Genomic DNA, 261,210 nt, shown 5'->3' on the forward strand with positions numbered 1-261,210 from the left:
CTACAGGATGTGTCCCACACAGGTAAGAAGAGAAGCTCTCAGCTTGCTCTGGTCTGTATGACAGCTGGCACAAGCTCAATTCGAGATCTGCAACTCCTGGGCTGCCTTTGGCCAGATGCTTCTCAAAAGCAAGATTGTGAGGCTTGGTTGGATGAATGACCTCCGTGAAGGCCTCTTAGCTTTCAGAACAGTCACCCCGGCTGAAGAGTTTTATCATGCTTTCATGTTGACTTACTTTGCATATGAGGGGGGCTGCTTAAAAGAAGATTTGAAAACCTGGCACTCTAGACAAGGTGTTTTTGATGTTGATTGCTTTCACCTTATTAGAAAGCTCCTTTCCCCCAAATCATGGAGGACCACCCATCACTTCTTATATCCTCTTTGCTGGGCTTTTGGGGGTTACTTCAGGCCTTGGAAGTCAGTAAGGTGGCTCTTGTTATTTTGAATGATTGCTAGCTCAGGCTTTTTGCTGTTCAATTCTCACTACATCCTAGTCTACCGAAAGAGAACCACTGATGGAGGGAGAACCTGGTCCAAGAGGGAAGAAGAGCTGGAACCCAGGTATTACTAATTGCCACAGGCTCCAAGAGAACTTGGCTGTGAATTGTCAAGGCTTTTGCACAAGTTGTGACCATGAAAGAATAACATTGGCCTTATCTGTTAAATAATAAACTTACTCACTTATTATAGAGACACACAGGACCTAAGAGGACCCTTAATACTCCACAGCATTGGCTGCAGGTAAAGGATTAGGTGCATGACTGAGGCGTAGATAGGAGTCTGCAAGGGATGCTTAGGATTCTCCCTTTCTTATGCTGGATTGCACCAGAAGAGTGAGCTGGCTCTCTAGTAGAGGATGTAAGAGCCCTGGGATATTTAGGAAAATAGCACAGGAAAGAGGACTAGAGAAGGAAAGGCTGGAATTAAATGGTCTCCAAAGAGGATACAAAATATGGAAGGGGAAGACCTGCTCTAAGGCACAGAGATATCAGTAAGCACTGTGAATGCTGATAGTAATAAACAATCTGTATGTGTTTTGGGTGAGGGGCAACGCCTCACTAATCTCATCTGAGACCATGGAAAAAAAAAAAAAAAACAGCAACGGAGTTGAGTAGAGAATGGGGCACTGGGAGAGAAGAAAATAGGAAAGCAATTGAATTACTATAGGGCAGTACAGGAGAGTCAAAGGGCATACAGTAGTGGTGTGTCATCACAGCGAAACAGCTCTCATCAGGCAGATCATCTGTCTTTCAGCCTGCTTTTGTTTTTCACCTCACTTATTTCCTCCCCCCCCAGCTCTTCTCCTTGAGTCATGAAGTGGACGTTCTGTTTACAGAAGTGGACGTTTCCTCAATAGGAAATGCTAAAGCTGCACATCACTTCTGGGTGCTCCCCTTTCCTTGTGCACTTGCTCAAGAGCAGCAAATGCTTTCCATTTAGAGATGCTGCTGTAGTTCAGCGTTTCTCTGGTTGTGTCCTTGACAGATGGATTTGCTTGGGATTTGTGTGTGAAATGGGGTGCCAGAGGAATAGCTACTGCACAACTGTAGTCATCTCTGTGCAGGGCATGCTCTGTATAGCCTTTCTCTGGGTACACAGCATTTGAGAAACCTGGCCCGGGCAGCTTGCCTGCCATGCTGCAGCCCTAGCACCCCAACAGCTTCGGTATGCAGGCTCCTAGCCTGAGGACTGGAGCTTTGTCTGCGTGACCAACGCTGCCACTCGCAAAGATCCTTGACCCAAATACTTTGTCAGAGTCCCTCTCCTTCTGACCCCCAAGCAGCAGCAGCTTGTCTTAGGATGGGTTTCATCATACTGCAACGGAGACATCCTATCCAAACAGCCTTTCTGTGCTCTACACGCTTGGAATGGATTGAGCTGCCATCTGCCAGTGCCACAGATTGGCAGAGAAGATGAATGGGTTGGACACTGGAGGAATCTCCCCTTTGAACACTGAGATGACTAGCTTTTTGTAGATTCCCAACATCAAGAAGCCTTGCGTTAAGCAAATTTTTCTTCCTTCATCTCATATTTATGTGTTGAATTAGTATTTTCTACTCAGCCAGTCAATTAGCTGTGCCTGCCACTGTGCAAGAAACATTGGAGTTGCTTTAATTCCTCTTTCAGAAAGTTCTGCTTATCCCACCTGTGTACAAGATATCTACCTACAGCTTACTTAGGAGACCTCTATTTGCATGCGGTGACTATAAAGTATTTTGGAATAGCTGGTTCATTTGTCCCTGGTAGGGTGTTCCTAACATAAACCTCATGAATGGGGTGGATGGTGGGTATAAAAACTCTTTCAGAACTTGCAGGTGTTTGGTTTGGTTGATGGCATCTTGCCTTAAGTGACATAAGTGAACTTGGAGACGAGAAAAGAGACATTATTGACTGGTGTGTTTCCAGAGGTTTACGCTGCTGAGCTGGCAACTAGCCCTGCTTTTATTTCCCCCCAGATTGACGCATCTGCACTTGATGTCAATTTTAGTGCCAGCTACAGTGGTTTACAATCTTCCCTTCCAGAAGTGAAGTTTCTTAACCAGTTATAAATAAGCAAAAGATGTTTCTTGCCGATCATTTTATCTGTTCGGAAGTGATAAGAATTAATCCCACGGGCGGATGTATTTCACACTTAGAACAGTTTGGGAATCTTGCAAGGAAGTGTTTTCTGAGGTAAATATATGTCTTTAGGATATGATATGAAAAAGGGCTCCATAGTGTATCTCCTTCTTTCCCAGAATAGCCTGGAACACTGGGATACAAGCCCTGGCTATTCTTGGTGGTACTGTGGTGAGTGCAGGGCTGGTGGTTAGTGTGGTAGGGACAACCTTCTTTTACCAAGCATTGCTTTGTAGAGGTGGGGAGTTTAAAAGACATGGAAAAGCACTCGTCAGAAAATTTTACTCATACTGTCTCCAAGTTGCCTCGGTGTTGGAAAGGTGGAAGAAGGTGAAGACAGCATAGGGAAGATTATTACAAAAGCAGAAATGGTCATCTTTAAAACTATGCTAGCTTCACCTGCCTCCAACAGGCTGTGGGAAGGTGTTGAACTGATGGGCTGCAGACGTCTGGCCTCGCTGCTGTGGAGGAGGCCATCCTCTAAAAGCAGCCTGCCTTCCAAGGCCATACCCAGAGCCACAGCACGTTTGGAAAGGCAGTGGTAGGTGGGTGATTTGTGGAATTTCCATTTCCCACGATGATTTTACCTCACAAAGGGGAGCCGGGGTTAGGACTGGAGCTGGAGAGATTATGATTTCTGTAGGGCTTGGAGGGGAGAAAAGGGAGGCCACTGTTACTGTCTCAGAGAGGCAACGGGCAGGGGGACTATTTCTATGAGAAGTGCAGATATTTCCTCAAGCGGGATCTCTGAAGCACCTGCTGACCAAAACATTCCAGGCATTCCTGTGCTGTGCTGCTGAGCTTGTGCAGCAGCCACAGCTAATACTGCTCAGGCTGCAGCCGGGCCCCGGCGAGTGCCTCTTATTCAGTCACGGACTCTCAGATCCACTGCTCTAATTACCAACTCCTCTATGTAGAGTAGCACTGCAAGCTGTGAATTTGCCACTGCAGCTGCAAGAGAAGATGGATGTGATTTTAGTGTGTGGCTGTCGTGAACAGACCTGCCAGAAGCAGGCGGGAGGACTTGCAGTGGGCTGTCCACCACAGTGCTCTCTCCTAAGGTTCCCCCGGGGGCTCTCCGCACAGCCCAGAAACTGTAGTTCTCCATAGCCCTTACCCCTCCCTTAGCTGCTGTGTCGAGTTGTGTTTACATCTACTGTAAGGGGCAGAGATTCACACTATCTCAGTGTCAACAAGCTTGTAAATCATATACTTAATAGTCACAGGCAAGATAACATATTAAATAGTAAAGGCACTATAAGAAATCCTTCCCGCCTCGCTCACCCTCCCCACCAAGTACTGAATCTTGTCCAAAGCTGCACAAACAGGATTCTAAGATAAAGACCTTGGGTAAGAATTAGTAAAACAAACAGAGCATGGAGTGGTTTGTTAAGGGATTGGCCTTCTCAAGGCCAAAGGGTGGGTGTGGAGGAACACACCTTACTGAAAGGGAAGCTAAGAACATTAAAAGAAATACATCTTGGAACAAAGCAAGCCCTGGACAGAAGTCTGTAATATTTTAGTTAAATGATGTAGCATGGGAAGCGAATCATACAAGTACTCTGCACAAAAACTTTCTAGAAGCAGAGGGATCCTATTCTACTCAGCATGATGCAGTGCAGCAGAGTTACTCAGCGTTAATGCAGCTCTAGCAAGGAAACTACATGCTCCAAATTATATTTCTGTCCTTCCTTTAAACATGCTGTAAGAGAATTTACCAATCTGCAAAGTGCCTAACTGTGAACACAGAGAAAAGAGCAGAAATTTCCCAGTTTACCTCTTCCCTTCTCTGACATATGCAACAAACCCTTCTGTAGCAGTATAGTTTCTGGGGGCACGTTAGTTCAGTCACCGTTTGGTGCCTGTCTATTGATGAATGGCTCGATGTCAGGGTTTTCTTTCCTGTTTTTATTGTCACATGGATGAAATCCACTGTTAGAGAGCAAATAACTGCAAATCTGTGATTTTGCTAGCCTGTGATCAGGACCTGGGGGAGATATTTGCAGATGGAACATGATGGACCACAGGACTGTAGTTTTAGGTCAGTAACATCTCAAAACCAGTTCCTTTTGCAGCTTTTTCCCTAGAAGAGTATGTGGTCTATAGCTTTAGTCCATGCGCAGGGGTAATGGCTACCTCCCCTTGACTTAAGGCTTGTTTAACTTTCCTATGCTGCTGCAGAGCTATTGTTAGTTTGCAAACAAGGCAAGTGTTAACATTTTAGCTCAGCCTAAAAGAAAAGGATAGGAGGGAGCTATTAGTTTCTGCACTGTGCTGCTCTCTGCTTGGTGGAAGGCTTGTCCTTCACACTGATCTCTCAAATGTGGTAATATTAACAGTAAAGCTTTATTTTTACTGGTTATCAGCCAAAAGCAACAGCTAGGCTAAACCAGAAAATACCATTCCTTCTGCCTTTGCAGTACATGTGCCAAATCTTTGTGTTGACACTCTGATACTTCTCTAGATCTTTCCTGAGGAGACAAGGGGACGCAGAGACCTTCATCCCATCCCAAACAACCTGGTCTACCTAACCTTGGACACTGGCTAAGAACAGGCCTCCTGCCCTCTTCCCTCACCAGCCCTCCCAGTGCAAATCAGTGACACATCCCTTCTCTCTCATCTTGCTTTTGGTAGGTTTTTTACAGCTACCTGTATCTGCCTCTAGCAGTTGCTACCTCTTCTTCCTCTGTGTGTGCATGACAGTCTGCAGTTTTTCAAGGAGGCCCTATCACAAACGAGTTGCCACCTTGAAAACAAGGAAGAGAAAAGATATGTATCTGGTCCCATAAGGGCCAGAATCGGGAAAATGCACGCACTGATTCCTGTGGGAGCACTTTGCATCTTTCTGGAGTACAGATGCTCTTTAAGGAAATAACAGAGACTGTCTCACCCAAGGTGTTGAGGACTAAACTGAATTTGGATGGATCTCATCTCATTCGTTTATGGTGTGCTTATGGTGTGGTTTATGGTTTATGGAAAGAAACCCTGCCGCAAAGGTTACAAGGCAGAAAGAAGTCTGGCCCTCCTGCTGGAAAAAAGAGCATGCTCCTGGCATGCTGAGGGTGGATGGCCTAGCATTCCCTTCCTCTATGTAAACAGTGAGAAAATAATCAGGAGGTAGATCCTGTTCAGACAGAATTGAGAGTCACTCTGGATGTTGCTCATCTTCATTCTAGACATTTGCGAAGTAGATGTGCACACCTGAGCTGCCCAGTCTGTGCTTCTTTAATAGACAAAGGAAAGGAATTGGCACTTGTTTGGAGAATTTTCAGGGGTAAGTGAACCTTGCCCTTGGTGCTGTTGACTGTACACAAGAGTCTGGGCTGAGCTGAGATGTAGATGTCTGTGGTCAAGTCCCACCCTGGGTGTAATAATATCTTGGAGGAGATCCTGGGACCTCAGCTGTTCTGTACTGTGAAAGGAAGATGAGGAGCACAGGAAGACTGTACAGGAACAATCTATTTAAGAAAAATAACATCCTGTTTAGGTTGTGAGTCTACCAAGTTTACAAGGAGACAGATGGCTTTTGAATAGGGAAAAAATAAGTGTAACAGACCCCTGTAGACTTCAGTATGGGGGACAAAACACTGCAGACAGCAAGTCATCCATTTCAGGGCTCGCTTGCTGGACTGTGTGGCCTTAGGACACTGGCAGAAAGCACCTGCAGGGCTTGCCAGTAGGTGCAAAGGATAGAAATAGGATTTTCTAGGATGGCACGTGGTGATCGACTCGCATTTCTATTTTTGTTTTCTGAGGTCACTCTATTTGTTTTGAAGTCATTCTAATTCAGGCCTGGAAGGGATCAGAATTTGTTTGTTTGGCTACAAATTTGGTTTGAACTTTAACTGAGCAGCTTCTTCCTGTGGCAGTTAGCCATGCAGCCATGTGGAATGATTGTGAAGGGCAGTAGAAGGCAGCTTTGGCAGCGTCCCTCAGGCTGCACTGACGTGTGCAGTGCCAGAATGGCCTGACCCAGGCTGGGGCCAGCACTGCTGAGCCTCTGCCTCCCACCTCCTCGGGGTAACAGGACCACTGGAGCTGTGCCAGTGAACACGAACTGCTGGGCAGGTACAGGGACACTGTTGTCCTCTAGGGACAAATGCACAAAGTCCCACGCCAAACAGGGAAGAGATGGCCTGGCTCTGCTCTTCTGCTGACATGCTGCGTGGCTGTGTTTTTATCTGTCAGGTCCTCGACAATGGACCTCCACGAGGAGGGGAATGGTAAGTCACAAGGCAAGAGGATAGCTGCACGCTTCAAAACATCTGTTGGGAGCATCTAACCGAGATGCTGCACACTCTGTCAGTGTGCAAAGCAAGTTATCCATCCTTGAATCAAAACCTATTTAGCAATAGACTTGGCAGCCATAGGCTTGGCAGGCATGAGAGAAAGAAGGAAACCTCTTACGAAGGCTTAAGTAGGCCTTTTCATCCATTCCCCAGGGAAAAGATATCTTGTCCACTAGCTGCTTGCTTGGCAGAAATGGGGGTTTCAAAGAGCCTTGCAAAACAACATCTGGCAAAATCTACAATACAGGAGTAAGAAAACAAATTGACTACCGGTGCTTGGAAGAGATTATTCTTATTTGCATGCTCTATAAGACAGTCTCCTGAAGACCTCAGAGTGACCGAACCCTTGCAGATGTTGTGCTTGGAGTCAGAATTAAGTTGGATTTTTTTCTGTTAATGTGCACAGCTGTAATCACAATAATTTTTGGTTTACATGGTTGATGAGCTGGAATTACTTCTCGTAGCAGAGCCAATTGCTGATAGAGATGTATTTTGATACTTTTCCATCTCAAGCATGCACAGAAAAAAACATCCAAACTCTTATATGCCATTGTTTAGAAGCTGACAGAAAATCCTCTAAATATAGCAATGGCTGCAACACTTTCCCTGAACCCAGCATGCGAGAAGGACTGAGAGGGAATTTACACAATAATTGACCACACCTTGCTTACAACACTTTCTCTGCTCCAGTGGTGCACTGAGAAGGGCAAGTGGCTGAGGAGATATTTTTTTCTGAGCAGGAAAGGTGAACTTCGGGTCCAGAGCAGCATTTCTTGAAGCTGGTTCCTGCATTAGTCGGTTCAGCGTACGTCTGATGGAGCCGTCATTCCGCCGGGTACTGCACAGCTCTGGTTCCCCAAAATGATGTTTCCTGCTCCTGAATTTCCTCCTGGCATTTCTCCAAATGGCAGCACAAGCTTTCCCAGACAGCTGGGGTGCAGATCCCACAGTAATATGCAGAGGAACAAGTACTGTGGCCCCTCTCATCCTCCTGCCCAGATGCAGCAATGAATCACTGTGTGCATTATCTGATGACTGGCCGTGAGGCATGCCACGCTCCATGAGGTGCATAGCTGAGATCCCTGACCTCCCCCTGGGAGTCACATCAGAGAGGTCCCATATGCTGCTCGAGGTCCTATGCTCTTCCAGGGTGCGTAGATTTGCCAGGCCCATGTCAGAGCCTACAGAGAAGCTGAGGCAGATCTCCATCTGGCCAAATCCTGTCCCAAAAAAGAGGATCGCATTGAAGAGGACTGGCAAGGTGAATGCCTGCAGCAGATAAGGTGGCTTCTGTAGGGCAAAAAAATATGGCTAGAGAGCAGTTGGGAACCAATAGAAGTTTGTTTCAGCCGCAGCAGCTAGACTGCAATAGCAAAAAGGTCCTTAACACTAACTAGTTTGTCAACCAGTGGACAAAAGAATTTCTTGCACAATTCAGAGCAATATGCTAGCTAACTACATATGTAAGGAAAGGGTTTAAAATTGCACAACATGTTGAGGAATGATACAAGTGGGGATTTTGTCTCACAGCTATTGGCAATTAGAAGGACCGGAGAGATAACTGAATATACTCTGTCCTTCATTCCACGGAGCACAGGGAGGCTCAACCACAGCAGGCCAAGAGTATTCAGTTGTGTATGCATGGGATGTGTCCATGGCAAGGAGAGACTGTGATGAGAGCAATTCAAAGGACAGTGATTTTCTGCATGTGCTATGGCATTGTGGAAACCACATCGTAGTAAAAGTGTCACTTGGAAAATATTCTGTTGGGCTAATTGGATATTAGGAAAAAGTTCTTCACTGAGGGGGTGGTCAAGCACTGCAACAAGCTCCTGGGGCAAATGGTCATGGCACCAAGCCTGTTGGTGCTCAAGAAGCATTTGGACAATGCCCTTAGATATCTGGTTTCACTTTTAGGTTGCCCTGTGTGCAGTCAGAAGTTGGACTCAGTGATCCCCATGGGTCCCTTCCAGCTCAGGATATTCTGAGATTCTAATTACTCCAAATTCAGTGATTTACTTCCTAACTTTTATGATTTATGTCATGTCTCATGTGGTGTTATGCTCTAAGCTCTGATTCCAACCACTCCTCTTACATATATTATTAAGAAAACAGTGTTGCTCTGAAAGCTAAGATAATGCATAGAGTTGTTTTCTGTGCCTTTAAAAAGGAAAAGCAATGAGCTAACCTAAGAGATAAAGGTATGCCAGGCTTCCTACATCTGAAAGATTGAGCTCTTTTGATGTAAATGTACTTATCTTAAATTGCTCAAAAGAGGAATTTCATTTCTGTACTGTAAACTTCTTTCTTAAAAATTTGCTTAGTGAATACAGCAATTACAGAGCCACTTGTACAAGTGAATATCCACAAGACCTGGAGTTTTATGGCGGCTGGCTTGTGTTATTCACAGTTCACTTATTCAGTCTGGTTGGAATGGAGCATATGTGCTCTTTTCTCTGGTTGCTGGCTTAAGACTTGCTAAGACAGAAGTGCCCAGCAGACTGGGGAGAGGCATTCTTGTTTAGATCTGTAACTGTGTAATGTGTCCAGAAAGATCTGTGTTCATCCTACTCAGAACAACTGGGATTCAGGTTGAAGTGAATGAGATATCTATATTGCAATGGAAGAACAGATTGCTAGTGTAGATGTGGCTCACAATAGCTTTTGTTAGCGTAAAAACAAATGGGATGAGGCCCTCCTTTTCCCTTGAGCTTCCTCCAACTCATGAGAGATTCCTATTTTCCAAAGTGTGGAAGAGAGCTTTTCATTTTGTTGTTGGATGTTTCCTTCACCTCTAATTTCTTCTTGTGGATTTTTGGGTAGCAGTTGTTATAGCATCTATATGTCAGGAAAAAAACTGTGTTGTCCCCCTCTCCTCCTGCTTTCAGTGCCCCATGAAAAATAACTTACTGTGTCTCATTCCCCTCTTCCCAGATGTTACAGCTATCTGAAGTGTAAATAACTGAGCAACTTAGTACTTATACACAATGTGATACCTTCAATTTTAGAGCATCAAAATAGGTTCTGATACAGAGTGTCAATATCAAAAGTGAAGGGAAGTGCTGTTCCCATGAATTCAAAGTGAAGTGAGCACTTTGATGTGAATCTCGAATGAACACGGAGGGAGTGGTCCTCTCCAAAGTAGTTCAGCCAGCAGCTGTAACCTCTTAAACTGCAGTCATATCTCTCATGTGAATCAGTATTTGAGCCAATATTTACTTAGGACTCGGGCAATGATTTATATGGAAGTCTTGGTATTGCAACAACTGCTGTGTTACTCAACCAGATTCCCAGATGACTGGTTAATACATAACAAGTCAGATTTGTAAAATCAGTTGGCACAGGTTATCATCAGAATGGAAAAGAGAAAATAATGATACCATACTGTATTTAGTTCATAAGTCTATGAAATACCTGTAATGGAGTCCAGCAGGTTCTGGTTAAAGAGGCAATGGGTTTCCTTCTATTTTCAGGGGTTTTCTAATCTGGATTAACTGCGTGGTGACCGTTTTCTAGTTGTCATGAATAATTGCGTTATTCCTCTGTGTCAAAATGGAAACAAAGTAGGATTACATTAGTTAATTACAAAATGCCCCAGTAAAAAACTCTGTAGTGTGCAACACTATTCCAGTAACAATTAACAGAGATCTTAAATTTGGGGTCAAGAACCAGTCCCCAGCTTTGAAGTTTAGGTGTATCACAAGATCACTTTGGCTATATATAAAGTTGCCATCACCTCCTGGGCATTATCAATGATTGTTTCTGAATTAAGGCCATTTGTCTGAGTCATGTCAAGTGTTTCATAGAAAAATCCACTCCACTCATTTTATGCCAATATGACAATAGAAAGATTATTGAAAGTCTAAAGACCTGTACGATAACCAGATATAGTTAGTCAAAGACACTAGGGCAAAAGAATGACTTCGCAAATGCTACTTGATCTTTTGGAAGAGGTTTTTTTTTTAAAATAAAATAAATCAGCATAGAACATTTAGAGTGATGTGTTTCCACCTATAAATTGAAATGATGAGTTAAAACTCTTTGGACAGGCTAAGAAATCCTCAGTGTCTGTGTAAAACAGACAAGACCTATACTTTTCTAGGTTTCAGGCTAGAACACTTGAAAATCAACGTGTGTGTGTGTGTACATGTGTACGCTGGGAAGAAGAACACAGCCAGCTCCCTGAAATGCTTTAACTTTTTTGCTCTGATGATCCTCCTGCATTTAACCTGGCTGCTCTTCAGCACATGTACTCCCTATGTCCAGTGACCATTTCTTTTGCAGGCAGTTCCCCATAAATAATCATACTGCTGCATATTTGGAAACATTTTCTAACTTAATGACATTTCTGACGGCTCAGGCTGCTAGTTGTTATCAGTGGGAAGGAACAAATGTGTCTGACTGAGGTGAACAGCTGAAGCTATTGCCAAGAACATGCATCTTGCCTCAGACTCTGCCAGCAGAGTCCCATCACTGCCATTGCCACAGGCTTGGCCCCCCAAAGATTTGGAAACTTCTCTCTGCCACTTCCTTACTCTGATTGTGCCCATGATAGAGGTTTAATGGCCCACAAGAAAATAACCACCAAGAAACCATTATTTGGCTTAAGTGATGAACACTGCCTGGATGCCATAAAAACTATGCCAATTACTTAAGTACAATCCGTGTCTATGTCAAAACTACAGTGTCTAGAACCCATATCTGGAATCCACCCTTTTACATCTTAACATAGGAAAAAACTGCAGCATTCCTGAAAACCAGGAGTACTGGAGTTGCAAGTTCCATGACAAATAAGTTATTTTCAGTTTGGTATTAGTCCATTGCTATGCATGCTTAGCATAGCAAATCGTTGCATAATGAGTAAAAAGGGAGGGGAAAAAAAAAAAAAAGACATTTTAGAAGTCGAAGTAATTTTAAGATTAGTTTGTGATCTACCTCATTATTTGGGTCAATAATAGTTTTTGAAATGTTTTAGAAATGTACACGTTTTTGTTTCACTACTGGCTGTTACTCAAGCAACATATTGATGTGGGTGTGCTCTTGGATCTTTTTATTGTGTTATATTTAAATACAGAGCATTTACTATCATGTTAATGGCAACTACATGAACATAAGAAGGAAGCCTTCAGATTGGCTTTGCTCCTGCTCTGTCCATGCAAGTGCCTGGGGAATGCTTTCGGGTTCTTCACAGCACATAGGCTCTGAGCATTAACACAAGCAGTGATGGTGCCTGATGCCTCGTTATAGTACATTACCAGCTTTGTCCTACACAATTCTCTACAGCCTTTTCTTAGTGACCATTATTACATCCATGGCAATTGATTCCGTGGCTTTTTTTCCACCCCCGCTAGTCACCGCGTCATACCCACCTCACGCTAGTCCACCTGCTGTCAGGGAAATGCGCCCCAGTTTATGCAGGTGATTTGCCTGTGTTGCACTCTTAAAACAGCTGGCAGTGGCTCTGGCAGGTTCTTCCTTAGGGCAAGTTTCTTTGGCTCACAGCTCTATACTTCCACAGTGGAATTCATAATGCAGAAAACTATCAGTCCAAGGCCTGGCCACAGCAGACATATTGGAAAAGATGCAATTTAGCAGAGTTTAGAACTTTCTGAGTGTTTTCAGTGATTATTGTGGTCGCTTTTAAGCCTAGGAAGAGTTGCAAAAATGTGCCATCACAGAAAAGAGACTGTATTCAGTTTCTTTTTCCGCTAGCAGGCTGAAATCTATCCCGGTGAGGCTGCGAAAGATACACAAGTGAGCCTACGGGCCAGTGGCAGGTCTGCTCTCGGACGAGCCAGCGGCAGGGCTCCGCCGCAAGCTGGGGGCGAGGGGAAGCCAAGAGCCGGTTCCTCTGGGGCTACGGGCGGCTCTGTCGCGACGGCAGCGGTGGCAGCCCTCACGACGGCAGCGGTGGCAGCCCTCACGACGGCAGCGGTGGCAGCCCTCACGACAGCAGCGGTGGCAGCCCTCACGACTGCAGCGGTTGCAGCCCTCACGACGGCAGCAGTGGCAGCCCTCACGACGGCAGCGGTGGCAGCCCTCACGACGGCAGCAGTGGCAGCCCTCACGACGGCAGCGGTGGCAGCCCTCACGCGGGACGCCCGTCCTTCTGCGAGCGAGGCCTACCCGCTGGGCCTGCACCCCGCGGCCTGCCAGGCACCGCTCTGGCCCCGACCCAGCGCGGCCCTCACCAGAGGGCTGCTGCTCGCCCCCAGCTCGTAAAACCAGGGCAGATTACGAGGGAAGAGAGAGGTGATTCAGTGCAGGTAGAGAACTGGTTCCTATAGCAACTGTTTCCTTCTTTGAGCGTAGCTTGGGAGGGCTCCCTTGCGAGGGGATTTCGGCGCAGTCCCCAGGCTGCTTCACGAATCTCGTTTGACAAAGGCTTCGTGGATGCACTCTTGAACTCTGCCGGAGATCGGGGGGAGACGGGATAGGGATGTAGAAGAGTTTGATGCTCGTCCAGAAGTAAAACAGATGTTGAGGTGCCTGAACTCACGGGAGGGATGACGAAACTGGGACTGTATTAAAAGTGATACCTCACAGTGTATTTATTGTTCTGTGGGTTGCAGCTACGTCTGAAGCTGTTACTGTACCACAGTACCCCACACAGGCAGGAGTTTCAAAGCTGGAATCCTTAAGAGAAATAAGAGAATATTTAGCTAATTCCTGCTGGATTTTTAAAATTCTCTGAGGTCCTAAGAAAGTTCCCCAGCCAGGTTTCTTCAATTAGATGAAATTGGTACAGAGTAAGAAATTAAGTAACTTGTAATATAAAAAAGGCTTGGTCAGCCTGACTCCAAGAAAAGTAATTCTCTGGGACTTGAGCCAGGGCATGTTATCTTAGCGTACTGCTTGGACTACCTGGCACTGTACAAGCTCCAGGTCTTTGTGGTTATCTTAGACCAACATAGCAAATGAATGAGCGTATTATCCTTTCCGTAGGGCTGCTTTCTGGTGTAATGGTTCCCTTGCATTCACAGGAGACAGATAAATACCAAGTCAGTGCTGAGGGTAAATCCCTCATCTCTAGCCCTCATTAACCCTGTGCGCTCTGGCAGCTATACTTCAGGGGCCAAAGTTGCACCTTGAATTTTTGCTGTTATTTTGCGCTGGAAACTAAACAAGCACAGAGGGAAAATAAAACAACCTCTGATCATCTCAAATTTAGTCCTGAAATTTTCTCTCTCTCTTAGGATCACAGCACAGATGATGTCTTGCAAATTCTTTTGATAAGGGATGACCAAGGCGGGGCTTTGGGTGAAATACTCTGCTCCCCTATTCTCCCTATTGTTTATTGTCTATTTTTCCATGCAGTATTGTTGCTGGAGACACAGATCTAGGGGAACGTTGTCTGCCACAATCCTAATACCCTTCCTATCACTGAGGAGGAGAGGAGAGCTGTGCAGCCTCTCTCTTGCAGCTGCATCTTACCTAAGTGGCTAACACAATGTCAAACCTTCATAAGCACTGGCTTTCAGAGTAGCATTTTTTTGGTTGTGGCTGCAGGGAATAAGAAACAGCAGCCTTAATATTTGTTTCAAATTCATGAAGGGTCTTACCAGATGTAGAACCAAGGAGTCAAAAAATGAAAGCAGGCTCCCTGCTCCAATTGCAACTTGAACACAGAACTAGGCTGAGAGTATTTTGCTATCGCAAAATGTTCCCCTGTAACCAGGGCAGAGGAGATGAGCCAAGAGGCTGGGGGACTCAAGGACAGCCCTGAACTCTCACCCATGCTGGCAATGACTGCACAGTTCCCGTGTCAAAGTCTCTGGCCTCAGCCTAATTTCAGAAATGGGATTCACAAACTCAAGAGCAACCTGCTACTGGTTCATAAAGAATGCTTATCAATAACTGCTATTAGGACGTCTGCAAGCTTTCCAGCTGAAATAAGTATCTGCATCTTTCTACAAAATTGTCATTCCCTCTGTGTCATGTGGCAGATCTGGCCTTTGCTGGCATTTGATCTTGCCAGTAAAATCTGCTGCTGCTCGGTATAATAGTGAGAAAGACGTGTGAAAAAAAATTAAGTGCTTTATGAGTCAGAATTCTAGACTTAGCTCTCCTGTGAGCAATAAGCAATTTCTACTGCACCAGTGCAATTGGCGTGAATAAAATCATGCATCAATCCAACTGCAATTCCCTTTGCTGCAGATATACAAGTATCACAGAAAACTGGGAAAAAATATTCTAATAAGCTTTAGTGAATCTCACAAATTAACAAATGGCTTGTGTTATACTGTTACAGCAAAGAGACATATACCCTGTCCTAATTGAATATGTGATTAAGCATGCATTCAGAACCAGTGGAAAGTGGAAATGACCATGAAGACTTGGTGAAGAAGCATCTGCATTACGTCAAAGGAAGTAGTGGACTCACTGACCGTTATATTCTGTTCAGCCATTGAAGTAATAGATGACATGGTCATGTTATAGGATTGAGAGAAAAGTAAACTACAGAGAAAAAAAGTTGTTTTTACTGTCTGAGGGAGAAGGAGATTTCTGTGACGAGTAGTTTTGTCTCCTGCCATGCTGACAGCAGAGGTCATACAAACCCTCAAGCTTCTGCTCACCCCAGAAGAGGGGATCTTAGTCCAGACTGTACCTTGCTCTCAGCATAGTTAGTCACTGTGTGTTTTGTCTGTGCCCTAACCCTACTTATCTCACTGTTACTTCCTTCACAGGCTCTAAAGCTAGATTAGCCAAGGGATACAGGCAGCTGAAGAATTATTCTCTTAAATGGTCTCATTTATTAGATGCTACAGTATATTAACCTACTAGATGGAATCAGAAATTGAACATAGGCACAGAACCCATGTCTGCTATCTACAAAAAAAGTGGGCTAATGCAGTTTGGTTGCTATGGTGTAAAATCTGACATTAGGAACATGAAGACACATTTGCCTTTTTCTGGTACTTAAGATGATGGCTGGTTGATTGACTAATCCATTGGGTAGGGTATTGCACTGTTACCGAACAAGGCCCTTCCAGTGCACAAGAAATGGAAAGAGGCATCAGTTGCTGCTGAGAACATAATCAGGTTGCTCAGGTCTGAGTCCAGTAATTTAACTGTTCAGTCTTGGAGCATTTGAGCCAGTAATTCAGTACTTAATTCCCTTCTTTGAGTTTTTTTCTGACACCTTTTAGGTTTCAATATATTCTGATTTAGCAGATGCCTCAGTTTTGTTGAATTTGACTATATGCATTATCTAAGTGTAATAGATTCCTCCTTTGGAATAGAAAAAAAAAAACAAAACACACATGCAAGTAGAAGAAATAGGTTTATTTCCTTTTTTTCAGGTCGTTTTGTTTGGATGTGGACTTAAAGCTCACAAAAGGTACCATCTTAGTAGCTCTAGAATAAGAACCTCTCTCTCTGTTTACCCATTTAAAATATACTGCACGAAGAAAAACAGTATAAATTTCTCATATGTTGCTCCTCCTGCATGCTCTGAGCAAAACCAGGGAAGTTCCTGGTTAAAAGCAGAAAACTATTTATTTTCATTTCAAGCCTAGTAGCTGTCTTTTTGTTTACTCTACTGGATTTTGCATCATGCCTTCAGACCTCTCATATTTGGCATTGCTGCCTAGGCTTTCAATAAGACCAAGTTCATGCCACTGCTGCCACACAGCTTCCTGCCCATTCACATCAACCACATGTGAAGTGCACAGCGGCAGGATGACATGGCTGAAAGAACTATTACCCACAAGATTAAGATAAAAGTCATCTTAACCAGTAATGAATTCCCTAACCAACATTTACTTTATGGGAATAATGAAAGAAAAATAATTTCAGCAAATAATACATCGATTTGCCTTCATATCAAACACTCCTGCAAGCCCTTATGATTACTCACCTTTATTTCTCTCACGAGTTCCTCTACTGCTTTGTTCTCGCCTTTATTGCACTGTACATGCTCGTGGCTGCCCAGAAGATAGACCGTGTTTGTTGTAAAACACTCTGAACAGTTTTCAAGAGAGTTACACCCTTTTTGTAAACTCAGCAATAATTTACAATGAGATACTAATGACTAATAAAGTGTTAAAACAATAAATGATGTAATGAGCAGAACAAATGTCTGAAGAAAAGATGTGTATAGGCTTCATATGGATCCAGGACACTTATCAAAACGGAAGTCATTACAGGTCCGAAACCCGAGAAAGGAGGGTGTGCTGTGATCAAAAGGACATAAAGCAAGCAATAATTTCCCTTTCTCCTTCTAAATACTCTGAGGCTTTGCAAGAGATTATTTGAGGTTTTGAAGCAAAGCTTATGACTTGGTATAAACAAATGTCAGTGAAATGGCCAGTATCAACAAGTTGGTTTTCTTGTCTAGTAAAAGATTTGGAAAACCAAATCTTTTATTTCACTGACTTTGCTGTCTTCTCTCTCCACACTAATAGCAATCTAGAAAAAAAATCAAATAACTCTAATTAGGAAAAAAAAAAAAGGTCCTGTTGCTCATTCTACATCACAGTAGCATGAAGCTTGAGCACTTGGAAACACAAGGGCCAATTTGAAAGGTAAATTTTAATGGTATTTTCACCACTTCTTCCCACACATAGAGACATTATCCGTGTTTATTGCAGAATGCACTTTCCATGTGTAGAACTATTTTGGTGTTTAGCTATTCAACATCAGTGATGTTGTCAGGTACTTCAGCAGGGACCTGCAACAGAAAGGGCTTCTCCGCAGCCCTGTGTTGCCACCTAAGCAGCCACTGCGTGTCCCCTCTCCAGCATCCTAGTCTGCACTCGGATTAAGGGATTTTATTTCATAAATGAAGAGCTGAAGCACAAAGGGAAGAAAAGAGAACCTGTCTCTCTTCTGTTCCAGTTTGGCATCCCTACCCCATACATCACTCCTCCTCTCAGCTAGGGTCTGGTATGCCTCAGCCGTGACAGCTCTGGTTGTGCAGAAGCTGCTTTGCCAGCACGAAGCAGTCCCAAAGCCACTTCTGCAGCTTTTCTGCCACTTCTCAGAAAATCCCTGGGCTATTTGGGGGTTTTCCAGCACTAAGTGCTGAAGCAAAGCTTGCAGACAAAATGAGGGAGCAGCCCAGGCGGTGAAATAGATTGGGGAGACATGAGGGAAAGAGCACATCAGGCAGTCCCTCGTAACCCAGCAATCCCCAGCTTTAACAGTGGTTGCCACCATAATGGCAACTATTATTAAAAGAGCCCACAAGCTTCTCTTACATACAGTAAAAGACCATCAATGGAGAACAGCCAAAGGAGAAAAAAAAAAAAAATCAAGGAAGTGCAAAGGTAGTTCAAAGTTTACAGGTGATTTACTCCTTTACTGCTCATTTATGATGAGGCGATATGACATATTAGGCAACATTCTCATCCCCTCCAGCTGCAGGAGGGCCAGGAGAGCTGCCATCGCCTTCCCACCGGCTGCGGCACCACTCCAACACTCCTCGTGTGCTGCACAGGACTGGAAGGCAGGTGCTGACATTTCCCGTAAGAGGAAAAACGTCTTTCCACTGCCAAAACTAACAAAGAAACTCAGCTTCGAAGCAGTGCACATGGAAATTATTCTTCTTGTAGTTTACCTTTCTGTTCAGGTATGACTTTCTCCTGAGCCAAGAGATACCAGTTTACCCTCTCGGCATGAATCAGCCCTCACACATAACTAACTCAGTAACTTTCAGCAAGAAGCAGTGTTTAAATAAACATAACTGTTGATTGGTGTAATCCACTTTGTACAGCACAGAGATTTCCCACGTTTCCGCGGCAAGTCACGGGAGCGAGCCACCCCGACACGCCGGGGAGCCTCGGCGCCGCCAGCCCTGAGGGAGCATCGTCTGCCCACGGACACGGCCAAGGCAGCTCCACGCGAGGTGCGTCCGGCCAGCTCCGTCCCTCCGCCCTCAGCCCTCACCCCCGCCGGCGGGAGCGGCTCCCGCGACCGCGACGCCATCGCTGTGGGGCGGTGTCACGTCGCGCTGCCCCTCCCCACCCCCCCACCGCCGTGAGCTGCGCGAGCCGGTCACCAGGACAACCGGGCAACGGCCAATCGGCGTGCTCCTCCCGCGCGGGGAGGCGGGGGGGGGGGGGCCGTGCCCCCTCGCGCACCAATCAGCAACGCGCTGCGGGAGCGGTGGAGGGGAGGGGGGGAGGTGCGCGCGCGCCGTGCCTCTTTCCCCCCCCCCCCCCCCCTTCCCTTTCACCCCCCACCCCCCGAAAGCCGGCAGCCAATCAGCGCTCCGGAACCGAGCGTGAGGCGAGCGGGCCCGCGTGCCGGGCCGCCTATAAAAGGGGGGCCGGGGGGTGGGAAGCGCGCGGCTCGCTCGCTGCCGGCGCTAACGGCGGGAGGGCGCGCGCGCGGGCGGGCGGGCGAGGTGGGGGGGGGGCAGCGCGCGAGCTGCCGCGGCCGCCCCGCGCCATGAAGACCAAGTTCTGCAATGGCGAGAGCGACCCTTCTCCGCTCGGGCTCCTCCTCGGCTGCAGCTCCGGCGGCGGCGGCGGCGTCCTCCCCGCCCTCCCCGCCGCCGGGCAGCCCCCCTCGCCGCTGGCTCACGCCGACCCCGAGGGGAAGGACCCCGTCGCGGCGGGCAGAGGCGGGGGCGCCGCCACCCCGCCTTCTGCCGTGCTGCTGCCGCCGCCGCCGCCTGAGGAGGAGCCGCCGCTCGACCCCCGGACGCGGCGCAAGGCGTATCTGTGGTGTAAGGAGTTCCTGCCCGGGGCCTGGCGGGGGCTGCGGGAGGAGCAGCTGCGCATCAGCCCCATCAGGTCAGCGCTGGGAGGGGGGGCGGGGTCGCTGGGAGCCGGAGCCGCTTCCTGACGCAACGTGAAGGCTTTCCTCTTTGACTCTCTCTTTTAAAAAGAAAAAAAAAAAAAAATCTTCCTCTATTTGTTTTTCTGGGGTGCAGGCTCGCTGCCGCGTGGGGAGCGGCTGCGCATCCGCCTCCGGCTGTGGGGCATCCCCCGCTCGGCGCCCTGGGGCGGGGGGGGTGCGGCTGGCGGGGCCGGGGGGAGCCGCGGGACCCCCCCCCCCCCCCCCCCCCGGCCGGCAGAGCCTGGGGGGGCCGGGCGGCTGGTGCTGGAGCGCAACGGCAGCGCCTCGGCCCTGGGCCGGGGGAGGGGCCCGGACCTTGACGGGAAAAGTGGTGGAGCTGGTAGAAACCGCTGCACCGGGTACGCAGCTCCCTCCCGAGATAAAAAAAAAAGAGCCTTTTTTTCCGCGTGGTCTTGACCGTTTGAAATGCAGAAGTTAGCAGGTAAATGCGGTGTGTCGATAATGTGAATCATCTTTTATCATATATAGTAACAAGCACTTGTGACTCAGCACGCTGGCAGCAGAACTATGCAAGTTGGGGATGTTCTAGAAGCTTTGTGTAATGTGTTTGACAGCCTTACCGTCTTTGCGGAATTAAACAGTCTCGTTTTTTGAATAAGTCCTGTGTCCTAGTTACACCGGTGTCAGTTCAGAGTTTCATTTTCACAGGCTGTTTGTCTAGTGTCTTAGTGCTTGATCGTTCTACCAGATCAAGTGTAGAGTCACATACAGTTTCAAGTGATACGGTTGTCAGCTTTTCCCCTTGAGTTCAGAGTTTCCGTTACTGGCGTTTCTACTTTTGCCAATACATGAAATATATTAATATCTACCCCCAGTTAGCTAAGAGAGCATTAACTGTTGACAAAGCTCTCATAGATAAAAGTATAATCAAAACCCACTGTGCTCATTTCTAAATGTATTTTTAAAGCCTATTCAAAACTAGCAACTCATTGAAAGCCAGCGCAGGTAGTATTTGTATTTTTTAGATCATTTCTCCTCACCTGACATGACCATAATAAGTTTATGAAGGCAGAGATTTTTTAGAAGGCTGATACTGTTCCTAGACAGTAGACTGGGCTGATAATATATCTGTAATCTGATTTGCTTAATTCTGTTTTCATCCTTATTAGTGTGTACAGCTGACTTTGGTACTTATTTTCTAAAGCCTTAGGTTTTAGCACAGTTACTCTTGCATTCCTTGGAAGTGTCCCTTCTGGGACACCACATCAAAATGGTTTGATGGTTTCTGGATTGGGAGGAAGAGAGAAGGGCTGAAACTTAAGAATGTGTGAGATCATGCTACCTGGCAGTTGGAATTATTTTGTCAAAAGTCTTCTCACCACATTTATCTACAGAGAATGCAGCATCAATTCTATTTGCTGATTCTAGTTTCACAGAAGTCAAACACTCTGTGCATTCTCTAGTGTCTGTCAGCATTGCCATTTTGACTGCATTAGTGCAAATCCTGTCCATGAACAGCTGCTAGGTACATAATCTTAGGTATCGTAGGATGAAGGGGTGCATTTGGTCCTTACTGTTTGAGAGCAAAGGAATAGATTCGCATCTAATCAGAATGCAAGTATATAAGCATGTCTAATAGCTGTGGCTGTGATTTGGGGAAAGCTATGGGAAGCTTTGAAAATAAGTGACCTTTTGGGAAGGGCTTACCTTTAAGTAATTTGTAGTGGTAGACTGATAGCTTTATCTGTATAAGAGTGAGATAGGCCCTTTTGATCCTTAAACAAGCTGCTGAGACAACTGACCTTTCAGGAGAACAATACCTTTTATTAGACTCACATATGGATTTCCTTGATTAGAGGTAACTTTTGAAGTCTCAAGTGCATAAAACTGTAGTGAAACTTCTGTTTTATGGAGTTTAGCCTCAGTAAGATACTCCTGTTTGGCTGGAGAGGTACAAAAAAAATATAAGAGTTTCTGGGCTTTCGTGCACTGTATGCAGGCTGAGCATATATTTAAACAACATAATTGTACAGAGCTTTGAGCTCTAGTTGGGCATTGGTTTTTTTTAGTGTATTCCAATGTATTTAGTTCTTTAAGTATTGATATTTTCACCGAAGTCTACATGAGAGACTAGGAAAAGGTTGCAAATGTTTTTTTGAAAAAAAAAAAAAAAAACCTGTCTAGCACAGTTAAAATGAAGTCAGACATGTAGTTGGTATAACTAACCAATGTTCTGATTGCACCTGGAATACTCCGGCTTTGCTCTTCATTTGATATCCTTTCCATCTGTCTGGTTTTTTCTACCTTCATGGTTCAGAGTTACTTCATATCTCATGTCTCTAAACCTCCTTTTCTGGATGCCTGCCAAGCCACCTGGTTCTCTTCTGTCTTCTTTCCTGAGCATATTGTGCAGCTGCTGCTTTACCCTATTTTCTTGAGATTTCTCTCTTCTCAATTGTTGACTTTGACTATGTAGTCTGGCCCTTCTCTGTATCATCTCCCAGTAAATACATACACATTGTCTACTTCTTGGCAGCCTTTTTCTCCAGAAAGGCTTTACTAGTACTCTGCTGTGGTACAAGAGAATCTAGAAAAATATTTGAAAGAGCATTGAGAGGAGCGTCAGGTTAGGACTAAGTGCACTTTAGCCACTGCATGGATTTACCATTAATTCCTCGAATCAAAGCTCACTGCAAGGTAATAATAAATACTTGTGTGTTGGATGTTGTGAAAAACAGCATTACTTTGAAGGAAATCACAACATGACAGAGGTACTACTATTTAAATTCTAGAGTTACTGCAGTAAGTTATGTAGCATGCTACAAGTAAAATAAATTACTTTTTAAATCTGTGCTACCTCATCCCTTTATTACTACCTATGATATTTGGATGGTATCTGTTGAAAGCTCTCTTTAATGGTGAGCCAGATGAGTTTTTTCAGTAGAGCTGATTTACATTTGTTATACAAGTGCAACAAAAGTTTCGGTACTCTTTTCCTCTTATAGTAAAAAGTAGTAACACAAAAAATCTATTGCAGAAGGGAAATTTGAAAAGTTATTAATGAATGTATTAACAAAGACAATGCAGAAAGACAGTGTAGCAAAGAAAATGTGGGTAGGGTAGACTGGTGTTCTTAGTGAGCTACTACAAGAAACTTGGCTTCTCTGATCTAGCATCTATCTAGCTTGATAAACCTGTAAAAAACAAATGCTGTCACTTTTTCCTATAAGAACACTCTGTGAAGCAGTAATTGTATAAAAATCCAGCATGCTTGTAGAACTCTCTAAGAATGATAACATGAGACTTTAATCAGTGGATGCTATATCACAGGTATTGGGTTAAATCTTTGCAGCTAATCTTTATAGCTGCCAGCCCAGTGATACCAGCTCTTCATTAAAATTCAGGGGTTTATATTCACTTCATGGTTTTAAGCTTATTCTGCTGTTGTCTTGCTTGTTTGTGCAACAAAGTATGTCTGACAGGACTCCAGCACTGTTTCCAAGTCCTGAAGTCTACGTCTTAGTTGCCTGTTACATTTTACATCAGTTTGTTCATAGCTTGAGTTGTAATTTGGATCAGTAGATCTTGATGGTGAGCTATACATTAAGAAGCATGAAGCTGCCAGTTCTTTTTATCAAAGCCTTAAGCTATGAGTTAGATACTGTTGGAAAATTGTTTCTTATATTAGAGTAGATCAGTTAATCATACTAAAAGGATGATTAGTACACCTCTAACTTGTAGAAAATGAAACGTATGCTTGTCTAAGCTGATAAACTTGCATTTCTCTTGATAGAGGTGGCCTCAGCAACATGCTGTTTCAGTGCTCGCTACCTGATACCCTTGAGACAGTTGCAGATGAACCACGGAAAGTTCTCCTACGCTTATATGGTGCAATCCTGCAGATGGTGAGTACGTAGAGCACTTTGGGAGTGGGAGGGTTTCTGTAGCTTAATTGTAGTATGTTTGGAGATATTAATTTGTGGCACACTACAAGTGTGTGCTGCTTTATCGTTTTGGGAATGTGTTTTAGTGGTACTGGGGTAGATTGCTAGCTTAAAGCAGTTTTCTTTATAGTTGGTTATTGTCTAGAACTTAACACTCCTTTCTATACAGATCCTGACTGGTGTGTATCAACTGAAGGCTTATTTGCTGTCTGATTAGCAATGTTTTGTTTATGGTGTTAATTTTGGACTGTGGTGTTTCAGGAAAGTTATTAAAGTTTGCTTCTGTACAGTATGTAGGACTTTGGCATAACTAAACTGCTTAATTTTAATCTCGGTAGCATTTATGAATCTTGGAGACTAAAGTCGAGGGTTTTGTCGAACTTGTACAGTGCTCAAGTATTTTATTAGACCTCATGGTAATTGCGTTGCTGGAAAATTTGATCTATAGTGTTAGAATAAAAGTGAAGCACAAATATCAATACCGTACAGCCATCTCATTCCAAAACATTCTTTTCTAAATGTGTGATATGCCTTGTAGCTGGCATAGAAGCTTAAGCAGATGTTTGTAGAACTCTTCTAATGTTACTTTTGTTTGATTAGTAAAGAGTAAATAGCCTTGAAATTTGTCAAACCTTAAGAGAAGCAGTTGGCAAATCTGTTTCAAATTTTAAGGTTTAAAATCAAGAGTATTTTCTAAAGGTGATCTCTTCTAAAGCTTACAGGCTGTTACCATAGGACTGTACAGCAGACCTTCTCTTACCTGTTTCTGCTAGACACCTGATTATATTGTAAATAAATAATCGTAATATAAGTGTTTAACCTTATGAAAAATTGCAGCTTCATAAAATTACATTTGGATGTTGGCAATTGTTTCTATTTGACTTAGAAGGTCTTGTTTTGTTATCCATTAATTTGATATTTTTCAGTACTCTGTCACTTGCTTTGAATAACTGATCCAATATCTGCAGGAGATTGACTGTTACTGAAATTTCAGCCCATTCTTCCTGCTTCTGCTGCCTTGACCAAACTTACTGTTAAAAATCTCATTGGAAATTGTCACTTAACTGGCTTTAAAGTGTTCTTTTATTATACTATGAGGGATTAACTTTCCCGTGGTAGCAAACTTTACCAGAAACATATCAAAGATTCCAGTGGTTTGAAATATCATTAAATACTTGGCTACGCCACCATATGCGTGTTGGGAAAGTTAAACCATTAAACAAGAAAAATGTGTAGAAGTTCATTAATTCAAGATTAAATAGTCTTTCCTTTAGTTTAAGACAAACAAAAAGCCAAGTGAAAAAAATGGTGGTGAGAAACTTTGTTTTTAAAATGGCTCCTAGGGTTGATGAGAAGAATTTTTCAGAATTATTAATGTCTTCAATGTAATGCTGACTTAATATGTAGAAGGCTTGAGTAGGAACATGGGCTGTAAAACTGCTGTAGTGGTAGAACTTCTGTTACCCGAGAGCTGTGAAGAAATGTGGCCTTTCCCTTATATTTCAAAGGAAAAGTAGACTAGAATTTGGTTGCCCTCTTCCTCCCTTAGGGTTTTTTTAACTTGCCTTTTCTGTGCCCCTATCCACTGAAGAAATCAAAATAAAATTTTGGGCTCTAAAATCAGAACTAATTTGGTTTGAAAATTGAAAGTGTGTTCATAACTTTCTAACCTTTCTACTCTTGGTGTTGAAGGATCTTTTGAGATGTCTAACTTCCTTTATTTCCATAGTGGCAGTGAAATGACTGCTCTTGTTGGTGCAGTTCACTAAAGGTTAAGTAAGCAGAGAAAGTCCCAAGGTAAAACTTTCAGATTGCATTGAGGTTCACAATTTTTGTCGACAAACATTTGTCTCTTCCAGCCCCTCTACCTTATATGCAGATTAAAATATAAGCAAACTGTTTTATTGGGGTATTTTGAAAGCCTCACTTAGGATTCTTATGAATTTCTGGGTGGCATAAGCAGACTCTTATGACAAGCCTGTTAAGAGGGAGTAATTCGATATTTTTTTAGTAATGTTAGTAATTTTAGCTTAAGTTTAAAGCCCTATAGAAATTTAGGGGACGCTGTTTAAGTTAAGTTTTGAGACCTTATGCTAAAATCGTGACTGAATTCTCAATGACTTAATTGTAACTGCCACTGGGTATTAGTAGTTACCACTTGTTTGTTTGAGCCTTTGTAGCATGTTTTAACTCTTGTCCATTTTACTTTTTGTTGAAATTGGAGCACAAAACAGTGATATCAGCTCTTCTTATTCCTTTACTGTAAATACTATAGGTCTATAGCAATCTGCACCAAATTATTGTACGTACAGAAGACAAGTTTATGTTAAAATTTTGAATAGGAGTGAAAAAAGATACCTGATACTAACTTAATGAATGATACTGGCCCCATAATTCTTTGAGCCACCTTTTAAAGGAACCTTTTTTTGCTGTTTGAAAATAGCCCCAGTTTGCTTATTATGAATCTTGGAAGACACAAATGTCAGTACATGAAACTCATCCAATATAAACCATGCCAGTTGGCTAAAGCAGCCACACAGGGAAGGCTTTTTGCCTTCCTCTGTTATAGCTGATGTGTTTAAGCCAATTTTTTGTGTGCATGACTGTTTTGGGGGGAGTTGGGGGGAGATGAACTGAGCTGGCTCGGCCATTATTATGAATGGCTGCACTGGCATGGGTGTTTAAAAATCAAGGACTTCTCTTGAGTATATCCTTGAGCAGAACTTTTTTTTAAGACAAGTATTTGTGCTTGTGACAGGTTAAAGTACTAACCACATTAAAACGCAAATGTTTGAGGCACAATGCAGATATGTTCTACAATGAAAAATGGGAAATGTCTTACTCTGCTTCACTTATTCTTGCTCCAGCTTTCTTGATAAAATTAAAGGGGAGCATTGAAAGTAAAACTTTCTCATGGCAAAATGTCTTTAACTGTTGGCTGTATCAGTGTTATAACTGAAACAAAAGATTCTCCAACAGTATGCCGTTTAATGTCTGGACTTTAAGATTGGATTTCATATGCAGATCACTGTAGTGTTCCTACTTAAATTCAGAACAAGCAAAACTTCCCACATCTTAGAAATGCTGATAGGATTTCAACATAAGATAGCATCAATGGAAAAAAAAAAGCTTAAATTGAGGTGAATTTCTTTGAAGTTCACCTAACGAGGTAATTTGGGGATTGATTCCCATTCTTTTACACATGTCAAAAGACCCTTGAACTCTGATTCACTGGGGCTCTGTTACTTTGCAACAGCCAAAACAAAATCTTATATATAAATGAGGAAAACCAAACCAATATACCTAATGTTCCTCTCTGGTTTCTCAATTTCTACGTGAGCAGATGCAAAATAAGTATAAATGGTTGCCACAGTTCTGTGGTAAATCTTTTTCCATACCTGCCTTGCTGCCTTTTATTTTTTGTAACTAAATAAAATGCAGACTGCTGTGTAACTGTAATTATCAACGTCTTCTGTGGTTGTTGGTGTCCATGTCTGTTTGTAGCATGGAGTAACTACAAATCCCTGGCACTGGCAGACGGCTTGAAAGAAACCAAGCACCTCTTATGGGGATATATTTGTGTTGGGTGGAGTTAAGGGTATTCTGGGGGTAATGTACCACTTTAGTTGTATATGCATGTGTTCTCTGCTGCAGGCTTGCCCATGCGATCGTGCCTAGAGCACTCTGGTTTCCAGGTGACAGACACGATTCACGGTATAGTATGAGATCTCTGAAGTTGGAGCATTCTCTACAGCTTTCATTTTCTTTAGTACTGGATTTCATTGTTTAAAAATAAGGCTTAAGTTGCACCAGCTACTGTCTGTGCATCTGAATGTTTACATCAATAACAAATTATCAAACTACTGCCCCTTCCTTTCCTCTGCTCCCTCATAAGAGAATGGTAACTTGAAATGAAGAGGATTAGAGATGTCTTTGTGGCTTTTGTAGAGCTTGAACTAGGAATTATTCTTTACATGCTAGATTCTAGGTTTTCTAGCAAATTAGTATCAGTCCATTCAGGTCTGGCAGGGATCAGTGGTCGATGGCAAATTCTTAGAAGCAGAAATAGTTACTGCTGAATCTAAAGCTGTTTGTGTTCCCATACTCTGACACTCAAATTGATGTCTGCCAGCAGCTTCTGGAATTAAGAAAAGTTCCCTCTGCACAGATTGTCTATAGCCTCTCAGGTAGTCCCTTGTAATGTTGCAATTCCTTGGGATTTGAATTCCTGGGGATTTCTCTAAATCAAAGTACTGCAGTATTTTGAAGTCTTGAAAACTATTAAAGCTGAGTAAACTCAGGAAAAATAAGTTATAATGTAAGATTTAAATTTGTGGACAGAGCTAGGGGTTGTTTGGGGAAAAAAGTTGCAAGTTCTTCCTCTATACAGAATTTTCCAGCCAAGCATCATTTGGGACTTTTGATACATGGCTCATCTTCCAGCTACCAGAGAAATAAATTTGGGGTATTAGGGAGGAAATAACTCAATTTTCTGTGTCAAACTGCCAGATGTATAAACACTGGGCATCTGATCACAGATCAGATAATGTGCAGTGTCTCACATTCTAGGACTTTCATCATGTCCCTGGGGCTTCCTGCCTTAAAATCAATTTACATGATCGCAGAGTAGATTCTGTAACAACTTCTGTTGTCTCTGCACATAGCTGTCTTCTCTTACAAAAACTGTAGTGAGCTTTCATAATCTGCTTTGAGAATAAACCTTCCCACCATAAAAGCGTCACTGAACAAATATTTAAAGCAATCTTAAAGATATAGAAGACACATCCATTTCTAGTTAGTATTTCCATAGCGAGAGAGTGATTAAAAACCTCCAGCAGTTAAGTAGTCATTCTCTTATTTGGGTAATGAAATTCTCCTCATTGCTGTTGAAGTCAGTAAATTCCAGAATTGGATATGAGTTGGAGTGAGCTATTAGAGTTTATGGAAAACCTGAAGTTTAGGTTGATTTAGGCAAGAACACATAAGCAAATATGTAGATCAAATACCTCATTGTATGAGATGCTTCACTTTGAACCACTGTTCTCATAGGTGATTGTGCAGTCAAAAACTAGTCAAATCCTACCGCTTTAACATCTGTTGAACTCTTAGTTAAACTCTTAAACTTGTTACATAAAATTGCATCTTGTTTGCTTCATTCTCCATGACCAAATGTACTGGAGACATTCCTAATTCTGGGCTGAGTACGTGGCCACTTGTGAAGACCGATCCTCTCCAAGCTCCCATTCATAAATACAAGTTATTTACAAATTACTTTGTATTCATTCTCCTCTGGACACTAATGTTCCATGCTGAGGGAACAGAAAAGAGGAAGGGATGATGCAGAAGTCTCCTTTTCTGATGACTCTGCAGTACACATCCCTAACTGTCTCTTTCCAGTGGCACAGTAGATGCCATTAGGCTATCTCCAACACTAATTTGAGGTGGACTCTTAGAACTGGCTAGCTCTTTATGCAGTGTGACTTCTGGAAAGTGGATGCCAGTTCAGGTTCTAGGGAAAAGCCTAATCTGCTTACCTTCTGATGAACTGAACCATTCTGAGAGCACCATTAATCAGGAAAGACTCCTGGATGGTGAGTAACTTTCTGACTGTTCAAGAAAAATCTGTAAGATGAAAGAGTGGTATTGACGTAGGACATGCTTGTTCAGAGAAGCCCTTTGTAAATGACTTTAATACTATTGACTAGTTACGCACTTAGCTTTAGTGAGTATGTTTTGACTTTATTAATTTCCTTGAAAGGAATATAAGCTAATAGTAATTTTCATACTGTCTTGTTTTAAACTTATTATCCTAGTGGAATGGGAAGTACTTGCTGAAAGACCATCGATTCATGTTAACTATACTTCTTCTGTAGCTTCTGAAATACTGTAACTGCATAGCTTGTGTAAGTCATTAGCTTGTTGTATTGTACTTGAGGCAGCTGGTGTTGCTTAACTGTGTTCCATTAAGTTCATATTTCCACCCTTGTTTTGGACATGTTAGAGTTTGGAACAGAAAGGTATGCACACGGTTCTATGAATCAAATGGTTTTGTTCAGAAGGTGTAGATGCAGGCTACCTTTATGGGCCTCTAAAGCTAGTCTGGTTTAAACAGTCAACGGTGGAATTGCAACATAAATAGCAGCCACAAACTGTCACTAATTCTAAGCAAATATTTGCTTTCTCTTCTCCTTACCTTCAAGCCCTTTAAAGGACAAGGTTTTTATTACATCTTGAATTTTAAATGTGCAGCTCTATTAAAAGCATGTGCCATTGAAGGTTCAGTTGCTGAGGGTATGGTTTGATAGTCAGAAACTGCTTTATAATGACTGTTAACAATCCTAGCACAATACATTATGCATGGAATTTGTTAAAGTTTTGCTAGTATACTGCAGTTCTTACTGAGACATGTTTAGCTTACATGGGCCGCTCATTTGAAGAAAAATCTTTTATTTGCACAGCCACTGGTACATTGTACATATACCCTAGAGAGCATACTGTAAATAAGAAAAATCTAGTCACAAGAAATTTGGGAAATCAGGTAATAGAAAAAAGCAAGTGCTTTGCAAGCTTCATAACATGCCTCTTCTAATAGTCCTTCTAAGGATTTTGTGGAATTTCTCTATTGTGTCTTAAGTGCTTTAACTGCAAGAAGCATATCATCCCAGATGTCATGCAGAGGGACTTAATTTTCTCTTAATTAAAAATGTTCCTCTAAGCTTATGATACCTTGAAATCTTGTTTTGAAATACTAGGAAACAATAGAAACATACCTGAAAATCAGCTCAGGCAATTTACAGGAGTGGCTTGGTCTCAGTGGCACATCCTTTTGATTTCCAATTCTGGAATTGACATAGTGTGGTGGTCAGAGGTCAGATGGATACTAGTACTGTAGCTGTCACAGATCAAGACAGTGTTGAGGCATCTAGTTAATTGTAGCTGGCACTTCTACTCCCTTTGTTCTGGTGGTTGCATATTAATCATGTTAAATTTCATCTTCTCATTGTGTTTGCTTTTTCTCATTCATAGAGGTCCTGTAATAAAGGAGAGTCTGTACAGTCTCAGAAGGAAAATGACTTGCAAGTGAGTAATTACATTTGCTTGTTTCACAGAATTTTATAGAGGATAGATGAATGTGGTGATCCTCCTTGCTCTAAACCAGTAATTATTCCACCTGGTGTCCGGGCTGTATTTCTAGAAACCTTAAACAGTAACAAAAATCTATTTGCTTGTGGAAGTAGCACTATAATGTGAGTGTCTGTACATACTTTGGAAAGATTTAAGCATTCCACATTAAGGAGAAACACCCCCCCAGTTCTACTAGAAATGGTTTCTTACCATTTCTAACATTGGTGTCAGTACCACTATTTCTAATATTAGGCTCTTTAGTCGAGGAGGATCAGTACTCTGCTTTACCTAACCCCTGTTTTCTGAGGAAAGTATATGAAGAGGAAGAGAACTTTCTCTTGAACACAAAGTGTTTCTAATTAGCATTGTGCTTGGATCATCTGTCTTCTGCAAACTTTAAAGTTCTTGCATTTGGAAGCGTTTCTGCTCATGCAGCATAATGTTTAGTTGAATGTAATTTTTCATAGTCATCTGAACAGAACTGGGTAATTTAGGTTTCTACCCTGGCAGTATTTTTTTCAGTAAGGGATAACATTGCAGCATGTTAGCCAGATGCTTTGCTTGTTACATGCTATCACTTTTCAGCTCTGTAATGGTTTTGGCAGTGATTAGGGAGAAGTACATTTTAGTTGCTTGATAAGGGCTGATTTTTTTCCCCTTGTGTTTTCTGCCTATGGGAATGCCATCTGAACCAATTCAAGCATTTGTGCTTTTTCTAGTGAGTTGAAACTGGTTTTAAAATTTTTGTTGCTGAATGACTGCTTTTGAAGTTTTGTTGAACTTTCAGTTAAGTTTACTGGAACACCTTCAGTTGAACCAAGACTGAACTGAAAAATGTACTGGTTTGATTCCTTAGTTTTCTTGAAAAATGGAGGTGGCTTGATTTCTCCCTTGCCCCAATCCAGTAAAAGTTCCTGAAGTTACAAAAGAAAATAAAAATCCAAACAAGCCCCACCCTGGTGCTAGCAGCTCATACAAGATTTGCAGTACAGGAAGCAAGGTTTTGAACTTCAGAGCTGTTTTTTGCCTCGACATATTGATTCTGTGCTGATAGGTTCTTGTTTTCCGCTATTAATCACACGGTGATGGAACCTCGCTGTTGGATCGGTGTACTCAAAATTCCTGTCAGGATGGATTTGTTAATTTTCTTGAGTGTAGGTAAAAATTGTAGGTAGGCTTCATCAGATGAGTTAATGTCATCCTTTGGAGAGAAGGATAACGTGGGTAATCCCAAAATGTTCAGGATCACTAGCAAAAGCATTGTAGCTGTTCTGAGCTGACAACTGGGACTAGAGGTGATGTGATAGTCTTCTGTCAGTTTGTAAGGTCTTTTAACAGGGATTATCTGGTTTACCTTGATTTTTTTTTTTTTTTTTTGTTAGGGGTAATTTACCTCAAAATAGTACTATTTCCTATATCTTACAGTAAGCTTTTTGCTGAAGCAAGAATAAAGCAGAAGCTTCAGTTCAGCTGAAGTATAGAAAGGCTTTTGATCTCTCTTTGCCTGAATGGGAATTGTATACTGGGAAAGTCTTGTAGAGAGTGTTTATAATTCTTAAGTTTGAAATGCAGCATTCAGCTCTAAGTATTCATTTAAAAGTGAGTGGTCAAATCTCAAGAAGCTTGTTTTAAATACAAGTGCTCATGGTTACGTCTGTTTGATTAAAATTGAGAACTTCAGAGCTTAAAACAGGCTGTTTTGGCAGTGTAAGTATATTGCAAAGTATTTGAAGGCATTGAGATATACATAATTTACTTAGTGTTTGATCCTTTATAAAAAGCAAATGTTTAACTGAAGAGTTAGATACCTAGATTTGTTCAGTGTCCGTCTGAAGCATGCTGTAGAATTTTCTAATGTCCTTACTAGTCTATTTACACACCTATACTTGACAGTAGCATATGGAGTGGAGACTTTAAAAAGGTCCATCAGGTATTATGAAAGAGGAGCCTTTGTGCCCAAGATACATAGATGGTATTACTCCAGGGCTCTCGTTAGACTGATTCTTAGGTGACCGTTCTTCTACAGCAGAGGAACTTCTTTTGGTGCTCTAAATTCTTGTCTTAAGAGTTAGGCACCAGAGCATTCAAACTTGAATATTCTTATACTACTGCTTTTAGATAATATTTATGTGTGCTTTTTAATCTTGAAGCAGTTCTTTCAGAGAGATGCAGCCATCCTTGTTAACACTAACACAGAAGTTCACAAACTTCCAGTCATGTAGTTGTGGATTATCTGAAGATTCTAGGTTTCTAAGCATGCCTTAAAGGACTAGGGCTAGGCAGACATGTGGCAGAAGTAACCCAGAAGCTCACTGTTGAGTAATTGGAAATTTCACTATTTCTGGTTGTCACTTCTGATGCATTAAGTGACCTCCTAATGAAGAACACTTCTTTGGCACTTGCTGTTAATCCCAAGTATCATGAGTTTGTTTCGCAGTAAAATGTGAAAACAAAGAACTGACACCTTAATGGGAGCAGCCAACAGGATTGCTGTAATCATACTTTTAAAACACCCTGGTGTACCAGGCACGGACAAATTGGATATCAGCTAATGGAGTAGACATTCGGTAACTAGTATCTAATTTGCTTTTGGTGCTTGGCTTTAGGCTTCGGAACTGAACTGGAAAGTTCGGATCTGTGGTAGTGAGGGCATGTGAAATGATTAAAAGTACATATTTTTGGTGCATTAGTTCTGCTTGAAGGAGTTCAGATAGTAAAAGTGGAGGGCATGGATACAATACATTCATATGCAAATCATCTTGAACTCTCAATTGATATTCTTGATGACTCTCTTACATTTTATTGAAGTTAATGCTTCAGAACATACTTGAGTCTTTCCTACACTTCAATAGGAAATGCTAGAATTTCTTGAAGATGCCAGATGAATAAGGTATGGGCCAGTAATAGAATTAAATTATCAGTGGAACTGCCTAGAATGTACTCAAGAGTGGAGCTTGTATAGAAAGAATTATTCACTGTCTGAGACTGAAGGGACTGCAGTAACACAAAAGGCTCTGTAGTCTGAAATATGAGAGCTTTCTTAATTTTGTGCTCTTAATTCTTATGCTTTTCAGTGTCATGGGTTAGACTTCAAGATGAGTTGGTCAAAAGTAGGCAGCGGCTTAGCAGATCTCTAGGATTTTAGTTCAGCTGGATTCTGGTTAACATAATTGCTAGAAGTAATGATTTATTCTGTGGCTTCTCTGTTTACTTACAACTAATCTTACCCATCAAGCAAGCTGTACTTCAGTGATTTTTAACTGTATTTGAGGCATATTTCATATTTCTATTTTTGAACTTTCGTATTAATAACCTGTCTGCTTGTGATTATGGACTGAGTTTGTTGATATAAGGAAAAGCCTGAAAAAAGTTTGTGAAACTTGAGGCATGTTTGGAGGTAGAAAAGTAAGAATGTTTATACACACACATGTGCTCCTTAGCAGGAGTTTAAATAGAGGGAAGACCTAAAATGTGCTTAATGAAAACACATTCTAAGTCATTATTCTAAATGAAAAATTGGGTAGTTGTCGTTCACTTCATTCACTTGCATAGTTAAAATGTCCTTTTGTGAGGCAGGGTTCCAAAGTGTGTTAAAATAGCCAAGGATAATATTTATAGTTCCTGTGCTGTGCTTTGGTAGGATAAACTTCTTCAGGAAATGAATTTGCAGAGTTCCCACATATTAGGGAGGAGAGGGTGTTTTGGTTTTTGCATAGTTTTCCTGTGACCTGGCCCACCAACAGTACCTGTTAAGTAATACAGATTTTGTACCACAGTTTTAAACTTGAAAGCAAAATATTTGTATTGCTCCCATGCTAACTATGAGTTGTTATTAGTCAAGAAACTTTGGTTAGTAAAATATTGAGTCTTGTTTTTAAAGCAACTCTAAAATTTCTCACTCTGTACCGGTTTAGATGTTGTGCACGCTTAAGTTCATTTCTGTGAAAGCACCAGCTAATGCTTTAATTTTTTTGTAGGGGGCAGAAGCCATGGTTCTGGAAAGTGTTATGTTTGCCATTCTTGCAGAGAGAGCTCTTGGTCCAAAGCTGTATGGAATCTTTCCGCAAGGGCGACTGGAGGAATTCATTCCTGTAAGTCCTGTTCATGATTTAGTGGGCTGCTGGTAGCTATTTTAATTGATCGTGACAAGAAGGTCTCTGGACTGCTCAGAAAAGCAGGGATGTGGGAATGGAATACTTGGCAGCCTGTAGTAATTGCTAGCTGTAATTTGATACAGTTACAGTGGGTGTTGGAGAACCCAATTATAGCTCTTGCCAGGGAGATACCAAAAAACTCTTCAGCTGCGGTAAAGACTAATAAATGAAGATAAAAAGCCTGTTAGATACCAAACATACCATTGGAAGCTATGGAGTAACGCTTTCTTTCAAGAGCAGAGTTTTTTATGTTTTTAAATCTTTATACCCAATCTACTTTGAGGATATTCTTAGTGTGAGATGTGATATTCCCCAAGTCTTGATCTAGAAGAGAATTGACTGTCATAAGTAAGTTGGGCAGGCTTTTCCAAAGACAGCAATTTTATAAGTTCATTTGGGATGAAAAAATTATATTGTTGAGTGCTATGCTAGTATTTTATACTATACTATATAGAGACTAATGCTAGTGTTCGTATTTAACCGCACTTTTGTAATTAATCAGTTAATTGTATTCTATTACAGAGCAGGAAACTAAGTACTGAAGAACTAAGCTTACCTGACATATCTGCTGAAATAGCTGAGAAGATGGCAAGATTTCATGGCATGAAAATGCCATTTAATAAAGAACCTAAGTGGCTTTTTGGAACAATGGAAAAGTAAGTTATGTAATGCTTTAAAGCCTGGAAAAAAGGTGACCTGTTGTAATTTCGATAAGCAGATTGTTCTTCCTGAATGCCTAAGAGCACAAGCTCTCACTATACCCAGAAACTGTTTCATAGTTACTTTAGGAACTTAAATTACCTTGAGGAATAGTAACATTTTCTTTAACTCTTTTAACTTTCTTCATTTTTAGTTTAAATGGTATCTTCGTATGAGAACTAATATACTTAGTCACAAATGCTGTACTATTGTCTCTATTTTTAACAGATATCTAAACCAAGTGCTGAGGATTAAATTTACCAGGGAATCCAGAACTAGAAAACTGAATAAACTCCTCAGTTACAATCTCCCCCAGGAAATGCAAAATCTAAGGTAGGCTTATTTTGTCTACCACTATGTTCCAATTTGCCCAGTTTCAGTATGAATTTGTATACTTGTTCAAGCACATTAGACAGTATAACACCCTATATTCGTTTTACTTTACAAGTTGGATTGGTTTTGGTTCTGTAACCAACCTGAGTCTCATGTAACTACAAATTGATACGATCGATTGCTGATCTTGCTTGCTGATCACTGAAGTCCAACTTCATTGTCTGGGTCTTGGGCTCCAAACTGAGAAAATAAGGTCTTCCTAGAAATAAGTAGCACTTCAAATTCTTACAATAAAATCCACTTGGAAGTGGAACTGAACTTAATGATGTGTTACTTACAAAGTATTGCTGTTTTCTAGAGCTATGCTTGAAGCTACTTTCTCACCAGTCGTATTTTGCCACAATGACTGTCAAGAAGGTAAGCTGCTAATATTTCATGACCTTGGTCAGTGATGCAGTATTAAGTCTTTTCTGGTCACTTGTTTGCTTTCTGAGAGGTAGTCACGTTACTAATGTACTGCCTTGGCAGCTGACCTGAAACAGCAGCCTGTGCACTCCCAGTGTGCAGCAGCTGCAACAACACGTGCATTGGTTTCAGCAACCTGTCAGGCTAATAATGTCTGGTATCATAAGTGGATTAAGCCAAACATGTACACATGTTCTGTTAGTACAGGTCAGTTGATGGAACCCTTGGGTGTTTTCTGTTAGGACCGTACCTTTCTTAGCTGTCTGCAATATACGTGATCCAGTTAAGTTATATTTCAGTCCCTTTAAAAGAAAGCTACTGAAAAATTACAGTGAATGGTGAAAATGGAGACTAGGGTGGTTTGACTCAACAGTTCTCAGCTTGTACTGGTAAGGAAAACATCCACTTTTTTTGGTGGTCTTTTTCTGGGAGTCATGGAGGGAATAATACTTTTTCTGAGCCAGTTCTCTAAAGAGATGAAAAGGAGGTGGGGCTGAAGATGCTGGGCATGCTGTGTTCGTGCTCCCTACCACCTGCACAGTGGGTAAGCTGGGCTGAGGTGGAAGGATGCTATACCAGGACCGTGTGCAGGGCTGTTCTGTTCTCAGGAGCCCCAGTCAGCGAAGGATGAGGAATTGGCCTGGAAGAGTATTTCCCTGGGGGATATAAAGATAGGGAGCATGCGGCGAGAAAGCCACTGATCTGAGAACTGAAGGGCTAGCTCAACAGTGGTGGAGTTCAAGGTCTCATTGCTGGTGTGGCAAGGTGCAGTACTGGAGGAGTCAGAGCATCTTAGGGCAGGGGCTAAGTTGCCAAGACAGGCGTAGCGAAATACTGTGCTTGTTCTATGGGTGCAAGGGTATGGCATAGAGAACAAATGTACCTGTGGAGAGGCAACAAACTGTTGCAGAAACTAAAATGACTAGATTTATTTACTAGTTGGCACTTAACAGAGGCAAACTTGATGACTTTCAGGTGAATTGTAGTGGCAAAGTGAATTAAAAGACAGAAAGCAACCCCCCTGCTACAAAGGAAAAGGTTGAGCTGTTCTGTAGGTACTGGTTATGCCCCATATTAGAATTGCAGTGATCAGTTTGTGGCTTTCAGGCTGCTGAAAAACAATTCCTGTCCCAAGTGGTGTGTGATCAGTGATAGTGCTGTGCAGGTATGAGATGCTGCATAATTTTGAGCTGTGGAAAGAAACAATTCAGCAAAGGCTGCTAAGGCTGATTGTGTCACCTGAATTAGCTGCAAACTAAACATTTGAGAAGCAGGACCCTTAGGAGAACAAATCTACCTCTGCTTGTACAGAAGAAAACTTTCAGCTTCACAGGGCTTATAGTGTGTATCTCAACTTTCAATGAGCTGATATACAGGCAGTGTAACTTGGCTTTTCCTGTCATTCTTCTGCACGGATGTAAGGGATAACTGGGATTCTGAGCAATGTTTCTTAAGGTACAGTACTGCTTTTCCATAGTTATCCTGGGACTTTATTGAATATGGTGTATTATCTTAATTTTCAGGTAATGTCTTGCTTCTGGAAGGCAGAGAGAATTCAGAAAACCAAAAGCTGATGCTCATTGACTTTGAATACAGCAGCTATAATTACCGGCAAGTCACTTTATTTCCTATTCAGCAGGAAGTTGTATTACTTTCTGCATGCTGCAGTGAGAGCAAGTGCTGCACTGCTGATTGTCTATCAATTCTAGTGAAATGTGTTCTGCTCTTAGTGGTGGACAGCAAGTATAACTAGTCAAAGCAGTTCTGGTCCTGATGGCCTTGATTATAGACATATGGCAGAGTCAAAGTTGTCGAGCTTCTTGGTTTTCCAGACCAGAGGGTTTGTTTATGCCCAAATAGCTTCTTGCTTGCATGTCAAAATTTCTTGCTAGTGGGTAGATGAGGTGAATGATAGATAGTGTGTTTACATATGTATGTAGGGCAGGTTTGCTTTTGCATTTCTTCAGCTCTCTCAAATGGCTTTCTCATCTGTGTAGATGAGTAATCCTAGGTTTTTTCACTACATGGTTACACAAAAAGCTTTCTGTTCTTACCTCAGTCATCTAGTACCTGTGAGGATGATCAAAGTGTGTGGAGTCATTGGGATCATTAAATGCTAACATAGCTGGAACATAATGGAACCCTGAATTCCAATAATGTAAAAGTGGGAGTTAAATACTTTGACCCCTTTGCAATAATACTAATGTTAAGAGATGCATGTGACTTTGTGCTGAGATGTAGTTCATACTCAAGTAGTGTAACTGTCTCCATTGGTATAAAACTTGGTAGCAAAGTCTAGTATTTTAACGTAGCTGGTAGCTTTCTTCTTAACTGCTCATCTTTACTAATTGATTTTAACTTGCAAAAAAGTGTTATTCTAGTCATCAGTTCTCTACCTCCTATAGCAAAACTGCAGTAAGTTCTAAGTAGCCTTGTGCTTTTAAACTCAGTTTTAGGTTTGCTTAAACAAAAACAGCTTGCTAGTATGCAGATTCTGAGGTACTCCATCTTTGTCTCTTCTCAGAGGATTTGACATTGGAAACCACTTCTGCGAATGGATGTATGATTACACATATGAGAAATACCCATTCTTCAAAGCTAGTGCTCTTAAATATCCTTCAAAGAAGCAACAGGTAGGCACATAAGACATGATTGATTAAATGCCAGTGTCCACAGACTTCAAATCTTAACTCTTCCTCAATTCTGTTTTGGACTTACTCTATCCCAAGACCTTTCCTCTGTGACTTCATTAAATGTAACACTTTCTGTAATCCTGACTAACTTTGCTTTGACAATCATAGAAACTTCATAATAGGTATTCAAGATAGAATATTTACCACGTGCCCCGGGTAGCTATCCACCAAAGTCCAGTAGCTGTGGACTGCAGCTGTGAAATTAGTTGGTAGTAGCAAAACGTTGTCTGTTGTCCTAATATTACAGCTTGTCTTAAACCAGACTTCCAAGCAGTTAGCAGAACCACCATTAATCTTAAAGCTAACTCCAGGACTGTCGATGTTCAGAACAAATAGCATATTAAAGGGCTTGCCTACTTCTGAAGGAAGCAAATGTCCTGAGACAGAGTTTCAACTCTGCTTACTTGCCTTCCAGCTTCATTTTATCTCCAGTTACCTGTCTGCATTCCATGATGGCTTTGAAAATCTGAGCAATGAAGAGAAGTCCAAACTAGAAGAAGAGGTGTTGATGGAAGTTAACAGGTAACCTGTCTTTCACAACTGTATCTTGAAACTTCTGCTGTGATACCTATACATGTATACCTCACTGGGTGGAGAAACTTCAGTCAAGAGAGATAAGCTATTTTTGTGGCAAAGAAAAATGTCCATTGTAACCTTTAGCTATGTGGTATACACTATTAGTGGAGTAAACAAAATACTACTCCATGGGGAAGTTAATGGGAATTATTTTTTATAATGTCATACTGGAAGAATAAGTGTGGACATCCCCTAACTAGGGAATACTATTCTAACAGGATATTGAAATCAGGTGTTATGACTTAGCTGGGTGTTTCAATAACCATAGCCTTGTAATTTCAGGTTTGCCCTTGCATCACACTTCTTCTGGGGTCTGTGGTCTATTATACAAGCAAAGATCTCATCCATTGAGTTTGGTTACCTGGTAAGTTATTTAATCATAGTTTCATGTAAATAAAACGTATACTTTAAGTAACCTGAGGTACATTATCAGAAAGTAAATGAAATGGCCTCTCACATCAAGTAATATCTTTTAAGTGGAGTAAAACTTCTCAATCAATTTGTTACTAGTTTGTGCTCTTTCCTTAAGAATGTAAAGAACATCTATGATCATAAAAACTTCAGAAATTCTTCCCATTGTTAGGTAGAGAGACTATAGCCTTATGTCAGGCCTCACAGTGGGATGAGGCCTCGCACTGAAATATTCTGCAATAAGAGATCCTGTGCAAGAGGGAGGGTAGCCTGTAGTAAGTCTGAATTTGGAAGCTGAGTAGTCAAAATGCACATGTAACAACACGTTGGTGTTCAGTGTGCAACAATGTCAATGCCAGGTAGCTGCTTGTACTTGAGAAACAAATCAGTCTCACTCTTGATACGTGTTTAGTATACTGTGAAGTGACACAACTGTCAGGTACACTGAAGATCCTGCAGGAAGTGATGCAGAAGCCACCTGTTTTCAGTGAAATCCTGACCTTTTTAGCTCCTGTTTTTTCTGACGTGCTGGCAGCAGCTAACAGCATTAGAGTTGAAGTAAGATGGGAGGGAATTTTAAGAGGCCACAGCACCTCTGGAGAGATGATTCTCGCAAGTAGAGCTCATGAATGCATTGAGATGGTGGATTAGGAAGGTAACACAGTTAATACCTTCATTGTGCTTCCCCATCCAAAATAAGGAAACTCGGCTGTATTTACTGTGAGCACTGACTGTCCCTTACTTTTCCAGGAATATGCATTATCCAGATTCGATGCATACTTTGATCAGAAGAGGAAGCTGAAGGTGTGAATGTGGGAGGAGTGGCCTGTTGGTTACTGTACGAAGAGGGCAGCTGGACAGAACTTACACTGTGCTTAGGCTACTGTATCTCTAACGAAGGTGTCACTGAACTCCAGTTCCTTGGAACACAGGTGTACAGTACTGAAGACTATATAAAAAAAAGACTTGTTTACAGTTTCATAAATACTTGGAATGAGATTGGGAGGCAAAAGTAAAATACAACAGTGCAATATCTTTAAATCTTTTTGATCTAGAAGGTATTTTATATTATGGGAGAAGCTTACAATTAAGTGTCAATACCACATGCATCAGAGCAAACAGTATTACTGTGAGTACATTTTCGGGGGGGGGGGGTGTTGGCATTATGGTTTATGTTGTAAGCAGAGCAGTTGTAAAAGTTGATTCATTGTAGATGCTGCCTCTTGGTCAGAAGGAAAAGCGAAGGAGACAACTGTTAAACTGTGAAGTAGGCTTAAAATCTTACTGTGAGATTAGGTTCAACATGCCCCACGAACACTGTCTTCAGAGGTGCTGATACATTACACCACTCTAACCATAAAGCAACTAAACACACTTGAAAGCATACTGCTTTCAAGTGTTACCTACATATACATGAATGTTTCTCTTAAGCTGGTGTGCCTGTGAAGTGAAGTATGAACGAACTCTGAACTGGACATTCTGAAGGAGTTTGTTTTGAACTGTTCATTCCATGTCCTTCAAGAACATGCTTTAGCCCAGCCTGGTTGTCTCTTAACACGCTGTGTCCTGCACAAGGGATTCCTGTGGGCTGGCAGCACTGGGAAGAGTGCCTTGAATTGCTCTAGCAACTCCCCAGGTAACTGGATTGGCATTGACAATACTTGTAACTGGAGCCCATTTCTCTTCTTGTGTTGCCACAGTATATGGCTGTAAGAAATAGTAGAGCCAAAGACTGCGGAGAACACTTCAGGAAATTACTTTTTTTCTGCCCATCCAATGCTTATGTGGCTTGGGAGGTGCTTTTCTAGCACCTTCAATTTTCATTGTGTTCCAGCAATCGAGTAAAGTGGAGCGTCTTGTGGGGAACAATGATGTGTATATTGAAACTTGAGTGTAATCTGTGTACATGTCATCTACAGATTTCTTTAGATTTTTGGGAGCTCATTTATTTTGAATGTTATTTGTGCTTTCTACCACACTGTGTTATAAATAATAAACTTCTAAGTCTACCCTTTTCACTTGTATAGCAAATACTGTTTCAAGCAGCTGAAAAAATGTGCAGCATTTCATGTATGGTATAGCATAACTTGTAAGAGCTGTCATTTTATTCTCTAGTGTAGAGAGTAATTTTCCATACACTCCATTATTAATACCTTATAATAAATATAGAGCACTTAAACATCATAGTTGATATTCTTAAGTCTTCATTACACCTGCAGGATGAAATGGATGCTGTTTCTGTCCTTAATCAATCCTGAAAGTACTTTCTTGCTTCCCTTCAAAGGCAGACTAATTTAAGCTTTAGGCTCAATGCTGTGGGATATACCTTCTACTTAAATGTCTCTTAGCATTTATTATATAACTGAACACTAACGGAAAGTGTGGGAAGGAAAGGTGGTTATAGCAAGTGATGAAAAACAGACTGAAGATCAGTTTATCAAGTCTGTAGTTTTAGAGGTGGGAAAAGTTTTAAACACTTTGTCCTCTTAACTACCCTAAAAACAAAGGTAACAGTTACCAGTGTGTACTGAGTTTTACTGGCACATGAGCCGAGTATCTGTAGTGTGACTAGCCAGATAATCTCTAGGCTACTGAGGGCTTCATTTAACAGGTACTGCTGCACACAGGGAACCCAGTTGGAATGGCAGTTCCAGGAGTGGAAACAAATGGTTTGGAATGATGCTTTGCAGCTAGCTGCAAAGGACTGAGATGGAATAGGGGTCTTGATTCTGTAGGAAACCTTGTTTTGTATTCCAAGAGTAAGTTCAAGTTCTCAAGAAGCCCGTGGAGACTGTCTTCTAGCTCATCCCTTGCCTTTCATGCTTCTCAGAACCAACCAGGGAAGGAGTCTGTCACAGTAGTGCTGACCATAATGAACGGTTGCATCAGAGGTGAAGCCCTTTCTCAGAGTTGGGATGGCTCCTCTTAAATTCTGAGAGGAAACTAAGCAATAAAGTTCCCTGGCAAGACCGCTTTAGCGAAGTCCCAGACCTGCCGTTGTACTCAAGCATTAGTACTGTGACTTCTGAGCTCCAGGGGGAGGAAAGGCCCTGGAGGAGAGCAAAGCATGTTCCATCTTGTGTTATGTAAACTCCTTTTAAAGAAGGTGGGATTCCCCCAGGTGGTGTGTGGTAGGCTTAGTGGGGACAGAGGTAAGTCAAAGCTAATGAGGAAAGAGAAATGCTTAGTCTCTTCCTGCTATGATTTTTTTTTTTTTTGTAGATTTGCCTATTAAGGACAAGTTCTTTAAGTTTTCTTTGAGAACTAGCAGTAGACAAACAAGAACTGGAGCAGTCTTGCCCATAGTCACTGAACATTAAAGCTGTCTTATGTGCTGACCAAGCAGCTGTTTAAATATATTGGCACTTCCATGGTGAGATAGTGTCTTGTGAAGCCATAGTCAGAAAACTTAGTATACATGTAGTTAAATGTTTCTTAGTTATTTGCCCATAACTATTTTTAAGTTAATCTGCTTTGTTTATTATAAAGGCAGTTTAAAAATACTGATTAATCCTCCTTTCAGCTGACTGTAAATGCAACTTATGCTTGAGCTCTTTCTTGAAACTGCTGGGTTTTATTTCCGCTGTGTGAATTCATGTCTTGCTGCCCACATTGCCTCACAAGTCGCTGGTGAAAAGACCTGCTCTTACCTGCTGAAAATGTGACTTTTGGTAGAAGAGTTTAAAAAAAAACCCTGCAGTAAAACACCCTTTTACTTTTAAAGGAAAATAGCACCTGTCTGGCCCTGCAGCCAGTCTCAGCTGCTGCTTGGAGGTGACACAGGGGGTAATGGGCAGAGTCTGGGCCCTATGCCCACAGCTGTTTGTAGAAGGCAAAACTCTGAAAGCCCAGACTTAGGGAAAAATGTCCCACTCTAGCTCATTAAGGATCTAACCCTGCAAGCTTCAGCCTGCGTGCGGTCTTAGGGCCGTATCAGCTATACTGCCTTTTATTTAACTGGAGGAAAAAAGGTATTTCTGGTCTGAATTGAATACAATCTAGCAATAAATTCAACATCTTTCATAGTGGTGATGCCACTAAAATAAATGAGACTTATTTTTGGAGTTGCTGTTGTCTTTTTAATTTACTGGGGAGAAAGTTCATTTCTAGCCCTACCCCCAGACAGCACCACCCTCTGCAAGGTGCGAAAAGCAAGAGCAGCCTTTGCTCTCGGTGTAATGGGACTCCTGGTCTTGCTACCCCATCCACGGTTACTTGCCATAGTGGGAAGAAGCTGAGATTACCACTTACTTTTTGAGAACTGTGATTTTTCCGCTGCTAGGCTTCTTCACTAAGGGTCAGAAGCTACCTTGGAAAATCCCTGTTCCCCTGCGTGGAAGGTACTGACAGGAAACGCTCCCCAGGGCTGTTTGGCATTTCTCCTTGAAGCAGCTTTGAGGTGGGATAGTGCTCTGAAAAACGATTACCCGAAAATGTTACTTTGCGGATTGACTCCCTCCATTTGACTGTGTGTCTCCAAATCTGCTGCTCTTGATAAGAATTTCTGCTTTTCCCTCTCAATTAACTTGGCTGAGGTTGCCCTGCTTCTTAAGCAGAAGGAGCCGGGTTTCATTTTTTCCCATGGATGTCCTTGTTTATCTTTGCTGATTACAGCCCGGGGCTTGTGGCCACGTTGTCCAGGGGCCTCGTGTCCTGCAGTTCCCTTACTAGGTGTGATGGTGGGAAGGAAAGGGCCTAGCTTAATTCTGAAAGAGTCTGTAGAACTGGGAACTAAAGAATGAGTCCTCTGACTTACAAATAGAGAAGGCAAATAAATGATTCCCCAGAATGAAGAAAATTGACTGCCCACAGCCCAAGTGCCAGGACCTCTGAGCTTCTCTGCCTTGTAACTGCAGTGCTGTGGGTTCCTGAGGGCCAGCTGGTGAGCGACGCTGTGCTAAATCACAGTGCCTGAATCTGCTGATGCTGCAAGATACCAGTTTGTGTTCTCTGCATACCACGTCTTCAGCAGGTCGTCACAGCTTTTCCGGGTTAGTAAAGCCACAAGTCCAGCAGCCAGAAGCCAACAGACCCCGCTGCTGTTTCTCCACCACGGTTCAGCTATCGCAGGGAGATAGGGCTGGGGCAGGGAGCTGCCAGGCACCACAGCCCAGCCCTGCATTGTTTCAGCAGCTCACAGAAAAACAGGGCGGTGGGAGAGGCACAGTTTGCTCTGCCTTACAAAGACAATGGGGCTTTTAAGAATTCAAATCCTCCCTTGGAAGATCCTAGCAGCAAACTTAGGTGAGCTTCCCCAACATGCAGGCAAGATTCTCTCTGATGCCAGCCTGGGTCCACGTGAAGCAGCAAATGGAGCGTTTCACTGGAGATAAATAGCCATAACGGTCCTGGACTGAAATAAAACACAGTGTGTACTTACAGGGCCCTGGCAGGGAGCAAAAAGGAGCTACTGTACTTGGTACCCAGACAACAAAGCTGCTCGCTAGCAAACAGGCTACTTGTGTGTGTCTGATTTGTATTTACCAGCCTCATTAAATAGGGATCAGCCAATGAAGTCTGAACGCAGTCCAATCTGCCTTTCATGAATACATTGAACCCTGCCTTAGGAGAAAGCATGCTGACCAGGAGTCATTTTGACTTTGGGGCGGTGTAGCGCTGGCGTGCTTGTCGGAGGAAAGGCGGGGGGGTGATGGGATTTGTTACAGGCCACGGGTGGTCTGGGGCAGAGCCCGGAACAGCACACAGCAGTTGAGTTCCAGCCCAGTGTACTGGACCAAATACCTCCTCAGAAAGCCTCACACGCACTGCCTCTGCTGCCAGTCCTGGGGAATTACTTTTATTCATCGTCCCCTTCTTATGGAAACAAAAACAACTCGGGCATCAGCCATCCTTCCTGATTTTCAAAGCCCACAGCCTTTGGGGTGCTGCAAAGTCAGGGCTGGCAACTGCCGTCTAAAGTGATCCAGCGGCAGAATTTAAACGACACACGGCAGAGCTCAGGAGCTCCGGCATCCTGAGAGAGCATCCCTGAGAAGTTTGCGGTTCCCATCAAGTCGGGAAAACGGCCGAGCCAGAAGGTACAGCCCTGGACAACGTTGAAATATTACCAGTTGCCTGTGTCGTGCCTTGAAGGCAGGGATCCTCCCGCCTAGCAGGACACCTAACCGCGGGTTGAGTAGAGAAAAGGCACTGCCTGCAGTCATCTCAAACATTTGCTCCGCTGTTTGGAAACTGAGTTTCCTCTGCACATGGGTTTTTCTCCCTGCCGTTGCACTTCCTCCTGCAGCCTGTGAGGAAGCCACCATGCTGTATTTGTCTTGGCTACGTATACTGAAGGAAGGGGCATTGCAGCCTGTGTGTTAAAAACCCAAATCTTCCATGCTGAATAATCCCACGTTCTTCTCTCTGACTCTTGATACTCTGGAAGTCAGCAGAGACTGTGGCCCTCTGAGCCTGTTGCAGATGTAAATAAAGAGGACAAGGAATGGAAAGGAGGAAGGAAGCCTGCTGTAATTATCCAACACAAAGACTATTAAATAATGCAATAATTTCCTCAGGAAGAGATTATAGAGGATTGTGTGTAATGTCTCAGGTCTGAAGGGCTTAAAAATGCATCTTAGAATGAAAGTCTAATTAGAAGGCTACAGCTGTAAAGAAAAATGGTTATTTCATAAATCCTTTAGTAGAGTTGTTTGGAAAAATACTGGTTTCTGTTTAGGAATAAAACAGGTCAAACCATTCATTTACATCGACTTGTGTTTAGGATGAAGATTTAGGACTCTAGCTTCAGGTTTTTGAAACTCTCTTTGAGGTCTTTTCATACCAGTTTGAAAGTGTGAACAACCTAAAGCAAAATGAAAGTTTTCCATAACATCTTCATTTGTTTTTCTTTCTGACCTCTCCCAACTAATTTTGATTTTTATATATATTTTTTTTCTAGGTTTATTTATAAATATGTGGGCTTTTATAAAATATTTATATAAATATTTGTACACCTGTAAAAGTACTGAGTAACTGACAGGTAACAATGTTTCCCAAGAAGTAGGTGGATCTCATGGTTATGGTCCTTTCTACTGTTCAATTTAATCAAAAGAAGACAAAATAAGAAATGTTAAGTCATACCTAAGCAGCAGTTTCCATAGCTGCATGCTCCGGCTGCGTTCTATACAAAACCACCCTTTGTGTCGCGATTTGTGTTCTCACCTCCCAAGAGAGTAAAGAAGACCCCAAAAGAGGAAGGGGGGGAGGGAAAGAACGACACAAACGGAGACACGGTGGATAGCAGTTGCACAAATGCCCCCCCCGCTGCCACGCGAGTCGCTGGTTCTCAGTGTGGGCATCCCCGCGGCCCCTCCGGGCCACCACGGGCTGGTGCTCAGCGCCGGAGCGAGGTGCCACACGGCAGCGTGGACCTTCCAGGGAAGGGGCTCCCACATCTCCAGCTCATGTTACTTCTGCCTTTGCCTGCCTGCTTCGCGGCTCGCAGCCCCCGAGCTTTGCACTGTGCAAGAGCCGGCAACAAAAGGGCATAGCTTCAAGTCAACCTGTGGTGCTGGAGTGGGGATCTTGAGCGAAAATCTCTGCAGGAGTGCCCTGAGGAAGGGGACACCAGCATCCTCGCTGTCTTCAGGCACACAAACTGGGCTTCTTGCTGTCACTTGCTGCTAGATGTGGTAATACAGTATCCAGAAGAACTAACAAAAATAGTCTCCCACCGAAATGTTTAACAGTTGCAAAGAGTTTCTATCTCAGAGCTCAGACTTCCTAGTAATGTTCGTTTTTTTATCTTCACGTGGAAAGACTTGAGCTTTCAGAGTTCAGTTATGAGTTGAAGTCTCTGGATGTAGCTTTTTCAGTTGGACTTATCTCCACTTTCAGTATGGGTCTGTATTGGGCAGCACACACGTTTCAGCACCCCTGCCTTCAAGCACAAGCCAGTTTACCCTGCCTTGAGGACCTTACACTCTTCTCCTGTCGAGTCTAAGTCATGTCTGAACTGTGCAGTGTGCCAGAAATCTTGTCATGGATTTGACCAAATCGGTAATTACTTTCTGTTCTGGCTGAATATTTTGCTCCAGGCGTAACCTTAGCTCCAGTGTACTTGTGCGTCACGGATTCCTTCAGTGGTAGGACAGCATAAACCTGGCAACATGCACACATCGAACTAGCTTTATTTTGGAACACTGCTAATATTACATCACTGTACAGTCTCTGGCAAAACCGAATGCTCTGCGAGTACAAACTTGCTGAGGAGTGTAACCTGTTGTTGTTGGGCTCAAGATACATGTGTAAAGTTGGAAAGGCCCTGGGCAGGACATGTAGGAAGCATGGGCTTTAAAAACCTGTTGCCAGTGAGTCAACAGAGCCTAGGGACGCTCCTGTGGAGCTTGGTGTGCTTCCAGCTGAAGCATGATGCTTAAAGAAGCTGTTTTTATAGCTGTAACTGGTGCTCACCAGAACCTGACCTGAGAGAGCAGGACTTGGGATCTAGTGGAGCTCAGTGTTCCTGCTTGGTTTATCCCCTTGTTGTAGCTGGAGTTCAGGGAGTCAATAGCTTATTTACACTTTTGTGTCCCAGACATTGCAACATAGCTTTGCCTACCCTGACTCTGCTCCTTCCCCAGGGGAACCATTGGACTTAAGCCCTGCCCACGGTTCCTGGCTGCTTTCAGGTCACTGGGAGGGAATTCAGTGGTTTTGACCCGTGTCCTCCCTGAAGAATGAAGGGCCAAGCCACAGAAGGCAGTTCACATAAAGACCAGCTACCCGTTGTGTAGGATTGCTAACTCTACCACAGAAGATGAGGAAGGGGAAAGGTTATTTTTCTAGTGCTTTCACCTCAGGCTCTAGCTAAATTTATGGGCTTAACCTTTGCCTCCCTCCAATACAGAGCAGAAGACTATGCGCTTCTGATTAATGCATCCATATTTTTATTACATCAGGGTTTCTGTGAAGACTGCGGGCACTGACTAGCTACTGAGATGCCATTCAGCCCCGCCTTCTGTTTCTAGGAAAAAGTTATTTGGATTCTGCATTAAGGTGTAGGAAAAGGACTGCATGAGCTCTTGCAAACAGATGAGAAAAGACAGAGAACATTTTTGGCCCAGTAACCCCAGTCTGGTCTTCATTCAGCTTGCATGTGCCTGGTGATGGCTACAGACTTTGCTTTTGTTCGGTGCCAGTTTTCCCCTCCTGCTGCTGAAAGCCCTGGGAACTTTCAGTCGATGGCACCGGTTTGTTTGCAGAGCCGGCTCGATGTGTCCTGTGTACACACGCACACATACATTAAAAACCCCCTCTCTTTCCAGGCCACTCGGGTCCTGGATGTCCTTTTCAGCAGCTGCTTTTGGCCTCAATGTTTGACAGCAAATATTCTGCGTCTGCAGCGAGAGTGACCGGCGGGAGGGCAGGCTGCTTGTAGGGCAGCTGGTAAAGATACTGGGCTGATACTGGGAGATAGTCAGCCCACGGGGCAATGTCCCAGCAAGGCAAACCACTGGGATGACTGCTCTGCTTCCAGCTCCCACTCACTCCTTGTCCTCAGCCTTGAGGAAATCAAAGCAAGCTCTGCCTTCCAGGGTCTCATCTTTGTTTCATTTGTTTAACAAAACGTAGCTAGCTGGCACTTGCACAAGCCCATCTGAACATTTGAATACATAAAAACCAGAAACAAATCGTCTTGGGGGTGCCTTGATTATAAACTTCTTGAGTTTTGTTGTGAGCCGAGTTGCTCATTTTGGGGTTGACCTGAACCCTCCCTCCCGCATGTAAAACTGTGGTGAGCACAGATCCGAAAACCACCAGCTCAGCAATCTCTGGATGCTTTTGGTTAAAATGGGGTGGTAAGAGGAATCTGGGCGAGAAACCTTTTTTTGGGTAAAGCAGCCAAACCAAAGTCCTCTTGGGGTGGATATAATCAGAGCCCAGTCCTGTCCTCACTGCAAACCAGTAGCTGGGGGGAGAAAAACCCGTTCAGGTGATGGAAGCAATACACGGGTGGGCTGTGAGCGGTCGCTACTCACCGCTCTCCCCGGCACTCCGGAACTGCACACCAGTCCCCATGGCCTTAACGTCATCTCCAGCTAAAGCCCAGCTTTCTAAACTGCAGGAAAATCGCGTATTTTATGGTTAATGATTACGACGTTCTTCTGGGAGCCGTGACTTTGCTTGGAGGCAGTGGCTTGTTCATTAACACACGCTTAAAACCAGACGTCAAAGACATTCTCCAGAAATGCACCCATCTAGTGCGGTTTTGACCCAAAACTAAAAGTCTCTTTTCCACTCAGGGAAGGAACCGGTTCACTTCCCGAGAGTGAGAATAGCAAGTTTGCATATTGTGCGCTGAGGCTGTTTTCTCAAAATCTCACATCTTTTGCATCGCTTAGGAAAATGGCCGGATTAGGGACAGGTCAGCACAACACAGGGCTCTGGAAGAGGCTGGGATGCTGAGTGGGACCATCTCTGAAATGTCAACTCTGGGCACCCCTGACTCCCCATGCAAAAAGCCTTTAAAAAAAAGGCAAAAAGTTACCATTTCCTCTTTAAACAACCTAGTGACTGGGATGAAAGAACCTTATCTTAAGTAAACAAAGCTAAACTATTACCTGAATTAGGCAACAAACAGTCTGGGGCACCAGCCGCCTAGTTGTTTCTAAAAATGTAAGTAAAGATCTTTATATAGCTGGGAGCGTGAGGCTGACTGGGATGCCGCTGGGGCTTGCATTCCCATTACAAACTAGTTTAACCAGTATCCCTGTCTCCGGGCCTCTTGAGCAATGGGGGAGTGTGAAGCATGTGGCAGATCAGCTCTAGGCTGAGCTGAATCTCCGAGCCAGGTCCAGAGCAGGTTGTAAACACTCAGTTTTGGAGCAGACACCTTCAGCTGTGTGATGGTGAGCACCAGGTGTTTCTACAGAGTAAAATGTATTTTACAAAAGGGCATTTTACAGTCAGTGGTGATCTGAGCAGACTACTAGGTTAGTCTGAATTTGGCATCTTGTCAGCTGGGTTTTATTTTGTTTTGTGTTTTAGGAACTCCTTAGGCATGGAAGGGCTTTTGAAACAGTTCTCCAACATCCAAATGCTTCAGGAAAACAATTTTTCTCTGTTTTGATGATGTCTTCTGGGGAGCATATTTTCCCATTTCATTCCTAGTTAGGGGGAATGGGTGAAGCCTTTCTCCTTGTTTGTAAAAAGTGGGAGTTGTGGTGATAGGAAAGATGACCTGATTTTATAAAATATTGTAAAGGGAGCTAAATTTCTCTGGGACTTCCACAAAGAAGTCTGGCCCTGACCAAAGAGAGCCAAAGTCATCACCTAATGGGTTTCCTTGATGGTCCATGTGAAATTAGAGGGTGAATTTAGGACTAATCTTGGAGCAACATTGTCAGAATGAATGCTGGGAAGGTCAGAATGGAGTTAGAGACAGAGATTTCCCTTTCCCAGGGGGAGTTTCCTAGGGAGGATTTGTTGGAGGGGGAAATCCAGAAGAAATTACATTTCTCTGTCTCCTTGAAGGATTTCTGCTGCCCAGGCTCTGGACAGTTGCCAGAGGTACAAACACAGAACAACTGTGGAGTTTTTTAATTTACAAGAGAAGATTTACTGTAGTTAAAAAGCTCATGATACTATTAAGCAAATCCTCTGAAATATGTCCTACCATCTAGTTGGTCTTTGTGCTGCAGGGACTAGGTTTTTGAACTAGCTGCTCTCTCAGAGTATTTCACACAGAAGCTGGAGGGGTTTGTTTCCCAGCCACAGCTTTTCATACAGCCCGAACCCTGTGTACACACAGGGCATGCTGCAGTCTGCATCAGCTGAACCCTTTCCAGGACTTTTCTTGTCAATACCTCTTAATACTTACTTAAATGTATTTTTCTAGCTGTCAGTACTGCTTCATTAAAAAAAAAAAAAAAGTGTCAGATTGCTGTCCTTGGAGATAAGGCTCCAAGAAACATTTGCAGGCTTCTTTTGAGTGAGAATGAGACGTGTTAGGGCTCCTGAGCTGCTGGAGTGGGGGAGAGTAACTGCAGTGGTAACCCTGTGCCCCGCGGCGTACACTGTGTGCAGAAAAGGTGCAAGCTACCCCGCAGAGCTCTGCCCACGTAACCCAAACCTGTTCCATGGGTGACAAACTCCGTTGTCATGCAGTTCACCAAACTGGCTAAATTTGGCGCTTTCACCCTCCGTACCTGCTCTGCCCGGGGGGTTGCTGTGGCGAGGGCAGAGCTGCTATTTTTGGCTCCTGGTGCTGTAATTGTCTGGGTGCCACAAGGGGCTTGACCCCAAGCCAACGCTCTGAAGCCAGACGCTGGGTTTCCCTCCCACTGTGTCGGGGCCGGGGCCCCAGCCAGCTCCGTGGTGTTTCTCTAGGCCTCCCTCTATGGACAAGAAAGTCTCTATACTATTGAAAAGACATTACAAAAAGAGTCTACCTGGACCATAAATGACTTTTGTGTCTGTGCTGGATGCTTAAAAATGAGACCTGTGGGGTTCGGATGCCCAAGCTTGCTGCCCTGGTAAGGCCTGAGTTTTCTAGGGTGTAGTCAGACTTTGGGGAAAATTATGTGCCTTTAAGATGTCAGATTGAGTCTTCAACTGCTGGGGCACCGAAGAGCACACAGAAGCTTTAATTTTTTCTCTCGCGCTTGCCCAGCTGTGTTTGGATGCCAGAACTATCCCTGTAGGACCAGGGCTGGCTCCAGGAAAGGGCAACAGAAGTGTTCATTCCCAAGGATTTTTGGTTCATGGGCTGAGCAAACCAGTGCCTTTATTTCTTTTCAAAGAACACATTGATGTCTGTGCTTGGCTGGGTCACTGGTACCCGAAGGAAACCTCTCCCTGGAGTCTCATTTGGCTCGCTGTAACATTTCCTCCTTTAGCTTACACCACTTCTTCCTCTCCCTGCCTCATCCCCCACCTCGTTTCCAGCGTAGCTCTTCCTGCCACATCGTAGCTCTTCCTGCCACATCGTCATCCCATTGTGACCGCAGTGAGACATTGCTCGGGCCAGAATTCGGATGGTGCATGTATTTGGGTCAGGAATTCCTCTCCCCCGGCTGGAGGGTACGTTGTATTTGTTGTCTGAACTCCCCCGTGCTCCCCGCAGCTGGCCAGCTCAGCTCCAGGGGGATGCTCGTGAGGCACCAGCGGATTCTCAGCAGGGCAAAGCCAAGCCTCAGCTCTCAGCAGCTCTCACGCGGGCAGGCATGCAGGGAGATGGGGCTACCGACAAAGCAAGGTGGATCAAATACGTTGTCTTTGGCCCCTGCACCAAATCTCAGAGGCATAAGAAACTCAGACTCACTTTTTCCAAAGGATGCAGTTGCCTTTTATCCCCCCTCCCTTCTTCCAACCTCCAGTTGTTTTAAAAAACCTCATTTTAACCAAGGATTGCAAACATTACACTACTGCCAGGGACCAACCTTCATCTTCTCATTTCTGCCACAGGGTGCTTAGACAAGACCATCTCCTAACAGGGTCCCAGGTGAGAAAAGGCTTGTGTGGGATTCAGCTGTGGAGTAAAGCCTCTGTCTTCAAGTAATGAGCACTAACAAGCAAAACCAGGGCTCCACAGGTTTAAATTCTCTTACTTCTTTTAAAACAGGATTTCTGTGTGATTTCAGCCAATGTGCCCTTATCTCTTGCATGAGATAACATTCACCTCACAGCTAGATTGTTGGAAAATGTTAAATCAGCCTTGAAGCCACTTAGATTCAGTGGCGATAGCCTTGGAAAATGAGGTAAGTAAGTGGTGTGCGGGAGGTGGATGCTTATCTAGAGCCAAGGAGACCTTGGAGGCTCACAGGTCTGGCTGGTGCTGCTGTTCTGCTCTCGTGGGGGACTGGCTGCCGCTCCGCCGGCGGGCTGTCGTCTTGGGGATGCTGCCCGGGCCCCGCGAGAGCTGGCACAGTGACACCGAGACGCTGCCTGGTCCCCTGCCTGCTCCCTGCAGCTGATTTTTTCAAACGCGTACTTGCATTTTGTTTACGTGGGGTAAATACAGGGGGAAGGAAGCACAATTTCTCACTGCTGGCTGCTGGTACACCCCCCTGCTTTGCTTGCCTGGACAGGGGCCACGGACCACCGCTGCCTGATGGAGATGGATGAGGACCATATGGCCGTGGTGTGACATCAGATGAGAAAGCAGCCATGGGGCTGGCCCAAGCACACACTACTTCTGTCCTTACAAGCACAGAAAAATCCTAAAATACATGGGGGATCCTCCAGAGGGCTCATATCTCAGCGCGGAGTGTGTGAGTGATGTATGGGGGCACGCGGCTGGGGGTGGGCAGGCACAGCTGGCAACATTTTCTGGCTCCTTGCTTTTGACCTGCTAATGGGTGTGATGGTTTAATCTTTCTCTGGGACTCCAGTTTGGGTGGGAGGTGTTGCCCAGTATCAGGCCCTGCATGCTGGAGGCAAGGTTTGGGCAAGACCTGTGGGATTTCTGAAGGAGTGGGGCTCCGCTGGCACAGCAGGTTCTGTCCAAGGTCATTCCAAACACTCCCAACAAGGGATTGTTTTTACCAGGACTGCTTTGGCTGCGCTGGATTAGGAACAATCACATGTTTGTTTTTTTTCCAGAGAAGCTGTGATTACTGGTTTTACTAGCAGCCGTCAGCAGCATGCAGGGGGGGAAGGGAGGAGGGGGAAAGGCAAGGGGACTGTCTCGCCTCACCAGCATCATCACGATGATGCTCGATCACTAGGATTAACATCATCCTAGATTTGATTTTTCAAGTCAACAGTGAAGGAGAGGGACCATCCAGATCTGGCTCAGCCCTCGGGAGGCTTCAACTGCTCCTGATACACCTGCCCCTACCAGGGGGGTAGCTGGGGGTCTGGAGGCGGGCAAGCGGGGTGAGGCTCGGCATTCTTGGCTCCTTTCTGTGACAGCCTGTCATGAATTGGCACTTTGCAAGATCCTCAGTACCCTCCCCAGCAGCTGCCACTGCGCCCAAGGACGCAGCAGCACAGGTCAGGAGGAGGGGACGGGCCCCAGGAGGGTCAGCTGGGGGGAGCACAGGCAGGGACCTGCTGCAGGCAGAGGAGGAACGACTCACTTTCGGGTGGCTCACCCAAAGGGCCCACGTGAGGTGTGAGAAACAAGGTTGGAAATGACTTTGGGGTCTTGGTGGGACAGCACAGGAGGGCTGGCAAAGGTCCAGGAGTGTGGGAATGACAGGGGAGATGCCTGGGCTCGATGCACGGTGCATGCTCAGGGCAGGTCCTTTTGGTCTTTTGCTTTCAGCTGGGGAGACATGTCTGGGAGGTGGGACTGGCACTGCATGAAGATTGGGCTGGCAGGGAAGGGGAGAGGCAGGCGTTCACTCCCTCCCTGGCTACAGAAAGCAAGTGCTTAGAGCAGAAGAGGGAGGGAAGGGTGAACACGGAAGGTTTGCCAGGTGCCAAAGCAGCTGGGAGTTCCTGGAGAGGAGGCATGTGGCACGTGTGGGCAAATTAACAAGCTGAGCTGATCAGAGGCCACTAAGCCCTGCACACATGTGCCCAGGACTGGCTGCCAGCAAGTCTGAAATGATTTTTGCCTGGCCAGCAACTGAAGGAAGGTCCTGTTCAGTGGAGATAATATTCATGTTCATCTGAATTTTTGCTCCCACCAGCCAAGCCTTGGTTGCAGATTCTCCTGGCCAGGATCAAGACTTGGATGCTGGAGCTCTCAGATCATTCAGTGGCATAGCCTGACTGCTTTCAGAGTACTTCCCACCTGCGGAGCAGCAGCACAGCACTGGAAACTATGGCTTACGGGACTTGAAATGAAATGCTGAACTGGTTGGGCCCCAAAATTTGTCTCCAGAGCTGAATCTGAGATCTGCCATAGTCTGGGGATGTTTAACACGTCTGGATCTGAGGGTAGACCAAATAGGACCCAAGTGCTTTGGTGTCTGGGTGTGCTTGGACTGGACATGTTGCTTCAAGTCCATTCACATGGTGTTTTGCTAGGGCTTCCGAATCATTATTTAAAGAAGGTGCCTCCGGGCCCATTTATAACAAAAGCAAAGCACGTGGCATTGTTGTCCCACTGGCACTATAGGAGCTGAGCACCGTGGGGAGGATCACATCCTGATTCCCCATCTACCTCCTCCCACTCCCCCTGCCACGTGAGCGAGCTGCAGTTCTGTGCCCACAGCCACATGTCTGATGTGGCTGTCCCCACAGGCAAAATCCTCCGGGCTTAAGGAGAGAAATCCCCCTTCTTCAGCCCCTCCAGCCCAGCCATGTGTAGGGGAGAGCTTGACTTCGTTGCAGTGCACGGTGCCCATGAGGAGAGACTCCGGTGATGCTGGGGGCAGGTGCTGGTCCCAGGCTGAACTTGCACTGGGTCCTCTGGGCCGGATCCTGTGCTGCATTAAACCTGCCTGTCTCCAGCCAAGCAGCTGCGCGTTGGTTTGATGCAAATCTGCTGGTACCTGCATGAGCCTCCAGCAGAGGAGCTTGGAAGAGGAAGCACAAAGCCTGGAAAAAACAAGGAATATTCCCAGGTAATGAAGACCTCTTGCTGAAGCCACCCAGAAAGGGTGCAAGAGCCTTGGCTTTTCTGTCCTGTGCTGGTGCCGTCTCCAGGCTGTTCCCAGTCACTGTGTGTTTCCTGGGACTCTCCAGTGGGTGACAGCAAACTTTTCTGCTACTTCAGCAGGGCATTCTGCTTCACAATCCCAAGAACACCGTTGCCTGTAGTTACTACAGGTAGGCAGGAGAAGCTGTGTAAGGACCCGAGCCTGCCCTTAACTTCCAGAGCCATCCCGGGCACACCCAAACCAGTCGAACTTGGCCAACAACCAGGACCAGCAATTGCACGGAAATGAATCTCCAATTCATGTTAACAGCTCCAAACCCAAAGTTGCTAGAGGCTAGTTAGAGAAGCTTTAGGAGTCTGAGCAGTAAAATTATCTTAACTGTATAAACACACTGACTCATTATATTGAGGGTGGAATAACTGTCTCCTGAGCAACATGTTCACCTGTAAGCCAGAGGCTGGTTTCTTCTCCACACGTTTGCCTTGAGATGGGGGAATCTACGTGAGAAGGAAATGAAGGTTATGGCTCCGTGGTTTGATAGCCCTTTGCTCTAGTGATGTTTTTCTGATAGGATCTGTGGAGCTATTTGCCCACCTGTCTGTACACCTGTACATATTTATTTATTTAAATAGTTTGTACTTATTTATTAATATGCATTATAACGTTTATGTTTATAGATAAATACTGTGTATTTATTCATAAGCCACCTTTTTCTGTCTCAGCATGGTTTGACTTGATCTGGAGTCAGACCTGTTGCCCATGTGCTCTCATGAGAAGGCAGCACAGCGAAGGGCCTGATCAACCTCAAGTGAAATTCAATATACAGTGTTTGGAAGAGGAAAATTGTCCACTCTAGAAGACATGAGTGAGTGGCACACGCCCAAAGAGGCCGGAGGAGGCCTGTGCCCCTGGTATGGAAGCAGTCAGGGTGACAGGAGTCCTGCGTCAGGACAGGGACGTTGCTGCTGCTGCTGCTGTGTCTAGAGAGCTTTGGGGATCAAAGACTGGAAGGGCTGAAGACCGTCATGGATGAAAGGAAGGAGACCCCTAAAGCCAACAAACCACGCTTGGCCTCCGCAGGGAGGGGGGAACTGAAGATGACAAAAGCAGTCTCTGCTTTCTGTTATCTCCTTGCAGCTCTGCGATGTTTACCTGGAGAGCTTCCAGCACCCAGGACCCCGTCCTGCCCACCTCCCGCGAGTGCCCCGGAGCCGTCACCCACTCCCACCACCCTGCCCGGGCTTTGCCCCTCGGGTGGGTGAGTACTGGTGTTTCTGGAACACCTCAGCCCAACTCGAACATTGCCGCCGGCCTGCAGTACATCGCGGCCCTCCTCCAGCCTTCCTCCTCCAAGCTTCATCCTTCCAGCCTTCACAGGAGCAGGGAGTCAGCTCTGTGCTGCAGCCCGAGACATTTTTTAGGGCGAGCAAACATAAGGAGCTGTGCAAGGGTGGGGATGGCTGCAGGAGCACCCATTTCAACACCAGCCCCTCCTCTTCCCTCCCCTTTTATTCTGGCCTACTTTCACTTGCTTCCCACACCAAGATAAACCTTTGTGACCTAAATCACTTTTTTTTTTTTTTTTTTAATCATACTCTATGCAAAACCCATCCATGCATTTAACAACTTTCTCGGAAGGTGAGACTTTACATGTCTTGTGACTGGGGCAGGATTTTTAAGCAGTGCCACTAAAAGAAAATGTAAGATGAAGGAAAACTGGAGTTCCAACCCACACCTGTCTGCAGACAAGGCAGAAGGTGGCTCTTATGTGAGGGAATTTGCCACTTTGGAAGCCTGAGAAATCAGTCAGAAGACATGCTGGGAATATAGGAAATGGCTAATGGGTCTCTCATATCAGACCAGGACATAGGTGAAAGGAAATTTTAAGATGTGAAAAAATCTTTTTTTCTTTTTTTTTTTTTTTTTTTTTCCCTTATGACATGCAATGAATATGCCCCAGGAATTCCCAAAGACCAAAATGCATCGAGATTCAGGGAAAGACTAAAGGGATACGTACAGCAAGAATATCCAGGTTCATTAGAATTAATGGCAGTAAAAACCTCGGTGGGTATATTACGCTCCCTGCTTCAGAGAGTAGGAAACACTTGAGTCATTAGACGCAGCTGGAGTGGGGAGGAGGAGGGTGAGGAGGCAGCTCCAGCACTTCCCCAGCCTCCGTCAGAGGTCCCTGCAGCAGGAGGATGATGTGCTTGGCTTCGGTGTTCCCTGTGTTCGGACGTGGAGCCGGGCAGAGCCCCGCAGCCCGTGCCCTTCCAGCGCAGCAGCCGTGCTCGCGGGCGCAGGGCGCAACACCCTTCCCTGGAGGGAGATGCCTCTTCCCAAGCGGCAGCAGAAGCTGCCCCTGCCCAGAGGCCAGGGATGACACATCACCCTCGTGCCTGCAGCGCGGGGAGAAGGGTCTGGGTGCAGTTTTGGGATGGCTGCACTGCTAACGAAACTCTCTGGCTGGCATCTCGCAGTAGAAGTGAGTGGTACTTTCCCATTTGCAACCCATCCTGCGCGAGCACAACGGTGCTCACACCAAGACAGTTGCACTCCAACAGCCCCAGGGCCTCCTTCTGTAACAAACTTGGAAGTCCTAATGAGCCAAACCTGGGAGGCTACTAGGAAAAGAAAGGTGACAGCTTTCTGAGGTGCTGGAGAGGATCTCAATACAAATTCAGGCTCCAGCTGCATTTTTCATGTGAGCTTAGACAAATCTGTTAACCTTTTAGTGCTCTTCTATCTTAGAGATAGGATCACTGATGACTCCTCCTTCCCATCCCTTTTTCCTCTAGTTTATTCATAGTGAGCACCTCAGGTCAGGCTCTGTTTCCTTCCGTAGGTACAAACCTTCTCCAGCTCAAGGTACTGCTGAAACCCTGCTGCTATCGTAAACATGACATGGGATCAGCAAAGATGAAAAACCCCTTTCCCTACCAGGAGCAGCAACAAGGAGCGGGAGAAGGCCAAAATATCTCTGTTCATGTCTTTGGGAGCAAGAATTTCAGGCTCTGACCCATCTTTGTTTAGATATCCTGTGAGTGCTGCCTTGGCTCATCTTCATTAAAGAAAACCTGGCCAGGTTCACCACGTCCAACTGCTGTAGAAGCCGTCCCCTCTAAATGAGCAGAGGATGCCACTTAGTGACGGGCTGCTGGATGGACTTTAGCATGAGGTCCCGGTGGTCAACAGCTTCACTCACTCCTCTCCTCCCCAGGGTGGCCTCTCCAGAGACATGCCTGGGGGCTGAGACCACTCCACCAGTGGAGAGCAGGACCGCGCAGTCCCACGCTGGCGGCTCGGGCAGGCAGAAGAAGAAAGTCTTGTTGAAGATGATGAGCAGCGTGGGGGCCCATGGCCTGGGCTTCTGGTGCTTTTTCCTGGGGTGTCGACAGGAAACATCTATCCTCACATGTTCATCCAGGAGATGGGAGAGGGGAAGGAGAAATAAAACATTGGGGTATCTACCTCTGTCCCAGAGCCAGGCATTTCAAATATAGACATATTATTGCATGGGTAGTCATGCTGGAAAAAGGCTATGTGTTGATTAGGGCTGAATATTGCAGCTGTTCAGGCTTGAGCCCGTGTTTCTCAAAGCTAGTAACAAATCTTGTGCTAGCTGCAGTACTGCTGGAAATCAGGCCACTTGGCCAAGGCAATCACATCTTGGTAGGTACATAGCTAGTCGGGCCTAGGACGACTGTAACAGAAGAGCGTGATTTAACAAGGACTACCTTAGTATACTCACTGTAGTTGGGGAACAAGCTCTGAAGTCAGTAGAAACAGGGTGATGGAGGAAAGGATTTACTCCTGTTAGCCCTGTAAGTTCTTATGCTAAATCCAACAACTGCAGCAAAGCTAAGAAACCACAAAAATGCCTTTGCAGTTGCTTTGCTTCTGTTTAATTTGTGTAATGGAAAACAGTGGCTATAGAGGTACAGACAAAAAGACCTTTTGAGCATTTAAGGCTGTGGAAATGTTCAGCCCAGGAGAGACAAGTTTAGGAGTTCAAAGTCTTCTGTGCTTCTCCCAGTCCCAAGGGGGAAACCTTGGACATACAACTAAGAGGGGGAGGAGGACATAAAGTAATGCAAGTGAAAGGGCTGCCTACCTTCTCACCGTTTACATGCTAAGCACTACAGAAGGAAAATGGCCAGATCTTTCCCTCCCTCCACTGCTCCAACTAGCTGGATGGTGCAGGGGAGAAACCCGCATAAGACAAAGTTCCAAAATTTAAAGCATTGTGTTGTGCATCAAACGTGGGATTACATGAGGAGGAGGTGGCTCTACCTCAGCTTTCTCAGGGTAAGGAGCTGCCTACAGCTTATCTGCAATGCAGAGCATCTCTAAGGCTGCTCTCAAGCGCCCGTGGGCTCGGAGAGCCATCTCACCAGTGGAGACTGAAGGATGATCGCAATGTTCTGGTTACATCCCCAAGGAACACTGTAGCATCTCTGCACTGCCCCCACCCCAGGGTGTCCTCAAGAGGAAAACCAAATTGGCTCTATACTGGGGGCAACAAGACTGGGATGAAGTTTGGTCTTCAGGTCTCTGCACAGCAGAGGAATGGGATACAAGTCCTGTGACAGAGGGAAGAGGAGTGGAAGGCATTGCCTGAGAGAAGCAGCTGAGTGTTTCATTAGTGTGATGAGCCAACAAAAGCAGCTCCCATGTCAAAACTCCCAGGATCTAGCATCAGATGGCTCCTTGCCGAGATGAGCTGGGGGCTGTGCACCAGCTCCTGGCCGTGCAGTGGCTTTCTTGTGAGCAGCAAAGGGAGGCAGCAAGGTCAGCGCTACCAAGGGAAAGTGGTTCTTCACAGAAGTGTAGTTTGGTGTGCAAGTTCCTGCCACAGGGTGCTGTGGATGCTAAATGTCAGCATAGGCTCAAGGAGTGCAGGGACGAGCAATCCATCGGGGATTTCTAACTACATAGAAGCCAACCCCAGCTCAAGAAACCTCTAAGTCATGAATCGGAAGAGGCAAGGTGAATACAGAGGGGGAGTATCACTTACACAAGTCTTCTTTCCATACAACCTTGTCCTCTGCCAGAGAGAAGTCTCTAGGCTGGACAGACTTGTGGTCTGATTCAGCACTGCTTGCTGGGCTGTGATGGGCATGCAAAGGACCCTTCTCTCTAACACGTCCCCATCCCTCTGGGTGGGTAAGATAAAGATTGCAGGTAGCAGAATAAGGGCTGGAGCAGCAACAATAGCAGATATAAACCCCTTGTTCTTTACAAAAGTGCTCTGAGGGGATGTAGCGTTTGCTTTGAGCAACCCGATCTCCATCCTCTGAGGGATGGGGAGGTGCGTGAGCTTTAGCGATGTCCTGTGAAAGGCATAAGGGCATCTGGTGAAACGACATCCAGTGCAACAACCTCTGCTGCCACCAAGGCCATGCGTCAGCCTTCCTGCAGCACATGAGTGTGCTCTTGGGGCAATAGAGACCACGGGGCCACCACAGCATCCTGGCCCTATCCTGCTCTTCAGTGTTTTTCCTGAGACTGAATTTTAGCTTTTTAACTTTTAACAATTGTCAGCATCTGCTCTTTATTTGTTCAGTGTGGCCATTGCCCTTTCTCCTAGGGAGGAACAGAAGAGCCCCTGTCCTTCTGTGTCTGGATAATGTACATGTAAGGGTGTCTTCTGAGTTTTGAGTCCCATCAAACATGGCTGCATGAGGTAGTATGGTACAGACTACGTCCACATGCATCTGTGCTAATTTTATGGTACTAAAGGACTAATTCTTATGGAACCTTAGTATTTTTTTCTGGAGGGCCATGAGAAGCCCCACAAGCTGTAGACTTTGCCATGGTAGGGTACTATGAGAGCTAGGTCTGGAATTAAATTAATGTCGCTCGCATTTTACATCAATTTCCCATGTATGAGGAATGAATAGATGCTTCTTACAAACGGTTAATTGTTCAGGCTTCTGGACTTGAAACACCACTTGTCCTCTGTTATAAAATACACTACTTTTGTTAGCAACCACTTAAAATACACTGCTAACATTTTTTAAATTGCCATTAATTCCGTATTGAAACACATCAAATGTCTTCGTTTGGGGCCATCAGTCTCCTTAAACAAACCAAATGGCCACCAGTGTAATGCACAGTGAGCTCTTATTTCCGTGGACGGAGAAGGGAGAAGATGCTGCAACATAAACTTGGTCACCAATATGCCTCCATCCTTCCTGCAGATCTCACCTTTAAGATGCAATTTTGAACTCCATTCCTGTATAGCCCTGTCTTCCTGCAAATCCTACCTGAGAAGTGTGTTGGGAGCAAAAGGGATCTGCTACCACGAATATCACACAGATGGTCCTGAAAGATGCAGGGTGGAGATTTTTCATTAATAAAATGAAAGGATGGCTGTATTGACATGCAGCTCCCTGGCTGCTGTGTGGGCACACAGGGCAAGGCTGTGTGATACAGTCATCACCTTTATAGCTTTCTGCAGCTCTTCACATAAAACCAAGCTTTGGGAGGCCTTTGGCTCACTCAGGGTGACCCTGACTTCCCCCAGTGCAGTGTTTCTGGAGTATCTGTCTCTGTGGGAGAGAGGGACAAGGGATGTCCGTGGGGGTGAGGTGTAGGATGGAGCTGTGCCGCAAGCGCATCCACATGGACCGTAGCTGGACCTCATCCAAGGGGAGCCATCTGCCTTTTGGGCCTGTTTTCATGTGTTTCCATTCTCGCTCATGGGCTTTTGGGGGAGTTAGGATTGGGCTGTCATGGTAGCAAAGTCCAATGCCCAGGAGTAAAATTCAGATGCTTTCTTTCAGTGGTATCACCTGAAAAAACTTCTTCTGCTATGCTTCCACCTCTGCTAACGCCCTGCTGCTCTTGGATATCTGTCTACTGGGACATCAAGCAGGACAGTAGCTTGTCCTGTCCCCCAGACCAGCCTGAACGTGGCCCCTCCGATCCGCCCGAGTCCTGCCCTTCCCCTGTGCAAGGTTTGTTCCCTGTCAGGGCTGGCTGGAGGAGCGGGCAGGTGCTGGAATCCCCTTGCACAGGGGCATGCCCTCTGCCAGCTGCCCACACTTGCTTCATGGCAGCTTGGGGTCGTCCCTGCGTGTGCTCACACATGGCTTCAGTCCCCTCTTTGTGTCCCCCGCCTCCACAGCTGTTTCTCTAGCACGTGGCTCTCCCGCATGTGGCCATTGCCCGTGTCTGGTCTAAGCTCCCCAGCTGTGCTGCTTTCTACCACAGGAAGACTGAATGGACAAATCAAAAGGGCTTTAAAGTAATGTGCAACTGGACATTTGTCAAGGAACATGAGCTCTGTAGCAACACATGGGAATCACCATTCAGGTTCAGACCTACAAGCCATTTAGTCCACTGGTGTCTTTTGAAATAGCGATTGCTGGCTGATCCTGGGAGGATCAAAACCTGCCAGAGTCCCTTAAAGGGTTACGTGCCTGCAGGAAAACCATCCATCCCTGGCTGGTTACACCTCTAGCTAACACCTCAAGATCTGTGAGTTTGTACCAGCTCTTCAGTACTGGTTTGTCTTTATCCTGCTGTTAGTGCAACTCCAGATTTCTGGGTGATCCACTTCTCCCTGCCTCCAGCCGAGTTCCTGGGTACGATGGTATAATATGGCAGGGGGGTTAAAGGACCAAGACTTCAGCTTCATGCCCATTCTTACTTCTGGCTCGTGTCGTCTGCAGATCATTCACAGGGAATAGCTGGCTGGATAATGACCTCTCTGCTGTGGATTTCACCAGTAACGTCTTCACTGCTGTCCCCTCAGCAAAGATTTCAAATCCATCCTAGTCTAGAGGATGTCTCACAGCTCTCTGTTGCCAAGGCATGGTACGCATTTAAAATCCCTGTGCATTCACAGGTACAGCTGCAGCTAGACACAAACTAGCTCTAAATGAGGGAAGTCAGAGGCAGCCAAGTGAGAGTAACATAGTTAGGTAAAAGAGGCTAACAGTAGTTGTAGGCTGCTTCTGCTCACCATGTTATCTCCATTAGAGCTAGCTCTGCTGCCCCTGCACTGTAGGAGATCCCTCAGCTCACTCCCTGCTGTGCCATGCATTTATCCCAGGCCTCAGTTTCTCTGCTGCATCCTGCTGCAGGACAGTGCACACGTCCATAGGAAATGCCTGTGGCAAAGGATGGGAGAACACAGAGCCCCGGGAAGCAGACTTCAGGGAAATCAAATCCCTCCCCCCCCCCCCCCCCCCCCCATCAATACTGCAGAGCCCAAAAATAAAATGTCCAAGAATTTAGTAGGGCACCCCTTTGAAATTACCAGCTGCTGCTGGTAACTGGCAATCTCGGTCTTATTTGTGTTGCCAAAGAGCCAACCTCCTGGCTGGCTGTGCTCTGAGAGGACCCTGCAACTAACCCCCTCTGTGTTCCTCAGAGGGGTAAGAGAAGGAGACACCTCCAGAAACCATTACACCTTTCTTCTCTGGTCAAGGCACACTTCTTCATGTCTACTGAGCTAGCATCCTGTCTCACTTCCAACTTCAGGGTGCTCTTCTCCACCTCAGCGTCCTGCAGGGAGCAAAGTGGTCCCCAAAGCAGCTGGCCTGCTGCAGTTCTCCACCACTCAGCTTTGCCACCCCTGGAGCACACCCTGGAAATGTGCGATGGGACCTGCCTCAGCAGTCAGACACGGATGGTGGACTCAGCACATCACCACCACCAGCAGCCAGAAGGGTCAGAAAGCCTAGAACTTCTAGACCCCTTTAGCTTTCAAAGGGGTGCCCTACTAAATTCTTGGGCGTTTTGTTTTTGGGCTCTGCAGTATTGATTTGATTATCCTGAAATCTGTGTTTCCCAATGCTCTGTGCTCTTCCATCCTTTACCTCCAGGCCAGCCAAAAGCAGCTCACATCGCTCTCTGCAGTACAAGAGGGTGAACTTCAGCGTGTCTCGGAGCCCCGACATGCTGCTCATGCTGCTGAGGTCCTTGGTCCTGTTGGAGGAGGAGGTGAGGCAGGGGCAGGGTTCATCCAGCTCGATTCATAACACCTCCACTTAAAGAAAATGAGGGCAAGAGGAAAAGAGAGATATGGGGCTTTTATAGTCTGGTAGTGTGGAATTTCCCTCCTGTTCCTACAACAGTAGGAAGAGAAGAAGGTGTGTTTAGACCTGGTGCCTTTGCAATAGAGCCAGGGCACTGCTGCGGGCTTGTGTGGTACCACCAGCACCCTGTGCATTGCCCTCTCCTGGCACACTGGCCCGCTGGCATGGTGCAAGCATTTAGTCCTGGTTCAGACCGTGGGGAAGAAAGAACTGGGAAGAGCCCGGCCTCACCCCGGAGCTGCCTGTAAGCTCAGGCTGGCCAGTGAGAGAAATGCACAGCAGAGCCCAGCAGCTGGGCTGCAAAAGGGAGAGCAAGGACACCAAGGCAGCTGCTTTCCTCACCCCTGCCACGCAGGACGGGCTCTCTTTCAGTGGTTTCCCCCCCCCCCCCCCCCCGTCTCACTGTGCTCTTCTTTCTGGTGTTGGCTCTTCTCTGACTTAGAGAGGAGCAGCTGCAACGCTCTAATAGCCAGCTTGCGCTCCGCAGGTGCTGGTGGTATTTCGGTGCTGGCTCCTCTCTCCCGTTGCTGAGCCGGCTCTGCCCCTGCCGCGGTGCTGCACGGCGGAGTTGCGTGCCTGGGCTTCCTCCTCTCCCTGGCCAGCTGCCGCAAGGTCACCAGGAACCTAAGGAATTCACTTTACTGAAAACCACGTCCAGTGACAGAGACACAGCCTGGAGGTGGAGAAGGAAGCGGGTCTCTTCCGTCATGGATGAGGGAGAGGGGATGGGAAAGATTTGTATTTTCTTCTTTTTTCAGGAAAAATTTAAGAGATGGATAAAGGAGAAGCAAACAGAAGGCAAAGTTTGGATCGAGCAAGAGGGGAGGTATTTTTGCAACAGTTTCCCCAGGAATTGCTCTGCCAGTGCTTCCACTTCCCTCAGCAATGGGCTTCATAAGCTCTGCAACTCTCTTTAATACACCTGGTAACAGGACCAAAGGTCCCTGTCACACATTGTGATACATACCTGCTGTGTTTTGCTTGCAGCCTGAAGAGCTGAAGCATCCCAGCAGCCCTGGTTATGTGAGGCCAAAGTCCGAATTTGCCATCCAGAACTTACCCAGGCTCCTTCTAGTACTCCGGGGGGGGGCGGCTGAGGGGCAATGGAGGGTGGGAACTGAGTGCTGTGGTTGGGCTGCAATGCCTGAAAAATCATGGGAGTGGGGCTGGCTGCTGACCTGATGCATTTGCTCCCCTCTTCCCTGTTGTGTGTTTCTATGACTGTCTGGTCTTGCCAAGTAAGCAGGGACAAGTGGACATGTGGCCCTGGTGCACACATGGCCCTGTCACCACATGCGAAGAGTTTCTGTGTAAGTGGAAGAGAAATATTTTATATTACCTAGATGTAAGTGGAAGAGAAATATTTTATTTTATATAGAATCTATTCTATTCTATTCTATTCTATTCTATTCTATTCTATTCTATTCTATTCTATTCTATTCTATTCTATTCCATTCCATTCAATTCCATTCTATTCTACTTTGCTTCTCCCTCCTTTTCAGCCTGAGAATCTCTCTTTGTATGTTTTCTCATCAGAAGCTTTGGGTCTTGTTTTCTACCGCACTGTCAGTGTCAGTCCATTGCTTGACCGTGTGGGGTTTCTGGAGATGACTATGGCTCTTGACTTTGCCCTAGCATCAGTGTGCTTGCCTTGATATCTGCATTGCTCTGCTTAGCAGTGTCATGCAGAAGAGATGGCATTTTGTCCCCTGTAAATGCTGTTCTCTGCCTTTATCCTAACGCAGCCTTCGCTGTGGCATCTCTTCTCTGTGGGAACAAAGAAAAGCTGAGTAAGTGCCATCCAGCGTGGAGGTGATGATATTTGGAGATGATGATGAGAGTCCTGCAGTGGGATTTTTATTTGCTAGTTTGTGAAAGTCTTTAGAGAGTCCAGAGTTTAAAAACTTCTGAGGATCCTGTCTCTGGAAAGCAGAATGTTTAGCGTACTCCCCAAATCAGTGCAGTGACTGAAGACATCATTGTCTCACGGTCTTACACCTACCTTTGCTTTAGTTCATGCAGAGCCCTGTCCTGGAGGGAAGGGTTAGTCCAGCTGGGAAATATCCCAGTTCAGTGGGAAGGGTTTCTCCCCCAACACCTGGGGCATGGGTAGGAGGACAGCAGATCCCATGGCCTCACCCAACCTCTCCTCCTGCAGGGAGAGTGGTGTCACCAGCAAGACCTTGTTAGTGGGACCTGCTGAAGGGCCCAGTGTTAATGTTGCCGTCATGCAGGTGCTGGCACTGACCACCTTGTATGAATACCATGGGGTTTAGACTTTCTGGAGTAGCCTTGTGACCTGCTTACAAGAAGAAGAGCAGTCTAGCAAGCTGTGTTCAGGTGGCACTCGGGCCTGATTTTTCTGGACAAGAGAAGTGGGGCAAGCCATGGTCACGGTTTGTGCCCTTGCACAGCGGAGGAGGAGGAGAGGAAGAAGCAAGGTGGGAGAGGTAATTTATTTTATTTTAATTTGTTTTGGTTTGTTTTTTCTTTTGTAAAAGCCATGCAAGCAGAGTGGGGTTGCTGAGGCTGGGTAACAGGAGGCTGGGAAGAACTGCAGATAGTGAGGAAGAGTTGGTGAGCCTGGCATCACTGGGGACCTAAGATAACAGCTGGGCTGGAGAGGACAGAAGAAGCTGTGCTTATGTGTCTGGCCTGGTGAAGAAGCAACTGGCTTGTAGCGAGGCTGCAGCGACTGTATGGGCAGGACGCGCTTGTGGGGTCCCATAATGTGTGCCTTGTTTCTTCCCCTTGCAGGTAACAACCAGGAGAGGTGACCTGCCTGTTTCCCACCTTTTGTCTTCTTGCACACAGAGCCAGCTTCATTTTAGCAAGAGGAACCTGCTCTCTTACCTGGCTGCTGATCTCGGATCAGATAATGGAGATCTTGAACACGCAGCTTGCCACAGGGTGACTGTGACAGAAACGGTGGCAGCTGGAAACATAAAAGCTGAGGACATTGCCCAGCTCCTGTGTTTGGTCCAAGGTGGAAGATGCTTGTTGAGAGGAAAGGGTAGCAGAAATGCAGACTCCTGGTTGCTGCTGAGCACTGGTGCCCAATACTTACTTTTTCCAGTCCTATTTCTGGAGTTGACACATCTGGCAAGTTAAGATAGTCAGGGCCACCAGGAGCAAGACGGTGACTAGTGCCAAGATCCTTTACTTCCAGGTATTGGAAAAGGGTGTCTGTAAGCTGTCTAAGCTAAGCATGACAGAGCTCTTCTGTATCATGTCTTTTTCCTCTGAGAGAGAGAAAAAGAAGGGCTCAACATTGCCAGCATCGCCTCTCCACATTGTACAAGCCAAGCAGAAAAAGATCTGTATACATGGATGAACTGCAGCTCAGACCCATAAGTGCAGAATGAATCTTGTTGCCCTCACAGGGACTTGTCAGTAATGTTATTCACCTCTGCTTGTGCTCACAGGAACAGTACCACATCACCACAGATCTGTTCCTGTCTTTGCCACATAGACAGGCATCTGCTGGATTGCCCTGCTTTTGTCCAGAGCAATTCACAAAGCAGCTTATGGTTTTCCCAGATGAAAGGCCACTAGAAATGTGATGCATCTGTGATTTTCCTGCATTTTTTTTTTCCAGCCTGCTTCCTTGCCTTCCATATATCAGCTTCACAACTGTTGGCTGCCTCTTGGTTACTTGCCCTTCTGTTCATTGCCTTCCAACAAGGCCTGATAGCAGATGCCTGGGGACAGTACAAGACTGGGGTAAGCACCCAGTGGTACTTTCCCCAGAAACGTTCCTCCAGCCTCCTGTAGTATGTAGCAAAGGGCCTTACCTGCTTCTGATAAGCCTCAGTGAATTTTTAAATTTCTATTTATTCATTCAATTGACTTTTTAATCTGTGTCAGATGCTAGCTTCCACAGTATCCTCTACCAAGAAGTTCTCCCACCCAACACTAGAACTATCTCATTTAGTTAGCTGACTTCTCACACAATGGTTTAATTTGTCGTTGCCTAGATCCTGAAGTGAAAATAGAGTAGCAGGGAATCATTCTCTGTTCACCCTTTCCAGACACTTCTGATGTCAGACCTCTCCCCTGTCCCTCAGTCACCCTTTCCCAGGCTGGGTAGTCCTAGCTCAGCCAGTCATTCCTCCTACAGAAATTGCTCCAGATCTCTTCCCAGCTTGGTTCCCTTTCCCTGAACCTTATCCTGCTCTTCCCTGCAACCATGAGATTGTCCAACCAAGGGCCAAGTCTTTCTGGTTCACTGGATCTGGCTTGCTGGGTTTGACCCAATGAAACCCTTTGCAGGGTTATGGGATCAGAACCTGACTGTCTGGGTTGCTGTGGTGGCACTGACGTCTGGGAAGTCACCAGCTTGACTTGCTTACTGTGCTGATGAGAAATATGCTGGCCAGTAGTCATGAAACTGTTGGCTTAGAAGGCGGCTTCATCAGATAAGCAGATTTTGGTGCCTTCCTTTCAGTTGTGCTGCTCATTTGCAGACCTGTTCAGGCAGCAAGACACTTTACAAACTTGTAGTTTGTAGAGAAACTCTGGAAGGCCCAAGGCAGGCCAAGGAGACATTGGGAAAAGGAGGAGAGATGGAGAGAACCAGGATTGGGGTACCCACTTGTTAGTTTGGTTGGGCAGGTGTGAGAGCCTGAAGGGTCTCTGTAATGGGAGGCAAGGGAAGGTCTCTGGAAACTTGGAAAAAGGAATCTGGAGCGTTTGTCATCTGCCCCTGGAGGGAACCTGACAGTCCTAGGAAGCTTAGTTTGGGCTTCAGTCTGCGTTGCTTTGCTCCAAGATGGATGGTGGTCTGTTGGACTACGGCTCGGCATAGCCTTTCATCCTTGCTTAGCCTAAGTAATCAAAATGAGAACTGGAGGAGGGGGATTTGCCCATTACTCTCAGGATAAGGATCCCCTAAGAGCTTGATCACCCTGTTCCAAAGAGCACTGAATCCAGCTGGAAAGGAAGAGGGACGGGGAACTCGTGTATGAGCAGCTCTTCCCATTCACTCCTTTACACCCGTTCACAAGAAAGATCGGGTAGGGAATAGCACTTACTAGCTTTGGTTTTTGTTTGCCTAAAGTGAGATTAAAACACTAATCTTGCAAAAGGAACAAACATTCTACCCACCTCTAGCAAACAAGAGCAGCCAAGAAACAGTGCCCAGCTTCAGATAAGAGCTCTTCCAAGAAATTGCTGCTGGTTTATGCATCCCAAAACAAACTTTAAGGCAGAAATCAATTTAGTCAAACTTCCTGCACAGAAGCCCTATGTATTCATGAGTTCTTCACCTCAGAACAAGTTGATGTTTATACCAAGTATTGCCTTGTATGATTTCTGATCACTGACTGTATTATCTGTACCTTTGGTGCAGAACCCCAGGCAACTGCTGGGGCCCTGCAAAACACACCGCCAGCAATCACTGCTGCAGATGAAGCAATAGCAATGAACAGGAGGTGACTGGCAGATATATCCTTCTGTGGGTGAGACCTAAATCTCAGTCTAAATAAACACCTCCAAATAATTTTCTCCCTGAAAAAAAAATGGGACTAAGAGGAGCCTTTAAAACTGCCCAAGAAATTTAACTCACTACTAACCTGCAACGAGATACTGTCTTTAGACTAACAAAGCTTCTCCATAGGAGAGGGCCTTACAACACTTCCTCCTCCTGTGCTGAGCAGTCCTTACACTTGTGCTTATGAACCTGAGCCCTCTTCCACTAGCAGGCTTAGAAGACCCCAAAAACCTCTAGGTGAAGAACATTGCCAGATTTTGCCCGTAGATACAAGTGCCCATAATGATTGTGCTCACCCTGCAGGTACAAAGCTACCGGTACAGACGGCTGCCCCAAACCTCACACATCTGTGATCCTTGGCTGTGCTCTCAGCTCATGCAACAGCAGGGAGGTTGAGGTATTGGATGTCTGTCTTGGGGAAGGGAAATAATAATTGAGCCAAGGGTACCATTGCATCAGGGAGGGGAGCAGCAAGCTCTCATCAGGATGGGATGATTTTGGAGAAGCCGTGAGCCAAAGACACCTTGGCATTACCCTGACATCCTCCTGCGATAACACCCTGAAGGCAGAGGATCCGTGCTCCTTTGTAAGGGCATGAGTGCAAGAAAGGGACAGGAGACCCATGCACTGGCTGGCTTGTCTTAGAAAAGCTTCCCAACGTTGTTAACCATCTCTGCGTTCTCTGTGTGGGCAGTGAATGCTTTCATTTTCAAACAAACTCGTTAACTGGCTATCATTCACCTGAGAGAAGTTACATAAGAGATATTGAAATAGTAAATATTTAAATAAAAGCATACCTTCAGAAACAGGGTAAAAGCAGGTCCTTGGGAGCCCTCTGAGAGCACAGGTGCTCCGTGTTACCACCAACATTACTCAGCTAGACAGGAGCCAACATTGATGAAGCCAGCTCAGAACAGAGTGTACGTGGGGAACAATGTGGTGGAGAGGCTGCTGCTTAATTAACTCCAGCAAAACAGTGGAGGGCTGGTGTTTTGTGTGCCCACTTGGAACATCCAGCCATTGGGGTCACAGTGAGAGCTGCTCCAGGAGATGCCCAACAGGCACTGGGCAGGACACAAAGGAGAAAGGCTGAGCTTCTAGACACTTGTAGGAGAGCATTTATAGCCCCTTGATGCTCTTGGTGAAATCAATCCATATGGATATGTGAAGTCCTCCCAGTTCTGCAAGGCCCATGAAAAGCACAGGATAAATGGGTGGGCCAAGAGTATGTGCTTTTCATCTGCTTTTGTGTGCAGTTGTTTTAACTCTTCTTTCTCTATCCAAAGAAATAGTACCTCTCTTTTTTTTTTTTTTTTTTTTTTTTTTTTTTTTTGACAGATATGTCCTGCAGATGTTGGAGCTGGGACCGTTGCAGGTAGATGCCAGCAGTGAACGGGAAGTCTTTGCACACACCACTGGAGCTAGATCCATAGTGTCAGCTGTGCCAATGCCACCCCATACGTTCCCAGGACTGCCAGGTATAAAAACCCAGGAGCCTGAAGATGCTTTAAACACTTAGAGGCAATGAGCCATCTGAAAAGCAGGAGTGATTCTCTCTTTCACAATATAGTGCTAAATTACATAGAAATTACAGGGCCAAGAACTGTGGAGGGAGGTGAGAAAGGAGGTAGAACATCATCCTCCAGTGCTCTCCTTCCTCCCTCATCTGGTTTTCATTCCTTACCCCACCTGGGCTTCAATGATTTTCCCTGAGAAACCTTGGATCAGCGCCATTCTGTCTCTCCACCCTTAGGAGCTCTGCTTGCTCTCTAGCAAGACATCCAAATCCAGCTGGATTTCTTCCCTGGAGCATTCATTAGCTGACTCCAACACACCTCGTTGGGATTACAGCTATCTTTGATCCTGCTGTAGTCGGGAGACATGGCTGCATGCCATGTAGCATGCCTAATTTAGATTTGCTTTGCATGCTGTGGCACAGAAGGGGGAATGGATCCCCTGGGAGCCTGCTGTGAAGAAAGCAGCAGCTCCCCACTGCAGTCAGGACTCAACAAAACAGGTTTTTTCCCCTCTTTGTGGGAGATGCCGTGGAGAAAAGTCTTTGCTGCTTTATATTCTAATTATCTCCAAGTGCAGCCTCAATACTTGATTTGCGGTTACTGCACATTAGAGATGAGCTGATGCATCTGACACAGCTACAAGGAGCTCAATTAGCTAAGGCCTCCTAGAAGTCATGGCAGGCAGGCAACCTTTCCTAAACAATTACCATATGGCCTGGGGAGTATTTCTGTGCCCAGCAGCAGAGGTGCTTTAATCATCTGCAAAGTGTATAATTAGGGTCTGAACTAAGCATCTAAGTGTGAAACAAGGCAGAAACAGTATGTGGGGTGTAAAGAAGTAAGTTAGGGTGGGAAGGCCTGGCTTTGCAGGTTAGTTTGGGTCTGTGCACTGTCCTGATGACACGTTGTGGTTCTTGGGATGCGATAATTACCAGTGAGGTAGGAAACGGCGAGCAGCGCCGGAGGATTTGCATGAGTTGCTTACAGGGTGCGTATGCAAACAACAGCTGTGCTGATGCTTTCTTTCCCTCTGTGGCTATGACGATGCCAGCCTGAAGGCAGGGCAGCCCATTTTTGGGGCTTTTTTTTTGTGTCTGCTCTTGAAAATCTTCAAAGGCTTGATGAATTGCCAAGAATTCACCACTCCCACTGCATACCTGCCTTTAACTGCGAACAAGATAGGCTGTGACACAATATTGGCCAGTTAAAGTTTCCACCCCGCCAGCTACACAGTCCTGAATCCCATGTGCCACCGATTTGCCCTCTAGCTTAGAGAAGCTTATCACCCCCGCAGGCGGCTGACCCAGCGCGTTTCTTCTGCCTGGCAGGGGCTGTGTTTCCTCCCTGGGTGGATGCAGCTGGCTTGAGCTGAGAGGCTAGACTAACCTCACATATTCATAAAGCTGTCAATTCATAAGCCCTTGCCAACCTGGGAATGCATCTGATTTGCTAGCATTTACGGTTTAAGTGCCAGACGAGCAGGGGAAGCAAGGAGGGAGGGGGGCTGTGATGCTCTGCCCCAGGAGAAATGGAAGATGTCTGTGGTTTGTTTGCAGCTGTGAGCAGGGGAATGGGTAGAGAAGGTCAAAATTCTTCTCGCCTTATATGGGGAGAGGGACTTTCCCCCTTAGTTTTTTCTTTTTTTTTTTTTCTTTTTTTTTTTTTTTTTTGTCAGGGTGTGTTTTCCCCATTGGCAAAAGAGATGAAATGAAAAGGAGGTTCTGGAGAGAAAGGGCTGACTGAGGAACTAAGCACACAGAAAGGAGTAGATGTGTTGGCAACGATAATGAAAAATCATAGTTTTATGTGCAAAAGGGGAATTCAGGCAAGAGGTAACTCCCTCTCAGACTATTTTAGTAGAGGATTGGGAGTGATTCAGATGGCAAGCACTGTTTTCAAAGAAAGGGGGGAGCTGTGGTTAACTCCTCAAACAGTTGGCTTCATTTCTCCTTTCAGATTCAACTGGAGCACTAAAATTCCTGTTAGCACCTGTATTATTTGAGGCTGCTGTCTGGGGCCTTGCTGTGCTGGAACACCTTCCTGAAAAGCCCAGGCAGCAAGAAAGCAGTCCAGGATGCCAGGGCAGCCGTGACGTGACACTCTTCAAAAGCAAGTAGCGGGTTTAGTTGGGGTCTAACCTCTTTGTGAGGCCTGGCAGCGTTAACTGGACCACTGTGACCTCCCTGCTCAAGATCGTATGCTGTGATGAGTGAAAAATTAAGTTTAGTGCAGAATCCTAAACTACTAGCAGAAACCTGAAGTTTTAACACGCTCTAAACCACTGCTGCTGTTACTGAGATCTGAAATACAGACTTGCTTTCTCTGGAATTAAGTTCTCTGCTATTTGACCTCAATAGGCATGTTTTTTAAGGTTCTAGTATTTGCTTAAAACTGAAAGTCATACCTGCCTTTCTTAACCTTCCATTTTTGGTTTAAGCTTCGTGAAACTTAACCCTTGCTAGTAGAAAGACAGCATTTGCAAATCACTGATACAGTGGGTCCAACCATTCGCCCTGATTGGGAACCAGAATGCGACTGACATCCCAGGAGCTGCTGTGAACTTGGTACGAGCAAGGCTTTGACTGCCAACCTAATATCTAGTCCACGTGAAAGGTTTGTAACTCAATTATTGCCTACTTCTTTTAGTTTAAAGTGGTGAAGACCCACATGTCTAAAATGCAGGACCCGATTTCTCTGTCTTGCAACTCTCCCAAGTTCACAGTTGTGACAAGGTTTGGCAGGAGCACATCTGCTTCCCCCTCAGACATCCCCTTCTACCCACCACACCAGGTACTCTCAGAAATCCACTTCTAACATTTGCTTTATTTTTTGAGGGTTGTCTTTACGCCCAGCTAGATGCCCAATTTTTGTGGCTCCCCCGACATGTGCTCTCACCCCTCTTTAGGCCCATCTTCTCACCCAGCTTGAAATGAAGCGATGCGCACCAAGTCCAGCAGAGACCACGACTGTGAAAAGCCTATTTAAGAGCCCCAAGGGATGGGCAGGTTCCTAAACACAAGAACTGCTTCTGTCTTTGACAGAGACCAAATAGTTCTTGAAGCAAAAAGGTGTGGTTTTTTAGCATTTTGGGCTGTCTCAGAGATACGTGTTGAAAAAACAAATCCTATCCTTCACACCTGCCTGAAGACACAAGTAAGCTACTTCTCAGGCACCACTGGAGATTTGTAAAGGCTACTGTAGAAACTACGCTTAGGTCAAAGCTTTCCTTACGTCAAAGAAAAGCCAGCTACAGCCTCTATGGGACGAACGTGTGAGCATCACAAGCCAAAGCCTGGGGGACACCTCTAATTTGGGTGCCCAGGAAGGATTTGCGAGTGAACAAAACACCGACTGCTCTAGGAAGAAAGATTTTTTTTTCGGCATTCCTCCTGCATGGCCACCCCAGGGCAATGCCAGGTTTCTCTCCTACATTTTTAAAGCTACGTTCTTTTGTGTTTTAGGTGTGCAACAGCTGCATTTTCCCTTGGAACAAAATTTATTGAAACTCTGGGCAAGAAAACCCAGTCAGGGTCCCCTGAAACCAGGGGAATGTCTTCTAGGCTTGATGTCCATCTAAGGCCTTGACTAAGATCTTCTCCTGACATGCTTCAGCAAGGAACTTACTAAAAGCAAAGATGTAAAACAAGGTATTAGCAGTATTGTAGTTCAGAATGATGGATTAGCCTTAAAAGAGAAATATACAGATATATCTTATTTCTTTTTCTAAGTAGAAAAATGAAGCATTTAATTATTTGCAAACAGACTTTAATAAAGTTTCTGTAGAACCACTCTTGCCAGAGCAAACATATCAAACCATTTAATCATTTCCCCTAACAGCAGAAATGCACACAGCATCTTTTGTTTGCAGGAAAATCACTTTTCAAGGGACATCAATTTCAAAGTTCCAGAGCTTGAACAGCTGCTCATTTCTTTCTTCTCTAGTATCTTGGCCACCACCACTTTTAAAAGTACCCTGCTCGGGAAAGGCAGGGGAGAGCCCCATTTTAAATGAAAAAAACATTTGTTTTTTTCGAGAGCCTTCCCCAGAGGCCTGGCAAACGCCCCACCTACTAATAATACAGTAGGAAGTTCTCCTGCTTTTGGAAAGATCTCTTTAAAGCCCGACTAATGTGCTAGAAGGGATTACAGGATTAAAGAGCTCCTAAAGGGTAGAGACCCACTTCTAGAAAAGATGCCCAGTAATTGTTTATTTCAAGGATAGTAATGCTGCAGTGAAAATCTAAAACGCTTTCAAAGCCTCAGAGTTAGTACATCCAAAGATGCACAGAAGGTTGATCAGCTCCCCGGACACCCACTCAGGGAATCCACAAACTTTTTTGGTACAAGCAAATTCTCTATTAAGTTAACTAGCATTATGTATGAAAAAGTTCAGATTAAGAAGAGGACGTTGCTTTGACGTTGCTCTGCAGGCAGTCACCACTCAAGAAATGATCTTCACTTCAGGCTTGGACTCTTCCAGGGCTCTCATTTCATCATGCATTTCAGAACTCCAGTAAATGTCGTACAAGCTACATCCAAACAAAAAGGCAAGCTGGTTTAGCAAGCATCCTCCCATTACAGAAAGAGAAAGATGCACAAGTGGCTGGTATGGAAAGATCATATAACAGGAAGGGCCCCGTCTAGGTTCGAGAGTCTGGTGCAACAGCCAGAAACATGCCTTACAACACAGGACTCTTACTCCCTCCCCAGCACATCCTCCTCCTTGTTCTTGGGCCCTATGGACCACAGTAGACACTGTGGTCACACCACTTGGAAGGGACAAGGAGTGTTTTGCAACATGCAGACAGCACTTGACACCTGCCCTGGGCCACCGGTTGTCCTCGGGTGCAATTCCCAGAGAGCCGGTGCTGGCAGCCCCCCTCCCCACAGCCCCCCCCAGCCTGCCAGGGGGGGCAATGAAAGCAGGATTACAAACATCTCTCACACTAATTGCTGCAGGTAGCAGTTGGGATTCCTCACAGCGTCACAGAGCTTCCTGACGCCTTCATCATCCAGGGGGTTGTCGCTCAGGTCCAGCTCGGTAAGGGACTGCTTGGTGGTCATGACGGTGGCGAAGGTTGCACAGGAGGCTGACGTGAGATCGCAGTTACACAGCCTGCAGGGAGAGGAGGGAGAGGCCAGTTCAGTGAGCGATGGCTCCAGAGACCAGCAGGCACGGACCAGAGACCCCCCTTAGGCCGGCATCTCCGAGACATCAGCAAGGGCTGGTCTGTGGTCTTCCCGCAGAGACGGCAGTCCTCATGGTGACTGCTGAACACCTAAAAGTCCTCCCTAAAGCTGAGCAGCGTGTGGCTACAGGGGGAAAAGGAACCCTGAGAAGATACTCCCAACTTCAACATCATGCATGGCCTTCTCTTTGGTTTCAACTGATCAGAAATGATCCCTAAAGTTTATTACTTGAGACTTGCAACCATCTCTCTAAAAAGGGCAACTGAGGCCTCTCAGCTGAGAACCAAGTAGCTTTAACCGGTCAGCAAAAGTATCTTTCCGGACAGATTCACCGCTGTCTCCCACAGCCCATCTGCTCAACCCACTCGCTGTGAGCCTCGGGCACTGGAGCACAGCTCTGGCTTCTGCCAAATGGTGCAGGGGAGACAAGCACGGTGCCCCAGGCATCGTGCAGGTCACAGCCACACGAGCCCAGCAGCTGGGTGCCCACCTGGGAAGCGAACGGGCAGGTGGGGAAGGCGAGTCCCACCACAGGGCTGGAGGCGATGCTCCAGCTGGCCTCCTGCTCCTGGGGCTGGCCAGGCACTCGTGCTGGCACCCACAGGGACTGTGGAGAACAGGAGGCAACTGGTGAATTCAGGCAGGCTTTGCACCGCAACTGGCAGGCGTAAGAACTAACACACCAGACCTGGACCGGTAGTTCCTCCACCCGAGTGTCCCACCCGAGAGAGGGTGAATCCAGGGAAGGGCACGGGCAGCTCTACAGTGAGTAGCTTGCAGAACAAAGCAAGATCCCTCCAGCCTCCCCAGACTCTTCTTTAGATCCTGAAGGTACACCGCACCGTGAATTTTCAGTTCTGCACCTGGGAGAGTGCCTGTGACAGCTGTGAATGCACCATCACGTGCGTGACAGCCTGGACTTGCAAGAGACCATGAGTGACAGGATACATGGAAGCACGTGTGGCTTCCATTTACTTGCAAGTGGACTATTTAAACATCAGTCTGTGGTGTGAATTGTTTCATGTGAGCAAAAAAATACTATGCTACCACCTACTGCTATCTTCCTTTCTCTGCATGCTGTTCTTGGAAGAGAGGAGATGACTTCTGAGAGTGCAAGCTTACCACAGGGACTGAATGTTGCAGTTGGGGTGTAGCAGCCCTTCACATATGATTTCAACACCTGCATCTCCCAACTTGTTCTCTGCTATGTTCAGTATTTTCAACTGTTTGTTCATGCTGAGAGCAGAGCTGATGGCCTTGCAGCAAGCAGTCGTGAGCCCGCACTCCTTAATCCTGCAAGGCAAAAGTGACATGAGATCTAGGTGGGGATCCAGAGTATCAGGCACTGTTCACTTCGTCACATTTGCTTCACAGGAGCCCAGACAGTGGGAACAGAGGAACCATAGCCTTCCCACGATCACTGTACTCCTCTCAACGCTCCATCTGCTCGATTCCTTCTAAGCAGCACCTCTCCCACTCTTTGTATTTGGGATGTCTGTCATGGAGTGTGCTCCTAGGAAAGGCACCTGTCCATAAAGCACAGGAATGATCAGAGACGAAGCATACTGCTCTCAGTCACTCTCACCTCCACCGTGCATTCCTGAGGCACCTCATCAGCTCCCAGGCCACCAGGGCAGGGGAAGAACCCAGCTGGGGGCAGGACCTGCACTTGTGATGTAGGAAAGTTCAAGTTCTACATGAAAGAACAATTTTCCTCTCCCAGCCATGTGATACCAGACCATCCCAGCATAAAAGGTAACACTGTCAGCAAAGAGGATGCTGAGAATGGTTTATGTTATTAAAGCCTTCTTTTAGGTTATCGACGAGGGAGCTTAGATCCAGCGGAGAACCCAAAATATTTGACCACAGCACTCACTTTGCTATTAGGTGAGGCCTTTCAAACTTCGGAAGTCTCTTAGTTGCCATTTGCTGCACGATAAAATATATTAGGCAGAATCTCGGCAAGTGATGATTGGTCTCCTATTCCTTATAACAGGGTAACTATGGGGCAGATCTTCACAGTGTCTTTGGGTTTAGAAAGATAAATCCCTTTAGCTCTGTAAGTCTAAACCCTTTAGGTAACAACTGGCATGAGTTGTTTGTGGAATCAGCACAACTGAGGATCTGTCTGATGGGCATTACTTTACCTACATCTTTCTTCAGTGAGGTCTCCAAAGAAGGCAGTGGGTATGTGAAACTTGACAGCAGCTCACCATAGCTCCTGGAGCTTAGATCTGGGATCCTTGAGTGCCTCACACAGCATTTCCATCCCTGAGTCTCTCAGGTTATTGTCTGTCAGACTCATCTCTGTGAGGGTCTCTTTTGTACTGATGAGTCTGGAGAGACCTTCACAGCTAGCACTTGTGATATCACAGTCCCATAACCTGCAGGGAACAACAAAATATTATTTTCCCCCCAAGAATAACTTAGATTAGAAAACAGAGTCCTATTTTAGTATTCCGAATTTCTTGTTACATCATCTCCTTTTCTTCTATCCTTTACAAAACCCATTCATGCATCATAACACACAGCTTTCTCCTTACTTTCCACCCACTGGATCAAAAGCTCTGTTGGTAACACAAAAAAAGAAATAGGAACATGCAACCCTAGTAGGCAGACAACTCATCAGGAAGCCAAGACAATGCCATCACAAATTTCCATTCGCCATCTCCCCAGAATTTGATCCACGTGATTTCAGCACGGTCCCGCTCATTCATGGTGTCCTCCACCCAGTTTTGGGAAGTAACTAATTGGCAGTAGAGACCTTCTTGTTTCACTAGGGGGTGTAACTGAGAAACTTTCTGCTTAGGAGCAAACCAGCAGCACAAGGTAGATAGCTCGGAGGCTGCAAGAGGGATTTCAGTAACCTCTGCCTACCCTTACCATAGCTTCCGGATTTTGCAGTTAGGATGCATCAGTCCTTCACACAGCAAAGCCATACCGGAATCCCCGATCTTGTTATCCCCCATGATGAGATCTATCAGTGATGACTTGTTACTGAGAACTCTGCTCATCTCCCGACAGCTATCGCTGGTTATGCCACAGTTCTCCAGGCTGCAGAAAAAAAAAAAAAAAACAGAGTCGGAGTTGCTGTGTTAGATACACCCCAACACCCCCCACTTCACACTGAGAAGGGTCTATGGGCTGGTTCCTTGCTGCAAACCAGTGCAGCTCAGTCGGGCATTGCTGGACCCTGCGAGACTCAGAGACGATACAGGTATCTTAGATGGGTTCTGGGTGAAGCAACACACTGCTCCTGCACTCCATGAGGCTGCAGAGCTCTTCTACTCTGACCCACCCATTCACATCCATTAATGCAAGGATTCTTCCTGTCAAACTCCCCCTTTACATCAACTGTTCTCTTCAAGAGGAGCTTTTGGCTGTATCAGACAGTGAGTCCCTGGCAGCCAATCCCTGCTGAAGCACAGCGGTAAGAAAAGATGAATCATGATTCTACCCTAAATCCCTTCAGGGACTTTATCCCAGATATGAGGCCAAATACAGCATCTCTGTTTTGAAGCAAGAAAGGGATCTGAATAAATATACCCAGCTGGCTGGTAATTCAGGGGTAAGAACTGGAGCCACTGAGGGCAATTGCTCCTCTGCTCTGAGATACTGATGAGAAGTCACAGCTTGTAATTGCAGGTTTAACCTGGGGTATATGCTCACACTGTGCCAACAGGTGTAAGAGTGAGCTCAGAATCACATGCTAAAGAAAAGGTCAAAAAAAACCCCCAAACTGAAAGCCCCAGACATTTGCTTGCAGTTTCTAGGTACGGAAATCCGAGCCAGAAAAAATTTTGGCCTAAATTTCAAGCATTCCTGACAATAATTTTTCCTGACTTATGGATGGTATGAGATGACCAGCTCTTCCTTACTGTAGTAACTCAATGTTGCAGCTTGTCTCCACCAGTGCCTGGCACAGCTGCTTTATAGCCGTATCTCCCAGCGTGTTGTTACTCAGGCTGAGCTCCTTCAGGGTGGGATTGCTTTGCAGAGCAGAACTGAGAGCTTCCATAATATCAGCTGTGAGTTCGCAATATTCCAGCCTGCGAGATGAAAAGAAGTCCAGGGGAAAAACAACTGTCTTCATCACATTCCACTACCCGCAGAACATCAGATGGACAAAGCGTGTGTTAGCCAGGGCAGAAAATGTGCCAACATGAGTTAAGACCAGGCAACATATGAAAATAGAGATAACCTTAAAAGTTTTTAACAGCATCTCCCTGCTCGTTTCAGGAAGCATTAATTCTTAAACTAGAACCCAGGGGACCCTAGCAAGGCTAATTACCCACCCCATTTTTACACCAGTCCTCCCTTAAACCAATGCACAGGCTGCCTTGGAACACACGACTTGAGTTTTGCGTTGCAACATATCCCGCAGTCTCGCCACTGAGCCTTCCCGGGAGGAGCTGGGAGCTGCAGATACACCTGGGCCCTGCTCAGCCACAAAACAAGGACCAAGTGCAACAGAATCAGATTTTCCCTGGGCGTTTGAGAGGTCCTGTATCAACAGTCACTACTGCCAGGAGGGCTAAACAAAGCCTAGGCAAACAGACAGCTCCCAGCTCTTACAAACCCACATCACCTACCAGCACCAATAAGCACAACACATTTTCAGATAAAACAGGAAGAAATCAATATCTGGCAACAAAGCTCCTGCTTGACTCACAGGAAAGACAAGCATGACCTGCATGATAACCAAAAAAGCCCAGTTACTACTTACTGCAGCTTCTGCAGCTTACAGTTGGGGTTCATCATCCCTTGACACAGCACCTTCACTCCAGCAGTTCCCAGTTTGTTGTCAGCTACGTTCAGCTCTCTCAGGGACGGCTGTGCGCTGAGGACAGAGCGGAGCATCTCACAGCTGGCACTCGTCAGATTGCAGTTTTGCAGCCTGAAGGAGAGAAGCGACTGGGGTGAGGGAAATGCACCCCCGGAATTACAGAGACTCTTCTCAGAGAGGCGCATCTGCTGAGGTTTGAGCTTGGAAAGGACGCCGTGGCACTGACAGTGCGTAACCCTCTAGAAAGCAGTATGTCCAGGTTAGTACTGCTACTTTACAGGTGTGCCAAAATAATTTATCAGCCAGTACTATACCTGTAGCACAAACAATAGCTCCCACGCTTCCTTCAGTGTAACTGCTCATATAGCCCCTCCAGCAGAAGAAAGGTCTGCCCTACATTAAGTAGCACTGAAACTGCTTTATGGAAATGTTTTAATCATCACGAGGCTTATTCCAGAGATAAAGCAATGGCATCTTACAATGTCTTTCCCCCTCTGGAAATGTGATCCAGAGTATCCAAAAGTAAAAATCTGACTGCTGGGAGAAGTAGCGTAGGAACCGTGCTGGTATTGCTGTGGGGTGTTTAGAATTACTGGACAAGACTTTCTGGCAAGAGAGGTACTGTGCCTGGTGCAAGTTTGACTTGGGTTTCATTGCTCTTTTATTCCCTAAGTCACCTTACCAGAACACCAAATACATTCCTACAGAACTGAAACAGCCAAAACCGGACTGGAGAAGTTTAAGGCTTAGGACAAACTCTCTGAAAAATTACTTGTATTAGTCTTCCAGTACAGAGTACCACAACTTGAAGGCCCAGCAGAGAGTTGAAGTTTGATTAGCTTCACAGTCAACTTTTCCTCTATTTCTGACTCCTCACTGCAGAGGACACAGGGACTCTGGAGCAGGCATATCTGATCTGAGAGGCAAATGATTTTTACAAGGTAGTGTCACAAAGATCTTAGACCCACCTCAGGAGCTGGAGGGCTCCAGTACCCTGCAGAAGAGATGCTGGACAGAAAAGGTAGCATGTCTCTGAGGGTCGCTGAAAGAGCAGGGGCAGCAGCCACTGGCTTTGAAGCTCCTGCCCCACGGTTGCTTAGGGAAGCCTACAAATGCTGTAAGGTGGTGCTGGTGCCTCTGCAAAATGTGCTGTCTTGAACCACGCTGGCCCTGCCCAACTGAGAAGACAAGGCTTGAGGTGGAGCCAGGCTGGCAGAGCGCAGAGAGACTGACAGCTCCTGAAATGCCAAGGCTCATCAGAACACCCTTCTGAGTGGGCAGACTGGACCAGACACTGAACGCTGTGCTTACAACTGGCAGAACAGCCCTCTGAAAAATGCACTTGTGAAAACGTCAGGTATGTGCTAACGGCAGAGTGGGGCCTGCTGTGGCCATCCTTTTGTTTACACAGATAATCCAGCTGCCTAGGCCAGGGGAAGATCTGATACCTCTTCTAAGGGAAGTCTCCAGACAGCCTTCGCTTGGCTGGGAAGACTCTACCTGTCCTTCCCTCGGTGCTGGAAGACAATGGAAGACAGACTGATCTGGAGCCTTCCAATAAATATACTGCTTAGATAAAAACTTCTGGGGTTTTGCAACCATCTGACCTAGGTAACTGCTGAGATGCATCGGCATGACTTTAATGCCATCACATAGCAGTTTGCCTCATGACTTCACCTGCAGCAGGCTGCAAGCATGTTAGAGCAAGACAATCAACGGGGCTTTACCATAACTGCTGTAGGCTACAGCTTGGAGTCAGCAGCCCTTTACACAAGATTTCAAAGCCTGCATCTCCCAGCTCGTTGTTGTTCAGCTTCAGCTCTGTGAGGGACGGATTCACACTGAGGATGATGGAGAGATCCTCACAGCTACTGCTGGAGAGATTGCAGTCATCCAGCCTGAAAGAGGAGAAGAGAAGAAGCACTTTAGTCCTCGGGGTTGCTCTGTTCTCCCGGGCTGGAGCAGTCCCCGTGAAAGCAAAGAAAGATTTATTCCTCTGCAGTTCCTGGGATGGCTCCATAAGTAGGTGCGTGGCCTGTTGGGCAACGTGTGGCCCAACCCAAGACGTGCTTTCTCTGCAGGGCTGCAGTACAGGAGGGGCTGCACGGCAGCTCCCCAAGCCACGGACCTCCTCTGCGCTGCGCAGAAGAGGACACGTGTCTCAGGTCACCCCCCCGGGCAGGGCTTCAGCTGGAGGCTGCGCCTTCATCTAAACGCTGACAGCGACAACCTACCTGGTGTCTGAAGCCACGTCTAACCAGAGGCCAGCTCACAGGCTGTCACACCAGCCACGCTGGGTCTTCAGCCAGCCCCAGAGATGCCCATCGGCGGTTTTGGTCGCGTGTAGGTGGCAGAGTCGGCAGAATGGCAGGTAGTATCACCAGTTACTTACAGAACTATGGTACTAATCCAAACCTCAGCTTTTCAGGAGAACGAGTCCGTGATAATTGTAATGAATGGGAAGCGGCAGAGGAGCAGTGGAATGACACAAGGTGTTTGACCAAGGATAGAACAGATAAAGGTATAATTTGTAACGTGCTAGGAACGCGTTTAAAAGCGGCATACCAGCAAAGAAATAATAAGATGAAAGATATCCAAGGTGAAATAGAGGAATGTAAAGCTACTGAAATCTTACTATATTTAAGAATAGAACAGCTGCAAAAACAACTTCAGGAAGCTCACTTAAAAGCACAGGAATTAGGAGAATGTGTCGAAATTATGTTAATGCAAGCTCCAAAACCCCCCCCAACATAGTTCAAATCAGGAAACTAATAATAACCCCTGAAGATTGGGATGATTCAAATAAAAATAGCTCAAAGATAACCCCCCTCCACCTGCCTGCGCCTCCCCAATACACCACTAGACCAATTACAAAGAACAGAAGAAACTACTGGACCACAGGGTGGAGCAGGAGATCACAGTAGAGAAACAATCCCATCTGATCCAATTCAAATAGCCAATTTACAGGAACGTTACGGTTTTAAGCCTGGATAAACTGAATCAGAGCATTTGTGGCATGTGTGCTTATCTGGAGGGGACAGAATTTTATTAAATGAGGATGAATCAAACAGATATTAGGGGCCAGGTGTCTTTTTAAATGCTGCCCCAACTGCCCAGAAGATTCCCATTCAGCAATGGTTAGAGTGGCATATTGGGCTGGAGGAACAGATGCGCTCGAGAGAGGAGAACCATCTATGGTACCCATAAAATCTCTAGACGGACTTTTAGTTGCAGTGACAAATGCTGCTTGTATACAGGCTACGCATGAACGTGCTCCCTGTGATGTTCCAATCTCAACAACCGTAGATTTGGCCATACTGAAACCATTAATTAGGGGAGCCCCAGCTGTGCTTACACCTTACCTCACTGCGAAGCGAGAGGAAATTAAAAGGGATACTGAATATAATGCCCTCTTAGCCACAGAAGCTGACGGCACTGCCACACAAAGAGCCATAAGGCATTTTCCCACCTGGGCAGAATTGATGCACGTCATAAATCCTGGGTGAGAAATGGGATGGGGTGGTGTGTCCAGTGGAAGCAGAAATACAGTTAGACAGGTTAAGCAAGCACCTGAGAGTGGCTCTCAGGAATTGAGACCCAACGATCGACAATCGAGGGTCTGGGATGAAAGGAATGAATTGTGGAAACAAGCCCTGGCGATGGGTATTCCCGGAGCTGCCATTCATAGACAACTGACTGGAGTTATTTTAAGCCTGATGGAAGCTTTTCAAAAGTGAGATGTAGCACTGTCACCTGCCACTGCTCTCCCTCCATCAGCCCCCCCAAGGACCTCTCAACCCTTCTTTTCCTCCATTAAAGAAATTAAAGGAGTTGCAGGAACAGAAATGAAAAAAAAATGTTTAAACTCCGGACAGCTATTGGGCCTGCCTGTCTGAAAAGATGGTATTTATCAATGGATAAGCAGTGTTGGCCCTTCTATTATTCTTCTCATATGTCCTCACCGACAACCAATTAAATTCCTAATAGATATGGGAGCACAGATTTCAATACTAACAAACCAAGATGCCAAGAAGCTGGGTGTGCGACCTGGATGGCTGAGAGTTAAAGTCACCGGAGTGAAGGGAGCAAGTGTGAAAGTTAATTTCTGGCTCCTGGGCGAGAATCTACTCCCTTTGCAGTGAAAGATCACAATGAAAATATTTTGGGTTTCAATGTTTTGAGCGGCTGGATCTGGCACCTGCCAGATGGCAGCGTGTGGTCCTTTGGTTCAAATGTTGATCCTTAGAGAAATCGGGAGGCTACAGTGTGTGTACTCTGTGCAGCCCCTGCTTCCCCCAATTCCAATATTGTGGCTAATATACCATAATACCCAATTTCTGCTGTGGCTCAAAATGGAACTTCTGAGGTAATCACAGATTTGGAAAAACCACAAATTATCTCCAGAACCTACTCCCCATATGACTCACCTGTCTGTCCAGTTCGGAAATCAGTTGGGAGGTGGCAAGCAGCTGCACCCCCATGGATGGTACCACTAGATGTGAAAGATATATTCTTTATGATCCCTTTACAAGGAAGGGATAAAGAGAAATTTGCTTTTCCTTGGGCAGGTGTACAATACACCTGGCTCCCACAGGGATATAAACATTCTCCCACAATCGCTCATGCTGCACTTGCTGACCTTTCACAGTCTCACTCCCTCAAGATGTGAGAATTAAGGGCAGTTGCTTTAGCAGCACAAAGCGGAGCAAAAGTTATCACGAGAAGGTGAAGGGGCACTTTACCCGCTAAAATTCAAAAGGTAATCTGGGATAATGCAACTACATTGGAAAGGAAATTCCATCCTGGTGGCATCCAGTTAATTTCCCGTACGGCCCCATGGACAGTAAAGCCACAGCTTTTGTTTTGACAATACACAATGCTTTGGTATACAAAATATACCCCAGCATTGTGCTGGGACTGAATCACTGTGGAACTGTACTCTATCCATTACACCATGGAATATGGGCCCAGCAAAATGGGAACAAGCAGCAAATTATTGATGTTGACTCATGTGGTGTATGGGAACAACAAGATTTGTGAAAGTAATATCATTAAGACCCAAGACATTTGTCTTGACACTGAACAAAATGTTTGTCATCTTGAAATACACCCTGATGAAACCCCTGAAACTGTATTAGCATATATTGGAAATGGATGTGTCTGTATAAGAACCCTTTGTAATTCTATATTTATAGATAACACCACTGTAGAAAAAAAAGAATCACTCAAATATCTGTATTTGTAATTTTACCAAAATTGTAGGATGTGATTTTAATTACTCAGCTCCTGTCACAACCCACCAATTGCTACAACCTAACTGTACGTTATAATAAAGATCTATTACCTACCCCTATTGGAATGAGCCTCACATTGATAAGAAAACTGTTACAACACGATGACCTGAATCAATTGCTAAAATGAATTCAGAACAACAGACAAAAACCCCTGATTACCATCCATCATGATGCAGAGGAGATACACCATATCCTAGAAAGAGGGAAGAAAGGTGGAGAACATCCCTGGTGGGAAGCCCTTTTTGGATGGCTTGCAACGGCAACTGGGTCACTAACTCTGATGCTACACCCCAGCACGGTTCTATTGACTCTTGTTATACTATATTTGTTATTGAACATTGTTCAAACATTGAACATCGTATCAAAGTTTGGAAGATGACAAAACAAGTTCTGCTATTACAAGAACCTCTCTGCACCTATAATGTTGTCTTATGCCATTTGATGAAATAACATAGATGCTTTTTCGATAGTTATAGAGGCTAACCTAACATAAATTTTCACTCGAATTATAACTAAAATGCAGTATGGTCTACTTATAGGCGCAGAGGGAATAGGTGAGCACACCACCACTCTGTGGAAAAGATCGACTTTTTCGCAGGGTGGAATGTGGCGATGTCGGGACCAGCCAACACTGTGCTCTTGTCTGGGTTACAAGTGCAGCGGGCTGGGGCGATCCGGCACGTCCTCGTCCTTGGAAGGTCCCAGAATCACCTGAGAAGAACGGTGGCCAAAATGGAAAAATACTGACCAAAGTCAATCATCTCGCAATTCTATTAATAGCGATCCTAAGTGAGACCCTTTGAGCTCTCCAGGATGGCAGCGCGTTGTTGACCCAGTATCTCCCCCTGGGCTGGGATACCTCTCAGGGTAGATTTCACAAGGATTTCGACGAGCAGACTTTTGCAAGGATTTCCAAGACTGTCTGCTGATAGATACCAAGGAAGAGGAAGGGTTCAAAGAGCATCTGCTACAAACACTGACAAAGGAGAATAGCGAGTAATTTGCCACGACTAGACTTTACAAGGTTTCAAAGATCATTTGGTACCAATAATTTACCACAATTTGCGGAGAGAGAAAAATCTTGATCATAGGTTAACCTCTGTATCAGTGTGTGTGGGGAGGTGTGTGTGTGATTTGATTTAGGAAACTTTGCCATTTTTGAATCTTTAACTGAGTCTCTGTGTTGATTATAGCAAATTTTATTACATCGCTCTTATAATTGGCTGATGATTAAGTATTGTTAAAAATCATACAACCTAATCCTGTGATTTACTGTAACAGCGCTAACAAATCTTAAATTGCTGCTACCTTCAGGTTGCAAAGGATCCATAATCACTAATCTCATGACAATGAGTCACACCGGTCTGCACTGTATCTCTCTGGCGTGACTCAGTACACAAACTGCAAGTCTGCAGCGTGGCCGTGGCTTCTCCCACTGGACTTCAGCATCCTTCTAGCTGTTGCTAAATTGATGGGGGGGGGAGTTGAATTGGAAGGAGACCCAAGGAAAGGATTGGAAGCCCAGGACAGGCAGGGAGGCGTAGAGGGAGTCAGGAAAGACTCGGGGCAAAAGGAAGGTGTCATGAAGAACCCGACAGCCCCAGGCAAAGCCACAGCCAGGACTGTCAAAAGTTGCCTGGTCACTTTTTGGACAACACTATGAAAACTGAGGTTCTAGCAGGCTTCTCCTTCCCTCCCTCTGGCAAGAAGACTTGGCTCCCAGCGAGATCGCGCCCAACACCGACTAACAATCCCCGCTGCAGCTGCTCTCAGCCGCTGCCTTGAGCATCCCAGCGCTGCCCAGGACACAACCATCCCACTGCCCTGTGCCACACAAGGCAAAACTTGGGAAGTTAAGGTCAGGCCCACAAAGCTTGCCAGCAAAAAGCCCCTCTGCAAAACAAAAGCAAGTCACCTACAACCTGCCTGAAGTCCTCTAAGCCATCACTGGCTTGACGTGGCCCATCCTCTCCAGCCCGAGCAAGACAATGCCAGCCCGTGGGGTGTGAATTCCCAAACCATAGAGAGAAAAGTGCGAGGGAGCAGCTCTCCTGAACCCTGTCCTACAGCTTACGCTGCAGGAGATGGCTCCGTCACACTGGTGTGCCCGATGCACACGGCAGGTACTTCTGGAGGCCAAGTGAATAATTAAAAGCTGAAGGCATGTGGCCTGTGCATGACTAGTAAGTTATTCGACAGCATCTGATCTGCAGCCCAGACAGTGTGCAACCTAATGAGCACAGAGATGTTGTCCCTCTCTTGAGGGAGAAAGGGAAAGGCAGACTTACCAAAACGGTGGTCAAATGTTTAGATAACCATGTTACCTAGCTGAGTTCTGTGGCACATCACAGAACAAGGGCAGCATTACTTCATACCAAAGGATGCTTATCCGTAGTTGAAATAATTTTGCATAAGGGTGGGGGCCTTTTCCCTCCCTTTAAATTAACTTTCTGGATAAAAATAGGTAGAGTCATTCTTGTTACTTTGTCGTTTTTAAGTCACAGATCAACAGTTCTGCAGCTGAAAATCACAGGAGAGAAACACAACAGTTCTTATAAGAGATGATACGCAGCTAGTTACTACCTGATGGTTTTGCAGGATTTCATTGTGGACAGAAGTTCAGTCCATCTAGATGGGCTCAACTCCTCACACTGGATGTCAAGATCCATTCTGACAGTTGAGATAAGATCTGAAAATAAAAAAAAAAAAAAAAATTAAACTCATTTTTTTCACTGACTGAGAAGGAACAATCCTCTTCAACCCCACCAGCTCTCAGCCACGAGTTATACTGCAGGGAGGACAGATTGTGTTTTTCCAACACCAGCCTGCTGCAAGCCCCAGTATAAGCCAGCAGCGTTGGAGTGGTTTTGTCTGGGACTCAGCAAGGCACTCCTCCGAGAGGCAAAAAGCACACGGATCCTGGGGAGATATGACAACAGCTTGTTATCTGGAGGCTGCTTGTGTGAGCACAAGATGCTCCTCTTCCCTCTCCAAGGGAGCTTAACCAGAATGAGTTTTTTAAAGGCCCTGGTGCTACTCTCTCTCTATCACACTACTGAGTTGCAGCCACTGAGTATTACCAAGGTGGCACACACGACTGACTGTGGGACCTCGAGCTATACTTACAACGAAGGTATTTTTGAGAGAACGAGGGTGAATGAGGAAGATGAGCGTGAGAACTGCCTGGGGCCCGATTAAAAATCATGCTGGTCACGCATCTGTATGCGAAAGGTGGTGGCACCCAGGCGGATGGAAGAAGTGTTCCTCCGCAATTTGATATCTAAGCATTCAAAGGTCACTTGGGTTGGGCAAGTCCGAGCACAGAGAAGCTGGTAAGCAAGATTTTTATTTGCTCTGCAGTCAAACTGCATTTCTGAACGGAGCAGCTCCAGATAAACATGCACCAAAATATGCCGAGCTGAGTATTAAAGGCAACGCTCCAGTGGGTGACAAAATGCAGTCTTGGTGTCTTGGCTTTGCTAACATGACTCAGAGCACAGTGAACTTTTTAAAAAAAAAAAAAAAAAAATCTCCTGAGCTATCATATTGGAATGTGGACAGGAAAAAAAAAAAATAACCAACAAAAAAAACACCAGCTAGCGACTGCAGTTTCTCTCGTTTTCCCCCCATCTCGGTCACTGCCAGCTATGTAAACCCGAGGGCATCCCGAGCCAGGCACCGGCTTTTGCCCACAGCGAGTCCTTCACCCACGGGGGAACGGGAAGTGCCACGCAGAGACACGCCACGACAAGAGGGAGGTGCCGCGTATGTACTCGTAAAACACGGGAGGGGATCCGGGACACGGCGCGGGGTCACCGGAGCTCAGGTACGCTCCCACCCAAGGCAAGGCCCCGTCCCGCGTGGGTCCCACCGCGCCGAGCGGCTTGAATCGCGCGGCGGCAAAAATCAGCCCAAACCGGCGCAAATAGGCGAGAGAACCGCGCCGCGGAAACCACGCGCGTCATTTAGCGGGCGCCTCCCGAGTTTGCCCGCTCGCCTTTCCTCCCCGTTTTACCTCCCCCGGATCACCACGGCCCCCGCCCCCCGCCCAAGCCCCGCGCTCTCCTGCGAGCGGAGGACGAAGCCCGTTTCGGGGTCCCCCTGTCCCCGAGCACCGGCTCGGTCCAAGCAACCCCCCGGGCGTCCCCGCCGCCGCCCCCCCCGCCCGCTCGCCCCGCTGCAGGCAGCTGCCCTCTGCTCACAAGCCCTTTCCCTTTCCCTTTCCCTCCCCTTTTCCCCGTTCCCGTTGTTCCCGTTCCCGTCCCCGTTCCCCACTCACCCCCGGGCCGCTCCCGCTCCCCGCGGTCCCCGCTCCGGCCCCTCTGCTCCGCCCCCTCGTTCCGCGCAGCCGCCGCCGCCCGGCCCCGCCCCTTCCCGGCCTGGCCCCGCCCACTCCTCAGCCGGCCCCTCCCCTGGCCCCGCCCCCCCCGCGGGAGCCGTCCCGCTGTTCCTTCTTCCTCCCCCTTCTTTACCTTTCTTCCCCCTTTCCCTCTTTCTCTTCCCTTTTCTTCCTCTTTTCCCTCCCTTTCCACACTCGCTCATTTTTTCCTGCCCTCTCTGCCACTCCTCCCCTTTTTCCCTCTCTTTCCCCCTTACTTTTCCCTTTTTTTCCAAGGGAAGCCATTCTCTTCCCCCTCCCTCTTTCCTCTCTTCTTTCCCCCTCTTTTCCCTCTATTTTTCCTCCCTCCCTTCCTCTCCCCTCTTCTTCATCTGTTTCCTCAATATCCCCATCCATCCCTCTTTTTCTCTGTTTCCCTCACTTCCATCATTTTCCTTGCTTTTCCCCTCCTCATCTTCCCCTTGCTTCTCTTTCTCCTGTGCTTTCCCCACTTCCCTCTTTCTCTTCCCTTCTTTTTCCCTCTTTTCCCTGTTTTCTCCCTCTTCACCTTCCCTCTTTTTCTTCCCTTCCTCCCCTCTCTCTCTCTTCCTTCCCTCTTTTTTCCTGCACTCTCTCCACTTCCCTCATTTTCTCTCCCTTTCCTCCTTCTCACTTCTTTCCCCCTTCCCACTTTTGTTCCTTTTCCACCATTCTGCCTTCCTTTTTTCCCTCTTCCCCACCTCTTTCCCTGTTTCTTTCCCATTTTTCATCTTATCCCCCACTTCCCTCTTTTCCTCCTCTTTTTCCTCCCTTTCCCTTTTCCTCCTTGCCCTGCTGCCTCTTTTTTCCCATCCACCCCTGTATCCCCCCAGAGCAGGAGCACTGGGATATGCAGGATACAAGACAGGAGAGGGGAAAATCCCCGTCGTGAGGGGATGCACAGGGGGTGGGAGGATCAAACATGAAATGGGAAGGTGTCCCACCCTGACAGGGAGGGCAACCTCAGCCCTGTGCTGGGACCTGGAGTGCAATGACAGTGCGTGCAGACCACCCTGGGGAGAGGTGACATGGGGGGGGGTCTTGCCCAGGGGAGACAGGACCCGCCTTGTCCTCCCCTGGGAAGGTCAGAACTGGGAATGACAACAAAAATATCCATTCCTCAGTGGCCTCTCTGACTTCTAGATAGCCAGAAAGCCGCGCCGGGGGGGCCAGCGTGGCGGGCCCGCAACATCCCCCCTCTCCACCCCTTCCACCAGTCCTATCTGTGACGCATCTGCTCTCCTATTCTGTCTCCCTCATTAGTGCAACGCACTGACAAGCTGCACCTCGCTGGCACAAAGGCCTCTCTAAGCTGTTTGAAACGAAGCCATGAGAGCAATGGAGGACGGGCACGTCGGAGTGCTGCTGCTGCTGCGACGATGGTGGCCGTCCCCAGGCCGTCCCAGTGCCACGGCTGCTGGCCGGTGGCCCTGACCGGCAGCTGGCCCACGCACCCATCCTGCGCCAGGACCACGGGTGCCAGCACCTGGCTGGGGCTGGAAGGCATTCGTCATCACTCGCTTGCTTCCTCCTCCGGCTGCCAGCTACTCCCTGTCTCCCTATTGTTTCCCTGTACTTTTAGCCCCAGTAAAAGCTCATCCAGACTATTACAAGGCAGACCAAAAAAAGGTTTTGAAGTGCTGAGAGCTTTCCAGGCAACATACTGAGTTGCCTCCCTTCTTCCCCTGCAATATCTTATCATCTTTCCCAGTTTCTTCTTCCTACAAACACCCCACCCCCTGGCTCACACAACAGTTCAGTTAAGCACAACCAGCCATTCTCTGCAAAGAAGCCTCTGTGATGCATGGCTTTAAAATCGCTACATGCTCCTCCCCAGTAAGCAGAAGGGAAAGTTTAGGGAGTTTAAGAGCCCGGTTTTGCTGCTGATACGTACCTCGCTCTTCTCAGCGCTCTGCGGCGAGCAAGGAGGGCAGAGCTGACGCCTTCCTGCTGTCGTTACTATGCAACCTCTGCTGCTGTACACATGGTGCCTGCTAGAGGGAGAAAAACAGTTTTGGGTTGTGATGGCTTTTTCCTCCCGGGGCAGCTCTTCAGGGGCTCGTGGAGCCGCACTCTGTACACGATCATACCTGGCTTAGTGACGAGGCAAACATCCCGCAAAACCTGATGATGATCGAGGCAGCTTTAACTTCTTACCCCTGATCATGTAGCCACTTGCCAGGGCTTAGCCCAGAGCAAGGGAGTAGTTGCCACTGAAGGATTCATCCGAAAATGAGGCCACCACAGTGTGGATAGAGATGCTGGAGTTTGCAAATAGTTTCTCCGTTCCTCAGGCAAGCCCTGTCCCGCCTGGATGGGGAGTGATGCTGAGCACGTTGTTGCCCCCCTGGCACTTCCCCTGCGGGTTAAACCCCCTCAGCAGGGGCTGGGGCATGGGCAGCTCCCTGCTCCTGCCAAGCTGGATGCTCACACAGCCTGGGAGGGTCCCCTGAGAACAGCCCTGGACATGTCTCCCTGAAACCGCCTCTCGGCAGCAAGCAGGGCCCTCGGTCCTGCACCTCTGCCTCCCAAACTCCCGCCGGCTCTTCCCCTCCCCGAGGATTACCCTGCCATCACCCAGACTGCATCACACACTATTTGCAGGTTGAAGTAACCCACTTTCTCCCCCTCTCCCCACCCCACCTTCCTCAGTGCCCAGAGGAGAGTCGAATGCCAGAGAGTGCACCTCTTCCCCCTTCCCTCCCAGGAAAGACAGGGTCATCCACAAAAAGGGGTTGCTAGAACAGTCCTTGTGCCCCTGGGTCTCACCTGAAACCTGCAGAACCCCAGCCACAAGCTTGGGGATTGCATGAGCTTCTGGCTTGCTGGGACGCTCCCTGGCAGACAGATGGGTGGGCTGCTGTGGCCGATGAAGGATGTCTCTGCCCTCCTTGCTTAGCCTGATGCTCTCAGGAAGACCACTGGTGTTGGGAAGTAAGTGAACACTGGCAAGAGGTTGCATCATGCCCTGGTCCACCTGGTAATTCGAAATCAGATGCCTGTCATTCAGCCCAACAGCAAAGGGGCCATTTCCTAGCCAGCCACTGCTGTCACCGTGCTGCTGCTCTCAGTTCCTGCTCTGCTGCCAATATCGGGAGTCTGTAAAGGACAAGGTCTAGTGTTTGTGAGAGGCTTCAGAGCAGCCTATATCACGTGGAGCTTCTGCAGACCTCCTGCCCTGGACAAAGCACCCTCTAGGCACTGGTCTGTGTGGTAAAAAACTAGATTTACAAGCCAGGTAGCCATGCCAAGATGTTATCATCTTCTCTCTCCCTGTCATCCCCTTGGCTGCCCTCTCTGTGGGGACAACAAAAGGCATCTTTGAGAAAAATCTATTGTCCTTTCCCCAACAAGCAGGACCAGGCTGTCCTACTCACCGAGATACACACAGATCTGGAGGACATGATGTGAAATGGGCCTGGGAAAGCCAACAGCAAACACTGGTGAGAAGTGCACGTGCGCGTCTTTCCATGGAAACAGTGGAAGAGTCCTGGCTTGGAGGGTACGTCCATTTGGGCGTTTCCACAGACTCAGGTCTGACTCCCTGAGGAGTCTGACGGTGACAATTGTCCTGTGTTCTCTCCTTCTCTGTCACAGTTTCCCCATGTCCTTATTGAGGTCACTCCAATTTTCTGCCCTTTCTTTCGGGTCTCGCCCCCCTTTGGCTTTTGTACCAGGGAGGGAGAGCAGAGAGCCGCCCGCCCTGGCCCTGCCACTCGTGGGCAAGGCCAGCATGGGCCCAGCAAGGGCAGCTCTTGCGTCCTGGGATGTGGGAAAGATGAGATGTGTCTCTGTATTTAAGATGATTTAATTTTAAAATTAAATTTACACACCTAACACTATAGTGAATTTACAAAAGCATATGTAAATTAAGCTTATTAGTATAAGCTGAAAGCTTTGCCTTTTCTGCCTCTAGCAGTTTCCTGTTCCGTCCTCTCTGCTCTCATGATGCCTCTGTGCATATACTTAATTGCTATTAAAGACAATAAAATTTTCATAGTAGTGACAGATCTTTTTCCTAACTTGACCGTGCAATGCCTACCAGAAAATTCATTACATAAATTCTGCTGTGGTGATCAAAGCAGCAAGTGGTAAGCATGTGTCCAGCTCCATTTGTTGCACTGAGAGCCTTGTTTTAACTCCTACTTGATCCACTGCTGGAAGCCATTTGTTCCTTGAGCTTATGTGTGACTTGAAGTAAGGCTTTGTAGGGGGAGTAAATGCAAAACCTGCCTCATTCCTGGAGTGTCAGCAGCCTGGTGGAGTACTGGGGAACACAACCATCTGTGGAGCCAGAGTAGAGAACCCGACACTGTGGCTTAGCCGATGCCTCCAGAGCAAAAAAAGGACAACAATAAACAGATGCTGGTAGCATGCTGAGCTCCTCAGCAAATACAAGCAAATGCTCACCCCAACTTGCATGTGTGCATGCACACATATGGATGTTCCATACTGTTGCAGCTCATTATAGATTCCCAGAAGAAAGCCATTAGGGAGGAATTTTCAGCTCTTCTGATGTGGTCATCTTGTTCTTGTAAAAGAAAAGCTGGCCTGTTTGTTTCATGCTGGTTTTAGTTCTTCAGGGGGTGGGAATCATTAGAATGAAATAGCGGTGTGAGTATATGCATAATATTTTATCCCTGTGTACACAGTCTTTCACCGTGGGTCCAGTGAAAATGGGGCCTCAAGAAAACGGGGCTTTCCAGAAGTGTTCATCAACCACTGCACTGCACTGACCTGCAGAAAAAGTACGGGCAAGGGAAAATTTTGCCCAGTCCTGCTTTTCTTCCGCATCTTCTGCCTCAACCCGCGGCAGCCGTTGCCTGCCGGTCTGCAGAGGGCGATGCAGCATCAATTTGACCAGATTTATGGGCCTCCTTTAGTTTTTCCATGATCCCACGGTTGCCCGTGGTCACCGAGATATTGCAGGAGTTGAGGGCTGAGATGAGGCCAAAGCTAGAGGGGAAAATGAGGGGACCGGAGCACAGGCACAAATGCATTTCACAATACAGTCTCCTCACGCCGGCTGCGCAGCAGCTGATGAAATAGGAGACTGCAATGGATTTCGCTTTCCTGTTAAATCCTGCTACATAGGAAGACTCAAATCATTTGTTGAAGGTTTGAAGACCATTGTAGTGACAGCTGATTGTTTCGTGAGTTTGTCTGGGACTCAGAAGCCTGAGCGTAAATCAGCTTTAAAAGGCAAGAATGAAATCTTGAAGCTAAGGAAAAAACCCAACAACCATACACTCATCTGTTTTTCAGACTTCAGTTTACATGTTACCATTGCCATTTTCTGGAAGGGATTGGTGGAGACATCTCTCTCTCTAGTTTCCATGAGACTACCCATGAGAATTCATGGGTATTTGTGCAAAATAACCACTTTGAAAAGACACTGCATTCTTTTTTCAATCCAGTTCTTCTTTGGTCTGTTGGAAATTAATTGGGAATTGTCTTATTTAAACATCCATGCTGTCTGAAAAGAAGGGCAGTAGGGTTAGAAGGACTTTCAAAGACCTAAAGGAGTGAAAAAGTAAAATAGACGGGACTTGAGCCTGAGGTATGGCATGGCTATACATGTACAAAAAGACCATAGCTAGGTGGTGCTTCTCTGCAAAAATCTCTGCACATAAAATTTATTCAGACAAAAAGAGTTTCCCCAGGTTTATTCTTTTTAAAGGGAGACCCAGTAGTATTAAGGCTTCTTACTCATTCTGAAAATGTGGTTTAATGGCAGGATGTTGCAGAAGAATTTGGTTAGTCTGGAAGGCACATGCTGATGTTTTCCACCGTGCCCCAGGTCTTGCTTCGCCATCTGATGAACGTGCTGGGAAGTCTCCCAGGATTTAAGAGCAGGGGGGCTCTGAGGCAGCTCCGTTCCCCCATCAACCACCCCAGTGTTCGGGCGAATGCTCTGCAGGGGGGTGAGCCTACTCAAAGGGGAGCTTTGGGGATGGGACATCTTTCCATTTGCTCAGCCAGGGGCTGAGGGCAGCTTGAAAGCTGAATTCCGCTCTGCCACTGAGATTTGTCAGAAAGATCATTTCCTCACACATGTAACTGGAGAAAGTGCGCAGAAATGTTTTCCACCTTCTATTTCCAGTTCAGCTTGTGACTGGCATGGAAGTGCCAACTGAGTGTATTCCTATGGGGTTGGGTTTTCTTCATGATACCCCTTCAGTTTTTAAAATCCGCTCTTTTTCTTTAAAGCATTAAATTATTCCTTGTGGCTAGTTGCAGGAAAATAATAGCAAAATGTGAAGAGTTGGAATATTTGCCCGAACTTGGCACCTGAATAAATTCGCCAGGCAAAATCCTGCCAGTTTTTTTTCCTAAACAGAACGTACATCAATGTATTGAGGTATTTGGATTTGATCTCAAATTTACTAAAGGCAAACGAGCGGAGTGTTTGGGAGAGATCCCCGGCGGTGGGATGTCTGGAGCTCTGCTGCTCCTGGAGGGGATGAGCAGGGAGGGCTTCTCCCTGCCGCTGGCCTTGTCCGGTATTAGTGCCGGGCATTCACCAGACAGCGCTCTGCTTGCCTCAACCACAGGCTGAGCGAATGTATCGTTAGGAATCTTAGGGAAGCAAATAAGAATTTGAGGAATTTTTGAGGGGGGGGAAAAAAAAAAAAAAAAAAAAGCAAAACGCACTGAGCGATTGCAGAAGAAAATATGTGGAGAATGCGGGCATCGATCCCGCTACCTCTCGCATGCTAAGCGAGCGCTCTACCATTTGAGCTAATTCCCCGCTCCTCTCCCCGCTTCCCCGGCGGCGCCTCTATTCCGTTCTCGCGAGAAGCCGCGCGGTTAACCCGTCCTGCTCGGGGCTCCTACTGCGCCTGCGCGGGAGCGCGGCGCCGGCCGGGGCTTGGCGGCGGCGGCGGGGAGGATGCGCGGCGGGGCCGGCGGCTCGCGCCCGCCCGCGCGGCGCCCCGCGGTAAGGGCCGGGACACAGACACGGGGGGGGGGGGGGGGGGGGGGGGAGTTTGCAGAGAGCGGTGTGCCCCCAAAAGCCTGAGCTGAGGGGCGGGCGGGGGGGGGGGGTGTCCAGAGGGAACCTCCCACCTGAATGGGGGCCTCGTGGGGGCTGCCAGGGGCTTGGTGTGCGCGGGGAAGCGGGGTGAAGGGCTGCGGGGGGCTGCGTGCTGTGGGGAGGGGGTTGTGTGCCAAGGTGGGGGGCTGCGTGGGGGGACTGTGCACCCAGCAGAGCCTGCGCTGGAGTCCTGCTGGGGCCGCACTGAGGTCAGAACAGCAACAATCGCCCCAAAATACCGTGTCCTCCTCCCCCCTTGGCCGTGCTCACCGCGGCTGCTGTTAGGGGAGGCTTCGCCTTCCCGGCAGCCAGGCGCGTTCCTTGGGGGGGGGGGGGGGACGGGGTGCTGAGCCTTCGCCTGCCCTCCCAGCCCTGCCGCTCCCCGGGAGGACCCCCGAAATGTCTGCAGCCTGGGGGTGTCACTGGCCGCGCCTGGTCCCCGCGGGTGGCCGGGCCGCTTGGAGATGCGGCAGCTCGAGCGCCCGAATTGGCGACCCCGCTGCTCACGCTTGGCTCGCCTTGCCTGGTGATAACCTCTTTGAAAAGCAGCACCCCCAAAAAAGAGAAATCTGTGGGGAACCGTGAGGTCCGTTTCCCTGGAGGAACGGTTCCGCTCGCTGTCGTGCTCCTGCCGAAGCAGCGTTCGTTGAGCGCGACATCTGGGTGCCGAGCCTGGAGCAGGGCTCTGCAGATGGGGGGCAGGTGGTGGGGCCCCCTGGGGAGCTGCCCCGACCGGCTGGGGTGCGGTGACCCCGGTTTTGGTGGGAAAAGGGGATGCGCTCACTCAGGGCTTGTGTAGCAAAGCGGGTGAGAGTGTCGGGACCTTTCTCTGCCAGCACTGTGCGGAGGAAGAGGAGGCTCTTCGTGGGCTTGATGCTCTAATTGAAAGCTGTGTTTAGCAGTGGCAATACCCAGGGCTTAGCTAAAACCCCGTCATTTTAGTAAATGGCTTGCCTTGGGCTCCGTCACTTTTCTTCCCCTCTGATGTTCTTGAATAAGAAGAGGCAAAACCGAACCGTGGTGAAGGCCAATGCAAAATGCTTCCTAAACCAAAGGGATTACAAAATTGCTTCTGTTGTATAATCTCGGTGGTGGCTGCTTACCGCTGTGCTGTTTGGAGAGCAGCAGAGTCCTGGGCTGAGCTGGCAGGGCCGCAGGCAGCGATGACTGTCCCCAAGTTAACGCAATTCTGAGGGTGACGGGACATGCTGCTGCTTTTGCCCCGTCGAGCTCCCGGGTGCTTTACGCCGTTTGCTTTCCTGCAGTACTTTTGTACTTCTATCTCGGCTGTGTTCAAGCCATTGTACTGTCAGATTCAAAACACTCTCTGTTCAGTTTTACATCCTTCCTAAGGGGTTTGCCTTAATTCTTCCTCTGATGTACAAGTTACTTTTTTTTTCCTGGATACATTTGCTGAGCTAGTCTCTTCCACACCATGAGTTTCTGCTTAAATACTCCTATATATCAACTGTTTTACAGTTGAAAAATAGATTTTTAAAAAATTATTTATTTAGTTTCCTTGACAGGTTCTGCTCTCTGAATGGGTTCTACCTCTTTTGCAGAGTTTCCTTAATGGCTTCTCTGAATGATATTTTATCAAATTACTTGGAATTTTAAATTCACTTCTCTTTTTGTAATTTTCAACATCCTAATATGTTACCTCTTACTTTAAAGGGCATGTGAAGCTTATCTCAGCTCTTCAGAGGCTGTCCTGCCTTTCATTTATTGTTTTTACGGTTGTGAGCTTCCTTCTTGTTTTTGTTTGTTGGGGTTTTTTTCAGCAGAGGGAAGATTGGCTAACAAACATGTTCTGGAAGACACATTTATCTTCTAAAAAAACTCCAACAGCAACCGAACGAGCAGGCAGCCGCACCCTTCCAGCAGTATGATTTCTTATCTTGGGGCTTGACTCATAATCCTGATGGCTCCTTACCTCTATCGTTATTCTAAACAGAAAATAGTTTTCTTAGCTAAACTATTCCCCTGAGTGCCAGGCTGAAAGAGCGTTACACTCAAATGTGTTATTTCTTTTTTTGATGTCCTTCCGTCTCTTTTACATCACCCTGAGCTGCAGGACCCTGTAATCTTGCCCATAGGCTTTTTTTTTTTTTTTTTTTTTTTCTGATATGCAGAAAATAGGAGATGCTTGAGAGTATTTCCTGCTGGCAAATTTCACCTTCAATGCAAGCGATAGTGTTTCAGCAGCTCAGTTTTGCAAAACACCAAGTCGACTCTGTGGAGCTGGAAAAAATGTTTCAGGCTACGTTTTTCAGAGATGCTCTCAGATGTGAGGTTTTACCGCCTGGGTGTTATATGTGTTTTTCCTGTCACGGGGCAGTCTGCCTCCCTGCATCGTTATGTTGCTGAGAGCAACTGGCAGAGCAAACGCAGGGACAGAGAAGAGAGGATTGCATTCAGCATTGCTTCATCGGCCCCAGCCCCAGTCTCCGTCATTTGCTCCTTGTGTGGTTTAATAGCAGGGTTGTGTAGGATCTTTTCTCACAGCAAAACCTCTTTTTTTTTTTCTTTTTTTTTTTTTTGAATTGCACCAAAGAGTGTGTTAAGATCGACTTGGAAACTCAAAGCTTCTTAGTCCTTCACAGTCGTGCTGGAGTAATTCCCATGCTTTCCTCTTGTGCATTTTAATTACAGGAGAGAGTAGTTCAGCTCCCACAGCTCAAGCTGTTGTAAGGGCACATCTATACTCTGCAAATAAGCTTTCCCCTTGCTATCTTTTACTTGCTTTGGCAGTGCTGTGCACCTGGGTCTCTGTACCTGGAGCAAACATTGTTCAAGTGCTGGTGAATCCCTGTTTTCTCTTTGCACTCATTCCCTGCCAGGGACAGGGAAGTCTCTTTGCAGGTCACTGGAAAAAAAGCTCACCTAAACAAACCTACAGCTGCTTTGTGCAAAGAACAGCCCCCAGAGATGCTGAAGTTGCAGTGCTATCAGTGGAGCTTTGTCATAGGGTTGCTTGGTGAATCCCCTTTTTGGTTTCATCAGCCTGTGGCACTCCCAGGTGTCCATTTTATAGGGCAGTGCAGGGGTGGTTTAAGGCAATTCGCTCAGCATGGCAGTGCGATAGCTGCTGTGTGATAGAAGGCACTTTTCTAGCACGTGCAAGATAACCTCCTATGTTGAGGTTAGCAGTCTTGGCTGGTTTGCTACAATACACCTCCCCATTTTACTTCAGTGGGTATTTCTGAAACAGCTATTCAGACTCGAGTACTTTTTCGAGGTGGGTGGGTGCTCTCCTTAGCTGTGGGTTTGTTCTGACACCCTCGGCGTCAGGTATTTGCAGAGGCACGGGTGCAGGTTCGCCCCCCTGTCTGCTTGAGCCCCAGCCATGCTCCCTGGCTCGGCATCCCGCTGCCTTGCTCTTGCACGTGCCATCCCCCTCTGCGCTGCGGGAGAGCTATAGCAGGGTTGGAAGAGAGCTGGCAAGAGGCCGGGGTGTTCCTAGAAAGATATTGATTGCCCTGGACAGTTCTGGCTTGTTTCTTTTGTTTCTGAGGCTCTCGTCATGGGGTCGGGTTTGTCAGGGTGGCAGCTCGTTGGAGGATGGAGAAACAGTGCAGGCTTTGCGGGTTGAGGCTGGAGGGGTGCCATCCCGGCCCCACTCTCTCAAGTGTTAAGTCTGAAGCAGCCTGCCTGGTAATTCCATTAATGCGATCCTAGTGCCAGAGAGATAAATGTAATTCCAGGGTAAAGCCGACGCTTGGGCTCAAATGGGGAGGATTTGCTGGTTCTCCTGGGTGTGCTGCTGTGAGTAATGTGCTCCTGTGTTACCCACAGACGATGTTTAAAGTCTAGATGTCAGTGCAAAGACCAGGCAGTGATAAAAAAATTTGCTGCTAAATCTGCATGTGGAGAAGCCCTTAGCTCTGGAGCCTAGCTTTCTCTTCGCAGTGGGCTTTACCAGGAATAAAAGTTTCCTGCTTAATTCCTGACATGCAGGTTGACACAGAGCTAAGCAGCCAGCCGATTCAGGAGACAGCTTGTATGGGTTATAGTCAGAACGAGCTCTCTGTGTATAATCAATGCAGAGCAAAAATGATACCCTGTGTATATCACACCAAAAAGCTTGCAAGCACATCAGAGCTAGCCACCACAATTGCAAGTAACACAAGCTCCTCCACATTTTTGGGCGGTGTGGTCCCTGCTTGAAATCAGAGATTACTGTCCTGGCCAGCTGTTTTCCCAGTTCAATTTCTTTTTTTTTTTTTCAGACCACATTTTCCTGTTTGCAGTTGTATAATACCCTTGTGGCACCATCAGCAAGTCTTGCATTGAAAAAGAATGGTTAATTGGGATATTTTTAGCTCTCCTTGTGGCTCGGATCCTGGAAATCAAACACAGGAGCCAGCACCATTTAGCTTTATGCAGAGGAGCAATTGTGTCTGGCAGGGTGGGAGTTTGCAGTGCCAATGAACCCTGGCGCTGTGGTGCCCCAAAAATCAAGCAGAGGAGGTGTTTGCCCTCACCTTTTGTAGCTCAGGGTGGGATTTTCCTTGTGGGAAACTACTTGTCATCAGTTCAAGGGGGTGAAAAAAATGTCCATAAAGAGGAAGCCAGTGCTGGGGATGCTCAGGCCCCACATGCCCCCATCACATCAGCTTTGCCCAAGTGTCCATGGGTACACATCTGATCCCTTAGGACTTGGGACCCTGCTGGCATCCTGACAGCAGAATTAAAGCCAGCTTGCTCAGAAATACTTCTTTGGTGTATTCAGCAGCTTGTCGATGCCTCCTCTGCTGTGAGAGGTGGGGAGATTTGCTTGCTCAGCAAAGCGGGGTGCACGCTTTGCCAGTGACCTAGCAGCAGCTGGGACAGTCACCCAAAGTCCACAACCTGCTCGTGCATCTCTTACTTTTCTTTGCAGTAGCTGTGCAGACGTGCCTGGCTTCTTTATGCACAAACTTTGGGCCAGCTTGATTGCCAGAAATCAGTAGGATCTCACCGAGAGTCACCACTTGGCTCAAGTTTTTAAATCTCCTCTCTCCCCTTCCCTTCAGTTCTGTTCCCCAGTCAGGCAGGGTCATGCTTTGCACGCCTTTCCCCGGCTGCTGAACTGCAGCCTGCCAGATGCAGGGAGGGTGTGCTGTGGAAACCCGTCCCGCAGTTGCCTCGACCAAGTGTGCGAGAGCCACGTCTGCTGCTCACCGCCGTGGCACAGGGTGCTGGGGGGATGCGGGCACCAGTCTGAGCTAGTGCAGGTGCCTTTTTTTTTTTTTTCAAGTTTCCCCCACTTGCATCATAGCTGGCTGCTCAAGTTTTAGCTTAGTAACGTGGTTTTCTCTTGATGAGATAAATTTTTTGAGTGTCTCCTTTCCTGCTTTCATAGCTCTGACATCTGATTTGGGCTTGAGCAGAAAAAATAGTTGCGCTGATAGTGAATTGTGTATCTTGTCAAACATTTCAATACAGAGTAGACAAGGAGGGAGCAGGTAAGAAACTAACCCGCATGCTTAGAAGTTCAGTTTCTGAAAAATTTTGTGTCTGTGGTGTCTTGCTCTTGCTGTTTCTCTCCTCCCACCCCCCGCAGTTCCGTGACTCAGAAGCAGTTGTGAGAGCATCGTTGCCTGAATGGGTGGGACTTAGCATGGAGGATGCAATATGTTCATTTCCTCTGGGTGGTAATAAAGTGGGTCAGAAGTGTTGCCTGCGCTATTGCTGCTGATTACAATGCTAAGCAGCTAGTTACTGAAATTGTTTCAAAGAATCACTGTTTTCTTTGCTCCCTGACTTGCTGCATGAGTTTCACGGGAAAATCTGTATCCGATCTGCAAAGCATTGATTTGCTTGATGGCTCTTTTGGCCTAGATGCATGGTTGAGCTACCTTCTTGCCACTTTGGTAGAACAGTTTGGGTGGCCTGGCGCTGAATTTTTACTTTATCAAAGAATTTTTGAGCCACATCTCCACCCCATCTGGTTTGCTGCATAGCTGACCAGGCAGCTGTACCAGTGTTGCAGTAGAGTAGCGGTCTGAGCTGCTGTGCCCATCACACTGCTCCCTAGGAGAAAGGGCTGGTAGGACCACAGCTTGGCCTCCTGGAGACTCCAAGCCTGCTTGCTCTAGATGTCTAGCAGCTGAGCAAATACAACCTGATAACGTTGTCCTCCTGACTGTCTTGATCTTATGGTATAAATCCCATGGCAGGCTCTGCAGGTCATGAACTGACGATGCTGAGCTGTGCTAGAGATACCTGCAACAGCATGACATTTGGTGAGCAATGTTGCCTTAGTGCTGGGCTCTAACAGGATGCCTGTTGAGAAGCCACAAGCTTGGTGTTAGTTCACATTGTGGTATCGGGGAGTCAGCTCTTACAGGTCCTCTTCAGAGCCAGGACACCTTCTGATGCTGTGTCTGCTCCACTTTGGGGTGTTGAAAGGGGTGACCTGATGGCTGCGCTTTGGTACATCTGTGTGGTGAAGAGATCTGGCTGGAGGCTGCTCAGGGTCTCCCATACTGCGAGGGAAAGATGCCGTGAGATACAGTGGGAGTTCAACTGGGAGTGGGAGGGTGGGATATACAGCACACAGCTGAGGAAAGCCAACAAGCTTCAGAAGACCTTAACCATGGAAGGGGTTGAACTTGTTTCCAGCTGACATGTTTGAAATGTGATTGGTTGCCTCTTAAAGTGGGGTGTTGTAAGTGGTTTCCGTGGAAAAAATTGCACAGTGTATGTGCAAGAGGTGAGCTCAGCTCTACAGTGTGTGTTGCTTTCGAGCTCAGTCTGTAAATCCCCTCATTTATTCTGGCCTTTTGCAGACTGCTGAGAGTGCAGGTGAGAGGGCTTTCTTTCCTGCAGCATTGCCCTCATCATGCTTTTAACGTCCAACGATCTGGATGGAAATTGTTATTGTCCTGCCCTCTCATGTGCACAGACTGGAGGGAACAGCAGGGAGACGGGGGGATCTCTGCCCCTCTTTGGCACTGGCGGACTCTTGTTAGCCCCCTGTGTGTCTAAGGAAGTGGTTTTCCAAGTCATCTGTTGGGATTTTACAGGGATCTCTTCCCTGCTTTCCTGACTTGGGCATGGATGCCAGCTGGATCTCCACTGACCTATTCCTATGGCATGTCAAAGCAGCTCAGTGCTGGGGGGGGGGGGGGGGGGGGATTAAGGATTTATCTCCTGCAGGGCACTGGATCTGGCACGGGGGCAGCTAGATGGACAGAGAGGTCTAGTCCCAGAGAGGCTGGGCGGGGGGGGGTGTGATTGCCTCTGCAGCCCTTGGCTGGGAAACACACCCCTGGTCTTTAGTTTGTGGCTCAAACAGTGCTGCTAGTTCGTATTCTCTGGCTGCTGGAAGCGGCAGGCTTTGAAATGAAGAGGTTGGGTTAGCCCGCTTGAGCTGACAGAGCATGAATTTAGCTTTTCCTTTTTTATCTCAAGAAATTATATTAAGAAATGAGCAAAAGCGACTGTGCACCAGAGGCTGCTGCTGCTGCAGACGTCCGCTTGCAGAGCTGTGTTGCAGAGTGATTCCTTCTGGTGCTGCAAAGCTGGCGGGGAAAGCAGAGCTGCGGCACGGGCCAGGAGACCTCTGGGGAGGCGCAGCCGAAGGGCTGGCGTGATGGCTTTGGCAGCTTGTCTGCTGAGCCGGGCGTGAGCTGCTTTTTCCTGCAAGCTGAGGAGCCGTGCTCTGCCCCAAGTCCCCACTGACAGGAGGTGGCGTGCAGGTAACTGAAAGGTCCCCAGCATAAACATGCGTGATGGCTCTTGTGTCCTGCCTATGTGGTTACAGCTAGTTGCAGCTGACTTAGAAAACTCTGCTCTGTAAAAATTGGCCTGAATTAATCCATTGTGGTTTCTTTGTTCTTCTTCTTTAAGATAAGATGAATTTCTGGAGAGGTGAAAGCTTGAGCTTTGTAATAAAGTCCATGATTTTCTTAAGGATCCTTTGGGCTATTTCTGAGGTGTCCGTGTCCTCTGTGTGGGAACAGTTACCAGGAAAACTGTGGACGAGATGCATAGCTGCTTAACTGATTTTAATAGAAACTCAATTTGAGTAGCTTTGTGCTTTTTCTAGTGGAGAAAAAAAAAAAAAAGGCTGCATTAAGTGGAGGAGCAGCTCTGCGTGTTTCTGTGAAGGGTGTTCAAAGGAGGCTTGAATGTGAGGGGTTTGACTGTGCTCTCTGTTCGTGTGTCGAGAGCTGGCGGAGCTGGTGGTTTCAGCATGAGCAGGGCAGTGATTGCAGGCAGGGCCTGGCTGGGGGCCCCGGGGCTGCTTCCTCAGGAGCCTGTGTGATTAGTGCTGCATACTCTTTGAAACTAAAAAGAGAGGATTAGCTCTGCCTCCTTCACCTCTGTAAGGAGCTAGGGGTGGGAGAGCTCCATCAGACTGCTGTTGGTATGTTTGGATGGTACCTCTGGTGATGCTGGCGCAGGCTTTGTGGCGTGTACTTTTTTAGGTGGGGATTGTGCTCTTGCTGGTTTTGGAGGTGAAGTGTCTGGCAGGGCTGTGAAGGCTTGTGGGAGCAGCCCTGGTCCCCAGTACCCCGAGCTGCACCTGGGTCTGTTGGGACCCCTCTGTCCACCCCCGTGTCGGAGGAGAAGCGGGATGGAGGTGGATGGGGCTGGGGTCAAGCCAGCCTGTGAGGACCACGCAGGGCTGTTCTGCGTTCTCCTTCTGCGCTTCTGGTGGTGTTGAAGGAGGTCACGTTACAGGATGAAGGGGCTGGCTAAGTGTCTGAGCCTGTGCTTCCGTTTTTCCATCCTTATTTTCCAGGGTTTCTCTGCAAGGAATTGGAAAATCCCTTCTATGGGCTGCTGTGACAGCCTCGGAAATGTCCAGATGGATTTGAACTTTGGTGCTGTAAAGGGCTTTGGGTATTTATTTTCAGCATCCTGCTGTCTGCTTTGCTTAAGAGCTATTTCTAGATCCTTCGCATATGCTTGTCCTTGCTCCTCTTCTCCTGAAAACCATTTAGGAACACCCTTCAGCTATGGCAAAACACACCAAAAAAAAAAAAAATCCCCAAACATCTTGGAGAAATTTTGTTTTACCACTGTTCCTTGGTAAACTGTGAGGCATGCATAGCTGTGGTGTTGCTGTTTGGGTGCATCAGCCTGGTTTGAAGACCTCAGGTACCACTTCACTGGGCAGTTTTGGATGGGCCTTTAGGAAAGTGAGTGACTGGGCACATTCAACAGTGAATGGAGCCATTAAAGTGGTAAGTGACTTACCCCTTTGCAAAGACAAAGGTATGATGGATTGAAGTATCGTAGCTTGAAAGCCTCATCAGGGTTTCCAGATGTACCACTGTGCCATCTTTCTGAGGTCATGCTTCCCATCAGCTTTAGCTGATCTCAGGCTGACCCCCTGCCAGAAAACCTTCCCCTTTGTTTTCCTCTTTCTGGGGTGGTTTCCAGTTGGATCAAGCAAATGATGGTTGCTATCACGAGCGTAGAGATGACTGGGATGTCTAGAAGGGGGAGGAGGGGAAAAGCAGGACTGTCTATTTTGTCAGCAAAGACTAGTTTTGTATCAATTAAGCTGATGAGCATGTGGGAGTGGGCACGGCTTGCGGAAAGGGCAGCCATGTAGTCCCCTGGTAGAGCGTGTCCTGCTTCTACCCCAGTTTCCCTCCCTGTAAAGGAGGGGTAAGGATTGCAAAATGTGTTAATGTTTCTGTGAGGCTGCAATGTTGGTAGAGTCCTTTGAGGTGCACTGCTGACTGATGGCTTCATGTAGGTGCTGAAAAGTTGAGCTTCCCGGTCAACCCAGGGGAGGTGTCCCTCCAGAAGGACTTTGAGCAATTTTTAAATAAAATCTGCTAAACATATTAAGGAGAATATTAGATTGAATATGAGGGAGAAGATTTTCTATGATGAGGGCAGCGATACACTGGAACAGGTTGCCCAGAGAAGTTGTGGATTGCCCCATCATTGGAAACATTCAAGGTCTGGTTGGATGGGGCTTTGAGCAGCCTGATCTAGGGCAAGATGTCCAAGCAACAGCAGGAGGTTGGACTAGATGATCATTAAAAGGTCCCTTCCAACTCAAACCACTCTGATTTGATGATTTCTCTGCTTAAATACACTGCAGACCAGGGCCTGATGTGTCACTGGCTCTCAGGGAGGGAGCAGGATAAATCCTGCTGTCCTGTTCTCCTCTAGCCATAAGGCATGGGGTAGGTTTATCTTCTTGCTCAACTATAAACATTTATCTGATCCATTTTGGGCCGAAAAGCTGTTGCAAGCACATTAGTGCCTCAACTATGACTTCTCAAGGTCTGTTGACTGGGGAGCTGGTGTGTTTTCGGTAGCATTCTCGATGTGCTACGGGTATCCGAGGAGTTCATTGTACATCTCTTGTTGAAGGAGGGTTGTGCATCTTCCTGTTAAAAGCAGCGCAGCTGTTCCGCCTTGCTGTTAGTTATGGGGGGTCCAGAGCTGTTTGTTTGAGCTTGAAATTGCTGGTGTTGCAAGATTATCACAAGAAGGGGGAAGAAAATTAGCATGAGCCTCTTAAAGAAAACTTTATTACTTCTCCAGGCTGGCAGGAAACACCCCATCGCCCTATTTAGGCTTCAAAGGAAGGCTTCTGTTATGGTAGGTGGATCTGCTTGTGACAGGGGCATTAGCAAGGCTGCACGGTCAGGCTTGGGGTCTGGCAGGTCCTCCAAGGTTATGTGCCTGCTCTCTTGGCCAGTGTCACCCTTCTCTTTTTACTGCTTGTCGTGTGGGGGACTTCTCTGGTCATTCCTGTGATGCAGAGCCCTCCTATTTCTCTGCCCCGCCGCTTTGCGTGCACCCTTCACTCCTGATCTGATGATGCTTCCTTCTCCCTTCGTGGGTCACCCAGTATCTCTCAGTCCTCAGCCCCTGTGTTTCATAACTTCTTTTTAAAACTCTTGTGAATCTTTATTTGTTGCATTAGATGACATAAAATGTTATCATGTCTCTGCAGCACTAGTTCAGTCTGCCAGCAGGTAACGGGTTGTCACGTCGAGGTCAAGGATGGAAAGAGGTCACAGGGCTGGTGACGCCAAGAAATGCATATTTTGGTGGACAAGTTGGAGCTGGAGGAAGGCAGCAGAGGAGCTTGGCTGGCGTGAGTGTGTCATCCATGCTCTGCATTGCCCGGAGCATGGTCGTGTCTCCAGGGAGGAGCAGCCTTGGGGCGAGTGATGCCACTGGGCACTGCAAGAAGGGAATTTGGGAACAGAGGGGATGGGGACGGACACACACAGTGATTCCCTGGCACTCAGCTGTGTTTCCAGTATATCTGGCTGCTGTGGGACAAAATGCTTTGTCAGAGAGCTGCGGTTGCTTTGGGAAGGCAGGCTGGGCCACTTTCATATGGGTTTGATTAAATCCAGCAGCACTTAGAGAAGCTACAAGCAAGTTTGCCTTGCTCAGCAGTACCGGGAGGCGAGGAGTTTGAACTTAGCTGGTGATGTTTCTGTAATGTTGTCTAATAGTAGCAATCACATTGAGAAAGTTGTTAGAGGGGAAAAGGAGCTAGAGGGTCTGCACGGCAGCCATCCTGTTCTCCCCCGTGTGCTGAGCCCTGGTGCAGGAGAGGGTCAATGCCAATGCGGATTAAGTCCTACGAAGCTAATGTAGACCCTTTAGCTGTAAGCCACGTGAAGCTAAGGTATGAATTTCCTTGCTTGGGGGAGGAAAGTAGTTTTTCTGGAGTTTTATAAATAAGCTGCCACTGAAGATTATTGTCCAGGTTGGATTTGTCATGTCATTTCTCTCTTTGTAGAGACTTTATGTTCCACTGCAGAACAGTGTTCAGTTACTGACTTCAAAAGAAAAACAGAAGACCCTCATGGAGGTACATAACATGAGTAAATAACTCTTGTGTTTTGGATAGAGTGGTAATGTAAAGCAAGAGGGAGAGCAGTTATAAATGGTGATGGAAAATTTGTGCTTGAGACTGGAGTCCAAGATCTGTGCTGTGGTCTTGTGGTCTTCAGCATTGTTTTTGTCCTTAGAAATGCCTTCAGCCCTTCCGTAATGGCAAAAGAAAAAGGTGAAAATGGGGGGCTGAATCGATTACAGTTTTTCTCAATTTTTTAAATACTGTCTGGCAATGAGTGACATCCGTGAGTCACCCGCAGAGACTAGGGAAAACAAGCAAGTCTCTTTTTCTCAGTCCAAGGTAAACCAATGCGCTGCATGAGTAAGTTTTCTCGCAGTTCATAACAAGGTCCAGTTGGCAGGAAATACGTGAGATGTTGTCGGGCTGATCCTGTACCTTCCCCTTGCTGGTTTAGGGCTCTGACTGGAGAAGTTGTCCCACCCTCTTTCTCTACCTCCCTACTTCCAAATCCTCTCTGTTACAGCACGCTTGAGGGTGGTTGTTCATCCACTGTGTTTGTTGCTGTCCCCAATCCGTTGCATGAAGAGAACGGGAAAAGTAAAACCATGTTATGTGCGGTGACCTTTGCTTCAGTTGTAGCATAAGAAAAACGTCTTCTTACAGCTGCTTAGAATCGCTTCCAGTAAAACTTCTTTTTTTCTGATACCTCTTGTTTGGCATGCAGCGGGCACTTTGTGTGCCTGCAGCGTGATGTTCCTGCAGCCTGTGGAGGTGACTTCTGACACAGCTTTTGCTCAGCACTGCTAGATGTCTTCTGTGTGACTGATGTACAAAAGCTTTATAAAGCAATCAGTGGGAAATATAAAATCATCTATATTATCAAATCATAATGATGAATCAATAATAATAATGAAAAAATGGAAGCAGCCTGGCTCTGACATCAGATGGGATTCATCTGCTCTGCAAACTGGAAGAAATTGTACAAGTGCTGTGGAGCAGATCTTCAGCAGCATCTTGGGGAGAGGAGTATGGGAGTTGCACAGGTGACAGCTTCTTTCCCATTTATCAGCCTCTTCTCTGCCCCTCTACTTAGATGTTGACTTCAGTGCACTGACTGTCGAGGAGGCTTTACTGGACAAACAGCCTTGATGATTCGGACTCACCGTCTTGCCTTTTAGCTAGGCTTCCTTCTGTGATTTTGGAGAGTCCCCTGACAGCCTTGTGCCAGCTACCTCTGCTGTGGTGCCAGGGCTAGGCAGGAGTGTGCTCAGGGCAGGGATCTAACACCCTCCCATCTCTCGCAAGGTTGGCTTGGCATCCTTCCCTTTCACCAGCCAGTTTGTATTAATGTCACTGATCACTATTCTCTCTAATGCTCACAGGATTTGCCAGTTCCTGTATGCCGATGGGGATCGTGTTTGGCTCCTTGTCAGTGCCTTAAGAGAAGCTGATGCTCTGAACAGGTACGTTTGCTGAGCTTCTGGCTGGGACGGGGGTCTGTATATGTCCGAGAGTGAAACGTGTGTGAGGCTTGCCTCATGGGTGTGGATTGGCAGCTACTGTGGAGAGACCACTCCACAGTGAATAGTTTTTATCCGTCCAGATGTGTTGCGAAAACACCCAGGCAGAAGCTAAGGTTTGCACTCTGCCTTGCTGACAGCCCTCTGAGGAAACGCAGCGTCGCTGCAGAGCAGCTCCTGGGAGGCCACGCTCCTTGCTAGCACAGGCATAGCCTTTTCCTTCCCGCAGCACCAGCTGGGGAATCCTGGTCGAGCGTGCGGCTGCGCACCACTACTGCTCCCTCCTGTTCTGCTGGCCTTTGGTAACTCCCCTGCAGCGTGCGTCTGCCTGCCGTCCCGAGTGGGGGTGGGACAAAGCTGTTTTCATGTTGGTATCCAACCAGGAACAAATCTGCTGTTGTTTTCCTAATGTACAGCAAGAACAGCCTGTAGTATCTTATTCCTCCCCAGATAATTACTGCTCTGCTCTACCACCGATTGCTATCAGAAGCAGTGAGGTAGTGCCTCCATTGCACTGCCCGGTGCATCCCTTTGAGTTATTTGATGTATTTATTGCTTTAAGGCATCAGTGCTCAACTGAAAAACCTCATTTGCCCTCTCTGCAAATGTTTGGCACTATAAGTGGATTGCTCGAGTCGGCTGTAGTCACCGAGATGCCAAGCATGCTTTGAGTGATGCCCCTTGCTGTGCTACCAGCAGGTCTGCTTGCACCTCGATTTCAATTCCTGCATTACTTTGAGGAGGAGAAAATACAGGGCCGGGTTGCAGGCTTCCTTTTTATTAACAGGAATTATGTTCCCAGCTGACCAGAGGTGTGTGTGCAACCACTGGAATCGGAGTGGAATATTTTGCTATTCGTGGTCACTCACGGGAGGTCCGAGAGGTGGGTAGGTGGATGGTGTCACGGGAGCATCAATGGACAAGGAGGGATTGGCCTGGCGTGCCAAGCTCGAGCCTCCAGCCTGCCACAAGAGCTTATGGAGCAGAAACAGCTCCTTCTGCAAATGTCCATCCCCGATGGATCTCATCCCAAAATGGCAGTGCCTCGCATTTGCCCTGCCTGAATGGCCCATTTGATTGTAGGAGGACGTAACTGTAACTAGCTGCGTGAAGCTTCCTTGATTCCTAAAGTGAAATGAATTCATTATGGAAAGCCATCTTTCTTGAAAACCTGGTTCATCCAGGACTGGGTGGCGCGGTGAACGTGCTGGAGGAGTGGGAGTCAGGGCGGAGCTGTTTCCACCCAATTCCCCTGTATTTCCTGGGGTTTATCGCACCCGGCAAGAAGTACTCTCCACTTCGGAGCTTAAAGCAGAGCTGGTTGGTAGAGCACTGCCTGTGCTTCCCACACTAGCCTGCTCGTTTTAACTTTCCTTAAATTAATTTTCTAGCACAAAAGGCCTCTTTTTAAAGGAAGAACTGTCATGAGACGGGGAGCAGCAAAGGTAGGAGTGCCTCCATTTGCTAGCCAGCTGTCGCAGGTGTGTCTGAGTCGGAGGGAGCCAGCACTGAGTCAGTGCCCCAGACTGCTGGTGACTCAGGTGGCAAAAGCCCAAGTTGTTCTCTAACATGTCTGAATCGCAACGAATTTCCTGTAACAGGGTTTCGCCTCCTGTAGTGGCTGTGTAGTGAGCGATGTGTCACGCTCTTCCTCCCGTACGGGTTATGAGCAGCTTGGTTCACAGGGCATGCAGGCAAGTGGTGGTGGTGGCACTTCTCTTCTTGCCAAAACAGGTGGAAACTTGATTTCCCCCAGCACGCTCAACCCTACCCCACTCCTTTCTTTCCCCCTCTTTTTATTATTTTTTTTTTTTAAGATGGGACAAGTCACAGTAGTTGCAGCTGTCTGTCTGGGAGCTTGATGAGATTCTCATGCAAATCCGGAGGTTGTGTTCTCCTGGCGGGTCTGCTTGCCTGCATTATGTGCTGCTTCATCGTACTGGGAAGGGATCTATTTTCTGAAGCATGGTTTATTTTTAGCCAAGGCTTTCCCTGTCTAACTGGCAAAAGTTCAGCATTTGCAGTGCAATTTGCAGAAGAAGCAATTTCACCAAATACTCGGGCTGGGGGAAGGGAGAGGAAGTGTCGTATTAGCTAGCGAGAAAGCTAAATGCTGACTTGAAAAAATAGCTTGAGATGCTGTTGTGAGAGCATAAGGATGGGTAATGCAAGTTGAAAATAGCATTGCGTTTGCTGCACTGGATATTTCTGTCTGGGTTGCTTTTGTTTTTCCTTGCAACAGCTGCCATGGAGGTTAACCAACAGCGGATGGACGGGAACTGCTGTTGAGGATCTGGTGGCTGATGCCGCCAACCCCTTGGCCTGACCCTGAGCAGTGAGCTAGCAAACTCACCTGAACTGCAGCACCCATGGGAGGAGAACGTCCGTGCACTGCACTGCACGGTCCTGTTGCACCCACGCTTGGGGCCACTGGAGGCTCGCCGAGGGTTGAGCTTGGTGATGGTACAGGCCCTCTCACTGCTGTGTTTGAGCACCCTTGCCAGATAGCCTGAAACAAAGGGGGTGGCACGTGGGATGTCCCGGGGCAGTGCTGCAGCTGCCTCCTCTCCTCCCCAGCTGCTGCTCCAGGGACAAACCACCTTCATATGCCTCATGGTTTTTACCAACTGCTCCTGACCATTCTCGGTCTTGAAGTGGCTTCCCTTCAGAGGCGCGGAGATCTTTTCATCTTGTTCTTGCATCTCTCCCGACATTTCTACCACTCTTTTGCAGAGGTACCTGTTACTGTTAGCTGTTAATGCTGCAAACACCAGACATATGAGGATGACGCCACGGAGTGGATGAGGGTGTGCAAAGCATTTAATACTTACTCCTCTGTCAAATGAGGCTTGGCTCCACGTGTGGGCACATAAATGATTTGTTTGCTGCTGTAGGTTAACTCTTGCAGTTTGCTTTATCCTTCTTCCCTCACCCATAGCAGAGAATTGCACAGCAGCTTTGTCACAGTTCCATTGAGAAAACAAGGCAAAACTGTTGAGTTTAAATTTTTGTCTGAATGTTTGGAAAACAGAAGAAAGAGGGGAAGTAGCACTAGGATTTTAGGTGTAGTCTGCGTTCTGTCCGAGTGGGTATATGTTGCCTGCAGATAATGGAGCCATATCTTTGTGAAAGAATCGGGAACGAAACTTTTAAATGTAGTTTCAGTCACTGGGGTAAAAGCACCATGAGAATCAAGCTAAGAGCACCCTGTCTAGAGCAGTAATCTTCCCAGGGGGAATTAATCTAATTTAACCTGATAAAAGAATTTATGTAGTGGAGGAAGTCTCTGCCATTTCCTGCTGAGCTTCCTGAGAAGACTGGGAAAAATTAAGTGCTGAAACAACCCTGTCTTCTCCCCTGGGGGGCCTTATGTTTTTCTAAGACCTGTTATTATCTTACTGATGAAAAACCATTTGTAGCATTCGCAAATTAGGATCATTTCAGCTACTAAGTTTTCCCTGGGTCCCTGGGGACTTGTGTGTTGTGAACCTATTTGCAAATCTCCTGATTGCCTGGGATGCAGAACATCTTGTTGCAGCTGTCAGCCCCCCTGCTTGCCAGAACCCCAATGACCTGTGGATACAGAGGTTTCATAAGTTTGAAGGTTCTCCTTAGGGAAAGTTTGTGGGTGGGTGTGTTTGTTTTGTTTTGTTCTTATTGCTAATTATTTCAGGGGAACACCTATCTTATTAGTGCTTTCTCCCCAAAAGGTATTTTTCTTCATCTCTGTCTCTTGCCCTCAGAGGCCAGAAGAATCCTGATAAGTTAGGGAAGCCAGTCTCTACTTTAAATGGCCTTAAGCATATGAATATTCAGCTGAATTTTCTTTTACAGCGGCTTGTTACAAAGCGGTCAGGAATCTCAGGGCACCCCTGGGTCAACTTTTCTTCTGACCCTCAGGTGAAAGCAGGGAGGGTTTCGCTCCATCGGGTGAGTGCTTGGAGGAGGAGGTGTCTGCCTGGAGCTTTGAGTAGTCTGGTAGGAAAATATTTCTCCTATCAGTGAATTTATGCTGATACTATTGAGCTATGCTGAAAGTATGTGGGCATATCTTGTAATCTGCTGGTGAAGATGCCGTGAAAATAGCCGTCTTGGGTTGTACCAAAGGTACATCTAAACTGCTAATGTCCAAAGCAATAATACCCTGTCTCCAGTGGCGGTAGAGGAACTGCTCTGGAAGGAGCTAGATGGAAGCTGAGCAGAATAATTCAAGAATCCATCTGCTGTAGCAGCAAAAGTGCTGGGTTTTGAGCAGGCCGAGAGCTTCACTTGGCAGGCAGCGGTAGTCTGGCAGGTGAGGAGCAGCCAGGTCTGCAGCTGAGTTCCAAAACCAAGTCTGCACGCGTAGTTACAGCGGTGGGAAGGCTGTCTCTGGGTTACCTGCAGTGAAGGACGGAGCTGACTTTTGCAAGGTTCAGATCACCGTTGTAGCACAGATGAGCAGTTGTGGCGTGCAGGTCTTGTGCCTACCCAGCCCTCTAAGCGTGACAGCACCGATTTTAAGTGTCTTTCAGTTTGCTTTCACATGCAGAGATCTCATGTAGCTTTTGTGGAGGGTTGGCGTTTGGTGCCTGTCTAAATTGCTACTTACCCTTGAGGTTGTTCTGCTCTGCTTTGCTCTGTAATTATTTGCCGCGCATTGCATGCTTACCAGCAGCTTTTGCTGCAGTTTTTAAAAGGGAAGATAAGGAGCAGCAGACAGACAGACAGACCTCTGGGAGGGCTGCTGGTGGTGGGCAGAGGGAATGGTTTTAGCCCTGGTACTTGCTTGAAGCATACTCTCCAGGCAGATCCCACTGCGACTCTTGATGAAGTTTCCCTTTCCTCGGCTGACTCATTGGAAAACCCTTTTCAGTCCGAGTTTGGTTTGGAAAGAGAAACACCCACACATATGGCTGCTCTTCAGCTGTCATTCACATTGGGAGGTTTTTATGTTCCTTTTTTTGCATTCCCCTCAGGTGAAACCCAGACTTGCTGCCAAAAAGCATATCCCACAGTTAAGAAAGAAACTAAACACTAAAGATATTCTGGTTTTATTCTCTAAGCTGGAAATGCAGTGGGCTATCTAATATTTTATCAGCTCGCAAGGGATTGTGTTGCTTTTTCTTTTTGGCCAAGTTTCCATGTAGTTCACTTGTTTGTTTTCCTCAGATAAAAGATACGGCTTTCATTAAGGCTTGTTTTGGCTATGTTTTGCTCCTTGCTTGAGACTGTCTGAATGGTGCCACTTTTTCTAGACAAATGCCAGTGTTCTGCTTTGGAGACCTGCTGGTCTCATCTGATAAGGGTTGTTTTAATTTTTTTTTTCTTTCATCCTATGTAGCTCAGAAGAATTGCTGGATTGTTAAATAATAAGTATTTTTAGGTCTTTTGAGATGCTGTAACTGAAAGCAAAGGAAGGAGAGCAATAGCATTGCTGGAAGACGTGGGTTTGGTGTGCTGGTGATTTATGAAACTGAAGTTACGGCCTCTTACTTGGATCCCATGTTGGGATCCAGGATGCTATGGATGACACAGTCCATGTGAACTCCAGATTTCTGGCCATACAGTTATCTTTGGCTTTGCATTGCTCCTGACTTTTTAGCCAGTAGGAGAGAAGCAGAGTTAAGTCACAGCTGGCTGGCATGCAGCTGTGGTTGGACTTTACTCTCTAAGTACCCTTGAGAGGGTGCTAGAAGGTCCCGCACGGGGATACCAGGGTGCAGGAAGACGAGGCTGAGGAAGAAGGTGGAAATGGCAGCCTGAAGGCCAAGGTATTTGGTGGGTTTCTAGAATTACAGCTTGCTGTCCACTTCTTTCTGGTTTGTAACTCTGCAAAAGTGTCACGGCAGGGCCTGTGGTAGCATTTGATAGGCTGGAAAGATGCAGGTGCAAGGAGGTGGCTGGTACTTCCAGGTGTATTAACACATTCCTGAAATACCCAATTTTTTTTTTTTTTTTTTAAAAAAGGTTTTTTTTCTATTTTTTGGGGCCTTGCTGGCCATGCTTTGAGTGGAAATAGGACTGTCTGAAGGCTGCTTTAAAAGGACAGGGACTGGTACCTTCATGGTGTGCAATGATGCTGATAGTGCTGCCCTCATGTTTCCGTACCTCTTTGTCGCATGGGGAGGACCACACCAAGGAGAAGCACAGTCTCCCAGTGATTTAGCAGGCTGCATTTAAATATGCCGAAATTTATCACTGCAAAAAGCAGTGGTGGCTTAAGAGATGTGCCTGCTGTCTCTCTTCTGCGGTGAGGGTTTTTTAAAGGAGGGAACTGTGGAAGGAGGAGATGAAGCAGCAGACACGAATCTGCAAGTAATGAGAGGGCAAGTGAGATGTTTGGTGCTGTTCCTGTCCACAGCCCTGTATTTATTACACTTGTGTGTCATCCCAACCTGGGAGGGCCCTCACCCTTTAGGTTAGGAGGTATGGCTTGCTTCTGAGACAGGAGAGGATGGAGCGGGGCTCCACGGGGCTGGCGAGGTGCCTCCTTCCCTCCACAGTCCATCCTCCACGCCGTGTCGGCTGAGCAGAGGCAGGCCGGTGCCCACGCCGGGTGGGAGCCGTGGGAGGACCGGGGGCCGCACCCTGCGTGGCACCAGCGCTGGGGCTGCTGGAACCCCCGCTCTGCGGGTTTCTGCTGGGTGCACTACTAGATTATACCAGATTTGTGTGAGCTGGGGTAAACATTTTGAGCGTGGCAATTCTCTTTTTGGTCTTTATTTCCTAGCGTGCCACTGCTGTAACTCCTCTGTGCTACTTTTATCATCTTCGATTTCCTAAAGTATATTTTTCTTTTTCTTTCTTTCCTGAGGGTTTTGGGCAGTGTTTTCCAAAGCGATTGTGGTAGGCATTTCCCCTTCTCTCCCAGCAGCAAGCTTTCATTTTTGAATGAATAGCTCAGCATTGTTCACATTGTCTTCCAGTTTTATGGGCTTCCCCCCACCCCCCCCACCTTTTGACTTTGACTGAAGCAGTCTCCTAAATGCTTCTGCAGTCCTTCGGGCCACTTTGCAGAAAATATTTTTTTCCTGTTACAGAAAGTCTCGGATTCAAAGCTCCAGGCAGGAAAACCACTTTCGTAGCGCTCACATTTGAGTTTCTGAAAGCGTGATTCTTGGGGTCTTCTTGCTTGATTTTTGGCCAGGTTTCAGTTAAGTCTTGCCAAGTTCAGCTTTAAGCAGGACTTCATAAGCTTGATGGAGTTGAAACGTTTCTAACGATATAACAGAACCTGCTACTTCTGGTTTCTACATAGCATCCCACATGTTAAATCTCTTCTACTCTTCCAGCCCAATGCCTATTCCCACCCCCTCCCCAATTCCCTCCAGAAATAACTGGATCTGTATGCATATGTGTTTACCAGGCTTGACATAGCTTTGCACCAAAGAGGTTTATCTCTGCCTATGTTGAACTCTAAAGCTGGAACCGATGGTCAGCATGGCATCTGCAAACCTCCCTTGGCTTGTTCAGAGCGTGATCTTCTGGCTGTGCAAAGACTTAGGTTTGCTTCTCTAATGTAAAATGAGCTGCGATAGTGAATTTCTCCATTCAGATTTTTTTGGAACTAAATATCTTTTAAGTGAGAAGTGGGCTTTATTTGTGTTTTTGGCTTTTCCCTCTCCCCTCTGAGCACTGAATACGGGTAAAAGGCTTTGAGTTGTATCAGCCTGGGTATTTGTGGCAAAGCAGTGGTGGCTCCCAGGATGTGTCTGACTTCTTCCCCTCTCTGCTAACAAACATTGATCTTGTTGAGGGGGACAAGATCTCCCGAGTCTGCTGATTTGGCAGTGAGAGAACTTCAGTGAGGAAACTTCTCGGGGACTGGGTGCGAGCCACCCACAGCAAGTCACTGAGATCTTCTCAACCGCCAGCTAATTACCATGGCCTTGCAGTGTTTGCAGCTTGAGATCTGATGGTCAGGAGATAAATTTCCTGAGTGTTAACTGTTTGAAGGTGCAATCCCAGTACTTGCCACAGCTGACCAACTGAGCTGGATGCGCTCTAATGAACAGTGTGCTCCTCAGCTATTGTGCCTCTTAAGGTAGAAGCAGGGGGGAACCAAACCAAACCAAACCTGTGAGAATGGGACACATATAGAGATTAATAACCTTTTCTCAAGTCACTATTCTCATTTATCCTTTGAATTAGCTTTTTTTCCAGTGTAACACCAGAATTTTGCAATAAAATCCACATGTGAGAAACCAGTGGCGTGTCTTCTAGTCAAAACAGCCTCCATGTCATCTGACTACTTAAATGGTCAGAGAGAAATGTTTGGATTAAGCAACTAGAGGCCGAATGCATGTTGTATTAATTAGTTTCTCCCTTTTATACTGTCATGACAATGCTGTTAGGGAAACCACATGAGAGGAACATTTCTCAGAGCATCTCTTCCGAGTTCATGCATTTAAAATTTCAAACGCAAGTACTTTTAATCAGAGTCAAAATCTTTGAGTTTTTTGAGGAGATGCCCTTCCTTGGTTAGGTTTTGTGGCAGGACAGCTATAGTATGTGTGCATGCTGATGGTGATGGGTTGGTCTCACAGCAGAGGCAGTCGTGTCCTCCTGTTTCAGCCCTTGACCTCTTTTCAAGTCATGCCTTGCTGTGTCAGCCCCTCTGAAAAGAGTGATGATAGGTGTGGAAGGATATTATCTATTTTATTCCAAAATTATGCAGTGCTTGCTTATACTGACCTGGAGTAGTACTCCAATCATGGTAATGACTTTTATTTCCGTAGGAAAAGATGCACCTTCTTTCCTCCTTTAACCTCGTTTCACTTAAGGTGGCTCTAAAGCAGCTGTTTCTTTGTCTGTTTTCAAATACCAGCCAAAAATACTGGTGTTCAGCCTTTAGAAGGCTTTATGTATGGGTTAAATGAAGGGATAATTTAATGAAGGACCTAACTATGTCACTGCAGCATCCCTTAGGTAATTATAGTCATGTTTACCTAAAAATGACAGAGGTATAAGGTAAGAAGTTGGTTACACTCCTTGTTGGAAAAACCTGGTTGGAATTAGAGATCAATTAAAAAAATGTAATTTTCAAAGACTTATAATTGACAGTTGCCTGAATCCTGAATTCAGACAGTTCTCTGAATATTATTTCTGAGTGAAAACACCATTTCCTTCTCTTTTTGCCACCAAACTTGGAGATGCCCTTCAGGCTTCCAAGATGAGACAAGTAGTAGTCATCTCTGTGCTGCACTGTTTTTTCTCTTTGACTCTTTATCTGGTGTATTAAAAACCTTCCAGGTAGGCTGGGTTGTGTTTAAATTAGCTGTTTTTTTACCTCAGTTAAGAATCTCTCTTGGATAAATGTTTAGTGTCATCATGGAGAGAGAACATTTCTGCAAGTAGGCTGATGCCAAGGCTACTGGTATGTTAATTGGGAAGAAAAATTTAAAAAGAAAAAGGAAAAAAAAAAACATCCATGGACTGTATAGCTTGCTTGAGCTTTCTAGCCTTAGAGGTTTGGCAGGCATGTTGTGAGAGAGACTCCTGCTTTCCTGATGGAAACCCTCTGGATTAAACTTTCTTCGAGTTGAAGGACTTTGTACGTCTGGTATGGAAAAGCCTGCAAGCATACCCAGCTCACAGCGTCTGTGGAAAAACCAGCTGCTGTGTCTGCTTGTGAGTGGTTGTCCTGGGGATCTGTCTGTTTTTACCATTGCTCGAGCACAGTATCAGGCTTGGCACACTCTGTCACGCAGAATAATACAGAAAAGGTTTGCAGCTGCCACACCTTTTAAAGAGCCTAATATTACAACTTTGGCATAAAGCATTAGTTATGCTGTTGAGGCAATGATAGTGGTATACTGGTATAGCTAAAGGGGCTCTTACACCTATACTACCAAGGATTGCTTTGGTACTGTCTTTTCAAGTTGGCATGCTGCAGAGGTACAAAGCAGTTCTGTTCTGCTGTACTTGCTCCCTCCTCATGTTCGTATTGGTACCCATGATAAAACAGTCCCCTGCTATCCTTAATAAGATTGCAAAAGCTGCAATGATGGGGTATGAGAAAACAAACTTGGCATTAATAATTTAGAAGCTAGATGCCTATTGCTTCTTAATAGTTACAGTTGCACACATGAAAATATGGTTTATGTATTGATACAATACAAACACCCTGCAAAATGCATATAATGAGACTTTTTACCTGCATAAAACTGTACTTGTAGACGTAACTATTCATATTATACTTAACTATTAATATATCTAATGAAGGATTGCCCTGGGTGTTGGACAGAGCTTAAAAAGTCACAGCAGTTGTGCTTACTGATGACTTTATAAGCTGTATTGATCTGCAAATTGGCCAATCACCTCCTTTTTGGTTGGAAATGTGACCCTACCAAAGACAATTCTTTGGATTAATTTCAGTTGCACGTTACTTTCCTTCCAAATCTAGAATTACCATTTATGAAAGTAGCAAGGAGATGGATGCTTATTGGATGCTCTTGAGTTCTTGAGAGGATTTTTGGGACACCCTCCATGGTGAAGAGGTGAGGAGCTGCCAGCCTTCTCAGTTTGGTGAGCTTGTCCCCTGCGGTGCTCTGTCTACAGAGCAGAGGCCAGAGGGCACCACCTTGGTGTGCGCTTTGCAAGCTCTGCACTGAAGCACTCTGCTTGGTTTGAGATCTGTGAAATTGCTGTATCTTTTCCCTGGAGGCCGAGCTATTCACCTACCCTGGAATTGAAGATTAAAAACCCCAGTCTTTATTAGCAGATCAGATAGAGCAGACTGCCAGCCCACCTAACGCACTGGTTACGCCACAGCCTGGAGATGGGCTTTTGGTTAAGAGCAACTCAAATAAGAAAAGCAAACGAACCTCTGAACAAACCAGAAACCAAAAGTAACAGAGGAAGCATCTGCTATTCAGATGAACTGATACAGGTGAGGAAGCAAAAAACAAGTCGTCAGGGACCTCCAAAGGTTTGCTATTTTGGCCAGAAACCTGCAGTTTTGAGATGGCAGGCATTTCATAGTCCAGTGATGGTGATGCTGATGTTCCTATGGTGCAATCCTAGGCAAAAACAGGCTGTGGGTGATGAAGAGTGGAGGAAGATGCTGAGCTAGGATGCAGGAAGGACATGTCTCAGGTCTTGCTCTGTTTAGATGAGTGGAGATGCACCTCTCCAGGACAGCTCCGGTTCTGTTCTTCACCGTGATTTTGATGGGATGAGAAGTACAGTGGGGAGGAGGGGAACCTGGGCCCAGCCTTCGCCTCCATTTTCAGCTTGTGGGGTGAAGCAGAGCAGAGCACCAGTGTGTGGCAGCACTGAGGGACTTGCTTGGCTGCTCTGCCTCAGCATCTCCCCATGGCCGTACAGCAGGAGCCCGGTCTGCAGGACACTTAGTTTTGTGCTGAGCTGGGTTGGTTTATATGAAAGTCTGGCACAAGGCAGAGGTACTTAGGTCAGTAGTTTTATTACTATAGAATTTGCAATGCTGGGTTAAGGATGCATCCCTGCAAACACAGGAGCAGGAAGGCTGTTTTGGTTACTCTCCTAGTTGCCAGAAGCCTGACTGGTATGAGGTGGGAGATGAAACACAGGGAAGGGTTGTTTTAGCTGGATGCCAAATGTAAAGAGCAGGTACGATATGCCCACAAACTGCTCTGTCAGCACATAAATCTAGTGAACAGGAGAGGGGACAGACTGCTTGTATTGGCACTGCTGTCAGCTCTCATTTTCTCACAGCTGGGGGACCATGAATGCACAGACTCCACTGACAGGATGTCCTGGTTTTAACCTTCTCAGTGAAGGGATTTGTCTTCCTTGAAGCATAACACAGTTCCATGTGTACCTTTCTAATAAGCAAAGGTTTTCACACCTCTTTGCTGGACAGTCCCTACCAGCCCCAGAGGTTGCTAGTGCCACATTGCTTGTCATCACCCCTCTGTGGAGTCAGAGATGCCTGGCGCAGAGTTTTTAATTGTGATCATCACTCTCATTATTACTGTCTGTGATGTCTGTAGAGCTCAGAGTCTTCTATTTAACCAACAACTGGTGAGAGCATCCTCATAAAATTGTAGTAGTCTATCATTTTAATACCTTAAAATTCTTGGCTCCTTGTATTCAGAAATGAGTAACCTGGTGTGAGCGTGTCTGTCTGCTCATAATGTGCACGAATGCTGGAAGAAGCTGCCTAGAGTGGGAAGTCCAGGAGGAGTGCAGAGAAGAGGGGAGATTTGGTCAGCCTCATGGGAAAGTAGCTACAGCAGTGAGCAAATGCTTCCTCTTACATGCACACGCGATTTCTGACATTGAGGGAGAGGGCTGACGAGGTGCCTTGGCTTGGAGGACAGGTGGAATGATGTGCGTAAAGTCCTTATGATTTACTCTCTTGTGGCAGAAGTGGTTAAAAACCTTCAGAAGAAGAGACCTCCGCCTGATTTTCGTTGCTGCTAATTTGTTCTGGAGGGTTGGTTTCTGCAGGGAGAAGGATCATTGATCTCTCTGCTCCGTATTACTGGTGATTCACCTGCTCCTGGTTCAGGGGAGATGGAGATGTCCTCTGCGTGAGCTGTTAACCTGTTTCCTGCACCTTGCTGCATTCATGCATCTTCTGACAGAGCAACCCGAAAGTGGAGCTGATCGGCTTCCTCCCTACCATGAGCTTTTCCACTGTCAGTGACAGACGTTTTCGTTTTGGAGATAAAACACAACCGAAGCCACCCTGGCAGGTTTGCTTGTGACAGGGTTTGACTTGGGCACTTGGTCAAACAGAGGAACAGCTTGGAAGTGGTGCCCTGGTCCTTCAGCTGCCAGAGGACAAGTACAGGTATAAAGTGGCTTAAAACCCCCTCTATTCAGCAGTATGACACAGCACCATCTTACTATTCCTTGTGTGTATACGGGTTTTTACAGCCTTCCTGCATCATCCACCAGTTAATGGTTTTGGTAAGCGTTTGCTGTGGAAAAGCTATGGTGTAGAGAGGTGATCCTGGCCATGTCTTCCTGGCAGCTCATCCTGCCTGGTGGTGCAAGACTTTTGGAAGCATCATCTGCAGTGGTCTACGTGGCAGGGATGTCTAGGCAGACGGAGATGCCTCTTGCCTTCACATTTCCTCTGTAAAGCCCATTAGTCGTGAGAGTGGATGCCTTTTATAGTGGGCTGATGGTTGTGGATGCTGGATAAATTTTGTGCAACTTATTGGGGATCTCAGTCCAGGAGTCTGATCTGCCTTTGGGTGGATGAAGGGTTACTGTGCTTGTCCTTGTCCGCTTGAACACTTGCAGTTTCAGTTTCAGAGTGACACACTGTGGAAAAGACACAGCATGCTGTGTCTCACTGCTTGGGGCTCTGCACCAGAGAAAACATTTCCCCTCCAAATCATCTGCCCAAGAGCGAGCAGGTGGTGGTTGTTCTCTGCAAGGACAGTTGGAAGCATCTGTGACCCCTCCTTGGTTTGCTCATATTGCAGAGCCCTGGTAGAGATGGTCTCTTAAGATGCCAGGACAGAGGGCTTAGATGCTGGAGCCCAAACTTCTCCTAGCTTTGTTGTAATGCCAGTGTATGGTAGCTCAAGAGTGGAAGACCTGCCACTCTGGCTCCAGACAAGGTCCAACTCTGCCAGTATCCCCCTGCCCAGTGACACCCCGTGTGAATCCTTAGGGCGGGAGAATGAGTTGCTGGGTTTAACAGCTATAGATGGTCTTGTTCTCCTGCAGTTTGCGTGTTACTTCGCAAACACTTTCTATAACTTGCTCTTTGTAGCAGAACATGCCACAGCCCATTTGTGGGTCACTTGGAAGAAGTATTTCCTCCTTCCGTTTGACTTTTTTTAATCTACTGGTCTTTCACTGTGAACAGTTGTTCTTTGTTCCTAACATGGTTTGCATGACACCAGTGGCTCCTGCAGGTTGTTTTACTCTGTGCCTTGGTACATAGATGCCTTTTTTGTGATGCCCACAGCTTAATATTTCATGACAATATACTGTCTGCCTTGACTGTGCTGCTCTGGAGTCTGCGTTTAGGCAACCGCTTTGAAGAGGATTAGAACTGACCTTCTAATTGGAGAGAAAATAGGGTAATTGCAGACTTAGTTGAAAAAGCATTCTGTGCTTCATTGCATTGACTTCCTTGCTGGAGGAGTTGTTGAACTTACTGAGATGGAATTTGGAAACATGTCCATGTGACCCCACATCTATTACTCAGCAGGCATTTTTGTTTCACATCTTGCATTTATTCTCTTGCTGAAACATTAGACAATTTATCAGTCTTTCCATTCTGTAGTTGGACACCCCTTTGTGCTGTCTATCTTTCCAGCTAAAAATAAAGTGAGAGCAATGCTTGCTAACAGCATGATCTCAGCGATTCATCTAGAGGAAGAGAGAAGTTGGCTGCTCTCTCTAATCACTCAGTTAAACTACTGAGAGCTGCAAGAGAACTCATTTCAGTTTTCCAAATGCTGTGATAAGAAAATAACCAGCCCTATTTCCTCAAAATTGACAGAGTTCATGTCCATGAACATTAAAATTCAACACATCCAAAGCCCAGATTCCAATGCAAGAGCACTACTGCTTGAGATAGCTTGATGGAAATAATGCATCCAGTGAATTGATCGTCATGCTCCATGATAGACAGTACACTTTCCAGCTGCTTAATTTACTGTGGTGCATGGGGAGGGCAGGTCTGTGTTGGCTGTGGGTTTTTCTGGTCTTCCCTCAGCGAAGGTTTTTCTTTGCATGTCTATGGATTTCTGCTTTGTGCATATAGAGGTATTATTTGGTATGGGCTTTGGAGGCAAAGGGGAAGCTGTGCCAGTTACCATGAACAGTGAGGACTCTTGCTTGAGGTGGCTGATGACAGGAGCAGGCTAAAAGTTAAGCCTGCAAACCTCTACTTCTGTGCCAAATGTTGTGTTTTAGCCGTGCTCATCCATATTCAAAGGATTGGAGATCCATCAACAGCAATAGTGTAGAAAATGGGTGGTGACTGGTTTTGGTGAGACTTTTCCTGTGTGTCTTGGTTTCTCTTTCCAGTGGAATTTCCTTAAAACTCTCCCTTTTCCCTTCCACCTGTTGGCTGGTGCTAGATCAGATTGAGAAGGGCCTTTGTCCATGGCAAGGGCTCCCAAACACTAAGATGATTAATTTAATTGATGGTGGGTCTGAGCAGAGGAAATAGCCGCCTGCCTGCCTGAGTGCTCGGACTTCCCCTCTCCTCTTCCTTTTTGGGTCACCCCCACGGTACCTGTCATGGTTTCCCACGAGGTTTGTATTCGCTGTGCATGCAGGATTTGCTCTTCACCTGGGACCAGAATGTGACTGATGTTCCTTTAGGAATAGCAGCAGCAGCAAAACCAGGCTGCTGCCACCTGCTCTCCAAAAAGCATTTGGTTGCTGTTTTTCCTCTATGCCACAACAGAGCACTGCAGACTTCTCCATCTCTTGCCTCACATGCAAGTAGCTTTCTTTGTTCTTTTGTGTTCTTGGATCAGCCTGTGGCAACACACCACCAAAATTTTGCTGTTCAGGTTGAGGTATGCCATGGACACGTCCTTCCCCTGAAGGGAGAAGGAGAGCATGGACCAGAGATGATGGATGTTATACATTAAACAAAGCGACTTGCCACAATGTTGTTGGCATTAGTGGTCCCAGGAGCTAAACTTCTGCGGGGCTCGGTGTGCCCGTGTGTCCTTTCTGCCGTGAGATGAAACTTGGCACAGTCTGGCTTTGCAAAGCGGAGTCAGACGTTGCTGGAGAGCCTTCTCCTGACCTCCTGCCTTGCTGCTGGAGCAGAGCCTGCGGGGTGTCAGCCCTTGCCGATCTGAAGTCAAGGGGCTGGTGTCCCACGAGTGCGTGGTGCCGGGGACGGAGAAGCCTTGCAGCGTGTTGGAGGCAGTGAGCATCTGCGGTCGTGCCGAGCGTGTCACGGACCCACATGCCAGAGGGTGTCTGTCCAGGCTGGGGTTTACAAACAGAGAAGCTCCTTAGTTAGGGCAGCTGGATGATGTGGCAGGGGGCCCAGGTTTGGGTAAGCTTTTGGGCAGCTGCTTGAGGGAGGAGGCAATTGCTGAAACATTCATAAATTTGACTGTGAGCAGACTCTTCCCAGTTGCCCCATCCACAGTGGGGATGGGGGATTGCAGCCAAGAGCTGCCGTACTCACCCCAGGGAGCCTGCTGCTCTCTGACACACTCCTCTGCATTATCTTCATTCATTCCCATAATAAATTTCTATCTTCAAAAGCCTAAATGAGCAGAGGTCTGCCAGAGCAATGCCAGGAGTGGTATCTTTTTTTTTTTTTTTTTTTTTCCTCCTGTAAGGTTCATATGAAGGAGAATGCTCTTACAGTCTCAAGAAAAATAGCAACAAAACAATGCTAAATACTGCTATAAAAAAAGACTTACTTGCTGCATGCATGTTGCAGTGGCATCAGGGGGGTGTCTCATGCAAGCCCTTTGTTATTTTAGCTTTTTTCTTCACTGCTTACATAAGCTTAAGACCCTTTTTAATATTATTCCCCTGTATTTAGAAATAAGGGCACAATATTTCAGTCCCTGCGTGCCTCACAAGATGTGCTGGTACTTGGTTTTACGGCCTCGTGTCCAACGCAAGATAGGCTGACCCATCTGGTTGTGAGCACTTCCCCAACTTGTTGTTGTCTTGTTTTTCTTTAAAAGCTTTCTCCTGTTCTCCTGAAGAATAACACAGTGGATGGTGGCAGGAGCGGAGTCAGGGAATTCAAAGTTGACTGCTGAGCTCGTCCTCAGTTCACCCCTCTCGCATCTCGTCACAGCAGCCTGTGTTAGCAAAGATTACGTTGTGTTAGCCAGAAGAAATAAATTTTCTGCTGCATGAGGAATCGGCTAATCATTACATGCCTCAGTTGTGCCCATTTAAGAATACGCTCTTTAAACCTTTAAAACTGCCTGTCTTCTCCCAAGCTTGCACCTCTGTTGAACAAGCATGAGTTATGTTGTGAAGTCCTCTGCAGCAGTGCTACTGTGAATCTGATGCTGCTTACTACAGACAGGCACAAAGTGTCTTTCTGTGCATCATTTGGGGAATAGCCTCTGTAACAGAATAGGACATGAAGTATTCCATTTTTTTTTAATTTTTCTTTTGAGGGGTATTTTTGCAGATACTGTGGTTCAAGGCTTCTATTTTTAAAACCTTACATCTCGGAATGTGGCTCCATAATAGTATATAGTGGGATTTGGAAAAAAGTCTGCTAAAATTGTATGAAAGGGGTGGTGGAACAGTTGGGTCATGTTAAAGTTGTTAGACTTTGTGCTGCTGGTGCATGTGATATTTTTTTTTTTTTTTAATGAATGCAGAGCTATGAATGTTTTTTTTAAAAAAAAAAAAAAAAAGAAAACAAAAAACAAAAAATGAGCCTTTCATCTTAGACAAATGTCCCTTTTTTTATGATGGTGTTTTTTTTCCCAGTTAATGGGATTTTTTAGTGAGAGCTGCCCTGTTCTTTTCATCTGATCTCTGTACCCACACCTCCGAATGTTTCCATTTCAGAAGGGAGGAGGACACTGGTGCCAGCGGGTGAACTTCAGGAGCTGCCATGCAGGGAAGTGTCACTGTTCTGAGGCATCAGGAACGAGCAAGGAAAAAAAAACAGACCACCAAAACCCCTTAAACTTTTACTGCCATTCAAAGATAACAGAAAAACTTTCTTCTCTGTTCCTCTGGTCCTTGTCACACTAAAATACTGGCACTGAATAATCCTGTTATCTGCTAAAAAGAATTGGAGAGATTTAGGAGGACTTAGAAGTTTTTAAAGAAAATGTTTTACCTATTGAATGCCGCAGTTGTGCGGTTACACTCGGTGACTTAAAATGGGACTTTTGGGTGCTGCTTAGCTGCAGGACACAGGTAAGGGCTCTCTTTCTCCCTGTGCCATCATACAGCCGGTGTTTTTCACACCACAGACCCAAGAAGTACCCAGTAATCGTGCTCACCCCCATCCCTAGTGCCATCCTCTCCAGCCATCCTGATGGAGCCAAGTTTGAATTAGGCAGTGTTTTTCTCCCAAGCCTCCTAAGAGCCTATTGAGAAGGAAGGGGAATGGCTTTTTTTTTCCAAGAGCAGCTGAACGCAATGCCCTAGTTACCATGGTTTTTTAAATGGAGCACTTCAGAGAACGTACAAAAGCATCTTTAGCCCTTGCAGTACAAGGAGAACGAAAGGACCTAGATTATGTCAGTACTGCAGCGGAGGCTTAAATGAGTGTCATTCATTTATTGTTAGGGGATGACCGGATTTGGACTGTATTTATGGAGTGGGAGGGGAGAATGGACCTATTTCAGATGACTTTTGAGCCTTAAATGTACTTACAGGCTTTGTGTAGGGGTTGCATTGGCTCCCACTGAGTAAGCAGAGCCCTTTGGAGGGTGTTCCCCGCGTACTGGCGTGGTGATGCGTCCTGCCCTTCCTGGCTAGACGTGTGCTGCCACAACGGGTTGATTCATGCCATGTCTCTCTGCGTGACGTTGTATTGGATGGGGGAAAAATGAGTTGTCAGAACCTGCCCAGCTGATTTTTATTTATATGATTGCATTTTCTTGCAAAGCTTTTAAAGCCTCCAGTTACTATATAATTTGCAGACTGGTTCCAGCCAGGCAGATCCTTAGCTGAAGGCTGTGACCCTGCAAAGGACTGGTGAAGGTAATAGGTCATTAAGTTTGCACACAGTGGGATGCTTCTCTTTTTGCCTTTTTTTCCTGCTTCCTGGAAAATGACAGGCGGTCTGTTTTAAGCACCACCTGTGGTCGTGGACTGCTGTCCCCTTCTTTTCTCCTGGCTGGGATGGCAATGAAAAACTTCCTTTTCACCTTAAAGGGCTTTGAAAGTTGGGTGTTAGGATCTGCTGCCACTGTCTGCATCTCCTCTGGAAGGCTCTTACCTGTCTTTTAAACAATTTTGGTCCTGCCGGGAGGAATACACCATCTGCAGATCCTGTGAAAGATATACTTTCCCAGGTTATCATTTTTTTTTTCTTTCTTTTTCTTTCCTTTCAAGCGTTCCTGTAGTCATTACAACAAGCTCAACCTTGATGATGCAAACTACTTTGAGAAGTGTTCAGAGCAGAAGCTGCTGTGGGCTTAAACCCATCTGCAGATTTGGGAGTGGGAAGAAAGAAGATAGGCAGGGAAAACTTGTGAGGAACTGGAGCTTGGAGAAGCCTTTCCAGCAAGCACTTCTTTCTCATTCACATGGGCCTCATGTGAAGACTAGTGGAAATTTGAGTTTTATTGTAAATTCATTAGCAGCCTTCCCATTCTTTTCAGTGGAGCCAGGGTTGCGTCCTCCAGCTAATTAATGCTGTAAGCCCATGCTGTAAGCTCTGGAGTGGCCTCGAATCCTCCGCAGCCCGCTTTTAACGGGAGCCGTTCTCCCAATGAAGAGGGAGAGAAAGGCATCCAGCCCTTCCCAGCCCTCCCAGGCTGGTCTGCTCCAGGGGAGCTGCACCCCAGCTCCAGTGGGGTTCAGCAGGGTGGTCACTGGGGCACTTGCTGGAGCAGGAGCAGGCTGCAAGCACCTGGAGGGACTGTCTCTGCATTTGCTCCTTTGGAAACACCACCAGCTGCAAAGCCTGGATGTGTCCAAGCCTGGATGTGTCCAAGCCTGGATGTGTCCAAGCCCAGGCTGCGCAGGCACCAGCTGGCTTCTGTGTTAAGGGAGGTGGTTGCCCTGTAGGAATCAGCATCCTGTGCTTTTAGGTTTGCTGGCTGGAAAGCTTTATTTTTTTTGAGGGAGAAAGGACCGAAATGATGTTAAATGCAGGTGTACTGCACAGCTGGAGGTGGGGGCAGGTGGACGGTCTCGTGGGGCAGGGTCCCTGGGGTCTGCCAGCACACCAAGGTCAGAGCGGCACCAGGTCACCTGCAGCAGGGGCAGAGTTGAGCATATTGGGGCAAACGGGCATTTCCTCCTTTCCCTGGCTTCCCCCGGGGTATGAATAGCAGTTTTTGATAATTAAAGGCTTCATACAGAGAGGTCTCTGGTCTCTCTGGTGTGGGAGATGTCAACCCAAATTCAGGCTTGTTTGTTTTTTGTTTTTTTTTTTTTTTTTTTTTACTGTCTGTAGGAGCCTTAGGCTGGTTACTGTGTTCATTTTTCTTCCTGATTTTTTTTTTTTTTTAAATCAAATTCAATAATGCTGGTCCAAGTAAAGGATAATTAAAATTAAGTCACTTCCCCTACCTCTTACACAGCCACTGCTGTGTGTAGTTAGTAGTTCATTGGGAAATGAGTCAAGGCAGACCTCATTTTGCTTTGCTGTGACCAAGCCGGCTCTGCAGGACTTAGGAGTAAGATGGGGTAGTAATTGAGTATGATGTGGTCTTTCGGGCAAGACTACAGGAAATTTATTATATTCCTTTGTACAGGAGGGAGCCTTTCACGTGATTTTATTTTTTTAAAACGTTAGTTCTATAATCTCAACCTGTTATCTATTAGCAGGACTCCCTAAACTTGCAAATGTATTTAATCTGCTTGGGGAGCAAAGGACTCCCTCTTGGTCTGTCTGCGGAGCTCTGGCTGTGCCCTGGTGTGGGGCATCTTGTTCGGCAGGTGCTGGGGGTTGCTGTGCTGAGGGCAATGCATTGCATCGCCTCTTCACTTGCATTAGGGCTGGAGGGATTTTCGCTGCAGCAGCCTGCTGCTGTTGGCTCACCTCCAAGCTGTGTTGTGGGCTGCGGAGTGCTTGCTGTCACGGACCTCCCCCAAACTTCCCCTCCGCTGTGTCTCTTGTACCTGAGAAGTTCCTCCAGACCAGCTTTCCGCTGCATCTTCCCACTCAGTGAAATCTGTCTGTAGGGGTGGTCTGTCGTTCATCTGTCCTGACTGGTAAGCTGACTCCTTCCAGACCTCAGTGGGATTCCAGAAGGAATAAAAAAATATCTTTAAGTCAGTGTCTTTGCATCAGGATTGATTACTACCATGTCCTTCATCCTGAAAGCTTTTCTCCTAGACGTTTTAGGCATGTGCAGGTTACAATTTAATTTCCTCTCAAATTTTAACAACTTTGAAAGGACTGAAATCAGTGGCCGGTTGTGTTGTCTCTCAAACAGGGTTCGTCACCCAGCGTGCAGAGAGCCAGTCTTACACCCAGAGCCGAGATACCTGTTTATTCTGTATTTGCACAACGAGGGGTATTGGGGGGTAATTCCACAGAGCTAGCACACCACGCACAGGAATTTCAAAGTATTTATACGCTCCAAACAACACAATTACATATTTACTATAATGAGTATTGCTCAGCTGCTTATTGCTTCTATCTCTCATTGGTTAGTAACACGCCTTGTCTCAATTGAAAGTTCCCATGAGTTTTAATTTTTCTGTGTAAGCTGAAAGGGTCAGGGTCTTTTTTTTTGGTCAGGGGTCTTAGAAGTGATGGGTGTGGTTTTTACTATTACAATGAGAAGAGTTCCTCCAAAGGACACTCTGGTCTTTAATTAAACTAATTCACAGTAAACAATTTTTAAGAAGCCTCCATGTTCCGGGATGTTTCTCTTCTTCAAGGGTAGTAGCTCCTGATTAGAAGTTCCCTACTAACTGTTGTTAATGGTTTAAAGAACAAAAAAATGTTCTATCTGTCCTTGTATTTGATGAGAAACATTTGCGTAGACTACAATTCCCCCCCTCTCAGACTAGAGGACTTAAATTCGTCTAGATAAGTCTCATCTTTGTTCACCCATCCATGAGCAGCATCTCCACATAAATTGGATGAGTACATAAAGGCATACAAACACAATTATTATTGTAACTAAAATTCCCAAGAGTTTCTTTACCCATAGACTCAGATCATGGAACCAGGAAGTTAACCATTTGAATTTTTCTTCAAATCCGTAAGAAGTGTATCTCATGAAGAATCTTTTTGTATCTCATGAGAATCAGACTGAGATGTAAATTCTGATCCCACAGATTTCCTGGTTCCAGGAAATTCCCTTTCTACCATTCCTTTAAGGGCTCATCCTTCCAAGTCTGGACATAGACTTTATTGCCTGTCTGGAAGTCATGTACTGGAGTATCTAAAGTTATAGGCGATCTCTGGTTTAGGTACCTGTGAAGGGAAAAAAGAACACACCCCAAAGCTGAAATACATCCAGCTAGTGAATGATCTCCTGTTACACGCATTTAGCTATCTTTGCCGTTAAATAACTTAACTGGCGATGTTTAACCATACAGTATTTCAAAAGGACTTACATCTCCTCTGACCCTAGAGCTAATCTGAATTCTCATTAATGCTATTGGCAATACTTCTATCCATTTCATCTGAGTTTCCTGACACAGTGTTGAAATTTGTCTTTTTAATGTCTTATTCACTCTGTCTACCTTTCCACTTGACTGAGTATGCAAATCCCACTTAATTTGTAGGAATTTAGCGACTCCTTATGCTATTTCAGCTATAAAATGAGGCCCATTATCTGATGATATCCCTTTCAAGACACCAGATCTAGGAATCACTTCTTTTAATAGTACTCTAATTACCTTGCTGGCTTTGTTGGCATGACACAGAAAAGCTTCTGGCCATCCTGAGAAAGTATCTACAAGCACTGATTGCACTTTGGTAAATCAGAAAAATGTATTTACTAGTATTCCCTAGGGGTTTGACCTCATTTAACTTCTCCTGGTGGAGGTCTCTTTGGGATCTTTGGACTATTTTTACGACATTGCTGACACTGTTGCACAATTATATTGGCTAGTTTTTGTCATTTCGGGCCTACAGCATATCACTTGATGCTCACAACTAATGCACCTGCTCCCATGTGAGATTCGCTGTGAGTTTTCTTTAATACTTCTCTAACCATAAGGGTGGTGATTAATACTTGCCCATCTTTGGCTACCCACCACCTTCTGATTTGGTGTACTTGAGGTGTTTTGCAAGCTGGTTCTCCTTTTCAGAATAAGTCAGGGGTTCCCAATGGGCTTTTCCTGCCAGTACCAATGCTTCAATTAGTGATGATTTGCAACTCTCTTAGCTGTTTCATCTGCCTTTCTATTTCCTTTGATTATTTCAGTGTGTGCTTTCTGATGCTCTTTGCAGTGTACAGTTGCAAATTCATTTGGCTCTAAAACAGCTTGTAACAACTCTAGAATCTCTGATCCATATTTAATAGGAGCTACTTGGGAAGACAATAGTCCATGCTCCTTCCAGATGGCTGCGTGTGTGTGGACCACTCCAAATGCATATTTGGAGTCTGTATAGATGTTTACTTTTCTACCTTTAGACAGGTTCAAGGCTCTGGTTAGAGCTATAGTTTCTGCCTTTTGAGTGGAAGTACTGGGTGGCAAAGCTCGTGCTTCAGTCTCTTTTTGTGGGGTTACTACAGCATACCCAGCCTTCCGTTCCTCATTCATCATGAAGCTACTTCCATCTGTAAAAAGTTCAACCTCAGGATCAGTTAATGGTACATCTTTTAAATCAGGTCGGCTAGAGTACGCTTGTTCCATAACACGCAGACAGTCATGTCCCAGCTCTCCCCTCTCATCTACTGGCATTGAAGCAGCGGGATTCAAGGTTGAAGACATCCTTAAAGTGACATCTTGTTTAATCAGCACCACCTGATCTTGGACTAGCCAGCTAGGAGAAATCCAACGATGCCCCTTTTGTTCAAGTACGGCTATCACTGCACCTGGTACAAGAACTCCTAACTTATCGAAAGGTTAGTTTCTGGGCTTCTTGAATTAACTCCATCACTGCATCTACTGCTCTCAAACATGCACGCCATCCTTTGCTTCATCCAGTTGCTTAGAGAAGTAAGCTACCGGCCTTTTCCAGTCTCCTAGACCCCCAATGCCACATGAGTCTCAGGACCCCCACTGCTATACGTTGTCTCTCCTGGCCATATGACACGGAGGGTTTACTCAAGTCCAGCAGGCCCAGATCAGGAGCTGTCTTTAATTCAGTCTTAATGGAATCAAATCCTTTCCTGCACTCTGGTGTACACGGTATCCAGCTAGCCCCAGGAAACTGAGCAAGTGAATTGTGGCAATTTTACATTCCTGTTCAGTTCTGGTTCCCAAAAATATATCATCCACGTGTTGCAACAGTGTGATAGAGGCATTCTTACCTTGCCACTCTTACCTTGCCACTCTTACCTTGCCACTCTTACCTTGCCACTCTTACCTTGCCACTCTTACCTTGCCACTCTTACCTTGCCATTCTTCCAATTCTTTGGCCAGTACATTACTGAACAGGGTCGGGCTATTCTTGAATCCTTGGGGTGGCACAATCCAGCAGAGTTGTACTTTCCTACTGGTAGTGGGACTTTCCCATTCAAAGGCAAAGATCTTCTGGCTTTCCTCAGAATAGTGTTCTTGGCTCGTCCAGGTATCTTGGAGGCCCATATCAGGGGTATTACAACATCCAGAATTTTTTCCAGGATTCCGGTCTCTTCCTGCTTTTTTTCAGTCAATAGACACAATTGAGCTTTCCACACTGTCTCCTCAGGCACGTGTAGCTGAATAGACTCATCAGAAAATGTCAGTTGTGCTTTCAATTTACATAAGTCACATCCCAGCAATGGGAGTGGGCACTCTGGTGTGTATAGAAATTCATGAGTTAGTGGTACCTCCAGTTGTACATTCCATAGGTTTTTAAAATGGCCTTAAAGCTCACTTTCCCGTGACCCCAACAATTGGCATATGAGTTTTATTGAAAGGTCCCATGCAACTAGTTACTACCAAAAGGGTCGCCTCGCTATCTACTAGAAAATCAATAGTTTCGTTCCTCAGTTTGACTGGACTCAGGGGAATCGGCTAGGGAGATTTTTATATTCTCCCTCCTGTCGCCTTCATTCCAGATCAGATGTCCCTAGCCTAATCAGGTTAACAACTGATTCTGGTCCCCCTTTTCCTGAGGATTCAGCAAATAATTTTTTTCTCTGTGGGCACACACATTTCCCATGCCTTTCAAAAAGCACACTGATTATGACCCACAGGGATAGTTTGAGGAGTTAACCCCCCATCCTCATCCTCCGTTCCATTCACTTCTACTTCAGCCCTTTCCTCTACCTCGGTTGGGGCTCCCAGGGATCGTTGCTGCCAGCAGCGAGGCTTGTCATTTTATTCCTTTATGCTTCTCCTTGAGTCTTTCCACCTTTTCTTTCTCATCTGTTATTGTACACCTTGTATGCTATTTCTACCAATTGTGATACGGACATTCCTCCTGCTTTTGCCATGTGCGCAGCACACTGACGGCAGTTAATCAGCTTACAAGCTATTAGTTATTATACACATTAAAGTTCTCACTTCTCCCACTCCTGAGCTGGAAGTGGGCTCGTCTTCATATTCACTATCACTACGATCCTGTGATTTCCTTTTTTTCATCCCTTTGTTCTACATTTACCAAATTCCCTTTTGGGACCACTGTCTGCACCTCCTCAGACTCCAGACTGTCCACCACACTTTTCTTTTTATTTTCTTTTCCAATTTCACAACTTTTACAACAGCTCTTTTACTTTCCCTTTCCGTTAACACTTTCTGCTAATGCATATATTCCATCAACATCATGCACCAACAATCTGTACTTTTCATGAGTTTCATGATCACGTCTTAAAACAAAAAATGAATCAACATATGCAACTTTATCCATCCTTCTGCAGAGCAACATCAATTGTAAAATAGGATTATAATGCAAGGTTCCATATTCTGGACACCTTTTGTCATTGGCAAGCTTCTACATCAGCCACTACTGTCCACAATATCTTAGTAATTTTTCTTTTGTTAGGGGATACCCTCCAGATTGCTTCCAGTGCTGAAGGATGCATCCCAAAAGGGTACAAGAGGGTATCTCAGTGGGGGAAACTGAACCAATACTGGAATTATTTCCTAGGAAAAACTTCTTTACCCGCAGCTTCATACACTCAGCCTTTTAGGAAGAGAGGCCCCTGCTTCTCCTCCCCCACGTCTACATGCAGAAGAAAATTAAACTCCTGCTGCGGTCCCTTAATGGAACAATTTATGCACAGCAACCTGAATCTGAAACAGAAATTCCTACCCCTTGGTCCTTCCTTTATCGACGTCTCGTAGAGGCGTTGCCCCGTTGTGTCTCCTGCTGCCCGACTGCAGGCGAGGACCCGCCGCTCCCCGGAGGGGTGGCAAGGCGTCAGCGCCGTCCCACCTGCGCTGCCAGAACTGTTGCCCTGCAAACAGGGTTCGTCACCCAGCGTGCAGAGAGCCAGTCTTACACCCAGAGCCGAGATACCTGTTTATTCTGTATTTGCACAACGAGGGGTATTAGGGGGTAATTCCACAGAGCTAGCACACTGCGCACAAGAATTTCAAAGTATTTATACGCTCCAAACAACACAATTACATATTTACTATAATGAGTATTGCTCAGCTGCTTATTGCTTCTATCTCTCATTGGTTAGTAACACGCCTTGTCTCAATTGAAAGTTCCCATGAATTTTAATTTTTCTGTGTAAGCTGAAAGGGTCAGGGCCTTTTTTTGGGTCAGGGGTCTTAGAAGTGATGGGTGTGGTTTTTACTATTACAATGAGAAGAGTTCCTCCAAAGGACACTCTGGTCTTTAATTAAACTAATTCACAGTAAACAATTTTTAAGAAGCCTCCATGTTCCGGGATGTTTCTCTTCTTCAAGGGCAGTAGCTCCTGATTAGAAGTTCCCTACTAACTGTTGTTAATGGTTTAAAGAACAAAAAAATGTTCTATCTGTCCTTGTATTTGATGAGAAACATTTGCGTGGACTACAGTTGGAGTTGCAATGGGGGATGCAGAAATTTTCATGCCCGTCTCTTCTAGAGCAGATAATCCTTCAGGTACAAAGGCAAGCAGAGAGCTGTCTGGTAAAGCAATCCGCTGCATATTTGCAACCAGAGTCCTGTTTTTAACCCAATGGGGTCATGTTCTGGGATACTCTTTTGGTCTTATTTCAGCTGTGAAAAAGCACATCTGAGTCTGCTTTATTTACCGTGCCAAGTTTGGGTCGCACGTGCTGCGGTCCCCAAGCCCGGAGAGTTGCTTTTCTGCCACCGTACTTCTCCCTCGTGCTTTTAACCTGGTTTCAGTGCAACACCTCTGCCTGCTTTTCTCCAATAACCTCTTACCCTCTTTCAGCTAAATTTTTATGGGTAGAAGCCCTACTGAGTTAGTTTTCTACTTGGTGGAGAGAGGTAGTGCTAAGTTAACTGCGGTGAAGACAGATGGGACTCTGGTAGCCCTGCCAGCTTCTCATATGGTGGCAGCCCATCACGGGTAGAAAGAGTATGTCTGGTGGCTCGTCACCGGAGATGATGAAGAAGGTGGTTAGCGTATTGCCACAGGGTGGTAAGACTGTGGGGCCGCAGGGAACGGCTCCTCACAAAGTTGGGCTAGCAGCAGTTCAGGTGTCCACAGGATAGCTCCCACCCGCGCCCCGCTCCTGCGTGTGGTTCGGCGGTCGTGCGGCGGGTGAGCAGAGCGGGTGACATCCCCCGAGCACCCCTGGCGTGGCTGGGCGAGGGTGTCCGCGGAGCCTGGCCTTGGCTTGCTCATCCCCTGCACAGGCTCCTCGCTGTTGCGTCCCTGAAGCCCCAGGGGAGCGTGAGCGCTTTGCTCCGAGGCTCCCGGGAGCCAAAAGGCAAAGTGCTACGAACCACAACAGCTTCCACTCTAAAAATACCATAAAAGGCTGTGTCCTTAGAAGCTGGGCAGGGGAGCAGTTCCCACCCACATTACTGTAGCGTGAGTCACTGGGCTATTGCAACTGCTCTCCATGTGGATGCCTGGCTGAGGATGCAGTGAGGAGGAGGGGGAGGAAGGGCAACTGCTCCTCTGTAGCACTGTGGAAGTGATGGAAGAGTTGCAGAGAGGAAGATGACACGCAGACACACGTGAACTTGACCGGACTGCCAGATGGTTTTGCTTTCATTAGGTTTTTTTTTTTTTTTTTTTTTTTTTTTTTCTTGAGAACTTCCAGCAAATGCTGCTTGCTGATGATTTGAGCTTAAGGTGTTGGCAGCCAAGAGTCTCCTGAATATGCAGAAACCCCCAGTTTGCTTTTAAGAAGCACAGTAATTGCCACATGAATAATATGAAGCTGGAAACCCTCTCTGACATGGAAGTACGTTTTATTTACTCTCTTTAAGCAAAGTTTTTCTCTCCCTATCCTCCCTCCTCGTCTTCATCCTTCTCTCCCCTACCCTGATGCAGAAACAAGCTGCGCTTTCTGTGACAGATGGTGTAAAAACACATCTCCCTTACATTACATGCTGCTCTTACCCCTGCTTTTTATCTGACATGCAGGTATTGGGGAGTAAATTTGGGTTTGTTTTGGTTTCCTTCCTGAGACAGCACCCACCTGCTCTGGGCCCGGCGATGGTACAGTTGTTGTTTTCCCTTTTCCTTCCCTTCTGCTTGATGGAGTCTTGGCTATCGGGGTTTACTGGATTAAGTTTGTCAGTGGGAAATTCTATAAAAAGCTCCCTTTATTTAGACGCCAACCCAATAATGACATCATGTGGGCATGTCTTCCAAGTTCCTCCGGGCTGAGCGGATGGAGGGAGGTGGTGGCCGTGAAGCTGAGCCCTGCCTACTTTCCCAGTGCATCTCCGTGGTCCTGCTTACTGCTTGTCCTTCAAAATAACCCCAATCCTCCTCCTCCAGGGAGAGCTCAGGGAGGTCCCCCAGCAGGCTGATGCAGCTCCTTTAGCAAACTTTTTAACCGTATAACACAGCTGTGGTTGTCTTCCTGCTCATCACTTTCAGGTTAGTCCTTTGAAGTGCCTTTTGGTTGGTATTCACCCTGACTTCTCAGGGAAGCAGGAGGCTTCCACTCTCAGTATCTTCGACGCTACTAAATTCTGCATTGGGCCAGTTTCAGAAAACTTTGATGGAGGAACAGGTGGACTAAAATTACGAATGGACAAGCAGAGAGCAGGGGGAATGGGCACAGATGAGATGTGCTGCTGGTTTTATGGTGGAGGGAAGGGGGCAGCTGAGGGGCCAGCAGGGCAAGAGTTGGCCACTGAAGTAATGGACTGAAAAAAATTTTTTGTGTGTGTTTGTTTTTTTTTTAAAAAAAAAGTATTGGTTTGAGTGTCTCTAATGGGTGAAAGATGTATATTTGTTATGCATTAGAAAGTAAAGGGTGTGACCTGGACAAGGTTTCTGGACCTTCTGGAGAAGTTATTCCTGAATTTCATTTACATCATTTACATCTTTGGAGGAAAAAGCATGCTGTGGTGTGCTAACCTTCCCCTTGTATGTGCTCAGTTTGTTAAAAAGTTAGCACAGCCGTTCCCTTACCTGCCTGCAGTAATTCCTGGGTGATCTGTGAGATCAATAAACCCGAGCTTATTTAAGCAATTAAATGGTAAAAAAAACTTTTTGCTGGGGGGCATTTAATTGACTCCCTTTATTCTGCTCATCCTACTGTCGAGGGAAGCCATCAGGTTGCTGTACATCATGGCTATTTTGCTGCCTACGAAATGTTGATTTGCACGTTTGATTACACACACGTTGATTACACACCTTTAGAGCTGGAAGGATTTTGGGCAGCAGACTGAGTAACCAATTCAGTCTGTCCATAATGCAGATATTTCCAATCCTACCAGGATTTGTGTCAGATGAGAGGCGGTTTCCAGCTCAGTGCCGACGCTTGCTCTGCACTGCTGCTCCACTTGTTGACATTATCTCCTTCCCACGTTCTCCACCTCGATACTCTGAAGTATTAAAAAATAAAAATAAATCCATATTGCATAAACACTTTACAACTCTGTATGGGTGGCCAAAATACTTTGTTCTCTTCAGAAAGTTATTTTGCAAAGTTAGGTGGTGCTAGAAGAAATTACAGATTTGCAGGTGCCAGTTTTCAGGCAGTATCTCACCATCAGCTGGCACAGAAAAGTGCCATCTTCGAGGCAGCAAACAAGGTCTTTTCCCAAGGCCTATCACTGTGTTCCCTGGCAAGAAGAGTGAGTGTTCAAAATACCACCTTAATTAAAAAACAAGCAAACATGTTTTCACCATTGGGAAGTGATATCTGATAATGTTTTGCCAAAAGAAGGGGTGTGGGGATTGGGTATTTTTAGCTGCAGCTATTCTCAAGTTGTTCTTTTATGACCTTCTCTTAATAATACATTTCTCTAACACTTTCTTTAAAGTTTTTGTAGTTCAGAAGCTCTTTCAGCCAAAGGCGTGTTGCTGGGGGGAGAAGAGGGAGGAGCAGCCCACGGGCAGAAGTATTGAAATGTTTTCTGATGGTTTTTGGTGCCTAAGAGGGTACAATGTTAGAGTTGAGTGAATCTCATGAGGAATTTTTCCCAGGTCAGAGAGATGGCTTGTGCTTCAGCTTTTCCCCCAGATACAGCAACTGTAAGATTGTCACCACCTACTTCTTAAAAGCAGTTGAGAACAGGATCAAAAAACTGAATTTGGACAAGTCCAAAAGGTTGGAAGAAGAAAGCATCGACAGAGGAATGATATGCTGATGGAGATGCTGTAGTGCAGAAATCCCGTGAGAGGGCAGGCATAAGGAATGGCAGCTTAAATTTCAGGTCTTTCTGTAGCGGTTTGGTCTGTGGCTGACTGGAGGTACTTGGGACTTACCTGCAAAAATGTTGTTGTCTCTGAGATAAGAGAACCAACGTCCTGTGTAAAACCTGAAGGTCATCTTCATCAGTCTGTAGGCTGCTGGGCTTCTCCTCGCCTGATGTCTATGGACTGAAAAGACAGCAGAGATCCTGAGGTTCAAATGAGCTGGTCCTGGGCTTTTGCAGACATCAAAGTGGCCGTGAAGAAGCTGCTCAGAGAGCAGAGGTATGAAAAGCAGGAGAGGAGAAACAGTTTTCAGGTTGGGTTGCTGATGCTCTCTATCTCTCGGTCGTTAACAGCTGGCTTTCCAAAGTGAACTGCACAGTTCGGTGTTTCTCCATGCTTACCTCCGATGACATCAGGTGAAGAAAGCAATAGAGCTGAGTGTAAATAATAAGCACAGCATGTGAACGCAGGGAGGAGGGACAAGCAGGAGGGGTCCCTGCTGCATCGTGGTGGGCATCGGGGAAGTTGAACTCGGTGGCGGGGCTGGAGGGGTGTCTGGCTTAGGCTGAGCCTGGAGAAGGGACAAGGAAGGTGTTTAAGTGGTTGTTTACTTGATTATTTGTTTGTTTTTCTCAACACCCAAATTAGTGATGAGGAGTTTCTGCTAATTGGCAACAAATGAAGTGAAGGAAACACTCCCTGAGCTGAGACTGTTTTGCTTGCCAACAAGTCCTTCTGTGCTGTAATGCCTTTTTAACGACCACCAGCATGTGAAAAACAACAGCCCAACCTACTGAAGGTGTCAACACTGCACATGGTCACTGGTCCAGCCCTGAGTTAGGGGAAAAAAAACAAAAAAACAAAAAAACAAAAAACAAACAAGGGTTGCTGCTTCTGGAAACAACAAGCCCCCATCCTGCAGCTGCCGGCGGGGGGGAGCAGGGCTGAGGGGGTACGGGGGTGCTTGCGCTGCTCTGGGGCTGGGCAGGACTTGCCACAGTAAAGAGGATCTTGCTTGGAAGAGGTTATGGATCATTTAACGCCAGAAACTTGCCAAAAGTGGTCTTTTTTTTTTTTTTTTTTTTTTTTTTTTTCCCCGGTGTTCTTGGACTGAGAATTTACTTCTTTATTTTGAAGTTCATACTTTCAAAATCTGTTCAGTGTTCGGTAGAGCCTCATGCCAAAGTGTTTGCCAGAGTGAAGACCTGACCTTTCTCCTTCTGGATGAGACCTCCTGGGAGCTTTCACGGGCAGATAGTGCAGGGCTAGCACTGAGCTGCTGTAGGAGCCTGTTTTCCCTTGCATTGGTTTTGGGGTACGGAGTAGCTGTCCGGGTAATGCTTTCACTGCAGGGAACCACCACATGTGTATGAAAGCTGTTTGGGCTTGACAACAGCCATCACGGGCAGATTGCAGTTAGGAATTTGCAAGGTGTCAGCTTAGGTTGCAGTAGTTGAGTATTTTGTATCCTGAATAATACTTGGCCTTTTGGTACCCTTCTTGGTTTTATGACCTTACTCTGGTTGCTTAAGACACACACACCCCCCCACACACCCTCCCCCAAATAGATAGATAGATGGATGGATGGATGGATGGATGGATGGATAGATAGATGGATGGATGGATGGATGGATAGATAGATAGATAGATAGATAGATAGATAGATAGATAGATAGATAGATAGATAGATAGATAGATAGATAGATAGATAGATAGATAGATAGATAGATAGATAGATAGATAGAAAGTGATCAAGTGTGTGCATGCTTTTGGTGCTTTTTTGGGAGCTGCAAGCTTGCACCATGTTTTCATGTGCCACCTGTGTTTAATTCTGCATTGCTTATTGGCAGGAGCGCCATGGGCTTAGCGCCTGGTGCAGGAGTGTTTCCTTTGGTCGCTGAATAAAAGAGCAGCCTCAGCAAGAGTGGAAGTTTCATCCGGGTGGTTTTGGGGTGAAACGTGGTGATAAGAGATCTGGCAGGAAGGAAGCGCAGTGCGTGGTGAGAAGAGATACTCAGGGCATGATACGCAGAGTATGGTACAGAAGGTACTCTGAGTGGGCAGAGTGTCTTCTGGAGGTGACCTGCAGCTACAAAACAGGGGCAGGCACCTGAAGCCAGGGCAGTGGTGCAGAGCTGGCCCTGTCTCTTGAGGCCACGCAACTGGAGCTCCGTGAGGTGATGGAGTTGGTGCTGGGACGGGAGGAGCCGCCTGCGCCTGGCTCCACGCTGGATTTGCCAGGTGGGCTCTGAAGGCTGAAGGGCCCCTGTCCCAAATCACCCTCTCCCTGCTGCTTTTCGCTGGGAGCGAGCCTGTTGTTCTAATTGAAAACCCTTCTGAAACAAGGAGAGAAACAATCTGGAAAAGCAAATATTTTCTGATAGCGGTGAGCAACGGTACAAGCTTTTGTTTTCTCTCAATGGAAGGAAGTGGGAGAAACACGTAATAGCTTTAGCGCAGCACAGGCTTTCTTGCTGCAGAAGAGATTTAGTGCTCACCCTCCTGGAGTGGGTCCTAGGAGAGGATCCGGTGGGGAGATATCTGTAAGGAGAGGGTAGACTACTTAGAGCAGGTGGGAGAGGAGCTGCTTTTGTTTTGCTGCAGCTATGCATCTGCCCGAAGCAGGTACCAAAGGGAGGTTCGTGACCAGTGAGCCCAGATGGGAATCCAGGTCCGGGCTTGCATGGGAAATGGGAACCGGGAAGATGAACTCCTTGGTTTGTACTCGGCCGGGACAAGACTGAAGTAACTGTGCTTGAATTTAAAGGGTAGGCTCACAGAGACTCCTCTCTAGTCAGCTAACGGTGATGATGAAGAGCAAACCAGCTCTGATCCCCGGCTCTCTGGAAAAATCCTTTCTGCTGAAAGACTTGATGTTTTATAAAAAATAAAATGCAAAAAGATCCTGTGCAGTTGCTATTCTATTTTAAAGTCTTATCTGAAGGCCTGCAGGCATGTTCTAACTCAAGCATGGATCTTATTCTTTGTGTTGGCCCCACTTTAATTTAGGAAAAAAAAAAAAGTTATTTTTTTGTGCCTTTCATATCAAAACACCCTCCAGTGCCCTCAGATGCTTATTTATTGACAACTTCCCTTTTCCAGGCCTTCTTGCACAGTGCTGGGTCCAGCTGCACTTTAGTAGGATGCGTTCAGCTCTCCCAGGTTTTGATCTTTTAACAGGAAGATTCACATTTCCCAAGGAAATCATCATCCTGCTTGCAAATGTCTTTTGTAGCAATTAACTGAAATTTTGTGTTTATAAGTGAACATGTTTTAAGTGTACTGTCCAGTTATTGCTTTGTTGGGTGAATGTTAAAACATTTTTAAGATAAATGCATCTTTCAAGTTCAGATTTTTTTTTTTTTTACCTTTAGCTGAGCATGCCTTCAGCTAAACAAGACTGCATCTTAAGACACTGTTGTGTATGTTTACTGGGGAGAACAGCATCTGTCGCTGCATTTATGGGCAGCCTTTCAAGGGTCTCAATCCTACCAAATGCTTGCCTTTATATCACTGCCACAGGCTCTTGTCTACTTAAACTTCTCCCTCTGCTTTTTATCTCATCTGAGAAGAGGTTTTGTAATTTTTTTACTTCTTCCAAGAGTACTGTCGCCTTCCCCGTGCAAGATCCAGCTTTCACTGGAAAAACCCTTCTCAAACATTTTAATTACTAGACTTGAGCCTGCTGTGGTCGGTCCCCTTCAACTTGCTTTTCTCCCACTTCTGTTGCTGTCTGTTCTTCACCTCAGAAATGCTGAGGACATGGAAAACAGTAATTGTAGGCAATAGATCCACTGCGGTTTTGAGCACTGTTTTTTCTGAAGTTCCTTGCGTTACTTGCCGCTCAAGCATATTTGATCGAAGGTGCTGCCTGAATGCCTCTGAAAAACTAGAAATGGACAGGTGACGCCTGGATTGGTTTCTGCCCATGTCCCCTGGCTCGCTGGGCTGTACATCCCCACGGGCACTGAGCTCCGTGGTGGCACCTGTGGGTTCGGGTCCAAACCAGACCTGCTTGGGGCTCTCCGTGCACCGCGTGGGGCTGGACCCCCAACAAGCGTGGGGCTGGCTCAGGCCGTTCGTTGTGCCACCCTTCCACCTTTGAGTCCCTCACGGGGTGAAATGAGGGATGAGCCAGATGACGCCCTCGAGCACAGCGTTCCCAGCTGAATTCGTGCCTCCTTCCCCGTGCCGTGATCATTGTCACAGATTTCCAAGCCAGGGGTGGGGCAGGCGCTGAGCTGGCAAACCTGAACTTCTGGTTCACCCCGGTTTGGGGTGGTGTGGGGCTGCTGGGGGTGCGCGGCAGGCGCCGGGGCCGGGGAAAGCGCTGCCCTTGTGCTAAAAGCCCGTGAGACGGCAGCGCGGTGATGTGAGCAGTCCTGGCCCAGCCTCCCGAGGCCAGTAGTTAGGGAGTTAGGAAATACCCCCAAGTGCTGCGGGTGCGCTTACGGGGGGGGGGAAGAAAAGTGTCTTTGGGGGCTTTGGGGTGAGCGTGGGGCCTGGTGAAGGAGGGGGGAGGGCCCGTTTTATCCCCCAAGCGCGCGTGCGAAGGCGCCGGCTCTTTACAGCCCCTGCACCGGGGACGGCGTGGCTTTGCTCTGCCGTCCCGGGTGCTCCACGCGTGCACGGGGCCGCGGTTTCGGGAGCTCTGGTTTGGGTGCTGTTGGTGGCCAGGAGCCGACGCTGGTTGCCGCTGCCTGGCCTGGCCCCCCCCCCCCCCCCCCCAGCCACCCGCTGCCAGCACCGGGGCTTTGCCGGTGGCCGGGGGAGTCGCGTCCTCTTCCTCACTTGGCTCTAACCAACCCGCCTGGCTGCCTTTCCACCGCTCCCCCGAGCATCGTTTCATTGCGCTTACCTCCAGAGTACAGAAACTGTCGTTGCACTAATGTGGCTTACTCCAAAGTATCAGTACCATTTCATTTTCCCTGGCTGGAAAGTAGCGTGTCTGTCTTTCAACTCCAGCAGTCTCAATGGAGCCATTTTTTAGTGTCCGTTTTAGTTTTACGGTGGCCATGGTAAAGTAACAGCCAAGTGCATTGTGAATTGTAAGATGTGTTTCGGAGCCCTGACCAAATGACACGGATGTTGATTTCAAGATGATTAAAAAAACAAGGAAAAAAACCAAACCAAACTGAAAACAAACCAAAACAAAACAACAATAACAAAAAAACACAAAAACAAACAAACAAACAAAAAACAAAAACAAACACAAACAAACAAAAAAACCCCAACCAAACAACAACAACAAAAATAAAACAAAGAACAAAAAACAAAACACACACACAAAAAACCCCACCAAAACCCAAACAAAACAAAACCAAGAACCCTTGGGTTATTTTTATATTGACTCCTAAACTGGCGATCTGCTTTTAACAAGGTATCCTACACAACCATTGCCATTTTGTAAGCTGAAGCATTATGTCTGCCTTAAGGCCTCTGGTTGGATTTGCAAAACATGTTTTCCACAAAGGGAAGAGGGGAGGACCTCTTGTGTGAACAATTTCCTCAAAGGGAACACAACCATTAAATTTTCTTGTTTCTATAAAATGTTGCTTTTGCACAAAAGAAATAGCAAAAATTCCTGCAACTGTTCAGTTGGGGTAATTTTAGGAGTTATCAGCGAGCAAAAAGGAGGGGAAAGGTCGTGTTGTAATTAAAAAAAGATTGCTTCCATACTCCTTAAAAATTTTGTGCATCCTAACGATGTCCTGCATATAGTTTAAGGCTGTAAAAGAGCTTTGGGAGACACTTTCTCGGTACTTTCCAGTGCTGGATCAAATACTTCTTGTTTCCCTGAAGTTTTCTATTACTGGACGTGCTTGTGTGGGGCTTTGATAGAAGAAAAGAAGTTAACAACAGCTCGCCCATTAGCATCCAGAGATACTGTTGGAAGGCAGTGCAAGTCCAAGGTACTGCCAGCAAAACGGTCAGGGAGTGTCCTGTGCAGCGGCTGCCAAACACAAATAATTTGCTGCATGGGGTTCCGTGTTTGGAGATGTTGTGAGCTGATTAAACTCATTAAAGTGGTTGAAGCAGTGTGGGTGATACTCGGAGAACCTCATTTAAAATTCATATTTTCCTAGGGGACGGGCATTAGTCTGGGCCAGGGTCAGGCCAATGGCTCAAGCTGCCTCCCCTCCTAAAAATGTGGTGCAGCCAGGGCTCTGGCAAATGGTGCCAAACCTACACGGTCAGCATAGGTCTCACTTAACTAACTTATATAACTTCTAAGTCCTTCTCAATGATTATTTTGGGTGTTTTCCACAGACACACTGCATCTGGTTGTTAGTGGATTTTTAACTTCCTACACATTTATTTCATCAGCTGTCTCAGTGACTTTATATAACGGTACATTTGTTATTTCCTTATTTATGTTTTAAAAAAGATGCCGCCTCTTTGTGCCAAGGAGAGCGCAGGCTGCTGGCAGCACGGTAGTTTATTTTTGCATCCTTGTTCCTTTGGTTTTGGCTGGTGACCATCGCTAGCTCCACAGTGCCCAGGGTGACATCTTAGGTGTCAGCCAGGACGGTGTCTTCGCCCCGGTGCTTCGGGTATGTGTCAGGTGTGGGTGGCCTCTAGCTGGCGGTGGCTGCCGAGCTGAAAAGCATGAAGTTTTAAATAGCTAAAGGAGATGCAATAGGAGCTTTTTAGCTTACCCAAAATTGCCATGTATGGCTGGAGGCAGGAATGACCGTGGAGATGGTAAAAGGGAAGAATAGTGTGTCCCATGATGTTGCTACATGGACCAAAAAGAATAAAATACAGTACTTTGAGAGAAATGCATGTCCAAGTGGAGAATGACCATCGTTGTAGCTTCCTTTACTTTACAGTTAAAGAAATGTAAACTGCTCTTCCAGTCTTAAGCAAACAGAAGAAGCTCCGTGTTTATATAGTTCCTTTCCAGGTCAGTGCATCACCCCAGAAAAATGGATTTTAACTTTTTTTTTTTTTTTCCCCCTAGCTTTTCTGGCCGTTTTGTAGACATTGGAATGGAGGAAGGAGAGAATGTAGAGAGAAAATTAGCCTTCAATTCCCAAAGCAGCATGTTAACTTTTGCATTCTTCAGTTCACTTCTGTTCTTTTATTGAGAAATCATTTAAATAATAATGCTTAAAAAAAAAAAAAAACACATTTGTGCATCTTGGATTTTTTTGTGCTGTCATTTGGTTGGTTGGTTGTTTTTTTTTGGCTGTTGTCGTTCGGAGAAGATGAGTTCCTGTCAAAAAAGAGGCTAAAAAAAAAATGTTTGGATGCTCTTTTATTCCTGGTGAGGTCTAAAAATAGAAGCTGATGAAGAATTGCTTGTAGACTCTCTGTTCCGATCGGAGGGTTGAGCTTACGTCTAACGTCGCGTCTTCTGAGACTGCAACAGCTGAGCTTTGCAGAAGCATCAAGGCTGGGCTTACTGGGCATAAGCAGGGAGGAGAGCAAACCTTTTTATCAGCCCCCTTGCTTCCCTCCTCCTGTCTCCATCCTTGGGCAGAAGACCTTAACCTGAGCACCAAGGCACAGCACAAAAAAATGCACGTGGAAACGAGAGTGAGACGTAAGCGCTGGGAGCACAGGAAGGATGGTGGGAAGAGGGTTGAGGTTTTATTTACTGGCAGCGCTGCCATGCACACTGGTGGTGTTGAGGGGGATGGGTAGCATGTAAATGCAGCCTCACGTAGTTTTTTTACTTCTTCATATAACTAAAAGACTCGGCGAATGTATTTGGGTGTCGTGGTATTGTCTCAGTTTAGCGGCAAAGTATTATCGTCGTCGTGACCACAGTTTGCTGTCGTACTTTAAAAGCTTGGTGCAAATTGTGAGAACAGAGGGAAATGTGTTTAATCTGTATTATAATGTGTGTAAGCCACATTATACGCTACTCAGTGATAATGTATACATGATGTAATCTGTGTTATGGGTTACTTGATAACGAAGGTGGCCACTCTGAAATGGTGTCAAGTCTTCTGCGCTTTGGGGTCACCGAGTCGTCGTGTCCGGGTGCTAGAGCAGTGACAGCGAGGAGTTTCAGCACAGGACAGCCCAGGACTGTGGGGAAAAGTCCCTTCACAGGTGCTTGTGAGGGGGATCGGAGGAGAGGTGTTGTCATTAAAGGGCTGCCCCTTTCCCAGGCATCAGCGTGCGCTTCCCCCTCCCAGTGCCTGCTGGCTTCGAACAGAAGCATCGCGCATTGGGGTGATGTCTTGATTTCACACTTGTGAAACCAGTGCATTGCTCCTCAGGGTTGCTTAAGGTGGGAATTAAAAACTTGTTTTAAAACAGCAATAGCTGTATGTTGGGCTTTGGTGTCCTCTGCACAGCGTTAGCTGTTTGGGCGTATCGGGTGGGAACTGCAAGTGCTGGAAGATGGCTCAGGCAGTGCTGCCTGTGCCAGATCTGCTGCCGGTTGTCTTACTGGTCTTAACCTGACTGATGTCCCATGTAGCTGCTTCTCCCTCTCCCTCCAGTTTGTTCCTGGAGGAATGGCCTGGACCTCCCCATTGCATCCCTTCTGGGTGGCAACATGCTTGTAGATCGGCTGAAGTTGGGTGTCATACTGCGCCCCTGGCTTGGGCAGGGGCCAAGCTGAGTTGCCAGTAGCATATGTCTGCTGGTACGAAGGTGTGATGGACTCCGAGATCTGCATGGAAGCCCCTCCATCCCCTGGCACTCAACCAGGCCAGAAAATGGGCCAAGACACAGCCCCCCACTGCAAACCAGGTGCTGAGTTGTGTCTGAGCTGAGCATCCCTGGATAAACATGCAGGACAAGATGATGTTGTGCAGTTGCAGGCAGGCAGGCTGGTTTTCCAGTACCTGGCATGTATGGTCAGATAATTGTAAAATTCCTACCCAACCCCAGACAAAATCCCTGTACCGAGTCCTCTGTCTTAGTGCAAGTCTGTGCTGGGCTGGCCTGATGCTGCAGGCTGGGTGGGGAGGAATCTCATCCCGAGAACCCCACCAAATCAACAGAATCCGAGCATAACCCACACCAAGGGTTTTCTTGCAGCGCAGGTGAGCGTGGCTTACTTTCTGTTGTCGGGTGCCCTCCTGCACCAGCCTGTTCCTTCCTCACCAGGCTGAGGTGCTGCCTTGCTGCCGGCTCCAGTGGGACCTGCCTCTCCTCCGTGCGCAGAGACCCCCTGCGCTGGTACAGGAGAGTGCCTCCGCCGTGCCAGAACTGGAAAGCTTACCAACAACTTCTTTTCTTTGCAGTGAGCCTGAGGGAAGAGAGAGCCGGCGTGGGGATTGCCTTTCCTCCCAGCCGCTCGCGGTGAGCTCTCAGGTGCCGGAGGAGCAGAGGGGAGAGCTGCTGCGCTGCGCTGGGGGTTTGGCCGGTGGGGTCCTCACCACCCCGCGGCAGAGACAACCAGCTCCTGCACGGTAGATGCCCGCAGGGGAGGGGACAACTCCAGCTGAACTGATGCATCTCGGCACCTGGTACCAGGCTCAGGTAAGGGCATGTTGCTTGGAGCCGGGTTGTGTTTCCACGTTCCCTTCTCAGAACCCACAAACCGGCTCCGGAGCAGATGAGAATTGCTCCGAGAGCTGTCGTGTGCTGTAGGCACACATGCTAATAAATCAGCAGGATCTCGTCTGCAGTGATGCTGGATGCTCTGGCTTTTTGGGACGTTGCCGGTGGCGTGAGTTGCAGTGGGGGTTCTCACTTGGGTGTTCCCAGCGCCTCTGCTAAGGGAGGTGAGCGTGTTTTTATCCAGTGCAGATTCGGACACAATACACGTTTACTGACGTGGGAACTTGTTTGAATTTTCTGCACCACATCTGCAACTCGTGTAAAGTGATCTATGAGCAGTCACTCTCAAAGGACCTGAGGCAGTTAAAACATAAACCTCCTTGCAATTCAGCTGTCTTAGTGCTCCTTCCACTCTTAAAAAAAAAAAAAAAAAAAGTTTATTTGGTATGCTCCTGAGTTTTTGTTGTAGTCAAGGAAGTAAACATGCAAACAGGATCTCCTGTATCTTGGTTCATCCTGCGTGATAGTAATTTCATTCCTAAAGTCGTAATTCACTTTGCGAGCGCAAGTCAGATTTCCTTTTTGATAGCAGGGTCGTAAGCGGGTGCCGGATTCGGGCAAAGACTGGTGATGTGCAGCGCGGCGCTGTGTCGTTTGAAGCTGGTGCTCGGCCGGGGTGTGCAGTCCGGGTTGGTTAATGAGAGAGGAGCTGCGCGTGGGGACCAGCAGAAACCCCCGGTGCGGGCGCGTTGGGTGCGCTGTCCGCGTTGGGGTCGCGGTTGGGGTTTCTGCGATGCTGGCAGGGGGGATGCTGGCCGGTCTGGTACCGAGGCCTCGGGAGCAGCTTGATTTCCGTGCAGCAGCAGCTCTGCGTGGCCGTCACTTCCTCCGGCAGCTCGTCACGGCCCCGGAGCGCAGCCCTGCGTGCCGGCGCCCGTCTGCACCGACCCCCGGCTCTGCCGCCTCTCGGGGGCGGGGGGGGGCGCCCTGAGGTTTCCTTGGGCCGTGGCGATGCAGCCGAAGCGGACCCAAAGCCGTGCTCGTTTTGGCTGCGCTGGGTAGGTATGTGCAGTGCCACAACCCCGCGGTTTTGCTTTTGGAAGGCTTTAAGCACCTGGGAGAGGAGCCTCGGATGTCAGCTCCCTTCGGCTCCCGGCTGCTGGCTGTGCCCCCCACGTTATACCACGCAACCAGGGTGGGGAGTTTGCTGTGAGCCGATAACCTGCACGGTTTGAAGCGTGGCAAGGCGCCTGCTTCGTGCTCTTAAAAAAAAACCCCGGCAGGGTTTATTCAGCTTTTCGCAGCTTGCTTTAGCCGCTCTGCAAGCAGACTGTTGCGCTGCTGGCTTTACTCCAGGGCGTGCGAGCGCGCGAGCGACCGGCACAACCGATGGCGGCTTTGCAAGTGAGAGCAGAGCTTTGCTGGGATGCGGACTGCAGGTGCGCCTCCTGCAAGGGTCTCGCCTCTTAGCAGATGTTGTACGAGCATCTCCACTTGCACAGATCCACAAGCGTTCCCTTGAAGCCTGTTCCCTTCAAGGAGAAATTTTAGGCTTATACTATAAACAGCTAAATGTATAAAATGCTGTGTTAAAATGTGCGTTTGAAATAGAACATGAAACAGGAACAGCGACTTGTTGAGTTTCGGCAGTGGTGGTTGTGGTTGTAGCAAGTATGTACCTTTTTTGCTTTATTCCACAGCAGTAGTTTCAGTCTGACACGGGCCAGCATGGTATTTCAATGCAGTGTGTCAAAATTTGCCTTTTTTTTTTTTTCGGTCTTAACAGCAGTCTCTATTAGTAATTAATTGGGCACATTCAAGACTCCAACACACCCTCACCTAAAGTCATTTCTCCTTTTTCATTGACCTTCTGCTTGCAGTAGCATGCAGAAAAAAAAAAATCATATATGGTTCCATGGGCTTGGGTGCAGCTGGACGGGAGAAATGTACAGTGCTGTGAGATGTTACTGAAGCAAAAATGCAAATTTTACAAGTTTTGCCCTGGAGATGGAGCATGCTGAGTAGGGGGTCAGGTGGTTGAGATGCCTCTGCTTGGGGGAGGTAACTGTTAAGATTTTGTAACTCAACTGTATTTGACTGTATGCCTGCATTGTGCTTGTCTTTAATTTGTTCTAACTGGTGGGTGCAGCGGGGACTGAGAAATAGCCAAAATGTAGAGCCTGTAATCTCAAGTGGCTTGAGTAGATAATTTTCAGCAGTACAAAATAGTTAAAAATTGGGTTCCAGAGTATCCCCAAATCCAGCCCAAGTTTGAGAACATGGTGCTATGCTGTACTTCCTAAAAAGAGTAGATTTTACTGGTACTTTCATTTTCAAAAGCCCTTCTGCCAAGTGACACTGGAGCTGCAGTTCACCTTGCAGCCAAATGGTGAAGTCGAGCGGTACAGTCTGATGCTAGCGCAGCCTGACAGTATAAAACCAGTATAAAAGCATGTCAAACTTTTATATTTTCATTGCAAGGAGGCAGAAAGGACTTGAAGAGACTGAAAATTCAGCAGCTTTGGCGCATATGGGTGCTTGGTGGCATCACCACAGCTGCTCCATTCAGAGGCTGGGAAGCTGTTTTCTGGGCAAGGTCCCACCAGTAAAACCGCTTTGCGAGGCGGGCTCGGAGGAGTCAGATCTGGAATCAGAGTTGCAGTGAATTTCGGGGTGGGCGTCTCGAGACATGATGATGGGGAACCACCTGCAACCCTCTGCAGGGCCCGTCAGCTGAGGCTTTGACGTCTCAGCTCCAGTCCTTAGACCACCTCCGTTTGCATTTTTGACGGATTAAATCCTGCGTACAGGTCTCACGTCCCGATGGGGCTTCATGAAAGTTTGTCCTTGTTTCGTGTAGATTGAGCAGCGGGGGGGGGGGGGGGGATGTGCTGCAGATGTGGCCTCGGCAAAGCGATGTCTGTGGAGCGAAGTGGCAGCGCCTGTGTGTTCTGCAGGTGGTGGCGCGGGGGGGGTGAACCGGGCAGGGCGACTGCTAATGGGTTTGCAAGCGAGAGACGTCGTGTCGTGGTTGGGGGTGACAGGGGACACGCGTGTGTGTGTGTGTCCGTGTCCGGGCCCACGGCACGAGCAGCACTGCAGCCGGGCCGTGGGAAAGGCTCAGTTCCTCTTCTGGGCAGCAAGCAGGGGTGCAGCAGGCGGGGTGGGGGACTGGTGGCCAGAGGTCCCCGTGCTCCCAGCCAGGCTGGTCCCCGCGGGCTGCGGGAGCTCGGCAGCCCTTACTGGAAAGCACGGGTCATTGCGGGGAGGGTTGTAACGGTAAATCTGAGTTACGGGTAACAGTTTTTGCACCCCGTCTTGGACTTTTGATGCAGACGCTTTCTTTCCACTGCCAACACTTGATAGCCCAGCTGGTGAATTAATTTCAGGAAAGTTGTTCTCATCCAAAATTTGGATATTTTAATTCAGGTTTGCCGATGGCTAGGTAGTGTTCAATGTGCGTAGGCAGTAACATGCATTTTCATTACGCATCTTCAGGCTTGGTGTTTCTGGGATTAATTTTTACTTCCTTAAATTGTAAACTGGAAGCTGCAAGTTTTAGTGTGAGATGACAGATTGTGACTTTTTCAGCACATTCTTTTTAAAAGGAGCTAGTTGGTAACTTTTTTTCCCAGTTGTATTTAAGTGTGCATGGCTTGGGGCTTTCTGTTGCTTATTTCCCAGTAAATTTATTTAATACTGTTCTTGCATTGTTCACATTTCTTACCATTCCTGTTCATAGCTGCTTCAACTTGCGTGTTTATCATGGAAAAAAAAAAAAACTGTTTTCTGGGAAAATACAGTACTCGGAAAAATTGGATGGCAGGCTTGAGAAAGTAATTTGAGTGGTATATTAAAAAAAAAAAAAAAAAAAGAAAGTCTTCAGTCTTATGTAGGTAGATAGAGAAGTGTGGCAGGTAGAGGCTGCACCTGTTTATAGGTAGCCTATTTATATCAGGGCAGAATTAGGTATTTTGTCAAACTCTCCAGAAAATAAATGTCTCAGTAGTTTTCATATACACAAGGTGTCATTTCCCTCCAGCAAACGCCACAACTTCATGGGGCCAAACTACTCTGGAATCTGAGTATGCGCAGAATTAAATAATAAAAATAACCATATTCAGTATCTATGGTCAACATAAGCTGTTACAGAGCTAAGCCATATACTGTTTCCTCTCTGGAGTACTTTGAAAATCACCGAGCTGAGCAGCGCAGCGTTGCCTTTGCACTTCAGAAAGCAGCAGTAGTGCAGTCAGACGCTGGGGCTGGTGCAGCCACTTGCCATCTCCAGCCCTCCCACTGCCATCAACCATTTTCTCTGCTTTTCATGTTTTTTCCTAAATTGGGTCTTTTGTGCTGTTATACTAGAAAGATGAAACAAACGTGCATATTCCAGGCGTGAGATGCAAAACTGGCTCCTTTACACCAGCCTGGTGGTTCTGGCTGCAGGGAGGCTTTTGAAGAGGTGTGTGCCAAAATATATATTTATGGTCTTGCTGCTGTCTTCTGCTGTGTAAACCCTCCCGTGTTATCGAGTCACTCTTCCTTTGGTTATTCTATTACAGAGTGTGGTCAGAGACATTCAGAATAACTTCCACTTTGTAAATGTCTTGAAAATTTTCCCATTTAATTTGCCATACAGTTTATTTTTTCCCTCTAGCCTGAAGAATAGTTGTAATTTTAGCGGCACGTGAAGGACCTCATTTGAATTCTTTGGCCCCATAACAACCAAAAAACAACGTCAGAAGTGGGGGAGTGAATTTGCCTTTGAGTTGAACTTTGCAGAAGAAGGATGTGAGAAGGAGAAGATGCAGGTATATTAGATGACACTGTGAGACAGTTACTCAGACCTTGCTACTTTGCAAAATGAAGCTGTGATTAACATGCATTCAGCAAAATTCTTACGAACTTTTGAAGTAAGAGCTACACCTTGGAAAAATTAGAGAACAAAATACACTTTAATTTTTCTACCCTTGGTCTGTTTTGATTGTGGAGTCAGTAACGGGGAAAGATACACCTATTCCTGCCATGAATTTGAAGAGTTTGGTTTTTTCTGCTGTCTGTATAGATGAGTGTAAAGCAGTAAAATTCCTGGCCCCTTGGCTGATAACGCGTCACAGAAGAGCTGCCCTGATAGCCTTGATTATTTTGTACGTGTTAATATTTCTATCACACCGTTGGCAACCAGGAGTGATGGCTGCTTTTGAAATTAAGAGTCAGGGAGAGACGGATCTCCCAGCTGTCCCCATCTGTGCCTGAAAGACCTGATGGCAGCGAACGGGCTGCATTAAGGAGTTGGTAAGATGAAACAAATGATCGCTTCTGGATGTCTGAAAGTACAGAGAAATGGGCTGAGCCTTGGAAAGCGCTGATGCTTTTGGTTATCATACCTCCCCTAGTTTTGGGGGGGTTTATTGCTCTTTTTTTTCCCTCCTCAGTGAAAAGCCATGATCTTCAAATCATCCCAAGTGTAACTCCTTCAGCTGCCCTGGCTCGTCCGGTGCCAAGCACTGCTGCCAAGAAGCAGCTTCAGCCAGAAGCTGGAGTAGCGTGTCCTACAAGAACCCTTCAGGTTCCTCCCGAAGCGGGCTTGGGATGGCTCCTGGTGTCCATTAGAGAGCTGCAGTGGCAGCTTGGAGCAACCTTGTTCTTGAGCAGCTATTGCACAGTGTTTCATCTGTCGGCAGCAGTGCTCCTCTTCTCTGCAAGGAGGTGGTCACCAGCGCTTTGGGAAAGGACCAGAGCACAGCAGCGCAGGATTTACTTTCCAGCTTTAGGTGCAACACAGGAGTCAACCTGCTCTTTTTTATTTTCAAACGTTTTTTTCAAAATTCTGTGATTTCTTGTAGGAGGCTTTCAAATCTGTTCTGATCCCAGATGCTCCAGGGAGCTCCTTTCAAGCCCTGCAAGAAACCTCTGGACTGTATTATTGAAGCTGTTTAGCTTTCAGATGTTCTGAGTAAACCACGGGATCGTTTGTAATGTGACGGTAGGGAATATATTTTAAGGCTGTGGTGCCTCTTAACAGTTTGTTCTCAACACTGCTGAATCTTTTTACAGAAGGCAAAATAGGCAAAGCCTCCTTAGAGCAGGCAAAATGCAGTCTGCCTCTATAACAAGCCATTCTAAGAGGCTTTATACTCTTGAAGTGCTCAAAAACTTTTCCAAATGTTGCCACTTGCAACTGTGGACTAAAATTGTTTTTACCTTGCTGTTCTTGAAAGTGCGTGGCATGTATCTGGGACCTGTGGCGAATCAGCAGGACTCTGAAGGACAGAGCCAAGTAGGTGATAACACAGCATGACTTCCCCGCGCTTACCCTGTCCGCACTGAGCAGGGTTTAGAATTCACAGCAGAAACGTGGGGAAAAACTTAACCCGATTTAAAAAAGCTTTAAAACAACTCGGCACTGGGGAAGGGGAGGACACCAGGAAGGTGTGTAGCTCTGGGGCTGGCTGGAGCTTGTCCGTTTACGGAGCACTTGGGAGCGTGATCAGTGGGCTGGCGATGGGGCCGGGGCCGCTGGTTGCCCGTCCCCACGGCCGGGCTCCATGCCCGGGCACTGCAGCACCATCGCTCCTGGAGCCTGGAGATTTGGGCAAGGTGGCTCCTGTTAGCCGGGCTTTAGGTGGTGCCGTAGCCGTTAGGTGCTCTGGGCTAGGCTGGTCCTGCCTCCATAGAGGTTCAGAGGAGGAAGACTTGGTAGTCCTTCCTTCTGCCCTCTTCTTTGCAGCCACCCCCGGGGAGTGTGCTTCCCTGGGGATTTTGTCTGCCCGTGTTTTCTCCTCAGTATGTTAGATCAACCTTTTCCTTTGGTGAACAGCAAGAAACTAGTTGTGGCTTGATGGGAAGGGTGTTCCTTTGGGCTTGTACAGGACAACACTCAAATCACGTTTGATGTGGAAAGTTATCTTGCTCATACATACGTACATGGGACAAAGCAGAGCTGTGGGCAGAGACCTCAGGGAGCTAGGCTGGATCTCGTTTAGACCAAGACTGGACCATCTCAGAGTAGATGGGGACTCTGCAGTCATGTTGCTGCTGTGTTGGTTTTCTTTTGGAGGTGCGTATAGAAGAGTCATCTAGAGGCCACTTGTTCCATGCACACTTCAATAGGCAAAACCATCTCCTTTCAGTTCTGCCTTTGAATGCCCCTACAGAGCATCTCATGGCTTCACATCCATAGCTGAGGGCAAGAGCGTGGTGGTTTGCTGGCATCCACACAAATCCTATGCTTTGCAGTGCCCAGCTGCCCCCGGCCTGTGTGCTGCAAGGACTCTGTGTCCGGTTCGCATGTCTCGGTTTAAAAGCCCAACGTCTTTTGTACAGGCACGTGTGTGCCTAAGAACAAAGGTCTTGTTTTCCAGCAGGCACGACTTCCCCTTGCTCAAATTCAGTTGTGTCCCCAGGCAGAGAGCGGGGAGCTGGCAGTCCTGCTGCAGGCAGGCAAGCTCCATACATGCTTCGTACAGGGGCTTTTCAACCTCAGCCTAATTTTAGCTATGGGATACGGCTGGAAGGTAAAGTTGTCAGCAAAGGTTTTGTCAGCAAAGGTTTTTTCTATTAGCACTTTCCTAATATATTTCCCATGCTGTCTACACATTTACTTATCTCTTCCCCCCCTCCCTTTTTTTTTTTTTGCTTTACAGCTTCTGACATGAAGAAAGATATAGAGTCTTTAATAGTCCAAGAAAAAGAGGAGATCATTGCCAAGTATGAGAAGGTACCAACCTTGTGTTTCTCCCCGACATGCTGGCTAAGGCTGAAGCTATTTAATTGTTTAGGAATGCTTCAGATAAGAACTTTTGCCTCACTGCAGGCATCTCCCCAGTAACCCTCATGCCATCAGGCTTCATGCCAGCTCTCCCTACCTGCTTCTGCCTGCACATCCCTGGATTCCTTGCAGATCCCGTGCCTGCTCAGCACACCTACCAAAAGGTCCTGGGCTTCTAAGTGCTTCAGTGCTCTCTTAACACCAGGATGGCTTATGCCTGACAGCACTGGTTTCTCTGATGTACAGCCCTTCCTAGCCCACAGCAGTGGCACACCAGGGGATGCTGGATAGGCTGAACTTGGGCTTTTTTGTCTTGCCTGCATTATATTTAGAGCAGGTTTTGGTCTCCTGGCTCTGTGCCTTCTAGTGTACGAGGAGGGAGGGATGCGGACACTGGGGGCGGGATGTGGGCACTGGGGCATTCCCAAAGCCGGGGCCAGCTCACAGGTGTCCTTTCTGCTTTCAGGGAAGGCAGGAGGGAGCTCAGATTGACCTGTGGGAAGATGCTGATTTCACGCTCTATAAAGTTACAGACCGGTTTGGATTCCTGCAGTAAGTCATAGAATCACAGAATGGTTTGGGCTGGAAGGGACCTTAAAGCCCCCCCAGTCCCACCCCCTGCCCCAGGCAGGGCCCCCTTCCCCCAGCCCAGGGGGCTCCCAGCCCCGTCCAACCTGGCCTTGAACCCTTCCAGGGAGGGGGCAGCCACAGCTGCTCTGGGCACCCTGGGCCAGCGCCTCACCCCCCCCACAGGGAACAATTTCTGCCTTAGATCTCACCTAAATCTCCCCTCTTTCAGTTTAAAACCATTACCCTCATCCTATCCCGACACACCCCTGATCCAGAGTCCCTCCCCACCTTTCCTGCCCCCACTTTAAGCCCTGGGAGGCTGCTCGAAGGTCTCCCCAGAGCCTTCTCTTCTCCAGGCTGAACCCCCCAACTCTCTCAGCCCGGCCCCCCAGGGGAGCTGCTCCAGCCCCCCCAGCATCTCCGTGGCCTCCTCTGGCCCCGCTCGAGCAGCTCCGTGTCCTTCTGCTGTTGGGGGCCCCCGAGCTGGCCCCAGCACTGCAGGGGGGTCTCCCCAGAGCGGAGCAGAGGGGGAGAATCCCCTCCCTGGCCCTGCTGCCCCCCCTGCTCTGGCTGCAGCCCAGGGCACGGGTGGGTTCTGGGCTGCGAGCGCACGGGGCTGCCTCACGGGCAGTTTTCCCCCCACCGACCCCCCCAGTCCCTCTCCTTGGGGCTGCTCTCCAGCCACCCCTCGAGGGCCCAGCCTGGGTTTGTGCTGGGGATTGCCCCGACCTGCGGGCAGGCCCTTGCCCTTGGCCTTGTTGAACCCCACGAGGTTTGCCCGGGCCCCCCTCTCCAGCCTGCCCAGGTCCCTCTGGATGCCACCCCTGCCCTCAGCGTGCCCCCCACCACACAGCTCGGTGCTGCCGGGGAACTCGCTGAGGGTGCATCGATCCCACTGTCCCTGTCACCACAAAGATGTTGAGCAGTGCCGGGCCCAGCCCCGACCTTGAGGAACGCCACTCGTCACCGCTCTGCACTTGGACATGGAGCCACTGACCACAGATCTCTGAGTGTGAGCACCCAGCTAATTCCTCATCCACAGAGTGCTCCATCCACCAGATCCATGTCTCTCCAATTTAGAGACAAGGATGTTGTGCAGGACAGTGTCAGATGCTTTGCACAGGTCCAGGTAGATGATGTCAGTCGCTCTTCCCTTGTCCACCAACACTGTAATTCCTTCATAGAAGGCCACCAAATTTGTCAGGCACGATTTGCCCTTAGTGAAGCCTTGTTGGCTGTCACCAATCACCTCCCTATTTTCCACGTGCCCTAGCAGAGTTTCCAGGACGATCCTCTCCATGATATTGCCAGGCACAAAGGTGAGACTGACTGGCCTGTAGTTCCCCGGGTCTTCTTTTTTTCCCTTTTTAAAAATGGGGCTTAGGTTTCCCCCTTTCCAGTCAGGGGGAACTTCACTGGACTGCCACAACTTCTCAAATACGATGGAAGTCCTCCTGCCCTCTCCTGTCCTCTCTGACCCACATGTCTGGTGGTCAATGGACCATCTGTCTGCACCAAGCTGTGGTAGACCCAGCATCTCTCCTATGAGCTACTTGGTGGCTTGGCTTGATCAATCTCAAATGCAGGAGGAAGGACTAGATATACCTCCTTCCTCAGCCACATGTATTTCGAACACTCTAGTGCTTTGAGTCTGCTGCGAGGCAAGGCTCATAAATGGTCTTCCATCACAAGCCCTACGTCAGAAGGTTCAGGCTGGTGCTTCTATGCCTCCATGGAGGCCCACAGCGTGTTGCAGAGGGAGAGGCTCTTGCATTTGCACCTGATGATTCAGGGAGGTGTAGGAAGAGATGAGACAAGATGTCTGATAGTTCTTGGTTCCCTTAGGAAATCGCCATCCTGAGTGAGGTGCAGATGAATTAGATGCGCACCGTGTGCCTGGGGGAATGCTTAGAAGAACTGTTTTTATTCCAAATTCGAACAGAAAGTTATAATAGTAGGTATTATATGTGCAGGAGGTGGGTTTGAAGCAATTACTGTCCAGAAACCCACCACCCCTGCCCTTTTAATTGCTCATCATGTGTGGATTGAAGAGAAGCTGTATGCCCAGAATTTCCAGTGATGTCCAGTGCCTGATTACCCCCCAGCAGCTCTTGTACAGTGCTGGGGTTTTGGCTGGTGCATCCTCTGCCTTCTCCCTGTTGCAGACAGCTGTAGGAAAGGCACAAAGCCCCCGAGCCATATCTCCTCAAGGGGCCTGAGCTGCAGCACCCCACGCTCCTCCGCACCCTTTCTTGCCCATAGAGTAACTGGTGACCCCTTGCTTTTCCAGCGAGCAGGAGCTGCCGACCCGCACCGCCTTGGAGGAGAAGGTGAGAGCTGCCAGCTCTGTCATCATGGGGATCAGATCCTTACCGTGCTGGCTGGGGAGGGCATGGTTTTCGAGGAAATGGGTGTGCAAGCAAAAGCGAAGCCAGCGCCAGCTGGTCACTGCTGCTCGCACAGAGGCGGGAACTCCGCATGACGCCCGGCTGTCGGAAATTTTATTTCGCTGGGTCAGGCATCTCCCCTCCTCCACGCTGCACTGAAATCGCACCTTTTAAAGCAATTTTGGGCTTTTCCCTCTGCTTTGGCACAGTGCTTGAAAAGGGGTTTGCACACGCAGGGGGAAAGCAGTGGAAGTTGTTGATAACCGGCATCTCCATCCTCGTCTCCCCTGGGCGGGGAGCGTGTCCTCTCCTAGGATCCTGCTAACTGGGACTAAATTACATCTTGTGTCTGCCAGTCTGACACAATGATAAGATTTGAGGCTGGCTGACCCTGCAAAGATTTTTGTTGTCAAGGAATACTCCTCCTGGAAATTCTTTCTCAATTAAGCCTGTATGTCTCATTGGTTTTACCAGTGCTACTTTAATTACCACAGGTTGAAATTACCAGTTCCTGCAAGCACCTGTGGATTATCTCCATCCCCAGTGTGAGGTCTTTGCATAGAAGTATAAAGAGAATAAAGTTTTGTGTTTTCAGGAGGTATCTTCTGGGGCTTTTTTTTTCTTAAATTTGTCTTGTCTGTTTCCCCCTTGCACCAGCAAAAACAGCAGGAAATTGAACGTGTGGACAAGTGGCTAAAGATGCTGAAGAAATGGAGCAAATACAGAAACAGTGACAAGGTAAGGAGGAAAAGAAAGAACATGTTTTCCAGAGGAACAGGAATGGTGCATCCTTCCAATGAGTCAGCCTTTCAAAAAGTTGATAGAGAAACCAGAGATCACTGGAAAGTACTGCCTAATTCTACCCACTAGTCTTTCATATTTTAAATTTTTCCTTAAAGTTGCTGGGTTATCAGTTGAGGGAAAAGTCCTGTTCTGACTAGCGTAGTTGTAAAAATGGTTTCCTAAATGCTGCTGGCGTGGTTGCACTTGTGCTTCCCTGTGCAAGCAGGAGCGTAGCAGAGATGTCCATGTGCCTGGCTGGGTCCCCACCCTGAGAGCAGGGAGTCTTGCATGTCACAGGTTGCTTCTGAGTCTCCACCACCTGGGAATGGCATGGGAGATGTGACTGATACAGTCCAGCTGATATTCCTCGTAGTTCTCCCTGGAGGGAGAATTATTTGTCTAGGACATCACCTAGATTTTGTATTTTGCTCCTACCTGTGCCTGAGAGAAGCCCCTTAGGTGCTTGGGTGTTAGATTGTGTGCACCCATCTGTAGAAATCAAAGGATGGAGACACGGACCTTGTGTCTTTGCTTTGGTGTTCAAAATAAACTCTGCGGCAACGCCAATGCAAAACTGAGTTGTTTTTAATAAATAGTATTTGTAATATGTTCTTATTACAAACCTCCTGAAAGAAAAACCCCTTGCACCTAATGAGAGGACCCTTGCTGGGTAAGGAGAGGAGCATTATGCCTGACCTGCTCTGCTGTGGCACTCTGCACAGGAGAGGGCTGAAGCTCAGCACCACCTCGCCATGGCCTCTGCAGCCTTCTTGTTCAGCAGGAGGAGTGGAGTTTTTGGCTGTATTGCTTCTAGCTCCTGACAAGAGTCCTCATGAGAAACTTGAGCTCAGTTAAAAAGCTGTGCAGAGGATCTCGGCGTAGCTGCGGGAGGCCATCAAGCAGAGCATCCCACTTGCCCGGCCATCCAGTGATGTCAGGTTCACCCAGCCAAAGACCAGCTGTAGTCTTGTCCTTTTTTTTAAAAAAAAGCCTCAAGTCCTGTCTTTGTTACAGCAGGGATGGGGTGGAGATGGGCTTGGGCTTTTATAATCCCTCTGTTCACTTCAGGGTGGTTCTGATTATTTTATTCATCAGTGCTGCTCCGTCGGCAAAAACAGAGGCTCTCCCGTGGCTTTGGTTTTTCTAATTAGAAGTTAGCACTAATTGGTTAGTGGCTCTGGGGGTAAAACACCAAATTCCAGCAGGGTGCCGGGGAATTCCTTCAGGTCCTGGAGGATGTTGGGGATGGGTAATGATGAGCGTTTTTGGCATTCTTTGGCTTCCTTGGGTCAGCCGGTGGGGATAGACAGGATCCGGGGTGAGGGGTGTATGGAGTGGTAGTGATCCCCATCCGTCTTTTGGATTTACCCCGATAATTAGTGTGTGTGTGTTAAGCACGCTGCAGCCGCCGCCACGCAGGTCTGCTGGGTGGCGAGGGGCCAGACTGGCAAGTGTGTTTTCAGGGTCTTTGGGTCAGAAAATCACAGAGCTCTTGTAATGGAATAAATGATGTTATTTGTAACAGCCTGTTGATGGCTCTTGGGCACAGATGTGGCATTGTCCTCGTGCTGGGGAACTGGAAGTGGCCGCCCCCCCTCCCAGCAAACGGAGAAGCAGTGCTTGGCCCCAAGGAGGGAAGGAGCAGTCTGGTGACCCCAGGGACTAGAAAGGAGCTTTGGTTTCAGTCCCGGCCAGCCTAACCCCCTGCTGCCTTGCACCAGTGCACATGTGGGCAGGAAGGGCTGTGTGTCGGAGCAGCCCTACAGTGTTAAGTGCGAAGACCCCGAGAGGCAGAAAAAAAAAAGTGCTTTAAAAAAAAAATGTATCCTTAACCTGGATGTGCAGCCCCATGCTCTTGTGTCAGGAGTGGGAAAGCAGCTCGGAGATTCCTGCTGCCACAGCTGGATGCAGCTCAGACATGGCGTTTCAGGGACCTTATGCTGGGATCACAGTCATGCCCTTCAGATGGTTATGGGTTTTTTCCTAGCTAAAGTAAATGTGACAGGCCCTTGATCTGATTTTTCTGAAGCAGAGTGGGTTCGTTTTGTTCCCTCTCTGAGCACGCAGGCTGTCACATCTGCATTGCACATTTCCTGCAGCTTTGTTTTTGCCACTTCACTGATGCGATGGAAGCCTGAGTATCACAAGATAGCAGCTCTGTTATTTTAATAAAGATTAGGATGTCACCTCTGAAAAAAACCTCTTACTGAAGACAGGAGCCTTCCCTTTGATGTTCATTTTGATAGACTGGGCTTCATTAGAGGGAAGAAAATCTTGTTGCAGGAAGCCCGGGCAGTTTCACAGGGAAGCTCCCCTGTCTTTCACTCTGCTCGAGTGATGTAGAAACCTGTCTTATTTTCCAGGCTGGGACTTTCTGGACTTCAGGGCCAACCTTCTGAGTCCCAGTTCACGGGCTGGAGCTGGCAGGCAGCTGACCATATCAAGTGCTTGAAGAGGGACTCTTGGCTTATCCAGCAAGCTGTCGTGTTTTGCAGCATCTTAGTACCTGATCAGGGCTTAGGCTGTTGTCTCAGCTTCTGTGTGGTGAAATGTCAGCAGAAGGGTGGAGATTGTGTACCCGTCCCGGGCACTGGCCCCGAAGCCACCACCCACCAGCGTGCTAGCAAGCAGCTTTTTCAGGCTTCTGGCATGAGCCATCCCCAGAGAGCAGCAGGTTTGGCTTTCTGTTCCCCCACTTGCTGCCGGTGGGCGTCTCTGCATGCTGCTGGTTGCAGTCTGGGTGTTGTGGCTGCCACAGATTATAGGAAATAAGGCTGAAAAAACCCTTTTACAGGCCATAGCCTGGCCATACCTAAAATAATTCCTGGCATAACCTGTTTCAGGATGAGCAACAAATACAATTATCTTAATTAAAGAATTATCTAAATTAATAAACCTGGGATTCCTTGTGCTCATCACCACATCAGATCTGTCCCCATCGCTGTTCTAGACACATTTCATAGCAATCTGATTTAATTTCGTTAGCAACATCAGCAATTCCTTACATGGATGGGGTTAGACTGATGCAACCATGCCTTTTTCTGGCTGTACTTCCACAAGGGAAGGGGTACAAAAATAAAGAAGTCCATGCAAGGACCACACTGCTTTGCAGAGTTAAGGTATGTCTAACCTGCAGAGAAGTGCTGAATTGTGTAAATCAAGGTTCAGCACAGAGAGGCTCTGATGATCCGTTCCCTCTTCACTGTTGTTTTAAACCCAAGTTTCAAACTGACTCTGCTTGGGAAGGTTAGGAAATGGTTGGTGCCATGTAAGAATCTACACAATTAATGCCACACAGTTTTGCAGAGAAAAAAGAGGCTGTGCTGCATGCGCTCCAGTAGCAGGATAATTTATTCATCACAGCCCTGAAATAAGTGGATTTCAGCCAGAAGTATCAGTCCTAGGAAGAGGATATGACCTCTGCATCATTTGCAAGCTGCTTCTTGCTGGTGGGTCCTTTAGAGAGGGATGTCTTTGGCCAGAAATGTCTGGTTTTTAGGCAAAGCCTGTCTTTGTGTACGGGGGTAGCCTTGTCTCTGTTAAGGTCACGGGAGTGCAGGGCACTTAATCCAGTGAATGTCAGCAAAGCAGTTTAGGATGAATCAGGGATCTGTATGGACTGGCCCAGACCTTCAAGAGCAAATAATCTGCTAACAGTAGGGAGAGCCATCAGATGTTTGTCATGGTGGGGTCAGCTGAAGTCAGGCCTCCTGCCCGCCAATGCCCTGAGAAAGAAAGAGGGTTACACCTGGGAGCTGCAGGAGAACTTCTGCTGCTGGGTTTTGCCATTTTGGAAAAGCAGGTAGTATTTTCCTCTCCCCCAAAAGGTAGCCCTGGTAATAAATGTAAATGCCCATCCATGACACATCAGCTTTAGTATTTAAATTTGCCCCTGCTTTGCTACCAAAACACCTGCAAACCTGCTGGAACCCCGTCTGGCATAGCCAAGTCTCCAGCTGCTGGGACAAGAGCTGAGTTGGAGCAACCCGTATCCATATGGAAAGAAAACCATGCACAGCAAAGTCCAGGCTGCCAAGTGTCTTGCACGGCCTCATCATCCATCAGCTGGCTTCGTGGTTCAGAAAAGAAGTCCTCTTCTCCAGGGTGGTGGTGGTCATGGTGGTGGAGGCTTCACTCTGGGTGAGAATTTTCACAGTTCTTCTCCCCTGGTGCATGACTAGTGGAGGAAGTGAAGGAGTTCTTCCTCTCCAGAAGGATCACTCTTTGAGCCCTAAGGAAGGGGGGGAAGAGGAAGAGGGGCTGCCCCCACTTCAGGAGGCATATGGTGGATATATGAAGAGGCTTGAAAGTGAAATTGCCGTGCGTACCCAAAATTTGGGCATTACTCCTGCAGCCTCTTCCTGTTAGACCATGCACACAGCTGAGAAACTAACAGTGACGGGCTCCAGAATGTGAAACTGAGCTGAAATGTGTCTGTTCTGCTTTTAAAATCCAAACACACGCACCCCACACGCTCCCCAACCCTTTTTATCTTCAGTGTCTTAACTACTGCAAAAAGACGTCCTGTGTTTAAAGGCAGTGACCCCACCCCACTAATTAAAGACCTGGAGCACTTGGTTGGGTACTTCTCAGAGGAGATCTCTGCTGCAGGAAGGTGGAGCTCAGGTCTGTGCTTCTATAGTCTTCCCATCTACTGGAAAGAAAGTACCTGGGGAGGGGATGGATGGGGATGGAGTGACGATGGTCTCTGTGCCACCAGCTTTGTCTGTTAAAGCCTGGAGAGGGAGGATGATGCTATGGCAAAACCCAGCGCAAGTTTTAGACGTGGTGGGTTCAGTCCTTGGCTCTGCCACAGCCTTTCTACACAGCACCTCGAGCCATCGTTTCTCCATTTGTGAAACGAGGGGATGTCCGTTCTTCCTGCCGTGTGTTGGTCTGTCTGTCAGTCTTCATAAGGCATGGTCTAGGCTTGCTCTCTTCCCATCTGTACGGGCTGAGCGGTTTATCAGCGGCAGAAGATGGTGACGCTGGGGGTTGTTTTTTCTTCTCACGTGGAGCAGGAGTTGCCATCGCCTGCTGCCTTCCCTCCGTCCATTCATCCCAGCGTAAATGCTGCTTTTAATGGTAACTTCCCTGTTTTCCTTCAAGTTTCACAATGAAGGAAAATTGCTCATTTTTCCTCCATGTGACTCACAGCTCTGAGGTTTTATCACTTTCACGTCTGGAGGTGGTGGGAGGAGGAAAGCCCTTGGATAAATAACAGGGAGGCATTTCAGTTCAGTTCCATCTCGGCATGTTTTGTAACTCCCCTGTTCCTGCCACACTCTCATGCGGAGAAAATCAGTAGAGACATTTACTATATGCCAGTGAGGGTTGCAGTCATTAAAGTACAATACCAGCTCTGGGAATTCAAAACAAACTTATTTTTTTCCCACGGAGCTAAGCATCATCTTCTACCTCGGCAGCTGTCAGTCAGTCTCTCCTAATCCACTGGAAATAAATAATTTTTTTCTGAATTGGTGATTTTATCTGAATTGGCACGTGCTCCAGTTTCTTCATCCCATCTCAGCTTTTGCTTCATGAAGTCACGAGCGCTCGCAGGAGCCAGGCTTCCATGGGCGCCTCACCAGTACCACCCTGGGGACATGGTTCATCTAACCCCGTCACTTTGTGTCTCCTGATACACTGCACTTCTTTTCCTCCCGATTTAATGACTCTGGGAATGGGAATCTCTTGTTGACCTCCTTGGTGTTTCAGCCGTGGGGCTGAAGCTGTCTGCCATGGCATGAAGGTTTGCTGTCCTCCAGAACTGCCGCCTCACGTGAGCTTGGACAAGCAGGAGTCACTCCCCAGCTGTGCAGATGGTGAATTAGCGATGTCCTGCTTAAAATGCAGGATGCTGTTGAATAAGATGATGGACTTCCGTGGGCATGTCTTGGTTGTGAGATGCTTTTTAGGGTGCAGCTCTTATTTGGTGCGTACAGAGGGGAGCGCAGGATCCTGCACGGGATTTCTGTAGGGTACAGTCCTGGCTATGGATTGGACCTTCAAAGCCGGTGCTAAGCAGCATCTGAGGCAGAGCAAGCTTTTGGCAAGTGCTGAGAATGGGGTTTTAAATGTTGAATGTCCATTACACTTACAGGATCGGGATCACTGACACTTTTTGTGTCAGCAGAAATACTGACATATTTACCGTAGTGGGGTGGAAAAGTGTTCTGACATACATCTGTCTCTCTTAGTACTACATGGTGGTCTCAGCATTTATTACATAGCTATTTTATATACTTACTTTGACTGGGATAGTGGTGGTGTTGCTTTGCAGTCCCCCAGACTGTCTACTTGAGCCCCACCTCCTGTCTCATCTCATACCAGCTCTTTGGGCCAGGAGCTGTCACTGCTGTGTCTTGCTGCTGCCCAGATGGTAACGAAGTGAGGAGCGCGGGTCTGTGCTCTCGGCCACTGTGAGCCCAGGTGGGTTGTCAGTGCAGTGCCATGGTTATGGTCTTTATAACCTTGTGCATAGGCTGGTGTTAAAAAGTCAAGCTAGAAGTGAAAAAGCTGATGATGCGAGATGGGTCAGAACGGGAAGGTGACAGGAGCAGATGTTCAGCTTGGTGTAAGAGATGCAAAGGCAATGTGGCAGGACCACGTCTAGAAAACCTTCTACTAGGATCTTGATGCTTCCCTGTGAATTGCAGCCCTTCTCTTGCATCAGCTTGAAACGTGTGAAGCAGAACACCCTGTGGAAAAAGAAGAGGCATTTTGAAGGCGTTTGGATGCATTTGTACCCGGCAATGCCAGTAGCTCCAGTTGATTGCCTGGTTGGGCACTGCCCTGCTCAGCCCCAAGCTCATTCCCGTGACCAGGAATCCAGCACCTCTATCCTTCCCAAGGGAGTTGGCCTGGTCCCAAGGGTTTGCCGTGTCGCAAGGTAAATCCCCTCCCCAGCTGGAGCCTGGCCATGTGCAGCAGGTCCTTTAGCATACCCAGGGTCCTCAGGACCCTGGAGGAGTTGCTGCGGTTGGCTTTGTAGTATAGCTGCAAGGTGTTTTGCAGGTGGGATGAATGAAAGAGTGGAAAATGTTCAGAAATGAGGCTTTTTTCTTTTTTTATGAAGCTTTTTCTTTTAATGGGAGTCAGGGATGGAACAAAAGCTCTTTGTTCTCCATTGAAATTTAATGGTCTCTTTAGAGGGAGAGGGCTTTATGACAAATAAAAAGGGAAGAGGCATCTCTGAGACAAAGTGAACACATGCATTTTTGTCCCCAGTCCCTCTCCTTGCTTGAAGAGTACGCTGCACGTTCAGGGGAGAGCCCTTGGTGTACCCCACAGTCTCCTTTGCTGCTTGCCAAGCCTTGAGAGTTGCTGTGGACATCCCTGTGGCTCTCGTGATAAGAGCTCTCCAAGGGGAAAAGTATTTTTCTCCCAATTCTTGAGGATCCAGGTGAGAACAGCCATGCCAGGTCAGATCAAAGGCTTCGAAGCCAAGGGTGCTGCCTCTGGTCCTTGGAGAGTGCACAGAATGTGACCACTGAGATGGCACCTGAGATGTCTCCACATATAAAGGGGATGTGACTAGCTGTTTCTTAAGGTTTAAAGCATGAGTTGCGGCTTGAATTTGACTAAGTAGGTGTCTTTGATGGATGCAGGTGCTCAGCTCATCCGTCAGACTGGAGATGCCCTCTGCACCAGCGTAGGTAGAGGATGTGATCAGCTGGGGTGTCTGCTCAGGTGGCTGGTGATCGGCAGCAGCAAACCCCGGAGCAAATCTGTTCTGCCACCAGCAGGACCAGCTAACCTTGCACGTGTTTCCCTCCCTGCAGATGTGCCGGCGAGTATACAAAGGGATCCCGCTTCAGGTGCGAGGCCAGGTCTGGTCGCTTCTGCTGGATGTTGAGAAGATGAAGAAGGAAAATGAAGGAAAATACGAGGTACGGACTCTTCCTGGCAAAGACAACGGGAGCAAAGTGATGATGGGGCAGCTGGTGTCCTGGGGCTTCACCAGCTGGGGCAAGTCGGACCTGTGGTGGATGCAGCATCTCCATCTCCACCTGCACGGGCCGGAGGGAAACGGGGGTTCTTACAGGGATGCTTTAAGGGGCAGGGACACACATACAGCCCTTGCATCCTCCCTCACAGGGTGGTGGCACGCCGAGTGCCCTACGACATGCACTGGTGGGGGGGGGCGATGCTCTCCGTGAACCGCTGGGACTTTTGAGAAGGAAAGGCTTAAAATCAGTGAGGAGTGAAAATGCAGAGTATAAACTCCTCATCTGTGAGTGTATATCAGGCTGGGCCCTTTTAGAACATTAGCCAGCTGCTTTCCCCAATATGCTGCTTCCATTTATTCTGCTGGAAGCTGCAAGCAAAGATACTGTCGGTGTAGCTGCATCCTGAGGGCAAGATGCAGGGAAGAGGGAGGGGAGGCTGAGCAGAGGTACAGCTCGCAGCTCCCCGCTGCGGAGTAGCCACGAGTACCCTGAAGCAGGTAGGTGCTGGGTGGGGGTACCCCAGACCTCTCTGTGTGCTTGAAAATTTCCCTCCGGGTGTTTGGAAATGTCCAATAAGGTCAGAAGCCGTAAACCAGCTGGCAGTGGGTTGAGAAACCCACTTCTAAGGGGTGGTGTTAGGGCAGGTCTTGTAAGCTTGGGGGCAGATTTCTGGGCATGGGGTCCTGGCTTACAACCTAGATGTGCAGCTGGAAGTTGACTGACAGTGTCAGAAGAGCTTGGATTGAAGTGTCTTCTTTTATCTTCCATCTTCAATCTTTTTATAACTGTCTTGAAAGTTTCTATTAAAAATCAAATAAAAATAGTGTTTCTATTAAAAATCACTTATTTTCTCTGCAGATAGGAGAAAAGCCTGTCTTGCGCTGCTTCCTGCCAGAGCACTGCATGCTGCAGTCTTAGATTCTTTGGTATAAAATAAGTCATTTCTGTAGCGTGCATTGAACAAGAACCTGAGTGATGGGGCTTGCTGTATTTTGTGATTTTTTATTTCAGGCATCTCGGCTCCTTTAGGCTGCCTCTTCCACAGGCAGCGTCTGGAAGCCCTTGGTTGATAATTAACTTATTTTCCAAACTTACAGTCTAGCTTGCATCATGTACCCAGGCAAGGATCAGGGTGTTGTGGAGGCAGTTTTGTTTCAAAGGCAGGAGGCCGAGTGCTGCTTCCAGCAGGTGTTTCTAAAAATCCTTGCCTATTAAGCAGGATGATGCTGACGTTCATTATAGTTAGTGAAGCGTAGATGTTAATAGCGAGATGCTGCTGCAGGGACTTGGGGAAGGTGGGCTGGGCTCATGGCAATAAGCAGAGATAAGGAAGCTCTCCCAGCAGACAGATTCTTATCATGCTCCCTCCCTGGAAGCTGCGCAGGCAGGGAAGCAATCCAAACAAATGAAAGTCACAGGGGGTTTATCTGTGCTCTAGAGGGGTCTGCAATAAACAGGAGCTCCAGGGCTAATAGGCTTTGCTGGATGCAAACCCCCTACAAGCTCATCTTAATCTACCTCTTTTTTGGTGCCACCTGCTGCCAGTAATTAGCTCTCCCCTAATTTTCTCCAGAAGAGTCTCAGTGCAGGTCCTGGATAAAGGGGTTGGCTTTCATCAAGGGGCTATGCCTCAGCCCCAGCCCTGTGTCCTGGAGGGGCTGGTGCCACGGCCACCCCATCTCGCCTTGGGACACGAACCACGGCACAAAGGCCCCCAGCTTTTGCACGTGCCTTGAGGTTTGAGTGTGCTGCCTGGCACGTGCCAAGGGATTTGTCTTTTTTTATACCCACTACTCCCTCTGTAGAGATGTCACCTGCGCTCAGGCTGGAGGAGGAGCTGCTTTTCCAGCCACAGGGGACGCCTTGCTCTCCATGTCCGAGTTGCCTCTGGAGTGATGCAATTAGAAAGCCTGGACCAGTTGCTTCCGTAGTGCTTTATCTTATTCCAGCTGTCCTCCGAGTCCTCTCCATGCATGTCTCTGAGTCTTCCTCAGAGCCGTGGCAGCTCAGCTGTCCCTGATGCTGCAGGAGCCCGGAGGCTAGCATGGGATGTGCCATACTTGGTTTCAACATGGGTGTGATGCTCTGCCTCCCTGGGGTTTTATAGCCACAACTGAGAGAGGGCTTGAGGAGAGCTGAGAAGGCAGCATGAGAGACACGCTGGCTATGGGGCAGAGCAGAGGCATCCTGGCTTTTACCCACCACTTTGTAAAAGGTCTCTGGGATTGGACCTCCTGCTTCCCAGCCTCGGCTCTGCCGCCAGCTTGCAGGGCTCGCAGCGCTAGTGAGCTTGGCGGGGCATCTGTGGAGTCCCCAGGTTACTTAAACAAGGGAAAAAAGGAGAACAGCCCATCCTCAGCTTCTTGTTTACCATCTGCAAAAGTAATAAAGCCTCCCTAGTGCATGGGGGTGGCAAAGCGCTGTGCAACCTACCTGCTGTTCAGATGCAGTGATTTAAACACACACACACACCCCTACACCCCAAAGTAGGGTTTTTACAGTCTGTGGGAGATTTCTGTGTTGTTCTGGCAAGGAAAACAAGAGGGCCTTTAGCAGGGAAATTTGAGCTGAAGTGATCCGGTGCACATGAATAGTCGTCTTGTCTCAGGTAGTCTGCCTGCTTTATAGAGGGCAAGGAGCCATAGGATGCAGAGAGCACGGGATTTCCAGCAGGGAAATAATGTTGTTCATCAGATCTTCAGTCTGTCATCACTTTTATCCTCCCTTGTCTTGTGCAGGCAATAATTCAAAATAGCCTCTGCACTGTCGCTCCTCCATACAGCTGCTTTCAAGGCTGGAGTTAATATTCCTGAGATGCCATGACTGCCCTGAGCGTTGGCTGTGCTGGACGCTTCTGGGTGCTAGTGACCTTTTGATGTTCCCCAGAGCTGCTGTGGCCACCTCAGGAGGTCAACAGCAGCCTGGAGGCACCTTGTATCAGGCTGTGACAGGCGTTCGTAGGAGAGCAGCTGCTGGAGCAGATGATGAAGCATCTGAGCAGATGTGCTATTTTCTGTCTCCTTTGCGAGCAAGGAGAGGTCTTCACCCTGGGCTCCAGGCAAACTGGGCTTGCTGCTCATCTCCGCTACCCCTAACCTGCTGGTGGATCCCAGGCTGCCTGAAGACAGTCACAACACGTATTTTATTAGTGCAATTAACCCTTGAGATATTAAAGAAGGAGGGCATGATCACCAGCCGTGAGCTGAGATGCTTGGCTACAGCGTAATGGTCCTTGCCTGCGTGCAGAGGGCTGAACAGGGGGCTACGAGTGGGATTGCAGTGGGATTCATCCACGGAGGATCTTCAGCCTGGGACTCTGAGGGCATAATTAGTTGAGGTGGGCGTAGCTTTGGTTTGAATTTCCTTTCTTTTTTGCAGTGGACTTCAGTCTTTTATCTGTGTGACGCTGCCTTAAATGCTTAGCCAGCGTTGGGGGAACATGGGGATTCTTGGCTTTGAGTTTTGCTTTGGTTCTGGACTCTGACAGTTCCTTGAAATTTGTGCCAGTCCAAGGGAATACCACAAAGCTGCTTTTCTAGTGGAAACTCCCTAAACCTAAGATGATTCTCTTCTGCAGAGGAAGTAGTGGTTGGACATCACTTCATAGAGTCCATCGTAACGGTTTGGGCTTTATTATGAATAAGCCTCTGAAAAGCTCGGGAGCTCTGTGTGTACGTCTGTGTGTTGGTTACAGAAGTGTATTGCTCCTTAAGCACCAGCAGAGATCTTGATGCTTTATGACATCCAGACCAGGTACCACAAAGAAATGGAAATCAGGGTGGGATTCAATCGTAAAGGCTTCAGATGCTGAACACTTGAATGGAAATCAGAGTGGGATTCAATCGTAAAGGCTTCAGATGCTGAACACTTGGTATCTGCGTTGGAAGATGGGCAAAGGCTGGGTTGGCAGCTGCCACTCGTGTGCGTGTGGGGTTGTCCCCTTCTCCCCAGGCCAGCAGTGCAGGCGCGGGGCCGGGGGTTCACCCGGTCGTTGCTCCCCGCCAGGCAGCGATGGCTCCGCGCAGCTCGCAAGCTGCCACTGCTGGGGCAGGCGGCACAGCTTGGCGCTGCGTGGAGAGAGGTGGGGGCTGCGGCGGTGTCCGACCCGTCCTCTTGTCTGCCCCCCCCTCTTCCTTCCAGCAAATGAAAGAGCAAGCGAAGAGCTTTTCATCGGAAATCAAGCAGATAGATTTGGACGTTAACCGCACCTTCCGGAACCACATCATGTTTCGAGATCGCTACGGAGTGAAGTGAGTGCGGGCGGTTTCGCGTGGCTGTATGGGCGTTGGTGCTGGTGGGCGTGCGTGGGGTGAGCTGGGTGGGGTGCCCACCAGCCCCCTGGCTCAGAGCAGCTCACAGGAGAGCAGAGCCGCCTCTGCTCCACAAACCGTACGACCCACAGATGTTGGGCTGCCGATTCTCTCTTCGTACAGGTCCACACACCGGACCACGTTCAGCCCCAGTTCTTGAGACAATCATCAGCCTGTTGGGGTGCCTCGTTCCCTAGGGCGTGAGGGTTGCAGTTGCAGAGGGCTCGGTTTGGGATGGCTGGGATGACGGGGTGGGTCCGTCGGGAGCTGGGTGGGGTGGGGTTGGTGAGGTTTGACAAAGTGGCTTTGTCACTTGGATGAGTCACACGTGGCTGCCCTACAAAAACATAGAGTTTGCAAGGAAGCCTGTGCTGCGTGGCTACATGGTCACAAGTCCTTCAGGAAGGAGGGAAGGGAGAAAGGAACCTACTGACAAAATGCTGCCAGAGTTTTCCCCCAGGCTATATAACACTTGATGCCTGGGTGGTTGCAAGTCTATTAAAAACCCACCACCACTCCAAACCCTGAAGAGTGGGTGTGTTGAACACGGTGGGTGTAGGTGCATACCTGTCTCTCCAGGAGACCTGCTGGTGGAGCAGGCTGGTTCAGCCCTGCTCCACGGGGCCGCTGGTGACTCCCCCCTGAAGGAAGAGTTCCCATCCCACTTGCCCGCCAAGGTGCTTTCTGGTTCTGGGAGCCCTGCTCCTTGCAAAAGGCATAAGTACCAATTGGCTGGGTGTTTCCAGAGCCTTTGGTCTCTGTGCGTATACGTTGGTCTGCAGACGAAGCTGGAGACCTCACACTCAGGTGTTTTAATATCCTTCTTTCTCCCCAGGCAACAGGCACTCTTCCATGTCCTGTCAGCATACTCAGTTTATAACACCGTAAGTAGTAAGTTAGTCCAGTTAAAATGAATAGCATTGTGCTTTATATAAATATATATATATAAAGACTTTTTAAAACAGCTTTATATACATTTATATATGTGTATACATGTATGCTTGTGTGTGTATGTTTGTGTTACCACATTTAGCCAGTGGTAATTCCAATTTTAAGTCCCGATGCTGGTTTGTACAGACAGCTGCAAGACTGGCAGGCAGCACGAGACTCTTGGCACAGTTGTTTCATTCCCTTGTTCATTTTGTCACCTGGTAAATGACATCTGGCAGATGCGGTTTGGGCAAGTGTCAGCAAAGAACAAGGGATTGCCCTTTGGCTTTCCAGCGAGACTAGCCTCCTGGCTGAAGGTCTGTCTTGTTTCTGGCTTCTTGTCGTACACTGAATGGCATCCTTGTTGAAAACACTGATTTATTACAGCGAACCAGTCATTCTTAGCTGAAGGTCACGGGCAGAATAAGCTTAAATTAGCAGTTGAAAGAAGGGGCAGTTACCCCAGAAAGCACAGAAGATGCTCAGGGGTGTAGTCAAGGAAACAAAGACCCTGCCTTCCTCATTCCAGATAAATGCTTATCAGATTTATTTATTCTTTAATTACTTCAGTGCTCACACGGCTGAAGGAATCTAAAACAGCCTCAGAGCCGCATGCTGGTTTTCATCCCATCCCCTATTCCTTGAGGTAGCTGCAGGCACCTCTTATGTCGGGGTTTCTGTCTTTCTTGTAAGCCCCCTTTATATACCAAACAGCCCCAACTCTCAGCTTTTCTTCATGGGAGAGGTGTTCCTGCCCCCTGACCATTTTCGTGGCCCACCTCCAGAGGGGGCCAGAACACCTCTCCCATGAAGAGAAGCTGAGAGTTGGCTTTGTTCAGCCTGGGGAAGAGAAGGCTCTGTGGAGACCTTACTGTGGCCTTTCAGTGTATAAAGGGGGCTTACAGAAAGACAGAAAGACTGTTTACCAGGGGCTGTAGTGCCAGGACAAGGGGCAGCGGTCTTAAACTGAAAGAGGGTAGGTTTAGATTGGACATAAGACATTTTTTGGAATGAGGGGGGTGAGGTGCTGGCCCAGAGCAGCTGTGGGTGCCCCCTCCCTGGAAGGGTTCCAGGCCAGGTTGGACGGGGCTGGGAGCCCCCTGGGCTGGGGGAAGGGGGCCCTGCCCGGGGCAGGGGGGGGCACTGGGGGGGCTTTAAGGGCCCTTCCAACCCAAACTCCTGTGTGAGTCAGTGACATTGTAGATGCTGTAGACATACGGGAGCGGTGATTTTGGGGCATAAACGATAAAGACCTTGAAATGGGGGCAGACCTTGAACGAGGAGAGGGAAGCATCGGCAGCCTGACCTGCTGCTGCAGCTTGAGCACCGTGGTGGGGGCCTGGCGGCGTGGCAGCCCGTGTGCTCCTCTTGGCTCTTGCAGGAGGTGAGCTACTGCCAAGGGATGAGCCAGATCGCGGCCATCCTCCTGATGTACTTAAACGAAGAGGATGCGTTTTGGGCACTGGCACAGCTGCTGACCAACCAGCGGCACGCCATGCACGGTAAGGCCGGGCAGGGTGCGGGGTGGGGGGGGGCTCTTGCGGCGGGACAGAAGGCAGTTTAGGTTGGTCGATAGGCCTCCTTCCTCCTCACAGACTTGTTTCAAGTGGCTAAGGCTTAATTATGTGCCGACACAACCCCACTGCGGAGCTGGACTGCACTCATGGAGGCAGACAAGCTCATCAGAGAAAAACGTGGTTTATCGGCACTGAGCTTTCCCGCTCATTCAGTAATTAACACTTTCACAGAGGTGCTATCTTCCCTCTGGAGTGCCTTGCCCTTGGCAAACAATTAACTCAAGGTTACGAGTTTTTAACTCTCAGGGAAGTACATCCAAGAGCGTCATGTAACGCTCTGTTTTTAGCACGCCACAAGCTGCATGCCCTTGTGTTTTTATGAAGATGTAATTCCACCAAATGTGCTGTATTATTTTACTTCAAACACATTAAAGACCCTTTCATCTTACTTGTGGCTAGCAGTAATCTGTGCACGGAGGGTTATTTTACGAGTGGAGGGCTAAGCCTGATGGCTTAATAACTCCAGACAATTTTAAACGCGCGCCCTGCTAGATTACGGGGTGCTGCACAAGCTTGTGGTGTTCAGGTATCTTCAGCTTTTCTCTGAACCTCCGTAAGCACCCAGGTGTGTTCAGAGAGGGGTTGGCGCAGCCCAGGCTCAGGCAGTGGGGGTGGCGAGGGGGTCTGCTCTGCGGGGGGGGGAGCAGAGGGTGCCGTGGCCCATGGGGACGGGGTGAAGGGCCCCGGGAGGGATGCTGCGGTCCGGCCGACTTCAGCAGGCGATGGGTTTCTAGAAAATCAGTCTGCCCCCGTCACTGCTCCAGAGCTTTGCTGATTATTTTTTTTATTCCTCTCATCTTTTCTCATTAAGGTTTTTTCATTCCTGGATTCCCGAAGCTGCAGAGATTCCAAGCTCACCACGAGCAGATTTTAAGCAAACTGTTTCCCAAACTGAAGAAGCACATGGTATCTCTTTGCTCTCAATCTCCCCTTACTGACACCACGTTTTAATGCTGAAGCAATTAGCGTAATGTTCTGCCAAATAGATGCACAACCGAACGCGTTTCTAACCACATAAGACTGCTTCAGCTGCAAAGAGGCAAGCGTTTATTAGATGGGGTGCCTGAATGTTGCTGAGGTGAATGGTTACCATTTGCTTGCTGGTCATCATTAGCGAAGGGACTGCTGAAATCTAAAGGCTTCCTTAGGAAAGCGAGGCAGGAAGGCTCCCAGCGCCTGCAACAAAAGGCTCTGTTGCATACAGCAGCAAGGCTGGGCTCTGTTCTTCCACCAGCTGCAGAGCCCAAAGGGTGATGCTGGACTGTCTGGAGTCTTAATTCAATAATCATTAGCCCCAAGTGTTTGCATTCAACAGCTTTGCTGCTGTTTAAAGGCAGGAGGTGCGTAAGATTTGCAATGTGTTTTGTTGCTTGGGCCCGTCCAGTTTTTCTCTCTAGCAGATGGTACGAGCCCATTTGGTGGCTGGAGAAGCATCTGCAGGATGCATCCACTGCAGTCTAACATCTAGGCAACTATTTTGCAACACCTGCTGCCTTTTTTGTTGCCCTTTGTCCCCTCTTGCATTTGCTGTGGACAGTTGGTATTCTGCGGCCAAACTCCTAGAGGCTTCTGACGCTCCCAAGGGGCTCCCTGGCTCGGCTCCAGGAAAAGCTGTTTATATTGCCATCATCTGCAACAGCTCTTGCCTCATGCTGCAAATGAGCCAGTCCCAACTGTAAAAGTGAAACAGAGCCGGGACAGGTTTGCACTTAATTATGGGGTGGGGAGCGGGAGAACCTGTGCGGGGAGGATGGGAATAACTTTCTGAAAGCTGCTGGTGTCTCCTGGCTCCTGAAGTCTCCCCCGGCTCGCAGGTGCCCAGCACCAGCCGAAAGCACAGACTGGCGCTGGCAATCAAACCCATGGGCTTGTTTCTCTTCCCATCCCCACCACTTTGCAGCAGCGGCCACATTGACATTGTGCGTGTGCTGGGTGCTGTGCGTGTGCAGGGTGCTGTGCGTGTGCAGGGTGCATGTGCAGGGTGCTGTGCATGCCAGCACTGGCTGTGCCACACCGTCAGCCATGCCAGAAAAAGCAAAGCTGTGTGCAAGCGCTGCACCAGGCACCAGACAAGGATGGAAAAGTGAGAGACCAGGGTGCTGCTGGTGGGGTTTTTAAGAGTTTTTTGCAGCCTGTCAGGCTGTCCTGCTCCTGCAGCAGCCAGGCCGTGCAAATGAGGTAGTGCTAGCAAAGCTAGCTTGGCTGTGCACGTTTGGATTTACCTGTGGGATACTTGGGGTTAATAATTTTTGTGGTGCTCAGAGATGCTCACAGGGGAATTACTGTGGAAACAAAACCGGTGCTCTGCAAGGAGCCTGTGGTTTGGCTTCCAGGAAGGTTTTTGTAAATGCCTGGTGTAGATATTAGGCCAGAAAAGCTTCTAGAAATCCCTCTCCAAAGTTGTGACCGAGTCAGGTTCGATTAATAGCTTGGGCAAAGCCCAAAGCAGGGCTTCAACGTTATGGTTTAAAGCAGGGGCTTTGCTGGGAGACAATCCCCAGCCAGACCCTGCACCAGACCCCAGGGTTTGCAAACCGCCCAGCCAACCTCCCCGAAAGCCCAGGAGCTGCTGGAACCGCCGGCAGCCAGCCTGGTGACGCGCCGGTCTCTCTTTGCTGTCTCCTCCTAGGACAAGGAGCAGATGACTACGGGGATTTACACGACCAAGTGGTTCCTGCAGTGTTTCATCGACAGGGTGAGGATGCTCCTCCGGTTGCTTGCTGCTTGCGTGCACGGTTAATCCAGCCGCTTTTTTGAAAAAGTATTGCAATTTGAAGAAGGTGTTAATATTTTATAAGGCGGGATGTTATGCACACTCTGGTAAGGCAAAAAAAAAGTTAATCAGGGAGAAGCTAAAAATAACTGCATGTCACTGGTGACAAGCTAATTCCTGCTGCTTCATCACAAGCGGTCGCTGGGAGATGGCTCAGCAGCAGCAGTATATATAAGCTTCAAAGTCAGGAGGGATCTTTCTCTTGCCCACTGGCACCGCTGCAAAGGCAATTAACTTCCCTTTGGCTTCGGAAACAACATGGGGAGAAGAGGAGCTGAAGGCACAAGCCTCAACAAATAGCACTGCAGCAGCTGCTGGCAGAGGGGCAGTCTGGGCACTGGAGACACATGAAAGCGTGAGAAAATTACCCTGATTTGTCCAGAGCTAATTTGCCAGGCCCGAGCCAAGACTATTCTACTTTTAAGGGCAGTGTTGTGCCTGCACACTTGAAGACAAGGTCCAGACTTGCTAAAGTTTAGGACACCTGTGTGTCTCCAGTCTTAATTTTCTGTTGGGGGTCGCCTGTAAAGCAGCAGATGACCCCGCTCCCCCGGAGAGGGAACTCCCTGTTCTGCAGTTCTCACTAAAAGCTGTATACAGTGCAAAATCCCTTTAGCTGCAGTAAGGGGGTAAAAGAGCTGCAGCAGCCAGTCCTGACAAACCAGAGAGTAAGCGCAACATCCTAGATTTGAATTTAAATGTCACAGTAGGACTAGCATTAACTTCTGTGTTGGTGAGATGCCTTAAATCTGTTGCTGGGAGATGGTGGGCTGCTCCGTCATTATGGATATCATTTCACTCCTCTTTGTCAGATTGGGTCCGGGTGCAAATGAAAACCTCTTGCAAAAGTTTTTCTAGCAGGCAGAAATAAGCCTGTATATAAGGAAGACCACTTCTCTGGATGCCAAAGGAGTGATTTTTTTTTAATGCTTAGTGAAGCACCATTGGGCCTTCAGCCCTATCCCGTAAATAGTGGGGGAAAAAAAAAAAAAAAAGGTAAATAAATAAATTTTGGTGGATACAGGAGAGTGGTTTTATGTGCTTGCAAGGCTGAAAGATGGTGATACTCCCTCCAGGGTAGGGGAATCTGTGTAGTAGCATGCCTGTGCAGAAAGTTTATCCTTTTTCTGCATTTGCAGCCAGGTTTTAAGTACTTCCCTGGCCACCCAAGGGTATTAGCTTTAAGGCAAACCCATAGATGATAAAATAGGTTTTTGTTATAGATGAATCTTGGGCACCCAATGCCTTTCCCTGGCGTGTGTTTTGGTGTGAGGGGGCGTAGTGATGCCACCGGCCTCCGTATCATCATCCCATCCATCGGTGCTCCCAGGTGTGGTGCTAACGAGCTGTTCTTTCCGTTTGCGTGTTTGGCACAGACCCCCTTCACCCTCACCTTGCGGCTGTGGGACATCTACATCCTGGAAGGCGAGCGGGTACTGACGGCCATGGCTTACACCATCCTCAAACTGCACAAAAGTAAGGTCCCAGCCGAGCACGTCCCGTATGGCAGAGGTGGCCCTGTGCTGGGCCACCCTTGTGCTGCCTCTGCCCGCCTGCTCGGTGCCCCAGGAGGCACAGTCCCGTGCTGATGCTCCGGGGAGGAGATGAGATGCTGCGAGGGTTGTAAGGCTGCCCCCAGCACACAGCAAACCTCACCTGAAACACTCCCGGCTGCCTCTTTCTGCGCCCCACAGCTTTTACAACGGGCTTTTAGGGGCAATACAGGCAGCAACCCGCCTGTCTGCAAAGCTCTGTGTGGCAGTTCAGCTGAAAAGGCTGTGGAGGGAGGAATAAATCCATTAATATACTTCTAAAAGGACCAAAAAGCTGTTTTTCTTATTAAGGCAGTGATGTTTCTAGCTCAAGATCTTCGGGACTTTGAACCTCTCTGCTCCCAGCTTTGCCGCCCTGTTAGGTCTTTGATCTGGGACAGGAGTGATGCTGATAGTGCACGTTGGGAACCTTTGGGCCAGTGGAATTTACGGGACTGCATGTGTTGGCTTCTGCAAACGGCCACCCTGCTCTTCCTTCATTTGAGTGAAGGAGAGGCTATCCAGAAATACAGCTTCAAGCATCCCGTTTGTTTGCAAGGACTGGGAAACTGGCAGGCAGGCAGAAGTTTCATCCTGGCTGTGAAATCATCTCCCCTCCCTGAGGAATGTGTGGTGCGGATCGGCGTTCCTGCCTGCATCCCGTCCCTGCCCGCGTCCCTGGCGTGGGGCAGCATCCCTGCCTGTGTCCCTGGTGTGGGGCAGTGTCCCTGCCCATGTCCCTGGCGTGGGGCAGCGTCCCTGGTGTGGGGCAGCATCCCTGCCTGTGTCCCTGGCGTGGGGCAGCATCCTTGGCGTGGGGCAGCATCCCTGCCCACATCCCTGGCGTGGGGCAGCGTCCCTGCCCGCGTCCCTGGCGTGGGGCAGCGTCCCTGCCCGCGTCCCTGGCGTGGGGCAGCGTCCCTGCCCGCGTCCCTGGTGTGGGGCAGCGTCCCTGCCTGTGTCCCTGGCGTGGGGCAGCATCCCTGGCGTGGGGGCAGCGTCCCTGCCTGCTGGCTGCTGCAGGTTGGCCTCCCTGGCTGGCGACGGCGGCTTCCAGCAGTGGCTGTTCACTCTGGTGCTCAGGGTCCATCTCACGGAGCTTTTCCTCCTCCTAGAGGTATTGGTGAGAACTTCCAGAAATGGCCCAAAACACGCACCCCGGTCATCACAGGTCCCAGCCCCAGCGTTGTCCTGCCATTGCTGAGCTACTTCCCAGAGCTGGCATGAATATATAAATGTACCAACAGCCCTGAACAACAGTGGGAGGGTGGGAGAGAGGCAAAAGCATTCCAACTGTCCCACCCCGCAGCGGGAGCGGCAGCCGAATCCCAGATAAAACCAAAGCAGTGCAACCCCCGCTCATGCCACCCTGCAATTTGGCCGTGCCGCTGGCATCACTCCTTTCTCCTGTCCCCCAGAGCGCTTGCTGAAGATGACACTGGAAGATTTACGGGAGTTCCTGCAGGAGAAAATCGCCGCTTCCCTGCAGTACGAGGATGATGCCGTCATCGAGCAACTGCAGGTGTCGATGACGGAACTGCGCAAGATGAAATTTGACCTCCCCCCGCCAGGTGGGTAGAGGGGAGGGCGGGCAGCCCGGCGGGAGTGGCCGGTGGTACCCGTGGCCCCTGGGGACCGGAGCATCCCTCTGGCGTGGCTGGCAGCCAGGGCTGGCACTGCCTAGGTGCAGCGTCTGCCTTCCCCGCAGCGGGGGGGGTGCTGGCTGCAAAAACGAACCCATGCACGCGGTTTGGGGTTTATTTTGTTTTCTCTCCTTCCAATGCAGCGAAGCCTGAGGAGTTCCCGCGGAAACCCCTGGGCCTGGAGCTCTCCCTCAACCCAGTAACCGTGAAAGGCAACGTGGCAGCCAACAGCCAGAATGGCCAGGTGGGCGAGCACCCCCCAGACAGGGACCCCCAGCCCCACAGAGCTCCCGGGGCACCGGGAGGAACGGTGGCGGTGGAGGCAAGGACTCCCACCCTCCGGGGCAGTGAAGCAGCTGAAGCGATGGACGTCCACCTGAATCCTCCTGGCAGGGGGCCGTCAGGAGATGAGGCTCAGGCAGTGGCCCCCGGGGACGGGCAACCGCTGCCTCTTCTGAAGGCAAGCGAGGTGCAGGCCCACCAGCCCCTCCTGCCCGCGGCCCTGCCTCCGGAGCAGCCTCTTCTCCCTCCCAGCCGTGACACGGCGGACCACGGGCCGGGCTCCCTCCCTGCCCTGGCCGAGCACACGTCCTTGGACTCCTCCCTCCAAAACACCCCGAGCCCTCCCGACTCGAGCACCGCTGAGCTTTCAGCTACAGACCACACGGTACGGCAGCCAAATCCTGCTGCCCCGCCGGCGGGCGCGCGAGCATCGTCCTTCCGCGAGGCGAAGGCGCTCGGGGCGCTCCCTCATCATCCTCCGGGGAGCTGGCAGCGGCCCCGGGGCACGCCGTACGGGGAGGAGGAGGCGGCCGGGGCGCGCTGCGGCGCGGAGCTGCCGGACGAAACGGACTGGAAGCGCTTGGCATCCAAAGCAGCGTCCACGGGGGAGCTGGCCGGCACGCCGCGGAACGGGCCGGGGGCGGGCAGCAGCGTGCCCGTGTTATGCGGCGGCGGCGGTGGCGGTGGGCCGGGGGTGACGGGGAACAGCCCCTACACCCTTATCAAAACCACCACTCCCCGCCAGCTGGCCCACGCGACGGAGCGGGACCTCTCGAACAGGAGGCAGGTGGCAGCGCCCCTGCCCGCCGCCTCCGCGCCGCCGCCGCCGCCTCTTGTGCTGGACCCGGAGGAGGTCGATGCCCAAAAAAGCCTCCAGAAACCATTAAACGCACTGAAAGCCCCACCGCCCCCGCTGAGCCCCAAACCAAAATTACCGCCACAGGTCGCCAAATCCCACTCGGAGAACAGTTTCCTTTCGGGCTCTCCGCCCCCGGCCAAGCTGCCCAAGTCGGTGACCTTCTAGTGGGGATGGGAGGAGGTGAGGGAGAGGAAGCGGGTGCTGCAGCAGCACCCTGGCCCTGTTTTCAGGACAGACACCCCCCCTTCAGCAGGGCTGTGTCGGGGTGACAGCACAACAGCCACCGCCTGCCAAGCTGTGCTTTGGTACAAGCGCCCAGCGAGGGGATGGAGTGGTGGCCGCCCGAGCCAGGAAGCACCAGCAAATTGGGTTTGCATCTCTCCTACGGACAAATTGGAAAGCGCTTTCGTTTTTGCGTTCCTCGAAGCTCCCCGAGCCTCGGCGCGTGCGTGGGGAGAGGCGGGGCTGGTGAATGTGTTGCATGTTTTCTTCTGCTCCTGCCCGCCGTGGGGACCCGTAGCTGCGGGCGCGGGTGCGAGGCATAGGGGTCCCAAAAGCTTTCTTTACGATGTCTGATCAGCGCAGCCGGCGGCATTGCTTTCAAAAGCTTTCGTAGCAATAGATCTTGGTTTCTTTTCCCAGCGCTGGAGGCGGCAGCACTTTGGGGCAGGGCCGTGGGGTTCTGCTGCCTGCTTGGGGCCTTTCCGTTGGCTGAACAGGAGAAGCGGCTGCTGCCTCAGGAAACCTCCTGCCTTCGCTAGCGAGCGGCTGGAGTGGTGATGGTGTCCAATCGCGGCGCCCGAGCCGAAGCCCACTTTTACTTTGAGCAAGTTAAGCGCCAGGGTGGAAATGGCACAGGGGCTGGGGAAGGGGAGCACATCGCCCAGAACCTCATCTCGGCCCTTCTGGGTTAGCCCACCCAGAAATCAACAGCTAAGAAAAGCAACCTGAGGTTTGGAAGATGCTGCTGGCGAGCATCCGGGTCACCACAGCCCACTGCTGAGGAGCTAAAGCAGTGGCTGCCCACTCGTGCACCAAGTCCCGGTGCCCTGGCCCTCCCCTCCCCGTCCCGGGATGTCGCTGCTGCACAGCCCAAACTGTTGGCTGAAGGTGTGCAGGGACGCGGGGGCAGCTCGCCCCGCTGAAAGAGCTGGGCCAAACTCCTGTTCCCTGTAGAAGGGGCTTCATCAGGGAGGAGGTTCAGTGGAAGCAGGAGGAGATAAACCAGTCCAGGTGTGCTGGATTTGGCTCAGCTGTCCGGAAGGGGTGGCTGCAGATGCCACCCGAGGTGGGGCTGCGGGTGGGCGTCCCGTCCTTCAGTGGAGACCCTGGGCAAAAGCTCCTTTACAGCCCGAGCAGGCTTTGAAAACTGATTTTTATCTGGCTGCTTCGGCAGCGTACCCTACCTGCAGCCTACCCGGAAGCCCAGCAGGAAACTTCCACTAAGTTACTTTGCGGGGTCTTATCAGGTGGTTTGTTTCCTGGTGTGCGTGGGGTGGTTGATCTTAGCAGCAGGGAGAGCGTCGGAGGGAGCACCCCGTCTGTTTGCATGTAGCCAGCCACACCACAGCACCCTCAGCTTCTGCCGCAAACCCTGCTCCGACGGAGACCCCGGCTTCTGCTGAGTCTCCAACCTTCCCTCTCCCTCTGCAAAGCCGCGATAATGCCATTAGCTACCTCGCAGGGGCGGTGTGGGGAGCCACGAGTTGCTCTTTGAGGCCAAGTGCTGTATGAATGTTCAGTATTTGTGTTTTGAGACACCACGGGTCTTTTTCTAGGACAATGGTGCTTGAATTGGTTTTAATTTACAGTATGTTTTTTTTTTTTTTTCAGTAACCGTGCCATGGTTAAACGTGTCTGTGTGTTAAAATACCTGGGCAGTATTTCAGGACAGGTATCAGTTGCCTTTTGCTAGCAGCCCCCCGGCCTCTGGAGCTGGCCAGGAAGCAGTGAGACACGGCTGAGGGCTGGTGGTCACCCCCTTGCCTGGGTTTCTGTAGCTTGGGGGTTTGTCCTCTCCTTGAAGCGCACATAGGACTCCTGCTAACGCATCTATTTGGCTCATGCATGCAAGACCTGAGACCTCTTTCCCCTCATTTTGACCATTCCCCCCCCCCCCCCCCCCATTTCAAGCATGCAGCCTTTGCACATGGTGTTGCGTGTGCGCCCAGGCTCCTCACCCAGCACGTCCCTGGGCTGTTTTGCAGTATTCACATTCTCAAAGGTGGTTTGCTCTAATTTTGGAGACCCAGCAAATGCCCACTACCCATTGCATGACATTTAGTGCCTGTTCAACAAGAATTTGGGGGGCGGGGGGGAAAGGGGAGGAGGGGGTTCCTCCCCTCCAAGCCCTAACAGGCATGAGCAGCAAGGTCCTTGGCCACCACCGAGCCTGGGGGAAGCCACCAGCTGGCTTCAGCGTCCTCTGGCGCGGGCAGACACGGGCTCCCTGTGTCCCACCAGCGTGCTTCTTGCTGGGAAGGTCTCCGACCTAAACCACTTGCCCCCCTGCCTCAGCCCCTCAGCAAAAGCCACCCTCGCCCCAAGCAAACTCAGGAAAGCCGCTCCCGCCACCATTGCCCTCGCGTGACTCTCACCTTCCTGCCCTCCCTCTACTTCTAAAGACCAACGTTGTGGGTTTGGGGGTTGTTTTGGGTTTTTTTTTTTTTTTTTTTTTTGTTTGTTTTTTTTTATTTTGGTTTGTAATTGAGCACTTTGAGCGGCTGTGGCACCGGCGGGCATCAGGAGCCACGGGCCGGCGCTGGGGACCAGCTCCCGCCTGGGACAGCGGGTGAGGTCGGGGGCTCTTGGCTGTGCACTTCAAGAGCCTGGCTGCCATCTGCTTCTCTTTTTACTTGCTATTCTTGTTTACAGCGTGAAACGCTTCCTCCGTGACTCTTTCTAATGTATTATAATTATTACTTTTAAAAATACATTTTTATGTCTGTGCTTTTTTATTTTTTTTTTTCTTTTCCCTTTTGTTTTTCTGTGGGTTTTTTGTAAGAAAGTTTTTTTGGGGGGAAAAAAAAAAAAAAAAAAAAAGTCATTCCTTTTTACGCTGATCCAGACTGTCCAGAGTATTTGATGCTGTTTTACATGGTTGTAATGGTAACCGTTAAAGAAGTTGAGCATAAAATCGGGCTCCGCGAGGTTTCTTATGGCAGCAGATGCGGCAGCAAGACCTTCTCCCGCCGGCTTTTAGCTTCTTTCACCCGGTGCGCTTCAGCTGAAGCCGGTCAGGCCGCTCCCGTCTCCTCCCTGGTTTTCTACCGCAGTTAAATCCAGGCAGCCCCAGCAGCAGTGGAAAGAAAACGGCTCCTTCCTACACAGCGCCGTCCTCTCCCAGCTCGCCGAGCCAAGGGCCCCCTGCACATCCCCGCCGACACGCGGCCGGGCGCCGGCAGCCCGCTCCAGCTTCCCGTTTCGGCCGAGGTTGCAGGTTTGGGGGTTGTTTTCCTGCCCCCCCCCTCCCCGGGCAGCGCTGGGAGAGCCGGACAGGCCAGGGAGTGGGTGGACGCAGGTCCTTGGGTGGGAGTGGGTGGGTGGGTGCGACACCGCGTGAGTCAGGGCTGAGTCATGCTCACGCCAGGCGCGGGGAACATGCGCGGGTGCCGCTCGGGGCTGGGAATGGCATTTAAAAATCTGTGCGTGAGCAGCACCTCTGACACACCCCATTTTCCCTGTGCTTAGATGCCCACGGTGCTGCTGGCTTTGAGGGGTTAAATTTGGGCAGTATTCTGGTTTCCCCTAAGAGAAAGCTGCCGTTTGGTACTTCAGCAACACGGTTAAGGGTGAAGGCAGGGTCAGCTGTCCAGCAGAGCAGCACGGAGGGCACAAAGACCAGCAGCAAAACGGAGGGGCCAGGATTAGCTAACCGCCACCCCAGGATTTAAGGGCAGTGCAGGAAATGGGGCATCCCCCGGTGGGCTGGTATTCCTGCTTCTAACAGGGCTCTGCCTCACCTCAAAGAGGTCAAACAGGAACAAAAAGAGCTCCTGCGCTGTTCTCCAGCGTCCTGGTTAGCTCATTTATATTAACTGGTTCAAAGCTGGTCTGCAACCCTGTGAAAAAAAAAAAAAAAAAAAAAAGCCAGCACCAGCAAGCACCACAGTGGAGCAGCAGTGCGGCGAGGCTGCAGCTCTGGGCACACCTCCCGTGTCGTTTCACGCTGGATGCCAGCCCAGGGATGCTCCACCGCGACATCCCGGGGGCTGGAGTGAAGCAAACGTCGGCCTTGCCGTGTTTCCAGGTGCCCACGAGCAGCCCAGTGGCACAAGCTGCTCTGTGCCACCTCCTGGCCAACAGCCCCGGTGAACCTGTGGGCTTTCTGGTGGCACCGAGGAAGCAGAGAGTTGGGAGGGGGTTTGAGCAGCTGCAGCAGTTACCTACTTGAAGGGCATCACAGGGTTGAGGATATGGCATTTATCCGATTGCTGGGAGAGCTTCAGCTCCGCGCTGCCAAGGAGGGAGCAGAAGTGTCCAGAAGGGCAGGGTTTCCCCCCCGGGGGAAGCTGACTCACGCTAGATTTAAGGGACGTGGCAGGCAGAGTCCTGTTCCTCTCTGAAACAGCCTCGGTTCGCTTGGTCATGGGGAAAAAAAAGAAACGGAGTAAGACATTGCTTACTGGCAGCCCTGGGCCCCGCGCCCCACGCGTGTGGCCTGGCTGTGGGAGGGTGCTGTCACCCGGCTGCTGCAGGGACGGGGGGGCAGGAGGGGCTCCACCACATCCCCTGGCAGCATCCTTCCAGCTACATCAGGAGCCGCAGCGGTACCCAGCCTAGAACGGGTACTGAATGGCGGGGGGGGGGGTCCCAGGTAGGGTTTTGGGGCTCAGGTCGCAGAGGATGTGGTAAGCACCCACTGCAGAGAGTCCTCCCCAGGGGGAGGCCACCCCTGGGACCTCCCTCCCTTACCAGAGAAGAACTTGAGGTGGACACAAGCCATGCCTGGTGTCCAGCCGAGGCTAAATGCCCGGCCTCCAGCTGGTGCCAGCACAACAAGTGCTGGTGTCCCGAAGGGGACAGGAGTGGAGACGGCCCCTGCACCAGTTGCGCAGCCCCCCCGCCCCTCCTCCTACGCCCCCCAGGGCCTGGACACTGCTCCCAGTAGACCAAGAGCAGGACAGCTGCGTAGCCCCCAGCCCAAGCTTACCGATACCCATTTGCCAGACAGCGCTGGGACCAGTGGCAGATGAACTCTGTAGATGGCCTCAAGGTTGCTGCTTAAATCCTAACGGCCAGGCGCCTGTCCTGCTGCCTCTCCCCCCGCACCTGGCATTTGCCAGCATTCCCATTAAATCCCCCCCGCTTTGCCTGGTGGAGCCACTGTTCTTCTCGAAGTTTTCAGACAACTCCCCGACTCCCAGGGCTGGCCCCTGCCCAGAAACCACCCCAAGCCCCACGAGCTGCACTCAGCGCTGGTGCCCGACGGCTCCAGTCCTCCCCGGCTCCTGAGCAGCCGAACTGGGACAGGCGGGATCTGAACTGGGACAGGCGGGATCTGAACTGGGACAGGCAGGTGGCTGCGTCGCTCCCTGCCACTCGCTGGCTGCCCGCTGACTAACTGGTGCGAAGTGGAGGCTGGAGCAGAGGCGAGCCGAGGCGGGGGGGCAAGGCTTGGGGTTGGTTTAGGATGCAGCAGGGGGGGGGAGAGGGAGATGGGTGCGCTGTGTACGGGAGCTCTGCACCCCAGCCAGTTTGGCAGAGGCGCTGCCTGGGAGCCTTCCTCCTCCTGGGCCTCCCGTGCTGCTTGGCTGGCGCTCGCGTGCCGCTGCGCGGCTGGTGCGCTCCACGCGCGCTGCAGAGGGGCTGTGGCAGCCGTGGCTGAGGGTCGGGGAGCAGAGGGCCCCCAGAGCTCGGGGCGTGCAGCCCCCAGCCCCAGCAGCCTTGGCTCTGCTGGAGCACAGACCCCGTACTCAACCCACGGAGAGAGCGAGGCTTACCTGCCCTGGGGGAACGAAGGGGCCAGCCCCACCTGCCCGTCCCAGTTCCCACCAGTTGCTGGTGGCCGGGATGTCTGCTGTCACACCATCCTCTGAGCAATGCCACCCCCCTTCCTACAGCACATCATGGGGTATAAACCAGCACACGGAGAAAAATAACAGCCTGGCAGCTGGGAGAGTCAGGTCTGACCCCTTCCCAAACCATCTCCCAAATGCTACAACCTCAGCGGCCGAGGGAGCCCCCAGGGCACACCCCAGCATCCTGGTAGCAAGGCAATCGCACTCGCCTGACGGGACGTGGGCACCACAACAGTGCAGGAGATAAGCAAACCAGAGCTGAAACAGCTCAGCCAACGTCTCACAGCAGCTGGTCCCACACCACGAGCGTCCCTACTCGCTGGCAGCCGTTACAAAAGAGCCCAAGATGGGGATGGAGATGGCTCTGAAGGCACACACAAAGACACCAGGCCAAGGGCTTGGAGTCACTAAAGCCTGACTTACTTAGCTCTATTCTTCCACACAGTAAAACAGGCTCTTCCTCAGACCCAGAGAAAGGTTAACTGTTAAGAAACTTCCAGCCTTGCTCCAGAACTGGTATGAGGTCCCTGGAGGCACCCGCAGACAGATGGGGTGCAATAGCACAAGCCCCTGCTTCCAACCACCCCACTAAGAGCCACTCAGCCCAGCCCCACGCCAGAGCCCTGCTCCGGGGGTGCCTAAGCCTGCAGCTCGCTCAGGCAGGCAGCTGCTTGGGGAAGCTGGTTCTTGGGTGGCTTTGGTTACCTTCACAGCTCCTGGTGGAGCCAAAGAGAAGCGATACGAAGCACCGCTCAGCCTGGAAGGGTCTGCAGAAGGGGCCGGGGCTGAAGGGAAACCTGCTCTGCTCTGCTCCTCCTTGCCCAGCCACACTGCAAGTGAGGAGGATGAGGCCAGCATTTAGCCAGGGCTGCCTTGTGAAACTCAGCCTTTCGTTCAGCTACCTCCCCCCCCCAGCCCCGGTCTCTCTCCAGCAATAAGTCATTGCTGCCAGCTCCTGCAAACTCAACCCAAAGCCTTCAGCAAGCACCATGCGCTCATCTGGTTTGGAGTCGCCATCTCCGCCGGCTTAGGAAAACACTTCTGTGGAAGCCCTCACAGACCAAGAGGCATGAGAGCTATTCCAGCACTTAATCAGCATCTCTTTAAGGACTTGCAAGCGATTTTGTCAGTTGACTCAGCTGTGATGTCTCTGGAGCCCCAACCACTCCGTAACAGGGTGTGGGGTGCTGGAAAGATGTGGGAGAGAAAAGCTTACACGTCACTCCTGAACCATCTGGACCTGACCAGACCAAACCAGACCAGGCCTCCTCAGCTATTCCATCATTTCAGTACAGGTTCAAAGGTGGCACTCCTCCATCACGGGAGATGCAGCCTCAGCAGATCATCAGCACGACGCTGCCCGAAGCCACCTCAGGGGCGGTGTTCACACCTGCCCAAGATGCACAGCACAGCACCAGGTTTAGTCCCAGCCTTGCCATGACCGGCTGACGAGATCACAGCAGCCAAACGTGAGCTGATGTGCCCAAATATAGCAAAAAGTTTGCTTCTGTGGACCTCTGCAGCTTCCAGCTATGCAACTGGAGCGGCTCTTCAGAGTAACTGCACGTTCTGCTCACCTAAGCTCCTGCCACAGAAGCAGAACTGAGACAGGCAACAAACTCCTTGTCGGAAGGGAAATGGTTGCAATACCTGAAAACCACATCTTTCAGTCCGGATACTTCTAGAACAAATGCGCCTTAAATAATCACGGGGAAAATCAGCTAAATGGACTCCAAACTCCTTCTCCAGACCTACCTTCACTCCAGTGACACTGTAACCCTGATCCTACCTTCAGACTCCAGGAGTTCAGCTAGCAAGCAGAGAGCACACCGTGAATTCATACACTGACCTCCCCCCGCCTGTCACGACCAGCAAGTTGTGATCCCGTCACCCAAATTACCAGCACCAAGTCAGCCAGTGAAAATGCAAAGTCCAAACAGCTCCACCTGAGAAGTGCTACCATCTGGGTTTTGCCCGCCCCAAAGATCAGCCCGGTGTGGATGGATCTTACTGTGCATTGAAGGAAGATCTGTCGCGACCCTCCCGAAGCCAACCTGCTGGAGGAGCGCACTGCAGTACATTCATACATTAAAGAGCCGCGGTCTCCAGCTTTTAGCACCTCCCAACCCACCTCCAACCTCCAGCATGGCCTTGAGTTTTGGCCCGAGTCGGGGTTCCTTGTGTTCTTCTCATTACAGCCAAAGCTAACCAGTGGTGCTTCCAGCTCCGGAGGCGACCGTGTTCCTGGCCAGCGCTGGCTGACAGAGGGTCCTGGCCGCCTCGCTTCTGCTGGGTGCCATCCGCCAAAGGAATGAGATTGGCCTGCAGCCTGCCACCACCTATCAGCCAGGTGCTCCCACGATGCTTACAGGCTCCAGTTCCAGCTCCTACCTCCCGACTGGATTTCCCACGCGCCGTCCTCTCACAGCACTGTCCTACCACCTGTACCAAGGTGGATGGGTACCCTGGCTCCCCAGCAACTTTTAGGTCCGTTTGCGGAATCCCGGTGAGTCCTAGCACACCTGTGTCTGCTTTAGCCATACAGAAAATAACCAGCCGCCCCAGGAAAGAGACTGTCAACATCTGGAACCACCTGAAGTCTACAACAGATCAAAGCTGTGAAGTTTCAGCTAGACTCCCGCCGGGAAGAAAAGTCTGTCTGGTGCCTGATGGTGTGCTGCTGAACACGGACACCAACCGAACTGCTGAAGAAACAGCTCATCTGCAGCACCCCTCAATGCACCAGCCATGGGGACTGGCCCAAGGAACCAACAGGATTTTGCAGCTAGAAAACACTCAAACAAGCTACGGTAACGCGTGACTTGACCAGGCCCAGAGCTTTCCCGAGCAAGCTGGAAAACCTCACCCTGAGGGGTGCAGAAACCTCTCTGAAAGGGAAACGCTCGTACTTGGGCTCCCTGCTCCTGACCAAACTGCTGAAGGATTTTGTGTTCTAGCCGGTGCTGCTCTAGCCCACGCTCACCGTGACGTGCCAGCCTCCTGCAGCTGGTGCCTGCCCGGTGAAGACACCTTGTCCCTGGTGCTCCCTGAGCTCCTCAGCTTGCTTGACCGTGACTCCCGGGCCACCACCGTGGCTTCTGGCTCCCAACCAGAAATGAGAGGATGCTCAGTGCTTTAAAGTCAGCCTCCAAACACACCGTGGCTTCTCATCTGAAAGCCTCCAGACACAGCTATCCCATCCTTTACCAGGGGCCTCATGAAGGATGGGAGAAGCTCTACTGCAGAAAAAGAGCACCAGATTCCTAGTGCAGGAACAGCACCAAGCCAGAGCCCCCGCATCAACCCACCCACTGTTAAGGCTTTTAATTTTCTTCTAGAAGGACAAAGTAACCCTGCCCTCTGCCCTGCCTGCAGCTGTGCACAAGCTGCCAATGAGGGACCACACTTCCACGCTTTACACTCGAAACAACCAAGGTTGGGAGGGTTTTTTGGGAGCCTCTGGTCCAGCCCCACCCTCTAACACCAGACTCGGCATCTTCAACACTCCTCCAGCGTGGGGACAGCTGCTGCTGCAAACGGGTAACTTCTCCCAGAGCTGGGATCAGCCCTTCTTCTGCAGGAACTGGGTGCCAAGCAGCTGCAGGCAGGGTGGGGACTGCGCCCCCACAGCAGTTCAGAGCAGGCAGGTACAAAAAGCAAGCCACGAGCACAAGTCCTCTCTCACCCAGGCCAAAAGCAAAGGCAGCAACTCCAAACAGCGCTGGAGTTTAATTCTGCTGCTACTTGCTACGCTGGAGGATGAGGAGTGGGACTGGAGCTGCCCACATGGGTGCTGGGAACCCCCGGGTGGGCTGAGGCTTTGTGCCGGGGGTGACCAGAGTTTCTGTACTGGTTTTGCCACGCTGGACACGACACACACTGCCCTCGCCCCTCCCAAGCCCCGCTGGCCTCAGCTGCCGGACCCCGCGCCCCTTCAGGCCCTGGGCTAGCCCAGCAGCTCCCCGCTGTGCTCAGCTGGGTCACCTTCCCTCCCTGATGCCCTTCATTCTGGATGCCAGCTAAATTAGCCTGTGCAAGAGCTGGGGAGAGGGAAAGGCGGTGAGCACCGAGCCGCTCGCCGCACTGAGTGCAATGCCTTGTCCTGGCCCTGCAAGTCAAAGGCACGTGGGAGAAGCTGGTCAGACCCCAGGCAAAAATCCCAAAGGAGCAGGGCTAAGCGAAGAGGGGCTTGCCAACAGATCAGCCCTCCTTATCCAAAACACTCTTACTCACTCTAAACCCAAGGACTGGAATTCTGAATCCTTTAGTTGAGCAGCCGAGCAGCAGCCTGCAGTGCAGGAGAGCCCTTCTGCTACGTGCTCACCAGTAGCTAAGCCATGCACAGGGCAAAGGAGGATTCGCATACTGTTCTACATGCTGACAGCCTGGAGCAACCCAAGGTGTATGTGCTGTGCAGGTGTTAGCACTAGCTAGGTGCTGGGGGGGAGCAGAAAGGCCTAATTCTACCTCTGGAGCACATAAACGTTTGGGAGGTGCTGTGCCAGAGAGAGCTGCCTAGAAAAAAAAAAAAAAAAAAAAACAAAAACAAAGGAACAAACTGGCACCAGCTGAGAGGAACTCAGCTTTCAGATCTCCCTGATGTTTCTTCCCTTCCAGGCATCGCATCTGAAGCCATAAAAAAAAATTCCACAAGGACTAGGTTGAAGGCAAAGCAAGCAGGGGAGCACTGAGGACAAGTTTGGACCGGTTGCGTTTTTCCACCCCGCCAAAACCTGAGGCGGCCAGCAAAGAATTACAGGTGGGCTGGGGACACGATGACCACTTGCTGGAGACAGGCAGCTCTTTCCCTCAAGGGTATCCCACCCCGATCAACTTCAGGGTGTACAGCCTGACCTTGGTCCCGGCAGAGCAAATCTCAGTGCCCCCCCCTCCCCACCAGCGAGCCTCCCAGCGCACCAGCTGCAGCACCCTCTGGGAGGAGGACACAGCCATCAAGACGGTTTGTCGAGACCATCAAATAATAATTTACTGTGATTCAATCTGTGGCTTTGTACAGTTGCCAGGGTGGGAGGAGGCCAAAGGAGGAGGGGATGGGGAAAGAAAAAAAAAAAAAAAAAAAAAAGGCAAAAAATTAAAAAAGAAGAAGAAAAAAAAGTCGTTTGCCGCAGGCTTGGGTGAAGTGCCAGATAGTCCTTGGAGGGGCTCACGCTCCCCCTGTCCTCTTCCACCTCCTCCTCTTCCCCTCCCCCTATGCTCCTCCCCTGAATCCGTTTGCTGCTTCTTTCGCTTCACCTCCTTCCTTGCACTCTGCACGGTGGGAACCTCTCCAAGACACTCGCTCCGGTCAGCTGAAACCAGAAGAGGACACCCATTAGCACCCATTTGCCATCAGAACCAGCGGGGGTTGTTTCCGTTCCCCACCCCTCACGTTTCAGGACGATCCTGCTAGTGCCCACAGAGGGGAAAGCAAAGGCCCACACGGGACTTGGAGGTCTGGCCCTGGTTCAGGAAAGCACCTACACGTGTGCTGAGGGGAACAAGAAAATGGTCTGCGGGGTGACGGGCGAGCCTCGGGCATCTCAGCAGCCTTTCTGCCTCTGGCCAAACCTTGCTGTGGGAAGGGGCACTCTGTGGTGAGATCCTTCTCCAGGGACGATGGAAACCACCGAGTGAGTCCAGGGCAAATGCAGCCAAATCTCCCCGGCCGCACACCCGCCCTTCCCCTCCCCAAACCCCAAGGCGTCCTTGCCTCGCTTCTCCTTTCGAACCCCGATATTCCTCCCCCTCTGCTCCTGGCCACCGCAGCTAGAATAAGCTGGGGAGCCTGGTTTCCAGTTTCTGCCGGAGCAGAAAAAGCTGTGGGCAACTCCCAGGGCAGGCTGTTATCAGAGGATGGTGTTTCCAAGAGACTCCTTCCTACCCGCTGTCGCCCCCCGTGCCCGTGCGGGTCCCCGGGCTGCGATGGGGAGCGGGCTGCTGGCAGCTGCGAGCCAGAGCAGGAAACGAGCCCCGAGCTCACATCCCCATCCGGAGGAAACACTCCTGAACATCTGCAGGGCCTGAACATCTGGAAAACCTCCCTGAGCAGTGCTAAGTGCGCTGGGCACAGCGTTCGGCTCAGCCCCCGGGGAGGCATCGCGCGCCTCAGCTACGAGCAGAGGGGTGGGGTGCTCGGGTGGTTTTTTTGCTCATAGGAAGCAAACGCTGCCAGTGGGGTTTTTGAGTTTTTTTGGTTGGTTGGTTGGTTTTTTTTTTTTGGGGGGGGGGGGGGGGGGGAAGAGCTCTTGCTGCACTCACGGCCTTTGGCCCAAAAAGAGAAAAAAACAGCTGCCCACCTCCACCTTCAGTGAGACCCTCTTAGCACCATCTCTGGATACGGTGCGCTTCTCTTCAGCACTCCAGCCGTTGTGTTAAAAAGGTGAAGGGCCAGTCTGGGTGCTTGGAAAACTCCCCAAAAGACTTTAAGGGCAATGTTCATGCAGGCTTTTCTCCCACACCCCAGTCCCAGATATCCTTAGGTGTGCATCTCCCCGGTGCACTCATCCCCCGTTGCCTCTCTCCCCACTCCTGCCATGGAAGGAGCTGGTTACACAGCCAGATGATCCCAGGCATTCGGCTTAAGGCCACCCAGCTCACACAGGGACAACGACAGGAGCTGTCCCTCACTGCTATCCAGCAGGATTGCAATGATTTAAATAAACTCATCATTAAAAAACAAAAACAAAAAAAACAACAAGGAAAGAAAAAGAACGAAAATGAGCAAGAGAACATAGTCTGAAAAACACTGTTTCTGGCTCCAGCACGCACAATTTATAAAAGCAAAACAGCCCCCTTATGGCTAATTCTCAACATTGCACCGGTTCCAAATATCCCAGGGGATCTACCTAACGGGGAAAACTCTTCTGAGGAACACGGGACTTTCACCGTGGGACAGGTCTGCCCTGAAGCTTTAGGACAGGGCGATTCACACGAGTGCTTTAGGAGGCAATGCGCTCACCCAGCTCTTCATCTGAACTCTCCTAGGGCCAGCCCGGTGAACACGCAGCCAGCCACACACCTCCAACACCAGCTTAACTGCTCTTTCAGAGGGGCGGCATGGGAAGGAGCTTTCCCAGGGAAAACGTGACAAAACACGTTTTTTTTTTTTTTTTTTTTTTTTTTTTATTCAGTTCTGTAGAATTTTGTTCTACAAAATGAGGGGGAGAAAATAAACAACCCTTTCCTCCTCCACGCTTCCTCGGGAAAGCGAGAGTTTTGACTTACCTATGTTTTGACAGAAAGATGCAATTTCAGTCAGAAAGGTGTTTCATTAAAAAATACCCGTTGCTGAAATTGTTTCGGTCGCATTTGTTTGCATACGAGCGCGTCCGCAGCCGCCTCCTGCCCTGCTTCCAATATTCCCCCCACTGCACCCCATCTCCTGCTACCAAAACTCACCGTAGTCACGATATCACGCATTTACAGTTCATGCAGCCGGGGCCGCTCTCGTCGGGGGGGTTCAGCTTGCGCAGCTTGTGCTGACGGATCTCCCGCACCAAGGTGTAGAAGGCATCTTCAACGCCCTGGAAGAAAAGCATCGCCTGAAGCAGCTGCCCACTTTGCGAGGGGACAAGTGGAGGGGGGGGGGGGGGGGGGGGGCTTTGCTCCCCAGCTAGGAGTCCCTGGTGCTGTCTTCCAGCAATGCAAATCGCGGAGGTAAAAGCACGAAAACAAGCTGGGAAGACTAACGGGGATCTTAGCGTGGCCCCCGAGCAGAGAGCGAGGTTGAATGAGCAACCACGAGGCCAAGGTGCTCTTAGCTCCTTGAGAATCACCCGCTTTTGGCAACCTGAATGAGGTCCCCCACCAGACCTCTGAAGGTACCAGCTGCTCCGCTTCCACCTTTGTGCTCTGGGAGCTCCATGTGGTCTTTCCAGCACTGGAATATCCCGACAAAATAGACCACGGGCGAGCCTGAGCTTAGCTGGCCTGCGGCGAGCAGGGGGGTTATGGCAGAGCCTTGGAAAAAGCTCGGAGAAGGCATCTTCCCTTCACCACTGCCAGAGCACGAATTACACACTTCTCCAGGATGGGGGCTCGAGCTTGGACAGGAGAGGAAACGTCCTGATGGAGCATTTATAGCCTTGAGGGAGCAACTAACCCTGATCCTTGCACCCATCTGTCTGCAAAGTGGGGTCTGCCCCTTCCTGCCTCTCCGGGACAGCACTGGAGAAAAGAGAAGAGAAAGAAGATCTTGTTTAAAACCCTCCTCCTACCTGTCTGGTTTTGGCAGACGTTTCTATGTAGGGGATCCCGTAACTCCGGGCCAGGTCCTGCGCTTGCCGGGTCTCCACGGTCCGGGCTGGCAGGTCACACTTATTTCCCACCAGCACCATGGGAACATCATCGGAGTCTTTCACCCTCTTGATCTGCTCCCTGCAAGAGTAAGAGGTGCCAAAGTGAAGGGGGAAAAGGCATCGGGGGCAGCTCCGGGACACTCCACACCAGCTTCCTCGTTAAGAATGAACAGCTACGCTTCGCTCCTGCCAAGTGCCTTGGGATAGGCTCCCAGGAGAAAGTAAATGATGGCAAACAAGTGGGCAAACAGCAAAACGGCTAGGGCACTTCTGGAAATTCAAACGAAACATACTTCTGCCCTTTAAATGCAACTGTTCACAAAGCACAACTTGAAATTAAGCTGTATTAAGACATGAGCTTAAGACAGCTCAAACTAAACAAAAATGAATACTCAAGCTGTTACCTGTGTTATTTCCAACGTTTTAGATCAACTAATCCCCCCCTGAATGGGGATTATTAAAAAAAAAAAAAAAAAAAAAAAATCACCTGCAAACAGAATTTGCTGAGCTGAGAAACCGGCTTTTGGCAGCTGTAACCTTTTCTGCAGATGCACAGGCAGTATGTGCTTCCTTTCAGTTTAGTTCAGGTCACTCAAAGTTGAGAAAACAACTGGGAAGCAGAAAAGCTGTAAATGCTCACTTCTTCATTCCAACCTCGGATTTAAAACTAGGTGGGCGAGGATGAGATCTACCACTTCTAAAAATCTTAAAGGCCATTATGACCACAAACAATCCATTCAATTCCCTCCTGATAGATAATAACTTCCTTTGCTTAATAAATCATTTAACTTCAGATGCAAACCAGCTTTTTTTTTTTTTTTCTTGCTTATGCATCCAGAACGTTTAACACGGTTTTATTTAACTAATAAAAGTATTATTTAAAATGCCGATTTATTTCAATTAAAATGCAGAAAGTTTCCATCCAAAAGCGGCGGGACACGTATCACACACACACACACAAAAAAAAAAAAAAAAAAAAATCAGTCATCTTTTTTTAATGTAGTAGAACACAGAAATGAAGTCTGACTGTATGTATGGTATGCCATAAAGCCACTTAAATGTTCCATGTAGCATCTTGATCAGCAAACGCAAGTACTAAATTTAGTTCATGGGCTACACTTAGCTGAAAAGAGATACCTCCTAATGGTTACTGACCAGGGAGAGCCAGCATTTCTCTGGGGAATATTCTTTTAAAAGCGCAAACACAAAGAGCACAGGCAAAACGAGATGAAAGCCAGTGATTTACATCATGATTAAAACCGGGGCTTGAAATCAAGCCATCCTGAGAGCGATTCACAGGCCCCAGCGCCAGTGCAAGGATGAATGCAGCCGAATCCCTCAGGTGCTTCAGGAAAATCCCATCCTTTGTCCTCCCGCTCAGCTAAACCAAGCCAAATCAGTCCAACCGTATAGTTATTGGAGGGAACACGCCTGCTAGCCGCCGACTGGGACATCCCGACAGCTCGGAGCAGCGCCTCCGAGCGTGGAGCGAGGCTGTGCCTGTGCTGGGAGCTACAGGATTGTCTGGGTCCTGGGTTTACGGTGAGGGACTGGGGTGGGCAGTGGGCAGAGCAGGGACAGGCGGAGCCGTCCCGCGCATCCTCTGCAAGTGCCTCCCGCCGCAGCCAAGCCTCAGAGGAAGGCATAAAGCAGAGATCCCCACCTAAGCTATAGCATCAGAGCGACCAGAGAGGACTCCCACTGCAGTTCTATCGTCTCGGCTCTCCAGCTCTGCAGGGGTGGTGGCAGCACGGGGGGAGCAGCAGGTAACCTGGGTGCAGCCAAAGCGGAACCGCGCAGGGATGGGGTCGCAGCTCTGCCGCTGCCCTCCCCCGGTACAGCTCTTTGGCCAAGTCACCTCGCCGGGGCTCTGCCTCTCCTCCTGCCCCGGTTGAAACCCAGCTCCCCACCCCCCGACCAGGAGGGCCTTTCCCCCCCCCCCATGTGTGAGGCGGGCAGACAGCAGCCCCACTGCAGCGGGGGGGGAGCAGCCCTGCCCTGCCTCCTCCCCCAGCTCCCGGGCCCAGCAGAAGTCACTGAGATCGATTGCACTAACAACACAATTCCATTAATTAGGGAGGGAAGGGAGGGGGTCACAGAGGATCAGCTCTCTCTTTAGTCACCATAAACACTTGAACATTACATTACCGAGTCCCCAAAGGCCACAAGCAATCCCTTCGGATGGGTTTTACTGGAGTCACTGACATTAGCCGTCTGCTCCGTCTCTTCCCTGGGGAAAGGCCATTTCAGCTAATTGTCTTTGCTGGCAGCCAGTGCTTCCACCGTGGGGCCTGATCTAAAAGGGAGGGCGGGAGGGTGCAGCGGCAAGGCCTCCCCCTTTGCACAGGGCAAGAGGGAAGGGGCCCTTCCCAGGATACCGACCTGTACTGGTGAATATCTTCAAAGGACTTGGTGTTGTTGATGGCGAAGACACACAGGAATCCTTCCCCCGTTCTCATGTACTGGTCTCTCATGGCACTGTACTCCTCTTGCCCTGCGGTATCCAAGATGTCTAACAAGCAGGTCTCCCCATCAATGACGACTTGCTTTCTGTAGGAATCCTGCAGGCCAGGAGAGGGAGAGAAAGGGAGGAAGGAGGATGCGTTAAGGGAGGGCTCAGGTCTGGCCAAGCAAAGGGATGCAGCGAATGCATCCCTGGGGAGATGCCAGGTCACGCTCTGCCTGGGTTTAGCTCCCATTAAATAGCCAACTCGATCTGTTTCAAAAATGGGAGGGAAAGGAAATAGAAGACGAAAAGACAAAAAAGGGAAAAGGGGACCAGCCGAGCAGGTTTCCCCTTCTGGGGCAGAGCCACAGAGAAGACAGCCCCTGGCTTGCTCTCCCCATTCCAAGCCCTGCCTCTGGCAGACCGGGGGCAGCTTTGTCTCTATCGCACCACGTAGCCCTCAACAACTATTTTCCTAAGCTTTATTTAGTCCCGGCTAATCCCTTTTGCTGCTGCCCTGCCCGGGTGCTGGAAGGGGAAACCCAGGAAAGGCGGCTCTGGCTGGCCAGGGCTTCCAGTCACTGTCTGTGATCTGCAGGGCTGGGAGGTGCTTAAAATCACCTGGAAATCCAGCACCTCCAGCACATCTCAGATGAGGCACCAGAGGCGACATGCCACCAGTAAGGCTGCAAACTGGGCTTGATGGTAAACCTCTCCTTCAAACATGAAGGCAGGGAAAACAAAAAGGGGAAAAAAATAATAATAATAAAAAAAAAAAATCACACTGTGAGGAGGGCGTTTCCCACAACCATTCTGTGCCCAGAGGGCTCCAGGAGAGGTAAGGACTATCCAGGCAGGTCCTTTGAAGTTGGGGGTTTTCCCTGCAGCAGAGGCAATGGCAACTTATGGCAGATGTGAAGAGGCCTGGAAATCACCTAGGGCATCCCTCAAAAAGCTTCATTTTCAAGGCAGGCTCCTCAAAGCACCGCTCCTCCCCACCGTGCCTCTCCCTCATGCTTGGTCTCAGCAGCAGGGATGCTGCCCGGGCAGCCTGCACAGAGGAACAGCCTCCTGCCCCTCCGACAGCTGTCCCCCAGGTATGGGACAGCATCCTCCACGCTCAGCAAGAGAAGGAAGCCAAAACCAAAGGTATGAAAAAGCTGCAAGTCAGCAACATGCCCATGACAGTGCTTTGCAGAGGCTATGGCTTCGGTTTAAAATTCATTCAAAACGTCTGCTGCTCTTGCAATGACCACAACAATGTTATCAGATGAGCTCTGCAGGTCTGCAGACAAACAGCCGATGCAGCAAAGGTCACCGACAGGACCCGCAGCGGCACGGAAAGGGAATGGGGCCAACGTGGCCTCCACCCTTTGGTTCATCACTACAACAACGTCATCTACTGTGGCTAATTAAAATCTTTCCTCACCATGCAGAGGGAGCCGCGAAATTAGAGGAGATGAGATCTGCTCTGCCCTGACTTTCTTCCCAAAAAAGGGGACTGCTGACCCACTGGGAATAAGCGTGGAACGCTGGGCTGGCTACCAGCCAACCGCTCTGAAGGCAACTGGCAGGCTGCCCTGCAGGGAGGCACTCCCGTTGCTAATCAGTAATGTACCTGGAGCCTCCTTGGTGCAAGGTGGAAGAGCACTGGTTGCACCTCCAGGGTCCCAGTGCCTGGCAGGGGACCAGCAAAGGGGACCCCACTGCCTGCTCTGCCCAGCCGAGCATCCTCCCACCCCTACGCCCTGGCTTGCACCCAGAGGACCGGTCTCTCCGCACACATGTTCACAATTAATTGCCAGGTCCCCAATTAGAGGAGGTCTCACCAGCAGACAGCATGCCTACGGAGAAGCAATCCCACCCCTCGGCTCCGGTCACCAACAGGCTGCCTGCAAGGCCGGCCGGCTCGCTAACGAAGTGCAGGTATTAATGGTCTTGCAGAGGATGCTTGCGCAGCCCCGCTCCCCGAAGGAAGGGGACACGCTCTCCCCACCCTTGCTTTGTGTCCAGCTTCAGCTGAACTCCCCCCCTCCCAGGATGGTGGGGACGGTGGCTCAGCCATCCCTGCCACACTGCCAGGTGACTGGGGTAGCTGCCACCAGCCCCCATGTCCAGCCACCTGCACCCCGCAGCCCCCCCACGTTCTACCCCACCTTCCTGCACAAGGAAAGCGGCCAGACCCAGCTGTGAAGTGCCAGGCAGCAGAAACAACGTCCACTTGGGTTTCAGACTCAGGATCCCAGAGAGACGCCGGGAGCAGCCCAGCTGTGCTGGGGAACCAGGCCAAAAGGTCCATTTGTTAAACACTACGGTCAGGATATGACCAGGGGCTTGGGAAGCCCATTTACTAGCTGACTGCTAAAAGCTGGAAGATGAACCAAAGAATTTCTCAACACAGTCTGACTCTGTACTCCATCCTTGCTCATTTGCCACGGGACACGGACAGCAGCACATACTTCCTTGGTGCCTCGGCCCTCCCATTCCCAAAATAAAGGTCTTAAGGCTCCTTGGCAGCCCAAGAGCAAGCGCACGCTGTAGCAGGTCAGCCAGCGCTGAGTTACAAAGCCAGACATCTGCATTAGTGAATCAGGAGGGGAGCAGGCACTCAGTTGGGGTCCCTGCCCCAGAGAGGGGACAAACTCACTTCTCCACCCCTCCTGCCCTGGGGAACATCATCTCGGTGCACCCTGACCCTTTGCAGCACTGCCCGTGCTCAATTCATTTAAGTGACGGGTAAAGCCTTTGCTCCACGCACGTATACTCTTTTTTTTCCCCCTTTTATCCTGCACATTTCAGCTTTGCTGTGCTGTTTGTTAGCCGGCTGAACAGTCAGAGTCAGCTCCTGGGCATGATCCAAAGCAGCTTAGTCACAGGTTTGTTGGTCACATTCGGATTGCTGGCAGGTAACTGCGAGTCCTAAATCCCCGTAAAATGAAGCATAATTAAAAGGAGTCACCCTGGAATGAGTGAGAAGGTGGCCAGGGAGAGGGGGCTGCAGGTCACAATGACCAGGGGAGCTGCAAAGGCATCGGGGCTGGCAGGACCTGAGGGGGAAGAGTACCAGGGGGGAGAGGGGTGAAGAGCAGCTCATGGCTGCTGTAGGAAGAGAAGAGGAGGAGAAGAGCAGAGTGGGGCTGGGGGGAAGAAGGGAAGAGAGCAGGCATCTCCCAGAGCACGGCAGGAGCGGGCAGGGTGAGGAGGGTGTGCTGGGAAATGCCATGCAAGGTTTACATTCCCCGGTGCCTGTTTACATGGATAAAATTCCCTGCAGGGTACATACAGGGGGCAGGCAGCTGGAGACAAAAAAAAAAAAAAAGGATGCCAAAACCCAACACGTCACTGGGTCAGAGCTGCCTCTGCCCACCCTAAGGTCCAAGAGAGGATCCATCCATGCAGACATCTCTCCAGGGAGGTTGCTCTCCATCAGCAGCTCTTTTGCCAAAACCAACCTGGAACGGGTTTCTAAGAAAAGCATGCGATGCTACCGGTGACAAGCACGTGAGGGGAGAGGAGCTGGGGAAGAAGGCAACTGCATCCATAAGCAAGGTGAAGCACTGAGACTCAGGAGCCCTTAAATTAATTTCCAGTCTCTGCCACGGACTTTCCAGGTGACCTTGGCCAAATGATGTAATAGCACGTGCTTTTAAGTGCTTTCTCTCCTTCCCGTCTGTAGGACTATTTCTGCCTTTCTACCAAGTCTTGTCTTGCTCTTCAGGGTGGGGACTACACATACAACACCTACCAGAATAGATTTCTGATCCCAGCTGGGGCATTTTAGCCATTATGATAATAATAACGGCAGTAACCACAGCTGCATTTATACACATCTGGTAGAGAATCCTTTAGGACTGCAGACAAGGAGGTTATTGTCCAAGAGGCATGCCAGAGCTGTAATTTGCCTTCCCAGGGTGGACTTCTTCCCCGTGCAGAGCAGCGGCCGCTGCCCACATCACCCCCAAACGAAGGTGTAAGTCATGCAGGGGGTAATTACCATCTTGCTAGCAATGGTGAAAGCAGTAGGAAAATGGGATGTGTTTTTAAAAGGTAAAAAAAAAAAAAGCACCAACTAAAAATAGTGTAATAGATATTGAACACCAGACGTGTGCTCTGCGCAGCCGGGAGGAGCACAGGGTCCCTGCCTGCTTCTCCTGGCAGGGTGCTGAGCTGGAAAGGCCAGCAGACAGGCATCCACACCGACTATGAGACCCACACTTCAACCTTTAATTCCTCACGATGGAGCAGAGGCAGCACTCTGGGAACCATAACAGTTCAGCTGCTTGGCATGTCTCACTCAAACTGCAGGATACATGTAATACAACCAAGCTCTGATAAACCCCATTTCATTACTAAATCTCAAAACATCCTGCACGAGAAGTCAATATATTTACTCTAATTTCACAGGAGAAGAAACAGAAGCATAGGCACAAAGCAGCTCTTCAATCCCAAACCTTTAACCCCTCCCTACGCTGTCATCTCATCAGAAAGGACTTCTGTGCTGCCTCTCAGAAAGGAGCTGCGTGGCTCTGCCTGCTTCTGCTGCCTCCCTCGCTATCTCCCTTCAGCAGACACCGCTGTCCTTCTGCAGGAGGCACAAGTCAGTCACTACGACCTCTGAACGCGCATGCAGCGACTCGGAGTAGCCCTGTGAAGCAGAGGAACATCCCTGCTCAAGTTCAGACTCGAGACCAAGCCGAGCACGCTCTGAGTTGGAGGCAAGGTGGAGAAGAGCAAGAGGAAAACACGCAGACAAGAGACCCCATGCCCAGAGCCGCTTACCTCTATCGTGGGGTCATACTCATCAACAAAATGATTCTGAATGAGCTGTATCGTCAAAGCGCTCTTCCCGACACCACCAGCTCCCACCACCACCAGCTTATATTCGGTCATCTTCCAGCTGACCCCAGCTCAGGACTTCAAGGAGCACCACCACCTGCAAGGAGAAACACGGCCACAGTGTTAGGAGGGGGGGGGGGGGGTCCCTCCCTGTCGCTGCCTGCTCTGCAGCAGGGCTGAGCGGTCAGCCCCACTCTTCTGCCGGGAAAGGCAGAAATCTGCAAAGCACAACCTCATTCCTCGGGTATGGAGCATTCCCAACGTCTCCTGCATGTCCCAGGAGCACCCAAACGCTGCTTGGTAGAGACACCAAGGTCTGGGATCCAGCACCTTGTAACACAGAGATACCTGATTCTGCAAGGCAGAGGTTGCACCCCTTAATGTTTTCACAGTCTCTTAAGTTGCTTGACTTCAGTAAGGATTGAGGATTGGGCCAAAATAAACCCACGTCACTGCTATTCTGGATGGCAAAGAGCTACCCCTCACTCCTTGGGGTGAAAACCAGCAAACCACCACCAGGGATGCAACATGCTTTTAATGTTGCTTCATGAAATTGCCACTGCAGGGGTATTCTGCTCCAGGACCACCCTGGCAAGCCTGGCCTGGAAATGGGGAGATGGTGGGATGGTCCACGTGCCCCAAGGGTCAAGGGCTTTCTTACCTTCTTCCCACTCAGCGCACTGACTACCCTGGGAATCTGGTCAGAGAAAATTACACCTATTTCACTTCAGTCTGTCACCCTGTACTGTGCCTCCAGGATCCACTGTCTGTTTTTTGCTTTTATGGTCCGATGCGCTGGGGTCTGAAACGTGAGATAGCCTCACCTAAAACCATGAAACTTGGTCTAAAGGTACAGAACAGAACTGCAGCATCCAGAGCTGTTTAACCTAATAGACTCCAATAGTAATGAAGGTTACTTCAATATGGGCAAAATAATCCATTAAACTGAATACAAAACTGTGTTTATCCTGTGATATGCTGTAACCCTTCAGCACTGCCGTCTGGATGAAAACTTCATGCATTCCCCAAGCAAGCCTCAAGAGGTAAGGGAGTGTTACGGATAAGAAAATGGAGGGACAGGCTCTGTAAACCAGAAGTAAACCCTAAAGTAACCAATTTAAGAGGTCTGGTTTTCCAGGAGTGCTCAGTACTGTCTCCTATTTGCCTTATCTCAAGCTGGTGATCCAAAATCATTAGATAAATTTGAAAGCTTTGACCAACGCAGTTTGGATGTCAGCACCCACAGGAACAGAGAAGAAGTCCCAGACCCCCACAAATATGCCGTTAGCCCCATGTCTTCATCCTCGAGGCTGCATTAGACCTCAGACTGCAGGGCAGGTTTGAGACAGTGGCACATCCACACCCTCTGCCCATCCTCCAGCTAATGCCTCCTGCTGCGCTGGCCTTCGCAACAGGGAGGAAGACTGCGGAAGGGGCACCCCTGCTCCCACGAGATGAAGCTGGCATGCCCCACAGGGGAGCGAGAGATGCTATCATGAAAGGTGCTAATTGGGAATGATGATTAAGGTCAGAATGAGCAAACCATACTTCTGCAGTGTCATGTACTTGTCATGGCCCTTCAGCAGGAAAAAATTCACACACCCCTCCCCTTAAATTTTTGTTCCAGCTCTGCCGAGAAAGAGGAACTTCAGCTCAGGAAGATTACAAAACCCCGAAGGTTTAAATAGAAATCCACCCTCATGGGACTGCAACCTCTGCCCACTGAAAGTCACCCCAGGGTCAGACACTCGGCCACGGCTGTCATCTGCGAGCTCTGGGGAAGCCACCCCAAACACAGCGGGTGTTGGGAGGGCCGTTCCCCCGGCCAGTCACCATTTCACACAGCCCTGCAACTCCACCACACCGGGGTTACACACACACGTACCCCTCCCTGCCCCGGACAGTTAAACCACTCCGCCCTCCTCCGGGGGCACACCAGCCCCGCTCCCAAAACCCTGGAAGCTGGTACAAACTGTGCTGGCAAAGGCCACTCCAGAGCCAGCCTGCGCCCGATATATTTGCTAACGCAGCAAAGATCTAATGGCAAGGCAGCCAGAACTTTCTGCCTCCAATCCCCACCTGATTGCAACCTGAAACCACTCAGACACTTCAATCACCCACTCGAGCTGGGAGCAGTCAGACACAACTGCCTCTTGCCAAAGCCCTTTTCTGAGCTGGTGTCTCGGTAGCAGGAAGGCAAACAAAGCTCATGCCCTTCTCAGCATCCAGGATCCTGCAGAAGGGTAAGGGAGGGTGTGCAAAAAAGCAACCAAAGCACAAACACAGTGCCAAGCAGGATCTCTGGTTGTTGTGCCAGTCCTCACTGCCAGAGACGCCCAAGGTTGGTAAGCACGGTGATGATGGTGGGGGAAATGAGGTGCAAATGATGTGATACCCTAGGTCCACACCCAAAAGTGCCACAGCTTCCCAGAAAAATCCAATGTGCCTCTGTTCTGGCAGCCAAGGAAGAGATGCAGGTTGAAAGCAAGGCTACAGGAGACATCCAAGTGATCGTTGTGCAGGTGCACGTGTTGACCCTGTGCACGCTGCTCTGCTCCATTAACGCACGGCCTCATGCGTATGAACGTCACACTGCTTCGCAGGGACAGAGAGATCTCCACCCCACTCTTCTCATCTCTCTCAAATGGGAAGAGACAATTACCATGAGGGACAGCAAGAGGCTGATACGGGGACTGAGGAGCAAATGCTGACTGATCGTCTCCATCAACAGTGCTGGCCAGGAGGGGATCACTCCTGCAGCAAAACAGCCTCACAGCTGAACACAGAGGGGTCTTGAAGGTCTGAAGAAACTCTGCAATCACCTCACATCTTTCATACAGAGCATGGAGGGCTGCAACCCCTAGCAAAACACACGGTGGCTGCGAGTAAAGGCTACAGTTGACCATGCTCTGCATCTGGTGCTAACAACGGAGCAGCTGCCGCAACGATGCTCAAGGGGAACCGCACAACCGCCCAGGCCTACGGGCAGTGAGAAAAGCCGAGACTCAATATGGGGAGAAGATGACATGAGTCCTCGAGCAGGTCCTCCCTTGAGACCGCCCCAGTGGAAGGCACTGCTTGGCCTGTCCCTTCAGAGGACCCCCAGCCCACCCAGCCCCTGGGCCACACTGCAGCAGGAGGGGGGGGCCAAGGTGGTCATCCACGGCAGCTTAAGGGTCTTCCCCTGCTCTGGACTCCAGCTGAGCTCAGCTGCGCAGCAGAGGGTAACCACATAGGGCACGGGGAGGGGGATCATCACCACCCCAGCCCAGAGCTCCGAGCTCTGGCTCTGCCAGAAAAACACAGACCCCCATCTCCCTGCTCCGCACCCACCCAAGAGGTGGAGGAAATGAAGGGGGTGAAAAAGCTATTGCTCCTTCACCTCTCGCTGCCAGCACACGTACGATTCACATACAAGAGCTCTGCAATGTTGGTGTCTGCTCACTCACACCATGTCTAGAAGGTTCTGGCACCTCAGCTAAAACGTTACTGTTCTGCACGCCATCCTCGCCCCAGCAATGGCAGGAGGGATTCTACAGCTTGCAGAGGATGATGAGTCCAGCCCACACGACTGTTTCATACCATCGGCTGTAAGACATGTCCTAATGTAGAGTAAGAGTATGGGGACTGATGGCGTGAGAGCTGCCTGAATCAATGTGTGCTAAAATCAATGTTTAGAGGAGCTCGCTTCCTTTCCCAAAGGATCCATGATGCAAGCTCTTCTGAGGGGGAGACCCAGCTGCTCATCAGAGAACATGCAAATGCCACAGAAGAGGAAGCCTGGCCCAAGGCTGTGGGGAAAGCAGGGATTTCCATATGGCCAAGCTTTGTTACAGACTTGGGCAGCTGGTCTTATCCCTAAACTGACCTTACCAACACCATCTCATAGCTCCCCATCACTCTTTGCTCCTGAACATGAGAAGAGCAAGGATGCTCATGGATGCACGCGCAGGTTTTGACACAGGGGTGGGTGTTCTTCAACGCCACATGAACATCACCACCACTGCATGGTCTGGTTCAAGGAACAGTCATCCCAAAGACAATGTTTCTGGCTCTCCTAAAAAGCAGAGACAGGGAAGAGTGTGGGGCTCATGCCAGAGAGATGGCAACAGACACCCCAAGTTTTCACGCTCAGTCTGGGGACACACTGAACGGAGGTTGGCTGTTGTGAAAGCTTCTCCTGATGTGAGGATTTCCAGAGGAGGATAAATAAGAGTTTCTATTTCTCAGCAGCGAGCCCAGACAAAGCTGACCACAAAATAACAGAGGGAAACACGAAAGCATAGCCTCCCATCCCATGCTGAGCAGGAACAGTGCTTCTTCCATCCCCTGCAAGCTCTTCAAGACCTGAAAGCCTGACCCAGGTTGCTGTCTGGCGTCTTCCATGACTGTCCAAATTTATCACCTCTTGCAGTACTCAGGTTGCACCCCCCAAAAGCCACGCAGGGTTGTCAAACAAATCGCTGAGCGAGACGGCAAGGAGGAGAGCCATTCAGGAGCACAGTCTGGGAAGAAGAGGGCTGGGATCCACATGCCAAGCCAACAGCCTCAGCGTGGAGCTGGATCTGCCACTGCTGTATTTCCTGAACTCACGGATTTTCTCCTGTAGCGAGAGGGGTCCTGGCTCCCATTCAAAGCTCTTTAGGAAAGCCTCGCCGAGTGCTCCCGCCTGGCAGTGGCAGCTGCTCACAGCTCGGTAGCTGGAGTCACAAAGCTCCAGCAAACAAGAAACATCTGCTAGCATTGTGCAGGAAGCCAGGAGACCAAGTGCCCTGCCCTGGGCGTGAAGGTGTAGGTGAGGGCAGAAGGCACATCTCCCTGTCCTCTCCCCTGCCTATGCATGCTGGGCTGCACGGAAGCTTCGCCTGCAGAAGCAAGGACCGAGATGCTTGGTGCAAGCTTTCACGGGGCTAAGCAGGCGTAGGCATCAAGGTGCTACCCAGAGACTCAGCTGTGCCCTACAAAGAACAACCTGACCTTCACGGACCCTCTTCTCCAGCACAGAGCTTCATCTGCAGGGGGAGAAGTGGTTTGGGGACCTGACTGTGTGTCATAGGTTGAGCCCAGAGGGCAACTGAGCACCATGCAGCCATTCACTCACCCCTTCCCCCTCTAGAATGGGAAGGGGAAAATGAAGCAAAAAAGGCTCAGGAATCCAGATAAGGACAGGGAGGGATGGCTCACCCATTACAGTCATGAGCAAAAGACAGACTCATCAGGGGAAGAAAAAAAAAAAAAAGAACATCAATTCAAACACTAACACCACCACCACATAACAGACAAGGTGGGACGGTGAGAAGCACTGCCACATCCAAAAACACCTCTCCTTACCCTCCCTTCTCCCCGGGCTCAGCTCTGCTCCCCATCTCTCCCTCCTCCTCCAGCAGCGCAGGGGCAGGGGATGGGGGTCACAGCCAGCTCGCCGCTCCTTCCTTCTCAGGAGGTGGGGGGAACGCCGTGCACCCCTCCCCTGCTCCACGGGGCTCCCCTCTCACTGCAGACAGTCCTCCACGAACCTTCTCCAGTCTGAGTCCTCCCCACGGGCTGCAGCCGTTCCCACGCTGCTCCGCTGTGGTTCCCCCCGCGTGTTCCAGCCCTCCCAGTGCCGAACCACAACAGCGGGGGCTGCTTCTCCCCTCAGAGTCCCGGCCTGCTTTAAGCGCGGGTACCTGCCCTGGTGTGGGCTCCTCCACAGGCTGCAGGCCGGCCTCTGCTCCACCCGTGACCTCCGTGGGTGGCAGGGGGGGTGGCCCTGCCGTCTCACCACGGGGTACTGGGGGTCTCTGCTCCAGCACACCTCCCCCACTTCCTCCTCCTTCCCCCCACTGACCTCGCTGTTCACATAGGTGTCCTTCTCGTAACTCCTCCTCACAAGCCCCAGCCCCCTCTCAGGTTCTCCTGCTTAAATACGTTCCCAGAGAGCCACAATCACCATCACTAATTGGCTCAGCCCTGGCCAGAGTTGGGGCTGACTTGGAGCCGGGGGAGTTTTGAGAAGCTTCTCACGAGGGCCACTGTTGTAGCCCCCTCCCTGGTACCAAAACCCCCACCACTGTGAAACCTCCAGAAACTCACTCAGCAGCAGCAGAGGTGAAGAACTCAAGGGGCTTGGCTCCATCAGTATGTCCCATCACACCATTAAAGTTTCAAGAAAAGCTCAGGTGCCAAGTGAAAGAGATTTGCAGTGGGTTTCCAATGCCTTCCACCATGAGGGAGGTTCTGACACCCTTCCAACAGGATCACTGAAGGAACTTTGTGTCCTCCCTTTGCTCCAGTCACCTTGTTTCTCCCCCAGCGTGGACACCAAGCCAACTACACAGGCCATGAGACAGATTTTTTGTACTGAGGCCAGCCATGACAGAAGTTTTAAAACTGTCCATTACTGAGCATTTACCCTCTACCTGTTCACTGGGAGGGTCTGCATTTAAAGCTGTCAGAAATCAGTTTCACCTCTGCAAATCTCTTGGGACACATTACAGACAGGGCACCCTTTCCTCCAAAAGCTCTGTCCATAGGAACCGAGGAGCCCTTAGACCACAAATGCCACAGTGTTTGATTTTATTTCCCTCTGGCAGCAGTGCCTTGCAGGCAGGAGTGGCGTGCAGATCCCTAGGAGGACTTTTACCAGCAGTCCACCACGCCTGCAAGTCAGGAATGCTACTCAATGATTTCAGGACATTGACGTGGCAAACCTTGCTGGTTCACCCCAGCCCAGGCTCCTCCATTTGCTCATGCACAAGACTGTCACCAACATCACAAAGTGCAGCCTCTGGAGGGACTGAAGGAACTTCTCCAGCAGTGTGAAACGCCACCTTTTGTGTTCACTCAAGTGCCAAACTGCTGGTGTTCTCCACGGCCTGCCCAGCCTGAGAGAGATTAGGGAAACAAGGCAGGCAAGCTGATGCTCTGTTATGAATCACAGCCTGTCCAATGCCTCATTTTAATTTACTTGTTGCTTTTTAAATTAACAAGTGGGCTGCAAATCTAACCCAACATGCTTGTTGTTGGCTTGCTGGCTGCATACCTGTGAACTCAGATAATGCAGCCCACAGAGAGGGATGCCAAAGATGGAATAAAAGTTGCAAATGGTGGCCTTGCTTTGGAGAAGCAACTTGGAGATAACTAATGTCTTCTGATAGGAAAAAAACCCCAAAAAGCCTAAGAGGAACAGAATGGCTTCTTCAATCCCCTGCAAGCTCTTCAAGATCTGAAGGAAGAGGCAGCCTAACCCAAGAGACTGAGCACAAAAATATTGCTCCAGAGTCAACAAAGAAAAGGAGTAAGGAATGACATCATGTTAGAGGCTCAAACAAATAGGCACGCATTCAAGAAGAAACCTGGGAGGAAGAACAGCAGAAAGCTGTGGGCAGGTTTGAGGCACAGGCAGGTCTGGAAGAGAGAGATTGCCTCTTCACAGCAGCCATAAACATGTCTCAGCAGCAAGGTGCAAGCCATGGCTTTGCCCAAGGTTTTGAACAGGCACAGACAGGTGCCTGCACCAGGCCCAGCCCTTGCAGAGCTTCCAGCTGAAGCACCTCTGGCGACACAACCCCTCTGCCAGAGACTACCCAGCCACAAAGGGCTTGGGAAGTCCCTGCTCATCTTCCCTCTCCAGAAGAGATGGAAGGACAAAGGAAAACAAGATAGTACCATCCTCACCAAAGCTGCTGCCCATTTTCTGTTCCCTGGTTCCTTCTTCAGCTATCTGATAGCTGAGTAAAAGACAAAGCTGAGCAATCACTGGCTGTTAGCAGTAAGCAGGTCCAGCTACGCTGTCCTTCGCTTTCTCCCTCTAACAACAAATATTCTTAATACAGTTATTTGTTGCCAGCTTACTCTAAAAAAAACGACTGGTTGGCAGCTATGCCTAAACCACCCAAAACAGCAAACAACCTACACAACTCAGTAAAGCAATAAACCCAAAGAACAAACCAGCTACCCAAGAGCTTTCCCCCTGGATGAAGGAATTGTCCCCCCCAGCCAATATAGGCCACCAAAATTACTACACTCCAGAGAAAGATTAGCAGGCCACTTATTTCAAGAACTTATAAACCAGGACTGCTCAAGTCCATGTCTCCAGCATCGTGAATGTGGCATGGAGAGCAGCATGCCCTCAGGAAACTCTGGCAGGTGTTGGGATGTGCTTGCAAATCGTGGTGGGATCTTCGCTTCCCACCATCACCTTTCTGCCCTGCTCGCTAAAAGCAAGGGGCTCATGCCACCATAGTCTCTGCAGAAGAACCAATCTTCCAAGCTGATTTGCACAGAGAGAAGGCATGCTGCTCCGCAGGTTACTTGCTGCCAGTCCATGGAAAGGTCTGAAGGAGACAGGCAAGCAAATGATACATCCCACTCCACTGCTGAACAGAGACCCTTAAGAAAAATCACAAGCAGATGGGAGAAACCACCTGGGCTAGCACCCAAGTCATTAGCTGAAAAAAAAACCAAAAACCAGTTGTCTGCATCTGGCAGGGCCAGCACTTTGAAGAAATCAAAGACAGTTTTTAAATTACCCCCGTGATTTATGGTCAAACATTAAGTGCTGCTTGAGACTCTAGATGAGCAAGAGTAGCCTGCATAAGGAAGGATTTTTGTCAGAAAGCCTGGCAAAAGTAGATGCACCAAGGCATGAACACATAGGCTGGGACAACAGGGGACAATTAAATAAAAACTAAGCTCTTATCTTGCAGTCGGGACTTAGGACCTAGTGTTGACTCTGCCAACGCATGTGGGAAAGCGGTGTGGGGGAGGAAAAGCTCTCACTGCTGAGATGCAGAAGGCTGCAGACTGCCAGGGCTCCCCCGCTTCCATCTCCTCTCCAGTCTCCCAGGGCCGAGCAGGTGGTTCCGAGGCAGACGCTTCCCCGCCTGGGCTGGCAGCTCTCCACCTTGCCCTGGAAAAGAGACTTCTCCCAGGCCTCCCAGTCTTTTTCAGAAAAACAAATGCAGAACATACTCTGTGCAACGGAGGGGCCAAGGCAGAGCTCAAAAGGAGAGGCAGCTTTTAACCTTCCTTTGCATTAAAATCCCATCTATGAACATAAATGGGATGGGCGAAAGGCAGCGTGATGTACTTTGAGCAAATGAAAAGATGGACAGGTATCCAGGAAAGTTTAAAACAAGAACCCCATTATAGATGACAGTAACTGTAACTGCTAAAATGTGTGGTAGGCAACCGTGAACCCAGGCTCTGAGCAATCTCTGGACTTGCTAGACTCTGTACCAAACTGTATTGATTTTCCCACAAGATATATGGCACAATGAAATAGAAACTCGGACCAGACGAGTACATAGTGCCACTGTAAGTGGATTTCTGTAGTTACAGCTATTAACAGGGACAGAGAACACCAGGCTTTGAGGCAAACACTGCCCAATAATGAGGTGGGGTTAACAAGAGATGCTGTCTCCAGGCTAGTTTCCTAAGGTACCTGACATCTTCTGCCTGGTCCTCTCGCTGACAAAAGGAGCAGCCACAGGCAAGCTGCTGGGGAAAGGTACAGCCTCTCCTGGGCCCAACCACTCCTGCCATCATGCTACAGCAGCCGGCAGCTGCCTGGTGCTCTGCTGCAACAGTGTAAGAAGGGACAAATTCAGATCTCACCATCGAGCTGCAAGAGATGGACCCAGTGCTAGAGCTGGGGGTGGTGGCCATGCATAAACAGAAACACCAACCTCCTCCCTGTACAGACAGGCAAGGGGATGCAAAGAAGCCAAGGGACTGGGCCAAAGTCATCAGTGTGTGGTAAAGCTGGGATCTAAATTCAGGCAGTGTGACATCCCATCTGGGGTCTTCAAGTGAAACAAAAAGCTCCCAGTAGAGGTTTTGGTTGGGAAAGCCACTGGTCTCCTGCTGGGTCTTTGTGTCGGGCTATCAGAGCTGGCAGCTCCCCCCAGCCCAGCTTCCCTGGGCAGAGACGGCAGGGAACGTCAAGCAGGAAAGCCTGGAGTGCCACAAGAGGTGCCCTGTTCTCCAATTATCCCAATGAAATCACAGCTGGGTCACAGGCACCAGCGGCCTGCAGAGAGGCACATGCTCCGATGCACAGACGAGCAACGGGAGATGCAGGTGGGGCTGGGAGCAGAGGGGCAGGCTGAGCACCGCTGCTGTGTTCCCCGCTCAAAGTCTGGCTACAGGAAAGGAGGAAGCCACTGGTATAAGGTGGCCTTGTACATCACCTAAGAAAAGGGCCGGTCCCAACCTGAGTACCACTGCTGCATATTGGGCCAAAAAAACATACCTCCTAGTCAAGAAAGACATCCCCCCTATGAGATTTCCGTTCTTCTCTCCTTCCTCATCCTTCCCTGTTCCTCCCAAACAACCGCTGACGGAAAAATTAGGAAGCTGGTTTCAGGAAATGCATCCAAGCCGTTTTCACTGAGAAGAATTTGCAATGGAAATAGGTCTGGCTGTTCAGTTTCCTGCTTGCTTTAAATCCTAACACATACATATTTGTAAAGCAAATAAAGGGATAAAGAAGCAGGGTATTTGCAGCTGGGAAGTTTCAAGAACCATTTGGACAATGTTTTTAGTTTTTAAAATGTTTTCTTTTAACTTTTAATGGATAAGAGACTTTTTAAAAGGCAAGGTTTTGAAGCAAAATAATATTACAAGAGTACTAGTGAGCTCCAGGAATGAAATGGTGCGTGCAGCACATATATCACACTACAGCTCCTGCAGCAGAAAGGTCCAGACAGTGAGCACTGAGATCGCGTGGAAAGAGGTGGAAGCTGTTGGCCAGAAGCAGAAAAGCAAACGAATGAGCATCTGGGGACAGCAGGAGGTCCCCCTGCTCCTGCCCGTGTGGCACTCACCCTCTAAATGGCTAACCAGCCCTGCAGGAAGATAGGGTCCTCTCGTCTGGGGATGGCTCAAGTCCCCCTAGAAGGAGAAGAAACACAGAAGAGGAGTGAGATGGATCCCTCTCTGCAGGAACAGCCAGCTCCAGCTGGGTTGGATTCAGAGGCATATCTTGGGGTACCCTTTTGTTAGTATCCAACGTGGCTCACCCAGCTTCCCTGAACAGCACCTAGGATCTTGTATGGAACAGGAAAAGCAGAGTCAACCCCCCATCCACCCTCTCTCACAGGCCACTAATCATATCTTCTAAAGTTTTTTCTTTTCCAGGAAAAGGAGATACAGCGTCTTTTTTCCCCTCTCATTTTTCAAGACAGAGGGTAGAGCAGCACAGGTGCAATAGGATCATCTCCACAGGCTAGTTGTAGGTGAGGGATGGTCCATCTTGGGATGAGAGAGTAAGACTGGGTTTCCTTCTTGCCTTTTCATTCCCAATAGAACACCAATGAAAAGCTCTTCATACAGTTCATTCAAAGACAGAGCTCAAAGGAACAGCTTGAGTGACCCCAAACAGCCAAAATCAGATACGTCCCGAGTGTCTCCTTTCTTAGTAAGTAATTTAGGTGATCAAATACAAATGAATCATCCTTCTGCAACCCTTTAGCCCTTGCAGCACCTTTGCAGGCACACACCCTTATTAGCAGAGCAGGGACAAAGAGGAAGGCACCACAGCAAAAAGCAAACCTGCAGGGATCACAAAACAATGATAGGGTATTTTAGGGAGCCAACAAGAAGGGGGCAGCAGGAAGAGGAGATAAAAGGAAGTGTGCAGGCACCTGATGCTGGGACCCCATCCCTGCTCTCCTTCCCACCGGGACGTGTTATTAGCAGGGTGACACAATGCTGTTGCAAGCATGAATATGCATCAGTCATTATGCCACAGATATTCAGGGGCACACCGCTGATTTACAGACCCGGCAGCTGCAGCACCAGCCAGCTGCAACCTAGAGGGACGGGGACACTGAGCACGGCTGGCAGAGAGGTCTGGAGAAGACCTCCAAGCCCAGCCCTTCAACAGCCAAAGCAAACGAATTCGTCACAACCAGGTCTGAAGCCAGGCGGAGCCAACCAATGCACTGCGTGTGCAATACTGAGCAACCATCACACAACACTGACAGAAACGGAGAGGCCCAAGGGTTAAGGCGCGAGATTTAAGTTTGGATCAGCAGTCTTTGAAGTCTGGGTCCTGGATTACCCAAACCTCACGTTGCTGCTCATGGTAAATCTCAGCCACGATAGACTTATTAACATGATGCTCATGCTTCTCTCTGCAGCAGCCTGGATTTTCAAAAAATCCAAGCAATGTTGCTGTGAGTGGGTTATTTAAATGCATCACTGTCACAGCACAGACCTGCTGTAGATAAGACTGAAGATGTACAGATTACAGCTCTCCATACTGCAAAGGGAGGAATCTTCCTCTTTTGGCTCTGGAGTGACAAAGGGACACTGCACAGGGACTCATCCTGCCCGTCTTGCAAGTGCCACAGTGTGGACACAGAAGACATGCTCCTTCAACTCCAAGTAGCCTCCATGCAGGTTCATATATCCTGCCCCATGGAAACACATGGTGTAGCAGATCGAGGAAACAGTACCTCCACCCTGCAAGGAGGAGCTCACAGCAATTAAGTGACTTGCTGATGGTCACACGGGGAACTTACGGTAAAGCTGGGGACTTCTGCTCCCCCGTGCTCAAGCTTCTGCCACAAGACTGTGCTTCTCATCAGTGGCTACAGTTGATTATGCAGGGGACAGGAGCACAACGCCCACTCCATCACCTCGGTCACAGGCTCCAGCACCTGCTGGCAGACCTGCACAATCAGCAGAAGCAGGGGGGGGTGTTTCCTTCCAGAGCTTCCTTGGGAGCCCACGGCAATGACAACATGCAGGATTTGGGTGGGCTCGCAGCCAGCATCCACAGGCACACTAGGGCTGAAAAGAAACCACAGAAAAGCAAGGCACCAAACCTGCGTGAGACGTGGCTCCACCTCAACACTGAAGCCTGACAGGCAGATTAACAGAAAAGCAAAGCCTCTGAGAGCAGCAGAGCGGTTGAGGTCCCTCTGGTAACGCCTAAAGGTCATCTCGAAATCCTTCAGCTGATCCCCAGTCCCTCAGGATGTCCCTGGTAGAGGGAACGGGTAGGTCCAGATCTGGCCTTGGCACTGCACTTGACATGGCCATCAAGCTCCAGAGACCCTGCCCTACCTCTGACTCAACTGAGGTGTTCCTCTACACAGATCAACAACTGATGGAGAAAAGCACAACACAGGGCTCTCACCCTCAGTCTGACCAGCGTGACAGCACCAGCAAGTGCTCCCTCCAGTCACATTAACCAGATTTGCTCGTTTGAGAAAGGCGCAGAGAGGAAGCATGCCATGCCCTGAGCTTCAGGGATGACAACTCACTGTGGAAGAGGCAGTGTTCACGAAGTGAATTGACAAAAAGATGCAAGGGAGCTTGGACACAAGCTTCCAACTGCAAACAGAAAGAAAAAACCTTCAACTCTTTAGAGGGAGAATGTCGTTAGGAGAAGTCGTCCAGAGAGCAGCTCCTGCCCACAGCTGGTACCACCCTGGCAGGTCCCTGGTGACCAGACACAGCAAGTGCTTACAACACCCACAGAGAGGATTTCACCCCCTTCTTCAGCGCCTGGTCTCTCCTGATAGTACACGAAAAAAGAGAACATGCAAAGTACAGACCAAAACGTCTGTGGCACGAGCTGGAAGAGTCACAGCTTGGGGACAGTAACACAGGGCAACGTGAGCCCACAGGTGCCTTTCTAGATGAAGCATCCTTTTGCCAGGCACAGGAATGCACCTCCATCACAGATCAATCTCTGCACAGCCAACTCCCCAGGCAAACCCCATGCAGCAGCAAGAAAAGGTCATGCACATTGAAAAACAACAACAACAAAAAAAAAAAGGCAAAAAAAAAGGCAAAAAAAAAAAAAGGCAAAAAAAAAAAAAAAGGCAAAAAAAAAAAAAAGGAAAAAAAAAAAAAAAAAAAAGGGACTTCTGAACTTTGAACTGCAATGCACCGCAATTACTGTAATGTAACTTCATTAGCACAGTGTAAGAGGCAGCCGGGCATGAAAGATGTTGTAGGGGTTTTTCATGTAGCCCAAAACCTTTTTTTACTCCTACCAGTGGAAACTATCTTTGTCCCAGAGCAGGATCTCATCCTGCTAGATGATCTGCAAAGAAAGAAGGCAGCTCCTACATCGAAGTTTCCACTTTGGAGAATTTCTTTCTCTTTAACTCTGGTTGTCCCTGTTGTCCATACAACACTTAAATCTTTATCTTCTGAAGCCACTGTCTTCCCTAACACCTTGCAGCAGTGAGGTTCCCGAGCTATAAACATCACTTCTTTTTACTAGGCTTGTATACAGAGCTTCCCATTTTCTTTCCCAGTGCCCAGCCATTTCCCACTAGCCTCTCAGACTTTCTGATCCTGCTGCCCAAGCACAACTCTGCAATGCAGGGAAGGGAAGCACATACTGAAGACATGTTTAAGAAAGAAACACAGCAGTGTTTATTGGATTTATTCCTGGACTTTATAAGGCTCATGCAAACAGTTCTGTATTTGGCCTGAAAAAAACACAACCACAAGAGGAAAAATTAGAATTTCAAAGCTGGCTTGACAGCCCTAAGCCACTGTGCATGTGTAGTATGGACAAGGTATAAGATTTTTTTAGATTCCCAAAGGAAGGGAGAAGACAGCCCAAGCTGAGGAGTCAGAACCAAATGTTTGTGTCCCAAAACTGAGATCTGACCTTAAAAGATCACCTTAAAGGGTAAAAAGCAGCATCACTGCAATGAAGCCACTAAAGCCAAGACAGTCGACGCTGGTTGAGGACCTCACTTGGTCTATTTTAATTTTCAACCTTCGTGCACTGGGAGCACTTATCCCTCTCAGCACCTTGAGACAGTAGCAAATTTGACTGATGTTTCCTGGGAAAGGAAGGGTTAGAAATACACCTTCCTTCAGCCAGGGAGGTACAGCGAGCATCCACAGAGCAGCTGTAAGTCAGCAATCATAAATCAGAAGAAGGAAGGAGGTGACCGAGTTGCTTCCTCGTCCCCGGAGATCCGGCTGCCATCAGGAATTGCACAAGGTGCTGGTGGGCACTGGCACAGAGAACCTGCTCCTGGGAGCTGCAGCAGAATGTCTTCCCAGGACCCTCCTCTAAGAGGCACAGAGCATGCCCTCCTGGCTCCTAAGGACATGCAGAGCCTCCCTAAGGAGTTTCTGCAAGGGGGGTGACAAAAATAAGCCTGCCCATGTTCTGTAGCACTCTGAGTTCATCCTTGCCAGTGGAGGTGCAGGCGTCGGTTAGACAGTGCCTGCGGACCACAGCAGACGAAATGCTGCTGTAAAGATCAAGCTGACTCACGGTTCTTTGGCTTTGGTTTAAAATATAATAAATAAATAAAACAAAACCTGAGCCTCACTTCAGCCCACTGGGCTCACTTCAGCTGGGAAAAATCCAAGCATCTGCTTTCAATCCCCCAGCGTATAATAATACTACTTTATTCTTACAAGTAGAATTTATTATATTTTCTATATGCTATTTGACTAGGGGGTTGGGAAGATCTGTTATATGACCTACATCACTCTGCAAATCACAGATTCCTGGGAGCAATTCATGCTGTCACCCTTTGCCATCAGCCCCTAGCCCCCAACAAACCAGCCCTGACCTTTTATTCTGTTCATTACCACTGTGTTCAGCATCCACCCTCACAAACACCAACAAAGACACAAGAACTAAAGCTACTTAAGCCGTGCTTTCTGGAAAGGAGATTGAAACTGGTCCTCAGGGCATCAAAAACCTCATACGACTATCTCTTGGGCTACAGCAAATACCACTGAAGGCACTCAAGGCAGGGCTGGTGGCACAGAGAGATGGGACGTGCACCAAAAGGCCGCAGTCTGCATGCTTGCTCAGGCTAGTGGCTGCTTCCCTTTTCACACCTTCAGGTTTTTGGTCTGCTACTGTAAATATAAATTATAACAGCTATGAAGTCAGTGTTTAAGTAGTAGGAGCCTGGTCCTATGTGTGGTCTGGGGTTCCTCTCCAATTCTGCTCACCCACAAAATTTGTCCATGGTGCCTTCGCTGACCGTTCAAGACTGCAAGTTTTTTGGGTTTTTTTTGTTGGGTTTTTTTTTTTGTTTGTTTGTTTAGCATTTGAGCAATGCTAAATGTCACAAGTCTGTTTGGGGTTTTCTTCTTCCCCTCAGTGGTTAGGAAAAAGCAAGCAATAAAATGGACAGGTGACATGAACTGGCACTGCTAAAGATGATCCAGCCTAGTCAGATGATACAAACCTCCTAGCTCTTGTAATGACATGATCTCTCTTGTGAGCTTTGAGTTGGACTCAGAAATTACTCATAAGATATGGAAATGATCCCCCCTGAGGAAACAGTCACTAGGAACAACTACAGCAAGTCTTCACTTCTGAACAAACAACTCTTTCAGAGATTTGGTGGCTGTTTTTATTTTCCTTAAAGGGAGGAGAGAACCACCAAAGTATCTGCAGTCAGGGGAGCTCAACTTTCTGGGTCCGTTTCTCCTCAAATCCTTGGTAGGACAAAATTCACCTTCCTTGGAAGAATAAATTTAGAGATTAAGCTTGACGTCTGAATTTTTACAGTCTTGCCAGTATTGGGAGATCTCAAACGTGATCATGTGCTTTCAGAGGAGCCTGGCAGAGAGGCAAGTCACCGGTGAGATTTCAGAAAGGGGTGATGTGCTGATAAAGCCTCACTGCTTCATCTGACAGTGGCGGAGCTCACCAGTGCTGTTTCTCAAGGCTCCTAACGCACACTCAGCAGTTTCTCACTCTTGGACATCATTCACACCGAACTGGATTTAAACTGCTGCTTGATTTCCCCATTAAAATCCTCTTATTTTCAGAAAGCAACTCCCTGAGGACCATGTGTGTCCCTACAATGAACCTTCCAAGGCCACGGCGTGGTATAGTGGGTATGGTTCCTACACTCGTCTCATTGTTCCCACACAGGAACTGCAACTAAAACAATAAAATTAAATTAAAAAAAAAATAATCCGATGCTTGCAAAAAGCTTTTTAAAAACAGAAAAAGCCATGGAAAACCACCAGCTTGAATGTCAAACCATCCAACTTTAACCTGAAACACTACTTAAGCAAAAAGAGACGCTGCTGTGTTTGTAGAAAGCAAGCATATCAACACAAGAGGAAAATTCATACTCCAACAGCAAAGCAAGCATTGAGCTCTAAAAGCTGGAGTTTGTCAACTTACCCACACATCCATCCTTAAAAACTTGGGGTAAAGGTTGTCTCATTCTAAATTAATTCCCTCCATCAGAGGTTGTTAGGGTCTAGGACTCAAACTCCTACAAATCACAAATATTTTATCACCTCATATAACAATTCTTGCCTTTCACCTGCACACCTGAGATAGGGTGTAACACCCGCATTGAAGAAAAGTATATTTGAAGTTAGTATTTCTTACCCAAATGGAGATCTACCATAAAGAAGCTGTTCCAAGTGGTGGCTGCCATTCCACAGGCTTCATTTGCCCTTCCACATATTTTTGATCAAACTCGGGATATATTATGTCAACTCAAACAGGAAATCTGACCTAGCTAACAGTCAAAACTCTCATCAGATACAAAAATATATGTAGTCAGCCTTCCCCCCCCGCCCCCCAAAAAAAAAGAATTCCACATGGCTGCAAGGTCTGAAGACGACATTTAATAACTGGCCAAGATCACTGTGACACACACAGCCAATGGCCCGGGTTGAGTCACCCTATAAGGGTGACAACTCCTCCACGCTACATTCTACACCACCAAAGGAATCACTGCTCTTTAAGAGCAACAAAAAAAAAAAGCTAGTTCCGAGAGTACTCTGGAAAACACAGACTTCGCAAAGTTTACTCAAAGTTTTGCTGCTGTACCTAAAGATGAAGTGTGCTCTCCAGGTCTAAACTAGATACCTTTTTTTGAACCTGTATTAAAATGGCAGGAATTTACCCACTAAAGGAGCCAATTTTCATCCAGTAGCTCAGGAGAGAATGGGCATGAATATCTCCACAAGCTGTGTTGGTGCCTGGCACAGCTGTGACAAGCACAGTTCATCCAGCCCTCTTGAGATAACGCTGCCTTAGCCGAACAGGCAGAGAAAAGATAATTTATTTGCAACACACCAGGTTCAGGCTCCTTTGACAATATCCTGTCATATGAACTTTGCTGCTCTTGCACGATCTGGGCGATGATAGGAAGGGGTGAGGCACGTCTAGCACCTCCCAGCCGCTGCCAGGCGGGTGTGGGAATGCACTGGGGAAGGGAGACCGTGCCGCTCAGCTGGGCTGGCATCCACTTCGACCAGACCCAGCTCGCCGGCTTGGTACCCGCAGCGTTACGTCTTGTCTGTGCCTTTGCCCGCAGCAGCCGCCACGCCAGCGGACAAAAGCTCCCACAGCCTCTCCGAAGCTGAATTTGCAGCAACACGTTGCTTCTTAAGGAAGAAAACCACAACGGGCTCATTTGAAAGTGGCCAGCTGGTGAGGAACAACAACAGTGAGAGGGGAAAAAAAAAAAAAGAAAAAACAAACAAAAAAACCCCAAACCTAACACCACTTCCCCTTCTTTCTCTCACACGGAATTGAGAAGCTTATATTAATTGCAAAGCATGAGAATCTGAACAAACACCCTCCTTGGGCAACCAGGGCCAACCCCAGGAAAATATTTGCATCTATGGGATGTGCAAGTTGTGCAACCAGCAAAATTTCAAGTCAGATAAGGCAGGGACCTTTCACTAGGCTCTACAGAGGCATGCTCACAACTCCGTGATGCTGACTCAGGCTAAGACAAGTTGCTTTAATTTTCTTTCCCTCACTCTAGCCTTCACAGGGGAAATAACAGCAACCGGCTTGACGTCCAGGTTGAAGCCGCTAGATGGTATTTGCAGAGCTGAATCACAAACCAAAGCAGCTTCTGGTGGAACACAGGAGGGAACTGGGGTTCACTGCAATGAGAGTCATCTTCCCACCCTAAAGATAACATCTTCAGGAAGCATGGTTAGCTCTGCCCTGGACATGATATGCAACTTTATCGTATTACATGATTTCCCATGCCTAGGGCTTGACAGAGCCTTGTCTGCCTAGAATTAGTTACACAAATACGTTATTAGGGAATTAGGGAAATCAGTTAGGAAGGTCATATTGTTACAAAGCCTTTGTGAAAGAGTCTGATGGATCCTGGTTTCTCCCACCAGCTTTCAAAGACCTGTACGCGTGTCTGTTCAACCAGGAGAGCAAACAGCCAAGCGATGGCACTGCACATCTCCCAGAGACCTATGAACCACCTCCTGTTGACAAGGCAGCAAGTGCACTGTCAGTGGCAAAAATTAACAAGTAAAAGCACTGTTTTGCCAGAGCGCATCCAACCAGCAGCAGGCCGATCGCAGCAGAAAGCCAGTACTAGCACGACACTGCTCCTGCAGATGGGGCTCCGGGTTTTGCACATGACTAAGGGAGCACAGCACGGCACGGCGGGTATCATTCTGCAAAGCAAAGCCCTGCCATAACAGCTTTCCCCTTCTGACTCGGTTTTTGCCACGTGGAAGGAATAATAGCAGGAATGACCCTGGGTGAGCAGGCAATCGGGGCAGGCACACGCTTGCTGTTCGGTGCCACTGTTGACGCACTCGGTTACCAGGCAAGAGGCTACGTGCAGCAGAAACGCCGAGAAGCTGCAAGGACCCAGTGCCGCGCCAGAGGCCTCTCTGCTGGGACACTCTTCAAACACGGCCACTGTCGTGCCAAAGTCCAGAGGGGAAGGACAACAAGGAAAGTATCAGAGCAAAATGTATGCTGTGGGTCTTAACTACACGGCACCGATAGACCTTCCTTCCTGAATTAAAAGCCTCCTGAAGGTTTTCATATGCTCTCCCTTGCCCTCTCTGTCCCCCAGGAGCTCAAGTTGGAAAGTAGAAAAGCTTATGATGGACACATGTAGCCAGGAGAGAGAACAGGGAGAGATCAGGTGTGTTGTGAAGTGAGGAAAATACACTTATAATGGAATAAAAGGTATTTTTTTGGCCTTTTTCTGTAGCATGGTATGTGTGCTTCCCACCTAGGGTCAGCCAGAAATTCCTCCCTCCCCACTAAATTCCCTGCTACTGAAAAGTTTGAAGCAACTGTAGTGCACACACTAAACTTCCAGAGACTCTCCAGAGCTAACCATCATTTTATGGGGCGATTTACTGATGGGAATTGCAGCATGAGTTTCAGTAACAAACAAAAAGTGGGGTACAAAACTGACTCTGGTTTTCTTTGGGGACCCGGGATTTAATGCTAACTACACAGGCGTGAGACAGAGGGTAAAGAGCCTGGCACTGCACCCTCCCCTGCCGAACGGGCTTGCAACCAGCTGCCAGCACAGGGACTCAAAGGCTGAGTTCAAGCTCTGCAGGGTCTTGCTGCGGACAGGTTTTTCACTCCTGAAACACCCGGTGCATCACATTTCTGCCACCGGGCTAATTCCTCCCCAGCAAAAGGCATGATGGAACAAGTGCTCCCAATCAAAGGGGAAAGTCAGCCAGTCAAGCGAATCCTCCCCAGGCTACCAGGCTTTATTTCTTCCAGTCGGTTCAGCTTTGTTTTTCCAGTTCTTTCAAAAACAGCTCTGGGTTTCCTCCAATTTGCTCGTGAGGACCATGCCAGGGTCTTCAGAGCAACCATGAAGGTCAAATGGAATACAAAACTACAGAAACTGGCTCCATCACCCCCAAAGCCCCATTATGGCATTTAATAGCACTTCAGTGTTAGGAAAAAGCTCTTTTTCCCATAACAGAAAGGGAACAAGACTGGAACACCTGGATGTTTAGCCCTTGCAGAGGCACCGCAGGGCTCCTGCTGCTATCATCTGCTAATCCACAACCTGAAGTGCCCATGCCCTTGTCTCAGCTCCAAATTTAGAGGTCTTGTGCCTTTCTCCACTGCAATATAACAGGACTGGGTTTTGGACACATACACAAGGTCAGGAGCTCCTGAGAAGTACCCGAGTAACCCCCTGACCTACGCTAGCAGATGCTTGGCCTCAGTAGGAAAGGATGAAACAGGGACAAAACTGCCCCATTCCTACCTGTGCTTTCTGCCTTCACTTGGTTAAAATGCCCCTTGGTCCACAGCTGGGTCAGGCTTGGAGCTCTGTCCTAGCACCTCTGCTGGGAGCACCTCTGAGAGGTGTTTAACTCTGTTTTCCAGTTGCTGTCTGGATGATGTCCCTCCAGCTCTCAGCCAGCAAGGAACCAAAACGATGGGTAGCTTCTTGAGCAAAGGAAGAGGCGTAGGTTTACCAAATGAGACAGCACGCAGCTGAGACAAGGACAAACTACGTTCAACACTGTCTTGCTCTCTTTTTGTGCTACCACAACCTGCTCAATGTAACTAGTCAAGGTGGGATTCGGCTCACCTACAACACAGATGTCTCCATGAGAACCCATCATCCATGGCCTCTTTATCATCAATGAGAACAGACAGGCACAATCTGACCTGTTTCAGACATCTATCTGCATTAGGATGAGATGAAAAGGCTTGTTTCCTCCACTGTCTGTATAGCGGGGACTGAGGGTAAGTGGCTGGGATGTTAGATGGCAACATCTGGACAGGTGAATTGCACCCTGACGTTCCCCATCTTGCACTGTACTCCCAAGCTTTTCAGAGGGGGACTACGTCACACCTCACCGAACACGAAAACAGCCCCCAAGGCCTGAAGGTAACACTACACTTCAAGTGGTAGACGGGAGGCCCATGCCCTGGAGTATCTACCAAGAAAACTTCACAGTATTTTCCCTGTAACAATATGACAAGTGGATCCAAGTAATTCTGGGGGCTGACTGAAGAGAAGGCAGAGCTGCAGGTCTCGACCTGCCTCTGTGTCAGCAGAAGAAAGGGAAAAGTCCCAGGCACCAAACGCTTTGCTCTTGGAGAACAGCACTGCCAGGAGAGCCTGTACGGCTCACTTCAGCCCCTCGAGAGATGCACCAGGACAGGCGGGATGCACGCATGCAGGAGGGCTGGGGCAAGGACACGGGAGAGGAAAGGACAGAGCACCCAGACTGCACATTTCTTCTAGCGGATAGGCTTGTGATTTACAGACCAACCTTGAGGATTCTTCTCTTTTTCATGACTTCTGATATCCGATCCTTTGGGGTAGGCAACGCTGGAGCTTGATGCAGACAAATGCAAAATAATGAGTCTAGGGGCAGGAAGCCAAAGCAGACAGCACACATTAAATGGAGCTGTTGTGCTGCTAGGCTGGCCAGGGGAGAGATTGAGGAGTTATTCTAAGATTTGTGAAGCCATCAGCCCTTGTGCTATAGAAAATAAGAAAATTAAGCTCAGACAGGGATTGCAGACAGAATAATTCCTCATTCATCCTGCTGTCAGGGAAATAAGTTGTCACAAAGGGCCCTCAAATCAAATAGGGAAAAAAGAGAAAGCATGGAAGAGACTGCACAACATTTACCCACAGTGGGACTTGAACTGAAAGGTTCAGAAGAAAATAAGAAGTTCAAATTAGCTCCCTGAAAGGGTGGCTTACTGGTGGCAGAGCTTTTTCTTCCACACCAATGTACAACTGTCACCAAATTTGCAAGCTTCCTGCCTCAGATTTTAAGTTATCGCTTTGCATTCTAACCTAAACAGGTACTGGCTCCCAGAGCCCCCACAGAGTGAGGCACGCTCAGAAAGTGTGACTGGTAGCTGTCCACCTCCACACATTGGCTGCCAGTCACATCCCAGTTCCATAGCACAAGCTGTTTGATTATTCTGATCCATTTTTGGGGGGGGGGGGGGGGGGGGGGAGGAGGTGTGCATGTATGCGAGCAAGTATTTGTGTTGTTTTTTTTCCTTTTTTCTCCTTCCCTGGGGTTTATTCTGAAGCGGCTCTTAGCTGTGCATTAAATAAACCCGATCTAGACACAGACTTTGAAATAAAGGAGTTGAAAACCTGAACTGATCTGAGAGATGACGTACCCCCGGCCAGCCCACGGTCACTTCAGTCAACACAGTTCAACCAACTTCAGCAGAATTTGAACAAGACCTCATAGCCCTGTTGCAATGCAATTGCAGGGCTTGCCAAAAACCATGTACTTAGCAGCATCCTCTGAAAAAGCCCAGCCCTCTGCTAGGCACTCAGCTTCCCACCTCTTCACAAGCAGCACGCTTCAAACAATGCTCTTCTTGAGGACCCAAAGCAGGGCTACAGAAGCAACTCCATACCTAAGCCTTTTCAAACTGTACATCTTCCTCTAAAACTTGGGCTCGCTTTCCTTTGCTTTCTCAAGAGCATCCTGCAATTGCATTGTTTTCTCTTTAAAATTGTAGAGATTGCAGGCCAGCTTTACACAGCTCAATTTGCACCTGCCTATTGGGGACTACAGTATCCAGCCAGCTGCCCTGGGCCCTTAGAAGTCTCCAACCAGGGACTAGAAGGTACAGGAACCTCTACCTTACGCGCTGTAATCCTCCATTTTTTCTTTTGTGTCTAAAGCTGGCTGGCATCAGAGGCTCTTCCCTACCACCTGCCTGGGAGAATCACCACCAAAACCTCCCTTGCTGCCACAGCAAGGACACATGCAAGGATTCAGCAACAACTGCCCTGTTCAGAAGATGTGATCCAACTGCCCTGTTCAGAAGATGTGATCAGGCTACAGCTCAATTAGAGTCAAAGGAAGAAGAAAATGAACCTGAATTCCAGGAATTATAGTTCTGCATAGGCATCTTCCATCAGCAGTTTCATCTGAACAGCTTCCCTTTACTTGCCTCCCAACGTGAAGGGGTTTATCATCCACTCCACAGTTGCTCTGAATTATCCCAAAGGTGACCGTATTTCAGCAACAAATTAAACTGTCACAATACACTCCCTTTCTACGCTGTTTTTTTAAAATATGTGAGCCTTGGCTGCCAGAGAATTGTTTTGGAAAGATTAGATTAGGTCCTTTGGAAACTGCTTTGAGAAAAAGTAAAAAGTTCTCTTGCTTCTTGAAGAAATGTCCCTTTCCCCCCCTTCTCCCCATGAAGTTTTTTTATCCTCAAAGGCTTGGTCAGTTAACTGCATCTTGCTTTTCAGATCTTTCCACAAGAAGTGGTTCAGCACAGGTGACCAAAAGGGACTTGTTCTGTAATCATCTACCACCAACACAAACCAAAATCCTAAAGTCCTCTGGTTTTTAAATCGATCCCCATCCAGGGGGCTACAACACCTCTTCAATTGCCCAAATTCTGTTACTGTTTTTCCAACCCACAACAAGCTAAGACACTCAGTTTTACCATAGGATATCTATCCATGTCTGCAGACACAAACCCCACTTACAGCCTGGAAGACTTACATGGAAAAGACTGCTATTCCAGCCCTCTACTCACATCATTTTAAGACCCGATACCTACAATATTAAAACGACAAGAAAACCTTGCTTGAAATTATAAAAGGAAACAAAATCCCACCTTCTCAGGGCTCACTGTGGTAAGGAAGCATTTCACACTCATCAGAAAATCAGATTAGTAACATGTCAACAGTTGGGAGCTGAATCTTTTGACACTCATCAGTTACCAAAGGAATGGGGAAGCTGATCGTGCAGTCAAAGCACTGAACTAAGACAACAACTTCTGCTCTCAACTCTTCCCCAGGCTCCTGTTAACATGGATTTCCATTCCTCAGTTCCCCAGCTGTAAAACAAGAGGTTGAAATAACACCTCTCCTTTCCCTGCCCAGTGTCTGCCCTGGCTATAGGCACCTGGGGTAGAGACACATTACCCAGAACAGTAAGTGATCATATCTACCAGCAAAACACTGGGAAGGAGCAAGAAGGAGGAGAATCTCAAGTATTAACTCCATTTTCACACCCAGAACATGACAGGAACTGCAACCAGATCTGGACACCTCATAGACTGGAAGAGGTTGGCTGCTTGGGACATACCCCGCAGAAGAGGGACAGCAAAGGTGTACATTGATGTGGAAGTATTCTCTCAGCTGTACAGCTTAATGCGTTCATCATGGAAGGAGTGTGGAGCAGAGGACATCCTGTCTGGCCCCTGATAATCAGGGGCGGTATTTGTGGGGATCAGATGACTAATTATTAAGCAAATGTTATTCAGGGTCTGAAAGTCGTAGCTTTCCTCCTTGCAGGACAACTGCCCAAATTCTTGCCTTGGATGGTAGATAGGAAATGATGTCAAGAAGAAAACCATGACAGTAGTTGCTGCAATCAGTCAAGAAAGGCCATTTCCTGCTATCTGTATCCTCCTTACGCCTGCTAGGAACCAGGGAGAGAACTGCTCTCACCCCACTGAGGCATTGCCTTCTTAGACTCGCAATGAAGGGCTGCTGACGTGATCTACAGTCCCACTGCAGGAGGACTGAGGTGGGCTTACGATGACATTCTGCCTAGGATCAGCCCTAGGAGCCTGTGGTTTGTGGTGGAGGTGGTAGCAAGCCAACCTCTCGGAGGCCAAAGCTAAGCTGCAGGGGTACACCCACAAAAAGCACTTTGCTGCAGCTCTAAATAACCACTGTCGGTGGTTTAAAAAACTTGTGTGCTCCAAAGCACCCTCTACTCTTAGCCACCTATCACAAGTCAGCACAGGGGGCTGGTAAACAGCAACACTTACAAGGCAGTCTGCTGGTGGACCTCCCAGTCCAACATCAACTGACTGTCTCTACCACTGTGTCCGCTCAAAAGCCTCATGCACGTCATCACCTGCACATCGTATCCAGGCTGTGCTCTACACAGCCCTCCCTACCTGCAGTCTACACCTCTGTCCTCTGGCTTCCCTTGAGTCTCGGTCAATGTTACCAGTTTGTGGAATCACTTCGGTCTCTGAATGACCAACTGAGATACATAAAAGGACAGTATTTTCAGAAGACCATGCTTTTAATATTTGAGAACATTTCCAGGTGCCCAACACCTTTAGCCACCGATCCTTCAGTATTGGGTGTACTGCAGGGATGGGCACACAGAACTGATCAGGCACAGGACAACATGTCTGTGTCAACTTCGCCAGCCAGTCTCAGAAGTACATCCTGATGCTGCCTCTGCAGTGGCTTTCTGGGATGAATACTGTGGCTTCCATCCCTTCTGCATGAGGAACCGTGGTACAATTGTACCAACTGTACTGGATGCATCCTGCACGGGGATCAGCCAAGAGACTTCCACCCCCCTCCATCCACGTCCCCGCTGTGCCACAGACCTGGTGAAACCCTGCACATGCCCGTCTGACTAGGAGCCAGACCAGCACGCAGCCTCCTTGCTTCTGCAGAAAAGCAGGAGCAGAAGCACTTTTCCAGATCCAGGTCTGACTCTCTCACACCACTGTTTCCCACCTCCACCGTGGTCATTTCTTTCCAGCGTGTATGCGTTTTGAGAATTAATACCTTGATGTTTGGAGATTCACGGGAGCCACGGAGTTGTCAGATACAACTGAGTACAGAGGGATGGAGGACATACACCCGTACTCCTAGGAGCAGAGAGAGCAGATCTGACCCTTGCAGACTCGAGTACAAGCCACAGCCGCCGTGCCCCCCAGCAGAATGATGAAGCAGAAAGCGGAGCAGGGATGCGTGTGCACTCCCTCATCCACCAGCAGCTACAGTGACTGCCAGATGGGAGGTCGCACCACCAACCAGCACAGCAATGTCCTCCCCCCTGCCCAGCCCCCCCAGCACTCACCCTCGCACTCCCTCCCGCAGCAGCGGAGCAAGAAGCCAGCACAAGCCTGTCGAAGCAGGTCAGGGCGCAGACCACTCACCCATGGCTGCCTACACGGAAAGTGGGACAAGCCCTCCAGAAAAAGCTGGCTGGCCTCATACGGTATCATGCAAATCAGGAAAAGGCCGAGGGAAACAAGGTTGGGAGAAACCTTGCATGACCAAGGTTATATGTTCAGCCTCCGCACTCAAGCAGGGGAGGCAAGGGGGGGTGCGTGGACACACACTCACAAAGGCAGGAGGTACCTCCTGCTTCCACCAGCGTTCGCTGGGTCTGCACGCTGCACAAGGAGAGTTGTGCTGCCCACAGCAGGAGCCTGGCAGGGAGGGACCCCAAACGAGCCACTGCATCAACACAGATGGAAAAGTTACAGAATTAGCACATATACAAGCCGGGGTCTGTCTCATTTACCTCCAAGAAACAGTGATGTTTTATTTACTTATACTCAACTATTGTTTTATCTATTTGTCATACCAGCCAAAGCCTGGTTTCTCAAGCCCAGCCTTTTCAATTTTTTCTGGAGGATGAATTCCAGTCCTCTACATGACACTAAGCTCCCTGATATCTCATTCTTGCTCCAGCAAAGCCAGCTGCAGGGAAGGAGCATGGATGCTATGGTCACGACAGAAATACAGGAGCTAATGCCACCCCAGGAGAAGCGCTCTGGCTGCTGTGGTGGCTAACTGGGGTGAAATGCATCGTTTGCAGACTCCAATTTCATACATTCAGGCTTATTCTAGACACATGGTTTGGAGCAGGCTGAACAGAGCTGGATGCAAGCCACAGAACTGCTGAAGACAGCATGGAGTGTCACAGCAGACTCAACACTGATACTGGAGCAAGCCTACACGGCGGCAGCCTGTTACCCCAACAAATGGCTGATGAACGGAGCTCACTTGTCAGCAAGCCGCTGAACGAGATCCCTACTTGCCTGAGGCGCAAGCACTTGCTAGCCAGACTCTCCTTTGCAGATTTTTCACCGGTCTGCTGTTCTCAGGGGAGATGATCCCGTGTAGTCCCGCTGAGGGCCGGCCGTGCTCCGATTCAGCCTGGACCGGCAGAATAGCCAACGCTCCCCCTTGCGCAACGGCAGCCTCCACAATGCCTTCTTCCACTGCTCTCCTCCTGCCCTTCCTGCAGAGCCTTACCCCGCGGTCACAGGGCTGCCCAGAGCAGACCCCACGGCACACACCTGCATCCCTCATTTCGCTCCTCCTCCCTGGATTTTCAGATCTCGCTCCTCTCCTTCTCCCAGTAAGACGACGACATCCTCTTCATTTCCTAGGCCACAGCTTCTCCCTCGCGTCTGCTGTTCTCTCAAGGATGCTAAACAAGCAGAAGACGTACAGGCATCTCCCCAGAGACATTGCAGCAATGTTTCTTTTTTGTATTTCTCGAGTTATTGCTCACACACACGTACACACACATCTGAACTCAGCTCTACCAGCTCCTGAATTTAACTTACATATGAACAGTCTGATCTGTGACAGGTTTAGCTATGCAAGAAGAAAAATCGACATATAGCTTGGCCTACAGCAGCACTGTGTTATGCAAGTAACTTGGGCTGCTGCCACCTCTGCGTTACCAGTGTGCCCCTCACCCAGGACATCCTACCCTTTTAGCAGTTAGGCTGGATATCTGCTGGATTGGTATCACTCCTGAAGAAAAAGAGAGCTCACTGAGGTAAGGCAAGCAGCTCAGACAAGACCAGAGAGGGGGCCAGGACTCCTGGGTTCACAGTCCTGTACCTTAACCACCAAGTCACCTTTCAGCACAGAGATGAGCTGTTCCAAGAGCCCACGTTGCCATCAGATGGGTACCTTGGGCAGGTCGTGCATTAAGACAGAGAGCACAGAAAGACTATTCCCTCTGTAGGCATTCAGGCCATTCTGCGTCACACACAAGCTGCAAATCCATATTCCAGCAGAAAGAAGTTGATAATAAAGTTTTGCTTTTACTGAACCAGTCATTAAACAGTGCTGGTCTCACACTATAGAGAGACCGAGAAATAGGTGGAAAGATACAGAATAAAACTGATCATCTTGAAGCATTTTCCTCTGGATATCTGTAATTATAAACCAAACATCATCAGGTTCCCTCTCTCCCTGCAGTAAATAATTAACTGCAAAAGAATATTCCTCTCGGCTCCACCCTCCCCAATCAATTTTGCTTCGCAATAACGCGTTGCCTGGACTGCTCGCTGTGTCAGCGCACCCGAGTGTTACCCAAAATATTTCACAAGACAAAGAGGAGCCGTGTAACTGTTAACTTCAGTACAGCAGAGACCTTTCCTTACCGGTACAAGAAGGCACCATCACCATCACGTAACTCCCAGTACTTAACGCAGACAGCTATGACATACACAGCTTAGCTCATTCACTGCAGCAACATCACTGCAACCATCTGCGGAGGCGAATCGCGCACTCCGAGCACTCCCATCTCACTCCTCTAGACTGCCTGAGCTTTACTGCCGAGGCATAGCAAATTTCCTTCCCGGAAACACAAAGTTTTCTATTCCTTTCATTGTTTTTGAGAATATCTCCCCCACAGATTTCAACCAGGGGGAAGAAAAAAAAACCAAACCAAACCAAACCAAACAAAAAAACCCCCACAAGTCGTCTTCTTCTCCGTAACAGCATTCTCATTTTTAAGAGACTTTAATCTTTGAATACTAGATCTAAGTTGAATATTGTGACTGCTCAGTCATGCACAGTAACCTGTTCACCTCTTGCTACTTACCCTCATCAACCTGACACTCACACAGACTCCGAAAGTAATAGGTAAGCCAGAAAGCCTTCAGAGCACTCATTCTTTTCGCCCTACTGAAAGGCACCTCCTGGACATAACCCCAGAGGAGGAGGAAGGATGATGCCAGGAGCAAAGCAGGACTGGCCAGCAGGAAGACTGGGCTTGCTGGGGGCCCAGATGGAAGCAGGTTGAGTACAAATACACAACCAGTGAACAACACAAGGGGTGGCATTCGATCCTAGTGGTTTTCTTAGGATACAAAGTCAAACCCACTTTAAAAAAAAAGCAGGAGAGCACAAGCAAAAATGAGAGCTGGGAAATACATCCAGAATTACAGGAGCACCCTTCTGCAGCAGTCAGAAAACCCAGGGAGAGGCAGAGAAGCATTACCACCAAGCAAACATCTTCATACTCACACAGAGTTTGGGTTTAGATTTACGTTTTTACGGGTTTAAACACATACCAGGTTTTGTTGAGCTGGCTATGAAGTGTTCAACAAAAATCTCCATCGGGAAGGTGGAGAAAAAGAGGACAATTGGCTAATTTAGTCTCAAAAAGTGTGGAAAGAGGGGTTGAAGAAAGAGGCAGAAGAAAGAATGAAAGGAAAACCGTAAGACAAGAGACAAAAAATAATACAGGGAAAAGAAAAATTAAATGAAACAGATGCCGAGGACAGTTTAGGAAAAGATAAGCCATGAAAAAGTGGAATGAAAACTGGAAGGGAAAGATAAGAGAAAGAGGAACATGCTAAGGCAGAGCAGTTGAACGGCAGTGGGCAAATAGATCATTTGTTTAATCTCATCTGTATTTGTCAAATAATTTATTTGATTAATACTTTTTTGTGGTCTTCAACCATTTATAGAGCTGATCAAATATCATTTCATAAATATATTACTAGATTAATATAGGTAAAAATTCAAATACATTCAACATTTTTAGCTGCTGCTTAATAAGCTCTGGTTGTAAGTTCACACTTCAACAATGTTAAAATAGAAACCTGATAATAAATTACAATTAGATAAGGCTGCTTGGAGCACAATCATTTTGCCTTTTCTAGACCGACAAAAAGTACAGCAGTATAACACATCCTAAAAGACAGGACACGAGACAATTCTACCTCTTCCCTTCATCACCCTCCCACAAGGAACCTCCTCTCTACAAGCGGTACTTTTTGTTGTGAGTTTTATTTTGTTGACTATTTCTCCCTTATTCAACTTTTAAGTTTTTTACCCCAAGAAAACGTGGAGAGCTGCAAGGGCAGCCTAGCAGGAAGGTAAATTTGGGGTGCACCAGCAGCAGGAGGGGTAGTGGTGGGTGCCGCCTCCAGCCTGGAAGCAAACGTTTCAGCTTGTGAGCTGAGCTTTGCTCCTCTTAAAGGGAAGGGAAGTTAGGTGAAAGATGGTCACACAGACAAGGATGCCTCAGGGCCTCTACTCTCCCAGGGAAAAGCTTCCCAAGTACCAGCAGCCTTTTCCAAACCTCCCTAGGAGAACTGGGGGAAAAAAAAAAAAGGGGGCAATCAGCAATTTTTCAGCGTGGTTTTTTTTTCCCTCTCTGGCCCAACACAATAGCAAGGGAGTCCCCCTTGAGAATCCTCAGACCACAGAGTGAAAGCCACCAAGGCAGACCAGACCATCTCCAGGCACGTGGTGGCAGGTCTGCCAGGGAGCCCTGGGAAGCAGCGCCGGGGCCGATGAGCAAGCCGTGGCCATCGCTTTCCAGGCCAACATCAGAGAAACCTGGGGCTACTCCCACCACTGCTGTACCTCCAGCACTGACAGCAGCCAAGAACCAAACTCACCACAGGAGAGAACCACACCAAGGGTTAACTCCTGGGGGCCAGAAAAGCATCCCTTGGGTCATAAGTCATGTTTAAATATTGCAGCGATATCCCAAACTGAGATAATTATTGCCAATTACAAGATCACTTTTATGTAAACATGGAGGGTATTGCCATGCATATTTCATCTCCTCTTAATTATAAGAAAGAAGAGGTTCACTGAGGCAAAAAAAAAAAAAAAAAGACATGCTGACAAGCTCCCACCCCAAAGCAGACTTTTCTGAAGTGATAACGCCCATCAGCCTCCAGACCCACCAAGGAGACTGAAAAGGGAAATCAATCAGCATCAGCCTCCCCGGTGCTGAAATGAAGCAGTTGGCATGTTATTAATCACATAGGGAAAATGTTTGACGAGGAAAAGGACAGGCCCAGACACACAGAGGGGGGACTCACATGGATTCAAAGTCATGGCTGCGTTATAAACACTTGGGAAAAAAAATCACACAAATCACCAGCTGCAAAAATCAAAATGCTTTGGAGCTCTGCAAGCATAAACACATTAGCAATTCTGACCAGGAGAAACCAACATCTACCATGCAACCCTCTAGCAACTCTTTAGTGGAACTCGCACAAAGCCTCATGTGCTCTCCTCCGTTCAAAACCAGTCCCTGCTCCAACCCACGCAACCTGCCTGTGCCAACCAGACTGGGTTATGTAGCAACAAAGCATCACCAGGAGTCTGCACCCCTTCTGCATCTTGGAGACCTACCTAGGAGCAACTTTGCACGGCGCAGGCTAGAGAGCCATGACTCAGGTCACTGAGATAGTCAATGGCTTGACTCGGGTCAAGGATTGACTTGGGTCAGGCCATTCCTGCTGCCCCGTCCTCCTGCTTCCAGCTGTCCTAAGCATTTCTCCGGCCACTCCAGAGTTTGCCGGTCCTCTCCGATTTCTCACCGGCTTTGTCTCCAGGCGTGTTCCACTGACTGAGGCAATTAAAACGCACCCTCAGCCAGGACTCGTAAGGGCCGAGCGAGCCACCAGACGCACCTGCTCTCCACTTGGGCCAAGGGGGGTTGGTTGCCCCCCCGGACCCCGCGCCGGCCTGGCGTGGCTGGCAGGGCGCAAGGCACCCGCAGAGCCCCCGTGGCGAGCGTCCCTGGGAGGAAGGGAGGTGCCGCCAGCTCCGCAGAGCCACACGCACACGCAGCAGCGGGGGGGGGGGAACCTCGCTCACCCACGCACGTACCTGCGCACCCCTCGCCCCGCAATGCCCTGAAACCCCTCTCTCCTTGGGGGGGATGCTCTGATGGGGGGGTGGCCGAAGCCCTGCGGGGCACCTGCTTCGGTAAAGGGGGGGTTCAGCGCTCCCCCCTTGGGAGCGTCATGAGGGCAGTGGGGGGCGGTGCAAGAGGATGAGGGAAAAGGGGGTGCAGAGGGCTGCGAACTGGGGGGGGGGAGGGGGCAAGGAAGAGGGGGCTGAGAGGGCTGCAGCTTGGGGACGTGGCGGGGAGCGGGATAGCGAGGGGGGGAAGGAAAAGGGGGATGCAGCTTGGGGGGGGGGGGGAGGGCAGGAGTGCAAAGTGGGTGCAGGGGAAGAGGGGATGGAGGAAAAAAGGGGTGCAGAGGCCGTGGCTCGGGGGTACCCCACTCACCCCCCCCCCCCACTCCCCGGAGCCGGGGGCGGCCGGCAGCGCCCAGGCAGCAGAGTCATGGCGCGGCCGGGCGAGCAGGTGGGTCCGCGCCGCCGCCCCCCAACAGCGCCGGGCCCCCCCCCCCGCTCCTCCCCCGGGGTGCGGCGGCGGGGGGGGAGGGGGGGGCACCCCCAGCGCTCCAGGGGTCCGAACTTCCCATGGGGTGCGGCCACCCCGCTAACAGGTGGCGGCGGCGTTACCGGCCCGATCCCGCCAAACCGATGGGTCCTTCCCCCCCCTCCCCCCCCCCCCCCCCCCCCGGGTGTTCACTCACCGGATCGTCCACCCCGCCAGGCGGGATGCGCGTCCTGGAAGAGCGGGGCGCGGAAGTTTAAAGCGGGAATAATGAAATTATTTGCGGTTTTTTTTCTTCCAGCGGAGGAAAAACCAAACGAGACGAGGCGCCCCCCAAGGCGGGCGCAACCGCCCGCCTGCCCGCCCCCCCCCCCCGCCGCCACCGTCCCGCTCCTCCCGGCCCGGCCCCGCCGGGGGCTTCAGCCGCGCGTCGGCCCCGCGGCGAGGTGAAGTTTCCACGGCGGAGGCGGAGGCACCCCCGGCGCGCCGCGCCCGCCCCGCATTGGCACCGGGGCCGGGGCGCTCCGCCGCCGCCGCCCGGACAATGCGCGCGCGGGGGGGGGGGGGCGGGCGGGCGGGGGGGGGAGCGGCGCGGGAGCGCGCCCCACCGGCGGCCGCCGCACACGCCCGAGGCCCGCGCCCCGCCCACCCGCCGCTGATAGGCGGCCCCCGCCGCCACCGCCCTCTGGGTGGGCCGCGCCGCCTGTCAATCAGGCGCCCCCGCCTGCCGCGGCCTGGAGGTCCCCGGGGCGGCGGCAGCGGCGGGAGGTTGGGGGGAGGGCGCCGGGCCGCCTCCTCCTCACAGCGTGTGGCCTCCGCGCCCCGCCGAGCTGCCGCCGCCATCCCGTCCCCACCACCACCCCCCCACCACCACCACCCCACCGCGCCTCGGGGCCCTGCCTCTGCTTCCCGCCCCGCCACGGCTGCGCGCCCCGGGCTGAAGGGGAAGGCCCGGCGGGCGCCCGCCCTGCCCCGCGCCTCAGGGGTGCTCTGCCCGCGGGGGCGCCGCGGCTCTCCCCGGTGGAACGGGCACGGCCCGCCGGGTGACGCCGCAGGGAGAAGCCCTCGCCCGGCCGGCGAGGCCCAGCGCGGCGCCCCGCAGGTCCTGCCCGCGGCCGGGCCGCCGCTCCCCGCGGGGGCCGGTCAGGGCGGCGGAGAGCCCGGGCTGCCGAAGCGTCGCGGCGGTGATCACCGGGCACGGTCCCCGACTGGGAACCTGTAGGCTGAACCAGGCTCACACCGTGCTTTTATCCAGCGCCTGGAAACGCCGGGAAAAAAAAAAAAAAAAAAAAAACAAAAAAAAAAAACAGACGGCTCCAAATGCTTCAGGAGCGATTTAGGCCACAAAAGACACCTGGATTGGCTCTGTGTCCAGTTAGGCTTGGCAGCGCAGATGCACCGTGCCCGAACAGAGTGACTCCAATTGCAGGCAAAGGTCTGAGCGTGGCTCGAGGCTCTGTCTGATCCTATTTGGGTGCCACAAGCAGCACCGCTAAATTGGATCTAGGAAGCCTTGATGGACTCGAGCTTCGTTCAGTGAAGTCAGGGCTGTCAGGGCATCACTTCCCATCCTGCCACAGTACACCCGTGATACTAGACACTTTCTACTATGAGGCACCGTGATTCCACTGTTACTTCGGAAAGTGGCTTGCATAATCACCTTGTTACCCAGGAGCACGCAGAAGAGATCAAGCTTTGATGCAGAATATGGCGCTGAACAAAGTATGCGTTCCTGGCGCTGGAAAAGCACTGTTCACTCTGACATACGTTTCGAGCACACTGCCACAATCTATTGTTTCCATTAGAAAAGTATCTAGTAATCTGAAAATGGATCTAGAAACCATTGTTCTAGATACTACGCTTGACACATAATAAAAAGAAAGCTCATGCCCTGCAGAGGTTATAGCGATAGTAGATTAAGCAAGTTCTAAGGATACCCGTTGAGAGAGTTGGGCAGGTTTTTTCAGGTCTCATAGACATGTTGCACCAGCACAAACAAACCTGCCAGAGCACTTTCTAAAAGCCAGCACGCAAACAGACGGGTCCAAACAAAAAAGCTGAAGCTTTAACCTACCTTGAAACTCTGCCTGCTTCTAACAAGCCCTCCTGATCCTGAACGACCTCTCGGTTCTCCACGGAAGCAAGGACCGCAGCTCGCAGAAACACAGCATCTCTCCTGGGCAAGCCAACAGCGGGAGCAGCCGCACACACGAGGGTGATGGGTTTCTTCACAGGCAGACACACGTACGCACGGCACACCGCCTCTCCGCGCTACCTGTCTCGTCTTGTTTTAGCCGTTTCTGGCGAGCAGGCAGGGTACTGGAGCATGCAGAAATCTTGCTTTTTGAAGCGTCCTGAAAGCGGGCTCATATTTTTTCAGTACCTAGGTGGCCCAGAACTTACCAGGGAGCACGAAGACAAATAGGTGGTGAAATAGGCACAGCTATGGATGAACCTCAGTTTCATGCTTCTTGGGCTTCTCAGCGACCTGCAAGAGCCAAGAAACACCAAAAGATGGGACCGAAACTGCCTCTTTCTTGCTCATTCTTCAGTGCCAGATCACATCAGGATATAAGATATCTGAGGACTACCTATTGTTTGCAGACTGCTGGAAGACAGAGGCATAATCACCTATTGGTGAGTCATAACCACACAATCAGACAGGGGTGATGACACAAACTTGTGAGGACACAGAGAGCGATAGAACTTAAAGATATCTTCACCCCCCTTTCTATTTTTGTATTAAAAAAGCAAAATAATGGGATAAGAGCCTCTGTTGTTGCAGAGCAGCATAGCTCCATTCCTTCTGGTAAAGCTGGAGAGATTTACACGTGCTGAGGTTATAGCCCGTTCTGTTTGTAAAAAGTCATTCTGCCTGTTCAGATTCTTACTTCTTTTCTGTAAACTTGAATTTAATTCTAGGAAAATGTCTCACCTGTCTCAGGGCTCTGGAAGATAGAACCCTTTTTTTTAATCATGGGACGTGCAGTGTCACAGCAAGAGCAGTGCAAATGCCACCACAAGAAGGTACTTAAGTCTCCTAACTAGCTACTCTGCTAACATCCCACAATCTCTCCAGCTGGACTAGCAACAAACTCCTCCAGCTACCTACCAGGCATCAGTGCAGCTCTAACAGCAAACCTCAAGGCAAGCAAAGAGAAATGCTCAGCTCTCTAGAAATCCTGCAGTGCTGCTAACTACTGCAAGCCTTGCTTGAGAGGAAAGGAAGGCTAGTCAAATACTGGGCCCACTGGCATGCAGAGCAGTAAAAAGGAAATGGGAAGAAGATCCTTTCTGCCACAATAATACTGCCAAACAAAATCTGCAGCGAGGTTGAAAAGCTGTTCCATCATTCCCATCCCTTCAGTTTTTCCCAATTGGCTTCACCAAACTGTATGTAGCTTGCAGGTGGGAGGCCGTAACTCATGGACATGCTTATCCCATCATGACTTTTTGTAACAGCACTCTAAATTCAGTCTGGGAAGGTACATCACTCGTTTTCAAAGGTGCTGTCACCCCAAAAAATAACTCCTTGATATTGTCATTCCCTCTTTAACCACTGTAAGAGGGAAGTCATAGTCAAGGCATGAGCTTAGCTCTCCACTGTGTGACATACAAACTTATGCCAAGAGTTTAGTTAGCAACTGAACTTGCTTATCAGCTGTAGATCAAGGCTATCCCTGACATTTCTGAAACCTTAATTTTTTCAGAGTAGTAGAAACACCCAGGGTACAGCTAAGTTGAACTATTCTTTCTTTCCCCCTAAAAAAAAAAAAAAAAGAACAACAAAACAAAACAAAACAAAAAAAAAAAAGAAAACAAAAGAACATGAAAATTTCTTCTTGTGATCATCAAAATCATCAGCAAAGTAACAGCTTCCAAAGGATACGTACTTGAATACATCCAGATATACATCATATATTTTTGATATACTGAAGGGTGTATCAATTCTCAGCAGACACAGAGGGAAGAGTAGTGATGTCAGTTGCTTTTGTTGTTTTGAGTCTCCTGTTGCTTTGCCACATCTACAAGTTCACCTGACTTTTAATTATGCAGATTGCTTTCCTGGTTCTTTTCATGGCTTTTGAGCTCTCCCTGCACTCATCTGGTCCGTTTTCCTGGATGCATAGTTTTTCTGTGTAACTGAAACTTTCATGAAGTATTTGGAAAGAAGACTGTATCACTGTCCTTTCAATAGCATTGTCTCTGAGAGCGTACTGAGAAAAGCATTTTGCTTCCCCACAGTACTGTATTCTTCATGATTTTTTAATTTATTCCTCCTGCAGATACACCAGACTCAAGAAAACTGCAAGTACTTTTCCCATTCTGGGATGTTTTTCTTGCTTGTCTCCCCCAGAGCTTAGAAGATGAGTAGTGTCATGGCAGAAAGCAAACCAATATGCTTCTAAAATTTTGAGTTTTCTAGAGAACACAAATTGTTTCCTCTTAGTATCTGACAACGTAACACAACTTGCCATGGCAACCAGCTTATGAAACAGAAAAAAAGGTGCTTTGTTGCTATAGCAAGGAAAGAAGCTGACACCTTATCCTTCTTGTTCAGTGGTGGGCCATGCATCATCTAGGTAGCAGAACCTGTCAGTAGAAGTTTATGTTAGATTCGGTGTAAGTCAGCTGCCTCATGGGCCTATCTGATACTTGGATGAAAACTGAAGCACAGTCAGAAGGAAAGAAGGAAGTGTTCAGAAGAATTGAAACAAGGCTGGATTCTCAGAAATACAAGGCCAAATCCATTTCCGCAGCAAGCTGATGCAACTCTGCAGATGCCAGTAAGGGATGAACCCATTTCTTCTGAAATTAATTTGGCTTCCATTCTCTGACAGTGTCCATTCTTTCCCCTCTCCTTTTTTTTTTTTTTTTTTTTTTTTTTTTAAGTGCAATAAATTTCTGCAAATCTGGGAGTATTTTGGAATTGCCTGGGACAGAGGATGGAATAGGATTGCAGAGTCTGTCTGCAAACCCCATTCTTTTTACAGGGATGCTTCGGGGAGGGGCAGACTCAGCGCTACATTGCTTGCTTGTGTTAGTGAGAGCATTTAGAAATGGCAGAGGGGGATTGGCTAAGGGCAGAGAGGGGAAACCCTCATAGTTATTGCCGTGGGAGGAAATCAAAACTGAGCTTTGTTAGCTCAGAGGAGGACAATTTTGAAAACTGTTACATGTGCAAGTCACAGAAGCCACTGGAACTACGCTGTGCTTAAGATAGGCTCATTTGTAAATCTGGAGTGGCTCTAGAGCATACACAAAATGTTTGCTTTACTCCTGAGCTGGAAAGGATGCCTTCTGCAGGATAGTCTGAGAAGTGAAGGAAAAACAAAGTTTTTTAATCCCTAGACTATTGATATGAGCTACAAGTAACACAGCTCTGACTGTGTGATGGAATTAAGTGCCTGCTCCCCCTTTCTATTTTAAAAACACGCTCTCCTAATTAAAGTTTAGGCTGTTGATGCAGTAGTATCAGGGTTGAGAACCAGTGGCCAGACTTCTGAGCTGCCTGGGGGTTTAGGTGAATTTAGAGGTAAAGTTACTGTGACTCATGGACAATCCTATTCTAGCTTCCTGGTGAGGCTGTAGAGAAAGTACTGCTAGATCACAGTAGCACAACTTGGAAAGCAGCCTTTGAGAGAAGCTCTTAATGTATCAGGTAAATCTATGCTGAGATGCAAGGCTAGAGATTACTCTCAACAATGAATTGTTATACTGTGAGTGACTGACTATGAAAAAGACTATGAGGAAAGCTGAGTCTTCTGCACCACAAAAAAAACCATGAGCTAAATGAAAGTCGTCTCATAGAAACCATGCTAAAACTATTCAACACTATAATTTAACACAGTCTCCTAGAGACTGGAAAAATTCTGTGGGCTAATGCTTACTGCAGATTGCACTGAGAGACCTAGCCACAAGAGACATCACAACTGTGAAATTCTGCAAGCATGTACCAGCATCCCAAGGGCCTGGGACTCTCAGAGATGCCTAAGACTTGGAAGCAGATGTCCAACCGAGAGACCCCACAGAGGAGAAAAGAAGACCACTCAGTCCTGGTTCAAAGGTTTCTTAAAAAGATGGACACTGAACCGGAGAGATCTCCTGCAGTAATTAATTAGCAAAACAAAACCCTGAATTAATTAATCAACTCTCAATCAATCAACAATATCTTCTTCTATATCAACTCCAGAACATCACATTGCTTCAGAAGACCCCACCAGTGAGTGGACCCAACCAGTGAGTGAGACCACTTTGTTTTTAACCCCCAAAATAATAGCTTGAAGTTTGGATTGAATTCTACTAAATAGATTGCTTAGCCCTCTTTGAACCAAACATTTGAAACATTGCAGAAGATTCTGGGTGGGCAGAGCAAAATCATCAGTCCTGGAGAGTTATCTGATCCAGTACAGGATCTTTCTCGTCATGGATTTCTTCTTCGAAATAGGCAAGGAAACCAAGCAGTGCCTTGCCAGGTGCCTGGCCCAAGCTCCATCAAAGCTGGAGAGAGAAAGGATTCCTGTTGACTGAAATTAATTCTGCTAACAGTTGGATTTGATAATTATGAACTGAAAATAGAAACTTTCAGAGACGAGATGCTCTGGAATCACAGAAGGGAAAGGCTTTGTAATCAGAGCTTGGAAATGGAAGGAGGTCTGTGTTCTACAGTTTAAAAATACAGACAACTGCCGATTCCTTTTTTCTATTAAAAAAGCCCCAACCCAAACATACACACACAAAAAGATGTAATTCAGAGACTGGTCAGTCCTGCTGAGTCAGCCTCCTTGTAGAGACACTGTAGGAATGAACAACGGCCGTATCTCCCCATACATGATATTCAGGAGTTAGTAACGTGAAGCCCTCACCTGAGTGGATGGTGGGATGTCTGGATTTCAGATTTTGCTGGGGGGGGGAAGGGGGAGATGAGATATAGGTTGGATCTCTGAGATTGTATTTACAAGCAGTGTCGCTTTCTACAAATGCCTGCTAGTTTCAGTCTGATCTAAGGTCTGACACTCTACAGAAAGTGTCCCGTTTGTCCTGTGGGTGTTTGCTTAGGTCCCCAGCAAATGTTCTTTTCGACTTTTATTGCTTTTTCCCAGGAGCTATAGCTGACGTGGTGAGTTTAGAGCCTGTGTTACTTAGAAATTACACCGATTCCTTCATTAAGTGGCTCCTACCTGACCAAGAGTGGCTAGGGTTGGTAAGGTCCCATATTTCCTTCCACCCTCTGCTGAGCCTGCCAGCATAGATCAGCGAGGGTCACGTAAGGTAGGAGGTCTGGTAATGCAGAAATCTGCACGTTGGGAACCACACTGACTTCCCTGGCAGTGGTTGGCTGGCATATGTACAGGAGCTTTTGTTAGCTGCCAGCTTGCATTGAACATCAGTCATTCCCTTGGAGCCTCAGATCACTGCACTCTCAGAGAGGTTTTTGCCTTTGTCTTCATACAGCAGTAACTCGGGTCTTTGCAAGTTGAAAGGCTTATTTTTGTTAACAAACCCTCGTGATATTTAAGTCCCGTGTGATTTTCATTTTCAAACTCCACAGAAAAGTTTGAATGTTTTGCAGCTTGCACGCTACCAGTTTCTTTATGGGCCAGTTTGGATCACTTACCATGCTCTGGGTCATCTGTGTCACTTTTGCTGACAGGAGCCAGATTTCCAGGAGTGGAAACCAGATGAGTTGCTAAGGGATGTCTTGTGCTCTGTGTCATTTCTGCATTCACTGATGTGCAACAGATTTATCTGCGTAGTTCAAAGCCTCTCTGTACCCGATGAGTTTGTACTTAAATCTCAAACCATCCTACGTGTTCTCCTGGAGGAGACACTAAGATTATTCTTGCTCTTTTTAAAAGAATCTTCTTCGTCACCTAATGCTGATTTTCTTCCCCTCAGCATCGAGGAATGATTGCTAACTACATCTGTTTCTCACAGAAAATTCAAAGCAGCGTTGCGCAGCATGATTCAGGCATGCACACATGGTAGAACTAGATAGAATTAGACATTTGTGTTTATCCAGTTAAACTACTGGTTTTTCTTCCTTTGACTGCTTTTTAATGTACTGGCTGTACATTGTCTCTATCCCTGCCGCACAGCCCTCCTTCTCATCATCAAACTCAAGCCGATGAGCCTTTTCTTCTCTTCTGTCAAGTCCTTCACTAAATTCTGTTTGTAAGGAGCTTCCCTGAACCTCAGTCCCCACCTTTGTGAGCAAGTAAAGCTGATGCAGAGCAATACCCACAGAAAATGTAGCTGCCCTGTAGACTAGACAGGAGAATGGAATCCACCCTTCCCACCATCTCTCTGCTTCTGGGTGCTCTTGAGTCTCCAGTGCACACTGTACTCCTTAGCAAAGCTTGCTTATCTGGTCCCTTTCCATTACAGACAGCCATTTTCCTCTGTGGCAGCCTCTTCCTGATGCTCTTGTGGAACATTTCCAGCTCCTCCTTCATCCCTCTCAGTGACTACCTAAAATCTGCACTGCTGCATTGATGAAATCCACTGGTGACCTCACTGTCTTACCTAGGCTGTCCTAAGAGTCCCCTAGCAATGGTGAGGGCATAGTCCTCCCTTGCAATCACCTTCGAGAACAGCACAGGCCTAGAAATCTCTCTTTTAGTCAGAGAGGTGGCATACTTGATCTCTCCAGAGTACTTCTACACCTATTTCACACAGATTCTCTTTTTGCTGGCAGTTCCCACCTCCTTTATGAGGGGCAGAAGAGGACCTGCCGCCACTTGCATCTTGCAGGACTGGTGCAGGGCCATTGCATGTTTCTAGGTAACTTTTCAGGCAGGTGTTCATGAACTCAGCAGTGATGTGAGTGTGTGTGTGTGTGTGTGTGTGTGCAAATCAGTTAGATGCTGTCTGATGGCTTTCAGGGGACCAACGCTAAGCATTTCTGGAGTCAGACTTCCCACAAGATTCCTAAGCTGAGATGCCCAAATCAACATGTTGCACATTTCTTCTCTGGTCTCAGACTCTTGACTCCGCGTTTTTCACTTCCAGTCAGTGGACTTCAGTCAGGGAAATACTGAGGCTAACGTAGCGAAACACTGATCAGAAATGTAACGGGAATCAAGTGACTGATGGACTTTCAGCCATTGACTATGAAAACATGAGGAAGCTAATGTTAATCTACAGATGTTGTATTAACACTGAGTGATTTCCCAGTCCTCATTAGCAATATGCTTTGATAAGGGTAGAAGGTGTTAGCTCTAGTTTCCCTTCAGTAAGCTGTTTAATCATCGGAGCTTACTGGCAGTGGGATTTGGGAGAATTATACGATCACAAAGTGAATTAAGAATAATACAGTACCCTCCCTCTAGCTTCTCTGGGATGGTGCACAGGGGAGGGAGTGGGTTCGGAGCTGCTCTGTTCCCCATGTGAGCAGCACTGGTGTGCTCCAGTGAGGCCTAAGCAGGAAGCTGCTGTCTCCTTAGTCAAGATTTTCCTCGTTTTTGGGAGCACACTTATACCAGCTTTCCTGCAGTGATCAGCACATGCCGGTGAACTTGTTATAGCATGTCCAGCAGCGCATTCTTGCTGGCTTACTGAGGTCTGATCCAAAGCTTATTGCAGATTCAGGGAAGATTCATGGACTTCTTCAGTGGCCTTTGGACTACTCTGTGGAGGCAAAAATACAACAGCAATAGATACATGGGTGAGAGGACTCAATATCACCACCACATTTCACTCTGAAAAGCTGGCAAAAGATATTCTGCACCCCAACCCTGTGTGTTCCGGAGCAGTAAAATCAACATGAATCCTACTTAGTAAGTGATTCAAAAGCACTTTCTGGTTTGTGAATCATCTGCATCCCAGCCTTTCTGAGGATCTTAGGTAATGAGATGAGAACAGCACAGCTTCTGTGGTCATCTCTACCTGCTCACAGGGCTGCCAGCCGGCTCTGGCCTTGTTTTCCAGCTGCTCTTTTAAAATGCTCTCTGCCACTGAGCAGTTCTCATCTAGAGATCTCAGCCATTAAGTAATCCTCCTAGCTTTTCTAGAAAAGAGCCGACTACCATTAAACCTGTTTTACAGGTGGGTAGGCTGAGCTCCAGTCTGCCTGAGATCACAAAGTGTTATTTAGGGCCAAACTGCCAGGGCTGGCATGTTCCTGCAGCAGGGATGACCGCCTAGGAGGAATATGAACTTCATTTGTTAGAGGAAAGGAGTGCCCAGGCAGAGGGGAGGGCTGCCCACACAGACTCTGTTTATGTACATGCTTCACACATGACTACGAAGCAAATCAACCACGCTGGCCATGTGGCTGGAATCCAGGTGTCCCTGCGATGAAGACGCGAGCGTAGGGCAAGCCGAAATGTCGTGCTCGGCGCTTTGGGCTGAGCCATCTAGCAGGTGGGAAGGGGAAACTCTGCCTGATTGCTTATGCCTGAGTCACCTCCTTTAGCATTTGTTATTGCCTAGCATGTTAGCATGCTGCCTGCTGGATAATAAATGACTTCATTCACTGCGGCAATGAGGACACTATTAAAAATTAACCCTAGCAAATGGTCCTGCATATTTTTTTCAGTCAGAGCCAGACAAGGGGGAAGAGGAGAGCAGTGCTGTTGAAATCTGATTTGCAGAAAAGGCAAGGAGTGAGTTTTTATTAATGGGCATGGTTCACGCTTCACTTTAATCACTGCAGTTGTTGGCAATCAATAAGGAAAATTCAGAGGGCTTAAGGCACTTGGTAAAGTTAAAAGCAGTGCAAGTAGAAAAGACTCAATAGGTATATTGCAAGGGAGGTCAAAGAACTGGATAAATAGGATTACCATACTGACATGTAATTTATGACCTGTTCGCAGAAATAAATGAATTTAGCGCATGGATGTTATTACCACGCATAAGGAATGTGGTCTGTAGATGAAAAGCTTCACTTTTGGTTCGTGCATTGCACCCTTTTCTCACACTATCACACTTACAACCATACCCTATCTATAGCAGCATGCAGAGTATATTTACAGAAATGAAGGGTTTGCATTCAATATCTGAGGAAATAGATCAGCTGACAGACAGATCCCTCATTTTCTTGGCTTCTCTTGCCTCCAGCTCCCACACAGTATCCATCAAATTGTCTCAAATCAAACCCTCACAGGCTGCATTTGGAGCTCGGGCAAGGAGCCAGGCAGGCTGAGAGCAGAGACCTTTCTGTCCACATGTACTTCCCACCATCTGTACACTGCAGTCCAGAGCACAGGAGCTCAGCTTTAGGCTCAACAAAAACCACCTTCTTACTCCCTTTGCGTTGCTCCAAGACAGGGATGGGATCTGAAGCCTGCTGATGCTCATATTAACGATCCTCTTGTTGACATAAAAATTGCACCTTGTTCTGAGATGTCATTCAGCTGGCTTTGGTACAGCAGCAAGCAGCACGCCCCATCCGGAGCCCCACAGCTCCTCGGGGCTGTCCCAGACCCTTGAGCATCTCCATTCATAGATGGTTGACACCCGTAGATAGTAACACAAGCTGTAATGTCAGGTGCAGTGACCGTGCAAGCAGATCTGTCCCCTGGCTGGCATGCTTTTTTCCAGAAGCATATCGTAGCTGTTGATTTCACAAGCTGTACTGCAATATGACGGCACGTATCAAAGGGCCAGGCTGAGGTCTGCGTGTTTGTACTGAGTCACCTGCCCCTCTCCACGTGACAGCGGTATCTTAAAATGCCAGACTTAAGCAGATACTATGCTGCAGCAGGGGAGATGATGTAAATAAAGTTCCCACATAAGCAGCGTTATGAATTCGCTGGATGAAAGGTACTCAGATGTTGCTTTGTCCAAGTTGGAGCTGTTTTCTGCTCTAAGATATTTCCTTACCTGTGGCATTTCAGGGACCACGGTTGAAATATTCCTCAGATTAATTCCTGCCTTTTATTTATTTTCTCTCCTTTATCTCTCCATCCAGACAGAGCTTTGTCATTAGCCCCAGTCCCTGGCTACCTTCATCAGCTATCCAAGCCCCCAAGTGCCAGATCCCTTCTGCCCCCTGGTCCTGCCCATTGCATCAATGGGGAGTGTGCCTCCAGAACAAGCAACCCCAGTGCCCGTGTATCTGGGACTTGGCTGTGCAACGTGCCACACGTCAGGAAGGCTCCCCGACTTAGCAGCAGGGTAGGGTGGTCCCAGGGACTTTGGATTCTCAGCAGCTAAGATGTTTGCCTAACATCTTGCTTGAAACATAGGCATATCAGAAAGTTGCACTTGCAAATATTAGAATACTCCCTGAACATATTTCCTAGATAGCTGCTGTACAAATGATGAGGAGTAAGCAATTCAAGCATCCAGTCACAAACAAGAAGGTGTGCGGTGTGGGATAGGATCTACCCTTGCTGGGATGTTGACTCTGTGACAAACACAGTTGTTCACTCTGTGTTTTAAGGTCCTGTAGTCATTTTCATGCATCAGGCAACAGTTTCACTGAACTCTTGCTGCAGCCAAGGATGCTGCTGGAACAAGGATTTTATTTTAATGATCACCAACCGGGAGTTACCACAACGTCTGTCAATCAACACAATGTTTTAGTGGAGGTGGTAGTTTTGGAAAGCCCAATAGCTTAAAGTTAGTGTGGCACCTCTTTGTAGGCTGGATGTGATCTGAAATCACTTCCTTTAACTTCAGTAGGTTTGGGATCACACACATGCTTTGGTTATTTGTTTGTTTGTTTTCCTCCATTCTATATTTCACTCTCCAGGTTGCCAAGGGCTGGGTATGTTATGAGGAAAGTATCTCAAAGGAGAAAGAAGTGTCCTATGCAAACAGCTGTAGGTGTATGTCCAGCTGCTCAGGTTTCTAGGAAAGGAAGTTGTGAACTGCACCTGGAAAATCTGCCTTCCACAGACCAGGAGCTAGCCAGTAAACACTGAATGCATAGTTGCGTGCTGCACACTTGTGTTTCCACTGACTTTTAATGAAAATGAGAAGGAAATGTATTTTTTTTAACGCTAGTTTAACATGTACCCTTATCTGCTACTGCAAAGAGCAATCAACTGATAACTTAGAAATTGGCCAGCTGCCACTGTTGGTACATAAGATTACTGGGAGTGGTCTGTTAATGAATGGCACATCCACAGCATGGCATGGGGAGTGACCAGTGTGGGGCAGGACAGGGGAGGCTTGTGTGCACTCCAAGGAAGACACGTTCTGGCAGTGGTGATGTGATGGGAGTTGTTAGAGGGACACACATTTCACCACACTGCTTGGTATTGCTTTGGACATATCTGTCTGCTTTGGCCTCCTCTACAAAATAGCAAGAGCCAAACACTGCACAGAGTTGTGCTAGTGTAATGCTAAGGCAATGCATGAATTTCTGCTTAGCTCATTACAACAATACTTTTGAATCGAGTTTCTGCATCCCATCATACTAGAAAAGGCCAGGTGCAAATCCAGCACTGGTTTTGCCCCCAGATCAGTTCAGATCCAAATTGAAACAGAGATTGTCAAAGATCCATCTCCATTGCTAACAATGGTGGGCAAGTCTGGAAATGCAAGGTCTTTGCTCAGACTGTAGGAAGCGAACGGAGATGAATTGCAGTACTACAGGAGCATCGTGGCTCCTAGAGGTAACAGTAGCTTGTGGTCACTAGAGGATTCCCATTCTGTATTTCTGTCTTCTGCTGAAGAGCTTTGCTCAGCCAAATGCACGCCACTTAGCTAAACACTAGGAGTTTCTATTAAACCACTATAAGGGTTTCCCCCAGGGTCTCTTCTAAGGGGTTTCAAGGAAAGACAATAGTGGGATGGAGTGCTTAGCCAGAAGTGCAGGCATGCAGTGATAAAGCGCAGGTTTGCATGGCCAAAGAGCTGGCCTACAAGCATGGCTGGAGTCCCTTTTTGGAGACAACACGACGTATTCACCGCCACATGCTGTCACCGGCCAGTGGGGCTGCTGACAGATCCAGCCTTGAAAACAAACTGTCAAGCAAGGTGTTAGAGGTAGGTGTGAGATTTGTGTGGACTGGGATGTGTTTTATGGTTTTCAATACTCTGAAACACTACCTGAGCATCTCTCTGGGTCTCACTCAGTATGCTGAGTTAGGTAACTGCTGAATTTTATTGAAACATCTAGACAGTACATAAAAAGTAGAGAAGTGTACCAATAAGCCATCTTCTCTCATCACTTACCTAACTTAGCTGCTGGAATAACAAAGTATATAGTCCTTTTTCTAAACACGCATTATGCAAAATCAGAGCCAGGGCTGTAAGGAGAGTATTTGGAAATGAGGTCCCTCCTGTCATTTTGAGGACAGGGAAACATCCTTCCCCCTCTATGAGGACAGGATTCCTTCTAGTAGTCTAGAGGAAGTTACACATGATGGTGACCCAAATACACATGAATCCCAGGGCTTTCCAAAAAGGCTATCCATGGAAGGGGCAACCTGAGCCCCTTAAATTCAAGGGGAAATCCCAGTGCAGGACGGTGGTGTGTCGCATCACACTTCATTCCTGTATAGTGTTTGCTGGACTCGAATCTGGGCTGCACGCATCAGAAGCAGAGGTGTAGGGTCAAGAGTTCCTTTGACAGAGCAGATAGGACCATTTTTGCCTTTGCTCAGCTCATTCACTGATGCCGAGCCAGAAGCAAGCACAAATCACTTAGTAGACCATGGAGCTGAAACTCCCCTGGGAGCACTGGGAATGGGCAAGGCACTCTGAGGCAGAAGAAGCACTCAGCATGTTAGGGCAGAGAGCCATGTTTTCTAGGCTATGGATGCTGGCCCTAGGATTGCATCGGTGTGCACAAGGATGTACTGGGGATGCAGTGCTTGTCCAGTCTGCAGAACTGCCTGACCCCGTATCTGCCTGCTAACCTCCTCCCTCCTCTACCGCAGACTGTGCCCCAGCCACCCTCCTTCCCCCTCTGTAAGACAGGGATTTGTGAAGAACTTTTGCCAGAGCTGTTGTGTATAACGTGTCTCGCAGCGGTGCTGTTGCTGTGGTGGCTGAAAGCCTTGGTGTACATGAGTTGCATTCAGAGCAAGCTCTGAGCTGTGCAAAGGGCATGCAAACTAGTGGTGTAATGGCATGCAAACTGGTGCTTTTCCCTGATTCATTTTTTTTAAAAGCCCAAATTTCTCCACTGCTTCACACCCTATATTGTCACTTGCACTAGTGGGAAATGAAGATAAATCCACACCTTTCTGATTTGGTAACATTTTGTGGTGGCTTTGCATTGGCACAAAAAGCAAGTACACATTGCAAAGCTGCTGGTTTCCCTGCCTGAAGACAGCCAGATGAACTTCACAGCTAATGCCTCCTTGGCAAAACAGACCGAAAAGCACAGTGAGGCCACAGGTTTCTTTATACTTCAAAGAACAAGTGATGCTCCTGAAAAACTGTGGTGGAACAGTCATTGACCTTAACTCCTTTCCAACATCAATTAGTTCAATGTTGAAGTCAAAGTTGTAACTCAATCATTGGCCATGGAATTAATCCCAGAAGAAATGCAAAGACCACCAACACTGTGGACCAGGTGTGAATTATAAATAGCATCAGCAAGAGGCCTTCTGTGTCCCAGTGGGCACAGCCAACGCTATTCGTTTTATACTTTTCTTTTAAGCCTACCATTTTTAAGCCCTCTCAGCAAGACCTTCTCTTGCTGAGGATTTCTACCACACCGAGCCCCTAAACTGAATGAAACCTCTGCAGCAAGCACTGCAGTTGTAACAACATTGGGTTTTATACTTACAAGTTCTTTAGGAAAAATTACCACCTGGCAGCTGTAGGGCAGCTTTAGACTTGTCCCATACAGTGGAACGGGGTACCATACCCTGGGAGGGCAGATGCGTGCAGATAGTATCCTTGAGCTTTCCAAAACCAGGAAATAGTTTGACTCAGAAGAAACTGAGAAAGGTAGATGACCTTGAAAAGAGTCACAAAACAATAATCTTTATTTTATACACAGGCTTTTCAAGTTACCATTGATTCATCTTTATTCAGGAATGATATAAACAAGGGCCTGCAAGCATGCTTTTCTGGATTAGCATTTTTTCAGATAGGAAAGCTTTTGTTTCCTTTTTCCTGTAACAATGGGAAGGGAGAGAAATCTTACCTTTATTTATTTATTCATTCATTCATTTATTTATAACTCTTCATTAAAATTAAGACAGAATTAGGAGATAAGCCCTTCTGGAATTAGGAAATCCTGGCTCGGTGGCTCAAATATTAATACAGTGCCCTACCTCACGTCTTTCATCCTAATCAGTGATCTCGACTGCGCTGTAATGGAGCCGTTTCTGGGTAGAATCACTCTGTGGTGAACCAAAACCTGCCTTTCTGATGCAGTAGTACAAAGGAAAGGAAGACCCCTCTGGTGTGGCAGCTGCTCTGGGTATTGCTTGAGAGTAAGTGGGATTCCACCAGAGTTCTTTCCCCCCCCGCAGAGATGAATCAGGGCTTAAGCTAATGAGATATCCCAACACAACTGAAGCCAGTTTACCTTTTCTCTGAGACCCTTCACCATAAGGTGGTATTTGCTGGTTTTATTGCTTTCTAGTACCCCAAAAATGCACCCCAAAACTGTACCAAGCCAAGGAGGGGGTTTCATTTTCCTTGAGCAAGCACACAGCAGTGACAGGAGACAGGCTCTGTGATTCAGGACCTAGCCCAGAGCCTCCGGAGTGCGTGGTCACCTTCAGACACCGAACATGGTTTCTGTATGACTTCACTGACATCAGTAGTTTGGTTTACCTGTTCACAGAAGCAAGGACAAAGAAAACCTATGCTCACTCGTCTTTCAGTGTGAGTTAAAATACTCCATAAAAATTGTTAGTGAAAGTTTTTCGAGATCTAGTTCAGCTTGAAAAGATACAGCTTTGTACAAAATACCATATGTTGCCTGATGAAGCTTTCCTTTCAGATTGCAGTTTATGAATTCACATAAGCCTGTGAAAAGGAGCAAAAACAAATGCCCGGATTCAGTGAGTCAGAGAAGATGTTTTTTTAACTGGATCCTCTCATTGCCCTTTCTTTTCATGCCAGGTGCAGTGACAGCAAAGTAAATTCAATTCACAGCCTACTGTCATTCTCCGGATCTTTGGATCAGTTCTTACTCCCTCCCGGCCTCATTCACCGCTTCTGAGGATGAAGTCCTAAACACCTGCCATGGTCGAAACTGTTCTTACATCATCTTCTGAACACTGTGACTTCAAGCACATGAAATCATGAAGTTAATGCCACAGTCAAGACTTTAACCAAAGCTCTTTCTGCAGACCCGAGCTGATTTTTTTTTAAATGCCATAGAATTTGCTAGTTCTTAACCAATAGAGAATTTACAAAAGGTAGTCAGTGTTCTGCTTCTCATGCAATACAAGATGGGAAAGTCTTCTAGCAGAGTAGCAGTCTGGATGGGGGTGGCAGTACCACAGTATGAATTCCTCCCTTAATCTCAGATTAGTTTTTATTTTTGTCTTGTTGTATAAAATGGGGATGAATATCCTTGTTCTGTTTTATCTACTTGGAATCAGAAGGTTCTGGAGGCGCATCTTTTACCATGCACAGTATTCATCTGGTAGCGTTAGCTGTATTGACACCTTTTTGTGTAAAGATTAAGAGTAGTTGAAAATCAAACCCAAATGGGGCAATCCACACAGTAGTTGAAAATCAACCCAAATGAAGATCATCTAAGTGTGGATTTACAGCCAAAGTAATACCTGTTCCTCTGCTTTCAGTAGAGATGTATAACACGGTGGTGGTGGTAGGATGGCTAATGAACACTGCACAGAAATGGAACTTACCCAGGGAAAAAGCAAAGTTTCAGGAGTTTAATACACTTTACTTGAGGACTGAGTAAATTCTGCCTTGCTGTACTGAAAGAACATCTTAAACAAAATTGTCAGATTTGGCATGATGTGACAGAAATAGAGGACTTCAAATGCACACCAGTTCTGAAGAAGCTGAGAGGCAAGAGAGAGGATATGTAGGTTAACACACACCCATCAGCCTGACCCTTAACAGTATGTAACATTTTAGAATAAATTTTGACTGCAAGCATAATTAAAAACATGGGAAAATATGGCAAGGGTTTACCAAAAGTGGATTATACCTACCTCTAGTAAGAGGCTGAATCTTCTAGGTGAAAAAAATACTACTAGTTTGGGACTTTGGGACAGCCTCCAGTACTGTGTCTCAAAGAAAATTGGTAGTTCTGCTGGAAAAGGGATTCTCATGAGACAACAAGGTGATTACAGGGCTGGCTAATTGGGAGAAGATCATGCTGCAAGGGGGACTATCAGGCTGAAAGATACTTTGTAGTGGAGGTTCTTACGGACAGTACTCATCTTAATTTCTCTTAGTGCCGTTTGGAAAAGACAGAGGCGTGCTAATGACATTGCTAACAATTAAGGGGTATCATCAGAGGAAGATGGGAAGAAGCAGATGGGATGATAGGAATAGAATAAAATGTAGTGGTACACAGTGCAGGGTCATGTACTTACAAAACCTTTTACTACAATGGGGACTTCCATTCTAGATTCCTTTGCAACTGGGGAGGACAAAGAGAGGAACCCCATCTTAATAGTCAGCAGTTATGAGCAACCAATTTGATATGACCTTCATAACATGACCCCGGCATATACCAGACATTTTACAGTACAGAGAGTATATATTCCACTGCACAAGATATCTGGAGTAAATTATACTGTTCTGGTCACCCATCTTCAGGAAAGAAAAGCTGGAAAAGAAAAACCAGAATGATAAAAAGAATTGCGAGCCTGTCTTTAATGACAGGAGATTTTGAGCTTGGCATGTATGACTTAGCAAAATAAATGTCGAAAGGAGATGACAGTGAGCCCTATAAATATATCAGGAATGCAAACATCAGAGGGGAACAGTTATTTTAAGCTGAAAAATGATTTGGCAAAAGAACAAGTAGGTATAACTTGGCAATAAATAATTTTAGCCTATAAACTAGTAATCCTCAGAGAGAGGCTTTGGACTGATCTTTCAGAAGAAGGGGGAAGAGACTGACAGGTATCTAAATGACTTTGATGTCTGCAGTAGCAGAAAACTAGTTCCTCTGGCCAGAAAGCCGCTTCTGGTCCTGTGTTTCTAGTACAATTGAATACCTAAATGTTAATAATGCAAGTGGCAACAACAATTAGCTATTAATCGATAATGTTAATTATTGACTGGGATGACTGGATTTTGCTTGTGACTGGATAAAAGCAGGAGGACAGACAAATTTCTTCTTTGTGAGATAAGAACCCAAAGTAAAAGTGTGTCTATCTAGGATTGTTTTTCAGATAAAGTTTCACCTGAGTCCTGTTCATTTGGGTAGCACCAATATAATTAACCCAGACTAACCCTTTCTGTGGAGGTCCTGTGATGGTGAGATCAGAATTGCGTCCAACATCTCTGAATAGGTCCAGGGTATACTAATTGTAAATATTAAGGTTTAAAAATTTTAAACATTTATTGGCAAAAATGAAACATAACTTTTCTCTGCTATAAAGCTTCACGAATGTACAATGTGATTCCTGGATAGAGATCACATCAGCTCCGCAGTTATTAATTTACAGGTTTCTCACTGACCTTAGCTCAGCTCTGGGAATGATGCCAGCACAATTACAGTAACTCTGAACAGGGCAGACGTAAAGCTCCTGTATCTACCCTGAAATTGTGCCAGATTTTTCTCTTGCTCAGTGACGGAAAGATGCATTTCTTCTTTGATTAGTTTCAAATTGTTCTTGCTGGATTGGAATTAAGAAGATTATTTCCAGCAAAAGAAGGAAAAGAGGTAAACTGCCATGCAGATATGTGCATACACAATGTACTTACTCCATCGATAATCTTCAGGTAGTGTGTCCCAAGAAGAGGTGTGGGGAAAACTGAATCAAGGTGCCTTGAGCTAGTTACCTGGAGGATAAATGCAGAATTGGGAATAAAATGCAAGGGGCAGATGCTTGGTTCAGTGGATTTTTTCACTGAATCATGCTAACCATCCTGGAGCACATCAAGGCCCATTGCCTTCCTTCCTGTGAAGGTGGGCAGCTGGACTGCAATGACATCAGGTGGAGCTGAATGCGCTCATCACCTTGGAAAATCAGGCCCCTGGTGATTTTCTCTGACGTTAATTGACCATCAGACCTTGCAAGAGGGGATTCAACACATTTCCTGACCTATGGTCTAAGATAGCATTTTCCAAACCCTAGAGTAAATTGAATGTTGTTGCAGAGGAAATGCTGATGCAATCCACCAGCAGCTGCTGCTCTCCAACATCCTCATAAAGGTACAGTGTATGTGGGAGGTGTGAAGGGGGTGAGTACGTGCAAGTAGGGTATTCAAAAACCTCAGCCTCTTCTAAATGGCAGGCAGGACTCTGTGTCTTTCCTCCAGACCTCCTACTTGCCTGCCCCCAAGAGAAACACTACTAAAGGCTGCTCCCAAGAAAACACTGGGTACTGTTCTGAAAGTAAACCCCTGAAAGTAAGCAGGCTTTTCATGTGGGGCCAGTGAGGGTGGGACAGCATTTTCCTGGGTGCCTAATTTATGAATCCTATATCTAAAGTGTGGAAATGTGCATTCCTCTTTAGTGTGAGTGAGAATAGTAAGAGCAATGTTCTGAATAAATATATTGTGACAAGCCTAAAAGATCAGGCAATGCATGTGTTCCAACGGGCAAATTTAATTTATGGACAGATAAGTCGGGATGATTGAATTAACCTGGTTTAACAAATTACTGCCTCTCAGTGGAGCTGTGAAAACTGACTGCATTGTGCTTTAGTCCCTTGCTTTTTAAAATAAATCATGGTAAGGGAAAGCAAACATGTTTGGTTTAGGGAGCGGAAGGGCTATTAAGGTGGTCAGTTAAGATGGCCCTGCAGATGCACGGTAACTCTTTACCCCACAGGA

General features: G+C 48.2%; 4 protein-coding genes and 1 non-coding gene across 16 annotated transcripts; 2 read left to right on the forward strand and 3 right to left on the reverse strand.

Moving 5' to 3' along the window:
• Positions 1-19,224: 19,224 nt before the first annotated feature.
• On the forward strand, positions 19,225-42,241 carry CHKA (choline kinase alpha). Its single transcript, XM_042784863.1, has 12 exons — positions 19,225-19,648; positions 23,449-23,560; positions 30,626-30,679; positions 34,702-34,815; positions 35,401-35,534; positions 35,806-35,910; positions 36,269-36,327; positions 37,899-37,986; positions 38,900-39,008; positions 39,484-39,590; positions 39,927-40,008; positions 40,806-42,241. Exons 1-12 carry the CDS (start codon positions 19,302-19,304, stop codon positions 40,863-40,865), a joined length of 1,371 nt encoding a protein of 456 aa, XP_042640797.1. The 5' UTR covers positions 19,225-19,301; the 3' UTR covers positions 40,866-42,241.
• A 34,119-nt stretch (positions 42,242-76,360) lies between these two features.
• On the reverse strand, positions 76,361-94,233 carry RNH1 (ribonuclease/angiogenin inhibitor 1). Of its 2 annotated transcripts, none has more exons than XM_033003539.1 (10): positions 94,134-94,233; positions 90,466-90,571; positions 84,316-84,486; positions 82,529-82,699; positions 81,681-81,851; positions 80,686-80,856; positions 80,016-80,186; positions 78,925-79,095; positions 77,558-77,728; positions 76,361-77,141 (listed from the first exon to the last, which is right to left on the reverse strand). In XM_033003539.1, exons 2-10 carry the CDS (start codon positions 90,549-90,551, stop codon positions 77,054-77,056), a joined length of 1,371 nt encoding a protein of 456 aa, XP_032859430.1. In that variant the 5' UTR covers positions 90,552-90,571; positions 94,134-94,233; the 3' UTR covers positions 76,361-77,053. The 2 variants fall into 2 exon arrangements, with proteins under 2 accessions (XP_032859430.1, XP_032859432.1); XM_033003541.2 differs by lacking the exon at positions 94,134-94,233 and adding an exon at positions 92,162-92,205.
• Positions 94,234-98,917: 4,684 nt separating this feature from the next.
• On the reverse strand, positions 98,918-98,990 carry TRNAA-AGC. Its single transcript has one exon. It is a non-coding gene; the product is annotated as a tRNA-Ala (tRNA).
• Positions 98,991-99,131: 141 nt separating this feature from the next.
• Positions 99,132-188,984, forward strand: LOC116964297 (USP6 N-terminal-like protein). 7 transcript variants are annotated; one of them, XM_042785687.1, is made up of 16 exons: positions 99,132-99,179; positions 112,440-112,520; positions 152,218-152,455; positions 160,126-160,199; positions 160,717-160,802; positions 163,111-163,150; positions 163,865-163,945; positions 171,775-171,882; positions 176,083-176,192; positions 177,088-177,136; positions 178,564-178,684; positions 179,571-179,665; positions 181,389-181,454; positions 182,909-183,008; positions 184,483-184,635; positions 184,851-188,984. In XM_042785687.1, exons 4-16 carry the CDS (start codon positions 160,134-160,136, stop codon positions 186,011-186,013), a joined length of 2,238 nt encoding a protein of 745 aa, XP_042641621.1. In that variant the 5' UTR covers positions 99,132-99,179; positions 112,440-112,520; positions 152,218-152,455; positions 160,126-160,133; the 3' UTR covers positions 186,014-188,984. The 7 variants fall into 7 exon arrangements, with proteins under 7 accessions (XP_042641621.1, XP_032859325.2, XP_042641622.1 ...); XM_033003434.2 differs by lacking the exon at positions 99,132-99,179 and adding an exon at positions 106,942-106,960; XM_042785688.1 differs by lacking the exons at positions 99,132-99,179; positions 112,440-112,520 and adding an exon at positions 113,440-113,460.
• A 7,845-nt stretch (positions 188,985-196,829) lies between these two features.
• Positions 196,830-242,559, reverse strand: HRAS (HRas proto-oncogene, GTPase). Of its 5 annotated transcripts, none has more exons than XM_033003397.2 (7): positions 242,429-242,559; positions 218,259-218,325; positions 207,391-207,544; positions 202,548-202,726; positions 200,085-200,244; positions 199,267-199,391; positions 196,830-197,177 (listed from the first exon to the last, which is right to left on the reverse strand). In XM_033003397.2, exons 3-6 carry the CDS (start codon positions 207,499-207,501, stop codon positions 199,272-199,274), a joined length of 570 nt encoding a protein of 189 aa, XP_032859288.1. In that variant the 5' UTR covers positions 207,502-207,544; positions 218,259-218,325; positions 242,429-242,559; the 3' UTR covers positions 196,830-197,177; positions 199,267-199,271. The 5 variants fall into 5 exon arrangements, with proteins under 5 accessions (XP_032859288.1, XP_042641627.1, XP_032859289.1 ...); XM_042785693.1 differs by lacking the exon at positions 242,429-242,559 and adding an exon at positions 240,554-240,915; XM_033003398.2 differs by lacking the exon at positions 242,429-242,559 and adding an exon at positions 219,960-220,112.
• Between the last annotated feature and the right edge of the window lie 18,651 nt (positions 242,560-261,210).

This window comes from Tyto alba, unplaced genomic scaffold, assembly GCF_018691265.1.
Source record: "Tyto alba isolate M040663 unplaced genomic scaffold, T.alba_DEE_v4.0 Super-Scaffold_8, whole genome shotgun sequence".
NCBI classification, from domain to species: Eukaryota; Metazoa; Chordata; class Aves; order Strigiformes; family Tytonidae; genus Tyto; species Tyto alba.

Coding starts and splice junctions, on each gene's coding strand:
- CHKA (XM_042784863.1), top strand. CDS start 19,302: ATGAAGACCAAGTTCTGCAATGGCGAGAGCGACCCTTCTCCGCTCGGG. Junction 35,535..35,805: donor CTTTTTGGAACAATGGAAAA/GTAAGTTATGTA, acceptor TATTTTTAACAG/ATATCTAAACCAAGTGCTGA. Junction 37,987..38,899: donor TACAGCAGCTATAATTACCG/GCAAGTCACTTT, acceptor GTCTCTTCTCAG/AGGATTTGACATTGGAAACC.
- RNH1 (XM_033003539.1), bottom strand. CDS start 90,551: ATGGATCTTGACATCCAGTGTGAGGAGTTGAGCCCATCTAGATGGACT. Junction 79,096..80,015: donor TCTAAGCTCCAGGAGCTATG/GTGAGCTGCTGT, acceptor TTTGCCTTGCAG/GATTAAGGAGTGCGGGCTCA. Junction 77,142..77,557: donor TGCTACCTGCAGCAATTAGT/GTGAGAGATGTT, acceptor GTTTGGATGTAG/CTTGTACGACATTTACTGGA.
- LOC116964297 (XM_042785687.1), top strand. CDS start 160,134: ATGAAGAAAGATATAGAGTCTTTAATAGTCCAAGAAAAAGAGGAGATC. Junction 163,946..171,774: donor AATACAGAAACAGTGACAAG/GTAAGGAGGAAA, acceptor CCCTCCCTGCAG/ATGTGCCGGCGAGTATACAA. Junction 184,636..184,850: donor ATTTGACCTCCCCCCGCCAG/GTGGGTAGAGGG, acceptor CTTCCAATGCAG/CGAAGCCTGAGGAGTTCCCG.
- HRAS (XM_033003397.2), bottom strand. CDS start 207,501: ATGACCGAATATAAGCTGGTGGTGGTGGGAGCTGGTGGTGTCGGGAAG. Junction 202,727..207,390: donor AGTATGACCCCACGATAGAG/GTAAGCGGCTCT, acceptor CCTGGCCTGCAG/GATTCCTACAGAAAGCAAGT. Junction 199,392..200,084: donor CGTCTGCCAAAACCAGACAG/GTAGGAGGAGGG, acceptor CTTTTCTTCCAG/GGCGTTGAAGATGCCTTCTA.